This window comes from Oncorhynchus nerka, linkage group LG23 (assembly GCF_034236695.1).
Source record: "Oncorhynchus nerka isolate Pitt River linkage group LG23, Oner_Uvic_2.0, whole genome shotgun sequence".
Lineage (NCBI taxonomy): Eukaryota > Metazoa > Chordata > Actinopteri > Salmoniformes > Salmonidae > Oncorhynchus > Oncorhynchus nerka.
In genome coordinates, this window is record NC_088418.1 from 57,965,106 (window position 1) to 58,223,832 (window position 258,727).

Below are 258,727 nucleotides of genomic sequence, written 5' to 3' on the forward strand. Positions count from 1 at the left end.
AGAGGTCAGAGCACAGGGTAGGGCAGTGTGAGCAGAACCAGCGGTGTCGTTTGACTTAGCAAACGAGGATCGGATGTCGTCGACCTTCTTTTCAAAATGGTTGACGAAGTCATCTGCAGAGAGGGAGGAGGGGGGATTCAGGAGGGAAGAGAAGGTGGCAAAGAGCTTCCTAGGGTTAGAGGCAGATGCTTGGAATTTAGAGTGGTAGAAAGTGGCTTTAGCAGCAGCGACAGAAGAGGTAAATGTAGAGAGGAGGGAGTGAAAGGATGCCAGGTCCGCAGGGAGGCGAGTTTTCCTCCATTTCCGCTCGGCTGCCCGGAGCCCTGTTCTGTGAGCTCGCAATGAGTCGTCGAGCCACGGAGCGGGAGGGGAGGACCGAGCCGGCCTGGAGGATAGGGGACATAGAGAGTCAAAGGATGCAGAAAGGGAGGAGAGGAGGGTTGAGGAGGCAGAATCAGGAGATAGGTTGGAGAAGGTTTGAGCAGAGGGAAGAGATGATAGGATGGAAGAGGAGAGAGTAGCGGGGAGAGAGAGCGAAGGTTGGGACGGCGCGATACCATCCGAGTAGGGGCAGTGTGGGAAGTGTTGGATGAGAGCGAGAGGGAAAAGGATACAAGGTAGTGGTCGGAGACTTGGAGGGGAGTTGCAATGAGGTTAGTGGAAGAACAGCATCTAGTAAAGATGAGGTCGAGCGTATTGCCTGCCTTGTGAGTAGGGGGAAGGTGAGAGGGAGAGGTCAAAAGAGGAGAGGAGTGGAAAGAAGGAGGCAGAGAGGAATGAGTCAAAGGTAGACGTGGGGAGGTTAAAGTCGCCCAGAACTGTGAGAGGTGAGCCGTCCTCAGGAAAGGAGCTTATCAAGGCATCAAGCTCATTGATGAACTCTCCGAGGGAACCTGGAGGGCGATAAATGATAAGGATGTTAAGCTTGAAAGGGCTGGTAACTGTGACAGCATGGAATTCAAAGGAGGCGATAGACAGATGGGTAAGGGGAGAAAGAGAATGACCACTTGGGAGAGATGAGGATCCCGGTGCCACCACCCCGCTGACCAGAAGCTCTCGGGGTGTGCGAGAACACGTGGGCGGACGAAGAGAGCAGTAGGAGTAGCAGTGTTATCTGTGGTGATCCATGTTTCCGTCAGTGCCAAGAAGTCGAGGGACTGGAGGGAGGCATAAGCTGAGATGAACTCTGCCTTGTTGGCCGCAGATCGGCAGTTCCAGAGGCTACCGGAGACCTGGAACTCCACGTGGGTCGTGCGCGCTGGGACCACCAGATTAGGGTGGCCGCGGCCACGCGGTGTGGAGCGTTTGTATGGTCTGTGCAGAGAGGAGAGAACAGGGATAGACAGACACATAGTTGACAGGCTACAGAAGAGGCTACGCTAATGCAAAGGAGATTGGAATGACAAGTGGACTACATGTCTCGAATGTTCAGAAAGTTGAGCTTACGTAGCAAGAATCTTATTGACTAAAATGATTAAAAATGATACAGTACTGCTGAAGTAGGCTAGCTGGCAGTGGCTGCGATGTTGACTTTGTAGGCTAGCTGGCAGTGGCTGCGTTGTTGATTCGGGGGCTAGCTGGCTAGCTAGCAGTGTTGATTACGTTACGTTGCGTTAAAAGAACGACAATAGCTGGCTAGGTAACCTAGAAAATCGCTCTAGACTACACAATTTTACCACACAACATAATGCCACAGATGTCTCAAGTGTTGACGGAGTTTGCATTCCTGCAATTGGCATTGCAGGAATATCCAACAGAGCTGTTGCCAGAGAATTGAATGTTAATTTCCCTACCAAAAGCCATCTCCAACATCCTTTTAGAACATTTGGCAGTACGTTCAATTGGCTTCACAACCGCAGACCACCTTTACCCAAGCCAGCCCAGGACCTCTACATCTGGCTTCTTCACCTGCGGGATCGTCTGAGACCAGCTACCCGGACAGCTGATGAAACTGTGGGTTTGCACAACCGAAGAATCTCTGTACAAACTGTCAGAAACCATCTCGGGGAATCTGATTTGCATGCTCGTCGTCCTCACCGGGGTCTTGACCTGACTGCAGTTATGTGTCGTAAACCGACTTCAGTAAGCAAATGCTCACCTTCGATGGCCACTGGCACACTGGAGAAGTATGCTCTTCACAGATGATTCTCGGTTTCAACTGTAGCGGCCAGATGGCGTCGTGTGGGCAAGTTGTTTTCTGCTGTCAACGTTGTGAACAGAGTGCCCCATGGTGGCAGTGGGGTTATGGTATGGGCAGGCCTAAGCTATGGACAACAAACCCAATTTCATTTTATCGATGGCAATTTGAATGCACCGAGATACCGTGACAAGATCCTGAGGCCCATTATCATGCCATCCATCACCTCATGTTTCAGCATGATAATGTATGGCCTCGTGTCTCAAGGATCTGTACACAATTCCTGGAAGCTGAAAATATCCCAGTTCTTCCATGGTCTGCATACTCAGCAGACATGTCACCCATTGACCATGTTTGGGATGCTCTGGATCGACATGTACAACACTGTTCCAGTTCCTGCCCATATCCAGCAACTTTGCACAGCAAATGAGTAGGAGTGGGACAACGTTGCACAGGTCATAGAGGGGAATGGTGGTCACACCAGATACTGACTGGTTTTCTGATTCATGCTCCTGCCTTTTTTTTCAAGGTACCTGTGACCAACAGATGCATATCTGTATTCCCAGTCATGTGAAATCCATAGATGAGGGCCAAATGAATTTATTTCAATTGACTGATTTCCTTATATAAACTGTAACTCAGGAAAATAGTTGAATTTGTTGCACGTTGTATTTATATTTTTGTGTGGTTGTTTTTAAAACCAAAAATAACTGTCATTTCGGTTCATCGCTCAGCACTATTAGAAAAGCAAGCAATAACTAAATGTACTGAATAAGACTCACATTCCTTTCTCGATAACCTTCTTCAGGAGCATCGGCACCCCCATGCCGGAAGTTGGAGTAACAGTGCTTTAGCAGCACGAGTAGTATAGTCGATATGATGATAGAACTTTGGCAGCCTTTTCCTCAACTTTGCTATGTTAAAATTCCCAGCTACAATAAATGCAGCCAAAGGATATGTGGTTTCCAGTTTGTATAAAGTCCAGTAAAGTTCTTTGAGGGCCGTCGTGGTATTGGCTTGAGAGGGGATATACATGGCCGTGACTATAACCAAATACAAATCTTTTGCTAGATAATACGGTAAGCATTTGATTGTGAGGTATTCTAGGTCAGGTGAACAAAAGGACTTGAGTTCCTGTATGTTATAACAATTACACCATGAGTTGTTAATCATGAAACATACACCCCTGCCCTTCTTCCCGGAGAGATATTTATTCCTGTCTGGGTGATGAACTGAGAACCCAGTGGGCTGGACCAATTCAGACAGTATATCCCAAGAGAGACATGTTTCCGTGAAACAGAGTATGTCACAGTCCCTGATGTCTCAGAAGCCCTCGCCCAGAGCTTATCAACTTTATTATCCAAAGACTGGATATTTGTGAGTAATATACTCGGAAAGAGTGGGTGGTGTGCATGCCTCCTAAGTCGGACTAGAATACCACTAGAAGACCACTTGGCTTCTGATATCAGTTCAATTGCCCTGGGGGTGCGAACAAAGGATCCGATTCGAAGAAGTCGTATTTCTGGTCGCATTGCTGGTAGTGCTGATGAGTTACCGTCACTCTGATATCCAATAGTGTCTTCCCGGCTGTATGTAATAACACACAAATGTTTTATGGGCTAACAGAGTAAGAAAGAATACATTCAAAAATTCATAAGAGTGGGAAACGAGGCAGCCCTCTCTGTTGGAGCCATTTTAAAGAACATCTAGCCGCTTGACAACACCCTTACCTGCCAATCTATAAATTACATATCCGTAATCTAGCATGGGTTGGATGGTCATCTGAATCAGGGTTAGTTTGGCAGCTGGGGTGGAAGAAGAGCAATTAGGATAAAGGAAACCAAGTCTAGATTGAACTTTAGCTTGCAGCTTTGATATGTACTGAGAGAAGGACAGTGTATAGTCTAGCTATACTCCCAAGTACTTGTATGTGGCTACCTCAAGCTCTAAACCCTCAATGGTAGTAATCACACCTGTGGGGAGAGGTGCGTTCTTCTTACTAAACCACATTACCTTTGTTTTGGAGGAGTTAAGAACAAGGTTAAGGGTAGAGAAAGCTTGTTGGACACAAAGAAAGTTTTGTTGTAGAGGATTTAACACAAATTCTGGAGTGGGGCCAGCTGAGTATAAGACCGTATCATCTGCATATAAATGAATGAGAGAGCTTCCTACTGCGTGAGCGATGTTGTTGATGTAAATTGAGAAGAGCGTGGGGCCTAGGATCGAGCCTTGGGGTGCTCCCTTGGTGACAGGAAGTGGCTGAGACAGCAGATGTTCTGACTTTATACCCTGCACTCTTTGAGAGAGGTAGTTAGCAAACCAGGCCAAGACAAACAAGACCCCTCAGAGACAACAATACTCCTTAGCCTGCCCACACGAATGGAATGGTCTACCGCAGTGGTCAACAACCTTTTTAAGCCCAAAATGTAAATCAAGATCTACCACTTGCAAAAAATGACGAAAAAAACAAGGCCACAATGTAGTTCCACTTTGACATTCTTTATTTTGTTACCTGTCAGTCACAAGCAAGATATTAATTTAATTATACAAATACTATAATCAGAAGTAAGTGCAACTATCATTCAACATTTTATAACAGTCACATTACATTTTTCTATATTTCCACAGGCCTATTACTCATTCACCATTCATATATAACCTCAATCATCAGTCAATTACAGGCCTAAGCCAATCATGTACAGTACTGTTTCACTTTCCCTTTATAAACATCATATTTCAAGACACTTCAAAATGACAATACTCAAGTAAGTTGTGGTGGTTAATTTCTGTATTATCAAATGAGGAGAGACAAACTTCACACAAGTCAAAGTTATACTTAAACGACATCTTTAATAATAAGAGCTTTGCAATAGCAATGACTTTCAACGACCATTTCTAATGAACCGTTGAATGTGATAGAACAAAAGTACAAAGGTCTTTTATAACCAAGATACACCCCTTTCAACCTACATGACAAGCAACAGATACATACAATGGGTCACAAGGTTAAGATTTGTATGAAAGATATCTATAATACATAGCAGACAGCAACTGCTGTGTCAACAGTTTTCATTGTATAGACCAGTGTCTGGCCCTCCGTGTTACGATCAACTAGGAGTGGTGGGTGGAATCTGGCGCAGAGAGCAGGGTTCAGTCTTTCTTTCAATTTATTCCCCAGCGCAACAAAACAGTCACGCCAACACACAGGGCGTATATAAGTTGCCAGTCCAAACAACAGGACAAAATAGTCCGGAGAATAAATATACGAATAACTCACACCATCAAACACAGAGTAACACAAACAAGCCCGCACAAATACCCAGCGGGCCTAGTGCCCTTAAATCCCCTACAAACAAACCCTAATAGAAAACAGGTGTACCCAATTACCCAAAAACCCAAAACAAACGGAAAGGGAATCGATGGTAGCTAATAGGCCGGCGACGACGACCGCCGAGCACCACCCGAACAGGAAGAGGCACCATCTTCGGCAAGGTTCGTGACAGTACCCCCCCCCTGACGCGCGGCTCCCGCAGCGCGCCGACCCCGGCCTCGAGGACGACCCGGAGGATGAGGCGCAGGGCGATCCGGGTGGAGGCGATGGAAATCCCTCAAGAGGGAAGGATCTAAAATGTCCCTCCCCGGTACCCAGCACCTCTCCTCCGGACCGTACCCCTCCCAGTCCACGAGGTACTGCAGGCCCCTCACCCGGCGTCTCGAGTCCAGAATAGCTCGTACTGTGTACGCCGGGGACCCCTCGATGTCCAGAGGGGGTGGAGGGACCTCCGGTACCTCACTGTCTTGTAGGGGACCAGCTACCACCGGCCTGAGGAGAGACACATGAAACGAGGGGTTAATACGATAATAAGAGGGAAGTTGCAATCTATAACACACCTCGTTTATCCTCCTCAGGACTTTAAATGGCCCCACACACTGCGGCCCCAGCTTCCGGCAGGGCAGGCGGAGGGGCAGGTTTCGGGCCGAGAGCCAGACCCTGTCCCCTGGTGCGAACACCGGGGCCTCGCTGCGGTGGCGGTCAGCGTCTCTCTTCTGCCGTTCAGAACTGGACTGCCCGCCAGGTCTCTCTAGAGCGCTGTACCCACTCCTCCACCGCAGGAGCCTCGGTCTGACTCTGATGCCACGGAGCCAGGACCGGCTGGTAGCCCAGTACGCATTCGAATGGCGACATATTCGTGGACGAATGCCGAAGAGAGTTCTGGGCTAACTCTGCCCACGGGACGTACCTCGACCATTCTCCTGGCCGGTCCTGGCAATACGACCTCAGAAACCTGCCCACTTCCTGGTTTACTCTCTCCACCTGCCCATTACTTTCAGGGTGATAACCAGAGGTAAGGCTGACCGAGATCCCCAGACGCTCCATAAACGCCTTCCAAACCCGAGACGTGAACTGGGGACCCCGATCGGAGACGATATCCTCTGGAACCCCATAGTGCCGGAAGATGTGGGTAAATAGAGCCTCTGCAGTCTGTAGGGCCGTAGGGAGACCAGGCAATGGGAGGAGACGGCAGGACTTAGAGAACCGATCCACAACGACCAGAACGGTAGTGTTCCCCTGAGATGGGGGAAGATCAGTAAGGAAATCTACCGAGAGATGGGACCATGGCCGTTGTGGAACCGGGAGGGGCTGTAACTTCCCTCTTAGAAGGTGCCTAGGAGCCTTACTCTGAGCGCATACCGAACAGGAAGAGACATAGAGCCTCACATCCCTAGCTAAGGTGGGCCACCAGTATTTCCCCCTAAGACCCCGCACTGTCCTATCAATCCCCGGATGACCCGCAGACGGTAGTGTGTGGGCCCACCGAATCAACTTATCACGGACACCAAGCGGTACGTAACTCCTACCAGTCGGACACTGTGTAGGCGCAGGTTCAACCCTCAACGCCCACTCGATGTCCGCCGCATCCACCTCCCATACCACTGGGGCCACCAGCCGAGAGGCTGGTAGGATGGGAGTGGGTTCGATGGACCGGTCCTCGGTGTCATAGAGACGGGACAGCGCGTCGGCCTTAGTGTTGAGGGAACCTGGTCTGTAAGAGATCGTAAATCTAAAATGTGTAAAGAACATGGCCCACCTAGCCTGACGCGGATTCAGTCTCCTCGAATCAGGCGCAGAGAGCAGGGTTCAGTCTTTCTTTCAATTTATTCCCCAGCGCAACAAAACAGTCACGCCAACACACAGGGCGTATATAAGTTGCCAGTCCAAACAACAGGACAAAATAGTCCGGAGAATAAATATACGAATAACTCACACCATCAAACACAGAGTAACACAAACAAGCCTGCACAAATACCCAGCGGGCCTAGTGCCCTTAAATACCCTACAAACAAACCCTAATAGAAAACAGGTGTACCCAATTACCCAATAACCCAAAACAAACGGAAAGGGAATCGATGGTAGCTAATAGGCCGGCGACGACGACCGCTGAGCACCGCCCGAACAGGAAGAGGCACCATCTTCGGCAAGGTTCGTGACACTCCGACTCCAAACTGGAACCATCTCTCCCTGGTACGGTATAGAACAGAAACATTAACTCATGCTCTGGAATGCTCTTTAGGTTTTATCACCCAAAGACATCTCCTCTGTCAATGTTATCTCATAGAGGCCCATCCTCAGTAGAACACACACACAATAGTTAACAGAATACTCTATCTATTCTGTCGAATAAAACAACCACTATAATGCAATACAAGCATTATAACATAATCTTGCAATTTCCATGACAAAGTGCAACTAGCATTCAAAATATTATGACAACAGTCACATCATTCAATTGTTCAAAAATACTTTCACACAAATCACAGCCCTACTACAATTCATTTCCTCAATAATCAGTCAATTACAGGCCTAAGCCAATCATGTACAGTACTGATTTATTTTCCATTTTTTGAACAACATACAACACAGATCATATACTTTTGTAAACAATATAGCCTACAACAGATTTGAAACTGGCAATACTCACTCACTCTGATGGCTGTGGATGAGACCCCCCCCCACACACACATACACATTCAATGTGATGGCCATTTTCTCCAGGTTTGGGAAGTGCACCATTCTTCCATTTTTCAACTGAGAGGCCCACACACCCACCTTGGCCTTAAAGGCATTGACAGCGCGGGTCATGTGTGCCATGTCTTTGTCTTTTCCCTGAAGCTCATAGTTAAGCTCGTTTAGTTTTGCTGTTATGTCCGTGAGGAAAGTCGAGCAGCCATGCATCATCACACAGTTTCTCATGCTCCTCATTTCGTGACTCCAGAAATGATTTGATCTCGGGCAGCAAGTCAACAAATCGCTGCAGTACTTTCCCGCGACTCAACCACCTTACGTAAGCGTGGAGAATCAAGTCACCGTATGCAGCATCAAGCTCATCTAATAAAGATTTAACCTGTTGAGTGTAGGGGCAGTATTTTGATGTTTGGATGAAAACGTACCCAAATGAAACTGCCTATTTCTCAGGCCCAGAATCTAGAATATGCATATAATTGTCAGATTAGGATAGAAAACACTCTAAAGTTTCCAAAACTGTCAAAATATTGTCTGTGAGTATAACAGAACTGATATTGCAGGCGAAAACCTGAGGAAAATCCAACCAGGAAGTGCCTAAGAGAAACGAATCTCCCTGTTCCATTGCATGCCTATCCTCCATTTTAAAGGGATTTCAACCAGATTCCTTTTCTTATGGCTTCCACATGGTGTGAACAGTCTTTAGACATTTGTTTCAGGCTTTTATTTTGAAAAATGAGCGAGAAAGATCACATCGCGTCATTGTATGGCTGGGTGCCAGCAGCGTTTTGCATTTTCTCTCTCTCTCCTATTGAAGAGGCTACAGTCCGGTTTAAATATTATCGATTATATATTGTAAAAACAACCTGAGGATTGATTTAAAAAAACATTTGACATGTTTCTACAAACTTTACGGATACTATTTGGAATTTTCGTCTGCCCCGTTGTGACCGCTCGAGCTTGTGGATTTCTGAACATAACGTGCCAACCAAATGGAGGTATTTTGGATATTGAAAATAATATTTTTGGAACAAAAGGATCATTTATTTTGTAACTGGGAGTCTCATGCGTGCAAACATCCGAAGATCATCAAAGGTAAGTGATTCATTTAATTGCTTTTCTGACTTTCGTGACCAATCTACTTTACTGCTAGCTGTTTGTAATGTTTTGTCTGCTGAGAGATATGTCCTTACATAAACGCTTGGTACACTTTCGCCGAAAAGCTTTTTTGAAATCTGACATGCCAGGTGGATTAACATCAAGCTAAACTGTGTTTTGCTATATTGCACTTGTGATTTCATGAAAATTTAATATTTTTAGTAATTTAATTTGAATTTGGCACTCGGATGTTGACGAAAATGATCCCGCTAACGGGATGGGTGCATCGAGAAGTTTTAAACCATGTCAGGGACAGGGTGACAGCTTTAAGTAGCAGTAAGATTAGCATTTAAAGCCATCTCTCTGAGACAGAAGATGGACTGATGGACAACAGCATTATCCTCACGCCACTGATTTAATTAACTCAGCTAATTCGTTATATTTAAACCATTGTTTTCTGGCTAACACAGCTATAGATACAGTGCCTTGTAAAATTATTAATCTTCCTTGGTGCTTTTCCTATTTTGTTGCATTACAACCTGTAATTTAAATAGATTTTTATTTGGATTTCATGTTATGGACATACACCAAATAGTCCAAATTGGTGAAGTGAAATAAAAAATATATATTAAAAATGGAAAAGTGGTGCATGCATATGTATTCACCCTTTGCTATGAAGCCCCTAAATAAGACCTGGTGCAAACAATTACCTTCAGAAGTCACATAATTAGTTAAATATAGACCACCTGTGTGCAATCTGTGTCACATGATCTGCCACATAATTTCATAATTTCATATATATATTTCATATATATATATATACCTGTTCTGAAAGGCCCCAGAGTCTGCAACACCTTTAAGCAAGGAGCACCACCAAGCAAGTGGCACCATGAAGACCAAGGAGCTCTCCAAACAGGTCAGGGACAAAGTTGTGGAGAAGTACAGATCAGAGTTGGGTTTGGCGTTCGCCAAAAGGCATGTGGAAGACTCCCCAAGCATATTGAAGAAGGTACTCTGGTCAGATGAGACTAAAATTGAGCTTTTTGGCCATCAAGGAAAACGCCATGTCTGGTGCAAACCCCACACCTCTCATCACCCTGAGAACACCATCCCCACATTAAAGCATGGTGGTGACAGCATCATGCAGTGGGGATGTTTTTCCATCGGCAGGGACTGGGAAACTGGTCAAAATTGAAGGAATGATGGATACAGGGAAATTACAGGGAAATCCTTGAGGGAAACCTCTTTCAGTCTTCCAGAGATTTGAGACTGGGACAGAGGTTCACCTTCCAGCAGGGTAATAACCCTAAGCATACTGCTAAAGCAACACTCAAGTGGTTTAAGGGGAAACACTTAAATGTCTTGGAACGGCCTAGTCAAAGCCCAGACCTCAATCCAATCTGCTAGGACAGCAGAGTCCCTGCCCATCTTCTAAAAACATCTGAAACCCTACCTCTTCAAACAGTATCTTTAATAATCCTCCTCCTCACATCGACCCCCCCCAAACAACAAAAAAAGTAATAATAATAATAAATGACAGAAAATGCTAAGTGACTTAAATGTAAATGAATATTTGACTAAAACATTCTGTAACATTTGTATACGATCACATGTTTCTCTATATTATACTTGGGAACAGATTTCTTCAATTAAAATCACTTGGAAATGATTCCCTGTTGTTTTTAGTCTATTATGTCCAACTTTATAAAGTGTTATTATTTGAACATAACACCTTCAAGTCTGGAAACCAAATAGAAATCCATTGCTCCACAATAAAGACCAATTTTCAAAACTCAGATTAAGCCTAGTCATAGACGAAAAAGCATTTTCAACGGAAAGTCTCCTTTGAACATGCTTTTTACTTTTTAGCCAGAAAACAAGATGTTTACCGACTGGTTTTGATCCTCTCAGTCATGGAACAGCAAGTGGACTTAATGTTATGTACACACAGTGTAAATAAAAAAATACATAGCAATAGGGGTGTTAGTAAGTTGACTTTTTTTATTGAACTTGATAATTGATATATTACAAATGGAGAACACAAATTGTTACAAATGACAATAACTACATTTTCAAATGAAGACAATCAGTTTGACGGCAGATGACACAAACTAGGAGTGTTTTGTAAAATCCCTCGACCCCCCCCCCTCCCACTGTATTCACTAAGGCCTGGTCAATCATCACAGCAGCGAACACAAATGTATAATGGCCAACGGAAAGTCCTTATCAAGCACTGAACACAACAATTAAATTCAGGTTCATCTGAATCAGAGGGATTTGGCTGGGGAGCAGGGTTTGGTGGAGGAGCAAGGCCAGGCTGGGGAGCAGGGTTTGGTGGAGGAGCAGGGCCAGGCTGGGGAGCAGGGTTTTGCTGAGTGCTACCATCACTGTACTGTATGAGGTACTCGGGGTAAACCTGATGCGTTTCAAAAACTACAAACACTCTGGGGTCTTGAATGTTGTCCACACAGCTGTCATAGAAGCTGGATCCTCCGGTTTCTTTAGGAGGTGGTTTCTCATATCTGGAGTTTCCCACAGTGTAGTCTCCCACCAGCACCTGACAAACAAACATGGACCTCAATCCTGACTGGCTGGTGTATGCGTGTGAGTACTTAGCATCCCTAGCAAAGTAACTTCCTGAAAATAAGAAACATTAGACAACATTTAGCCCAGTATTTAAAAAAAAATCTGCTTTTTATATATATCTTTTGTCCACACTGACAGTAAGGAAAAATAAAATTACAACATTTATTAAACCAGTTGTGTTCAGAGACATTTCATTATGTAAGAATGTGTGACTTCACTTTTAGAGAACACATTTTAAATTATATTATTTATCCCATAATGATATTCAATACACACAGACATAGACAAGCAAATTGTCAATACAACATTTATTAAGTCTCTCTGGATAAAAGTGTCTGCTAAATTACTAAAATATAAATGTCAAATTAATTTGGATTTATTGAAACATTGCATACATAGGACTGGCATCCTACCTTTTCCGTAGGAAGTTCCATTCTTTCCACATATTCTCCAGTCAAAGTTGTCTCTGCAAATACTGTCAAAGTATTTGGAGTCAGTACCATGGAAAAGCTGCTTCTCATTGATGCTTGTCAAGGAAGATTTCATTTGATCTCTTTGTCTAAAAAGGAATATTCGTGAATCAACCTATTTTAGTGTGCCATTATTTACATTTAATAAGACTAACAAATGTGTCATTAAAATGGTAAATGCAGAATCACTGTACAGTTGCATAAATCAAGGCTAACATCATAAAATAACTAATTAGAAGCTGCATAGTGTTGAAAATCACTTCATTAACTGTGTTATTTCTATTTTGAATTGAGATCAGTTTCAGTAAATATCATCCACATGTTTTCATAATACCAAAATGTTAGCATGATTATCAAAATATGCACTTAAACTGTCAGAGACGTCCACGGTAAGAAGAAAAAACAGATTTGTATTTTGGGTGAACTATTTTTAAAGAGACATACAGCATGTAGAACTTCCATAGGGCTGGGTTTTGTACTCTCTCAATGGTGTGTATTTGAAACCCCACCACAGTTTTCTCAAAAAGGGCCTTGATGTCTTCGTGTTCACCTGTTGAGCTTGACAACATAACTCTCTGTGAAGAAAAACCCTTCGTAAGCTCACTCATAAACAATAATACATGCTTTTAGAAGACACCGTGTGGTACTGCATGCTATACAATTTGTTCAGAACAATATGATGCTGGTTTGTATTCAAACAAGTTAATCTGATAGTTTAATGTAACATCCACAGTGAACATTAACACAATGCATGTATGTTTTATGCTTTTTGGGTGTTTTTCCAATACCTCAAAGCCGATCCCAGGCAATCGAGACTGGTCCCAGAAAGGTGGCACAATCGAAGTGTTGGTATTGGATGTGCTTAAGGAAGAAGTGAGGGGATATAGAGGGGTAATTTACACCTTGCATTATCCTTATACGAACAGCTGTGATAGGATTACATTCCGAACAAGGGCCTCACATTTACTTGCAATTACACCTGGGGAGCTATTTTCGGCTGGTGGTAATGAGGCGCAAGTGTCAAACACACGTTAGATTTGACATGACAAAATTGCAATCTATCTCACTGGCACTTTCTAGCCCTTACGCCAGGTTCTGCGATTTACCTGTCTAACATCAACGGGCTTGCGCTGAATTTCAGTGAGGGCAACTACGGATATTTAAGACTGGTCTTAGTGGTAAAGCAATTGGTTATGGCATTGATTTTCCCAACGGAGGCTGACAAAGTAGTCTTATGTAGCCTTATGTGCATCATCAAAATATCACAAACAGTCAGACATTCCCCTGTTTATTTATATTGAACACTATTTGTCCAGGTTCTGTGAAACGTTTGGACTCATTAAGTGTGATGAGATTGTGTTGTGGTTCTGATGGTCGCTTGTTTGTTTGTTTGCTTGGCAATCACCCTGCATTATCACATTCACGCATGCAAAACACTCACTTACACTACTGATTACTGATTACACACACCATTGTATATTATATTTATTTGCTTTAGGTAATAAATATATATCTTTCTACCATTATCTCCACGTTGTCTCCCTTTGTTACGGGCTTTGCCCCTGAAAGGTATCAGTAGCCATGTTTCCATTCAATTATCCAGTCATTATTTTTTGGACATTTAGAAAGTAATTTTGACATTTTACAGTAGGCTTATACCGACTGTACAAAACATTAGGAACACCTTCCTAATATTGAGTTTGCACCCTCTTGCCCTCAGAACAGCCTAAATTCGTCTCGGCATGGACTCCACAGAAATGCTGACCCATGTTGACTCCATTGCTGCTCACATGTGTGTCAAATTAGCTGGATGTCATTTTTGTGGTGGACCATTCTTGGTTCACACCGGAAACTGTTGAGTGTGAAAAACTCAGTAGGGTTGCAGTTCTTGACACACTCAAACCGGTGTGCCTGGCACGACTACCATGTTATTAAAACAGAGCCCCTGGTATTAAAATGTGTGGACATCGACCGGATTGTTTCTGCATACAAGCCACTAGGGACAACGTGAGTGCCTATGTTGTGGATGGGTTAAGGACAGGAATGAACTGGGAGGATTGGGGGTTCAACCCCAGTGATCGGCACTCATTTAGTAATTTTACTTTTTCTGTTTTAACACCATGCCAAACCTTAACCCTTAACTACTCAAGAATTAATGCCTAAATATAGTTTTTTTTTCTTCCCTTTTGTGTAGTCTGACTGGCAGATAAAATACGTCAAAATGTGCTGTAATTAAAGCAGAAACATGCCATAATCTACAGACCGTACCACAGACGGCACCACACTCCGTAATTAAAGCAGAAACATGCCATAATTTACAGATGGCCCCACACTCCGTAATTAAAGCAGAAACATGCCATAATCTACAGACCGTACCACAGACGGCCCCACACTCCATAATTAAAGCAGAAACATCCCATAATCTACATACCGTACCACAGACGGCCCCACACTCCGTAATTAAAGCAGAAACATGCCATAATCTACAGACCGTACCACAGACGGCCCAACACTCCGTAATTAAAGCAGAAACATTCCATAATCTACAGACCGTACCACAGACGGCCCCACACTCCGTAATTAAAGCAGAAACATGCCATAATCTACATACCGTACCACAGACGGCCCCACACTCCGTAATTAAAGCAGAAACATCCCATAATCTACATACCGTACCACAGACGGCCCCACACTCCGTAATTAAAGCAGAAACATGCCATAATCTACAGACCGTACCACAGACGGCCCCACACTCCGCAATTAAAGCAGAAACATGCCATAATCTACAGACTGTACCACAGACGGCCCCACACTCCGTAATTAAAGCAGAAACATGCCATAATCTACAGACGGCCCCACACTCCGTAATTAAAGCAGAAACATGCCATAATCTACAGACCGTACCACAGACTGCCCCACACTCCACAATTAAAGCAGAAACATGCCATAATCTACAGACTGTACCACAGACGGCCCCACACTCCGTAATTAAAGCAGAAACATGCCATAATCTTTCATACGGCCCTACACTCCGTAATTAAAGCAGAAACATGCCATAATCTACAGACCGTACCACAGACGGCCCCACACTCCGTAATTAAAGCAGAAACATGCCATAATCTACAGACGGCCCCACACTCCGTAATTAAAGCAGAAACATGCCATAATCTACAGACCTTACCACAGACGGCCCCACACTCCGTAATTAAAGCAGAAACATGCCATAATCTACAGACCGTACCACAGACGGCACCACACTCCGTAATTAAAGCAGAAACATGCCATAATCTACAGACGGCCCCACACTCCGTAATTAAAGCAGAAACATGCCATAATCTACAGACCGTACCACAGACGGCCCCACACTCCGTAATTAAAGCAGAAACATGCCATAATCTACAGACCGTACCACAGACGGCCCCACACTCCGCAATTAAAGCAGAAACATGCCATAATCTACAGACCGTACCACAGACGGCCCCACACTCCGCAATTAAAGCAGAAACATGCCATAATCTACAGACCGTACCACAGACGGCCCCACACTCCGCAATTAAAGCAGAAACATGCCATAATCTACAGACCGTACCACAGACGGCCCCACACTCCGTAATTAAAGCAGAAACATGCCATAATCTACAGGCCGTACCACAGACGGCCCCACACTCCGCAATTAAAGCAGAAACATGCCATAATCTACAGACTGTACCACATAATCTACAGACTGGCCCCCACACTCCGTAATTAAAGCAGAAACATGCCATAATCTACAGACGGCCCCACACTCCGTAATTAAAGCAGAAACATGCCATAATCTACAGACCGTACAGACACTCCGGCCCATGCCATAATCTACTCCGTAATTAAAGCAGAAACATGCCATAATCTACAGACTGTACCACAAATGGCCCCACACTCCGTAATTAAAGCAGAAACATGCCATAATCTACAGACGGCCCCACACTCCGTAATTAAAGCAGAAACATGCCATAATCTACATACCGTACCACAGACGGCCCCACACTCCGTAATTAAAGCAGAAACATGCCATAATCTACAGACCGTACCACAGACGGCCCCACACTCCGTAATTAAAGCGTAATTAAAATGGGCAGCCATAATTCTGTTGCTGCAGTTACGGCAAGGGATGGTGTTTCATTTGGAGCTTGAGTTGATATTTCCCTTCATCGCGAGAACCAATAATGATTTCAGAACTGCAATGTATTTTTACTGAAGGTTTGTATAAAAATGAAGTGTACATTACATGTCATTGGAGTGCACTTTCCTTTTTTCACGTTAATCGTTTTCCCTTTTCCATTGACCTTATGCCTGTCGTGTTTCTAATACATTGATATATTGTCACTCAATTAATCAAGGAAATGTTATGATCCAAAAACATATCATGGGAAAACGTCATTCTTTTCACAATTTTTCAAAAAGTTAGGCATCAACCAATTGACGCTTATGTCAATTGGTCATGCTCCCAGTCGGCTTTGTGGTGCGAATGGGAAAATAAAATTGTTACAGAGTTGATGCTTATATCAATATACGTGCAGTCAATGGGAAAAGATGAGCTTCGATGAATTGACGCTTCAACACTGTGACACGTATCTTTACCCATTTGACTGGAATGTCTTTAACCACCCCCTTTATTAGAATGGATTAACCACAGATCATTATCTAGGCTATATTACAGGCAGCATATCATTTTTGATGATGTCATCATATCATCACTATCACATGCCTGTCTCTCGCTCCCCTTTAGACTTTCCCTATCAATTCATTTGATACATTGTGTCTTTGTTACGGATCCCCTGGTACTGCTGCTCATTCCGTATGCCAGTTCCGGAGGTCTACGTCACCAGTCTCTAGGCGTCACTGAACTGTCTCATTATGCACGCCTGGTTCCCTGTCCCCCTGATTAGTAATTGTATATATGTGCCCTCTGTTCACCATTGTCTTGGTCGGTTATTGTTCCCATGTCTGTTGGTCTTGTGAGTACCTGTGCTTTGTTGTCTCGGCTTTCGTGATGCGTGTATTGAGTACTCATTATTACGGGTCTCGTCCAGTGTATTGTTGTGCACTTGTTATTACAGGTCTGGTCCCGTGTATTGTATTTATGGGTCTCACGTTGTATTTTTGGGTGGAGTATTATGACACCTTGTTCCGATGGTATAAACAGGGCTAAAGGTACACTACCGTTCAAAAGTTTGGGGTCACTTAGAAATGTCCTCGTTTTCCATGACAACATACATGAAATGAGTTGCAAAATGAATATGAAATAGTTAAGACGTTGACAAGGTTATAAATAATGATTTTTAATTGAAAAAATAATTGTGTCCTTCAAACTTTGCTTTCGTCAAATCATTTGCAGCAATTACAGCCTTGCAGACCTTTGCCATTCTAGTTATCAATTTGTTGAGCTAATCTGAAGAGATTTCACCCACAAATTGGATCGGCTTGATGGGCACTTCTTACGTACCATACGGTCAAGCTGCTCCCACAACAGCTCAATAGGGTTGAGATCTGGTGACTGTGCTGGCCACTCCATTATATATATACCAGCTGACTGCTTCCTCCCTAAATAGTTCTTGCATTATTTGGAGCTCTGCTTTGGGTCATTGTCCTGTTGCTGGAGGAAATTGGCTTCAATTAAGCTCCGTCCACAGGGTATGGCACGGCGTTGCAAAATGGAGTGATAGCCTTCCTTCTTCAAGATCCCTTTTATCCTGTACAAATCTCCACTTTACCACCACCAAAGCACCCCCAGACCATCACATTGCCAACACCATGCTTGACAGTTGGCATCAAGCACTCCTCCAGCATCTCACGAATGTTCTTCTTTGTGATCCGAACAGCTCAAACTTAGATTTGTCTGTCCAGTGTCTGTTCTTTTGCCCCACTTAATATTTTATTTTTATTGGCCAGTCTGAGATATGGCTTTTTCTTTGCAACTCTGCCTAGAAGGCCGGCAACCTGGAGTCACCTCTTCACTTTTGACGTTGAGACTGGTGTTTTGCGGGTACTATTTCATGAAGCTGCCAGTTGAGGACTTGTGAGGCGTTTGTTTGTCAAACTAGACACTCTAATGTACTTGTCCTCTGGCTCAGTTGTGCACCGGGGCCTCCCACTCCTCTTTCTATTCTGTTTAGAGCCAGTTTGCGCTGTTCTGTGAAGGGAGTAGTACACAGCGTTGTACCAGATCTTCAGTTTCTTGGCAATTTCTCACATTAAATAGCCTTCATTTCTCAGAACAAGAATAGACGGACGAGTTTCATAAGAAAGATCTTTGTTTCTGGCCATTTTGAGCCTGTAATTGAACCCACAAATGCTGATGCTACAGATACTCAACTAGTCTAAAGAAGGCCAGTTGTATAATGCTTCATTAATCAGAACAACAGTTTTCAGCTGTGCTAACATAATTGCAAAAGGGTTTTATAATCATCAATTAGCCTTTTAAAATTATAAACTTGGATTAGCTAACACAACGTGCCATTGGAACACAGGAGTGATGGTTGCTGATAATGGGCCTCTGTACACCTATATAGATATTCCATCAAATAAAATCTGCCGTTTCCAGCTACAGCAGTCATTTACAACATTAACAATGTCTAGTGGTGTGGGGGCTGTGCTTTGGCAAAGTGGGTGGGGTTATATCCTTCCTGTTTGGCCCTGTCCGGGGGTGTCCTCGGATGGGGCCACAGTGTCTCCTGACCCCTCCTGTCTCAGCCTCCAGTATTTATGCTGCAGTAGTTTATGTGTCGGGGGGCTGGGGTCAGTTTGTTATATCTGGAGTACTTCTCCTGTCCTATTCGGTGTCCTGTGTGAATCTAAGTGTGCGTTCTCTAATTCTCTCCTTCTCTCTTTCTTTCTCTCTCTCGGAGGACCTGAGCCCTAGGACCATGCCCCAGGACTACCTGACATGATGACTCCTTGCTGTCCCCAGTCCACCTGGCCATGCTGCTGTTCCAGTTTCAACTGACCTGAGCCCTAGGACCATGCCCCAGGACTACCTGACATGATGACTCCTTGCTGTCCCCAGTCCACCTGGCCATGCTGCTGCTCCAGTTTCAACTTCCACCTGACTGTGCTGCTGCTCCAGTTTCAACTGTTCTGCCTTATTATTATTCGACCATGCTGGTCATTTATGAACATTTGAACATCTTGGCCATGTTCTGTTATAATCTCCACCCGGCACAGCCAGAAGAGGACTGGCCACCCCACATAGCCTGGTTCCTCTCTAGGTTTCTTCCTAGGTTTTGGCCTTTCTAGGGAGTTTTTCCTAGCCACCGTGCTTCTACACCTGCATTGCTTGCTGTTTGGGGTTTTAGGCTGGGTTTCTGTACAGCACTTTGAGATATCAGCTGATGTACGAAGGGCTATATAAATAAATTTGATTTGATTTGGTTTGATTTGATACACTGTATTTCTGATTAATTTGATGTTATTTTAAAATGGACAAAAAATGTGCTTTTCATTCGAAAACAAGGACATTTCTAAGTGACCCCAAACGTTTGAACGGAAGTGTAGCTATTACAAATTTGGAGGCATAAACTTCCCAGACCATATATTCCCCCAGCAACGGGAGGTCAAGTGTCACCTTGGTCTCTCCTGTCTGTGACCTAACATTTCCTTACTGTTTGTCCCTCTTCATATCCTCCCGATCTACTACATCTCTACCACTAATGTACTACTATACAAAAAAATGTATATAGGCTTATATATTTTTTTTAAAGCATAATTGCTTAATTAAATGATCTTGCCTAGATTATTTGAATGTGGTATTAATTACATTAGCTGTATTTCACTCTTACCAAATTGCTCTCTGAACATCTATGGCAGAGTTGAAGATCGGCCGTCTTCTGACCCATCTTTGGGTGTGTGAGCTCTTGTTACTCTGGATCATGTCTAAAAAAGAATATCTTTCTCAGTTCAATATCTTTCTCAGTTCATCTTGAAAGTAAACTTGTTCTCAGGTTAAATAAAGATAAAATAAATAAATAAAATAAAAGATACTAAAGCAGGTAGATAATATCAGCCTACCTTCCAAATTGACTTCATAGGTGTGTCGTCCAGCAGTGAACTCAAACACTGAGCCAAGAGAGGGATCACTGTACACCCTCTCTAGGTCCTCCATAGTCTTAGTGTACACACACACACACACACACACACACACACACACACACACACACACACACACACACTTTAGGGATACTTTCTTTCTTCCTTTCTTTGTGCCATATTAGAGGGTGAAATTAGGTATCACTACATACTGATGACCAAAATGCATTCCAGCATTCATCCTCTTCTTCCCAGTACCAAGCCCACTTGGTAGCAAGGACAGCTTCTGGTTGGTCCAGGGAGGAAACCGTAGCAAGTCGCCGAACTTTGCTGTGACCGTGGATCATGAGGATAAAATTCACCGGTGGTATTCCATGGCTAGGGCATAAAAAAACACATTATAATTCATTTGAAACATTTTGTAATTGTCTCTCAGTTAAAAATATATGTTTTGGGCATACATACCTCTCTGTCTTTGCTGGGTCACAGTAGTCTCTCTCAATGCCCTCATTATCTGGGATACGTGACCAGCCACATCCATTCTCCACCTCCCATTGATATGGCATAGAAGAATGGATGCCCATACATTTATCTTAAATATAAATCAATATCAGTGCAATAAACCCATAACGATTAAGTCAGGGAAATTAGAACACCAATGTGTTTGTCAAAGAACAAATATTCCCTCAATAATAATAATAATAATAATAATAATACCTCCAGTGTTATACTGTACCTCCTTTAAAGCAACATCCAAAAATGTAGTCATGACAAATTTCATTTTTTTCTGGAAAAAGTATTTCACATTTCAATTTCTGATTAGTTTGCAAAGTAAGCTTGAAAGTTATTTTTAGAACACACAATGCCAAAATTCAGTTAAATAAACAAGACATGACATTCTAGACTCTCATTATTGTGAGTTTATCTCTGTTCTGGATAGTAGTCTCAAAATAAATGTTTTTATTTACCATTAATACAAATGATTCAGGATTCTGTAATTATGCGTCAATTTATTAGCTCAGGGAAAGTTAAATAATATGTAGATAAAGTTGGGCACATTTGCTGCACCTTTCATGATTTTATGAAATTGGGAGGTCTGTAGGAAAGTCTCAGCAAGTCCCATGGATTCATTGATAGGCCCAACGATCTCAATCTCTCTTTTATCCGCATCCTCACATATACGAACAAAACGTACAGACATACTGTGTGCAGAGATACAATAAGAAGAAGAAGAACAACCACAACAACTACAAAAATTACAACAGGTCATTCAGTCAGTTTACAAGGGTCGGTATAGGTTTAGGGTATAACAGTAAACATATCAGAGGTCTAGCAATTATTATTATATACCTAATATAATATTAATAAAATAATCATGTAATACATTTATATTGATGTATATATAATCATGTCATATTTTATTTATGCTTAATATCAGTTACTTATGAGACCTGTGTACAGGTGTTTGCTTCAGCTGCATAATGATCATCCTTTGAGAGGGCATTTGAAGTCGGATCCATTGTACTTTTACTTAAATGTACATCAAATCAACGAAACAAATCTTGACTATATATAAAAGTAAAAGTAAGCCAAAGCCTTGTAATTATTATGATAAGCCAAATCATACTTTGCCCTTTGATGGTAGTAAATTAAAAATGGACTCAGCCCTCTGACCTCTGACTTTATGAGAAACTGCATCTGAGCCATTAGGAGCCTAAAAACACCTTACCTTGTAAGATACAGCCTCAAGTGTGCTCTGAGATTGTCACGCAGATAAATGTTGTTTATAGGCTATCATACAAGGAAATGGCAAATGGCTTACTGTAAATTACTATGATAAGCCAAATCATACTTTGCCCTTTGATAGTAGTAAATTAAAAAATACCTGACTCAGCCCTCTGACCTCTGACTTTATGGTTGGTTATATGCCGCGTTCACGTAGTAGTCAGAACTAGGAAACTCTGACATTTCCGACATGCTTACAACTACTGGTTGTAGTTATACACAACACGTTCAACGAATCAGCATGTCAGAAATGTCAGAGTTCCGAATAGCGTGTGAAGGTGCCAATAGTCGGACGGCTCTGCTGGGAGATCGTGGAAATTGTTTCCCATTAGTACTGATGCAGAGACTTGACTGTCCGAATGCTTCCCATCCCAAACAGTTTGTGCACTATGACATTTTTTAAATGTTTTGGTCTTCGGTGTGGGTTTTTACTGCTGTTTGTGCACAAGGCATTTTTTCTTGAGGCAAGCCGAAGTCAGTAGCCAAAGTCTACGCCCCTTCAATAATTGCTCAACAGTAAGGATTCTTAAATTGTGTTTTTGGCATTCAACGGCAAGTTTTCGTGCACATTTTTTCACGTGAGAAATACTGCACCAAACATCTTAGTTAGATGTAAAATTGCATTTGACCCATGTGATAGCCCACAGATGGTCAGCCATCCAAACAATGTCATAAATCGTGATTGAGTCATCACGCTGTTCCTCGGCGCCAGCAAGTCGCTAGAAGCATCTGCCTCTACTGGCCTACAGCGCCGTTGGAAAGTATTCACACCCCTTTATGTCACGCCTTGGTCTTAGTATTTTGTGTTTTCTTTAATTATTTGTTCAGGCCAGGGTGTGACATGGGGTTATTGTATTGTCGTATTGGGGTTTTTGTAGGCATTTTTTTAGTAGGGATTGTGGGATGTGCAGATTGGTGTAATATTCCCTGATTTCAGTTCTGTTGGCTTGGCCTGGCTCAGTCCATCTCACAATGTGGCCTGCCCACACAACCCCTGGAATTATTTGTATGGCTGCCAGCCTTTTCTCCCCTGAGTAGGAAGCACAGCAGGCCCTGCCCATGCCAGGACAATTACAAGGCACGCTTTCTTCACAAATTAAGGGTCAGCCTGGGCCTGCCTGAGGAAGGAGAGGGCCCCAGAGTGCCACCAGCCATGGACTGGGACAATCGGCAATCTTCCCTGACGACAACATGCTGAGTTGAATTATTTTAGTTAGTATGTGTGCTTTCAATTTTGGTTAAATATGTCCTGCGGTGGCAGAAATGCAGTTTTTTCGTTTTTGGTGTCTAGTATAGGCTTGGCTGCCTGAGGCGGTTCTCAATCAGAGTCAGGTGATTCTTGTTGTCTCTGATGGGGAACCGTATTTAGGTAGCCGGGGTTTCACTGTGTATTTCGTGGGTGATTGTTCCTGTCTCTGTGTAGTTTCACCAGATAGGCTGTAATTAGGTTTCACGTTCCGTTTGTTGTTTTGTATTTGTATCAGTTATTTCATGTACCGCGATTCATTCATTAAAGACATGAGTAACCACCACGCTGCATTTCGGTCCGACTCTCTTTCTACAAACGAAGAACGCCGTTACACTTTTACGGTCTGTCACGCCCTGATCTGTTTCGCCTGTGTTTGAATCTGTGTTTGAAATTCACTGCTCAACCGAGAGATCTTACAGATGTGGGCTACAGAGATGAGGTAGTCATTCAAAAATCATGTTCAATACAGAGTGAGTCCATGCAACTTATTATGTGACTTGTTAAGCATATTTTTTACTCCTGAACTTATTTAGGCATGCCATAACAAAGGGGTTGAATAATTGTTGACACAAGATATTTCAGCTTTTCATTTCTAATTAATTTGCACACATTTTGAAAAAACACAATTCTGGTATGAAAAACATATCAGGTATTGTGTGTTAAGGCCAGTATCAAAATCTGAATTTAATCCATTTGTAAATCAAGCTGTAACGAAACAAAATGTGAAAAAAGTCAAGGGGTTTGAATACTTTCTGAAGGCACTGTATGTTTTAATATTCAAATTCAGAGTTGAAATGCAGATGTTAAATATTAGTCATTGCCTGTAAATGACGTTTACAAACTTTCAAGATAAAAACATCAGTTTCATATTGTGGTAAGTTTCTAGTACAGAGGCTCGTGAGACAGTACATTTCCAACAAAAGTGCTTTTATTTCCTATGAAGTTACAACCTAAATGATCTCTTCAAGATCAAACCTGCAAACACAGCGATCTGCTCTCTCAGGTCTCTCCTCCGTAGGGAAAAATAGCAGGCAATAACTGTTGTGGCAGATTGAGTAGCTAGCCACACTGTTAACTAGCCTATGGAGGTCAGCTGTATTCATTTTCAAGCCAGTGTGCGCGTTCCAGGCTGACTACATGGATTGTGGTGCTAGTGAGGGCATGGAAATGAGAGTAACTGTCCAGGGAAAATCAAATTCAGTTAACTCATACCCAAATAATGTTGTTGACTTGTTCTATACTTGTATTTGTGGCCGAAGCATAAATGAGAGAAAAACACTTTAAATAAACCCACCTGAAACGTGTATCTCAAATAGACCGTTTAAAAAAAATGCTTGCTATTTCTTCTTAGAACACAATGCCATTTTTTGGCTCATTGGCTGAGCTGGCCAATCCGTGATCACATGAATATTTTTAATGACTGGTATCTTCCCACACTTATGTTGTTGGGGTACGGAATTGTTTTAAAATTGAGAATTTTAGGACCCCTTTAAGTATAAAAAAAATGTCATCTTAAATTTGGCCTTCACTACTATAGCCCAGAAAAAGCATTGAATAACACATTCATAAATGGGGGGGGGGAGACAGTCCAAAAACAAATCATAAGAAATAAGGTTGAAGTGTCTGTCCTAAATCTAGGAGATATTTAAATAAAACTCAGGAAATACATATATTCCTTTACACATTTAATCCCTGTTTTTGGCTAAAAGCTACCTTCATACTTCCATTATTATTTATAAACCGGTTACCTTCAGATGAGTCCTGTGACACGTGTGGGGGTCGCAGAGTCTCCCCTTTCCATATAGTGGTCATACTAGTTTTTAGGTCAAACCGTTTGGACACTACAGACATTTTAATTTTCATGAGAAGACCGATTTTCTGGATGTCTCATGGTCTAACAAACCCTGCTCTAGCTCTGCCACCTTTCACCGCAGATGCTGAAGTGCGACACCCTGTAGGTGGATTGAGACTGACGGATTAAACTGACGGATTTTGATGGGGATTTTTTTCTTATGTTACTTAGATTGAATCGACTCTTGTTAATATACTTAATGACCATTTTTTGGACGGAAAACTATTTCACTCATATTGTAATTAATTATAGGTCATATTTAATAGAAATCTGGAAACACTGCACAGTTGCTTTAAGTGGCTACCTCTCAAGGCTCCACACATATTCAACTTAATTGATGGATTATTTAAAACCATTAAAACAATGGAGGCGAAAACAATCCCAGAGGGCTTATTTCCATTTTTGTCCTAGAGTGGGGAATGCAAACAATGTAAATTTTTTGTAAATAAGTGTGTATATGCTATTGACAAAATAAAAGGTGTTTCTGTGCATTTAGCCTCCACTACATCCCTGCAGGTGCACCTTAAGGGTGTTCTGTTACAGTGTAAATAAAACATTTCAAGAGAAGCAGCTCTACTGCTGTGAGTGACATCGAAAAAAGATATGCCTCTGTCTATGCAATACACATGGCACCAATAATGATTCACCAATACTACCCAAAAGCCTACAAGAAACAGGAAAAGAGAGAGAACAAGTGCTATAATGTACAATATTACTTTGTGGACAATTACAATTTGAGTGAAGTCACGGTTGTAATGTTGCAATCAATGAACAGGTTAACAGTAGGGTTTGTTTGGACTAAAGGAGCTTGCAGACGGAGAGCGGCAGGCGGCCCCATCGACCAGAGGCCCATCGATTTTCAATTATGCTAAGTGGCAGGGGGAGAAACGTTCTAGGCTATCCAGGGGGTGCAGCGGAATTTCATGTGAAAACCACTGAGGTTTGCCTTTGTTGACCAATCACAGTAGATTACGAAGCCTGCATGGTGATAGCCTAGTGATATAGTCAAGTCTCTCAGCCTTGAGTCCAAGTACAAGTCTGAGTATTTTATAGTCGAGTCCCAAGTCGAGTCACAGTCCCTTGGTACTGCACCTTCAGTCCGAACAAACCCTACTGTTAACCTGCAAAAGGCTGTGGTCCAACATTTTTTACCTATATTACGAGAACTAGCATGTGGAGTCTTGCACATTAGACAGGATAGCTTGCAAAAAAAATGTATATAACAAAAATGACACCCTTGCTTTCTTGCACTAAAACTCACACTTGCCTTTTCTTACTTGCGCTGACTTTGCTGGTTGTTGCTTTATTTGGAAAAAGTTTATCTTACTATGATTATGTTATGTGGTTGTCTCACCTAGCTACCTTAAGATGAATGCTCAGTTAGTGAGTAAGTCGCTCTGGATAAGAGCATCTACTAAATTACTAAAATGCAATTGTAAAAAGTAATTCGGTAGCTATTGTACCTGCTAGCATGTTGAATTAGCAAGGAAGAGAGCCTTTCTCACAACAACCTCACCATTGTTAGAGTGTAAGTCCGATTCATCACTGGTCGAGTCTGAGACAAGTCCAAGTCCTGGACTTGAATACTACAACGTAATGAAACAACAGATCAGCCATCTTGCCCCTCAGTTAGTTGGCTAACATGACCAGTTTACAGAGTCATGTCTGACAATCAAAAATCATTGTTTTCTAATCTATTTTTGGGTAAATCATTTCTGTTGAATGTAAATGCTTTTTATACATACTTGTGTTGTTATAGCGATTCCTTTTTTGCATGTGAATATTACAGTAAATGTTTACGTGCTCATGGTCACCGGCAGCAGTCACCCTCCATGTAAAGGCACCAGCCTGTAATAAGAGCTACGATTTGTGTAAACTCTTCAGAATTGTGTACTGTGCGTGTCACTAAGTAGGCAGATACCCCATGTCATCAGTGCACAATCCATAGGTATGACTGTATAGTGCATATATACACTGAGTATACAAAATGGTACGATTAAATCAAATTCTATTTGTCACATGCGCCGAATACAACCGGTGTAGACCTTACAGTGTAATGCTTACTTACAAGCCCTAACCAACACCTGCTCTTTCCATGACATAGACTGACCAGGTAAACCCAGGTGAAAGCTATGATCCCTTATTGATGTCACTTGTTAAATCGTCATGCACCCCAGAAATCGGAGGTGGCTGGGGGGTGAAGATGGAGAATTTAGCATTTTTCAGACACCTGAAACAGCTTTTTCCTGCAATCTAGAGACATAATCATTATGCTTAATTCCATGTCAAAAATATGTTTATTTTTCTGCATATGTCTTGAGCTGTCTGTATCCTCCTGACTGGTGGTTATTTTTTTAAGGAAAGGCTTCTCTGCATTTCTGCTAAAATCTTGGTAAAATATTTAAAGGAATTTGAGTCTTATTCAGTACATTTAGTAATTGCTTGCTTTTGTAGAGTCATGCCAGCTAAGATAGCTACTCTAACTTGATTGATAGCCTGAAATGGCTTCTTGGTGGCTAGTTGAGGTTGCGAGTTCCCAATCTTGGATAGCTTAAGCCAACTTCATAAAATTGTTAGGTGGCTAGTATTACAGAGAAACAACAAAAACTGGAAAAAAAATAAGAAAAACACAGTCAGGTCCATAAGTATTTGGACAGTGACCAAATGTACATACTTTTGGCTCTGTACGCCACCAAAATGGATTGGAAAATAAATCATCAAGATGTGCTTTAAGTGTAGGCTTTCATCTATAATTTAATGGTTTTGTCAAAATTATTGTATGAACCGTGTAGGAATTACAACCATTTTTATACATAGCCCCCCAATTTTAGAGGCTCAAAAGTAATTGGACAAACTAACATAATCATAAATTAAATGGTTTGCAAATTGCTTGTTTGCAAATTCTTCGCAGTCAATGATTGCCTGAAGTCTGGAACCCATAGACATCACCAGATGCTGGGTTTCTTCCCTAGGGATGCTCTGCAAGGCCTTTACTGAAACGGTCTTCTGTTCCTGCTTTTTTTGGGCGTTTTTCCTTCAGCAAGTGAAATGCATGCTCAATTGGATTCAGGTCTGATGATTGACTTGGCCATTGCAGAACATTCCACTTCTTTGCCTTAAAAATGTATTGGGTTGCTTTCGCAGTATGCGTCAGGACATTGTCCATCTGCACTGTGAAGCTCCGTCCAATGAGTTTTGAAGCATTTCGCTGAATCTGAGCAGATAATATAGCCCTAGACACTTCAGAATTCATTCTGCTGCTTGTCAGCAGTCACATCATCAATAAATACAGGGGAACCAGTTCCATTGGCAGCCAGACATGCCCACGGCATACTACTACCACCACCATGCTTCACAGATGAGGTGGTAAGCTTTGGATCATGAGCAGTTCCTTCCCTTCTCCATACTCTTCTCTTGATTGATATTTGACTCATCAGTTCCAGAACTGTACAGGTTTTTTAAGATGTTTTTTGGCAAACTCTAATCTGGGCTTCCTGTTTTTGAGGCTTATCAATGTTTTACATCTTGTGGTAAACCGTCTGTCTTTACTCTGGTGAAGTCTTCTCTTGATTGTTGACTTTGAGACAGATACACTGACCTCCTGGAAGGCGTTCATTATCTGGCCAACTGTTGTGAAGGGGGTTTTCTTCACCAGGGAAAAAAATATTCTGTCATCCCCACCACAGTTGATTTCCGGGGTCTTCTGGGCGTTTTGGTGTTCTTTCTTTTTAAGAATGTACCAAATAGTTGATTTGGCCACACCTATACACCTATTGTTTTTGCTATCTCTCTGATGGGTTTGATTAGATTTTTCAGCCTAATGATGCCTTGCTTCGCTGGCAGTGACAGCTCTTTGGACTTCATATTGAGCAATAGATTCCAAATGCAAATGCCACACTTGAAATCAATTTGTAAATGAACTGATGAGGGAATAACACACACCTGGCCATGGAACAGCTGTGCAGCCAAATGTCCAATTACTTTTGGTCCCTTAAAAAGTGGGGGAGACAACATATAAAAAGTGCAGTAATTCCTACAACGTTCACCAGATTTGGATGTAACAACATATTCATTATTTTATTTAATCTCCAACATGCTGTGGTAGACATCTAAAATAATAATAACTTGGTCGATGTCCAAAAATTAATGAACCTGCCGGTATATATATAAACTCAGCAAAAAAAAAAGAAATGCCCCTTTTCAGGATCCTGTCTTTCAAAGATAATTCGTAAAAATCCAAATAACTTCACAGATCTTCATTGTAAAGGGTTTAAACACTGTTTCCCATGCTTGTTCAATGAACCATAAACAATTAATGAACACACACATGAACATGCACGTCGTTAAAACACTAATAGCTTACAGACGATAGGCAAATAAGGTCACAGTTATAAAAACTTAGGACACTAAAGAGTCCTTTCTACTGACTCTGAAAAACACAAAGAAAGATGCCCAGGGTGCCTGCTCAACTGTGTAAATGTGCCTTAGGTATGCTGTAAGGAGGCATGAGGACTGCAGATGTGGCCAAGGCAATAAATTGCAATGTCCGTACTGTGAGATGCCTAAGACAGCGCTACAGGGAGACAGGACGGACAGCTGATCATCCTCGCAGTGGCAGACCACATGTAACAACACCTGCACAGGATTGGTACATCAGAACATCACACCTGCGGGACAGGTACAGGATGGCAACAACAACTGCCCGAGTTACACCAGGAACGCACAATCTCGCCATCAGTGCTCAGACAGTCCGCAATAGGCTGAGAGAGGCTGGACTGAGGGCTTGTAGGCCTGTTGTAAGGCAGGTCCTCACCAGACATCACCGGCAACAATGTCGCCTATGGGCACAAACCCAGCGTCACTGGACCAGACAGGACTGGCAGAAAGTGTTCTTCACTGACGAGTCACGGTTTTGTTTCACCTGGGTTGATGGTCGGATTCGCCTTTATCGTCAAAGGAATGAGCGTTACACCGAGGCCCGTACTCTAAAACGGGGCCGATTTTGAGGTGGAGGGTCCGTCATGGTCTGGGGCAGTGTGTCACAGAATCATTGGACTGAGCATATTGTCATTGCAGGCAATCTCAACACTGTGCGTTACAGGAAAGACCTCCTCCTCCCTCATGTGTTACCCTTCCTGTAGGCTCATCCTGACATGACCCACCTGCATGACAATGCCACCAGCCATACTGCTCGTTCTGTGCGTGATTTCGTGCAAGACAGAAATATCCGTGTTCTGCCATGGCCAGCGAAGAACACGGATCTCAATCCCGTTGAGCACGTCTGGGACCTGTTGGATTGGAGGGTGAGGGCTAGGGCCATTCCCCCCAGAAATGTCCGGGAACTTGCAGGTGCCTTGGTGGAAGAGTGGGGTAACATCTCACAGCAAGAACTGGCAAGTCTGGTGCAGTCCATGAGGAGGAGATGCTCTGCAGTACTTAATGCAGCTGGTGGCCTCACCAGATACTGACTGTTACTTTTGATTTTGACACCTCCCCCCTTGTTCAGAGACACATTATTACATTTCTGTTAGTCACATGTCTGTGGAACTTGTTCAGTTTATGTCTCAGTTGTTGAATCTTGTTATGTTCATACAAATATTTACACGTTAAGTTTGCTGAAAATAAACGCAGTCGACAGTGAGAGGACGGTTCTTTTTTTGCTGAGTTTATATACAGTACCAGTCAAAGGTTTGGACTCACCTACTCATTCAAGGGCTTTTCTTTATTTTGACTATTTTCGACTATTTTCGACATTGTAGAATAATAGTGAAGACATCAAAACTATGAAATAACAAATATGGAATCATGTAGTAACCAAAAAATTGTTATAAACCTCTTGGGGCTAGGGGCAGAATTTTCACTTTTGGATAAATAGCGTGCCCAATTTCAACTTCCTGCTACTCATGCCAAGAATATAAGATATGCATATTATTCATATATTTGGATAGAAAACACTCTGAAGTTGCGTTTTTTGTAAGCTGTTTTTTCTGGATCAAACGCACTTTATAAATGGACATTTTGGATATATATGGACGGAATTAATCGAACAAAAGGACCAATTGTGATGTTTATGGGACATATTGGAGTGCCAACAAAAGAAGCTCGTCAAAGGTAATACATGTTTTATATTTTATTTCAACGTTTTGTGTAGCGCCTGCAGGGTTGAAATATGCTACCCTCTTTGTTTACTGTTGGTGCTATCAGCAGATGATAGATTCTTATGCTTTCGCCGAAAAGCATTTTTAAAATCTGACATGTTGGCTGGATTCACAACGAGTGTAGCTTTTATTGAGCATCTTACATGTGTGATTTAATGAAAGTTTGAATTTTATAGTATTTTATTTGAATCTGGCGCTCTGCATTTTCCCTGGCAATTGGCCAGTTGAGACATTTGCGTCCCGCCTATTCCAAAGAGGTTTTAAACAAATCAAAGTAGCCACCCTTTGCCTTGATAACAGATTTGCACACTCTTGGTGTTCTCTCAACCAGCTTCATGAGGTAGTCACCTTGAATGCATTTCAATTAACAGGTGTGCCTTCTTAAAAATAATTTGTGGAATTTCTTTCCTTCTTAATGCGTTTGAGCCAATCAGTTGTGTTGTGACATGGTAGGAGTGGTATACAGAAGATAGCCCTATTTGGTAAAAGACCAAGTCCATATTATGACAAGAACAGCTCAAATAAGCAAAGAGAAACGACAGTCCATCATTTAAGACATGAAGGTCAGTCAATGAGGAAGATTTCAAGAACTTTGAAAGTTTATTCAAATGCAGTCGCAAAAACCATCAAGATGCACTATTGTAAAGTGGCTGCTCCACTGGATGTCATAAGGTGAATGCACCAATTTGTAAGTCGCTCTGGATAAGAGCGTCTGCTAAATGACTTAAATGTAAATGATGAAACTGGCTCTCATGAGGACCGCCACAGGAAAGGAAGACCCAGCGTTACCTCTACTGCAGAGGATAAGTTCATTAGAGTTACCAGCCTCAGAAATTGCAGCCCAAACAAATGCTTCCCAGAGTTCCAGCAACATCAACTGTTCAGAGGTGACTGTGTGAATCAGGCCTTAGTGGTTGAATTGCTGCAAAGAAACCACTACTAAAGGATACCAATAATAAGAAGAGACTTGCTTAGGCCAAAGGACACGAGCAATGGACATTAGACCTGTGGAAATTTGTCCTTAGGTCTGTAGTCCAAATGGGAGTTTTTGGTGAACGGATGATCTCGGATGATGTATTTCCCACCGTAAAGCATGTAGAGGAGTTGTTATGGTGTGGGGGTGCTTTGCTGGTGACACTGTCGGTGATTTATTTAGAATTCACAGCATTCTGCAGCAATTCGCCATCCCATCTGGTTTGGGCTTAGTGGGACTATCATTTGTTTTTCAATAGGACAATGACCCAACACACCTCCAGGCTGTGTAAGGGATATTTTATCAAGAAGGAGAGTGATGGAGTGCTGCATCAGATGACCTGGCCTCCATAATCCCCGACCTCAACCAACTTGAGATGGTTTGGGATGAGTCGGATCGCAGAGTGAAGAAAAGCAGCCAACAAGTGCTCAGCATATGTGGGAACTCCTTGAAGAACGTTGGAAAAGCATTCCAGGTGAAGCTGGTTGAGAGAATGCCAAGAGTGTGCAAAGCTGTCATCAAGGTGAGGGATGATTACTTTGAAGAATCTAAAATCTAAAATATATTTTGATTTGTTTAACACTTTTTTGGTTCCTACATGATTCCATATGTGTTATTTCCTATTTTTGTTGTCTTCACCATTATTCTACAATGTAGAAAATAGTAAAAAATGTTGTTACGTTACAGCTTTATTCTAAATGGATGAAATAGTTTCCACCCCTCATCAATCTACACACAATACCCCATAATGACAAAGCAAAAACACATTTTTAAACATTTTTGAAAAAATGATTACAAATAAAAAACAGAAATATAACATTTACATAAGTATTCAGACCCTTTACTCAGTATTTTGTGGAAGCACCTTGGGCAGTGATTACAGCCTTGAGTCTTCTTGGGTATTACTGTTTTTATTTTTTATTTAAATCTACTTTTTCTTTGTCATTATGGGGTATTGTGTGTATATTGATGAGGGGTGGAAACATATTTAATCCATTTTAGAATAAGGCTGTAACGTAACAAAATGTGGAAAAGGGGAAGGGGTCTGAATACTTTTCCAATGCACTATATATATATATATATATATATATACCATTCAAATGTTTGGGGTCACTTAGAAATGTCCTTGTTTTTGAAAGAAAAGCACATTTTCTGTCCATTTAAAATAACAACAAATTTATCAGAAATACAGTGTAGACATTGTTAATGTTGTAAATGACTGTTGTAGCTGGAAACAGCTGATTTTTAATAGAATATCTACATAGGCGTACAGAGGCCCATTATCAGCAACCATCACTCCTGTGTTCCAATGGCACGTTGTGATAGCTAATCCAAGTTTATCATTTTAAAAGGCTAATTGATCATTAGAAAACCCTTTTGCAATTATGTTAGCACAGCTGAAACTGTTGTTTTGAATAATGAAGCAAAAACACTGGCCTTCTTTAGACTAGTTGAGTATCTGGAGCATCAGCATTCGTAGTGTATATTGAACATATCTGAGGAGACACGTGCCCATGGAAATGATGTCTCTGGGTCAAGCCGCCATGCAGGTGAGCATTTTTTGTTCTGTAGGCAGCTCTGCAGAGTGTTCACCAGCTGACACATACACAGTCATAAAATCTGATTTAAAATGTATTAACCCTAACCTTAACCACATTGGTAACCATTATACCTAACCCTAACCTTAAAATATGACCAAAAAGCTACTTTTTGTTTTCATTAATTATAATATAGCCAATTTTAACTTTGCAGCTGGCCCATCTAGTGGAAATTGCTCGGTTCTGCCTCAAGGACAAGACTCATCCTTATAAAGCCTGTGCTCCCCCTGCCATTGTAGTTTTGGCAATTAAGCAGGATTTGGCTTGGCAGTTGGGTTTGGTTAAACCAAGGGATTTGGGTTGGGAGCATGGTTTTAAAACTTTATAAGGTATTCAGGGTAAATCTGAGACTTTTTAAAAACTACGAACACATGCGGCTCTTGGATGTTGTCCACACAGCTGTCATAGGCGATGGATCCTCCTGTTTCTTTAAGAGGTGGTGTCCGACAGCTGGAGTTTCCCACAGTGTAGTCTCCAACCAGCACACGACAAACAAACATGGACCTCACTCCGGACTGGCTGGTATAGTAACTAGCATCCCTGGCAAAGTAATTTCCTGAAATAAATGAATAATGTTTAGCTTAGATTTTCTTTTACAAAAAATGTACTTTATAAAACCAGTTTTGTTGCTTGGAATATATGACTGCGTATTTGGAGAATGTATTGTTTAATTATACTATTGCTGCATTCACATGCCGGTCGGAAGCGGGAAACTTCCCAATAAGGAAGTTGTAAATCTGACATGATTGTGTTTAATGCAGGTAGTCAGAATTTGTCAAAATTGTTCTACTTAGTAGTATGATATGTTATGTTTGGTGTGGTTACATAAAACAGAGGTCACTTAAGGCAAAAATCAAGGGTGGTTGGTCCGGGTGGATGGGTAAGCTTATAATGCGAATGTCTAGCAACCCAAAGGTTGTATGTTTGAATCTCATCATGGACAACTTTAGCAATTTAGCTAATTAGCAACTTTGCACTACTTACTACTTTTCAGCTTCTTTGCAACTACTTAGCATATTAGCTAACCTTAGCCCTAACCCCTATCCTAGCTGAAGTTAGCCATAGCAAATTATAATTTGTGACATATTGTACATATTGCATGCAAATTCCTATTATATTCTACGAATTGCAATTCGTAACATATCATACGAATTGAAATTCGTAACATATCATACTATATGGAGTGTCTTGATTTTATGTACAGCACAATATGAAATGCTTACTTGTGCTACTTTGACCTCTGAATGAATTTTGTGAATGTGGTGTAAGTGCTTCTTAAGTCAGAACAATTCTTCAACCAATAAGATTTTAGCTAGCTAGATAGAATTAGCTAGCTAGATAGCATTATATAGCTTGCTTAACATTGACTATATGGTCAACTAGCTACATTATCAACATTAATAAGTTGTAATTGTCAAACTGATTTTGTGTCATCTTTTGGTTGAAAAGATAAAAGGTCAGCGATGAAACCTCACAACTCGGAAACTTTCTCCCACATTTCCACTTTAAGAGTTGGGGTAATTAAGAGTTGTGGGGTCATTCAAGTGAAACATACAAGTTGGAAACGTATATTTACCAAAATTCAGATAGCACGTGAACGGACCAGATTTAGCGATTTATCCATAATAATCTATATTCACAGACAGACAATCAAATTGTGTCAATATAACAGTTATTGATTTGGGTATTGCATATACACAATACTGGCATCATACCTTTTCCATAGGGAATGTCATTGTTTCTGCATACTCTCCAGTCAAAGTTGTCTTTGCAAATTCTGTCAACATGTTCAGAGACAGTTCCATGGAAAAGCTGTTTCTCCATGATGCTTGTCCCTGAGGATTTCATCTGATCTCTTTGCCTAAAAAGGAATATGTTGGAATTGATTTATTACAGTAGGCAATCATATACATTTTAGTAAGACTAACAAAGGTGCCATTCAAATGTTCAAATGCAGAATCACTGTATCTACTGTACAGTATTTGAATACTGATATATAGAAAATCACTTTGTTCATAAAAGGGAACGTTCACCCAAATGACAGTTTACCCTGTAGTTTTTCGCACTTTATGTCCAAATCATCCTAAAGTATCTCAAATTGATTGTGCAGCTCAAATAAGATACTTATAGATGTTGGCATGAAGCTCAAAAAATCTCAAATTGGTACCATTGACTTGAATGGAATGCTGTCTTACCTTATCCATGGACTTCATTCAGGGTAAGGAAACCACAATGTAATTTGGGTGAACTATCCTTTCAACTGTATGATTTAATTTTGCATAGAGATCAGCTTCCATCAGTTTTAGTAAATATGATCCATATCTTACATTATTTGGTAAATGTTGATTGACTACAAATTTTTATTTGTATTCAATCTGAACCAGCTACAGAAAGAAGAAAAAACGAAATAGAGTTGTATTTTGAGTGAACTATCTCTTTAAGAAACATACAGCTCATAGAAGTTCCATTGGTAAAGGTTTTGTACTCTCTCAATGGTGAGTATGTGAAACCCCACAGCGGTTTTCTCAAAACAGGCCTTAATGTCTTTGTGTTCAGCTGTTGAGCTTGGCAACAAAACCATCTGTGAAGACATAGAAAACCCCCTCATAAACTCATTCATAATGATACATGCTTCTAGACAACACAGAATGGTTTTGCATGCTACACCATCTTTCCTGAAGGATACGATTGCGGGATTCAAACAAGTTTATCTGATCATTTAATGTAACATCACATCCACAGTGAACATTGTCACAATGCATGTATGTTTTATGCTTTTTGGGTGTTTTTCCATTACCTCAAAGCCGTTCCCAGGCAATCGAGACTGGTCCCAGTAAGATGGCACAATCGAAGTGTTGGTATTAGACATGCTTAAGGAAGAAGTGAGGGTATACAAATTGTCATCAATGATCATATTGTCCTCATCATGCCACAAAGGTAGCTAGTACCTACAGTGCCTTGCGAAAGTATTCGGCCCCCTTGAACTTTGCGACCTTCTGCCACATTTCAGGCTTCAAACATAAAGATATAAAACTGTATTTTTTTGTGAAGAATCAACAACAAGTGGGACACAATCATGAAGTGGAACGACATTTATTGGATATTTCAAACTTTTTAACAAATCAAAAACTGAAAAATTGGGCGTGCAAAATTATTCAGCCCCTTTACTTTCAGTGCAGCAAACTCTCTCAGAAGTTCAGTGAGGATCTCTGAATGATCCAATGTTGACCTAAATGACTAATGATGGTAAATACAATCCACCTGTGTGTAATAAAGTCTCCATATAAATGCACCTGCACTGTGATAGTCTCAGAGGTCCGTTAAAAGCGCAGAGAGCATCATGAAGAACAAGGAACACACCAGGCAGGTCCGAGATACTGTTGTGAAGAAGTTTAAAGCCGGATTTGGATACAAAAAGATTTCCCAAGCTTTAAACATCCCAAGGAGCACTGTGCAAGCGATAATATTGAAATGGAAGGAGTATCAGACCACTGCAAATCTACCAAGACCTGGCCGTCCCTCTAAACTTTCAGCTCATACAAGGAGAAGACTGATCAGAGATGCAGTCAAGAGGCCCATGATCACTCTGGATGAACTGCAGAGATCTACAGCTGAGGTGGGAGACTCTGTCCATAGGACAACAATCAGTCGTATATTGCACAAATCTGGCCTTTATGGAAGAGTGACAAGAAGAAAGCCATTTCTTAAAGATATCCGTTTAAAGTTTGCCACAAGCCACCTGGGAGACACACCAAACATGTGGAAGAAGGTGCTCTGGTCAGATGAAACCAAAATTGAACTTTTTGGCAACAATGCAAAACGTTATGTTTGGCGTAAAAGCAACACAGCTCATCACCCTGAACACACCATCCCCACTGTCAAACATGGTGGTGGCAGCATCATGGTTTGGGCCTGCTTTTCTTCAACAGGGACAGGGAAAATGGTTCAAATTGATGGGAAGATGGATGGAGCCAAATACAGGACCATTCTGGAAGAAAACCTGATGGAGTCTGCAAAAGACCTGAGACTGGGACGGAGATTTGTCTTCCAACAAGACAATGATCCAAAACATAAAGCAAAATCTACAATGGAATGGTTCAAAAATAAACATATCCAGGTGTTAGAATGGCCAAGTCAAAGTCCAGACCTGAATCCAATCGAGAATCTGTAGAAAGAACTGAAAACTGCTGTTCACAAATGCTCTCCATCCAACCTCACTGAGCTCGAGCTGTTTTGCAAGGAGGAATGGGAAAAAATTCTCTCGATGTGCAAAACTGATAGAGACATACCCCAAGCGACATACAGCTGTAATCTCAGCAAAAGGTGGCGCTACAAAGTATTAACTTAAGGGGGCTGAATAATTTTGCACGCCCAATTTTTCAGTTTTTGATTTGTTAAAGTTTGAAATATCCAATAAATGTCGTTCCACTTCATGATTGTGTCCCACTTGTTGTTGATTCTTCACAAAAAAATACAGTTTTATATCTTTATGTTTGAAGCCTGAAATGTGGCAAAAGGTCGCAAAGTTCAAGGGGGCTGAATACTTTCGCAAGGCACTGTATCTGGAGACTCACTCAATATCACCCTTAGTGAACCAAAATCTAATTACATAATCTTGCCCAGATTATTTCAATGTAGTATTTTTTTTGTTTAGAAAATCAATAATTCAGTTTGCTGTATTTCACTCTTACCAAATTACTCTCTGAACATCTCTGGGAGATTTGAAGATCGGACGTCTTCTTACCAGTCTTAGGGTGTGTGAGCTCTTGTTACTCTGGATCATGTCTAAAAAAGAATATCTTTCTCAGTTCAGAAAGTAAAGCAGGTAGATACTAAAGCAGGTAGATAATATCAGCCTACCTTCCAAATTGACTTCATAGGTGTGTCGTCCAGCAGTGAACTCAAACACTGAGCCAAGAGAGGGATCACTGTACACCCTCTCTAGGTCCTCCATAGTCTTAGCACACACACACACACACACACACACACTTTAGGGATACTTTCTTCTTTTCTTTGTGCCATATTAGAGGGGGAAATTAGGTATCACTACATACTGATGACCAAAATACGTTCCAGCATTCATCCTCTTCTTCCCAGTACCAAGCCCACTCGGTAGCAAGGGCAGCTTCTGGTTGGTCCAGGGAGGAAACCGTAGCAAGTCGCCGAACTTTGCTGTGACCGCGGATCATGAGGATAAAGTTCACCGGTGGTATTCCGTGGCTAGGGCATAAAAAACACTTTCAAGGCTTTTACTTCATTTTTACACATTTAGTAATTGTCTCAGTTTAAAATAGATACCTCTCTGTCTTTGCTGGGTCACAGTAGTCTCTCTCAATGCCCTCATTCTCTGGGATACATGACCAACCAAGTCCATTTTCCACCTCCCATTGATATGGCATAGTAGAATGGATACCCATACATACATCTTAAATATAAATCAATATCAGTGCAATAAACCCATACTGATTAAGTCAGGGAAATTAGAACATACATTTTTGTCAAAAGAAAATAATTTCTATCACAAATGGTGCATTTCCACTGATAATACTTATACTGTACCTCCTTCAAAGCAACGTCCAAAAAGGAAGCCATGACAAATTTCTTTTTTTTCTGTGAAAAATGTAAGATTTCACATTTCAATATCAGATTAGGTTTGAAGACCATATGAAGTTAAAGTGAAGAAATACAGTAACATAAACAAAGCATTACATTCTAGAATCTCAATAATTATGTAAGTAGACCTTCAGAAAGTATTCATACCCCCATTACATTTCTTTTATATTCTGAAAAACTCCCCAGTCTAATGATTACAAGCATACCCATAACATGCTGCAGCCACCATTATGCTTGAAAATATGGAGAGGGGTGTTGTATTGGATTTGCCCCAAACATAACACTATTCAGGACAAAAAATGTATTGCTTTGCTACATTTTTGCTAGTATTACTTTAGTGCCTTTATGCAACCAGGATGCATGTTTTGGAATGTTTTTATTCTGTACAAGCTTCCTTCTTTTCACTCTATCAATTAGGTTAGCATTGTGGGTTATCTACAATGGTGCTGATCCATCCTCAGTTTTCTCCCATCATAGCCATTAAACTGGGGCAGCAGGGTAGCCTAGTGGTTAGAGTGTTGGACTAGTAACCGAAAGGTTGCAACTTCAAATCCCCTAGCTGACAAGGTACAAATCTGTCATTCTGCCCCTGAACAGGCAGTTAACCCACTGTTCCTAGGCAGTCATTGAAAATAAGAATTTGTTCTTAACTGACTTGCCTAGTTAAATAAAGGTAAAATGAAACAAATAAAAAAACTCTAACTGTTTTAAAGTCACCATTGGCCTCATGGTGAAATACCTGAGTGGTTTCCTGCGTCTTTGTAGTGACTGGGTGTAATGTTTTTTTACCCATCTACCAATAGGTTCCCTTCTTTGCGTGGCATTGGAAAACCTCCCTCTTTGTGGTTGAATCTGTGTTTGAAATTCACTGCTCGACTGAGGGACCTTACAGATAATTGTAGGTGTGGGTAACTGATTAGTAAACCCTTTACTAGGTTTAAATTCAACCTTGTAATGCGAACTGGACTCTCGTTTTAATATGGTAAAACTATTCATTTAAAAATATGTTTTTCATAACAAACACTGAATATTAATAGTTAAATCATAGTTAAAAATATGGTTCTACGCTGTGGCTATTTTCTGGTGTTTTGAAGTGGAAAACTGAGCATGTCGAGCATAATACATCAACCCTGTTACCCATAGATAGAATAGAAATATTTTTAACAAGTTCAAATATTGTTGTTAAGCTTGCATTCAATTTCTCCTCACTGTTACATAGAACAAGCTTCCATTCCCCCGGTCACAAAGTGAATTTTGGCTGATTTAAGATTAAATTGTCAACCTTGTTGACTTGCCTAGTTAAATAGAGGTTACATTTAAAAATGTAAATAAAATAAAACTTGTTATGGTCAATCCTGTCACTTTTATTGTCACCTTTATAGTAATTTTTCTTAATTGAACCTCTTCAGATGGGGCAACTTTATGACAGAATAAATGGTTATATTTGACAAGATTACACTACCCAAAATGCACTCTAATCTAGGAATGAACCAAATATGTATATTTAGCATTACTAATAATGTAATGAATGATTTTGTAATTTGTGTAAATGCATTAGCTAGAGGGAAAATTAAACAATATTTTTAAAACAATATTTTGATAATTTCCCAAATTGGGTTAATTTGCAGCACCTTTCATGATTTTATGAAATTGGTAGGTCTGTAGCAAAGTCTCGGCATATCCCATGGCATCATTGGTATTCCCAGTGATCTCAATCTCTCTTTTGTCCACATCCTCACGAATATGAATATGGAAAGCCATACTGTGTGCAAAGAGACAATAAGAAGAAAAAGAACAATAACAACAACAACAACAGGTCATTTACTCACCTGTTTCTTTGCCATCACATTTTTTTTTTGCATGTGCTACAAAAGTCTATACGGGTCCGCTAATACAGGGCTAGTAATGTGTGTATGTGTAGAACCCTCTGTAAAACCCAAAAAGGGTTATACCTGGAACCAAAAGGGTTCTACCTGGAACCAAAAATTGTTACCTTATGGGGACAGCCAAATAACCGTTTTAGGTTTTAGATATCACCCTTTTTGTGTACAAGATAAAGTAAGTTATAAAGTAAGCCTCAAAACAAGAAGTGAGAATGCTTACCTTGTAGTAGCTAGTAAGACACAGCCTCAATTGTGCGCCGAGATTATGACACTTAGAATATGTTGTTTATATCGTACAAGGAAATAGCAAAGGGTTTACCGTAAATGACCATAATAAGCCAAAGCATAATTAACTATCAATAAAGGAGCAATGTCCCTGGTGTGTTCACCATGCACTTTGCCCTTTGATGGAAGGAAATAAGGAAATAAGGAAATACCTGACTCATCCCTCTAACTCCTGACATCCCTCTGAAAATTTCTGACAATTTCTTCAAATGTAGGTGCCACATATATACAGTATTGGTTAAGGTAGTCACAGGGACCTGGGTTTGAGTCCAGGTCAGTACCCTCTGAATTAGTTACAATGTGTACCAGAAGTGGGATGGCGCTGCTGGGAGGACATGGAAATGGTTTCCCATCAGTACATGCACAATAGACTTAAGAGTAAAGCGCAGGCACTCACTGTCCAAAGGAAGACAGTGTAGGCAGCGACAGTTAAAGACAACCTTTTTGAACTTTTCCTATTGAGAAATCGTTTAATTTTAAACTTGGTTAATGTTTAATTCCTAACAGTCTAAAGAATATCAACGTTTTAAATCTAGCCTATTCATTTGCTTTTCTGTATCAGAATACTTAATTCTATGCACACCATGTCATGATCATACCTCACCCAAGAAATCAAAGAAAAAACAACACTAGAGGAGTGCACACAAATCAAATCAAATTTTATTTGTCACATGCTTCGTAAACAACAGGTGTGACCTAACAGAGTACGGCAGCACGGCAGAGGCAGATGACTGTCGCCAGCACACCACATTCACTTGGACGAACCTTGGATAGAACTTTTTGGTGAAAACCCAACTCATTGTGTTTGGAGGACAAAGAATGCTGAGTTGCATCCAAACACCATACCTACTGTGAAGCATGGGGGTGGAAACATCATGCTTTGGGGCTGTTTTTCTGCAAAGGGAGCAGGGCGACTGATCCATGTAAAGGAAAGAATGAATGGGGCCATGTATCGTGAGATTTTGAGTGAAAACCTCCTTCCATCAGCAAGGGCATTGAAGATGAAACGTGGCTGGGTCTTTCAACATGATAATGATCCCAAACACACCGCCCGGGCAACGAAGGAGTGGCTTCGTAAGAAGCATTTCAAGGTCCTGGAGTGGCCTAGCCAGTCTCCAGATCTCAACCCCATAGAACATCTTTGGAGAGAGTTGAAAGTCCATATTGCCCAGCGACAGCCCTGAAACCTGAAGGATCTGGAGAAGGTCTGTATGGAGGAGTGGGCCAAAATCCCTGCTGCAGTGTGTGCAAACCTGGTCAAGAACTACAGGAAATGTATGATCTCTGTAATTGCAAACAAAATTTTCTGTACCAAATATTAAGTTCTGCTTTTCTGATGTATCAAATACTTATGTCATGCAATAAAATGCAAATTAATTACTTAAAAATCATTCAATGTGATTTTCTGGATTTTTGTTTTAGATTCCGTCTCTCACAGTTGAAGTGTACCTATGATAATGAGAATTACAGACCTCTACATGCTTTGTAAGTAGGAAAACCTGCAAAATCGGTATCAAATACTTGTTCTCCCCACTGTATATCGTCTCTTTCTCTATGGCTCACAGATCCTTCCTCTCTGTCTTTCTGGTTGGTCTTGACCCCTTATCTGTGGGTCGGGCCCACCTGAGCGTTCCCATTGCTTCTGGGAATTGTAGTTTTGGCTGTCGGCCATGTTGTGATCTGTAGTTCTGATCGGGGTGGCCATTTTAGTGAGAGGGCAGAGCCAGTTTATTAGTTCTGCTCTCACATATCTGCCGTTTATCACTTGACCCCCTTCTTAGCCACCCCCCTAATTACGACCCCCTAGGTCGGGCTACCGCAGCAAAATATGCTTGCATGAGGGATAACCCATCCACATTTCCCATTTCCTTCCCTGCTCTGTTTTAAGTCAAAGTGAAAAAACCACCGCATCACCCGAGTGTTCTTCTCTTTAGCCCTATGCATCCAGGTGAGTGGGGCATGGTCACTGATGAGGGTGAAGTGGCGCCCCAGCAGGTAGTATTTCAGGCTTTCTAGAGCCCACTTTATTTCCAGCACCTCTTTCTCAATGACTGAGTAGTTCCAGCTTCCTGCTTAAAAACAGGATGGGGTGTTCCACCCCTTCTAGCTCTTGGTATAGCACAGCTCCGAAGCCGACCTCTGAGGCATCCGTCTGAACCACAAACTCTCTCTCAAAGTCTGGTACCACCAGCACTGGATTACAGCAGAGAGCCTCCTGTAATGTTTTAAATGCTTTGAAGGCCCTTTCATCCCATTTTCCCATGTTTGGCCCTCTGGCTCTAATCATGTTGGTGAGTGGGGCGGACACTGTGGCATAACTTGGGATGAACTTCCGGTAGTAACCGGTCAACAATAGGAAGGCTCGAATCTGCTTCTTATTTACTGGTTTCGGCCATCCTCTAATTGTCTCCACCTCCTTACGTTGGGGTTTGATTAACCCTCTTCCAACGGTGTATCCCAGATACTCTGTTTCCTCTAACCCCACGTAACACTTTGCAGGGTTCGCTGTGAGCCCTGCCTTCCTTAGGGCGTCTATCACTGCCTGTACCCGGGGTAAGTGGAATTCCCAATCTCGGCTGTAGATCCCTACGTCATCTAAATAGGCTGCGGCGTACACTTGGTGCGGTTTTAGGACCTTGTCCATTAGTCGTTGAAAGGTGGCTGGGGCCCCATGTAAGCCTGACGGTGTATTGAAACAAACCGTCAGGGGTTGCAAAGGCTGTCTTTTGTCTTTGGCTCTCACCTTTATTTAACCAGGTAAGCTAGTTGAGAACAAGTTCTCATTTACAACTGTGACCTGGCCAAGATAAAGCCAAGCAGTGCAACACAAACAACAACACAGAGTTACACATGGCATTAACAAGCGTACAGTCAATAACACAATATAATTTAAAAAGAAAGTCTATATACAGTGTGTGCAAATGGCGGGAGGAGGTAAGGCAATAAATAGGCCATAGTAGCGAAGTAATTACAATTTAGCAAATTAACACTGGAGTGAGATGTGCAGATGATGATGTGCAAGTAGAAATACTGTTGTGCAAAAGAAAAAAAAAGTAAAGAAAAACAATATGGGGATGAGGTAGGTAGATTGGATGGGCTATTTACAGATGGGCTATGTACAGCTGCGGCGATGGGTTAGTTGCTCAGATAGCTGATGTTAAAAGTTAGTGAGGGGAATATAAATCTCCAGCTTCAGCGATTTTTGCAATTCGTTCCAGTCATTGGCAGCAGAGAACGGGAAGGAAAGGCGGACAAATTTGTTGGCTTTGGGGATGACCAGTGAGATATACCTGCTTGAGCGAGTGCTACGAGTGGGTGTTGTTATCATGACCAGTGAGCTGAGATAAGGTGGAGCTTTACCTAGCAACGACTTATAGATGACCTGGAGCCAGTGGGTCTGGTGACGAATATGTAGCTAGGGCCAGCTGACTAGAGCACACAGGTCACAGTGTTGGTTGGTATATGGGGCTTTGGTGACAAAACAGATGGCACTGTGATAACTGGATGCAGTTTGCTGAGTAGAGTGTTGTAGGCTATTTTGTAAATTACATTGCCGAAGTCGAGGATCTGTAGGATAGTCAGTTTTACTAGGGTATGTCTTGCGGCGTGAGTGTAGGAGGATTTGTTGTGAAATAGAAAGCCGATTCTAGATTTAATTTTGGATTGGAGATGTCTAATATGTCTGGAAGGAGAGTTTACTCTCTAGCCAGATACATAGGTATTTGTAGTTGTCCACATATTCTAAGTCAGAACTGTCCAGAGTAGTGATGCTAGTCGGGCGGGCCGGTGCGGGCAACAAACGGTTGAAAAGCATGCATTTAGATTTACTAGCGTTTAAGAGCAGTTGGAGGCCACGGAAGGAGTGTTGTATGGCATTGAAGCTCGTCTGGAGGTTTGTTAACACAGAGCTAGACTTTGCTTTCCTGACTGACTGCATGTATTGGTTCCTGACTTCCCTAAAAAGTTGCATATCGCGGGGACTATTCAATGCTATTGCAGTATGCCACATGATGTTTTTGTGCTGGTCGAGGGCAGTCAGGTCTGGAGTGAACCAAGGGCTATATCTGTTCTTAGTTCTACAGTTTTTGAAAGGGGCATGCTTATTTAAGATGGTGAGGAAATTACTTTTAAAGAATAACCAGGCATCCTCGACTGATGGGAGGAGGCCAATATCCTTCCAGGATACCAAGGCCAGGTCGATTAGAAAGGCCTGCTCGCAGAAACATTTTAGGGAGCGTTTGACAGTGATGAGGGGTGGTCGTTTGACCGCAGACCCATAGCGGATGCAGGCATTGAGGCAGTGATCGCTGAGATCCTGATTGAAAACAGCACAGGTGTATTTGGAGGGCAAGTTGGTCAGGATAATATCTATGTTGGTGTCCATGTTTACAGATTTAGGGTTGTACCTGGTGGGTTCCTTGATAATTTGTGTGAGATTGAGGGCATCAAGCTTAGATTGTAGAACTGCCGGGGTTAAGCATATCCCAGTTTAGGTCACCTAACAGAACGAACTCTGAAGATAGATGGGGGGCAATCAATTCACATATGGTGTCCAGGGCACAGCTGGGAGCTGAGGGAGACCTTCTCTTTTCTTGGCTTTGGTTGAAGGCTACATGCTACTTCCTGCTTGGTCAGGGTTGTTGGCTTCTCAAAAATGCCGTTCTTTTGGCCTAAATTCGCAAAGTATCTACCCAGTATTACATCATATGGCATCTTTGGGACCACGCCGACCTCATAATCTAGCAGCCCGTTCTCGGTTTGTATGCTCACTAAGGCTGTGGAGTACGAGCGAGTATCTCCATGAATGCACGTAACACTGATATCCTGACTTGTATCCAGTTTATGAGTCGGCACTAGGTTTGCAACGACCAGGGTTAGAATACTGCCGGACTCCAACAGTGCTTCAACCCCTTTCCCTTCAACCTTCATCACACACATGTTTGTTGTGCCTGCTCAGCTGTTCCTGCCGTACATTACTGTTCAACCAGGCCCACAAGATGGTCGGCGGAAAGTACCTCATTCTGGCCAACCCATCGTCAAACTTCTTGGGGTAGACCTCGCTGAAACTGGTCGAGTACGATGGTCTCAAAGATCTCGGCGGATGAACGGGTCTCCAGTCGCAACCATTTTCGTGCCAGGTGAATCAAGTCGAACATCTGTGTTCGGGGGTTGTCCAGTTCGCTAGGACCACTGGTGGAAGCAGTATCGGTCACTCCCAGTCTAGTCAAAATCTCTCCCTTTAGTTTATCGTAATCCTGTGCATCTTTCAACTCCAGGTCGAATTACGCTTTTTGAGCATCCCCTGCAATGTATGGTGCCAGAAGCCCTGCCCATTCTTCTTTTGGCCAATCCTCTCACTCTGCCGTCCTTTCGAATGTGGTGAGATATGCTTCCACATCATCCTGCTTTGTCATTTTTTGAAGAAAATGATTGGCCCGCCTCTGGGTATTTGCAGCTGGTAACTGAGCCCAAATTTGGTCCGCTAACCCCTTTAGGCCTTCTCTTAACTCCCAGGTGTTTCTCTCTTGCTCTTCTCTGAGCAGCTGATTGCTGAGGTGCTGGACCTGTAACGTGTCCTGATACATTCGCATTGCATCCTGATGAAATAGTTGTTGAACTCTAGTTGCCTCATACTCCATACTCATTTCCCCGAGTAAACTGTCCTAACCAAACAAAAGCCACAAAAAGAACCTGACTCCCCTTTCGAGTGCTAATTGAACATTTGTTTTCTTCTACCTAACCAGCAGTATGGTCAGTCCATATTCCCGCATTCTCCACCACGTGTAACAAACCTCTTCAAGATTAGGAGAGTTTGTTACAAATTAAGCGGGAAACCGTCACCAAAATCACCCCAGAATGAGAGTTATTCGAACAGGACAATACCTGTGTGTTTGTTTCTCTGTCCTGGTCCACCCAGGCCGCAGGCGAGGTCAAGGATAGCAGGGTTCGGTACACGAATCGGGTTCTCAGTAGGTCCAGGTCCAAACACCAACAGGTAAGTCCAAACAGTCCAGCTCATACATGGTAAATCCAGCCGATATATATTGTCTCTTTCTCTATGGCTCACAGATCCTTCCAGCTCTTCCACTCTCTCTTCCTGGTTTGTCTTGACCCCTTATCTGTGGCTTGGCCCCACCTTCTAAGCGTTCCCCTTGCTCCTGGGTATTGTCGTTTTGGCTGTCGGCCATTTTGCGATATGTAGTTCTGATCGGGGTGGACATTTTAGTGAGAGTGCAGAGCCCGTTTATTTTGCTCTGACATATCTGCCATTTATCACTCGACCCCCTTCTTTGCCACAATATGCTGGCTATAGTTACCTACTATAGTTACCTACTATGAGATCTGTGTACAGGTGTTAGCTTTGGCAATGTAAAGCTCATCTTTAGAGAGGGCAGTGCCTGTACTTAAAGACTGGACTCTTATCCATTGTCAGATATTAGACATATTGATTTTATAGAGACAAACAAAGTAAGTTTGAGTTTGAGTTTATTTTTTATTTTGACAGGGACAGTGCACATTAATCAACGTTTCAGTAAAAGTGCCGGTTTTAGCCAGCCGGCTAATTTTCAACCGCAGTCCCTGGGCAGGTTATTAAAAATAATTACAATATAGACAATAGCAACATAGAACAAGCAAGACATAGCAACATAGGACAAGCAAGACATAGCATACAGACAGAGCAACATAGGACAAGCAAGACGTAGCATACAGACAGAGCAACACAGAACAAAAAGCAGCAAGACAAAATTCATAAAAGCAACAAAGTGTTTCCACACCTCACAAGCTACAGACAACAGACAACATGGAAAGGGGCAACACACAGCTAGGGACCATGTTCACAAATCTGATTGACCTTTAGCCATGTCTTCAAGCATTTTGTGAAAGTGTGATATGTGGTGCAGTTATGTGTGTCTGATGGCAGTGTATTCCAGACATGGGAAGCTCTCACAGAGAATGCAGATTTACTAAATGTGCTTTTCCTTAGGGGAACTATACAGTCACCTCTCATGGCAGACCTTGTGGATCTGCTGCCATATGTCTGGGTTTTCTGTTTAACAAAAATATTGAGTGGAGGGGGAGCCAGGCCATTAAGGATCTTGAATACAAGACATGCGTCGGTGTATTGCACAAGATTTTCCCAACTCAAGAGCTCATGCTTTCTAAGGATGTGACAATGATGATGGCTATTGGGCTTCCTATCAAGCACTTTGAGAGCCTGTTTGTAGACAGACTGAATAGGTTTTAATGTTGTACAGCAAGCTTGGGCCCAACTAGTCAAGCAGTATGTTAAGTGGGGAGTATCATAGATTTGAAGTACAGTTTTGCTACCTCTGTAGTCAAACAATTTCGTATAAATCGGAAATTAGCTAGGTTGAATTTGGTTATTCGAATTACCTTTTTCACATGCTTTTTAAAAGAGAGGTTGGAATCAAGTATGATGCCAAGGTACTTAAAATCGGATACCACCTGGAGCTTCTCCCCTGACACATAGACATCTGGCTCAGTAGCATCTGTTGCCCTCTTTGTGAAGAACATGCAAACAGTTTTTTTCACATTGAGATGCAAACACGAGTCACTGAGCCACTTTGTAACCTGGACCATTACAGTAGTGAGTTCTTGTGCAGCTTGTTGTTTGCTCTTTGCATGCACATATATCACTGTATCATCTGCATACATTTGAACTTCAGACCCAGTACAGACAGAAGGCAGATCATTAATGTACAGGCTGAACAGGAGGGGCCCCAGTATTAACCCTTGGGGCACGCCCACATCATAGCTACGAGTGGGCGACAGCTCATTGCTCACTCTGACACACTGAGTTCTGCCTTCAAGGTATGATTTCATCCATCAAGGCATCAGGGGAAAAGTTGAACTTGGACAATTTTGTGATGAGAATCTCATGGTTAACAGTATCAAAAGCCTTCCTTAGGTCCAGAAACACAGCCCCAACAGCACCCCCTTTGTCCATCTTGGACTTCACATTTTCCAGAAGAAAGGAGTTGGCCGTTTCTGTGGAGTGTTTCGCTCTGAAGCTCACGTCAGCAGGGTCGCCTGATTTAAAGATGGCCGTTATTATGGCCGACTTCCATACCCTTGGAAACACACCGAGACCAATAGATGTGTTGGTGACCTTAGTAATAGGGCCAATGAGTGACTCTTTGTAGTTTTTAAGAAAGGTAGAGTCCATCCCAAACACATCTTTGGCTTTAGAGTTCTTTAGTGAGCTAATCACCTTGTTTACCTTTGACTCAGAAACCTCCCTTATGATGAAGACAGGTTTGAGTGTCATTCACTAGCACTGAGCCCAAGAAACCAGTGGAGGGGTTCTGTGTCAATACCCTGACAGAGTCAATAAAGTAGGAATTGAAGGCTATTGCTATTTCGACTGCATCCTGTGTTAGATTGTTATTCACCATGATTTCTAGTCTTTTTGCAGTGTTACTATGGTCTTTCCCTGTTAACTTTTTTAGATTCTCCCATATCAATTTAGAATTTCCCTTTGCTTCACCAATTATGTTAATAAAAAAGTTTGCCTTGGCCTGTCTGATTTCTTTCATCACCTTATTTCTCAACATGGTAAACCTACGTCTGTCATGCTCTAATTTAGATTTTAGGGCTATTTTTAGAGCATAATCTCGTTCTTTCATCAATTTCCAGATTTCTCCATTTAGCCAAGGAAGAGTGCTCTTTTGGCCAGGTTTGGATTTGATTTTCTTTAGGAAGCCATTTATTGTAGTCTGGATTGTGGATAGAAAAACCTGACTATCAGCTTCCACGTCTGTATAGGACAAGAGATCATTCCAGTTTATTCCCTTAATTGCTTTTTCAAAATAGTTTAATTCACTCTTAGGTATTCTGAGTTGATCCGGCTTTCTAACAGTAGAGAGGTTAAACCTGCTCTTAAGACAGCTTTCTGGCTATAAGTGTCAGATTATGATCAGACAGCCCAGTAACCATATTGAATGATTTAGTCACTCTCTCTGGTTTATTACTGAACACCAAATTAATCTGTGTTTTAGAGCAACAAGTCACCCTGGTTGGCCCTTTAACTAGCTGTGTAAGGTCAAAGGTATTAGTGATCCGTTTGAGGGTTTTCCTACAACACTTGTCTTCATAATTAATGTTAAAATCTCCCATTAAGATGACCTCTTTCCCAAAATCACATTCCCTGAGCATGGTATTAAACTGATCAAAAAACACACTTTTGGTGGAAGGTGGCCTATACATTCCAATGAGGGTAAAAGACATTTGGGGAGACAGTGTAACGTTCAGGCCGATACATTCTAGTTCATTATCACATGACCACTCAATTTGTTTACATCGGATATGTTCTTTAATGTAAATCATCACACCCCCTCCCTCCTCTTCCTTCAATCCTGTCTCTCCTGAAAACATTGTAGCCAGGCACAATCAAAGCAGCATATGGAGAGTGTTTATGGAGCCATGTCTCTGAGAGGCAGAGAAAGTCAAGGTTGGAGTCTGTGAGTAGATGTTGAATTTGATCACTTTTTGGAATGACACTACGAATGTTCAAGTGCCCCCCTAGTAGTCCCTTGGGCTTAGCTCGTGGGTCCCAGATGACTCGAGAGTGATTGACACATTGAAAAAAGTTAAATTTTCTGTGTTTTCTGACGGCTGGGTTTAGGCCGTTTTGTTTTGTTTTGATTAGGGGCAGTTCTGTAGCGCAATTAACAATCCCCCCGCCTGCACTGGATGCGGGGAACTAATTAAAATAGCTTGCGTACCAGAAGCAGAGTCAGGGATCGCATATAGCGACTCAGGTATGTTTGAAGAGTCAAAATCTATCCTGGAGCCGGGTGAGCCGAGAGAAACCATAGGACCATAGCACTCACCCACCTCCACAGCTGCGACGACCAGTGGACGAGGCCATCCACCGCTCTCCACTCCGGTGCGCATCACTGGCTCGGTGATATTGGGCCCAGGATTGAGTTGTACATCCCCGGAGAGCAGGAGGGTAGTGAACAGGTAGTTTAACAGTTTCCGATAAATGTTGGACTTGTGTTTGTTACGCCTAAGCGGTTCAGTAGAATAAGGAGCGAGGTAGACTTGGCCATTATTCAGAACATTATGGTATGCGGTGTACTGTCCGCTCCCGTGGAACGGTGAACCAATGTGTTTGGTGTTGATATTCTCCTGTAGTAGACTGATTGTGTCATCCCAGCAAGGACGCACTGAGATTATCAGTAGAGCAGCTACATAACTGACAATCATGGCAGAGTACTGGAGATAAAACACATAATTGCGCTTTAACTCTTTGCATGAGTTACTTAGCTGGGATCGGCTACACCTGATGGTTTAGATAAAATTACAGCATTCGAATGAGAAGCCGCACCACCCTGTCTTCCGTCCGCCATTTTGCTTTGTCACAATGCAAATCGATTGGCCACCCCACATTGCCTGGTTCAGCAACTACATCTGATTTAATAGGATCCTAAAAACAGGAAGTGGGAATGCTAACCTCTTTTAGCGAGATACAGCCTCAACTGTGCTCAGAGACTATGACACTAAGAGAAATGCTGTGTTACTCGAACAAGGAAATAGCTTACCGTAAATTAAGCCAAATAATAATGCAAAAATTCCACTCTAATTGGACCATGGAAATTGCCCTCTGATTTAGTTAAGGAAATACCTGCCTCACACCTCTGACTGGTCAAAAGTAATATAATATATGCCATTTAGCAAACACTTTTATCCAAAGCGTCTTAGTCTTGCATATGTTTTAGGTATGGGTGGCCCCGGGAATCAAACCCACAATCCTGGTGTTGCAAGCACCATGCTCTACCAACTGAGCCAATTATTTTTAAATTGTCTGTTAAGTCAACACATATGCATCTCTATGGAAGACATAATTTAGGTGGCACACACATACAGTATTGGCTAAGGTGTTGAACTGACTGTCACAGGGACCGGGATCAAATCTTGGTCGGTACCCCCTGAATTAACTACATTGGGTGCCAGAAGTGGGATAGCGCTGCTGAGAGGTCATAAAAATGATTTCCCATCAGTACGAGCACAAGGGACTTAAGCAGAGGGACTCACTTTCTAAAGGAAGAGGGTAGTGTAAGGACCATAGTACTCCTAGCGACAATTACTCTTGATAACTATTTGTTGGAGGAAATTATAGTTGAAATGATTAATTATGTATACATTTAAATTAGAACCATTTATTTTAATACTATTATGTTGTGGTATGAAATGTATGAGTTTTTAGTTAAACTAGGACTGAAAATGTAGTTAAAACGAATGAATTGTCTGTACCTTGCGGGTTTAAGGGAGAAGGAGAGTATATCTCTTTAGACAGATAAAAATGTTCTTTGATGTTCCATTAGTGGAGAAGAGTATATATTTTAGACAGATTGGAATGTTTGTTTTATGAGGGGAGTAGAAGACAATCTCCAGACCTGAAGACACTGCGCTATTGTGTGGATCAGAGAAAGTGTGAGAACTGATGACGTCATTTTGATCTTCTCTTTAAAATGTAATGTTCTTTGTATTTTGGGTCAGTACTCATCAAGAATAAATGCTGAACTTGTTTTTAAGACTGGTCCCTTTCTATTTCATGCAAATTATACATTTACAACTCATTATGAAAGAGTGTGAATTTGGTTTTGGCTACAAAACATATAGGAATTTAGAATTCCTCTAACACCATTGCATTCACATACATATTTTTTTATATTTCATCTGAGTTGAAATGCTGTTTTCAGATTTTCTATACTTAAGTCATGCCTATAAATGACATTTACAAACTTTCAAGATAAAAACATTTCATATTAAACTTTGTTAATGGGTTCAGATTTGTTTTTAATGTTTAATTGCATTGCGTGGATACATTGGTCAGAGCTAAAGAATATCAAAGTTTGACATGCAGCCAATTAATTGGCTTTTCTGTGCCAGATTAATTGATTCTTTGCACATGAAGCCATGATCTTCCCTCACCCAAAAAGTTCAACAAAAATCAACACTGCAGGAGTGCACACATCATTGGAATTCAAGTCTTTATGGATTCACTGATATTTTTCCTTTTTGTCCCTCAAGTGGCAATCACAATTGCAGATCAAAATGTACACTGCATTTAGATTGGATCCCAGCAACAGAGACTTTTCATGCACTTGGATTTTAAGTATTTGGAAGATGTGCAAACTTCACACAGAAAGTAATGCTCTGTTCATAGTAAAAGCAGACACGGTATTGAGATTGGTTCTGGGACTAAAGAGGCTTTCACAATAGTTTGCTGAAGCGAGGTTGTTTGCAAGCATTGTTTTCCTTGACTGGATTGTTTCACACCTACACATTTCAAACAAACTAGGATGTGTTTGTATAAGCTCCGATGAACAGGGATGTAGTGGTAAAGAATTATAGTGAGGAAGCGCTGAACGCTGGTTGTGGTGACGGGCAGTGAGTATTTTATTTGATCATTAAAAAGTTGAAGACCAGATACTTAAAACCATTGAGGACAAAACATAATAAAGCCTGAGAGCTTATTTCCATTGTGTTCCTCTAGGATAGGCAATGCACACGCTATTGCTAAGAACGCCAACGTTGCATAATAAATGTGTAAATGCTTTTCACAAAATACAAAAGTGTTTCTGAGCGTTTAGCCTCCATCACATCCCTGCAGGTGCATCTTCAGGGTGTTCTGTTTCAGTGTAAATGAAAACATTTCAAAAGAAGCAGCTCTACTTCTGAGTGACTTCAGAAAAAGGTATGCCGCTGTCTTTACAATAGACATGGCAGCAATATTGATTCATCTACACAGAAGCCTACAACGCAAGAGCAAAAAGAGCAATATACAATTTCACTTTGTAATAACAGACAATGACAATTTGAGTGAAGACACGTTTGTAATGTTTCATTTCAAGTTATTCACACAAGTGATCAGTGTTCAGAGTTAATATACTTTGTAATTGATTAACCTATGCCTCCGTCCGCTACCTTGGAATTTGGGTTGATCACTTTCACACCTGCGGGAACCCCAAGAGTACCGAACTGGTATCGATCTGTGACCCCTCAGATATAGGCAAACTCGGGTGGTTTTAGTACACATTCAGTTACATTGAAACATTGATCAAACAAATCCCCACCAATTGAACCAGCTGTGTAAGCCACCAAAAAGTTTGCTGATCTTAGCTCAGGCTGGATTTCTCTTGCTGAAACTTAAACAGAGAGCTGTAGAAGTTCCTCAGAAGCACATAAATCTGTTTCATTGGTAGCGGAGCACATGAAAATAGTCCCTGGATGGAGTTTGTCTAACCATAAACTACAGAGTTAAGGACTGATGGAGTTGGGGGTCAATTCCATTTCAATTCTGGAAGTGAATTGAAATCCCAATTCAGGAATTGGTAGAAATCCTCTTTGAAAATGCTTAAATAAATAAATGAAGTAATGTAGATAGGAATAAATAGCATTTTTCAAATCTTGAATTGGAATCTAAATTCTTCTCCTGAATTCATAGCATTTGAATCTCTGCTAGTGAGACCAGTGCATGTTGTCAAAGTCTACTGCGTCCCCCAGGTTGGCATCAGTCTGCAGCAGGCTCATGATGACGGCCATGGCAGCCTCGTTGTTGCTCAGGATACCGAGGCCTGGTCCCACCATGCTGTCCAGGTTCATCTGGGAGCTCTCTCCTGGGGGAGAATGGGCTGTCATCAAAATCAACCAATACACAAAGTTATGTTAGTCATACAGTTGAAGATGGAAGTTTACATACACCTTAGCCAAATAAGCCAAATGGCGCCGGAGGAGATGGGGGTTTTCGCGATATTTGTAAATGATTTTGTACGTAATGTTTCTGCAACCGTATCTTACGGAAGAAAAGAGCTTCTGGATATCAGGACAGCGATCACTCACCTCAGATTAGACAAAGATTTCTTCAACAACAACAACAAGTGGGACTCACACGATATTCTCCAAACACCCCACAGGGCAGACATCCCAATTATTCGCAAAAGGAAAAGACATAGAGGACGAAGAGCCGGATGCCTCGTCCGGACCCGCAGAAGACAACTAGGAAAGCTGCCGTTACCGTCAATATTACTCGCCAATGTGCAATCATTGGACAAACTAGACGAGGTACGATCATGAATATCCTACCAACGGGACATCAAAAACTGTAATATCCTATGCTTCACGGAATCGTGGCTGAATGACGACATGGATATTCAGCTAGCGGGATACACGCTGTACCGGCAGGCCACACTACTTGCCTAGAGAGTTCTCAGCTATACTTTTCGTGGCTGTTTATTTACCACCACAGACAGATGCTGGCACTAAGACCGCACTCAGTCAGCTCTATAAGGAAATAAGCCAACAGGAAATCACTCACCCAGAGGCGGCGATCCTGGTTGCCGGAGACTTTAATGCAGGGAAACTTAAATCAGTTCTACCAAATCTCTATCAACATGTTAAATGTGCAACCAGAGGGAAAACAAATTCTAGATCACCTGTACTCCACACACAGAGACGCGTACAAAGCTCTCCCTCACCTTCCATTTGGTAAATCCGACCACAACTCTATCCTCCTGATTCCTGCTTACAAGCTAAAATTAAAAGCAGGAAGCACCAGCAGGAAGCACGGTCTATAAAAAAAATGGTCAGATGAAGCAGATGCTAAACTACAGGACTGCTTTGCTATCACAGACTGGAACATGTTCCGGGATTCTTCCGATGACATTGAGGAATACACCACATCAGTCACTGGCTTTATCAAAAAGTGCATTGAGGACGTCGTGCCCACAGTGACTGTACATACATACCCCAACCAGAAGCCATGGATTACAGGGAACATTCGTACTGAGCTAAAGGGTAGAGCTGCCGCTTTCAAGGTGCGGGACTCTAACCCGGAAGCTTACAAGAAATCCCGCTATGCTCTGCGCCGAACCATCAAACAGGCAAAGCGTCAATACAGGGCTAAGATTGAATCATACTACACCAGCTCCGACGCTCGTCGGATGTGGCAGGGCTTACAAACTATTACAGACTACAAAGTGAAGCACAGCCGCAAGCTGCCCAGTGACACGAGCCTACCAGACGAGCAAAATCACTTGTATGCTCGCTTCGAGGCAAGTAACACGGAGGCATACATGAGAGCATCAGCTGTTCCGGACGACTGTGTGATCACGCTTTCCGTAGCCGACGTGAGTAAGACCTTTAAACAGGTCAACATACACAAGGTTGCGAGGCTAGACGGATTAACAGGACATGTGCTCCGGGCATGTGCTGACCAACTGACAGGTGTCTTCACTGACATTTTCAACATGTCCCTGATTGAGTCTGTAATACCAACATGCTTCAAACAGACCACCATAGTCCCTGTGCCCAAGAACACAAAGGCAACCTGCCTAAATGACTACAGACCCGTAGCACTCACGTCCGTAGCCATGAAGTGCTTTGAAAGGCTGGTAATGGCTCACATCAACACCATTATCCCAGAAACCCTAGACCCACTCCAATTTGCATACTGCGCAAACAGATCCACAGATGATGCAATCTCTATTGCACTCCACAATGCCCTTTCCCACCTGGACAAAGGAACACCCATGTGAGAATGCTGCCCGTTGACTACAGCTCAGCGTTCAACACCATAGTGCCCTCAAAGCTCATCACCAAGCTAAGGAACCTGTGACTAAACACCTCCCTCTGCAACTGGATCCTGGACTTCCTGACAGGCCGCCCCCCAGGTGGTGATAGTAGGTAGCAACACATCTGCCACACTGATCCTCAACATTGGAGCTCCCCAGGGGTGCGTGCTCAGTCCCCTCCTGTACTCCCTGTTCACCCACGACTGCATGGCTAGGCACAACTCCAATACTATCATTAAGTTTGCTGACGACACAACAGTGATCACCGGCAACGACGAGACAGCCTATAGGGAGGTCAGAGACCTGGCCGGGTGGTGCCAGAATAACAACCTATCCCTCAACGTAACCAAGACTAAGGAGATGATTGTGGATTACAGGAAAAGGAACACCGAGCACATGCCCATTGTCATCGACAGGGCTGTAGTGGAGCAGGGTGAGAGCCTCAAATTCCTTGGTGTCAACAACAAACTAGATTGGTCCAAACACACCAAGACAGTCGTGAAGAGGGCACGACAAACTATACATTCATGTACATACTACCTAAATTGGCCCGACCAACCAGTACTCCCGCACATTGGCTAACCGGGCTATCTGCATTGTGTCCCACCCACCACGCGCCAACCCCTCTTTTTAAGCTTCTGCTACTCTCTGTTCATCATATATGCATAGTCACTTTAACGATACCTACATGTACATACTACCTCAATAAGACTGACTAACAGGTGTCTGTATATAGCCTTGCTACTCTTTCAAATGTATTTTTACTATTGTTTTATTTCTTTACTTACCTACACACACACACCTTTTTTCCCGCACCATTGGTTAGAGCCTGTAAGTAAGCATTTCACCTGTTGTATTCGGTGCACGTGACAAATAAACTTTGATTTGACTTGATTTGAATATATTTCAACTCAGTTTTTCACAATTCCTGACATTTAATCCTTGTAAATATTCCCTGTTTTAGGTCAGTTAGGATAACAACTTCATTTTAAGAATGTGAAACGTCAGTATAATAGAAGAGAGAATGATTTCTTTCAGCTTTTATTTCTTTCATCACATTCCCAGTGTGTCAGAAGTTTGCATACACTCAATTAGTATTTGGTAGCATTGCCATTAAATTGGTTAACTTTGGTCAAACGTTTCAGGTAGCCTACCACAAGCTTCCCACAATAAATTGGGTGAATTTTGGCCCATTCCGATTGACAGAGCTGGTGTAACTGAGTCAGGTTTGTAGGCCTCCTTGCTTACACACGCTTTTTCAGTTCTGCCCACACATTTTCTATAGGATTGAGGTCAGGGCTTTGTGATGACCACTCCAATACCTTGACTTTGTTGTCCTTAAGCCATTTTGCCACAACTTTGGAAGTATGCTTGGGGTCATTGTCCATTTGGAAAACCCATTTGCAACCAAGCTTTAATTTCCAGACTGATATCTTGAGATGTTGCTTCAATATATCCACATCATTTTCCTTCCTCAGGATGCCCTCTATTTTGTGAAGTGCACCAGTCCCTCCTGCAGCAAAGCACCCCCACAACATGATGCTGCCACCCCGTGTTTCACAGTTGGGGTGGTGTTCTTCGGCTTGCAAGCCTCCCCCTTTTTCCTCCAAACATAACGACAGTCATTATGGCCAAACAGTTATATTTTTGTTTCATCAGACCAGAGAACATTTCTCCAAAAAGTATGATCTTTTTCCCCATGTGCAGTTGCAAACCGTAGTCTGGCTTTTTTATGGCGATTTTGGAGCAGTGGCTTCTTCCTTGCTGAGCGGCCTTTCAGGTTATGTCGATATAGGACTCGTTTTACTGTGGATATAGATTATTTCCTCCAGCATCTTCACAAGGTCTTTTGCTGATGTTCTGGGATTGATTTGCACTTTTCGTACCAAAGTACATTCGGCTGCGTGGTCCCATGGTGTTTATACTTGCGTACTATTGTCTGTACAGATGAACGTGGTTCCTTCAGGCCTTTGGAAATTGCTCCCAAGGATGAACCAGACTTGTGGAGGTCCATCATTTTTTTCGGAGGTCTTGGCTGATTTCTTTAGATTTTCCCATGATGTCAAGCAAAGAGGCACTGAGTTTGAAGATAGGCCTTGAAATACATCCACAGGTCCACCTCCAATTGACTCAAATGATGTCAATTAGCATATAAGAAGTTTCTAAAGCCATAATTTTCTGGAATTTTCCAAGCTGTTTAAAGGCACAGTGAACTTGGTGTATGTAAACTTCTGACCCACTTTAATTGTGATACAGTGAATTATAAGTGAAATAATCCGTCTGTAAACAATTGTTGGAAAAATGACTTGTGTCATGCAATCGGAGGGCCTGTTGTCCGGACCTCTGGCAGTCTCTATGGGAGTGCCATAGGTTTCAATTCTAGGCCCGACTCTTTTCTCTGTATTCATCAATGATGTCGCTCTTGCTGCTGGTGATTCGCTGATCCACCTCTATGCAGACGACACCATTCTGTATACTTCTGGCCCTTCTTTGGACACTGTCTTAACAAACCTCCAGATGAGCTTCAATGCCATACAACACTCCTTCCATGGACTCCAACTGCTCTAAAATGCAAGCAAAACTACATGTATGCTCTTCAACCGATCACTGATCAATGTTAGACTGTAAACTCTCCTTCCAGACTCACATTAAGCATCTCCAATCCAAAATTAAATCTAGAATCAGCTTCCTATTTCGTAACAAAGCATCCTTCACTCATGCTGCCAAACATACCCTCGTAAAACTGACTATCCTACATATCCTTGACTTCGGCGATGTCATTTACAAAATAGCCTCCAACACTCTACTCAGCAAATTGGATGTAGTCTATCATAGTGCCATCCGTTTTGTCACCAAAGCCCCATATACTACCCACCACTGCGACCTGTATGTTCTCGTTGGCTGGCCCTCACTTCATATTCGTCGCCAAACCGACTGGATCCAGGTCATCTATAAGTTTTTGCTAGGTAAAGCCCGCCTTATCTCAGCTCACTGGTCACCATAGCAGCACCCACCCGTAGCACGCGCTCCAGCAAGTATTTTTCACTGGTCCTCCACAAAGCCAACTCCTCCTTTGGCTGCCTTTCCTTCCAGTTCTCTGCTGCCAATGACTGGAATGAATTGCAAAAATCACTGAAGCTAGAGTCTATATCTCCCTCACTAACTTTAAGCATCAGCTGTCAGAGCATCTTACCGATCACTGCACCTGTACACAGCCCATCTGTAAATAGCCCACCCAACTACCTCATCCCCATATTGTTATTCATTTTTTTGCTCCTTTGCACCCCAGGATCTCTACTTGCACATTCATATTCTGCACTATCACTCCAGTGTTTAATTGCTAAATTGTAATTATTATTATTTCACCACTATGGCCTATTTATTGCCTTACCTCCCTAGTATTACTACATTTGCACACAGTGTATATAGATTTTTCTATTGTGTTATTGACTGTACATTTGTTTATCCCGTGTGTAACTCTGTGTTGTTTGTGTTGCACTTCTTTGCTTTATATTGGCCAGGTCGCAGTTGTAAATGAGAACTTGTTCTCAACTGGCCTACCTGGTTAAATAAAGGCGAAATAAATGTTTTTAATAAAAAATGACATTGTATAGGATTTTGAATGGTAACTACCTGTGTCCATATGTGTGTTGCTGCCAGCGTATGTGGCCCCCTTTGAAGCAGACTCTGATCCAGACTTGCTCACTGTATCGGAGTAGGTCACCTCCTCATTTGGCATCTGCAAGAGGACAAGTGGGTACATAATAATACAGAACATCTTTGCTCTATAGATTTTTTGATACAAAGTTCCATTCAGGGCCCTAAAGACAATGTAGGATGAGAAGGGACGTTAGGTTTTGCGACTCACGTTGGCATGAGAGGAGACCATTGGAGACCTGTCCTGAGATGGACAGAAGGGACTGGAGGTTCCACTCGATGGAGAACAATTGACCCTGCACAGACACAGAGACATTGTCTATGCAACAGAGACATTTTGGCGGTGGAAGAAAGCAGAACAAATGTAACAAAATGTTCAGGAGCCAATAAAACCAAAAACGATGTAAGCTGACTGTACAAGTACCAGAAAGCTCTGTAAAAACAATGCTATTGAAAATTATTTTATTGTATTTATTTATTCATTTCACCTTTATTTAACCAGGTAAGCTAGTTGAGAACAAGTTCTCATTTGCAACTGCGACCTGGCCAAGATAAAGCATAGCAGTTCGACACATACAACAACACAGAGTTACACATGGAATGAACAAAACATACAGTCAATAATAGAGTAGAAAAAAGAAAACAAAGTCTATATACAGTGAGTGCAAATAAGGTCAAATAAGGGAGTTAAGGCAATAAATAGGCCATGGTGGCAAACTAATTACAATATGGCAATTAAACACTGGAATGGTAGATGTGCAAAAGATGGATGTGCAAGTAGAAATACTGTGGTGCAAAAGGAGCAAAATAAATAAATACAGTATGGGAATGAGGTAGATAGATGGGCTGTATACAGATGGGCTATGTACAGGTGCAGTGATCTGTGAGCTGCTCTGACAGCTGGTTCTTAAAGCTAGTGAGGGAGATGGGAATCTCCAGCTTCAGTGATTTTTGCAGTTCGTTCCAGTCAGTGGCAGCAGATAACTAGAAGGAAAGGCGACCAAAGGAGGAATTGGCTTTGGGGGTGACCAGTGAGATATACCTGCTGGAACGTGTGCTACGAGTGGGTGCTGCTATGGTGACCAGCGAGCTGAGATAGGGCGGGGCTTTACCTAGCAGAGACTTGTAGATAACCTGTAGCCAGTGGGTTTGGCGACGAGTAGGAAGCGAGGGCCAGCCAACGAGAGTGTACAAGTCACTGTGGTGGGTACTATATGGGGCTTTGGTGACAAAACGGATGACACTGTGATAGACTACATCCAGTTTGCTGAGTAGAGTGTTGGAGGCTTTTTTATAGATGACATCGCCGAAGTCAAGGATCGGTAGGATGGTCAGTTTTACGAGGGTATGTTTGGCAGCATGAGTGAAGGAAGCTTTTTGCGAAATAGGAAGCCGATTCTAGATTTCATTTTGGATTGGAGATGCTTAATGTGAGTCTGGAAGGAGAGTTTACAGTCTAGCCAGACACCTAGGTATTTGTAGTTATCCACCTATTCTAAGTCAGAGCCGTCCAGAGTAGTGATGCTGGATGGGCGGGCAGGTGCGGGCAATGATCGGTTGAATAGCATGCATTTAGTTTTATTTGCATTTAAGAGCAGTTGGAGGTGACGGAAGGAGAGTTGTATGGCATTGAAGCTCGTCTGGAGGTTAGTTAACACAGTGTCCAAAGAAGGGCCAGAAGTACACAGAATGGTGTCATCTGCGTAGAGGTGGATTAGAGTATCGCCAGCGGCAAGAGCGACATCATTGATGTATACATAGAAGAGAGTCGGCCCGAGAATTGAACCCTGTGGCACCCCCATAGAGACTGCAAGAGGTCCGGACAACAGGCCCTCCGATTTGACACACTGAGCTCTATCAGAGTGGTAGTTGGTGAACCAGGCGAGGCAATCATTTGAGAAACCAAGGCTGTTGAGTCTGCCAATAAGAATGTGGTGATTGACAGAGTCGAACGCCTTGGCCAGGTTGATGAATACAGCTGCACAGTAATGTCTCTTATCGATGGTGGTTATGATATCGTTAAGGACCTTGAGCGTGGCTGAGGTGCACCCATGACCAGCTCGGAAACCACATTGCATAGCGAAGAAGGGACGATGTGATTCAAAATGGTCAGTAATCTGTTTGTTAACTTGGCTTTCGAAGACCTTAGAGATGCAGGGTAGGATAGATATAGGTCTGTAGCAGTTTGGGTCTAGAGTGTCTTCCCCTTTGAAAAGGGGGATGACTGCGGCAGCTTTCCAATCTTTGGGAATCTCAGACGATACAAAAGAGAGGTCGAACAGGCTAGTAATAGGGATTGCAACAATTTTGGCAGATAATTCAAGAAAGAGAGGGTCCAGATTGTCTAGCCCTGCTGATTTGTAGGGGTCCAGATTTTGCAGCTGTTTCAGAACATCAGCTATCTGGATATGGGTGAAGGAGAAATGGTGGGGGCTTGGGCGGGTTGCTGTGGAGGGTGCCGGCCAGTTGACCGGGGTAGGGGTAGCCAGGTGGAAAGCATGGCCAGCCGTAGAGAAATGCTTATTGAAATTCTCAATTATAGTGGATTTGTCGGTTGTAACAGTGTTTCCTAGCCTCAGAGCAGTGGGTAGCTGGGATGAGGTGCTCTTATTCTCCATGGACTTTACCGTGTCCCAGAACTTTTTTGAGTTTGTACTGCAGGATGCAAATTTCTGTTTAAAACAGTTAGCCTTAGCTTTCCTAACTGCCTGTGTATATTGGTTCCTAACTTCCCTGAAAAGTTGCATATCACGGGGGCTATTCGATGCTAATGCAGAACGCCACAGGATGTTTTTGTGCTGGTCAAGGGCAGACAGGTCTGGAGTGAACCAAGGGCTATATCTATTCCTGGTTCTACATTTTTTGAATGGGGCATGCCTATTTAAGATGGTGAGGAAGGCACTTTTAAAGAATAACCAGGCATCCTCTACTGTCGGGATGAGGTCAATGTCCTTCCAGGATACCTCGGCCAGGTCGATTAGAAAGGCTTGCTCGCAGAAGTGTTTTAGGCAGCATTTGACAGTGATGAGGGGTGGTCGTTTGCTCGCAGACCCATTACGGATGCAGGCAATGAGGCAGTGATCGCTGAGATCTTGGTTGAAAACAGCAGATGTGTATTTGGAGGGTGAGTTAGTTATGATGATATTATGAGGGTGCCCGTGTTTACGGATTTGGGGTTATATCTGGTAGGTTCATTGATAAATTGTGTGAGATTGAGGGCATCAAGCTTAGATTGTAGGATGGCCGGGGTGTTAAGCATGTCACAGTTTAGGTCACCTAGCAGCACGAGCTCAGAAGATAGATGGGGGGCAATCAAATCACATATGATGTCGAGGGCACAGCTGGGGGCAGAGGGTGGTCTATAGCAAGCGGCAACGGTGAGAGACTTGTTTCTGGAAAGGTTCATTTTTAGAAGTAGAAGCTCAAGTAAGACAGAACTCTGCAGGTTATCTTTGCAGTAAATTGCAACACTGCCCCCTTTGGCAGTTCTATCTTGTCGGAAAATGTTATAGTTAGGAATGGAAATTTCAAGGTTTTTGGTGGTCTTCCTAAGCCAGCATTCAGACACGGCTAGGACATCCAGATTGGTGGAGTGTGCTAGGGCAGTGAATAAAACAAAACTTGGGGAGGAGGCTTCTAATGTTAACATGCTTGAAACCAAGGCTTTTACAGTTGCAGAAGTCAACAAATGAGAGAGCCTGGGGGATGGGAGTGGAGGTAGACACTGCAGGGCCTGGATTAACCTCTACATCACCGGAGGAACAGAGGAGGAGTAGAATAAGGGTACGGCTAAAGGCTAACAGAACTGGACGCCTAGTACATTCAGAACAGAGAGTAAAAGGAGAAGATTTCTGGGCAAGGTAGAATATATTCAAGGCATAATGTACAGATAAAGGTATAGTAGGATGTGAATACAGTGGGGGTAAACCTGTGCATATAGTGGTAATGAAAGAGGTATTGTCTCTAGAAATAGCATTTAAACCAGGTGATGTCACTGCGTGTGTGGGGGTGGAACTAAATTGTTAGCCGAGGCGTGTTGAGCAGTGCTAGAGGCTCTACAGTGAAATAAAACAATAGTTACAAACCAGAACAGCAATCGACACGGCATGGTGACGTTAGGGAAAGGCATGCGTAGCCGGGTGATCATACAAGTCCAATGCGTGGCTTCAAGCAGCTAGCGGCACGGGGCTAGCAGGCTAACAGAAAGGCCTTAGAGGGATGACGCGACGGAGGGAAGTCTGTTGTGCCCCCCTCGTGCAGTTACATCAGCGGACGGATCAGCAGGGCCGTGTGGTAAACCAGGCCAATTGGCAAAATATGTATAGTGGCCGAAGAAATATGTCCGAAGGGCCTCTTAAGTCAACAGTCCAATATGCTTAAGATAGCTAGCAGGCCGCAGATTAGCGGCTGTGCGTTCAGGGGTCGTTAGCTGCTATAATTCCAGGTGGGAAAAAAATATTTAAAAATCATAATAAAAATGTTTTAAAAATAAATAAAAAATAGGTTCAGAGCTTGCGGTAGGAATCCGGAGATATCGAGAAGAATAAGTCCGACTAGCTCTGGTTTGAGTAACGCTGTACAGACTGGCGAGAGTTGTCCGGGATAAAGGTAGCTGATGACCGCTAGCCCATCAAATGTATTCGATGGGCCTCGTAAGCCAACAGTCCGTTGTGCTCTAGACAGCTAGCATTCAGGGGATGTTAGCTGCGAAGGTCGGAAGGTGAGAAGGTTCAGAGCTTGCGATAGGAATCCGGGGACATGGAGAGAAAAAAATAGGTCCGGTATGCTCTGGTTGAATCGCGTTGTACAAAGGTTAGCTGATGACCGTTGGCTGGCTAGTTAGCTGGCTAGATTATGTTGGAGAGATTCCAGTAAGAGGCAAAGAAAAATACGTTAGAGAAAAAGCAGGTCCACACCACATTGGGTGAGGCGGGTTGCAGGAGAGTATTTTGAAGTAAGGGTTTCGAAAAATATAAAAAGATATGCGAAGAAAATATATATACATGGGACACGACAAGACGAAGGACAAATACGTCTGACTGCTACGCCATCTTGGATTACAATGCCATAATACATGCAACAAACCTGTTGGAGTCCAAGAGCTCATTTGCTATCTGGGTCCCTATGCTGCCAGCGTAGATCATAGTGGCCATGGCACTGGAGATGCCAGGGATAAGGATAGTACGTTTTCTCTCTTCTGTAACAGAGGGAGGGGTCAGGACAGTGAGCTGAGGTCGGTCAAAAACACCCAAACTATATCCAGAATGACCAGGACGAATATTCCTTTCCTTACCGTCCAACAGCTCGGAGCTGCTCGGCTGTTCAGTTTCTGTGTGACCAGGTCCCCTGTGTGTGGAGAGGGAACAGACGACAAATCACTGTACATCCCTTGTATGATGTCATTAGTACAACGCTGAGGACTCTCGAACAGCAGCTACATTTTGGGTCCAAAATGGGACAATTTTGACTGAAATTGTGTCTTGATTCGAAGCAGATAATTAAATTAAATGTATTTTTACTGAATATCATTATAGATTATTCAACCCACAATCTATTTTTTTTGTTATTGAATTTTACCCCTTTTTCTCCCCAATTTCGTGGTATCCAATTGTTTTAGTAGCTACTATCTTGTCTCATAGCTACAACTCCTGTCCTCTGATACACAACCCAACCAAGCCGCACTGCTTCTTAACACAGCGCGCATCCAACCCGGAAGCCAGCCGCACCAATGTGTCGGAGGAAACACCGTGCACCTGGCAACCTTGGTTAGCGCGCACTGCGCCTGGCCCGCCACAGGAGTCGCTGGTGCGCGATGAGACAAGGATATCCCTACCGGCCAAACCCTCCCTAACCCGGACGACGCTAGGCCAATTGTGCGTCGCCCCACGGACCTCCCGGTCGCGGCCGGTTACGACAGAGCCTGGGCGCGAACCCAGAGTCCCTGGTGGCACAGCAACCACTGAGCCACCCGGGAGGCCAACCCACAATCTAGACCTAATGTGAAAAGGCACTTACAAAACTCGGTTTGTTGACACAATAAACTCCACTTCTTTGGTCCAAGGGTTTATAAAACTAAACCACTGACTTTGAAGCATGACGAAGGAGCCAAGTTTTGTTTTGAACTTGTAGCAGCTGGTCTCAATCTTCTCTTTACTACGGAGAACTGTTGAGACACAAAACAGCACCTCTATCACTGAAATGTGCTTGAGTCACCCCCACCCCCAATAAAAAACAAGTAATGCACAGGGTATTATGGTGTAATTACCATTTTACCATGCGACAAAGGTAAGAACCTGGTCATTTTCTGTCACCCGAAATAAAGTGCAACCGAAATATAATTCATATCTGTTTGAGCACCCTGCACATCTGGAGAACATATGGTTCTCACCCATACGTAGATACGAAAGACAACCAAACTATTCTCCATTACCTTTCCTATGTGTCTCTGCGAGGTGTTGCAGGTCGTCCTGGTGGAAGTACTCATAACAAGACGTCCCCAGTAGTTCCTGTGGCAAGTAGCCCAGAACAGTAGTGGCTCTGAAGGACAGAGACAAGGATGCTGTTATTCTCTCTAAACATACGACAGTCCCAGGTTGATATCTCCTGTCCACTTACCAGCTCTAACTATGTACATCATTTCAGAAAGGCACAATAAATGCTAACTATAACCATCAATGTACATGATGCAGCCTTTCTGTTTCTATGGAAAAGAGTAAATGGAATGATTGTCAAACATTCGACCACGGTAAAGTGAGCTTGTTTCTTGGTCTCTGAATTGGGATCAAATGCCAAAGTAGAAGGGATTTCACTCAAAAGTAACACAAATAAAATCACTTACAGATAATATGAATTATACTGTAAACATACAGTTGAAGTCGGAAGTTACCATAGACTTAGGTTGGAGTCATTAAAACTTGTTTTTCAACCACTCCACACATTCCTTGTTAACAAACTATACTTTTGGCAAGTTGGTTAGGACATCTACTTTGTGCATGACACAAGTCATTTTTCCAACAATTGTTTACAGACAGATTATTTCACTTGTAATTCACTGTATCACAATTCCAGTGGGTCAGAAGTTTACATCCACTAAGTTGACTGTGACTTTAAACAGCTTGGAAAATTCCAGAAAATTATGTTGTGGCTTTAGAAGCTTCCGATAGGCTAATTTACATCATTTGAGTCAATTGGAGGTGTACCTGTGGATGTATTTCAAGGCCTACCTTCAAACTCAGTGCCTCTTTGCTTGACATCATGGGAAAATCAAAACAAATCAGCCAAAACCTTAGAAAAAAAAATTGTAGACCTCCACAAGTCTGGTTCATCCTTGGGAGAAATTCCCAAACGCCTGAAGGTAACACGTTCATCTGTACAAACAATAGTACGCAAATATAAACACCATGGGACCACGCAGCCGTCATACCGCTCAGGAAGGAGACGCGTTCTGTCTCCTAGAGATGAACGTAGTTTGGTACGAAAAGTGCAAATCAATCCCAGAACAGCAGCAAAAGACCTTGTGAAGATGCTAGAAGAAACAGGTACAAAAGTGACTATATCCACAGTAAAACGAGTCCTATATCGACATAACCTGAAAGGCCGCTCAGCAAGGAAGAAGCCACTGCTCCAAAACCACCATAAAAAAAGCAAGATTACGGGTTGCAACTGCACATGGGGACAAAGATCATACTTTTTGGAGAAATGTCCTCTGGTCTGATGAAACAAAAATAGAACTGCTTGGCCATAATGACCATCGTTATGTTTGGAGGAAAAGGGGGAGGCTTGCAAGCCGAAGAACACCATCCCAACCGTGAATCACGGGGGTGGCAGCATCATGTTGTGGGGGTGCTTTTCTGCAGGAGGGACTGGTGCACGTGGATATATTGAAGCAACATCTCAAGACATCAGTCAGGAAGTTAAAGCTTGGTCGCAAATGGGTCTTCCAAATGGACAATGGCCACAAGCATACTTCCAAAGTTGTGGAAAAATGGCTTAAGGACAACAAAGTCAAGGTCTTGGAGTGGCCATCACAAAGCCCTGACCTCAATCCCATAGAACATTTGTGGGCAGAACTGAAAAGGCGTGTGCGAGCAAGGAAGCCTACAAACCTGACTCAGTTACACTTGCTCTGTCAGGAGGAATGGGCCAAAATTCACCCAACTTATTGTGTGAAGCTTGTGCAAGGCCACCTGAAACATTTGACCCAAGCTAACCAATTTAAAAGGCAATGCTACCAAATACTAATTGAGTGTATGTAAACTTCTGACCCACTGAGAATGTGATGAAAGAAATAAAAGCTGAAATAAATCATTCTCTACTATTATTCTGACATTTCACATTCTTAAAAGAAAGTGGTGATCCTAACTGACCTGTCACACCCTGACCTTAGAGATCCTTTATTCTCTATTTTGGGTTAGGTCGGGGTGTGACTAGGGTGGGAATTCTAGTTTTGTTATTTCTATGTTGGCCTGGTATGGTTCCCAATCAGAGGCAGCTGTCTATTGTTGTCTCTGATTGGGGATCATGTTTAGGCAGCCTTTTCCCACCTGTTTGTTGTGGGATCTTGTTTTTGTATTGTTGCCTTGAGCACGACAAAGTTGTACATTAGTTTATTTTCTCATTATTGTTTTTTGTGCCGGTTCTCATAATAAAAGATGATGAACCCAAACCACGCTGCATTTTGGTCCGATGTTTACAACGACGTTCGTGACAGAAGATCCCACCACCCACGGACCAAGCAGCGTGCCCAGGAGGAGCAGGGATCCTGGCCTGGGAGGAAAGCCAGTAGTGGAGGACATCCTGGACTTGGGACGAAATAATGGCAGGAGACAAAAGCCTGCCATGGAAGCAGGCGGAAGCAGCGAAGGAGGGACAGCGACGACACTGGGGTACGTGGCCACGACGTAGGTCCAAGCAGCAGCCTCCAAACATTTTTTAGGGTGGGGGTACACGGGGTGGTCGTCGACGCTGAGGGGTGAGTCAGAGACCATGGAGGAAGCGATGGAGAGATTGAGAGAAAATGAACGGAGGGGTGAGATAGAGACCTTCGAGGAGTGGTTGGCGAAATGTGAAGAGAATGAAGCGGAAGAGCTGTTGGTTTGGCTGGAGAGGCAAGACAGTCGCCTTGAGGTGCATGTTAGCCGTGCAACCTGTGTCAGCTCCCCGTATTTCAAATCAAATTTATTTATATAGCCCTTCGTACATCAGCTGATATCTCAAAGTGCTGTACAGAAACCCAGCCTAAAACCCCAAACAGCAAGCAATGCAGGTGTAGAAGCACGGTGGCTAGGAAAAATTCCCTAGAAAGGCCAAAACCTAGGAAGAAACCTAGAGAGGAACCAGGCTATGTGGGGTGGCCAGTCCTCTTCTGGCTGCGCCGGGTGGAGATTATAACAGAACATGGCCAAGATGTTCAAATATTCATAAATTACCAGCATGGTCGAATAATAATAAGGCAGAACAGTTGAAACTGGAGCAGCAGCACGGCCAGGTGGACTGGGGACAGCAAGGAGTCATCATGTCAGGTAGTCCTGGGGCATGGTCCTAGGGCTCAGGTCCTCCGAGAGAGAGAAAGAAAGAGAGAAGGAGAGAATTTGTCCTGAGGAGCGTGTCATCTGTCCGGTATCATCTGTGCCGGCTCCACACACCAGGTCTCCAAGTCGCCTCCACAGCCCAGTACGTCCTGTGCCAGCTCTCCACACTTGCTTTGAGGAGCGTGTTATCGTTCCGGTACAATGTGTGCCGGTTCTATGCACTGTGTCTCCAGTGCGCCTCCACAGCCCGGTACGTCCTGTGCCAGCTCCCCGTGCTAAGGTTGTCATCTGTCCAGGACACGTTGTGCCAGCTCTACGTTCCAGACCTATAGTGTGCCTTCACAGCCCAGTATGTCCTGTGCCGGCTCCGCGCACCAGGCCTCCTGTGCGTCTCCCCAGCCCGGTACGTCCTGTGCTGGCTCCACGCTCTAGGCTTCCTGTGCGTCTCCCCAGGCCGGTACTTCCTGTGCCGGCTCCACGCACCCGGCCTCCAGTGAGTCTCCCCAGCCCGGTACGCCCTGCGCCAGCTCCACGCTCCAGGCCTCCTGCGTGTCTCCCCAGCCTGGTACGCCGTGTCAGCTCCACGCAACAGACCTCCAGCGACGGTCTGCAGTCCGGAGCCTCCAGTGACGGCTCCATGGCCCGGGGCCTCCAGTGATGATCCATGGCCCGGAGCCTCCAGTGATGATCCATGGCCCGGAGCCTCCAGTGATGATCCATGGCACGAAGCCTCCAGTGATGATCCATGGCCGAAGCCTCTAGTGATGATCCATGACTCGGAGCCTCCAGTGATGATCCATGGCCCGAAGCCTCCAGTGATGATCCATGGCCCGGAGCCTCCAGTGAGGGTTCCTAGTCCAGAGCCTCCTGCGAGGGTTCCCAGTCCAGAGCCTAGTTTTGTTATTTCTATGTTGGCCTGGTATGGTTCCCAATCAGAGGCAGCGGTCTATCGTTGTCTCTGATTGGGGATCATATTTAGGCAGCCTTTTCCCACCTGTTTGTTGTGGGATCTTGTTTTTGTATTGTTGCCTTTGAGCACGACAAAGCTGCACGTTAGTTTCTTTGCTCTTTATTGTTTTTTGTGCCGGTTCCCATAATAAAAGATGATGAACCCAAACAACGCTGCATTTTGGTCCGATGCTTACAACGACGTTCGTGACATGACCTAAGACAGGGAATTTTTACTAGGATTAAATGTCAGGAATTGTGAAACTAAGTTTAAATGTAGTTGGCTAAGGTGTATGTAAACTTCCGACTTCAACTGTAAATCAAACAGGACTGACGCCTTCAATGCACTCTCTGCTGTTGGTCAGAAGATCTCACCACCAGTGTTACATTTTAGGACAGCCTGGGTCACAATAACAAATCCACATATGTGAAAGGGCTCCTGTTGTGAAATGGAGCTGCCTATTTGACAATTGATAAGTTAGAAGGTCTTTATCTTGACATGCTTACTATATAAAAAATTATATTTCCAACACAATGTTCCAAGTAAACATTTTTCTATTTATAATCTGTATTTCAAACCAACAGTATTAGTATTGTACTGTTGCCATCTCTTGAAATAATCAGTACAGTCATCTCTTCAAGGGCTATATTGTCTCATTTGGAATGCATTCAGACCAGTTGCTGGAAAACTTGGGGTAACCCCATTACACTTACAGCCACTGTGGTATGGGTAGGGGGTGCCATGGCAAACCCTATCCAAGATGACTGCCTGCCAGGCCTGCCTTAACCAACGTCATTGCTTTTCTCTTTATTTGTTTCTTTCTTTCGCTGTTAATACAAGCACAGGTTGGGTTACCCAGGGTATAACTGTAATGTTAACCAAGGCCAATTTAATTTAGCCTTGGTTAACATTACAGTATGTATCAAAACATACTCAACTCAGCTGAAAGAGAATCTGAACAAAACTCTGAGAACAATACTCTATGAAAGTTACCAGGAAGTGACTGCCCCTCAGCCTTGTAGTTTTTAAAAACTTTTGTAGGCTTTTTGAATGGTCTTCAATGGGCAAAAACGTAGTGCAATGGTCTTAAGTGCAAAAACTCAGTAAAAACAAATAACTGTATATACTGTATATATTACGGATTTGATTATATAATCGGTAAGCCTGTTCAAAAGATTAGCGGACTTGATCCAGAAGTAAATCGAAAGGGGCGGTTACTTTCACAGGGTATAGATTCAGTTTTATATTCCTCCCAGTGTTTTTCACCACGTGAAGGCTATGCTCACAATGCCCCCTTATGAACAGTATTGGTTCAAAATTATGCCAACACTTGCCAAGAATATTTAATAATGAGCGAAAATCGCAAAAAGGTTTGAGGAGGGGATAAGAGGCACAACTTACTGTTGGTCTACGAAGATGAACTTGCCGTCAATTGCAAAGCGAGTGACAAACTGGGTGGGTTTGACCTTGACCTCTCGTTGGGGCTGACAGGCATTGATAGGGTGAACGCGGCACACAGCAACCAGGCAGGACAGATGGGAGGACTCGTTATCGTCGCTCTCAGCATCCAGCTGGGTGGAGGGCCAACTCCGCATGTAACCAGTGCAATGGACAGTGCAGTATCGTTGAGACTCTACAGGGGGAGACAGTGTACATAAAACTTGTGTTTACACTTAACCCCTACATGCAATTCCAATCAAGGCCCTATCAGGTCTAACCTCAGTGAGGTGGAATCAAGAAAAATAAATTGTACTTCTGGGTTGATGACCACCACGTTTCGCTCTGTTCTTACGATGTATTTAGTGAAAGTCCTTTCTGCATGGCTCTCTCACCCTTTTTCTTGGAGCTGCTGGCCTGGATGGTTTTGTCTTCTGTCTTCATAACTGTTCTGCTGTGCTTCATGCGGCAGAAGAAGGAGCGCCGTGCCCCTGTACACAGTTGAACTGCTCCCACAGGAAGCTCCTGCACCTCTAACCCTGCTAAAGAACCGGGAGAGCCTATGATCCAACAACATCATATTATATTTACAATATTAAAAAACACATTGAAGACATAATATAAAAAGTATGAATCTGTGACCTCAATAGAGACCGAGGGCAAAGTGGAAACCAGTAAAGCAACAACAAACAGAACCCAGGCTCTCTGCTCTTTCCCCTGTGCTAATAGAACCGAGATAAAAGCTGCAACTTTCTTTAAAGTAATACCGTTATAGTGGTGACATAGCTTTAACTGAATCTCAACAAGACACAAACAAATCAAAACACAGAGAGAAATAGATATGAAAATCCCAGCAACAGATACATTTAAATAAAGTCTTTGCAGACTTACTTTTGGCATCTATGAGCCGTTCACGAGGGTATAATCCTGAGGCTGACAGCTGCTCTTTCACTTTACTAATGTCCTTCGGGTGGACATAATCAAAAAGACTCTGTCCAATTAGTTCCAACTGTAAACAAAAACAGCACTTTAATTATCAGAACCAAACTATTCATCTGAGAACCTGGAACCAAATCTTGTGTGAGCTAGCTAGCTAGCCAACTATACTTCTGAACTAGGGGAAACAAATGATTCAGATCCCCACTTCAGAACCACCTCAACTTTCTGGTTAAACCTCCGGTCTCCACTTCAAGCATCATCTCCACAATATAAAGCATGAAACAGATTCAGGTACAACTTTACTATAGTACAGAAATTCTAAGGTATTAAAAGGGAATTTCAGTATTTTACATTTTGATGTTAGATAGTTCCTCACCATGTAAGTAGTCTATGGGCCAGGAGAATATATAATCCATGGTTCAGTTTTCTTTAGACAGCCACTACAAACGTCAGCTAACTTTAGCCATCACTAGCTAACAATCAATGAGAGTGGTAGGGGCATGGGGTGCCTGTTACAAATGGCCAAAGAAAACCAAACCATGGAACTAAATGAATGGTATAGCACTGTTAAGTAATGGACTTTTCCTAAAGTTGTCATTGAGAGTATTTAAGTGGATAACAGATAGGATTGAGTGATGGGGACATCGTTGGAATCCACCTCAATAATTAGCTCAATTTAGAATTAAGTAGCAAATTAAGACTGCCAGACCTGCTTATTGTATATTATAAACTGGGTGGGTCGAGCCCTGAAAGCTGATTGGCTGAAAGCCATGGTATATCAGACCGTATACCACACCCGCTCGGGCTTTATTGCTTAAGTATAACCAGTTCACTGACCCGACTGTAGTTGAGGAACTTGGAGACGGATTCTGAGGTAAAGAGGATCTTCCCCCTGTCACAACTCACCACGAACAGGAACCCATCTGCAGCCTGGGGAAATGAGACACGGCACAACCTCAATATATTTCATTCTGGGTCCATGAAAACACTGACACTGCTACAGTGTATAAACCATCCGTGTGTATCCACTCTCTCTGTTTACTCTAAAATGGCCGACTCTGTGTGACAAACATGCACACTTGTGGGAGATCAGAGCTGGCAAAGGTTATACAACAGAACACTCCAAGCGAGCGGAAAGAACTGGCTATTTCTATATGATTTAATTCTACATAGAATTGAGCGGTTGACACATCCTGTTCTAATTAGGGATTTTCCAGAGTAAAGTTAGTTAGTAACTGAATGGAAAAATACCAGAGGGTATACTGTGTTACTGTCCAAAAAATTAAGTGTATACTTAATGCCCACCACGCTCTCATAACTTTGGATAAAATGCAGCACTTTGAAAATAAAAACCACACAATTGTAGATTTCACCTCATCATTGTAATCTGAATGGAATAACCCTAGGTCACTATATTATTGGTTAATATTATATTTCCCATATCAATACCAAAATGATCAGCTATTTTTGGAGCCTAGAAGACTCAACACACAAAAATTGTAAATTGACACACCACATAATCCTGTCCCACTGTTGTGACTGCTGCCACAATACCAAATGGGATTGATCTTGGTTGATTGGAGAAAGAGATTGAATGGCGGCCTACCGTGAGCACCAGGTGCTTGAGATCATCCTGAGGCAGAAATGAAGGCTTGCGTTTGTAGTTAACATCAGTAAAGGAACTGCTGGCACCTGCTGACGAGACGAACACAGCACTGAGCTGTTGTCTGTATTGTACCTGTCTCTTAGGAGCTTGACATTTCTATCATAAATTGAGTTACAAATATATAGAAATATTAAATCTATATTATCAGCAATGAACCAAGCTATTTGTGCACAGCTGTGTATTTTGCCACCACAATGTGTCCTAGGCTGTTACTGCATTAGTATAGCTTCATGAGACCTACCTTAAAGAGATGTGTGGTGCTGCACAGATTGCCTGGTGTGATACTGTATTGTAGGGGCAGTTTTGGGATGATGAGGCCTACCTTTCAGGGCTTTCAGATGCTGTACAGCCATTCGCAGAACCGTGAGTTTGTCAAGCTTTTTGGCCATGGGGTTCCAGGAGGGGATCATGGCTGACAGCTCGTCAATAAGGGTGTTCATTTTGTCCCTTCGCCGCTTTTCAATTTGGCTGTGTGGCTCCCTGTGAGTGAGGGCACAAATACACTTATTTGTCTCTCTCACACACTTAAGTATACAGGTGTCTTATGGGTTGCTATCAAGTCAGCATGATATCATTTATAAAAGCAACAACACATGAAAGGGTGTGTGTTATTTTTATTATTGGCTTTACGTTGATGTGGTTACTCGCATCGTACCAGCTTCAGTATTAGTATTACTAATACTGTAGTATTATGTCATGTAATATTAAAGTATCCTCCTGTTTGTTAAAGCAAGTTCAGTCAAAAATGGGATTTTCCTGTGTTTTATATATATTTCCACAACATGATGTTGGAATAATACTGTGAAATGTATGATAATACCCTTTTAGTGTAAGAGTTGTTTGAAATGACATCCTGAAATTTCAGCCAGTTTTGGTGGGATGGAGTTTTGGCCTGCCTGGTGAATCTGCCAAACTGCTCGTTTTCAGTTTTCCCCTGGACCACTCTCAGACAGTCCTAGCGAAATTTTTGCTCGAGAAACTGTTCTTGCTAAGAAGCTATTTGTGTTTCTTTTTGACCATGTTGATTGAAAACAGTCAAAGTAAGGTACTTAATTGTTACCCAGATGTGATTTGATTTTTAAATGGCTGCATTGGCCTTTAACTCCCTATCAATATACCAAATTAATATGTATGCCAGGCTCTTACCTGAACCATTTTATTTTCACCTGTTGATCATCGTCTTCCGATCTGAATTGGAATGGGAAATAGTTATGATTATTTAAAATGATTCATTTCAGCACTTGGCCTGGCTCTGAGAGATCTTGCCAAGATTATTGCTGAAATAAAATTCATTGCTAAAGAATCTTCAATTACCTGCTCTGTTGCGCCTCTATTTGAGCATCACCATTTTCCCTGCAAGACATGGAGAACACAACATATAAGACCACCGGGTATGAGACAAACATAAGAATATTATTTTTATGCTGCTTAGTGAAAGGTGAGGTCTCTCTGCTCTTACCTGTTATCTAGATCCCCCTTCCGTTTCCTAGACAGCTCTTGGATTGGCATGGCTCCTGCCTTGTGGGGGGTTATGACATCAGGCATGGCTCCTGCCTTGTGGGGGGTTATGACATCAGGCAAGGATCCTGCCAGGTGGGGGGTTATGACATCAGGCATGGCTCCTGCCAGGTGGGGGGTTATGACATCAGGCATGGCTCCTGCCAGGTGGGGGGTTATGACATCAGGCATGGCTCCTGCCAGGTGGGGCGTTATGACGTAAGGCCGAGAAACAGGAAGGCTATTGGTTTCTCCTAACTGCAAGGGTCCTAAACCACAGGCACAAGAACCATACAAAACTGACACATTAGCTTTGATTTCTCATCATTTGTAATTCACCTACGGTCAAATCGGTGCATTATTGTAGCACTGACACTATTACGGAGGCCTAGAGACAAAATGGGTTGGTGTTTTGTTTCATTCCCCAGATTTTATATTTGCCAATGTTGAAAACCTCCATGAAGAACAATCACATATCCCCGATAATCAACTGAACCCCTCAACTGAGGACTGAGAAAATAAAATAACGAATGAATGCAGTTACTTGCTTTCCCCAGAAGATGGCCCAAATACCAACTCAATGGATGTTGACCTCAAGCATCCCATACAACGTTCCAACCATGTGTATCACTCACTACAAGCTGCCTGGGAGTGTGCAAAATATTGTGTAAAAAGTTTCAAAATAAAAATAATTTTAAACCGTCTTATAAATATAAATGTTCTTGTGTTGATCAGTCACATGATACCCGTGTATGCACTAACTAACATCCACTTGAGAGGACTGTAAATAAACTCTCAATTGTAAGCCCATTGACAAATGTTCCTCAGTGTAAATTAAGTTTTAAGTTCAGCTAACTGGAAATGGCCTTACATCTTGTAACTGATCATCTTGAAAGCCATAAACCTGGCAGGTGAGTTGAATGAACTCTCCAACCTAAATCTGCCGACCAGACACCAACCACTGGCAGACATTTTCTCCCGGCTGTCGTGCAGCACGTGATGAGTACCATAAGAGGGCGTCTAATCACTGGCTTTATCCCAGTTTTCCCCCAGCATGTGTTTGACGTGATAGTTTCTGCTATCGCCTTACCTCACTGCTTATATAATACTGTAACATTGACCTACTTCACGCACGACTCCCCATTCTACTTTAAGCGGTGACATTTTATTTGAAATATTGTTTAAAAGGTGGAAGATGTTTTGGGATTCTAATGCTTCTAATGTAACAAATGTTTAGAAATAATGGTTAATGAACTAGGCTATATCTAGGATTTTGGGGGTAATTTCTGGCATTGAGGTGGAATGACGAAACTATTCCAGCCCTGCCTTCTCTCTTCCTTTTCCTGCATGCATCTCACGAAGCATGAGAAACTGTAGTAGCATAAAAGCAAAACAAGTGGAAATATTCCACAGGTAGAGAGATGGTAGTGGAACTACCGTAATTTTTATAATTCTGTAGTTGTATCATCATGTAGGGATAATCTTCATTTAGTTATTTTTCAATTTTCATGAAAATAGTTAAGGCAAATCTGACTACGTTTGTTGCCCAATCAAGTAGAAACATTGTGGCTTTTGGATGTTTGACAAAGACAGTGAGTAGCTCAGGGTTGAGGTAAATTTAGAATGCTTTGATACATTAACATTTATTAACTGAAAATTGATATAAATTAGAATATCATACATTTCATAAAATCCAACACAATTGTAAAGGGAAGAGTGGAGATCCCTATTTTGCAGTAACTAACTAAAGGGGAAGACAAATGTCATATCAAATACAATTAGGTAGTTATGTGGGGAAATGGTTGTGCTACACATTCATTTGGTTGACCTACTTCGGATCAAAGTTCATCAAGGAACCAGAGAAACCCCTGGTAAATACGCAGCAGTCATTTCCTGGCTAGGCCAGCCTCTCTCCATGTCATATCAAATCAAATCAAATGTTATTTGTCACATACACATGGTTAGCAGATGTTAATGCGAGTGTAGCGAAATGCTTGTGCTTCTAGTTCCGACAATGCAGTAATAACCAACGAGTAATCTAGCTAACAATTCCAAAACTACTACCTTATACACACAAGTGTAAAGGGATAAAGAATATGTACATAAAGATACATGAATGAGTGATGGTACAGAGCGGCATAGGCAAGATGCAGTAGGTATCGAGTACAGTATTTACATATGAGATGAGTATGTAAACAAAGTGGCATAGTTTAAAGTGGCTAGTGATACATGTATTACATAAAGATGCAGTAGATGATATAGAGTACAGTATATACATATGAGATAAATAATGTAGGGTATGTAAACATTATATTAAGTAGCATTGTTTAAAGTGGCTAGTGATATATTTTACATCAATTCCCATTATTAAAGTGGCTGGAGTTGAGTCAGTGTGTTGGCAGCATCCACTCAATGTTAGTGGTGGCTGTTTAACAGTCTGATGGCCTTGAGATAGAAGCTGTTTTTCAGTCTCTCTGTCCCAGCTTTGATGCACCTGTACTGACCTCGCCTTCTGGATGATAGCGGGGTGAACAGGCAGTGGCTCGGGTGGTTGTTGTCCTTGATGATCTTTATGGCCTTCCTGTGACATCGGGTGGTGTAGGTGTCCTGGAGGGCAGGTAGTTTGCCCCCGGTGATGCGTTGTGCAGACCTCACTACCCTCTGGAGAGCCTTACGGTTGTGGGCGGAGCAGTTGCCGTACCAGGCGGTGATACAGCCCGTCAGGATGCTCTCGATTGTGCATCTGTAGACGTTTGTGAGTGCTTTTGGTGACAAGCCAAATTTCTTCAGCCTCCTGAGGTTGAAGAGGCGCTGCTGCGCCTTCTTCACGATGCTGTCTGTGTGGGTGGACCAATTCAGTTTGTCTGTGATGTGTACGCCGAGGAACTTAAAACTTGCTACCCTCTCCACTACTGTTCCATCGATGTGAATAGGGGGGTGTTCCCTCTGCTGTTTCCTGAAGTCCACAATCATCTCCTTAGTTTTGTTGACGTTGAGTGTGAGGTTATTTTCCTGACACCACACTCCAAGGGCCCTCACCTCCTCCCTGTAGGCCGTCTTGTCTTTGTTGGTAATCAAGCCTACCACTGTTGTCGTCCGCAAACTTGATGATTGAGTTGGAGGCGTGCGTGGCCACGCAGTCGTGGGTGAACAGGGAGTACAGGAGAGGGCTCAGAACGCATCCTTGTGGGGCCCCTGCTGTTGTGCCTTTGAACAAGACAGTTAACCCTTATATGCTCAGTGTGCTTCAAACCCTTTAGGGTGTATGTGTCTTAGGGGGATTGGGATACAAGCAGAAACTAATTTCTGTTCACTGAAATAAACATTTACAGTGTTCTTCTTAAATGTTGATCCAGTTCTTGTCGCTAATACGAGATGCAGAGGGAAACACAAACTCACTGACAACTGGGAACCAGACATCAACAAGTTCCCTGGTTGTGCAGGACATGAGTGGGTGGTGCAGAAACCAGGTAAATTGAATCACCTTGAATGATACACTAAATTACACCTGGCTTCCTAAGAGATGACTGTATAGCAAGTGAGGCTTGTGTGACGGAGTGAGAAGCCTCTGCATTGGAGCTTGATAATGCCGCTAAACCTTCCATGGATGATGCTCTCTCCTGGCTGGATAAACGTGGCGAGGATCGCACTACTCCATTGGACCAAGTCTTCAGCTGATGATGAAAACCCTGGCAGTCACAGCCCATATAAATGAATGGCCCCTCAAAAGGACTCTCCCTCAGATGAGCTTCCTGTGGCTGGTGCCTCATAATAAACCTCCCCTATTCCTCACTACTCACCTGCCACTCTCACATAAGAACTCGCTCTCACACAAGAACCCCAGTGTGTTGATAGGGTCATTGGTACAACTAGAACATTCATGTCTAAAAGTTGATTAGACAGCACAGCAGTATGATGTTATGACAGTATATAGTTATTGCAGTATGAAGTTATAGCAGTATCTAGTTAAGACAGTATGACGTTATGGCAGTATCTAGTTAAAGCAGTATGACATTCTGGCAGTATCTAGTTAAGGCAGTATATAGTTAAAGCAGTATTGGTGAGTATCCGAGTTCAGATTCCCTATTATATTCACTGAAAAAAACACATGTAGTTTATCACCTGATAAGCTAGTAATTAGTATAAGTACCCCTTTTTACATTACACACATCTTTCTCCATTCAAATTCTATATTATACTTGTAGGAAATCGTAGACACCCGATAAGCTAGTTATTAGTGTCCAGGTTTACATTATGCACTTTATTCTCATCTCCCCATCATAACCTCTCATGGAAAAAGGGAGGTTCCAGTGAAGTTGTCCTGCAAACGTCTTCATCAATCTTACATGTAAAAGCCTAGAATTAATTATTGGTTAATCATTCATTTATTTAACTAGGCAAGTCAGTTAAGAACAAATTCTTATTTTCAATAACAGCCTAGGAACAGTGGTTTAACTGAGCAGAACAGCAGATTTGTACTGTCAGCTTGGGGATTCGATCTTGCAACCTTTCGGTTACTAGTCCAACGTTCTAACCACTAGGCTACCTGCCTCCCTGGAAAATTATGGCTAATCATACCTCCTTGTGTTTGCACATTTTCTGTCAGAGGAATGTTAGCTTTACACTTCCATTCATTTAAGGAAGATTATTTTCAGATAAATAAAAACAGTTCCAATCCTTTGGCCGTCTTTTAAGCCAACAAAAGAAAGGCAACTCTACACCTGTCACACTGGCCAATCTGACAAGTTCACCTGAGGACAGCCATACCCCTTTCACTCCCACAGGAATCGCCCCACCCCCACAACAACCTCTGCATTGGTTTTGAATAATACTAGGGGCAAGACAAAACGGCAATATCATGTTGGACACCTGCATACATGAGATGAGGTACAATACTAAGAAAGAGGGCTGACAGTAGAATACATTTTGTTTATTCAATATACAAAACAGAGGGAATACATCTTGTAATGGAGGAATCTATGCTATTCAGGTGAAGTACAGTTGACTGTTGGCAATACGGTTTTAACAATTGGTTGCCTAACAGAGTGCTATGTAATACATTATTTCCTCTGTCCAGTCTATTTATCCGTTCCTGTGTAACGTTTGTCATCCTAGAACACCTTTAGGTCTGGTACTACTTTAAGTTCAATAATTATTAAAGTCAGGAATAAATAAATATTGTTACAGTAATTGGTTGATAAGCCTACAACACTATTAAGAATTGTCAACCTATGTCCAGAGCAAGACTGTCAGTACAAGGATAATGTTGTTATTGAAAAAGGAAAGTCACACCATATTTGCTTATTGTGCCCCTTTGTATTTCATATTGTTAACGTGAAACTATAGTCCTATATAAACCAACTCAGGACATGTTATTGGGGTATGATGGTAATGCATAAAGACTAGAGGCAAGATAAAAACAATCCCAAGTGTTGCAGCGATTGACCTACAGTTTACCTCTTATATAAGAGTCCAAACGCACACGTGCAGCTTGCGTTGAATAGTTATATCAAGTTATGGGCTCTGGTATATTACAAAATAACTGAACACAGGCCTATATAGCCTAAACAAATTACATATTGGCCAAAGCGCAGCTAGCCTACTTGATGTAGCATATAGGCTCAATTAAAATGTGCCGGGCAGGCCTATACATTTTTTACAAATGTTTTATGCTGAAAATATATATTATTTTCAAAGGAGCGACATGAGTGACCATATTCAATTACATTCATAACATGTACATTATTGGATGTTATGGACAAATTACAGAGTGGGAAATTGTTATTAAACATGCATGCAGCATATTAGTCTAGTTTGCACGTTCGGGAACGAACAATAATTGTTTTGGGCTGCTTTCTAATAATTCCACCCACCCACCTTGAGAATTGTGAAACTTTTTCATAACTCACTTATTGAAAATATTCTTTAACATTTGACCATGCATCGCCAGAATCACAATGCGGTCATGGAGATCAAGTTACGAACATGTGGCAATGCATCAGAATGCTTTAAGACATGGGAAATTCTCGTCACCAAAAATACAAATTTGCCGCGATACATTGAAATTCTACAACTATGAAAACATGTAGGCTAGGATATGACTTTAGGCTACCCAAACACATATATAAAACATAATTTAGGCTATACGTGCGACTGAACAGCATATGGTGCAAACTTAATCCAAGCATACATTTCGTGATTGGTGCCATTTTATTTGATTAACAGGCTAACCGACATAGATTATTAGTCTAGGCAAAATTACCAAAGGCATGAACAGATCTATTTTACACAAGGTTTACCATAAATACAATTCCACCATGCACATATTCTAATAAAATCACGCCAACTCCTACCTGCGAAATTACATGGTAAAATGCCACAAATATGTTCAAAATTATTAAACTTCCACAGGCGCGTCCTAGGACTTCTTCGAGTGTGCGTTTGCTCCATTGATCTACATTTTGGGGGAGAACCAAAATTGTTTTTCAAAGCGAAAAACATGGAAACAGCTCCCCTAAATCCCACCCGGCGTATAGCATCGACTACAATAAACTATTATCACCTCATAATCAAGAGAACTCACACGTGGTGCTTTCAAGACAACTCGGAAAGATCAGAACCTCCAAGTGAAAATGTGCGTACGGTTTTTGCGTAGAGTTTCCTATTGGTTGATTCTGATCCTTTTCATCCTGGAGCTCAGTTTACGAGTTTCCGAGTTCGAGTTGTCTTGAACGCGGTACAAATAGGTGTACCGGTACCTGATCGTTTGTCTGCGGTCCCGTCATTGCCGCCGGCGGCTAAATTCTCTACGGACATGGTTGGATCCGGTCAGCAGCAGCCCGGCGCCGCAGAACATGAGGAAGTGGTAGTGTAGCCCAAATGTGGTATAAGTAGCCTACTGTAGGAGATGGTGAGAAGAGGCGGGGGATTGTTGTATAAATGTACTTTATTTTTTCCTCCCCTCTCTCTGTACTAATGAGGGGTGGGGGTAGACATACAAACGTAGACCTACACGTGCAAGGATAAAGTAGCCTCCTGGGTAATGAGGACACAACTCCAGGAAAACGCGGAAGAGGTCAATCTGTCTTCTCCTCTATCACCAGTCACCACGACACTCGCATTCATTCACTCAAACCACCCGTGAAGGGGACACTGTTCCTTGCATTCACACGCAATCGTTTCGTGGGCCATAGTCTAGCCCAGAGCAAGTAGGACAACCATTCATGAAATACCAAGATTTCCCTTTCATTGCAATTGTAAAGAGTATTCTGCATGAGTCCATTATCAATAGGCTCATATTTCAGCCTGATTTAACGTTCATTTTATCCTCTAAAATGATAGGCTAAAGTGTCATTTTGCATGTATTTGAGGGAAAAGTGATGGTCTATATAGGCTACTACACAGGCTCCCTATAATTGAACGGTTTCGTGTTGTGAGTGAGAACACTGCTTTCTCGGGTAAATATCCGTGTCCAACCTGAAAAATTACCATATATAAGTAAACTCATTCGAGTGGTCTTTTTTCCCCCTCTTTCGAACATATTTGTCTCTCACCTGTTGTTATTCGAGACCTCTGCACGATACTTTTTGTAAGTGGTAAGTATGCACGTGCCAAACAAGAATCGCGTTGACCTAAATATTGTTGCGTTATACAACCATATATATAACCGTCACGTGTAGCAGCTGTCTCCTAAACCCGTCTGAAGCCCGGGGGTGTAATCATTCGTTCAAACAGTTGCATTCCGTCTTGCAACTAAACAAGTTTCTATTGGACAAATTAAGGCAAGTCACTCCACGTTCGTTCCGTTTGCTTCTGTTTAAGAAACGGTTTGCAACTGAATCGGCGGAATTGAATACAGCAAGTCGACAGCGAAAGTAAACGTGCGTCCCAGAGCACTTTACAGCCCCACATACAACGTTATATAAATGTGTGTAGAAAAAAATAAAATTGTATAGGTTAGTCTTAAGCGTCATGGATTGAGGACATTTACAACGAGTTGCCTTTTACGCATGACCATTTGTCACTGTGATATCTTAATTGTCACGACACTGCGAAAAAATACATTGCACCACGACTTTGCCTCCATGTATTTACGCTACCATCTAGCCTACAAAACATTGTCATTAAGTCTGTAAAATAGGCTGTGTTTTGGCAAAACGTCTTGCCTTGGCTAATAATAGGCTTATGCATCTGAGTGACAATAGGTGAATCCAATCATAGGCTACAACCGTGAGACAGGATTTATTATTGTGTAGCCATAGCATTGTAGTTCTACATGCGATGTCACAACATCCGTCATTTAGATAAAAAGGTACAACTGTATTTGCGTCATCAGTGGCTAAGAAGATCCGCCCCATCTCTACAAGTGCATGCGAACTTAATACATGAATGTTTGGAAATTAACATATTTCCCAGCATTAAACATTTATGGCAATTTAGCTAGTTAGCTTTCTAGCTAATTTGTCCTATTTAGCTAGCTAATTTGTCCTGGGATATAAACATTGAGTTGTTATTTTACCTGAAATGCACAAGATCCTCTACTCCGCCAATTAATCCACACATAAAACGGTCAACCGAATCGTTTCTAGTCATCACTCTTCCTTCCAGGCTTTTTCTTCTCTTGACTTTATATTGCGATTGGCAACTTTCATAAATTAGGTGCATTACCGCCACTGACCTCGTTCTTCTTTCACTCACCCACGTGGGTATAACCAATGAGATGGTACATGGGTACCTGCTTCTATAAACCAATGAGGAGATGGGAGAGACAGGACTTGCAGCGTGATCTGCATCAGAAATAGAACTGACTTCTATTTTAGCCCGTGGCAACGCAGACGCTCGTTGGCGCGCACGAGCAGTGTGGGTGCAATCATTGAATAACAGATTTCTAAATGTATTTTGCAACGCTCACGCACGCGACTCGAGCGGTGTAGTCATCCTGTTAGACATCCTTGGTCAGTGTTCAGTTATTCCATTTACCATTCAGTAACACTGGAGCATTGTCCTGAGGCAACAGGTAATGGGCATGCAAAACAATGACCGATTAGAACCTATTGAATAAAACAAAAGCTACAAAACTAAGGCTGCGTTAAGCTACAAAACTAAGGCTGCGTTTACACAGGAGGACCAGTTCTGATCATATTTCCACAAATGTGTCTCCCCCCAATCAGATCATCTCTGATAAATATCTGATGTGAAAAATATCTAAATGTGGTTGGTCAAAAGACTAATTAGTGGGAAAAAAATATATCAGAATTGGGCTGCCTGTGCAAGACCTTATGAGACAGAGGCCATTTGCTCAAGTTAATTTGGTTTTGGCGACGTACACGGTCATTGCCATTGATCTTTCATGGAAATACAATGGGGCAAAAAAGTATTTAGTCAGCCACCAATTGTGCAAGTTCTCCCACTTAAATAGATCAGAGGCCTGTAATTTTCATCATATGTACACTTCAACTATGACAGGCAAAATGAGAAGAAAAAAAATTCTGAAAATCACATTGTAGGATTTTTAATGAATTTATTTGCAAATTATGGTGGAAAATAAGTATTTGGTCACCTACAAACAAGCAAGATTTCTGGCTCTCAGACCTGTAACTTCTCTGAGGCTCCTCTGTCCTCCACTCGTTACCTGTATTAATGGCACCTGTTTGAGGTTGTGGACAGGTGTCTTTTATACTGATAAGTTCAAACAGTCACACTCCAAACTCCACTATGGCCAAGACCAAAGAGCTGCCAAAGGACACCAGAAACAAAATTGTAGACCTGCACCAGGCTGGGAAGACAATCTGCAATAGGTAAGCAGCTTGGATTGAAGAAATCAACTGTGGGAGCAATTATTAGGAAATGGAAGACATACAAGACCACTGATAATCTCCCTCGATCTGGGGCTCCACGCAAGAGCTCACCCTCATATACTAGCTCATATACTGCTGTGAAAGACAGTTGAACAACTGATTTATATCAATTCTTCCATCCAAGGAAATCATCTTCCGATCTCCTTCCCAGGAAAAGGAAACAGGCGTCATTAAAACATTAGCACATAGGATTTTTTTGTGGGGAAAATAATGAAACGATCCAGGTTTCCACCCCCCACACAAAAAAAAAATGGGACGACGCTTGTCGGTACACTTTCCAAATGTCGACAAAACAAAATACGGTAGACAAGGTGCAATATTTGTGCAGATCAACATTGTATAGCATAATTAATTTTGTGGAAACTCCTTTACGGGCATGTATTGCTATAAACATATCGAAGTAAACTTGGGAGTTACGCGATATTGTGTGTTAGGGAAAACATGCAGTTTATTACACTGCAGATTAAATAAATTAGGATGAATTTCACCTGTAGTGAAAGTGAACAGTGATGAGCTTGATGCTCCTTTCCAATAAACAACGATGGTCTTATTCTGGTGACATGATCGATGCTTGGCTGCCTTTTCACACAAAAAGGTTGCTGGATCGAATCCCTGAGTTGACAAGGTAAAAATATGTCTTTCCGCCCCTCAACAAGGCAGTTAACCCCGTTCCCCGGTAGATCGCCATTGTAAATAAGAATTTGTTCTTAACTGACTTGCCTAGTTAAATAAAACAATTAAACATTTACCCAATAATCTCATCATGTAGGTAGACTTCCCGCACGTATATACGAGCTGTTGGCTACAGCGCACGTGCTAATACCAGAGTGGGCACATTGACTATATAACGCAACATTTGTTCTGACAAAACCATCAGTAGAGTTAAATGCGATAGAAACCCATCTAGCTTGTCTTTTTTATTCGGTACATTGGAATTCAACCGCAAAAGTTTTTGTATGTGCACTGCGTCATCACGCACAGACTTTTATCCGCAACAAGTCAATTTTATTTAAATCTTTCTGGTAGGAAAATACACATTGTTTTTATACAGATTTTAGAATATTCGTATGAAAATCGGTCACTAATTGGATGGAAACTTATCAGCATTTTGTCCAATCCCCTACCACACATGCACAACCCCTCCCTGCTCTCTCCCAGTGCCAACCCAGTTATATTAAAGGGATAGTTCACCCAAATGACAAGTATTTGTGCCACAAATGCTAAAACATTAACATTTGGTAACAAAGCATAGATTGCTTAAAGGATAGAAACCAATGTGTAATTTTGTCATTTGGGTGAACTATCCCTTTAATATATTTTGTAACATGTTCTGGCGAAAGACAAATTGAGTTCAGAATGAACAAATGCATCAAATAATGAATTTGAGTCAACTTATGAAAAGTAGGTTAGAGAAGAGTTACATAAACAATGTTTTTATTTCCCTTCTTGAATCATTTACAAGTTAAAGGGATACTTTAGGATTTTGGAAATGAGGCCCTTTAAGTCCTGGTTACCCTTTTAAGTCTGTGTCCAGTATGACAGTACTTAGAGGTAGTTTCGCAAGTTAATGCTAACTAGCGTTAGCGCAATAACTGGAAGTCTATGGGTATCTTTCTGCATTGCTATATTTTAGGCATTTCGTTTTAGTCATCAACACTTTCATTCGTCATTAACACACGATGCACCCTAATTTGTGGTGTGTTTACTACTGCAAACATTTGGGGATTTATCAATTTGTTCATTGTCAAAATAAATAATTTGATCCATTGAATTTACACCTGCTCCAGATCACATAGCATTTGAACTTTGACCTGTGCCAGATAGCCAGGGCAACATTACATGAATTTGGTTTATTGGATATGCAAGTTGTGCCGACCACCTCTGCACAACTAAATCAGAATCGCTGAAATGTTTGACTCCTAAATTTGAATATCTATATTTATGACATCACACACAGCGTGTGTTCACTAAAGGGTGACTATAAAAAGGTACATTTAATTAAATGTAGTTCCTAACTTAAAATGGATGCATTTTGGGGAGCAATGTGAAGATCAAACATGATTTCCGATGTTCTTAAAAATTATTTTAAAAAGGCGCCATCTTTGTCAATAAATTTGAACAGAAATGTAATTACTGTAAAATTAGACTAAGCGAAATGACATTGCCACGAGCAGCACCGCAGATATTTATATGAGCGAGATGCAAGACAATGCTCCCCCGCAGTCACACACACAGCATCTGCGCTTCATACCGTATACAGCCTGGTAGCCACGAGACCAAAAAAGCAGAGAAGTTGAGTATCACGCTTCAACACTCTTAGTTGTTGTGGAAATTGACCCAATATGCCATATTTCTGCATCATATTGCTACCTTTAAGTATTAGTAGCCTTGAATTGTCCTTGACATCCATGACTCGTCCTCTAACTTGCAAAAACGAATCTGATTCTACATTACCATTTCTTACTTCAACCACTAGAAGACACTTTTCTATGCATCTTTGACACCATTAAATAATTTAGAGATATTAATTCCAGATTATCAAGGCATTAAATAGACACCACAATGTATCTATGGCTCTGGGATTAATCCATGTATGGATGGCTCACCATACTCCATGTTAGCAGCGAACGTTCCATGACGGAAGGATTACATTGTAACTAGAATGAAACTTTTTGGCTAACATGGCACCCATATACCTACAAGTTTAGAAAACGTTTACTTTATATTAACTATATGCATTTTTCTTCAGTCATATGAGGACACTAGGATAACCCTCAACGAATACCCTGTGTGTGGGGCAGTCCTTCTACAGTGTTTTAGACCCTGCAAATCAGTGTGTAAACATGCAGATATGATGGTCGCGATCCCCTGCTCAAACGTTGCATATCTCGTCATCGACTACGCTGTCGGGCACCAGATTGCTATCACATGTGGTTAGCCAATAGGTAAAATACCTATCCAAGTGTTGTAAGATCTGGCACACTTCAGCAACGCCTGGGCAGAGGAACATGCCCATTGATTTAGTCACCTAGTAGTAGTCATTTCAAAAGGGGAAGTTCAGTTCTCAGGTTGAGTGACCATCGAACATTAAGTTGTAAAACAAACTTCCCCATTAACAGCCCAAGCAAGGCCTAAGACGATACATGTATTATTTATATCCCTGTTCCTCTTGCCATTGGTGCCCCAATGGATCTGTGACCAAACAGGAAAACCCCAGTGAAGCATGAAACCAAGAACCTTATCATTCTTGATCCTGCGCTTTCAGCAAAGCAGGGGTTTTACCGCCCAACCCTGTGTCCACATTGTCTCTCCCATTTTCCCTCATCTCAGGCCTTCCCTGCCTTCATGTATGTGGGGATGGTGCCTCGCTGAGTCAGCCCCTCAAACCTCTTGTAGGTGTAGTTCAGGAACACCCAGTCCTTCGATTTGTCTGGTTCTGTCACGTTGGAAACTGAAACAAGATTGTAAATGATATACAACAGTGTATTAAGGTTAATACCAGTGTTATTGTCTCCTCCTTGACACTAGAGGGCAACACTGAATAGGAAATTAATCTAGACCTCAGAACTGTAGGAATGTGTGAATAACAGGACTATGGGTCCTATTTAATCTAAATTGGAGTTGCGCCAGAGATGACTCAAAAGACTCCTGTACACCAAAGCAAACCTGCACTACAGCACAAATGTTTCTTCTGCTTTAATAGTTTACATTTTTATAATTTCGAGCTGCATTTCATGTATGAAAATTAGTAATAGAGACAGTGATTATTACCTGGCTGAAGGATGTCCGATTCTGGGAACTCATCAAAGTTTGATGTGTCATCAATGCTCTTGATCTCAATGGAGATGGCGGCTGGTCTTTCCCTATGGAAGGAAGGCAAATGTGAGCCGTTGGTCTATTTAAAACATTTTTCCAAATGCATTTTGCTGAAACGCATCAAAGACAACCCAATGAAGGCTACGTGACTTGGCTTTTGTTGGGGATGTGATTGCAGGTTATACATCCTTTACGATATTGCCATCACACATGCAAGTCCTGAAGAACAAAATCACATACCTGATGTGTTCCCAGTCCACAGGCTCAAAGAAGGCGTGACTCTTCATCTCCTCAATGCTCACAGCACCAACACGGTTCTCAGCGTCATTACAGTACCTGAAATGGATTCATGTTGTTGGAGCACCAAAGCCTTTGTTTGACAAGAGGAAACCCATTGCGCTGAAATAAAATGTCTACTTCACTGCAGTTTGATACTGCACGTTTTTGTGGATGTGAATGGAATAATTCTTATGTGATCATTTTGGTAACTCAGCCTGCAGATATGACTTACGATCCAGTTATAATGCATTTTAAGACATGGCATTACCATGTATGACCATCTTATGTCTTGTTAATGATCATGACTGAGTAACAGCTATTTTGAGTTAGTTTCAAATTTTCTAAATTGGGAGACATAGGCCTAACATAAGACTCAAAAAGGTTCATACATGTTTATAATAAGTACTAAAGAATTATACCAGTAAAGTGCTATACCGTAATTGCTGGACTATAAGCCGCTACTTTATTCCCACACTTTGAACCTCGCGTTTTATACAATGACGCGGCTAATTTATGGATTTTTCCCGCTTTCGCAAGATTCATGCAGCCGCCAAAAAACAGAGCACCGTCACATAATGTGACGTAAATCGAACGCGCTCAAACTTCCCATCATTCTGATTACGGTAGTAATTTTGTCACCCTCATCATGGCAAAGACACGGAGAAATGCATATGATGCAGCTTTCAAGTTGAAGGCGATCGATCTGGCTGTTGGAAAAAGAAATAGAGCTGCTGCATGGGAGCTTGGCCTTAATGAGTCGATTATAAGACTTTGTAAACAGCAGCGTGAGGAACTGACTCAGTGCAAAAAGACAACAAAAGCTTTCCGAGGGAAGAAAAGCAGATGGCCCGAAGTATTTGCAGCCACTCGACATCAGTGTAAATCGTGCATTTAAGGTGGCGCTCCGTGTTCAGTGGGAGGCTTGGATGACAAGTGGGGAGAAATCCTTCACTAAAACGGGCCGCAGGCGAAGAGCATCTTATGGTCAAGTCTGCCAGTGGGTCCTGACAGCGTGGAGCATTGTCAAAAAATCCACTATCATCAACAGGTTTCGAAAGGCTGGACTGCTGCGTGTTGAAGGGGCAGCATGAGCTCAGCGGGGTATTTGCCTCCGGATGAAAGTGACGAGAGCGACAATGAAAACGATCCAACATCGGATGAAGCAATTCTGAGGCTATTCAACTCCGACACCGAAGGAGATGACTTCAGTGGTTTCAGTGCACAGGAGGAGGCTTGGTAGGCTACGGTTTTAATTTTTGTTACAAGCCGTGTTTCGTTTAAAGGCTGTGTAAAGTTCATTCGTTTCAATGTACCGGTAGGCACCTGCAGCTTATAGACATGTGCGGCGTATTTATGTACAAAATACATATTTTTTTATAATTCAGTGGGTGCGGTTTATATTCAGGTGCGCTTAATAGTCCACCAATTACAGTAATATTTTTTTTCCTAAGAGGACAATACACTCTGATACAAATACACACCAATGGATATCCTATATGACCACAAACCTGAGAATCAAGTCCTTGGCCCGCTCTGAGATGGGCACTTCGGGGGGGAAGACCAAGGTCTCCTTCCAATTCATCACCTTCCTATATGTCTCCTGGGGTGTTTCAGAACAGAACGGGGGGTACCCTGAGAGACACACCAGGGGAGAATGTCAGTATGTTACAAAGTAGGAACAATGAGTTAGGATGTTATTTCAGAAAATTAGCTGGCTATCTTTGAGTTCATAATGAAACACTGACTTGGGCATGTTGTAATTGACTCGGTTACATAGACATACCTATCAGCATCTCATACATGATGACCCCCAAAGACCACCAGTCACAGAGCTTGTTGTATCCCGTCTGCAGGAACACCTCTGGGGCAATGTAGTCCGGTGTTCCCACTGTGGAGTAGGCCTGTTGGTTAAACAAACAGATGGGGAGACACGAATAAGTAAAACCAACCCAAAGGCTACAGTATCGGGTGTGCTTGTTTCACAGCCCATGGTCTGTGGTGATCAGAGGATCCTTAACAAAAACATTAATGAGATCCCAGAGAGGGATCCTGCTCAAAGGACCAATGAGAAGGGCGGTACCAAAGATATAATGGGCAGTAAAATATATATAGCCTCCACATGCACAAACTCTTACCAGTTGCCTCCGGTTCTTCTTCCATGTCTCTGCTTTTCTCTTTGAGTTCATGTTTTGGAAGGCTGTGGAATATTTCAAGTTCAAAGACATGGCAGTGTTCTACCATAAAAACAACTGAATAAACAAATTATATTTTGTTTGAGTGAAAATAAAAGTGAATGATTCACAAGTTGTAAAGAGTGACTCACAGAAGTCACTGGGAGGGTTGTGTGTGAGGTTCCTGTAGAACTCTGTACGGTGGGCTTTCTTCAGTCCCGTACACAGACCAAAATCAGACAGCTTTACATGGCCCTGCAGAATAGAAAAATAAAAGACTCTCCGATCACACCTTCAATAGAAAATGGTTATTAAACATTAATTGGCCATCTGTAAGTGAATGCTTCTCTGAGCATGTGTCTGTTTGTGTACAGGGGTAGGCCTGGACCAGGCCAGTGTCTCACCCTGGAGTCCAAAAGCAGGTTATCAGGTTTGATGTCTCTGTGGATGAAGCCCAGCTGGTGGATAGAGTCGATGGCCAGGACGGTCTCAGCTATGTAGAACTGGGTAGCCTCTTCAGACAGGGTGTCCTTTTTCATCAGCAGGGTCATCATGTCACCTGCACATTTAATTGATATTAATGACACTATGCCACTAACCCCCTGTTTAACAGATGACCAATTAAATTAAACAATATACACTCAGTGGCCAGTTTCTTAGGTACGCCCATCTAGGTACACCCACCCCTTTGCCTCAAGAACAGCCGGAATTCGTCGGGGCATGGATAGTACAAGGTGTGGCGGTCAAATGTTGCACAATTGGTATCAAGGGACCTAACGTGTGCCAGGAAAACATTCCCCACACCATTACCACCAGCCGGTACCATAGACACCAGACAGGATGGGTCCATGGACTCATGCTGCTTAAGCCAAAACCAGATGCTGCCATCAGCATGACACAACAAGAACCGGGATTGGTCAGACCAAATTACACTCATGTTTGTTAATTACACTCGTTGTTAATTACACTCAACGGAGCTGCTGGTAAACTTAAACTTGGACATCCTTTTTTTGGCCAGGTTAGAGTTCACACCTCACTCTTTCAATTACAATGTGGAGAGGTTAAAATAATGGAAAACTATCTACCAAATCTATTAAATGATTGCTTCTCCTTGACATCATCCACCTGATAAGATGTGAAAATAGTTTATTACTAACATGATGGGAAAGGTTAAAGATCCCTGCTCTAGATGGTCTCTATGTACACTGTGTAATGTCACTATTTATTACCAGTCATTATATCTAATTTAAAAAATGGTTTGATGTCATTTGTGGAGTCAGACTGTGGCCAGCAAGAGAGACCCACCTCCAGGTAGAAACTCCATGATGAGGTAGAGGTTCCTCTTATCCTGGAAACTGTAGAACATCTTAACCACCCAGGCCCCGTCCGCCTCCACCAAGATGTCCCTCTCTGCCCGAATATGAGCCACCTGCTCCTTCTCTAACATGTCAGCTTTCCTCAAGATCTTCATGGCATATATGTGCCCGGTGTCTTTTTTCTGGACCAAGCGGACCTGAGGACAAATTTAGGAGTCACACATGAGTATGCCACATTTGAGAGGATTAAGTGTAATTAGTTGCTAACTGCTTTATAAATGAGTGGTCAGACCAAACCATGCATTGCAAACCTTTAAAACTTCAGTAAAGACCATATTAATCCACAATCAATACCAGCATACACGCAAAGGTCCATATAAAGAAAATAAACTGGAGAGAGAGAGATATATATCATAACACACCTCTCCAAAGGCGCCTCGACCAATGACCTTTAGTGACTCAAAGTCATCCAGGCCCAGCCGGGTCCTCTTCAGCCGCAGGAACTCTGTCTCCTTCCTGGCGTGCTGGGAGCGTCGCATTACCTTCTTTTGAGAAACATAGGAACAGAGACACCAATAATCAGTTCCATATGGTTTCCTCTAAAATAGATGTGACAAACATGCAAAGAAAGTGCTACCCACGAATTAAAGCCATCATTCCACACAAGTGGAGGTTTACCTCTTCATCTATCAAGCCTTCGTCATCCATGACTTTCTCCAGCTTCTTCTGCCTGGAAAAACAGAGGGGAACATGCAGGTATTCTGAAACAGTCCGCCCCAGTCTAGTTAATCTGAAACCAGTCTAGTTAATCTGAAACCAGTCTACCCCAGTCTAGTTACTCTGAAACAGTCTGGCTAAACAGTTGTGATTGTGACGCTAGCTCACGAATGTGAGGATGCTCGGGTTGGAATAAACCCCAGCCATTTTATAAAGAACAAAGTCTCTCTTTCTCAACATAACAACCCACTATTTGAGTCCTCTTAAAAATGTAGCCTAAAACAAGCTTGCATTGCCAAATGCAAATATTCAGAACACCTGGCTGTCACATGCATGGGTGGCCTATAGGAGCCACGCACCTTGTCTCTCGCTCCTCGTGTTGTGTCAGCAGAGTGCTGTAGAAGTTCTCCACTGTCAGCTTGGCCACGGTCACCCTCTCCCGGGTGTGGTTGCTCATGGGAAGGGCAGCTGCAGTCCCTCCCGTCATGGCCATACTATCCTATAGGGCAAAGGGAAACAATGACAACACTGACTGAGGTCCAATACACATGTACTGATATTCAACATAAGCCTACTGTACATTCAATAGCTTTTAGTTCCAGTTGAGTAATATCTGAGAGACATTGTATTGCTACTGCCTCTTACAAGCAGTGAGGAGCCTGTTTAAACTGGTCTTTGTGTAATACAGAACAGTGATGCCCACTCTAACACATCTAATGTTACTGCTGTACTATTCTTAGCATATCTTATGTAAATTCATCCAATGTAGATGGGTATAGATTGCATTTGGATGACTGTTAGTGCTATTTGGGTTGTTAGGTTAATCGGATATTTCTTGATTAAATCTTGTATTAGTTGTGTTCTTGCTTGACATTTTATTGCATTTTTAGGAGCTAGTAACATAAGCATTTTGCTGCACCCGCTATAACATCTGCAAAACAGTGTGCATGACCAAAAAAACATTGATTTGATGCAAGTTCACTCTTTCTTGAAAGACAGGTGCAGAGAGGGGGGCCATTGTGGGGGGGGGATGTTAACAAACATGAAACCAAGAAACCTAGTGGTCTCCACCCTGCGAGTCAGCACCAGACAGGAAGCAACTCCCCTTCAGCATGAAAAGACCCAGTCATGATGCCAGAGGGAGGGGGACTGTCTGGGACACATACACACAGCCAAAAAGAACACCAAGCTACATGCCCTTAGCTACATCTCAATAGGCAGCGAGGAAGAGTGTCTTGGGGGAACTGGTCACTAGGGTTGAGCTCATGTACCAGGCCAATGAATCACAACAATTTCCTTATGCCTGTTTTCATGAGTTGTGCACCAGGCTCCTGCTCTGGTTACCTAAAACTTCAACCTTTAAATTTATTCTGCTTCACCTATGCAAAGGTCATATTGAATTATACTATTAGGTATGTCAATTTAGCAACAACAACATATTGCATTTTCCTGAGATTTAAGCTAGTAGTGATGTCCTTTTGTGTGGATTTCACACATTCTGTATCTCATCACTACTCAGGCATAATTGAAATAGGGCTATTGCTGATGGCCTTCACAATTCACAAGCTTTGGTATGTTTGATTTGAAATCAGTGTTTCGAAGGGCCCACTGTTATTTTAGCATTTTTAACTATTGAATTTCATACCTAGCTAGATCCAAAATTGAAAATGATTGGACTTAGACGCAACATTTGAATGGAATTTAATGAAATAACACGTCCTTACAATGACTCAATGTCTATAAGAAGATGCCCATGATGAAGACGCTGTTTATGTGGCGCCAGTGTTTATAATAAGGACAGTACGAGCAGGTGATGAATACGTCATTGCCATGATTTGTGCATTGGGGTGCGTAACAGACGTAAACATGACAAAACCACAGGTATACATGCAACGAGACAAGTCTGCCAAAAATAAGATGACTGTATTGAATGCTATCACTCTTCATAGTTGCTGATCGACGTTGACCATAATGTCAAAACTATACCGAAAAGCCCTACCACCAGACAGACAGACGTGGGTTTAATAATAATTTTTACCTACCTCTGTATCCTGCTCCAGATTCAATTGATGGCTAGGCTAGCTGCCTAGCCCTGCTCCAATATGACAGAATTTAGGTCCGTAAATTTGGCTACGGGATGAGGGGAAAGACTCGACGTTCGGTATAGCTATCTAGCGTGAACTAGCTTCACACATTACAAACACGGACGGTGTATGGAGAAAATAAGACTTGAGTCAATGACAACTATTTCTGATATTTAACAAGACTATCAGTACAAGGTTTTGGTAAGCGTTGCTCGTCTCCTTTCATCCATCTTCGACCTCGAACCCACCCTATAAATAGTAAAATACCCAATTAACGTTACTCTGGGAATTGATGCATTAAATACATAATGCTCTCACTCCACATAAGTACATGCTACATGAATGACACCTAGATTTGCCAATAGAAGAAGAGAAAATTAAAGGGATGTTTATTTTAACCAATCGCTCGTGGAAATATTTGGGGACGTAACCTGGCTATCTACCAATCAGAGGAAAGTAATATGCCTTTTTCAGGTCGGTCCACGGGTTTACCTTGAGCATACTTGCGTTCCAAGCCGGCTACATTGTAGTAATTGAAAATACAGTATAATACAGGAAATTATTTAATGATCTGACAGGACTGCAATGTAAGGCAGCCTCGGGAATACTTCTCACGTCTATTAAACGTTGAAGGCCGGTTTCCCAGCTAGTGAAGGAGTTTAATTATTTGCCGGGTGAATCGGGTTAGCGTTGTTTGCATTCGTTTTTAAACTGCCTCCCTGTGGTGAGCCAGGTGCCCAAAGTCTGCTCAAAACAAAAGTGATGTAGGTTAAGCATGTGTAGTAATGAGTAGGATTGTCTTTTCACATGCAAAGATATTGCTTTTGATTGTAGTCGTCCCAATGAAAACGAGTTAAATTCAAACATATATTTTATGGAAAATAGCATGTTTCTGAATGATGCACAATATTGACAATATCACCGAGCTGCGCAGATTACCATTCGATTTGAGCAGGGTGCGCCTCCCTCACCGAGTTAGCCCCGTCACGTGATGGGTCATAGCCCGGGTGAACCCGGCCTGCTTAATCGAATCCACTCAGTATATAAGACTTAATAAAATAGGGGCATTCTGAAAGCCATCTTTCTGTGGGGCCAAGGTTTGTCTGTGTTGCATATCAAAATGTGCAGCACTAACATTCCACATAAAATGCAAACACTTGACTTAATTTTAAAATGCCATTTATGCCTTGAAATAAACAGTTTTTATTTTTATTTTATTTATTTCACCTTTATTTAACCAGGTAGGCTAGTTGAGAACAAGTTCTCATTTGCAACTGCGACCTGGCCAAGATAAAGCATAGCAGTGTGAACAGACAACACAGAGTTACACATGGAGTAAACAATTAACAAGTTAATAACACAGTAGAAAAAAATGGGCAGTCTATATACAATGTGTGCAAAAGGCATGAGGAGGTAGGCGAATAATACAATTTTGCAGATTAACACTGGGGTGATAAATGATCAGATGGTCATGTACAGGTAGAGATATTGGTGTGCAAAAGTCTTTGCTCCATGTTGTGTGGGGTCATGATTCAGGCGGTGTGGTCTGGTTGGGCCCTCCACTGCGAGTACCAAGTTGTGACTGAGCAATATCAGCCAGGGCACTTTGGATCTTCTCCAGTAGCAAGTCCCCTCGGTATACCACCTCTTCGAGACGTGCCGCTGCATCATGATTCTCCTCCTCCATCTGCCGCAGACTGTCCGCCTAGGGAGAGGGGCAGGGAGTAAGATAAGAAAGGTGAGAGAGGGGGTGAGGGGAAAAAGAGGAAGCAAAGAAAGTTGATCAAATCTCCATACAAAATGCATAGAAATTGTAGTTATTTGAGCATGAACTCATTGAAGTAATGAGGTGATAAGGTGATTTACCAAAGCTATTTGTTTGTATGTCCGGGGCAGGGCTATGGTAACTAGAGGTCGACCGATTATGATTTTTCAACGCCGATACCGATTATTGGAGGACCCCCCCCCCCCCCCCCAAAAAAAAAGCCGATACCGGTTAATCGGCCGATTTAAAAAAAAATGTATTTGTAATAATGACAATTACAACAATACTGAATGAACACTAACTTAATACATCAATAAAATCAATTTAGCCTCAAATAAAATGAAACATGTTCAATTTGGTTTAAATAATTCAAAAACAAAGTATTGGAGAAGAAAGTAAAAGTGCAATATATGCCATGTAAAAAGCTAACGTTTAAGTTCCTTGCTCAGAACATATGAAAGCTGGTGGTTCCTTTTAACAGGAGTCTTCAATATTCCCAGGTAATAAGTTTTAGGTTTTAGTTATTATAGGAATTATAGGACAATTTCTCTCTATACGATTTGTATTTCATATACCTTTGACTATTGGCTGTTCTTATAGGCACTTTAGTATTGCCAGTGTAACAGTATATAGCTTCCTTCCCTCTCCTCGTCCCTACCTGGGCTCGAACCAGGAACATATCATCAACCATGTGTAGTTAACTAGTGATTTAAATTGATTGATTGTTTTTTATAAGATAAGTTTAATGCTATCTAGCAACTTACCCTGGCTTCTTACTGCATTCGCATTACAGGCAGTCTCCTCGTGGAGTGCAATGTAATCAGGTGGTTAGAGCGTTGGACTAATTAACTGTAAGGTTGCAAGATTGAATCCCCCAAGCTGACGAGGTAAAAATCTGTCATTCTGCCCCTGAACAAGGCAGTTAACCCACCGTTCCTAGGCCGTCATTGAAAATAAGAATGTGTTCTTAACTAACTTGCCTAGTTAAATAAAGGATAAATAAAGGTGGAAAAAAAAAATATGTCCAAATCGGTGTCCAAAATACCGATTTCCGATTGTTATGAAGACTTGAAATCGTCCCTAATTAATCGGTCGACCTCCAATGGTAACCAATGCTAATGATAGCCACTTACAAGTCTGACTTGGATTGCAACCGAAGTAGTTACAGATTCCAGCCAATCCTCCCCAGGCCCCACACGCTATTTCCAAAGTAAGAGTATAGCAATACAGAATTAGAAGTGAACTATCGCTTTCACTTGAAAGAATGTACTACAATAATTTTCAACATGGAAATGGCACTCTAGTTGGTTGTTTTCCACTCCCGTTGAGTAAATTCAGCCTCCATATACCTGTAGAGCTGCCGTGGACTCCTCACTAGGCAGTGAGTCAATCAGCACGTCCACATCCTTAGCTGTCCGGGCAATCAGTGCAGCAAATAGTTGGGCATACTCTAGAGAAAGAAAAAACAACCCCATTTCAAATTAAAAGGTGTAATCCGTAAACTTTTCATATGCAAATATCGCTGTCCGGTCAATGTCATGATTTCTGACAAATTGTAATATATTTGTGCAACATGAGATTCAATTTGTATCAGCAAAGTGTCAAATTACTCACATTGCTAGTGGCTAACAATGTAAGTGAATGGCAAGGGTGTGTCTTGAAATTGGGTCACCCTGTCCGAAGGCAAACACACTGACCACTACTCCAACTTGGGGAAGGTTGTAACAGACTTACATTGGCTAGGTTCCTTATACAAACCCCTCAGAACTGGAAGCACTCAAACTTTCTTTCAAGTGCCCTCCTATGTCTGTCCTTACCTCCAACAGCATCGCAGGAGAGTACATCAGAGAAATAGAATCAAGGATTCAATTTCTGTGGAGTACAACCCACTTCTGACACCAGTGCATTGTTTAAGGGCTTGTAAGTATTTCACTGTAAGGTCTACACCTGTTGTATTCGGCGCATGTGACAAATAACATGTAAATTGTAGCAAACGGTGGTATCCCACTTGGATCTAATATCTGACAGATCCTTACCCTCAGTGGGGTTCGATGGCTGGTCCTTGTTGATTGCTGTCTGTATGTTGCTGAACGAAGCTGGCGGCGCACACTGCTGCAGCACCCCGATTGCGTTGCAAAACTGATCAGCAAGCTGAAGGACATCAAAAACACATGTCATTAATATATTGTCACGAGAGAATATTGATTTAACACAATCATAAGACATTAAATAACGCGATTATTTGTTAGGTCGCTAAAGTTAAATCAGCAAACCTTTGCAACCGAGAACCAATCAAAGAGAACTTAGCCAACTAGCTAGCTGTCATTATTCAGCCTAGTCCGCTTCCAAATACTAAATAAGTCAGTCTAAACGTGACATGACAATTTGCTGAGCATAAAAAAAATTGTGGGGTGTACTAATAGCTACATGAAAAATGAATCATACAGAATTGACTGCATCTTGAAGTTGCGTTAGCCTGTCCGCCATCTTTGTTGTTTCTCCCTCTCCTTGGATTTCCGGACAGACAAGACGTTTCTTAGCGGGTTGGAGTACACAACTGTTATATATATATACACACACACAACATATCTGATCTCCTTTCCCAGTTTTCTTTTCTTTCACTGTTCGTTGTTTACTCCAACCTGCGGATGGCAACAACACGCTAAGAAACGTGTAGTCTGTCCGGAAATCCAATGAGATATGTATATATACTTGGATTTCATCATTATACATTTTTTTAATGTATCCTTTATTTAACTATATAATGTATATAATAAAATCAGTATCCGAATGGGGAAAAGTGTCTGATAGACCGACTTATTCTAACTGGAATATAGGAGGCGATGCTATCCAGTTTGACTGTAGCGCAGCGCTTCTGATCTGAAGAACTTGCCCATACATTTCCCAGACTGCAGCAGTAACAACAGGAAGTGTACCGCTTGGCTAAGGAGTTTATCGCTAAGGTAAATCTACGAGTATTGGTTTGTTTTATGTGTAATTTCACTTTTCTTATGACAGCTAAGTATATCAAATTTCAATTAAATACAATGCCAACATTAGACTCTTTCAGCTTTTGTTTGCTTGTGTTTTCAGTGACCGATTCACCTGATTTCCGTAGCATTTAAATAGCTAACCTTGTTGATCCGCTAGCTGTAACGATAGCTAGCTACTATCTGACCGACAACTGCCCAACTACACCATTCCGATTAAGCGTGCTTGAAAGGAAAGGTAGGTTATCAGCTAGCTAAAGTACTCTGTAAGAATATTTTACAAACATCCTTCTGATGTCCACTGGTCAGAGACAAACTCTGAAGGTTAGCTGTACCAGGGGCGTATTCATTACGCCGATTATATTGTAAAACGTTTCCTAAACGGAAGCAAACGGGGCAGGACCTACCTTAACTTGTCCAGTAGAAACTCTCGTTTTTCTTTGTTTGGTTCTTAAATGGTAACGGTTTACGTAATGAATACGCCCCTGCTGACCGGGAGATACGAGTTAGCTAGCTACTTAGGCAGTAAAGGTACATGAATGAGGGATCAGATCATGATGTCTTTGTAAATGTAAAAATGTAATGTTTAGTATATGGTGACTGTCAGAATTTTAGTCCATGCATTTTGACAAGCTCAGGACCTATGTGCCAAGATCTGAGTCAGGTATTTATGTAATGGATGCCAAGATGTAGCCTTGCATGATGAGTAACTTTGCCTTAGATCTTAAGTCTTCCTCTAAGTTACTTTAGGACTGATTTGATAAATATGGTTGGATCTCCTTCTAGTCTAGCACATTCCTATACCAATTCAATGCTTTCAAATCCTTGAGGGGCAGTGAGCAAGTGCACATTCTAGGGAGAAGGGGGAGAAATGTAATGATGTATTCATGTTTGGTGAGGCTTTGAAGTGACATCTTAACCTTATTTATTTTCCTTCCAGTGTACCTTTTCAAACAGGGATGACGTGTTCATTAGAAAATGTATTGTCAGACGCCAAGTCGCTGGTGGAAAGACTCCGCAACCATGACAATGCAGCGGAGGTACTTATCGAACAGACAACGTCCCTTAACAAGAGGGTGGAGGCCATGAAACAGGTAATGCCAATGTCACTGTTGGTGCAGCTCTTTTGATTGGTGTTGGAAAGGGTACACACTTGCCTTTAACCGACCTTTGTTGAGTTGAGCTGAGTTGACTGGAGTTCTATTTATCTATTTGCAGTATCAGGAGGAGATTGAGTCGCTGAACCAGGTGGCCCGACATCGGCCCCGTTCCAGCCTCGTCATGGGCATCCAGCAGGAAAACCGGCAGATCCGTGACCTACAGCAGGAAAACAAAGGTAGCGCAGTGTGTGTGTGAGAGTGCGATAAACTGAAAAACAAATTCAAATCAAACTTTATTTATCACGTGCACCGAATACAACACCTTACAGTGAAATGCTTACTTACAGGCTCTAACCAATAGTGCGGAGAGAAAAAAAGTATGTGTGTGTGTGTGTGTGTGTGTGTGTGTGTGTGTGTGTGTAGGTAAGTAAAGAAATAAAACAACAGTAAAAAATACATTTGAAAATAACAGTAGCAAGGCTCTATACAGACACCGGTTAGTCAGGCTTATTGAGGTAGTATGTACATGTGGGTATGGTTAAAGTGACTATGCATATATGATGAACAGAGAGTAGCAGTAGCGTAAAAAGAGGGGTTTGGCGGGTGGTGGGACACAATGCAGATAGCCCGGTTAACCAATGTGCAGGAGCACTGGTTGGTCGGGCCAATTGAGGTAGTATGTATATTAATGTATAGTTAAAGTGACTATGCATATAAGATAAACAGAGAATAGTAGCAGTGTAATAGAGGGGTGGGGGGGCACACAATGCAAGTAGTCCTGGTAACCATTTGGTTACCTGTTCAGGAGTCTTATGGCTTGGGGGTAAGAACTGTCGAGAAGCCTTTTTGTCCTAGACTTGGCACTCCGGTACCACTTGCCATGCGGTAGTAGAGAGAACAGTGGATGACTGGGGTCTTTGACCATTTTCAGGGCCTTCCTCTGACACCGCCTGGTGTAGAGGTCCTGGATGGCAGGCAGCTTTGCCCCATTGATATAATGGGCCATACGCACTACCCTTTGAAGTGCCTTGCGGTCGGAGGGCGAGCACTTGCCGTACCAGGCAGTGATGCAATCGGTCAGGATGCTCTCGATGTTGCAGCTGTAGAACATTTTGAGGATCTGAGGACCCATGCCAAATCTTTTTAGTTTCCTGAGGGGGAATAGGCTTTGTCGTGCCCTCTTCACAACTGTCTTGGTGTGTTTGGACAAATCTAGTTTGTTGTTGACCAAGGAATTTGAAGCTCTCAACCTGCTCCACTACAGCCCTGTCGATGAGAATGGGGAAGTGCTCGGTGCTCCTTTTCCTGTAGTCCACAATCATCTCCTTAGTCTTGGTTACATTGAGGGATAGGTTGTTATTCTGGCACCACCCTGCCAGGTCTCTGACCACCCTATAGGCTCTCTCGTCGCTGTCTGTGATCAGGCCTACCAATGTTGTCGTCAGCAAACTTAATGATGGTGTTGGAGTTGTGCCTGGCCATGCAGTCGTGGGTGAACAGGGAGTACAGGAGGAGACTGAGCACGCACCCCTGGGGAGCTCCAGTGTTGAGGATCAGCGTGGCAGATGTTGCTACCTACCCTCACCACCTGGGGGTGGCCCGTCAGGATGTCCAGGATCCAGTTGCAGAGGGATGTGTTTAGTCCCAGGTTCCTTAGCTTAGTGATGAGCTTTGAGGGTACTATGGTGTTGAACGCTGAGCTGTAGTCAATGAACAGCATTCTCACATAGGTGTTCATTTTGTCCAGGTGGGAAAGGGCAGTGTGGAGTGCAATAGAGATTGCATCATCTGTAGATCTGTTTGGGCGGTATGCAAATTGGAGTGGGTCTAGGGTTTCTGGGATAATGGTGTTGTGAGCCATCACCAGCCTTTCAAAGCACTTCATGGCTACGGACGTGAGTGCCACGGGTCTGTAGTCATTTAGGCAGGTTACCTTTGTGTTCTTGGGCACAGGGACTATGGTGGTATGCTTGAAGCATGTTGGTATTAAGCTACTCTGTTTATTGGTTTCATAATACAGGGATATTACCAGTTGAAAAAGTACCCTGTCTGGATAAATCCACAGAAGTGTGAGTATGTGTGTATCCATGTCTTCTCTCCTTGCAGAGTTGAGAACATCCCTGGAGGAACACCAGTCGGCCATAGAGCTCATCATGACTAAATACAGGGAGCAGGTCTTCAGACTCCTCATGGCCAGTAAGAAGGACGACCCAGCCATCGTCACCCAATTAAAGGAGCAGCACACCACTGTAAGTGACCCTCCTTCTTCTAGTGTCACATCATACTCGGGAGCTACCCTTTCCTCTTGTATTGAGGAAGTTCAAAGCAAATATTTATATAGTTTCTATTTTGACTCTGCAGGAAATGCAAGCACACATAGACAAGATCAATGAGATGGCTACAGTGATGAGGAAGGCTATCGAAGTGGATGAGGGGAGGTTGTGTGAAGACGAGGAGAGGATTAAGCAACTAGAGGTGAGTCACACAGGTTGTCTGTATTCTCACTGTTTACTAAAAGCATTGACTGAATATTAACAGTACTACTACTATTTCAAACATACTATTAAAAATGTATGCATGTTTCTTTGGGGGCAGCTGGAGAACAGTGGTCTTCGTGAGCTGCTAGGGATCAGTCGAGAGGCCTTCCTAGTTCTGACGAGAGAGGAGGCCTCGGATAGCACATCCCTGTCTGCCCTGTTGACCAGCGCTGACATCAGCCTCCGGAAGAGTTAGGCCCACACCAGCACTAGCTTGGAGTGTGTATATATGCTGCCACCTTGTACAGCCCATGCCCCCCAATCACCTACAGCCACACAAACTCCCAGAGGGCACTCAACAATGAACGAAGCCCCAGGTCATACTGCCGCCCACCTGTCACACTACAATGGAGGTATACATTAGGAAGCCTCTGAGACAAATGGGAAAATCCTCCAGCGGTGTAGTCTGTCATGCAGTTTTTGTGTTGGCATGCATTGTGCTATCTGATGAGCCTGTGGGGTTTTAAAGTGTGAATGAGTGAAAGTGCTGCTGTTGAATGACAATAAAACACTTGAAAGGAACATGTTAAAGTTTGGCTAGTGCCCTCCAGCTGAAACCCAGTGGCGGAAATACCGTATGCGTGAACAGGACTCGTTTGAATGCACAACTTACTGTATGTTGACTAAATTGGACCTAATGGTTGCGCCATGATACATTACAACGTAACTGATGACACATTTTGGGAACAGAGGAGCAGAGAAATGAACAAGTAATTTTTAGGAAAAACAATTTATCAAATCATTTCTCACAAAACAGAAACACAGTAGACAAACAGCCCATTTTAAAACATGACAAGGTAAGTACCTAAGAGCTGTAGTGAAAAATACTGAAAGGCAACCTTAACCTTGAAGAAAGCTTCATCAGTAATCTTAGTGCATAGAAACATTTCCTAGTGAGGCATTTCAACAGAATGGCTATAACTTTACAATGTCGGCCTCACCCCTGTGTTTTGGTTTGGAAACTGAGAAAAGTAGAAATGGCCATTTCTACTTGCATTTCAATCTTTCATCCTTGACACTAATCATAATCTGAATCCTGTCAGGTGATAATCATAAAAGATCAATACATTTTAATTCAACATCCTGTCGTGTGCAAATGGCGAGGATTTACAAAATCACTGGTGAGATATTACACTGCATCTGAGGATACCTTGTTTTGCAAAAGAGGAAAGATAATCTCTTAAATTATCCACTTAATCATGCTTCAATATTACATTTGGAGGAAAAACTGACATTGTTCATAGAATGCATTAATAAACCATGTCATGTGACTCTGCAGGCAAACTCCTGTACACATCATTAATGCCTCAAGCCAGCTTTTCATACCAAAGCACATACTGGGTGGGTAATGCGAGAGAAAAAGCCTAAAGAAAAGTCCCAGAAGACATATTGGACTCCCTTAAAATCAGTGTTTCCCCTAGGTTCAATTAGCGGTGGCCCACCGCTGCAATAAATTGCAGAGGCATGCTTTTAAAGGGATAGTCATTGGCTCAAATGATTGGATGTCTATGGGAACAGCTGGCAGGACATTGTGCTTACAATATCTAGCAATACAGCTACCCTTGCACCACTGCTAAAAAAAAGTCAAAGGGGAAACACAGGAAATGCTTTACCAAACGAAAGCTGGCAAGAGAGAACATAAACAGCAGGCCCACTTTAATGAAGCGTTAGGCCACCTGACAGAGAAATAGAGGCTGTGGCACTTGTCATTTGCTCTTCCTGCTACTGCTTAACACTTCAGGAAATACTGAAGGGCTTGGCTATATCACCATTTCCTATAAACATCAGTGCTCAGGATCCACCTAAACCTACCACTTGTGGTTTATGATTTTAGAGTGCTATGTCCATGAAATCAAGAGAGGATACATTTTAGGCTGCAAGTTCCCACCCATACCTCTAAAAGGGTCCCCAAAACACATTTCAATATAACAGCTCTCATATTTCTTAAAAATGTAATTGTTCATATTTGTAGAAAGCAAAGAAAAAAAGTGGCCTCTAAATACAGTTTTACAAAACATGGTGTAAAAGTGACCGTTTGCATTTGAAAATGTTGACAAAACATTAAAAACAATTTACATCCATTGGAGCCTAAATGGGCATACCCAGAACTCCGACAGTGGTGTCATACCCATTAAAACTGGGGGGACATATGCCCTCCAATTTCATTGAGTGTTATTAAGATAAACAAAGTATACTTACTTTTACACAAAATGAATACCTACCAAATGTTGCTGTCAAAGCCACCTCAAAATGACTGGCTGCATGATGCATCTCCATCTTAAGGTTCCAAATGTTTTCTTGTGCTATTCAGTGGTATTAAAACACATATGTTGCCCATACTGGTATGCTGTAACCCTAGTTGTTTAAAGGCACTGTGATGTACTAGGAGAGAGGGTGCCCAACTATTTTGGCACAATATTATGTGGCAGCGGTAACAGCTTCCTCAGTACCATCTAAGAAAATGCAGCCAAATACCACAAGACTGAGGAAGTGAAACAAATCATTCTCAAAAATAATGCTTTGAAAATTCTCTGTGTGCACTTTGTGGCAAAGTTCCTCCCAGAGCATATATAAATAATACCTTAATGGACTGTTACCATCATCAATGGAATCAAAACATCCATAATCTGGAATAGAAAGACTCCAAACGCAATGGTGCTTCCCCTGTAGATAGAGAGCCCATGCCCCATAGCACCCTCCTAGTGGGGTGAATCTGTCTACCTGGCTGGGTAAAATGGGTCTAAGTTGAGTGGGTGGGTTTAAAGGAGGAGGGGTGTGCGCTCGCCAGCGGACTCTCTCCTGCCAGTCAGCTGTCGGGCACGAGCGAGGAGACGGGAAGGGAGTGAGGACGTGTGGTGGCTTGGGTCGAGAACATTGGTCTTGCGGCGCTCCCGCTCTTGCAGCCACATGAGGTAAGGGCTGGGGGGGAAGAAGGGCCGTGTGCGTTCCCGGTAGAGCTGTAGCACGATACCAGACACACCCAGAACCACCCACACTGTGATCATGATGAAATCTGGAATACCAAGAGGACAAAAATATGTTAGGTTGAAAGGTCAAAATCAGGTGCCCAACATATGGCCTGCCTGCAGGTTAAATAAAACAAATAACTCTCTGAAGTGATTTTACTCACCAATGTCCTGGAAAGGCACATCAGTAAAGGCCTTGCTGAAGTTGTCGTTGAGGAAGCGTTTGAGAATGTTAAGGGTGATGTAGGATAGGCTGGTATAGATGTAAGCATTCACAGCCAGCACCACAGCATAGGCTCCAGCTACACCACACGTAGTGATGTTACCCTGCAGACAGATAACACCCACACAGCAATATTACCCAGAGGCTCCATTTCCACATTTGTCCTCCCAAATCTTTGAAAGTTCTAAGCCCTTCTTGAGTTTAAAGTGGGAGGGGACTATGGCGTTGAATTGGACAGCCACTGTAAAGAAAGTGCAGAGGGGTAGGGATCTACCTCTCTTGGCCAGCGGACAAAGAAGAGCGGTACCACCACCACGATGCAGCTGAACGTCACCCAGAACACCACATTCGAACGGAACACCTGTATGTCACCTGAGGAAGTGATGAGAATGTTTTTACAATGTTGTTACAATACTTTCTGTGTCATACAACATTCATCTGATTGAGCATAATCCTTCTTGAACTAGTCAATCAAATAAATGATCATCTGATGTAGGTATTTTGGGGTTATTTTACCGACAGGCGTGAAGAAGACAATGGAGGAGATGAGGAACCCCAACATGAGACCGACGACGATGACACAGGACATAACTGAGCCGAAGCGCCACCAGCTCATCACCAGGATAACTCCCCCCACTACGCCAATCACTGCTGTCAGGGTCAGGCGGACTGCAGGGAGGAAACACAGACACTTCTGTCAGGGTCAGACGGACTGCAGGGAGGAAACACAGACACTTCTGTCAGGGTCAGGCGGACTGCAGGGAGGAAACACAGACACTTCTGTCAGGGTCAGACGGACTGCAGGGAGGAAACACAGACACTTATGTCAGGGTCAGACGGACTGCAGGGAGGAAACACAGACACTTCTGTCAGGGTCAGAAGGACTGCAGGGAGGAAACACAGACACTTCTGTCAGAGTCAGACAGAGAGGGAGTTGGACAAATATCTTTATTTTTCATAGAGCCATAGAAGAATGAGAACCTGAGCTTCTGGCAGGGGGTCCAACTCAGACTGACCCCAAATAAATGAAAGCAAGTCCAGGAATTTCTCCATCAATTCTAAACTCAACTGCTCTACAGATAGATTAACATACTTTAAATTGTCTTTACACTAAACCATGTGCTCTTCAGCATGATGGAACCCGTGCGCCAACTTAATTACTGGAACATGTGCTTTTACAGTGAGATGTTTGTTCGATGGAGAAATGTGTTGTTTCAAACTGAACTGTGTGTTGTGCACTGGGGAAGTTTCCCATTGCATCCTGGATAAGTTATCTGGCATCCTTCCATCAGCTCCACCACTGACCAAATCACATTAGGGTTTGAGTGTGTAATTATGAATTCATACGCTCACCGCCATCCTCTATGACTAACACATACAAGCCAACACTGACATCACCTTGCATATATGGGGAGCACGAACACCAATGAAAGCCATTCTAGGTTTCTCCAAATCAACAGAGACAAACTGTAACATAAGCATAAAATGCATACGTGACATATTTTGCTCTGCCTTTTAAATGGCATGTGGGGCACATGTCCCATATCATCACTTATCTCCATACTGTAACAACTGTACTGATTTAGCACGGGCTAAACTGATTGCATTTCCCAGTTAATGAGACCAACAGGAGTTTCTTTCAACTGAGCTGACCTGATTGAATCACAGAAAACCTCCATGCTTTCAGGGGGCACTGACTGGAGCTTTTCAAATGAAAATAGGATAATTTTTGTGGAAAATCATATTCATATGGCATGACTATCTAATTCACATTTATGAGAGACCTGTGATGATTAATGCAATTTGTCTGGCCACAAAGCCTGTTTGTATGGCTAATTTCATTCCAAAATACTGTATGCTTTGGAGACTAATTAAAAACTACAGAGGGAGTACAGAGAGAACTGAACAAGCATATGACCAAATAAACTGAAGCCAATGTTTACTATAGAAAAAACTACATAATTAATATCCTTATCAACCTGGCTGACAAGGTCAACAATCTTATGTTCATTTGAAATCACTTGAACTTACTGTCATAGTCCAGTTTTGTAGTTCTTGTGATCAGGATGAAAAAAAGAAACGCTGCAAAGCCAAAGCCCATACAGAATAGCTCTAAGAGAGAGGAGGATGGTGAGGGGAACAAGGGAGGAAAGTTTAATACGGGAGAGCAACACAGTAAACACACATTTTCTAGCATGACATCTAGGGCTGGATTCCCAGACTCAGATTAAACCTGCTACTGGACTAAAAACATGACCAGCGAAAAGTATTTATTATTTTTCTTTCACATTACTTTTTCATATTATGTGGGAGCAACAGTTTACAACAAGACCTTTAACCTCCAGGCCATATTTTCATTAGCTGGCTGGCATGAACTTTAAATGAGAGTTGGACTTTCACAAACTATAAATAACTGGGATACAGCTAGTTGGGAGCGGCTATTTATTACTGGTGCTCTTCTACAGGGAAGAAAAGCCCTCGACTTCCCAGACTTATCTTCCAGTGATGTAGTGGAAAACTTGGTAAGTCAACACTTGTTTCCACCTACTCACCACATTTGAAGAAGCGGTGCCCAAAGAAGCACACGAAGAGGCCAGCTAAACCAGCGATGGTGAAGAAGATCCTTGTGGATATCTTCCCTAGAAGAAAAGAAAGTACATCAGCCTTTAGTCATTCTGTCTTTCCCCATAGTTGGTCTAACTTGTTGTTGGTCTAACAAGAGCAGCAGACCCTGTGTCAACTGTTTGTCTTCTTTCTCCTGCTCTGAAAATGCTTATTGCTCCATTACAGTTTGTTACTGTTGACGAGAGTTGACATATGGGCTCATAAGTCAGTTACTAATCAAAATAGAGGCTGAAATCAGCTGACAACATATTCCCAGGGGACTGGTGTTGATCTTCCCTGGTCTTAAATGCATGATGTCCTTCAAGGTGCATTTCATAAGATTTCCACGGAAATAGCCCTCAAGGTCTCAGCCAGAACGATTGCAGTATAGTAAATGTCTTCTGTGTAGAATGACATTATGCTCTCGTTCCACTCAACAACAAGTCTCATTGAATAAGGTCCCGGGAATTCAGACAGGAATAGTCAGATATCTTTGGAAATGTCTCCATTATAGACATATATTGACTGATGTTTCCCTGCAAAAAGACCCCTTTGGCCCAGTGCTGGTTGTCCCACTTACCCAGAGTGTCGCAGCCATCCAGGGTGGAGGAGAAGCTGCAGGCGTAGGTGTGGACAGGGATATACGAGGAAGAGGTGTTAAGCACTGGGTCTCTGACTATGACAGAGTAGATGACACCCTGGCCCGGGATGGAGCTAAACACTACCTCTGTCTTATCACTGGATGATAGTGTCATGAGCTACAGGGAGAAAATAAAATAGAAAAGCTCACCATACCATTACACCACAACCAGCACGTTTACAGTCTACAATCCCAATCTGTATTTTTATACATGTCCATTTTGCACTACATTCACACTATTATCAACTCACCCTATTCCCATGCTCTCTCATGGTCTGCACATTGGCCACACTCTGGATGCTGGTGATGAGGCTCTGCTCTGATAGGTCGCTCTCAGGCAGGAAGTACTGGTAGATGTCGTACCTCAGGCGCCAGCGAGTGTTTTCACCCACTTCAGTGTCACAGGCAGGTGGATTGGAGCCCCTGAGGAGGTGCCAACAGAGGTCAGTTCACAATGGATTCTGAAAGTTTGCTTTAAAGTAAGAATGTGCATTTGGGGAAACAGTGCCACTGTTCACCCCAATGCCTTTGTTATTGTTTTGTTGATGACAACAGAGAAGAGTGGCAGTGTGGTAAAAAAAAAATTGCGCTGCATATTTGGCTGTTCTATCACTGCATGTGCAGTGATGTCAGATGAGAAAAACAGTGGTTGTTTACAGTAACTTCTTTGTTGTTGTAATATCCTAAACGGACATGGCACTTTCACCTATTAACGATTCTAGCTTTAAAACAGAAATGTTGATTTTTATTATAACAATTTTTCAACATGTATTTTTCACAATTAAATAAGATGGCTCAGAAGGGCTGTTACAAATAATAATAATAAACACAGCAATATGAAAATGCAAGTCTCTTTCTTTAAAAATATGATTATAATTTAGAGACTACGCAAAAGAAGTGTCCCCATCACTTTTGTCTCATTCAACAACAAATATGTTTTGCCACAGACCACCCCAGACCTCCCTGGTCTTTTGCTTTTCAAAATATCAGTTTATTTTTGTTCCAGGTAAATTTAGATACAGTTCAGTCTACAGACCACAGGCCAATGTAACATTTTAACAGGATTGTGCGTGTTTGTTTCCGCTCTGCAGTCTGCTTGGCCCTGACAGAAGTGTGTGTGTGTTTCCGCTCTGCAGTCTGCTTGGCCCTGACAGAAGTGTGTGTTTCTTTCCGCTCTGCAGTCTGCTTGGCCCTGACAGAAGTGTGTGTGTGTGTGTTTCCGCTCTGCAGTCTGCTTGGCCCTGACAGAAGTGTGTGTGTGTTTTCGCTCTGCAGTCTGCTTGGCCCTGACAGAAGTGTGTGTGTGTTTCCGCTCTGCGGTCCGTTTAATGCGAGCCAGCACTTCCCATAGCCTGGTCCACAGATTATCGCACCATAGCCAGATTAATAGCAACAAAGTATTTTCTTTATTTACATTAGAAAATATCAATGATTTCCCTATCCAAAAATTCTGAAGAGGTTGGGTTCCAATCACTGTACCTCAACACTTGTGGGTAAATCTCTTTGCTCTACTAAAGCACATTCCTAGCCAGAGCCTTGGCATTAGGAAATGTCTTACTCTGCTTCCACCACAACGAAAGCCACACAAATGTAGGACAACACATAATGCACTCATAAGAATGCATTGTCTTTCAGTCACAGGACTATTTCTTTGGCTAATTGTTGGCTTTTCACCAGGGTTAACTTTAAAACATATAATCAAAAACATATGCAGAGAGTGCCCTGCCTCACATTTGTTTGGTTACATACAAGAGTGGTTACATACAAGATGCTTATATATAAACCCTCTAGTGTGTTGTTACCTTGAATATCCAATATTTGCAGGTGCAAAGCGGATAGTAGTCTCGAAAAGGTTGTAGTGGATATAGATATTTGGGTCAATGTCCAGGTCAAATTCCAGATTACAAGCTCCAGGGACTGGGTCTGCAGAGAGAGAGAAAACACGTTATTAAAACCAGTCAATCAAAAGTCAAAGTTTTTTCTTGAAGTCCATTGACAGTGCAGTAGTAGCAGACTGTTGAGAGTTTGTACCATTGGTCTATGCAGATGGCCTACTGGTGACTGTGGAGAAGTTGTAGAGTGCAGATTACTCTACACAGATACAATCAGTTTGGTGGATGGCAAAACAGCTTTGAAATTTGTCCTCAGTCAACTATTTGTTTTGTTCAATAATCCAACTGGCATTCTTTGTTTTGGGGTTTGTTTGAAATGGGCTTCATATCTACTAGATACTCTTGCTATTATTTTGACATGGTATATTGAGTGGTTAAAACAGTGGTGGATTGAGGGTGAGTAGTGAGAGGTAAAATATCCTGGAATGCTAACAGTGATGTAACGTAACATACAGATACAGTCCCTTGACAGATAGTGGGAGGCCACCTAAAACTGTAGAGGAATTCGTGGATTATTTTGGGAAGCGGAGATGTAAGGGCATATATACCAGAGCTGGTGTAGGGGAGGATGACCCCAGTGCCGGCCACAGAGTCACCATCAGGGGCCAGCAGGAACCAGGAAAGCTTGGTCTGACCGGGGATCAGGGGTGAGAGAAGGCCCGAGTCCACTGCTGTTAGAGAGAGGCCCAGCCCTGGCATCTGCCCAAAGTAGTCAACCAGAAAATCACTCAAATAGTCAGTCAACAACACAACCCTAATCCATCCAAATCAGTCACCAAATTACTGCTTTATTCCGTGCTGTAATGTAAAGTACTACTGACATGTGCACAGACGCCCGGCTGACCACCTCCTCTCACCTAGCTGTAGGCTTTTCCTGCCAGATGGTTTTGACAGTGGAGAAATAATGACTTGTAGTGATATTCACTTCCATATGACACTCATTAACTGTCTATGCTATGTTTGGTACATTTTCCCCTTAACAGTTGGGGACTGTTTTCATTGTTGACTTCACTAGTCAGAGCATGTTAACTGCTTTAGCCTATTCTCACCATGAGTTAGGACTACTTTGAGTTAGTTGAAAGCGTTTTCAGTAGTAAGAGGGAAAGGCATTCAAAGTTTTCCGTCAGCACCAAAGAGCTTGTGACCAGCCTAACACATGATCACAGCTCTACTCAGTCAGAGTGTCTGCAAATCTCACAAGACACTGTCGCAAGTGGGTCACTAGAAACGGTGTGTGTGATAGGGTGATTGGCGACTGTTTCTTCACCCAACCCTTAGGATCTCTGGGACCAAGGCCAGGATTGGTCAATCCATCTTACCCTTGCCTCATGCCCGTCTTCCTCCCATGATGAGCAACCAGCCTGGTTCCACATCATCTGACTTCCCTCCACAAGTCAGTGGACCAATCAGTGCCAATCATGTGTGTGTGTGTTTGTTCGTACGTGTTTGATAGGGTAATAGGTCATATTGAATGAATGAACACTGACCTGAATTAGACTATTACATAAATCTATTTTACTGTGAGCGTGTGTGTTTGTGCGTGAGCCAGTGTGTTACCCTGGTGTAGGACAGCGTAGCATTGCTGTGCTGTGTGTGGAACTGGAGGGTGATAAAGGCCACGTCAAGGGGGATTCTGGAGACCACAGCCTGCACTGTCTCGTTCTCATTCACATTCACGTTCTGAAAGGTGTTGAACAGGAAAACCACCCGATCTGAGAGAGGAAATATATGTTACAGCATTATCATCCCAGGCTATCCACAACCTGTTACTACGTTCATTTATATACAGTGGGCTTCCAAAATTATTAACAGTCAACAAATTTGGAAATATAATTTTATATGAATACAATTGCTCAGAGAACGAGATGAACTAATAATACTTTTTCCCCAAAAAATGTAGGGCTAAAAAATATTGACACCGCTGTCTTCAATACCTCACCTTGCAAGGATAGCAGCACTGAGCCTTTTTCTAAAATGTTTTATGAGTTGGTACACCCGTAAGTGTGAAAGTCTTTCCAGTTCTGCTGTTCTGATTTTTGTTGACGGCCCACTGATAAATCTCACACAGGTGTTGTGACTATGTGGTTGCGCCTGTGGTTGTCATCCAGGATGTGAGCCTATCGTAAGTACATCTGAGAATGACACCTTCAATCCACAACATATACCAAAACCAAGGCAGTCTAGATCCTCACACAACACAACTATTGTATTGTAACTGTTGCGACACTGCTTAGCTAATCTCCAAATAGGCAACTGGATGTTCTCACTGCTTGTGTATTACATATGGCTTTTTTACTTTCTACTCTCTTGCTCCCCTTCCTTTGTGCAGCCTTCTGTCTACTTGTATGGTCTCTCGGTCTGTCCATACCTCCTGAATTGTCACCAGTCTTTCCCACTGGTCTCTTGTCTCGCTCTGTTGAATCTTACAACACATGAGATGGTTTGTCAGGGTACAAGGGTCATTTGCGCATGGGTATACTGTATTGTCATCGTGACCGATACAAAGGTTAGACTGAAAAAGAAGCATGACTGCCATGTTGGGTTCTTTTCCTTTCGTTTAACATGTGCTGTGGGGAGAGGGGGGGTGTAAGCAGCCAATTCCTAATGCCTGCTGCTTTCACAAGCATTAAATGTCAATGGAATCCAACCCGTCCACTAGATGCCTCACTAGCGACCATTTCACTTGCAGTGTAATTAGCCCTACATTTCAATTATATGTAGTAGTAAAGGAATTAGATTCCATGAGAGAAATATGTATTTTTGAATGCTGTGCATACTGGCATGGCAAGAGTGGGTGTATACGATCAGCATTTGATCCTGTTTAGTGTAGCGTTTACATAGCCTTTAGAACTTGGGTATGAAATTGAGGGCAAGATAAAACTGTTTTTACCATAAACAATGATAGCCTATTTTGAAATCCCAGACTAATTCCACATAACTATTTAACTGTTGAAGACATATTGAATACTGTTATGCTTCCCCTTTTCCAGCAACTAGTACAACTGTCTTCACCTCATCATAACCCAAACAATAAGGATGTTTTACTCCATTGTTTTTATTGATAATTGAGTCTTTGCAAAACAAACAATGCCATTTCAAAATACAACTAGTTAACCTTAGTTCATGTCATGGACTGTCAGCCCGTGCATCCACAGTTCGTTCCATCTATGAATTTGAGAGTGGTTCAAATTTCTCCAGCCTCAATGTGAAGACTAACTGCAACAATAGGTACCATCTCCAAACATAGGAATGGTTAACAATTCATTAAGTTAGTGGAGTTGATATCCCTGATTCAAAGAAGGCGTATATATCTTCTTGTATGATTGGCTTTCAGCCAGCAACCTTGATGTAAATCTAAAAGTTCTACAAGTTCATCAAATGGCAATTTTATTTTAAAAGATTAAAAGCACGACTTACTTTCCAGTTGTGCTACAACTCCATCACAGACCAAGACATATACAAATATGTACATTAGCCAGGAGGACGGCATTTTCTTCAGGCCCACGATCCTACTTCCTAGTCTGCTACATTCACTTGCAATACATTTGGTGAGATATTCAATAAAGGCTTTCCTGCGACAGGCCAGTGCAACATAGCGTGGCTACAAATTCGTTTTCATTGCTGTTGTTGCTTCCGCGGAACAACTCCAACCACGTCCGGTCGCTCAAACGTACTACGAATGTCAACTGCTGCAAGCCACTTCCTTTCCCCAGGAGACGTCAAAACAAAATGGGCAGGTCCCAGTCCCTAGTCCTAACGGGCGTTCCAGAGCACAGAGATTGTAACCTCACACTGATTTTAAATGTAATTAAATCACTGAACAAAACAGCAACTGGGTGATTATCATGAAACCAGTTTTAAACATATCTCTTGCAAATTCAGTTACAAAACCATGATGCATCTGCAAAAATCAACTATCATTCTAAGGACTAAGATGTATAGTTTTGGGGAAAATGTACATTTGAAATCCATTTTTAGTTTTCGAAAGAATTTTGTACATTTTCATACCAAATTCTCATTACCTGAAATGCATTCAGACTAAATTCTCGGGTACAAAATTGTATACAATTTTACTTTAGAAAAACCAATCTTATTTGAATAAAACACTAAATATGTTGCTGTAGTTTGTCCATAAATCAAAAATGTAATACAAGTTGACATTTACATTAAACTATCATATTTAGTTTTATTAACCTATGATGCATAATCCAGAGGAGTAGTTGAGGTAAAATGAATTTATTCATTTAAATGCCTTCAGATAAAGGTTCTTATTCTCAATCACCCACTTTACCTCACTTGACCTTCTCATTACAAAACCGCTAAAACACTCAAATTGGAGAAAAAAAAAGTCTGATATAATTTTATAATTATTTTATAATTTAGTTTATTTTCAGTGTTATTTTTAACTCTGTTTTTTTTTCATTTGGCGAGAAATGTGAACAAAATAATAGAAATGTATTGGTTTATAACCTTTTTGGACTGTTACGATAATGACAATTTTGTGAAAATTTTGGTAAAATGCACAATATCTGATTAAACAAAAACATAATAATAATTATGAAACAGATAGAGTGCCCTCAGAAAGTATTCGCACCCCTTGACTTTTTCCACATTTGATTGTATTGCAGCCTGAATTTAAAATTGATTAAATGTAGATATTTTGGCCTACACCCAAAACCCCATCATTTCAAAGTGAAATGATATTTGAACGGTAGTGTATATACAGTTGAAGTCGGAAGTTTACATATACTGAGGTTGGAGTCATTAAAACTTGTTTTCAACCACTCCACAAATTTCTTGTTAACAAACATTAATTTTGGAAAGTCGGTTAAGACATGTACTTTGTGCATGACACAAATAATCTTTCCAATTGTTTACAGACAGATTATTTCAACACCTCAGAAAAAAACATTGTAGACCTCCACAAGTCTGGTTCATCCTTGGGAGCAATTTCCAAACGCCTGAAGGTACCACATTCATCTGTACAAACAATAGTACGCAAGTATAAACACCATGGGACCACTCAGCTGTCGTACCGCTCAGGAAGGAGACGCGTTCTGTCTCCTAGAGATGAACGTACTTTGGTGAGAAAAGTGCGAATCATTCCCAGAACAACAGCAAAGGACCTTGTGAAGATGCTGGAGGAAATAGGTACAAAAAGTATATCCACAGTAAAGCGAGTCCTATATCAACATAACCTGAAAGGCCGCTCAGCAAGAAAGAAGCCACTGCTCCAAAACCGCCATAAAGCCAGACTACGGTTTGCAACTGCACATGGGGACAAAGATCGTACTTTTTGAAGAAGTGTCCTCTGGTCTGAAACAAAAATAGAACTGTTTGGACCTCCCGGGTGGCGCAGTGGTCTAAGGCACTGTATCGCAGTGTGCCACCTGAGACTCTGGGTTTGAGCCCAGGCTCTGTCGCAGCCAGCCGCGACCCGGTGGTACATGGGGCGATGCACAATTGCAGGAGGGACTGGTGCACTTCACAAAATAGATAGCATCATGAGGTAGGAAAATGATGTGGATATATGGAAGCAACATCTCAAGACATCAGTCAGGAAGTTAAAGCTTGGTCACAAATGGGTCTTACAAATAGACAATGTCCCCAAGCATGCTTCCAAAGTTGTGGCAAAATGGCCGAAGGACAACAAAGTCAAGGTATTGGAGTGGCCATCATCATCATTCCTATAGAAAATTTGTGAGCAGAAGGCCTACAAACCTGGAGGCCTATACAAACCTGACTCAGTTACACCAGCTCTGCCAGGAGGAATGGGCCAAAATTCACCCAACTTATTGTGGGAAGATTGTGGAAGGCTATTAAAGGCAATGCTACCAAATACTGGCTGAGGTGTATGTATGTAAACTTCCGACTTCAACTGTACATACACTACCGTTCAAAAGTTTGGGGTCACTTAGAAATGTCCTTGTTTTCTATGAAAACATGCATGAAATGAGTTACAAAATTAATAGGAAATATAGTCAAGATGTTGACAAGGTTATAAATAATGGTTTTTAATTGAAATAATAATTGTGTCCTTCAAACTTTGTTTCGTTAAAGAATCCTCCATTTGCAGCAATTACAGCCTTGCAGACCTTTGCCATTCTAGTTGTCAATTTGTTGAGGTAATCTGAAGAGATTTCCCCCCATGCTTCCTGAAGCACCTCCCACAAATAGGATTGGCTTGATGGGCACTTTTTACATACCATATGGTCAAGTTGCCCCACAACAGCTCAATTGGGTTGAGATCTGGTGACTGTGCTGGCCACTCCATTATAGACAGAATACCAGCTGACTGCTTCTTCCCTAAATAGTTATTTCATAGTTTGGAGCTGTGCTTTGGGTCATTGTCCTGTTGTAGGAGGAAATTGGCTCCAATTAAGCACCAGCCACAGGGTATGGCATTGCGTTGCAAAATGGAGTGATAGCCTTCCTTCTTCAAGATCCCTTTTACCCTGCACAAATCTCCCACTTTACCACCACCAAAGCACCCCCAGACCAGTACTATTTAATGAAGCTGCCAGTTGAGGACTTGTGAGGCATCTGTTTCTCAAACTAGACACTCTAATGTAATTCTAATGTACTTGTCCTCTTGTGCACCGGGCCTCCCACTCCTCTTTCTATTCTGGTTAGAGCCAGTTGTACACAGCGTTGTACGAGATCTTCAGTTTCTTGGCAATTTCTCACATGGAATAGCCTTCCTTTCTCAGAACAAGAATAGACTGATGAGTTTCAGAAGAAAGTTCTTTGTTTCTGGCAATTCTGAGCCTGTAATCAAACCCACAAATGCTGATGCCCCAGATACTCAACTAGTCTAAAGAAGGTCAGTTTTATTGCTTCTTTAATCAGGACAACAGTTTTCAGATGTGCTAACATAATTGCAAAAGGGTTTTCTAATGATCAATTAGCCTTTTAAAATGATAAACTTGGATTAGCTAACACAACTTGCCATTGAAACACAGGAGTGATGGTTGCTGATAATGGGCCTCTGTACCCTATGTAGATATTCCATTAAAAATCAGCTATTTCCAGCCACAATAGTCATTTAAAACATTAACAATGTCTACACTGTATTTCTGATCAATTTAATGTTATTTTAATGGACAAAAAAAATGCTTTTCTTTCAAAAACAAGGATAATTCTAAGTGACCCCAAACATTTGAGCGGTAGTGTATATATATATTTTTTTTTTTCAAATGATAAGCTGAAATGTCTTAAGTCAATAAGTATTCAACAACTTTTTTATGGCATGCCTAAATATGTTCAGGAGTAAAAAATATGCTTAACAAGTCACATAATAAGTTGCATGGACTCATTTTGTGTGCAATAATAGTGTTTAACATGATATTTGAAGGTAAGGTAACATTTTTTTAAATTAACGCTGTAAAACAATAAAATGTGGAATAAGTCAAGGGGTATGAATACTTTCTGAAGGCACTGTAAGCACATATCCTAACCTCAGGAAATTTAGTGGAAAATTACCCTTGAGAATTTTGGGGTCAAATGTAACCCAGCAACAGTTTATGGGGAAAATAAGTAAAATTATTTGTGTAAAATATTATTTTGTGCAATATGTTTGAATTCTTGGAGTATGATAAATATATATTTGTCTTTTACATTTTTCTGTCACAATTTTAGTCCTATTTCACCTCCAGTTCAAACCACCAGGAGGCCTGAGTGTACCGCATATAGAACCTTACAATTGGGAGTTTAAATGCTGGAGTTGAGGCACAGGCATTTTGCCATTGATTGCCCTTTAAATTTGTTTCAGTTGGGTTGATTCAGACAGTCTGTTGTTTTACGCTATGGAAGTTTGCAAGATTATTATATGGTTATCAGGGTCGTATTCATTAGGGCATGCATACCATAACAAATGTGGATGGATTGAATCTCATCACTTTTAAGAAATGGCACTGGGTATTACATTTACATAACATTTTATTCGTTTAGCAGACAATCTTATTTGAGATTTACAGTTAGTGCACTCATCTTAAAGGGGTAATCTTCTACATCCATGGAAAATATTTAATTGCTACATCAATTTTTGGACTTTTAAATTATGTACCTATTGATTCTTGAAGAATATAATTTATACACTGAGTGTTCAAAACATTAGGAACATCTGCTCTTTCCATCACATACATTGCCTTCAGAAAGTGTTCATAACCCTTCACTTATTCCATGTTGTTGTGTTAAATCCTGAATTCAAATTTTAGCAAATTTGTTGAAAATGAAATTCAGAAATATCTCATTTACATAAGTATTCACACCCCTGAGTCCCCCCTTGCAGAACCATGTATGGCACTCAGGAACATTCACCGTCTTCTTGGAATGCAACTCCAGTGTAGATTGGGCTTTGTGTTCTAGGTTATTGTCCTGCTGAAAGGTGCATTCATCTCCCAGTCTCTCGTGGAAAGCAGACTGAACCTGGATTTCCTCTGTTTTTTTTATCCTGAAAAACCCCTCTGTCCGTAAGGATTTCAAGCGGTCCCCTTAACGTGATACAGCCACTACTATGCTTGAAAATATGAATAGTGGTACTCAGTAATGTGTAACACTTTGTATTCAAGACAAAAATGTAATTGACACATTTCTTGCAGAATTACTTTAGTGCATTATTGCAAAGAGGATGCATGTTTTGGAATATTTTTTATTCTGTACAGGCTTCCTTCTTTTCACTGTAATTTAGGTTAGTATTGTGGAGTAACTACAATGTTGTTGATCCATCCAGTGTTCTCCTGTCACACCCATTAAATTCTGTAACTGTTTTAAAGTCACCATTGGGCTCATGGTAAAAAAAAAAAACGAGTTTGGAAGGCCTGTATCTTTGTAGTGACTGGGTGTGTTGATACACCACCCAAAGTGTAATTTATAACTTCACCATGCTGAAAGGAATATTTAATTTATATTTATTCTCTTTTCACTCTGTCATTTAGTATTGTGGAGTAACTACAATATTGTTGATCCATCCTCAGTTTTCTCCTATCACAGCCATGGGGTACAGAGATGAGGAAGTTATTCAAATATCATGTTAAACACTATTATTGTACACAGATTAAGTCCATGCAACTTATGTGACTTATTAAGCACATTTCTACTCCTGAATTTATTTAGGCTTGCCAAAAAAAAAGAGGTTGAATACTTATTGACTCAAGACATTTCAGCTTTTCAGTTAAAACATAATTTCACTTTGACATCATGGGGTATTGTTTGTAGGCTAGTGACAAAAACAAATCTATATTTAATACATTTTAAATTCAGGCTGTAATGCAAATGTCCCTTGACAAATTATATTTAAAAACATTTTTTATTAGAGTTAATTAGTGGGAAAACAATAGTCACATAACACATACACAGAGAGATCTAGAGCAGGGATCTTTAACCTTTTCATGCCCAGCGACTCCCACCCCATCATGTTAGCAACACATTTTTTCATGTCTTGTCTTATCAGGTGAATGATAATGGCAAGGAAAAGTAATAAAATGAATGGATTTGGTAGACCTAATCTTTCCATGACAGACTAACCAGGTGAAAGCTATGATCCCTTACTGACAGATTTTTATTAAGCCTTGAGACAATTGAGACATGGATTGTGTATGTTTGCCATTCAGGTGAATGGGCAAGACCAAATATTTAAGTGCCTTTGAACAGGGTATGGTAGTAGGTGCCAGGCGCACCGGTTTGAGTGTTAAGAACTGCAACACTGCTGGGTTTGTCATGCTCAAGAGTTTCCTATGTATCAAGAATGGTTCACCATCCAAAGGACATCCAGCCAACTTGACACAACTGTGGGAAGCATTGGAATCAACATCCCTGTGGAACACTTGACACCTTGTAGTGCATGAGGCTAAGGATGTCTTGAGGGCAAAGGGGTGTGAAACTCAATATTAGGAAGGTGTTTATGTTAACACTCAGTGTAAATGCCTCATGAGCTTAGTTCAACTGTCCTACCCCATCAGAATCCAAAATACAAGCTCGTTTTACTCCAATGTTTGTAAACCAAGTAAATGTAAACACCATATAACCTCAAAACATGGTTAAAACTATCATTTTTATATTACAGATGGTCACTCCTTGCAACCATAGCTCTATGGATTTCAGTGGTTACATTTCTCCAGCCCCAGTAGTCAGCTTTTTACCAAAACAGGGAGGACAATTTGTTATCGTTTCAACTGCTGATTGCTGCTTTAAGGTCCCCAGCTAAGACAACCAACCATCACATTGAGTAAAAATGTTCCTCAATAAAGCAGCCATCACTGAGCTGATCAAGTAAATGAAGTGGTAACCAAGGACGAGTGGAAATATGAATCCATATTGAATTAAGTATATGGCTGTACTCTGACTGCACAGATCAACTTTCAAAGACCTTCTAGTACTTCAGCTGCACATCTCCTCATACCTTTTTCACACTACTGAGCCAAACCCTAGGATGATTCTAGGCCAAGCCACGCTCTACTGTGCCAGCCTGGTTACGCATCCATTGTAGTTTCTAAGACTATGCTGGAAAGGACAATGTGAAAGCCAGCGCAGTATGGTTAGCACAAGAGTGTGAAAAGGGTATGAGTATGCTTAGTTTCTGGAAATTAAGTCAATATCATTTCCACTGACTTCAAATGTTACTGTCAATTATGAAGCGCAGACATGTTTTGCAAGGAAGTCTGGCAACGTTTGGCCTTTTATTGGACAATGTAACAAAAGTAGATCAGACAACACAAATCAACAGAATCAACATCCAAATTGACAAACACACCAAGAGGTTTTAATAAAGTGCTGACCAAGAAAACAGATAAAGTAACTTAGACGTGAAGCTCACGTAGAAAAGTAAAAACATGATCAATGAAAATAAACAAATTAAAATCTACCCCACTTGAACTTCCCCCTCTGTAAAATGATTAAGGGCTTCGCTTGTCCCTTTTGTTGTCTACTACTTGTTCAAAGGATGTGTTAGAGGCATATTATTATCAGTAGTAATTCATTTGAGATTTGACCATGTAATAATAATTAAAAAACTCAGTCTGAGTGCTTGTACTTTGTGCAATTCTCATTTGTAAAAACAAATATTAAAACCCTAGCTTCTAGTACATTCTAAAGCCACTCAGCAACAACAGTCATTTCTAAAGGCACACGAGAAACATTCCAACAGTGCTTAATTTGACCTCTTAAAATGGAAAATACCACATTCATCATCCAGTCTGTGACAAAGAGAAACAAACGTCTATATTCAATCATACCTCCATCAATGAAATGCTTATCCACAGAGGACAAACATTCAGTCCAGTTATATTTTCTGTCAAACATGTGAAACTTTGGTTACAGTAACCTGCTTGTAATGAATATTGAAAACTCAAAAAGCAAATGTTCAAAGTGTGCTGCCTTACTTAGCTCTGCTTTGCACAGAAATGACCCTTTCTGAAAAGAAAAATGTCAATGTTTAAAAGTCAAACTTTTATATGCAGAGAAAAAATATGTATCAGATCAGATGGACAAAGATAGAGCCCTCTGTAGGGAACCTCAAGTAACACGAATAGACGTTAGAAAGCTTTCAAAAACACTCAAATGATGGAAAAAGGATAAGAAACAAAAGGCTGTTGAAGGGATGTTGGTTGACAACACTTCCATTGAGTGTTTCTGTTAGACTGAATTGAGCTGACCTCAGATAAAATCAGTATCACTCACTTCTCAACCCATTCAAAGACAGTATAAAAATGGACTTCTTGTAAAATACTATTGAAGCATGAGCTTTTGACAACAGGACAATAAAAGGAGACAAAGTAACAAAAAAATCTAACCAACAGAAACATAAACATAAAAATGGTAGAATGCAAATGGCGTTTTGAAAGTTACACACTAGCTTGTGTCTTGACAGTTGCTGCATCTATAACCAGTTGGGTATATATTTGTGTGGACATTGGTGTTCTGCTGAATCCTGGTTGGGGACTTTTTCAGACAAATACCATGATGGAAGCATTAATGTTCAGTAAGACAGTACAGGACGTCCCCGTCACATTACTATGTCCCCCAATTACGTCTTCTGATGCCTTCTACTGTTCATTTCAAAATAAGGGTCCTCGCTTTTGTTCTTGAGTTGGGTCTTCTTCGTGAGAGCAGTGTTCTTTTGGGAGGGGAGGGCTTTGATGTTGGGGCTGGTTTTTCGGGGGGCCGCTTTGGTGGGCTCCGGTTTGAGAGAGGGGGTGTTGGTGGTAGGCGCTTGCCTCCGTCCTGCCCTCTGTGCAGTTGGTACCGTTCTCTGGTGGGTCTTGCCAACAGCGGAAGAGCCACTAGGGGCCCCTGGTACCCACCCAGGGGTGCCACCACATGGAGGCACAACCACTTTGGGGATGGCCCTGGTTTGGGCCGTTGTGTCTTTGCTCTTGGGGAGCGCGATGTTGGATTTGGGCAGGGCTGTTGTGGCAGTCCTGGAGGTAGGGTTTAGTGCCCTGGTGGGTTGGGCCGTTGCAGGCCTGGGTGTTGGCACAGCCACCCGGGGGGTTGGACGGACCAGTCTTGCAACATCCAGACGAAGGTGTGAGGTCGAGGAGGTGGGCCGCCTCTGAGACAGGCGGCGTTGGGTGGCGCCGGTTGGGGGTCGGCCATCTTTCTGGAAGTGTACCCTCGATGGGGCTGTGGCGGGGCGAGGCACTGTGATGGAGGTGTGGGTGGATGGAGTGGAGGAGGGTTTAGGACATTTACAGGAGGGCTCGGGGCACACAGGGCTACGGGGCTGGGAGAGGGCGCCGCAAGGGGACGGCCTGAGCTTCAGCTTGGGGGCAGAAGAGTAATGTAGCAGTGGTGCCGTCTGCTGGCTCTTGCCACTGTGAAGTGAAGGGCTTGGGCCCTGCTGCGAAGACAGGGTGGGTGACACAGCAGCCACCTTTTTGGGGATTGGCAAGGGCTTCTGGGTGGGCTTCTTGGGGGAGGGAAGGGGCATCTGCAGGATCTTTTTGGGTGCTGCGGCTGCTTTCCTGGGCAGAGTTGGGGTCGAGACGGGGGTGCAGGTAGCTTTGGAGGCCGAACCAGAGGAAGATGAGGAGGAAGATGAGGGGATGAGGTTGACTGCAGCAAGAGGGTCCATGTCAGGTAGAGGGGCCGCTGCTGCAGAGCCGTAGCCCGGTGGCCCCTTCTGGTATGCCAAGATCTTCTGCTCCAGAGTTGTGAACTGGAGCACCCGGCCGGGATCGTACTTGAGTAGGAAACCCCTTAGGGTGTCCCAGCCACCCCCCACACGCACCATCACATGCTTCCCATGCAGCATCTACCACAGTGAGAGAGGGAGACAGGGATAAATGTGAGACATTTCAGTTGGTCTCTTTAAAGGGTTAACAGTGAAGTGGTGACGCAGGGTACCGTGCTAAACGTCAAATTACCTCTAAATCACGCGGTGTAAGCTCACAGCTTTTAAAGGAGGAACCACTATACCACCACTACTCACCGCCTACCACCACTACTAACCACTACTCACTCCTACTACCACCAACTAATATCTACAGTGCTGCCAACTACTATCTACAGCTACCATCTATTTTTTCAGCTGCTGTTCCTTGGCCAATAAGTTAACGCTGTTCCTTGGCCAATAAGTTAACGCGGTTCCTTGGCCAATAAGTTAACGCGGTTCCTTGGCCAATAAGTTAACGCGGTTCCTTGGCCAATAAGTTAACGCGGTTCCTTGGCCAATAAGTTAACGCGGTTCCTTGGCCAATAAGTTAACGCGGTTCCTTGGCCAATAAGTTAACGCGGTTCCTTGGCCAATAAGTTAACGCGGTTCCTTGGCCAATAAGTTAACGCGGTTCCTTGGCCAATAAGTTAACGCGGTTCCTTGGCCAATAAGTTAACGCTGTTCCTTGGCCAATAAGTTAACGCTGTTCCTTGGCCAATAAGTTAACGCTGTTCCTTGGCCAATAAGTTAACGCTGTTCCTTGGCCAATAAGTTAACACTGTTCCTTGGCCCGACCTCCTGTCCAGTACTAACGAGATCCACTCTGCTTCCCTAATGAGCTTAGGGTGTGATCTGCTGCTGTGTGGAACCATGAGCCACTGAGACCGACGTTTCCAGCTTCCTTTATCCTACAACGCTGCTTTTTATACTTGGCATGGCTTTTTACTTTCCAGTTGTATCACCATTTTATCAGCCTTAAATACACAACATTGATACTAAGCTTACTTGACTTTTCCAAAATGCTTTGTCTCAAGTCTACAGGTCTATCTAGTCTATATCATAGGTTGGTCTCAAGTCTCCAAGACTATATAGTAGGTTGGTCTCAAGTCTCCAAGACTATATAGTAGGTTGGTCTCAAGTCTCCAAGACTATCTGGTCTATATAGCAGGTTGGTCTCAAGTCTCCAAGACTATATAGTAGGTTGGTCTCAAGTCTCCAAGACTATCTGGTCTATGTAGTAGGTTGGTCTCAAGTCTACAAGACTATCTGGTCTATAGTATGTGAAGGTATAAAAAGGACCAGACGACAGGTACTGACCATAGAATTACATCAAGTGTAGTAATTTAATTTCTACGGTGCTGACACAGCCAAGCTTGTGCCAGGCACCGAGACTGAACCTTTGGATTAATGGCCAGGTAATGAATGAGGTTACGGTAGAGAGATGTTTCCTGGTCTCTTGGCAGGACAGAAAGGGTGTGTCACTAGCTACAGGTCTAATGCTCACTTAGCAGTGGAATTGACTCAGTGCAACATCTACAGCACATACACTGATGTTCAATGCTTGGGAGAGTTCAGTGTGTCACTATACAGTGTGTGCTGCTCACCCGGATGAAGAGGGTTTTGTCTCCCAGCCTGTAACGGCCCTCTGACAGGTATTCAATAGATACTCTCTGGGAGCAGTTACACGGTGGATCGTCCGTCAGATGTTGCTCCTGTAACACAGAGGGAGAATTAACATGGGCCTATAGAGTCCTGGCTAAGGAAGCAAGAACATGAGAAAGAAATGTTCTAAAACATTGAGAAACCCTGTTTCATTAACCCATCACCTAAGGATAAAGCAGAGTTGCTAACAGGAAAACGCAATGAATCGATGAACTCAAATGAACCAATTTTAAGTTGCAAAAACTTGAAAGGCTAGAGAGCAGCACTCAGTAGCAGCCTCTGAATACTGTAGTTTAAGAGGACCGCTTTGGCAAACACACTAATCAAAGGCTAAGTGTCATGCAGCTTAGGCTGTGGACACAGGAAGTGTTCTTCTGATGTTGTGACTGAGCTGCATTGGTGCCACAGGCTAGAGTCACATGACCCCAGATGGATGGAGCATCACGAGGACCATAATGACTCATACAGCCCTGAGCAGTGAGGCAACTAGAGCCACCGCTGCCTCCATCTTGGATCTGATGAACTGGGTCACCAACTAACTATTTTAATAGAACAACAAGAGAGATGAGAGGAGAGGAAAGTGGAGAGTCGAGTCCCTATTTAGTCAGTAGAAATTTGACAATAGCACAGTTTTAACTCCTGGAGTGACTTACCCCAGGCTGGTAGAGGCCCCCATGCTGGCAGCACACAGTGAAGGTTTTGACTGCAGGAGCAGGCTCTGTCGTCTTCAGCAGGGTCTCCTCCAGCTCAATCTCCTTCTCCAGTTTCACCAGCACCGGAGGCTCCACACCATACCTATGGAGAAAAACAGATCAGTACAGTGCTTTAAAAGGGACTGTTAGGAATTGAAAAAAAGATGCCACACATATTCGCTTTTGCTGCATTGTCCATCTTTCTACCCCAAAACAGCTGCAACATACCACATTGCATAACTACAGGATCAAAAAGGTCAAAACAAAACGTGGTGGTCATGTTCTAGAATGATCTTATCTTACATTTGTCACAGTGCAACATCTACAGCACATACAGTACCAGTCAAAAGTTTGGACACACCTACTCATTCAAGGGTTTTTCTTTATTTTTTAAAAGACATCAAAACTATGAAATAACACATGGAATCACTGTAGGCGTGTTCAAACTTTTGACTGGTACTGTACATCATCTATCAACCAAGGGAAACTTACTTGGAGACGATTCGGCCGATCTCTAGCAGACACAGACACACCTGCCTGGGATCCTTGTGCAGAACTGCGAGACAGAGAAAATACATACTGTAGAGAGACGACATGGTTGTATAGTATAGCAGCAGTGTCACAAACCCATTACTTATAATGAGAAGGTGTCCACATAGAGAACTTATGTTAATTGCTCTCTATGGTGGATCCTATTATGTCATTAAGGAGGATGGCTTAAACAAAAGCCAGACAATGGCTGCAGTGGAGGCATCTGCTCCGTTCAGTCATTAAAGGCTTACAACTCAGCCCATGTTCCTTTGAACCGATTAAGCTAAGGAGCAATTAATCAACTCCCAGGGTAATGTTGTAACGTATCAAACACGAAGGGCAGCGTAGTAATGTATTAATCAACTCCTAGGGTAATATAGTAACATTAATTAACTCCAAGGATAATGTAGTAATGTTACAAGAGTTGTGGGATGGAATGGAGTTGGAACCTACCTCAACTGTACAACCATGGTTCTGCTCCACTGATTACACAAGACTGAATGGGTTTTGGTTTGATTGATACCTGTGGACATTCGTGCTAGAATGCTAAGCTAACTAGAGGCTGCCGGAAAACCCCCCACCAAATATGCACTTCAAAACTGTCTGGAGCGATTGCCGTTTGTGATTAGCTCCTACTTACTGTGCCTACTGGTCAGTACAGCCTCCCCACCAAACTAAAACACGTACCTAGGCCCTCTGATTCAAACAGGTACGTCTCCTCCACGCCTATGTGGCGACACCAGCCCAGGAAGTTGGCAGTGTTGTCGCGGGCGAAAAAGGACCCTGGAGAGGCATTGCACTTACATGCCACCTTCTTCATGGGAAACAACTGCAGGGAAAGGCATTCAAAAAGTATAACAAATGAACCACACATGCATTGCATCACAGTTGACATAATTTCATTAAAACACATTCATTTCAGAACCAAACGCACCAACGTTTCAGATGGGAAACCACCAGCTCAAATGACCCTATCCATTACCACTCTCCCCACTCGCCTACTTTTCCTTAATATCCTGATCCCCCTGCCATTCCTGTCGCACCAGCTCACCTTGCCCATATCCGAGGCCCTGCTCTGAGAGATCCTGCTCTGCAGAGCTCCAATTAGCCGACACAGCTTCACCCCATTGTTCAGCTCCGCCATGAAGCTCTCCGCTCTCACCTCCTCTCCTGTGTATCAGAGACAGAGAGGAAAATAGTGTGTTAGTGTTTATTGTTGGGAGTGAGGGGTGAGTGACAGGGCGAGACATTTAAGGCCAAATGATTAACAAAAGGAAGAATTCTAGGCTGCACATCCCAAAACTTCATTTGCCAGGTTCAGGTTACAAATAATGCCACAGGAATAAGACAACGACACACTTTTTGAATCATTTCCCCCATGACCCTCCTGGTCTTACCCAGCATCCCGGTGAGCCAGATGGCCAGGTCCTCTTGCATGGGTACCAGTGTGGCTTCGTGGCGCACGGCCAGCCACTGGTCATACTGGAAGACATCGGCCAAGCCCGGCCCATGCCGCAGGGTCAAAGGGCTGCGAGGACTCTGCAGGGGTGTGTCAAACTTCTCCCTGAACCACACCTGCAAGGGGGGGTAAAGATAGAAAGAGAAAGATAGTTTGTCACTCAATGTGTCCTCTACCACCAGCTGGTGCCATTACTATGGGGAGAGAGTGCAGAAAAGGGTTTTGGGTGCTGACAATGAAATGTTCCTAGCATTTCGCTTACATTCACCCGTTATTCAACAATTCCATTATATTACAAGTGGTGTCAGCCTGGCAAAGGATGTCATTTTCAGAATAGATTCCAGCACGATAGTGATTGTATCCAAATGCTCGTAGACTAAAGGAGCTGCACGGATCACTGGAAGTGGGTTTAGACTCTGTTGGCAGTGGGATAGACCAGGGGGAGAAATCCGAAATACTTCACTCACACAGGCTACGAGAACTCAGCCCCTGGCACACAGACCGCGCCTTTGTCAGGGCAAGAATAACATGATTCAAGCATATCAATTTTCAAACATGTTGATATTCATCAGTATACAATTTCGACATTTGGCCCCCTAAAAAAACTATCCAGCTACACTAATAAGATTGAAGTGCAAATAGACAGAGGAAAGGTTGCCTTGGAGATTGAGCAGCGTTTTGTAAGACTCTAAAATGGAAGAGAAATAGAAATAGGATATTGTCGAGACAACCAAGTCCTCTGAGACTGCCTACTAGATGTCTGCGGTGATATTCCACTTGCAGTGAGGGAAAGGAAATCAGCTGAGGGGAGGAGAATTCCTGGAGGCTGGAACAAGCACTGTATTCTACAGTCACATCAGATTAACCTCCAATCATGGACCCCAACAAATCAGCCGGGCTAGACAATCTGGACTCTCTCTTTCTAAAATTATCTGCCGAAATTGTTGCAACCCCTATTACTAGCCTGTCCAATCTCTCTTTCGTGTCTTCTGAGATTCCCAAAGATTGGAAAGCTGCTGCGGTCATCCCCCTCTTCAAAGGGGGAGACACTCTAGACCCAAACTGCTACAGACCTATATCTATCCTACCCTGCCTTTCTAAGGTCTTCGAAAGCCAAGTTAACAAACAGATAACCGACCATTTTAAATCCCGCTATGCAATCTGGTTTCAGAGCTGGTCATGGGTGCATCTCAGCCACGCTCAAGGTCCTAAACGATATCTTAACCGCCATCGATAAGAAACAATACTGTGCAGCCGTATTCATTGATCTGGCCAAGGCTTTCGACTCTGTCAATCACTGTATTCTTATTGGCAGACTCGATAGCCTTGGTTTCTCAAATGATTGCCTAGCCTGGTTCATCAACTCCTTCTCTGATAGAGTTCAGTGTGTCAAATCGGAGGGCCTGTTGTCCGGGCCTCTGGCAGTCTCTATGGGGGTGCCTCAGGGTTCAATTATCTGTATAAACCAATGATGTCGCTCTTGCTGCTGGTGAGTCTCTGATCCACCTCTACGCAGACGACACCATTCTGTATACTTTTGGCCCTTCTTTGGACACTGCTAACAACCCTCCAGACGAGCTTCAATGCAATACAACTCTCCTTCCTTGGCCTCCAATTGCTCTTAAATACAAGTAAAACTAAATGCATGCTCTTCAACCAATCGCTGCCTGCACCTGCCAGCCCGTCCAACTTCACTACTCTGGACGGTTCTGACTTAGAATATGTGGACAACTACAAATACCTAGGTGTCTGGTTAGACTGTAAACTCTACTTCCAGACTCACATCAAACATCTCCAATCCAAAGTTAAATCTAGAATTGGCTTCCTATTTCGCAACAAAGCATCCTTCACTCATGCTGCCAAACATACCCTTGTAAAGCTGACCATCCTACCGATCCTCGACTTCAGGCGATGTCATTTACAAAATAGACTCCAATACCCTACTCAATAAATTGGATGCAGTCTATCACAGTGTCATCCGTTTTGTCACCAAAGCCCCATATACTACCCACCACTGCGACCTGTACACTCTCGTTGGCTGGCCCTCGCTTCCTACTCGTCGCCAAACCCACTGGCTCAAGGTCATCTACAAGACACTGCTAGGTAAAGTCCCCCCTTATCTCAGCTCGCTGGTTACCATAGCAGCACCCACCTGTAGCACGCGCTCCAACAGGTATATCTCTCTGGTCACCCCCAAAACCAATTCTTCCGCCTCTCCTTCCAGTTCTCTGCTGCCAATGACTGGAACGAACTACAAAAATCTCTGAAACTGGAAACACTTATCTCCTTCACTAGCTTTAAGCACCAGCTGTCAGAGCAGCTCACAGATTACTGCACCTGTACATAGCCCATCTATAATTTAGCCCAAACAACTACCTCTCCCCCTACTGTATTTATTTATTTTGCTCCTCATTATTTCTCTCTACCTTGCACATTCTTCCACTGCAAATCTACCATTCCAGTGTTTTACTTGCTATATTGTATTTACTTCGCCACCATGGCCTTTTTTTGCCTTTACCTCCCTTATCTTACCTCATTTGCTCACATTGTATATAGACATATTTTTCTACTGTATTATTGACTATGTTTGTTTTACTCCATGTGTAACTCTGTGTTGTTGTATGTGTCAAACTGCTTTGCTTTATCTTGGCCAGGTCGCAATTGTAAATGAGAACTTGTTCTCAACTTGCCTACCTGGTTAAATAAAGGTGAAAAATAAATAAATAAATAAATAAATACACACAGCTGACAGTATATCCACTATCGCTGCCTCTCTCCCACACCCTCATTGGCATATCATGATTGAGACTTTCCCTGGGTTTAGCCTCACAGAAAGGTCTCGGTTGTTCTTTGGGAGTTTTTCCACGACCCCATTTGAGTGACTCAAAAACTTCAGTGGGGGTAGAGAACGAGGGCGAGTCAAGTCACTGTTGTAGATATTTGACGTCACAGAAAACATCCCAGACTGAGAAGAAAGAGTGAGAGAGAAAGTGAGAGAAATAAGATATGAGAGAGCAAGAGGTGTGAGAGAGAAAGAGAGTGAGAGCATAAATGGCCCTGCTCAGTAGAAAGCATTTAAAATTCTGTCTGGTTGTCAAAAGATTTGCATTTAATTAAAACACAAAAATTAGAAGAAATTCTCGCAATTCCTCCTCCCCAACCCCCTCTCCCTTACATAACTGTGTTCTAAGGATAAGGTGCCTGGCTGGTGCTCTGGGCAAGGCAACCCCACAACTTATGTTGTTTTCCATCTTACTCGCACTGAATACAGCTAATTAGAGAAAAGGCGAGGAGGAGGGGAGTGTTTGAGTTGCATAAACATGTGGAGATTACCACCATACCATTGGGGATTACCTGTGGTGACCTCTCCAGCGTCACCTGACTGGATGCAGGTTTCACAGAAATTAAAGCTTTAGTAGCCCTCACGTGGGCTTATTCTAGTTAGACATCAATTCAATTGATCCTTAATGGTAGTCCTTGTGCAGTAGAATTACCTACCACCTTTCCTGTGTCCAAATAAAATTGCGAAATAGTTTTGGGTACTGTGAAAACTTTAGACTCCTCCCAAGTATACGTTTAGTTTTCAGAATAAGTGTACAGGCAAGGTACTGTGTACAGGCAAGTAGACTAATTGTGTAAACAAATACAGCATAATCCTGGTAAATCTGGCAGATATGGGAGAGAGATTGTAAGAGTTTTAAACATTGGACTTTAAAGCTCCCTCTTAATGGAACATAGAAAAGGGATTTTAAACAGAAAATCTACATTCCTAACTCGTTCTTAATGAAGAAACCAAATAGCCATTCAGGATGATGTGGATCGCATATATGTACACATACTAGGCCTCTCGATTGCATGTTGGTGTGATCACAAGACAGACACCAAGCCAATGAGTTTGAATACTTCTCAAATGCATCCTTTCACCCTTCCTTAACGGAATCACATGATTTGAGTGCAAAAAACTGTTTCCACTACATTGCTTTCACTAATAATGTCACATCAATTTAGTGATGGGGGAAAAATACATATCACAATAATATTTTGGACAATATTATAATTTATATTTTCACTGTGCCTGCGCCAAAACGCCAGTATTTTTCATCTGAAATCTTGTTCTCCGTCTTCTTTATAAAATAGTAAGCCAACATGGTTTCAGCACTTTTAGTTCAATGACTGATCAACACTCATTTTGTCATAGTTCTCTCGTCCCTCTGCAGCAGACATAGGGTGAGCAATATGTTTGGAACATCAAAGCATAATAAAATCACAGTATCGAATCGCAATTCATATTGTATCGGCACCAACACATCGTGATAATATTGTATCGTGAGGCCCCTGGCAATTCCCAGCCCTACATCAGATCAGTGATAACGTCAAGGACGAGAGGAAGGAAGGATTCAAACAGGGTCAGAGTTACACCTGCTAGTCCTTTATGCTCCTCCGAGTTGTGAAATCTTCCCATGGTTCTTGATGACCTTTGACTCAGAGAGGAGAAACCCCACAGGCAGGGCCGTAACCAAGGTCTGAGTTTTAGTGAGGTCTGGACAGGGGGGGAACTACCGTAATTTCCGGACTATAAACCGCTACTTTATTCCCACACTTTGAACCTCGCGGTTTATACAATGACGCAGCTAATTTATGGATTTTTCCCGCTTTCGCAAGATTCATGCCGCCAAAAAACTGAGCACCGTCACATAATGTGACGTAAATCGAGCGCGCTCAAACTTCCCATCATTCTGATTACGGTAGTAATTTTGTCACCCTCATCATGGCAAAGACACGGAGAAATGAATATGATGCAGCTTTCAAGTTGAAGGCGATCGATCTGGCTGTTGGAAAAAGAAATAGAGCTGCTGCATGGGAGCTTGGCCTTAATGAGTCGATGATAAGACGTTGTAAACAGCAGCGTGAGGAACTGACTCCGTGCAGAAAGACAACAAATGACAATGAAAACGATCCAACATCAGATGAAGCAATTCTGAGGCTATTCAACTCCGACACCGAAGGAGATGACTTCAGTGGTTTCAGTGCACAGAAGGAGGAAGATAGTGACCAATGACTTTCTTGGTAGGCTACTGCTTTAATTTTTGTTACAAGCCGTGTTTCGTTAAAGCATATTTATTTTTGTTACAAGCCGTGTTTCGTTAAAGCCTATTTATTTTTGTTACAAGCCATGTTTCGTTTAAAGGCTGTGTAAAGTTAATTTGTTTCAATGTACCGGTAGGCACCTGCGGCTTATAGACATGTGCGGCTTATTTATGTACAAAATACATATTTTTTAATAATTCAGTGGGTGCGGTTTATATTCAGGTGCGCTTAATAGTCCAGCAATTACGGTATTTGCTATTTGAAGAACAGCAAAAATAACCCTAGCCATTATGACATTGGTTGCTGTTGCTTCATTCACCTCAGTCCATCTACAAACACATAGCCTATAAGCTATACAATTAATACGTACAGAGGGATCTGTTTGCAGCAAAATTACTTTATTGACAAAAAGTAAACTAATTAACTTAGATTTTTTTTCCCAGACAATTCTTGGCTGGAACACATTTTGCCACAGGGTGGGGATATTTTTTTGTAGACTTAAAGCACATGTTCTACAATTCTACACATTCTGCCATAACTTATGCCATGTTAATATAATATCTGAGTGAAAGTGACTAACAAAATATAATACATGAGGGCCTCCTGGAGGTCAGGGCCCCTGGGCACACGCAGGGTGTCGGTAATTCAGCCATGATTACTACAAGTTTAGATAGTTGGCTAAACTAATTTACCAAGATTTTTTTTTTACTGGCATTGGTGAGTAACATAATTCAAAAGCTGCTTATGCACAAAATGGTACCTAGTGTATTCTACAATCCTAACTCAACAGTAAGTTGAGACCCTGACTGCCCCCCCAACAAAAAAAAATATTTAAAAAAACATGTATGAGATCCAGACCTCTGTGTCCTCATATGTAGTTACGGCCCTGCCCACTGGGTTTATTGGCCTCCTCAGATATCAGACGGCCTTGAGAGCAAACAGATTATGTTGCTGGAGATAATAGACCAGTAAAAACAGTAAAGTGATCAGTGTCAATCTGCCTCCTGAATAGACAAGCTCAGGGCTGCCCAACCCTCTTCCTGGATCTACCGTCCTGTGGGTTCAGTCCAACCCTACTTTAACACCTGATTCTACTAATTAGCTGCTCAACAAGACCTTAACTAGCTGAATCAGATATGCTAAATTAGGGTTGGACTGAAAACATACAGGACAGTAGATCTCCAGGAAGAGGGTTGGGCAGCCCAGGACAAACTAAACCAGGAAAGCGTTAGAGATTTTGAATGACTCGTGAAGGGTCCTAAACTGATGAGAACGTCACGATTTTGCTTTGCCATTGTAGCCGAGCCGTTTTGCTAACACCTGACTGCTGCGCCTATCCTTTAGATATGTAAATACAGCAGGGACCACGGTATGAGAAGAGGTCTTTGGACTGGGCCTTTGAGGGAAAAGGAGTTTCCCCTTCTGAACAACAAAAAACGTTCCAAAAATCCTTATGTTCATAAGTCATTTTCTTACCTGTATGCCAGCCTGCACTGCCATCGCTGCAATCAGAGGAGATTCACCTTTTCATCCTGAAACAGACACGAGGCTATTAAGTATAAAAATGATAGAAAACAGATATGAATTAAACTAATATATCAGAATGTTTACAAAATGTATAACCATCCCCTTGGCCCAAAGGTGTGTGTGTGTGTGTGTGTGAGAACGAGAGGAGAGCGAGAGACAATGAGCTGCACTATACTAGCCTCTAACAGTTTATTTAACAAGAAACACAGCCAGCCCCCCCCCCCCCAACATATACACACCCCAAAACAGCTCCCTTTCTCCCTCAGCAACCCACCCAATTTAAACTTCTCTACTGGGCTGAGCTCCAGTACTCAAACGTCACCATAGACCCAAGGGGCAGGCAGCACAAACTAAGACCCCAGAGCTATGACCGCATTTCAAATTTTATAGATAGGGTTGTAAAATTCCAGTTACTTTCAATAAATTTACTGGTTTTCCCCGAAATCCCAGTTGGACAATTCCCAGAATCAGGTGGGAAGAAGCAAAAAAATCCAGAAGCCTCCACCAGGATTTCTGGAAAACCAGGGAATTTATTGAAAGTTCCCAGAATTTTGCAACCCTAATGATAGATTCACATTGCAGCTACTTAATACGCTGTTGTCATCTGATAGACCGCTCCTTACGTGCACAAAAATGTGCATTCAGTTACTCTGACACAGCATAAAATAAATCAATTAATGTCTCATCTGTGATGCGTTGCTCTCGGCAGAGGACAAGATGACAGCAGCGCAGACAAGCAGAATTACCTTAAGACAGGAGGAAGACAGTAGTCATGTACGAAAAGAGCTGCGTAGAACCCCCAGATAGTCGGAAAAACCCGTCTCCACCCTGCTTCTGACCGGAAAACAGAAAGCGCAACACCAACCACGCAGGCTCCTACTGGCTGGTTCCAGACTTCAGAGTGTGTTATGTCGACAGCGAGCGAGAGAATGACAGAAGGAGGAGAGAGAGAATGGAGGGAGGAGGGAGAGCCTTCACTAATGAAGTGGCTCTGCTCAGCGCTGCAGAGGCCCCCCACCCCTGCGACGGCCAGTCCTCCTCTCACAAAGCACCCATTGTTACACAGCATCCCCCCTTCCACGCCCCCCACGCGTCCATCATCCCCCAACTCTGCACCTACCCTGGGAGCTCCCTGCGATGAGCTAGTGGAAATGGAGCGCTTAGGGGGCAGGGGAACCAGCCACTTCCTCCCCCCCCCAAAAAAACAACAACAACATGATAGCAAGGGGAAAGTTTGGTGTGGGGAAGACAGGAGAGAAAAGGGCAAGGGCCAGGGTTCAAATTACACATTGCGACTGTCCCTGATCTGGGATGCCCTCAGAATAGTGGCTGGACCAAAGTGTTCATTGTCTAATGCTTATGCGGGTGCCCAGGACAGTGCGCATGTCCTGATTTGCTAAAAGGTGACAAGCACTGCCATAGTTGGAACCCTGGCAAGACTTGCTCCTGGAGCAGATCAGTAGGTCTAAACTACTGGACAGTAGACAAACAAAGAGGGGGAGAAAGAGAGGACGGGGTGACTTTTAATTTGAGTAGAGAGGAGTATGTGGCTGACAGCAGAGGACAAAGGGAGCACTCGTCTCTAGAATGTGCTGCATCTGGGGCCCCAATGCGCGAGCTGAGAGAATGCCTCCCCGTGGGGACCAAAAGGGCAGCATGCGTGTCCACACCACCACCAAATGTCAATGCGAAGGAGGGAGCGAGAAATGAAAAGAGGCATTCAAAAACAGAATGTGTTTAATGCTGCTGGGTTGGCTGATATGAATGTGCGAGTGTCTCTGAGGAAAGGGCAAGGCTCGACACTTGACATGGGGCGCTGCCTTGCACATTCTCCAGAGGTTGCTGAAACACTCGAACAAGGCCCGTTCTCTCTTGGCAGCCTTGTTCAATCAAAACCGGTCTTCCAACAATGACCTTTGGGTCCAGCAAAAAATGAATGTTTGAATGAATATGCATTGGAGCTTGTTATTGCTTCACAATGTAAACCTTGTTTGGTACATTATGCATTGGTACATTGTTGGGTAAATTCATTAGATTTTTTTAACTTATCTTTAACTCTGCATTGTTGGAAAAGGACCCGTAAGTAAACATTTCTCTGTTAGTCCACAATTAACATTTTACTTGATGTTGATTCATGCGTTTTGTTTTTGATAGAACCGGGATGTAAAATTACAACCTGCTTCCAAACCAAGAAGGCCCTTTAAATTAATTGAAATGGCGGGTCTCCCTTTGTGAAGAAGTAAATGGGAAGGTTTAATGAAGTAGAGGAACATTAACCAAGTCTCTCTGTAGTCCTGAAGGAAAAACACACAGATGGATGAGGGAGCAGGGGTAGACTGTCCACATGTTCCCCATGCAGGTCAACATCTTGCCTCAGTAATCATTTAAGAGGATCAGGGGCTATTCCAGACATGGACGATCCACCCTCACTGATCACAATACTACAGACAGCACGTAGCACGTAGCAGGGGCACATGGATGGAGCTGCAGTCGATGTACATCATGTGTTTGATTTGCATTCAAGCGCACAGCGGGAGACCACACAATGTTGGGGGGGTTGCATGTTCATTTGTTTTACAGTGCATTGTAAAGTGTGTGCGAATTATTGACTTTTGGGGGGGGGGGGGGGGGTGATTCGCTTATTTACCAATAGCATGGAACAGCTGCACTAGTCTAACGTAAGAGTGGAAAGGGGCTGTAAGCCAGCACATGGGGCCATAGGCTTTTTATTTTTTACTCTGCTCTCCTGCCAAATGGGGTCTGCTCCACTCTCCCCAGAGACCACCAACTCTTCATTCATTCAACTTCTCCTGCTGAGCCCTTTGTGTCTCAACTTAATTGGCCTGTCAGTTGAAGGTTTCATTCGGTGCCTCTCCATCGGAAATGGACCTTGTATTCATTATGGGAGTAGGTGCATTCAGGCAGGATTAGGCCTAAGTGTAGCATACAGCATTAGGCTCAACCCATGTCCTTCAAGAAGAGTTGTCCTGAAGATGACAGGTCGCCAGGAAAGCCCCTCTGACTTTTAGGTGTGAACTGAGGAGACACCTGCCAATCCCACTTCATCCTGGTTTGATTAGTCTATTTCTGCTCCACAGAATGCACTTTGAGGCTGCTGGGAAGTTTGTCTTGTCAAAAAAAAAAATTGAAGACAGTCGACACATCTGGTAGGGAGTAAAAAACGTGTGGATTTACTGAAGTCTGAAATTGAGGCAACCAAATGAAAGCTGTCAAAGGGAGCCGGTATCGAGTTAGGCCTCCTATAGGGTGATTGTGCCCGTTAAGCTGCGGCAGGCAGGACAGGCAGCTTGCCCATTCATCTGGAGAGTTTGCTCGCTGATTAACATAGACTAGGCCACTGAATTGCAAGCCAACGTAGATGACATCATCCCTTCAGAAAACAATATCCCGACAGTCCCAACTGAAGTACCTAAGAATGTCCCAAAGACCGCCAAGAGCACTGATCTAACCTGACAGTGTCATAAATGTTGACGTTTGCTTTAAATACATTTTCCAGAATGAATAGGGTTCCATGGCCATACTGACAAAGTCATCAGGAAGAGATTCTGTGATTATCAAGGAGAGGGTTGTGATCTGATCATTGCAGTGATGGCAACAACTGCAGAAGCTGCTGTATTCAAAAATGGGTCAGTTGTAAGGACAAGGCCGTTAATGACCTCATCTGAAACTATGACTGGATGATGTCAACAGAATAGAAAAAGAGTTTTTGCTTAAAGAGGGTGTTGAGGAAATGTTCTGTGTGTATGCTGAAATGCTCTTATGATAGGAACAGACTTTTTTTTATTTTATGGTATACAAGACTAGTTCTACCTTTCAAATTGTATGACTTGTGTTCTCCATTGTCCTAAAATTCAAAAAAGAAAATCCTGAAATGAAATTGGAACACAATGCGAACACCAAATATGGGCCTAACGTGTCAGCTAATTTGTAACCGGCTTTATCAAAGTGGTCAGATAAGCTACAAGACGTCCGAGGCCCTGAAGAAGACCCTCGCAGAAGGTCAGGTAAGGAGGGTTATTTGCTTGTATGATAATCCCAGAGATATAGGGGAAGGGAGTGGGTAAACCTTTCACCTTAACATGAAAGGCTCAGCCCTCAGTAAAAACAAAAGCTATCATAGATCCTGTTGTCATTAACTAATGACCTGCTGTCATTAACAAAGACCTCCAAACACCCTTTCAGCATCCTCCTCTCATCCTGTTCTTTGTTTTGAAACTGGACTCATCTGTCGTAGGAGTCCAAAGACCTCTAGAATTAAACTGGATATATTCACAGGACTAAGGTTGCAAAGGGTCGGAAACTTTCCAGTAAATTTCAATAATTTTTCCAGAAATTTTTCATGGGTAGTTAAGCCCGGGAATTTGGGGAATTTTGCTTAAATTCATCAAAAAAAAGTTAGCTTATAACAGTGAACCTGTTTTTGTGGGATACACATAGGGCAATACTAGGTCTTGTGGCATTTTTTTGGTTAAACTATCCCAAATTCAATGGAATTGCAACCCTCTGCATGCACAGTGCATTCTTCCATCACATGTGCAGTGCACTCTTCCATCACATGGACAGCTGATTCTCAAGATCTTGCACAGAATGAGATGCTATTTAGCCCACACTACCACACTGACTGAGCCAAGGACTACATGCTTTCTGGTAAGTTTTGATTACAATACTGGGTGGGGTGAATATATTTTATAGAACATACATGATTTTTTGTTAACTAGTAAATAATAGTCTACTGCAAAGTGTGTCTAAATAATTTCTAACTTGTTGACAATTTCTGCTAGTTAGTTTTTGATACCATGTGGGTTTTAAGTTGCTTGAGCCTGCTAATGGAGGAGTCTTAATTTACCTGTTTCCATACATGTTGCATTTAAAAAAAATGTATCTTACAAAGGAGTTGATTAATCTAACTGTTTAACTATTTTTCTGTACCTGGAATTGTATATATATTTTTAAAACTAATTTCACCTAATCTCTACAGGAAAATGCCATGGGCACCTTCTGATGTGCGGAGACATTTCACCACAGCTAATGTAGAAGGAAAATCTGTGTACATTTGCAAATACTGTGCCAAATCATATGTGAAGAATGCAACAAAGATGCAGAATCATCTGGCTAAGTGCATAAAGTTCCCTCAGCGCTCACAACAAACACCCTCTGACAAAAGTCACTACTGCTATTTGAGGTGAAAATGATTAATCAGACATCTTATCGATGGTCCTCCTGGAATCAGAAGTTTTTTTGACTCAATGGAGAAACGTCGTCAGAAATGCTGATGAATGTCTTGCTTGAGCGGTGTATGCAACTGGTTCACCTCTGATGCTCAAAGGCAATGTGTATTGGAAGAGATTTCTGAATGTTCTTCGCCTAGCATAAACCCCTCCAACCAGACATGCTTTATCTACTCATTTGCTGGATGCCATCCTGTCTGATGATCAGACTCTGCTTGAAGATGTAAGCTAAGAAATCCATACTTTCCTGCCCACTTCACTGTTGCTCCAAGCAGAAGAAACTGCAGTTCTGAAATACACAAAAAAAGCGTGAAGACTTCCGCCTGAATCCCATACACGCCGTAGCATACATGTTGGACCCCAAGTATACTGGCAAGAGCATCCTGTCTGGTGCTGAGATCAACAAGGCCTATGGTGTCATCGCTACCGTGTCTTGCCACCTTGGCCTGGATGAGGGCAAGGTTCTTGGCAGTCTGGCGAAGTACACTTCCAAGCTAGGGCTTTGGGATGGAGATGCAATATGGCAGTCGTGCCAACATATCTCATCAGCCACCTGGTGGATCTGAAGCTCTTTCCCCTGTTGCTTCCATCATCCTCCAAATCCCACCAACATCAGCCACCTCAGAGCGCAACTGGTCCTTGTTTGGTAATACACACGCCAAAGCACGCAACAGGCTGACCAATACAAGGGTTGAAAAATTGGTGGCCATCCGGGCAAAATTTAGACTTTTTGAGCCATCCTCAAGGTTGGAAAGTGACAGTGAAGATGAGGCCTCAGTCTGATGTTCAAGAGGTGGACATTGGAGGAGGTTCAGGGAGAAGACATGGAAGCCTGAGAGGATGACAACCAAAGCTTTAGTTTCTAGACTATCATTTTACAGATGTATGTTGAAAACGTTTTTGGGAGATGCAATGGATCATTCAATAATCCCTTTTGTTGTTCAGTGAAATCATCCCATGTGAAGAGTCAACTCAATTAAAGTTCAATTTGTAATGAATTTATTTATATATATGTTTTTGTTTATAACTTCTATTGGAAACATTTAATCATTTGCCATTGTCTACTTATGATAAGGAAAAATGTTTATGTCTACTTATGATAAGGTAAAAATGTTTATGTCTACTTATGATAAGGTAAAAATGTTTATTTCTACTTATGATAAGGTAAAAATGTTTATGTCTGCTTATGATATGGTAAATTCTCCAGATCCTTCAGGTTTCGGGGCTGTCGCTGGGCAATACGGACTTTCAGCTCCCTCCAAAGATTTTCTACTGGGTTCAGGTCTGGAGACTGGCTAGAGACTGGCTGGAGACTGTTATATACCCTTTGTTGGCAATGACAAAGTATTGAGATAAACTTTTGTTATTGACCAAATACTTATTTTCCACCATAAATTGCAAACAAATTCATTAAAAATCCTACAATGTGATTTTCAGGATGTTTTTTTTTCTCATTTTGTCTGTCAGTTGAAGTGTACCTATGATGAAAATTACAGGCCTCATCTTTTTAAGTGGGAGAACTTGCACAATTGGTGGCTGACTAAATACTTTTTTGCCCCACTGTACATGGCCCCATCCATCCTCCCCTCAATACGATGCAGTCGTTCTGTCCCCTTTGCAGAAAAGCATCCCCAAGGAAATGTTTTCACCTCCATGCTTCACGGTTGGGATGGTATTCTTGGGGTTGTACACATCCTCCTTCTTCCTCCAAACACAGCGAGTGGAGTTTAGACCAAAAAGCTCTATTTTTGTCTCATCAGACCACATGACCTTCTCCCATTCCTCCTCTGGATCATCCAGATGGTCATTGGCAAACCTCAGATGGGGCTGGACATGCGCTGGCTTGAGCAGGGGGACCTTGCGTGCGCTGCAGGATTTTAATCCATGACGGCGTAGTGCGTTACTAATGGTTTTCTTTGAGACAGTGGTCTCAGCTCTCTTCAGGTCATTGACCAGGTCCTGCCGTGTAGTTCTGGGCTGATCCCTCACCATGATCATTGATGCCCCACGAGGTGAGATCTTGCATGGAGCCCCAGACCGAGGGTGATTGACCGTCCTCTTGAACTTCTTTCATTTTCTAATAATTGCGCCAACAGTTGTTGCCTTCTCACCAAGCTGCTTGCCTATTGTCCTGTAGCCCATCCCAGCCTTGTGCAGGTCTACAATTAAACCCTGATTTCCTACACAGCTCTATGGTCTTGGCCATTGTGGAGAGGTCGGAGTCTGTTTGAGTGTGTGGACAGGTAACGAGTTCAAACAGGTGCAGTTAATACAGGTAATGAGTGGAGAACAGGGGGCTTCTTAAAGAAAAACTAACAGGTCTGTGAGAGCCGGAATTCTTACTGGTTGGTAGGTGATCAAATACTTATGTCATGCAATAAAATGCGAATTAATTATTTAAAAATCATACAATGTGATTTTCTGGATTTGCGTTTTAGATTTCGTCTCTCACAGTTGAAGTGTACCTATGATAAAAAATTACAGACCTCTACATGCTTTGTACGTAGGAAAACATGCAAAATCGGCAGTGTATCAAATACTTGTTCTCCCCACTGTATGTATATACTCTATTCTAGATAAGGCTCATCCTATATAACTACTGCTGTACACACATGTTCTATTCATATACTGTCCACACACACACACAGAGAGTATACCAAACATTAGTAGTAGAGGTTGACCGATTAATCGGAATGGCCGATTAATTAGGGCCGATTTCAAGTTTTCATAACAATTGGTAATCAGCGTTTTTGGACACGGATTGTGGCCGATTTATTATAATTATTATTATTTTTGAACCTTTATTTAATGAGGCAAGTCAGTTAAGAACACATTCTTATTTTCAATGACGACCTAGGAACAGTGGGTTAACTGCCTTGTTCAGGGGCAGAACGACAGATTTGTACCTTGTCAGCTCGGAGATTCGATCTTGTAACCTTCCGGTTACTAGTCCAACGCTCTTACCACCTGCCTGGCATTGCACTCCACTTATCTAGCGTGTCCTGCGTTGCATATAATCGATGCAGTGCCTGTAGTTTGGGCCGCCTGGCTCGTTGCAAACTGTGTGAAGACCATTTATTCCTAACAAAGACCGTAATTAATTTGCCAGAATTTTACATAATTATGACATAACATTGAAGGTTGTACAATGTAACAGCAATATTTAGACTTAGGGATGCCACCCGTTAGATAAAATACGGAACGGTTCCGTATTTCACTGAAAGAATAAACATTTTGTTTTTGAAATGATAGCTTCCGGATTCGACCATATTAATGACCTAAGGCTCGTATTTCTGTGTGTTATTATGTTAGAATTAAGCCGATGATTTGATATTTTATAGAGCAGTCTGACTGAGCGGTGGTAGGCAGCAGCAGGCTCGTAAGCATTCATTAAAACAGCACTTTCGTGCGTTTGCCAGCAGCTCTTCGTTGTGCTTCAAGCATTGAGCTGTTTCAAGCCTATCAACTCCCGAGATTAGGCTGGTGTAACCGATGTGAAAAGGCTAGCTAGTGAGTGGGATGCACGCTAATAGCGATTCAATAGGTGACGGCACTCTGAGACCTTAAAGTAGGGCCGCGGCATTTGTGGAGCAATGGATAACGATGCTTCGAGGGTGGCTGTTTTTAATGTGCTTCTGGTTCGAGCCCAGGTAGGGGCGAGGAGAGGGACGGAAGCTATACTGTTACACTGGCAATACTAAACTGCCTATAAGAACATCCAATAGTCAAAGGTATATGAAATGCAAATGGTGTAGAGGGAAATAGTCCTATAATTTGTATAATAACTACAACCTAAAACTTCTTACCTGGGAATATTGAAGACTCATTAAAAGGAACCACCAGCTTTCATATGTTCTCATGTTCTGAGCAAGGAACTTAAACGTTAGCTTTTTTACATGGCATATATTGCACTTTTACTTTCTTCTCCAAAACTGTTTTTGCATTATTTAAACAAAATTTAACATGTTTCATTATTTATTTGAGGCTAAATGGATTTTTATTGATGTCTTATATTAAGTTAAAATAAAAGTTAATTCAGTATTGTTGTAATTGTCATTCTTAGGCCTTTGCCTTCAGAACATTCTCAATTTGTTAGGGCATGAACTCGACAAGGTGTTGAAAACATCCCATGGGGATGCTGGCCCTTGTTGACTCCAATGCTTCTCACTGTTGTGTGAAGTCAGTTGGATGTCTTTTGGGTGGTGGACCATTCTTGATACACACAGGGAACTGTTGAGCGTGAAAGAAATCCAGCAGCGTTGCTATTCTTGATACAAACCGGTGCGCCTGGCACCTGCTACCATACTCGGTTCAAAGACAGAATTTTTTTATCTTGCCCATTCACCCTCTGAATAGCACACATGCACAATTCATGTCTCACTTGTCTCAAGGCTTAAAAATTCCTTACTTAACCCGTCTCCAGCCCTTCATTACACTGATTGAAGTGGATTTAACAAGTGATATCAATAAGGGGTCATAGCTTTGACCTGGTCAGTCTGTCATGGAAAGAGCAGGTGTTTTTAACGTTTTGGATACTCAGTGCAGGGTGAATGGGCAAGGCAAAAATATTTAAGTGCCTATGAACGGGGTATGGTAGTAGGTTCCAGGTGCACCGGTTTGTGTCAAGAACTGCAAAGCTGCTGGATTTTTCACACTCAACATTCTCCCGTGTGTATCAAGAATGGTCCACCACCCAACTTCACACAACTGTGGGAAGCATTGAAGTCAACACGGGCCAGCATCCCTGTGGAATGTTTGACACCTTGTAGAGTCCATACCCTGATGAATTGAGGATCTTCTGAAGGCAAAAGTGGTGGTGCAACTCTATATTAATATTTAGTATACTCTGTGTATATATTCCAGACTCTGACATGGCACCTGCTAATATTTCTTAATTGATTTGTGTGTATTGTTAGGTATTATTGCACTGTAGGAGCTAGAAACATAAGCATTTCACTGAACCTGTCATAACGTCTGCTAAACATGGGTTCATGACCAAAAACAATAATTGATTTCATTTAGTCTCAGTCCATTCTCCCTCTCCTGTAACCATTCCACTTCCCCTCTCTCACTGGTCCCAGTCTTCCCATTAGTCAGCAGGATTAATCAGGATTTTATTTGGTTTGGCCTCCTTCTGGAGATGCCACTTCCCCAAAATGTGAGTTATAATGCCAGAGATCAGCCAGATGGTGTTTAGGGTAGAGGGGCAGAATCAGGGCTGTTTTGGGGCACACTCCTCCTCATGCATGCATTCATTTGGCTCCAGTCCAGAGCTCAAGTATGACCCTATGCCTAAATGTTATTATTTCTGTCACACAAGCTACCACAAGAGGATTGTCTGACAAAAGCAGCAAAGCACAAATGTGTGTGGTAGTCCTACATATGAGATATGCCTATGAAAATGATTTGTTTTCACATTACAGCTCAATTTAGATGCAGAAATGGTATGTTAAAGAAATAATAAGCAGGTCTACTTGAGTTTCTAAAACGGGTATAGTATTTAGGATCCATTTGTTGTTGGTGAAATGGTCTTCCTCAGAGGTAGCAGCACACACTTAAGCGAAGGGAAGCACCTGCACAACCTTGCTATTACAGTATTCCTCTAGCAGGAAACAAGGAACGGGGATATTTAAAATGGACATAAAAATCAGACTGTAGTCAAATATGTTCTATCCATCTCAAGTTGTAATGGTAGGCTACATAGCCAGAGCCATATATTTTCTGGTATTGCTGAACATTATGTAGGCTAAAAGTAAGCAATAAAATCAAGGGCATCTCCTTTCCAGACATGATGGGTGGATGGTTGCCAGAAGATACAGACCCAGGTATCTTCTGGCAACAATCCACCCTCTGCAACTGGATCCTTGGACTTCCTGACGAGTAGACCACAGGCTGTGAGGATTGGCAACATCACCCCCCTGACTCTTCACACAGGGGCCCCCCAGGGGAGTGTTTTTAGTCCCTCTTCACCCACAACTGCATGGTTGCACAACACCAACGTCATCAAGTTTGCTGACGATACCACGGTTATAGGGCTGATAACCAACAACAACGAGTCAGCCAATAGGGAGGAGGTAAGTGAACTGGCATTGTGGCGTCATGATAACCTCTCCCTCAATGTGAGCAAAACAAAGGAGTTGATTGTGGACTTCAGGAAGCAAAGGAGGGAACATGCCCCGATCCACATCAATAGGACTGCAGTAGAGGGTCACAAGTTAAGTTCCTCTGCGTGCACATTGGACCAACACCAATCTTGTCAATAGGGCTCACAAGTGTCTCTACTTCCTAAAGGCGTCCACATAATTCCCAGACGAAACAGTTCGGTAGAGTTTGTACATATATAATGATGACATTTTGTGGGGGTTTTTAATCACTTTTTGGACTTCGGTTAATTTTTTTTCGGCAGTTCGGACACACATTTTTTCTGGAGGCAAGCCAAAGGTCAGAGCCGAAGTCTACGTCCCTTCGTCTGCAATTGGTTATCAGTAGGGATTCTTCAATAAAGTATTTTTTTGTCATTCAATGAGTGACTCATTTTCATGTCATTTTTTTCCATTGAAAAATACTTCAAACATCTTAATTAGATGTAAAATCTTCATCAAAATCATCAAAATTAATGACTGATTTCTTGACTTAGATAAATTCTTTATTTTGAGGAAGTGTATACTGGTTACGGTGTCTCAAAATGGACAAAGTACTATTGCCACTTGTTTCTTGTTTTTAAAGCGAAGGTCTTTTAAGGAAGTAAGCGAGCACACTCGTTCGGTTAGCCGAACTGAAGCATGCTGACGAACACAACGATACATCAAACCGAAGCATGCTGACGAACACAACGATACATCAAACCGAAGCATGCTGACGAACACAACGATACATCAAACCGAAGCATGCTGACGAACACAACGATACATCAAACCGAAGCATGCTGATGAACACAACGATACATCAAACCGAAGCATGCTGACGAACACAACGATACATCAAACCGAAGCATGCTGACGAACACAACGATACATCAAAATGAAGCATGCTGACGAACACAATGATACATCAAACCGAAGCATGCTGACGAACACAACGATACATCAAACCGAAGCATGCTGACGAACACAATGATACATCAAACCGAAGCATGCTGACGAACACAACGATACATCAAACCGAAGCATGCTGACGAACACAACGATACATCAAACAGAAGCATGCTGACGAACACAACGATACATCAAACTGAAGCATGCTGACGAACACAACGATACATCAAACTGAAGCATGCTGACGAACACAACGATACATCAAACTGAAGCATGCTGACGAACACAACGATACATCAAACTGAAGCATGCTGACGAACACAACGATACATCGAGCAGATAGAAATACAGCTGAAAACGGGCCCTTTCGTCCTCATGCTAACTACCAGTAGATACAGCAGCCATTTTAAAATGGCAGTTTCAGCCAATCAGATCCTTTGTTGTTCAACATCATGTGCCATTTCATAATGGCTGCTGTGGCTACTGGTAGCTAGCATGAGCACGAAATGGGAAGTTTTAGAGGAACACAAGTAGTATTTTAATCTTATCCACACTGCTCCATAGATAAAGGTCAAATTTGGAGTAGTGGCATATCCCATTCCTGCATTGAGGTACATTTTCAGACCCATATCTCACGCCGGCTCAACTGTGTCAATGTAGCCAGGACATAAACATTGATAAAAGAGAGTCACACACACTATATACAAGCTCCCAGTAATATATTGGGTGAACAAACAACGTATCGGCATCACTGTGCCTTCTTCAGGGTCATGAATGTAGCCAGGACAAACACATTTTCATGATTTCACTAATATCATGAAAAACAATAAATCATAGCACGGGTTTGGGCTCAGTTTTTACCTGATAAAGTAGGATTATGTCAAAAGTACCATTTATATTAATAAAAAACGGGTCACCAACAAGTGGATAGTGGATTCAAGGCATTCCTAGTTGATAATCAAATATTTCTGTAGAAAAGCTAAAGATAAAGGCATAATGGCTCACCCATTATGCAACTAGAGTTTTGCCATCAAGCCTGTCCCCGCTCTCTGATCAGTCTCACTGGAGGAAGGCGAGAGCAGGGACTGTGAGAGGTGGACCCCTCTGCTATTCTCTCCCTCCGCTGAGACCAATGCCGTATTCGAAACAACTGGGGACTCGGAAATCTACAACTTCCGAGCGTTCAAGACAACTGGGAATTCTGAGAAAAAAAATTGATCCAACTGGGGAAAATAGTTTTTGAACGGTCATCCAACTCGGAAACTAAGGCATCTTTATAGCGCTCCGACTTTCCGACCTGAATTAAGTTCACTGACTTCATGATTTGACCTCGTTTTTTTACAGGATAATGTCAATGAATCACTACCTCACGTCAGTTTCTAAATAGTGATAGATGTGGTAACTTAACCCTCAAATCCATTCATTAATTTGAGGCCAGAGACTTTTATGGGATGAGCGCGCAATTTATTTTCAGGTGACCATGGCCTGAAAAATGACAGACGTTCTAAATCCCGCTACGGACTGCCGTTTATGACAAACACCGGTACTAAACCAAAGATAATCATCTGTTTTAAGTAATAGATTTTGTGACTTCTAGATTTGTTTTTATATATTTTTTTGTTTAACCTTTATTTAACTAGGCAAGTCAGTTAAGAACAAATTCTTATTTACAGCCAAACCCTAACACTGTCGACGCTGTGCCAATTGTCCACCACCTTAAGGAACTCCCAATCACGGCCAGTTGTGATACAGCCTGGAATCGTACCAGGGTTTGTTGTGACACCTCTAGCACTGAGATGCAGTGGTTTAGATCGCTGCGCCAATCTGTAGGCCTATAAACTGTGTGCGCAGTTATAGTCATCATAAACGGATGACTATAAACTTTAATACCAACATCACCAATCTGAGGTAAAAAGGAATGGGTAATTTCCTGTAATTCATGAGGTGAAAACATTAGTCTTATAATGTAGTAAAACACTATGTCCACCATGGGTAAATTTGAATAATATAACATAATTCAATGCCAAAGTAATTCAACACTTTAATATATGATCATACTACTTTAACCATGGACAGAGTTTAAAATGCCTGTAAACGCAATTTAACCAGGCACTCTAGACTAGAGCGTCTGTAGGGTCTGTGCAGCAGGATGAACGTTTGACCACTATACTTAATTAATGTAACCATGATTGTGTTCCGATCTCAGTGTAGCTCAGTGTTAACAAGCGTAACGGTAGTGTCAGTATCTTCTGGCAAGGTGGATGTTTGTCCAAGACCAATCATGTATGTTCCTTGCAGTTTGTATCCAAGGCAACATTTTCAAACACACGGTCATTAGTAGGGCGTCTATAACCTGTGTGACATGATGATGCTCATTGTGCAGGTTAATACATGGCCCATTTCGAAATGTGTGTTTAAAACGCTTTCCCATGGATTTTCAGAGATGTCGGCCAAATTGCACATTAAATGTAAAACAAGTAAAGTCATCTAAGCAGGCTACCAAATTACACGCATTTAATTTACAAACCATGAGACCAAATGTAGTCTATTGTGCAGATTATAATAAGGTTTAAGAACTTAGAAACTACATGAAATATGTTAGTCTTCCACTCCGGAGAATGATCAGCCACGGAGCACTTGTTGCTTTCTCGTGGGCTGTATAAAGGAAATGACAGATTCGTCCACGCCACGGAAACAATTACGTCTCGCGTTAACTCACCAGCATATAAATTATGTGTTCCGTCTCGTCGAGTTTTCCTTGAAAATGTCCTAAAGTTTGAGTTCACTGTCATTAATGATCAATTATAGCTCTCGCCAAACCTGCATGCACTGTTCGAAACAACCAACCAGAGCACAGACGAAGCTCTTCGTGGAAAGGGGCGTGGTGAAGCTCCTGCTGGAAGAGCAGGTAGGCGGACCCAAACGATGCTCCAGGTGGAGTTTGGCTAAACTCACGAATACGCAATCAATATTGATATAGACACATAAATTGTGGTTTATGAATATATCGTGACAAATCAAACCCCATTTATGTTATTTTGTTATATTTGTTTACTATATTTTCAGCACTCAATTACTTTTCCATCACAGGCTAACTTTGGACATTTATCGACGACTTCTGTAAAATGTATTATAATTATTGTTGTTGCAGACCTCTTGTTGCACACATTTCAAGTCTTGTCAATGACAAGTTGTCACAGATCTGGAATACTGTAAATTACACACATAGTGGTTAGAGCGTTGGGTCAGTAACCTAAAGGTTGCTGGATCAAACCCCTGAGCAAAAATCTGTCGTTCTGCCCCTGAGCAAGGCTGTTAACCCACTGTTCCCCGGGCACTGTGGATGTCGATTAAGGCAGCCCCCGCACCTCTCGGATTCAGAGGGTTTGGTTTAAATGCGGAAGACACATTTCAAGGCATTTGTACAACTGACTAGGTACCCCTCCTTTCCCTTAATTGAGAGAGAGAGACACACTGAGAGAGAGACACTGGGAGAGACACACACAGAGATAGAGACACTTGAAATGTCTCTATTCCTTTGGAACGTTTGTAATGTTTACTGTTCATTTTCTGTTGTTTATTTCACTTTTGTTTATTATCTAGTTCACTTGCTTTGGCAATGTAAACATATGTTTCACATGCCAATAAATCCCTTTGAATTTAATTAAGAGAGAGAGAGAATGAGGAACTTCTGTTAATGGAATGTTTACTGTTCATTTCACTTTTGTATATTATCTACCTCACTTGCTTTGGCAATGTTAACATGTTTCCCATGCCAATAAATCCCCTTGAATTGAAGTGAATTGAAGAGGCAAAAGTTCTTCCTCTGTCTCTGGATCAAAAGCAGATATATACTACCCCTCCAAGGCTGTTAGTCATTACTACAGGCTAAAGAATGTTTTCTGGGGGAAATTTCAACTGAGTGAACTCAATAAACAAATGACATATTCTCTACTTATTGCAGTATTAGCTTTTATATGTTGTTTTTGAAGTCAACCAAAATAAAATATGTGCCCTTGGTTAAATATAGGCTAAGATAAAAATATATTGAAATTGGGCCCACCAATTGTGTGCATGTGTGTGCGTGAGAGAGGGAGAGAGTGAGACCACTGGAACAACTACTGGGACTTGAATCAGGCTCAGCAGACATCTGGTTTGAGGGAGACCTCATTTGGACAGGGATTTGAGCCAGTGTGGCTGGATGGGCAACGAACAGTCTTACACAGTGCAGAGTGTAGACACAATGATTCTAGATGGTGTACTGTCTGTACAATGACACAGGCATCTGGATCAGGTTGGGCAATGTCTCCACAAACACCCACACAAAAGAAGCATCCTTCACCCTTACGCAAAACTGAATAGTTTCAAGTTTTAATGTCACATTCACAAGTACAGTGAAAAACCTTTCTTGCAAACTCAAAACCCAACAATGCAAAAATCAATAACAATGTAATACTAGAAGAAAAAAACACGAGAAATAAGAAGATACATTTCATTTCATAAAATATGTCAAAATGTAATTCTATACATAACATTAAATATAGTGTAAGGAAAGTACACCCAAGCACGCTTCAGCCCAGTTTGAACAAAAAGGGAATCAGGTGATGAAGGACTTGAAAATGTATGTCTCGTTAATACATTTCTGATCTATGCAGAAACAGAATGCACCTTTTTCTTAATTTTCCTGGATAGTCACCCGCTGAAGTGTCCAGGGATATGGATTTTTGGGGGGGATGAAATATAGTGTGTATTATATACATGTTTGCATATATTACAGGTTTTCCATTACAAATACACATGTGACAGATGGCCTTTGTAACTGTACATTTCCCTGGTATGTCTAAAACAAATCAATACATTTTTGCAAATTATTTTTTCCCTGATAATGTATTGGTTTTATATTTATTAGTAACGTTTCTTACATAGGACATAGAACGCCTCATATTTTTGAACATGAAACGCAACATATTCAACGCATCGCTTGCAAGTAAAATCTCCACAAGAGGGAGCTATTTTTTCACGTTATGGGTTTACCAGCAGTAATTAAATGTATTCCAGTTGAGATCCAGAAAATGTCAAGGACCTGGAAGACAAGGACGTTACATGCAATTAGAACCCTGCTGGGATCTTTTGTCTAGGTGTGCAGAGGCAGCGTGGACCATGGCCCCTTTTGCACCATATGCTATAAAAGGGTTTTCAGACCTAATGAAGACCAACATGTGACATCACAACTGACCATGCATGCAGTTCATCACTGGATGGACACTGCTTTCAGCTTCATGTCTCAAACCAGTGATGGCCGACCAGCTTTTTAATATCAGGCAAAATATTGCACCTGAATGTATTTATTGAAACCCATACAAAGCTACAGAGCAATGCTCATACAGTACATAATCACATTAGAAACGTTGGTAATGTCAGGGATTTTGAGGGAAATTGTATTTATTTATTTAATAAAATGGCTAGGTATTGCTGGCTATATCACTGTCTGTATTCTCTTATAAAATTATATTGGCATCTGAAATCTATTTTTAAGCAGTATCCTGTTCAACAGAGGAAATGATTGTTTAAAACGTTCATGCCTAGCATAACAGGCAGTTGTTTGACTGAATATATGCATTTTATTTTACGTGATTACATGTTATACATTTGCTGTGAATACTTTGTTTCTGTCTGTATTTAAGCTTGATCCAGTATCCAAAAGTAAATTCCAATACTGATTAATCAGCTATGTGAATCGCTTACAATGCAGCCATCAGTATACATGTTTTGCAGGCCTTCCAAGTAGTTAGATTTGCCTAAGTATACAGAGCGCGTGCGGCTAGTTAACCGCGCGAAACTTTGCCTTTCAGTTGATCTGTAGCTAGCCAGCCTGTGGGAGGACACGTCCATGTTGTAGCTAGCAACTGTCTTGTGTCAAAACGTGAAATTATTTGCTAAAGTTGTTTATAATGATTGTGAGATTATAGTTAGCTAGTTACTGCGAATACACACATGCCAGCAATCAACAGCTTCAGCGAACATTAGCTAAATTAGAAGATTGACAACTGTTAGCCAGCTAGAAAACGTTAACTAGCTAACGTTAGCTAGAGTTTCCGGTGAGTAAAGTGGATATGGTTGTTAGATATATTAGCTAGTTAACGTTAGCTGGACAGTTAAAATAAAGTAATGGGTATACTATTTAAATAATCCCTCGGGGTTAGCAAACTAACCCTTGATGGGGGGTTATTCGTTGAGTTTTCAGGAACGTTGACGTAGTTATTAACATGAACTGTTCAAAACCAATATGCCTCTAGCAAGATAGGTAACGTTACAACTAGCTATCCAATAATAGCTCGCTACGTTGCCACCATGTCAGCAAATAAAACCCTTCTGCTCATGGAAGGAAACACGAAATATTTGCTTAATTCCAAACCCATTCATAAACTATCCTGGATCTAAAACTGACTAGCTATGTGGCTAACGTTAGCTGCTGGCTAAATGTGGCTAACTAGCTAGCAGCCACCGTCAACTAGTAAATCCGAAATCGAATGCCTCAATGTTGACGAGCCGCTAATCTCAGTATTGTTGCTATTTATTTCGCTGAATCGTTGATATCCAGTGGGTAAAGTTAGCTGCATCCATAGACTTTCTACTCCACAAAATGGGGTCTATTAACGTTTGTCTCCGCCATTTTGTGACAGAAATTTCTCTGAGCACAGGGGTACGTGTAATGGTTGAATGTTGTAACCTCGTCAAATAGATATCCGTCTGGCAGTTACAGAAAAGGGATCATGAGCAATTTCCATTCATCTCAGGAGACAAAAGTAATTTCTGACTGCTAGGCTATTGGGTCCAACACCGGTGATAACCTGGTAGCCAGTTGCTCTCAGGCAAGGGCTGCAGTTACTGGAATAAAGTTACATTACTAGCTATCTCCAATTAAAATATTAGACAATATGGCATTATCAAAATTGTAGCTAGATTTGGTAGAAAGGATAGTTGCGGCTATTGAAACAGCCAGGTGATTTCGTTATCACAATATAATCAAGAGAAAGTATTTGTGAACAAACAGTACTGATACATTATTATAACTCGTATTCATTTCTACATTGACAGTTTAGAGTTCCGCTCTGGGTCCAGCCAATTTAGCTAAGAACTGTCACCGCTTTGATACAGGTGTAAAGGAATGTGGTGTAATGGGATACTGCACTGAGATAATTAATATCACGAACCACTCATTTTGTGGATGAAATTAGCAAAACTGAATTTACTGTGGTGACATTATAAACTGTAATGATTAGTCTACTTAGTTAAGACTATTCAGAGAAAGCAGTCACTTCACTAAACTTTACAATTTAGATGAAACCATTACACAAATGAATTGCATGTCAGTTGCATCTAATATTGATCAACATATAGCCAACTTTGAGAATAAAGTAGGGCTATCACAGCACAGGAAAATATATGTAGAAACTCTGAATAATCTATTTTGAATGGTTGTCAACTTGTCACATTATTATTCTTATAATATATCCAAAAGCGCCCCTCCCCCACGAACAGTAGTAATTTTGTTCTGTTTGAACGGGTCTTGTACATTTCAGATGAGCTCTAAAAAAGACAACACTGTCTATTGTTCCAATAAACCGCTTTGGAGTGCAATACCGTTGTTTCTAGTAGAGGGCGCTGCGTGGCAGTACGAGCTCGAGGCCTCAGATCTTTTTGTCTGGAACTGGATCCCGCTGCCGCTCTACAGTGTGTGCGATTGCTTGGAGCTGCGTCCGTAACACACTGTCAAACCACTCCAAACGAACACATTTGATACCAAAACTATTAATTTAGCATATTTTACAATGGCAGTTGTAGTTTGCCGTTGAAATCGGTCGTTATTCTGGCTAAGTGTTTATTACAACTTGCAGAATCGGCTTGTTTTCTGTGTATAGCTGTGCATCAGTCTTTATTAGCGAGCTGGCGCTCTTCTTGCTATTAGCTATTTCTTTAACTTTTTTAAACACTCAGCTTCGCGAATGACTGAGCGCCGGCGGAGTATGGGATCCTTGGTGTCTTAGGAAGCGAGTGAGTGGGGGTTTAACCGTTTTTACATGCAAAAACAATGGCAAATTCGACGGGGAAAAATGTACTAGATCAGCGAAGGAAAGGACTGGCTTTCCTGGACGAGCTGCGGCAATTTCACCGAAGCAGAGGGTGAGAATGGGGCGTTTAAATACACCTTTAAACATCATGTACATATGACTATGGATGCTTACAAACAATTAGTAATACTATTCTCCATGTATTTAATTATTTTTCCTTCAGATCGCCGTTCAAGAAGATTCCTATCGTGGGTGGGAAAGAACTAGATCTTAATGCTCTCTATATCAGAGTCATTTCGTTAGGTGGATTTGCTAAGGTGAGTGCAACTAAAAGTGCATTTTCGCACTCTCGGTTTTCAGTGAACAGCTAGAGAACTCTCTTTCGGCATCCCTAATAGCTATTTCATACTAAAACGGCTGTAGGAGAGAGAGGATTGCGGTCGGCCTTGTGCTAGTTTGCCATCTATGCAATGTGGTGGCTTGTGTTGTGTATGGTTTGAATTGAAAGTCCGTACGGTAGCTGCACTGCTCGGAGTCTGAGTGCAGTAAGAGCAACTCGAAATTAGCGGGCACGTTTAACATCGATTATCGGCACTGGCTAGGAGGAACTATTCGCCGCGGGGGATAGGTAACATTTTGTGCAAGTAGATTTTTTACGATAATTTGGGGGAAGCTAGTTATTCGCATTAGCCATCTTTGGCTCTATGGCTGAAGACAAATGTAGGCCGCACACAGGCCTATTTATTGAAAACTGTAAACGTGAAAATAATTCCCCAAATAAAGACTGCTCGCCTTCATTCCATCATTGCTACTAGCATTGTGCTGAAGCGGGTCATCGTTGTCTCGGGCTTTGGAAGCTACCACATTTAGCCTGCACGCTTGGCTTGCCAGAAAAGTAATGTTAGCCAGATTGCTAACACTAGCTTGTAAGTAAGCCATCCATTTCAAGCTGTAGCTAGCTGTGAGTTGTTGCTTGCAAACATGGAATTAAATACACAGTTCTAGCTAATAAAAGTAGCTAACATTAACATCTTGTTACTAGATGCTAATCAGATTGTTTATGATTCATCTAATACATATGTTATGCATCCTGATATTGCTTAATTGAAAAATGTATAATAACATCCTTATTTACTTTACAGGTTTCTGACAAGAATCAGTGGTCAGAGCTGGGTGAAGATTTTAACTTCCCAAGGAGTTGTTCAAATGCAGCATTTGTTTTAAAACAGTACTACCTTCGGTAAGTGGCATGGTCTTGTATTAGCTACTACACTCAGACAGCATGTGGCAAATGTTTACAAATTGTGAGAGGCTGGAAGCAGGAAAGGACCATGCAACAATCCAGCATTGCTGACAGTTTCAAAGATGTTGAACACGGAAAACAAAAACACCATACTGGACCTTACATTGGCTGCAATAAGTATGCCTCATAGCAGTATGTTTTGACGTAAAATTTACTAAACTTTACTGGGTTAATGCAGATCACTATTTTATATATATATATTATTTTGTTTGTTATGCTGTGTCTTACTGCTGGGGATTCTGCCATACATCTTCTCTTTTGTAGATTTAAACTATTAGTAAGGGACATGAACTGGGAATGCTTTTTAAATGGTCCATGATTTGTGTATTACTGAATGCTGGCTGGTCATTTTGTAATTGAATAGGCTAGCTGTTGCCACAACTATGCAATCAGCGGCAAGTTACCCTAAACACCTTTTGCCCTCGGTGTAGATGTTTCACCAGCAGTAAGCCTGTGGCCATTGTGGAGCTGCTTCTCTACTCAAGTCTCCTTTTCCCTCCAAATTATTGCCATCATCGACACGGTCACCTGCTTTTAAGAGGAAGGATCACATTCACCAGTCTAGCCTAGAGGCTGCTTATATGACCCTGCGTTGCCAGTTAGTTGAAGCAACATATCTTTAATAATCCTGTTGCATTAATCACCTTCACAATTTGGGAATGGTTGAAAGAGCTCTAGGTCAACAGTCTGCAAGTAACCAATCTTGTAGGCATGTCAAATTCTTAACAAGGTTCACACAGACTCTACCTAAGTATCATAACTGCCTACAGATATGGCTTATGAATTTGAACAACTCGGCATAGGCCTAAAGATGTTATTTCCAACCTCTCTTAAGTCATCATGGGATTTTATATAGGCCCTACATGCAGAGCCAATGATAGGCCAAGCACAGTAATGAAGTGTTTCCAAATGGTCCTGGTTATTCCAGCATTTTTAGCAAAGGATTTCATTCTTGCTATCAGATGAACAATAGTTTGTTGAATTAAAATATTTTAACATTAACTTCCCATGCAAAGCTGATTTGATATTGGGCAGGCAATGTTACCCTGCGAGGTGTGGGTGCAGGCTGTTTTAGCCCAGCTGCAACACCTGATTCTACCAATCAACAAGGCCTAAATGGTCTTCAACCAAGAAACAGGTGTGTTGCTGCTTGGCTGGGAACAAAAGCCGCAACCCAGTGAGACAATTTTCCCCCCCTTTCAAATTGTCATTTGAAGAGTCATAGGCTAATTTATAATGCAGGGCTCCACAATGTGACCATTTTACTCACATATGCAATGTCGTCACAGTTCGCATATGTGTATCGTCAAGTACAAGTATTGTGATATTTTATTTAGGAGCACCAGTGCGCCTAGAAGAATGAAGGATTCTAACATTATTACTTCAAATATTTTTTGTGTGCACCTGGCTACATTTTCCGACTTAGTTCGCACATGTGCTCCTTGTAAAAAAAAGTATGCGTAGGGCCCTGTAAAACAATGTTTGACTGAAACACAGAGCTATAAATAGCCTAACTGACAGCACATCAGCAGGTTGGAAGGAGCTGTTGGGAGCTGCCCAGATGCATGCTTTATTTTGCCTCATATTTTCAAACAAATGCACAGGCCTAACCCATTTCAAGCCTGCATTTGACCTGACTGCCTGAAACTTTTCCTGGGTTTTACCTCATGACACAGCCCACTGGGATCACATAGAAGTTTGACCATTCTGGTCCATTCCTTGGAAGATTTTTTTCACAGCTTATATAGGTTGTTTATTTTTACCATACTCCTGTGTCTTTACCAAACAAAACATTGAATTGGCCAGGTTAAGACAGCCTTCTACCATCAACTCAAACTGGTTTAAGGGGGAGATGTAGCCCAATGCCAGGTCTCTCTTATAGGGTAAGCAAGCCTGTAACAGTGAAACTTATTGGAACCAAAGAGCCCTTTGGTTTAACTGGGAGGTGTAGCTCAATACCAACGTGGTCTTAAGGGCAAACGCTGAATAGTCAGAAATGTATTGAAGTAGGGAGTCGTTTGCTTGTTGGTCTTCTTGTACCGCTACTTAAATTAACATTGCCAAGCCACTTGTCAGTGAAAATAGTAAGTAATCATACAACCTGGGAATCTGAGCAATAGACTCAATAGTTGACCTCTGATTATCGTTTAATAAAACTGGAATAAAAATTCTACTTATGTGAAAGACAAACATGGAATAAATGAGTTGTTGCAGCTCAATTCAAGTCACTACAACCATCATGTTGAGGCACAAGTTCAACAGTCTAGTGGTTGCTTCCCCTTGTATCCTTTTATCTGCATTGGTTTTGAAACTGATACATGGGGGTAAGCAATATTGATGTTGTGCCTACTGCGTACAGTAAATTGGCTTTTGTCTGTCAATTTCCTTCACCTTAGTTAAGGTGCAGGAGAGGAGATCTCTTATTAAGACTGAGATGCAGCTTGTGAATAGACTGTACCCAACATCATGATGTTAGCACTGTGATGCCCATGCCAAAACAAGAGCTGGATTAGAACTACCTCGCTGTTTTCATGCATAAGTGAAGTCCGAGGCAATCAAGTTGTCTCATTCACACATCGTTTGCTAGTGAGATTAGCACCTCAACAAAGGTGAAACGCGGCAACGGCGTTTAGAGATCCGGTGTTACCCCGATGTCCCCTGATATCTGTATGTCTCTTTCTGATGTTAAATAGAGGGTGCTAAAATGATATAGCAAAACTCACGAATCAGCGAGCCACAGAAAACTAGCGAGTCTGCTGAAACTTTGGAAATGCATGTTATTTCGACAAGATTTTGCAGACAAGGTCAACAGTTTCCTGGTGTAACCCAAGCTGTGCATACCATATTCATTTTTATGAAAAGTCAGTTTGCTTTCTAAACCAGTGTCATATAAATTAGGGCTGTGACGATACTAGTATCGTGATATTTTTTACATGGCAAAAATACATTTACATTTACATTTAAGTCATTTAGCAGACGCTCTTATCCAGAGCGACTTACAAAATAAAAACACAAAGCAGACATCTCTGGTCCTTTAAAAACTTGCTGTATGTTAAGTATTGTGTTTTGTAGCTTGGAAAACACAGTGAACAAAAATATGAACGCAACATGTAAAGTGTTGGTTTCATGAGTTGAAATAAAAGATCCCAGAAATGTTCCATATGCACAAAAATCTTATTTCTCTCAAATGCTGTCCACAAATTTGTTTAAATCCCTGTTTGTGAGCATTTCTCCTTTGCCAAGATAATCCATCCACCTGATAGGTGTGGCATATTAAAAAGCTATTTAAACAGCATAATCATTACACAGGTGCACCTTGTGCTGGTGACAAAAGGCCACTAAAATGTGCAGTTTTGTCACACAACATAATGTCACAGATGTCTCAAGTTTTGAGGGAGTGTGCAATTGGCATGCTGACTGCAGGAATGTCCACCAGAGCTGTTGAAAGAATTGGATGTGCATTTCTCTACCATAAGCCGCCTCAACGTCATTTTAGAGATTTGGGCAGTACGTGCAACTGGCCTCAGACCACGTGTATGGCATCATGTGGGCGAATGGTTTGCTTATGTCAACGTTGTGAACAGAGTGCCTTCTGGTGGTGGGGTTATGGTATGGGCAGGCATAAGCTATGGACAACGAACACAATTGCATTTTATCTATGGCAATTTGAATGCAGAGATCATGACAATGGACCTCAGGATCTCGTCGTGGCATTCATCCGCCACCATCTCCTCATAGTTTCAGAATGATACTGCACAGCCCCATGTCGCAAAAATCTGTACGCAATCCTGGAAGCTGAAAATGTCCCAATTCTTCCATGGTCTGCATACTCAACAGACATGTCACCACCCATTGAGCATGTTTGGGATGCTCTGGATCGACATTTTGGATAGCGTGTTCCATTTCCCGCCAAAATCCAGCAACTTCGCACAGCCATTGAAGAGGAGTGGGACAACAGGCCATAATCAACAGCCTGACCAACTCTATGCGAAGGAGATGTCGCACTGCATGAGGAAAATGGTGGTCACACCAGATACTGACTGATTTTCTGATTCACAACCCCTACCTAAAGAAAAGGTATCTGTGACGAATATCTGTAATCCCAGTCATGTGAAATCCATAGATTAGGGCCTAATGCATTTCTTTCTATTGACTGATTTCCTCATATGAACTGTAACAGTGAAATTGGTGTTTTCTATCATCAGAACAATTACAATCTGCTAAAGTTGAATAACTCCATAGTTCCCCACTTAAGTCGATAGGACAAACTGTTGCGAATGATGGGCAGCAGAAGTTGTTCACTCTATAAAAAAGGTACACCCAGGAACCACTGTTTAAGAAGAGCAGCTCTCCCTACTCCAAATCCTATTTCCAATGCCTAGCATACATTACAAGACTTGACTGGCAAGTAGGACCTAACTTTGTGGTGGACAAAGAACTATAGAACGTCTGCTTGTTTGCAATTTGATTACAGGTGAAGCGCCATGGTTATTTGCTTAGGTTTTGTTCTGGTGTTCCGCCACTGTGTGAGGCCACAGCTAGCTCTCTCCCTCAGCATGCCCCCTTATTTTGTCACTGGTTATCTGCTTGCCATGCCTTTCTCTACTATTTTTGAAATTGTTAAACCTTGTCAGCAACAATAGCTAGGAGAGGTTTTGAATCACAGATATAACAGTCCAGAGGTGGGGATTGGAGATGTTGGGACTAGCGAAAGCTAGCCGAGGTAGGCAACACTACTACTGCTACTGGCCTAAGATTGGGCATGCTGTCCCAATGTTCTTTGACTGTGGTAAGCTCTCTGCAGATCACACAAAGAAATGTTTGAAATTAAATGTTTCTGTTGGATAGAAAGTGAGACTGACTTTAACTTTGCATCAAGCAAACTACACTCGTGGAAAATGTATTTAGGGGGCTGACAAATTAAACTTAGCCACCATTCTCATTATGTTAAGCATGGTCTTGAGGCCAAAGTGTTTTATTTTTTGTATAATGGCATTCTTTTATCTTTGTTGTGATTCCCACCTTGATTGTGGTTTAGCTTTCTTCTCGGTGTAGTTTACCATTGTCTCCCCCAGACCAGTTTCTTGTCCACAACCTAGTACTTGGATTTCACCCACCCCCACTCTCAGTAGTGGCCTGTATATAGTGCTTCCATTTATTATTTTATCAGCCATAAAACCAGCCTATCAATTGACATAGCTTTAGGCTACATAATCTGGATTTCTAATGTTGCTCATCGGTCTCTGTATGCCCCATGTTTAATAAGTTGTCTCTGTCTACTCAAATGAATCTGCAAGCATTTAATTTAAAGGTACAATAATATATATTCACCTGTTTATAGAACAGTAGTAATGCCAGTTAGTTTACTCAATCTGATTGTGTGTTTGTATGTGTGCTTGTCCAACAGGCGCACCCAATTTTCTCTCTCTCTCTCTCTCTCTCTCTCACTCACTCACTCACTGAGGCAGCCTTTATTGAGAGGGTTGCTCTTATGTCCTATCAGCTCTTGTATGATCCGGACAACCTTAAATTACATCAGTTCACAAACAGTCACCATTTGCAGTGATAGATCTATGGCTTCAGTTGGTTGCCTACGTTTTTATTGTGTGCCGTTCAGATTAATTGAAAAAATGTGATTTAAAAAAAAGTATATATTTTTTTGTTGTTGCTGGGGACAAAAAAATGAGTTAAGAGCCCTGTTCTACCTTAATTGCTTGTTTTTTCCCAGCTGATGGTATGACACATGCAATGACATGTCAACTTGATTGGACACTGATAATGAGAAGGCCTCCTAATTCTGTGTTGCTTTTCTGTGGCACTCTGGCTGTTGTCTTGTCAGAAGAATGGGTGCTTTTTGCCAGCCATGTATGAAAAGGGAAGTGCAGACATGAGCAGCTGCAACAGAACCCACCACCACCACACATCCCGCCTCCCCTTCTGCCCGTGCCCAGACAAGTGTGTGATGACGCTGTGCAGAGCCAGGGCCTCTCCAAACGGAGAGTTGGTGTATTTATAGTCCAGTGTGTCACGCGCCGTGGATGGGGGATTACCTTGGTCACAGCGAACCAGCACCAGCACTGGGACTCCGTTCAGATTGGAGCTCTCACTCTGACTCACGGCAGCACACACACTCCGCGCTTAGCCAGGGCTTTCCACGCTACCACTGGTGAGGTATTTTCTGTTGCCACCACTGCAGCATGTGTCTGTGTAAACAAATATTCAATGTGCAGATGTGTTGGTTCCTCCCTACCTAAACATGTGAGAGAAGGCTGCAGCACTTGTTAGACTTTCTCAACTCAAGTAAGGTTTTGCAGATTTTTTTGTAGACTTTTTTGGCTTTAGACAGAAAGCTGTCAGTCTTTTTCTTTCATTGAAACTCCCTCTGCTTTTCTGCACTCCTCCCCAGCTGAGCGGTTGGTCATTTGAATGAAGACATCACCCCAGTGTCTGGAATATTCTGTCTGTGCTGATAAGGTCATATCATCCCCACCTGTGTCACATCCAAGCTGAATAAACATATTAAGGAATACTGGTATTGGTTGTGACTCTTGATAAACTAGTTTGCCCTAAGCAATAGGGCACAAAGGATTCATCACTTGTATTCTGCTTAAACACTTGCACATGTCTTTTGATTCTTGAGTCAGCTAGGCGTAAACATAATTATTTCATCATAACCGATGGTCTCTATGTCAAACTTGGATTGGATTTTTATCCCCCTCTGGCAGTATTTTTCATTTCATGCTTTGTCGTGTAGTCATTCATGTTCACTCTGTCGATTTTAGAAGTAGGCGAGAGACATTGGTTGTGTTGTAAGCCCCGTTTTGTAGTTTGTTCCACTCTGCTGCGACTGAGTAGTGGAATTGCTTTGTGACTGGGGTTGGAATAGGATGTGGGCACAGATAGCCCAACAACATTAGTGTTGTCTGTAGGGGGACTTTGAAAATGTTAGGAGTTCACAGAAGTAGGCTTGTGAGTCTTTATAGGTCGGAGTGTAGCCTACCAGTTTACTTGTGTGGATTGCAGGCATTAACCAAATTCCTCAGAGTGGCTGTCATACTCCATTGGTAAATTATACAGTGGGAATGTGCCAGGGTGTCCAGTTTTGTTATCAGGGATTTGGAGGCACAACAGTTGATGTTGAAGCCACAGTCTAAGGATACAGGACTTATCCTAGTTAGGGAGATTTGAGGATCGGGTGAAACAGGATTATTTGCTATAGAGAGGCCATTCTAAATTCGATATTGTGGGGGGGGGGGGGTAGGAATAGGTGGGGTCTTAGATCAGTCACCCTCTGAGCATTAAGTTCTCTTTTGTCTACAGATATTTAGAAAAGTATGAAAAGGTCCATCACTTCGGCGAGGATGATGACGAGGTGCAGCCTGGGAACCCGAAACCATCTCTTCCAATTGGTGCAATCCCCTGCTCCTATAACTACCAGCAACACACTGTATCAGGTAAAGCTTTCCCTCTCTTTTACAAAGTGTCTTCAAACAACCACAAAGCAATAATTGGCTACATAAGTTCTGCCAAAATCTTGTTGGTTGGGCTAGGACTTGAAATACAATAAAGATTCTTGAAGGGATGGCCCCATATTTTGCTTTCGATCTAGTTCTTAAAGGGACAATGGTATTTCAGGATGGTGGCATATTCCAGGAAACGAACAGATGCAAGTATGATAAAAACTTAGTTTCTTATTGACACTTTGAGAAGAGTGATTTTATTGGACAGGTATTTGAGAGGTAGGGCTGGTTAATTGCTAGTGGTGGGGGGAAAAATAGATGCTTACATATTGGGATATTGTTTTTGATATATTGTTTTGACAACATCGCCGTATTCATTTTGTGGTAGTACCTGCCCCAAAACTCCAGTATTTTTCCTTGATGACTTGTTCTCATCTTCTTTTCAGCTATTTTATTTCCATGACTGATCAAAACTAGTTTTCTCATGGCTCGCTCTTGTCCCTCTGCAGCAGACATAAGGTGAGCAATATATTTGGAACATCAAATCGCAGTCAATTCACAGTATCTGATCGCAATACACATAGAATAATGAGAATCGCGTGCCGAATCGGCACCTAAGTATTGTGATAATATTTTATTGTGAGGTCCCTTGCAATTCCCAGCCCTAGTAATTGCCTTGGACCTCACGATACAATATCACTATACTTAGGTGCCGATAAGATATGTATGGAGATTGTATATGCATCACTATTCTGTATGTATTGCGATTCGATGTTCCAAACACATGCTCACTATACTGTATATTTGCTGCAGAGGGACAAGAGAAAGCCATGATAACTAGTTGTGGATGTTAAAGTGCTCACGTTGTTGGCTCAACATGCTTTCTTTTTTAATTAAATATATATATATATATATATATATATATATAAATAAGATGGAGAAAAAGCTACAGGATGATAAATACCTGATATGTGGGGCAGGTACACCTGACTAACGTTAACAACCAGCTAACGTTAACAATATGGTCACAGTAACGATGTAAAACCGGCAAAAATGATATTGTGATACTCTACTGTATCCATACTGTGAGGTAAAGCAACCACCCTTTGGTGGATTTTGGGATGCTGTGAAATAAATAAAAGTACTCTTAGGTCAGAGGACAACCTTGGTGTGTGTTTATCAAGGTGGATATTTCTTCAAGTATCGAGTGATGGGGCTGTTGAAGAACACCACCAACTCTGAATTGAGTTGAAACTTTACGACTCAAATGGAGAACATTATGGCCACCTTCAGCACTGAACTTCCTCTCAACACTCTTGACTGGGAGAACTAGGTCTCTTTCTACTCAAAGCACACATTTGTTAGTCATCTGAATGTGCATATACTGCAGGGTTGTTTTCTTTATCTTTTCAGAAAATTTATTCCACCTCATAACATAATCATAGATTCATCAAGATATAATTTGGAAAGCTCAAGAGAGGAGAATGTTAGCAAGACAACAAGATCTTAAAATGTATGATGAGAGTAGCCTATATTCCAAGAAAGAGGAGTTGTACTAGGATTAGTCTTTGAGCTGTTTCAGAACTGAGACGCAATGCACTTCATACGGTATTTGGGCTGCTACATTTATACTCCTTTTGTTTATGTGCAAACATATGGGCCTTTAAATCAGTGCTCTGCCACCAGAAGCTCATATCCTCCCTCATATTGCTGTTGAGATAATTGTTTGAATAATCTTGACTTTGGACAAAAATTGTAATACAATCTTGCCCAGGCCTGAGAGACCCCCATCAGTAAGAGTGCATCTGAACTGAGGTTGTCATTTCCCCAGGCATGCAGGCAATTTGCAACAGTGTGTTACCATGGTGCTGTGTGATGGTGCATTACCACCATGCCCGCTGTGTGTGAAGTAGCTCTAGTTCAGGAGTCCTGTCAGCTACACACACACACACACACGTGTGAAACAGATGCAAAGCTGCCAGCTGTGAGGAGTTGGCTATTTATATCCCATTGATTGCACCGTAATCAATTTCAAATAACTGAAATATGCCATACAATCATTGCCATGCCAGCAAAGTTATGCCAAGTGACGGAGGCTTCAGGAAGTTGCACTTGTTAAGCCCACCCCCTGCATGTGACTTTAATTACTGTTTCCTATCTTTGAAAGCATATTCATTATCAGGCAGGTGTCCCATTGCATGCAGTTGCAATCATTTTTTTAAACAGTCTAAATAAACTCCTAAATCATAATTTCTCAAGGTCTTTATAGCACAACATTGTAATGTTTTTGTATGTTTTCATCAGGCTTTCTTTACATTCACTTTGAAGTTGAAATTACAACTGGATTTGTGGTTGTTTTTTGTCCCCAGACTATCTCCGCCAAAGCTATGGGCTGTCCATGGAGTTCACGGCCCCATGCGACTATAACAAACTGGTGCTCTCTCTCCTGTCGGGCTTGCCCAATGAAGTGGACTTCGCAATCAACGTTTGCACTCTCCTCTCCAACGAGAGCAAGCATGCCATGCAGCTGGAGAAAGACCCCAAACTCATCACGCTGCTGCTGGCACATGCAGGCGTCTTCGATGACTGTACGTCTTCAACACCTTTAAATGTTCTTCATTAGTATCCAAATCTATTTTTGCAGGACAGTAATTAGAGAGATGTGTGTGTGTTTTTGTAATTTTTGTCTATCATGGGAACTTGGGGGAAATGTTGAAACACTCGCACTACTGTGCTCAGTTTCCCTTTTTGGTTCAAGTGGAAATGGGGAGTCAGTTGTTTATTCCCTTTCATTTGCCTGTATGGAGACTAGATGAGTTATTACGTCCTTGGTAAACTTGTTAATTTATAGTCTGAAGACGGTTGTGTTCAATGCAGAAATCCAGGCTTTAACACAACAAAATGTGAACACTGTGCATTCCTTTTCAAGGCACTGCCATTGCAGAACATTTTTTGTTGTTGTGATCCCTCAGGTGTGAAATTACCTTCTGTCTCAGAATGTAAGGGTTGGAATGTTCTCTAACGGTACTCTTGTGAATTTGCAGCACTAGGCAGCTTCTCCACTGTATTTGGGATGGACTGGAAGGAGCAAACCTCCCGGGACTTCATGAAGGTAGATTTGACTGAAAGACTCACTATATATGTATACTATAGGTTTGTAACTTACAAGGCTTTTGGTCAGAGGGAGGGGGAAAAAACGGTTGCCTCGCCTCCAGCCGTTCAGGGATCTTAGTGAAATACGGTGTGATGTCCTCGCGGGAGTACATCAGCCTTAACCGCTCTTGTTTTTTGTAGCAATGCATCTTTTCGGCAGTCAGTATTTCAATAATAATCTGTGAATATGATTCTACAGTTCTGGAAGGATGTGGTAGAGGATTCTGAAGTCCGGGACCTCATCTGGGACAAGACCAGCCTGACACAAGGTAAGCAATTTATGCTGACAGACCCAATTTTAAAAGACCCATGGCACAATAAAATATTTTTTGCACAACAATGGTAAAAATAGCACGTCAAATAAATATTACGGCAACATTGTTTTGTGGACTTTTTGTGTAATAAAGTATTTGAAGATTTCTCATAAAGACTCTTAAAAGACCATTGCTCAGACCCTCGATGTCCTTGGGGGATCAGACATTCACTGTTCTCTCTGCTCTTCTCCCAGTGACAGACACTACGCTGGGGGACGAGCGCTGGGGCGCCCTCTTCCACCCTCCACGCAACCTAGGCATCGGCGACATCGAGGGTCAGCGGGTCCTGCAGGTGGGAGTCATCCTCCGCAACCTCTCCTTCGAGGAGGCCAACGTCAAACTGCTTGCTGCTAACCGCACCTGTCTGCGGTTCCTCTTACTGTGCGCCCACTGCCACTTCATCTCCCTACGGCAGCTGGGATTGGATACACTCGGCAACGTGGCCGCAGAGGTGAGGCGTTTTTACTGTTATATTTATCTTCTGAATGTTATTACTTTCGTGCAGTATGGAGCTAATTAGTACTATTCAGTATAATGTTAGACAAGGCTGTAGCTGTTCCAGAGCATTTGTGTTATTGATGATTCCATGAATTAATATCTCTGTTTTCTCTCCCAATAGCTTCAGTTAGATCCTGTTGACTTTCGAACAACCCACCTAATGTTTCACACCATCACCAAATGCTTGATGTCAAGGGACAGGTTCCTGAAGATGAGGGGTGAGTGTCAGAGCCCATACTTTATCTTTGTCAGTGTCTGGGTCTGGGTCTTTTTATTACAAATTCAATGTCAGATTTATTTTTATATCACTGGCCTTGTAATGCGAAAGCAACTTCAGTAAGCATAAATTGTGATAAAATTTTCCCCAGAGCCTGACTATTTGTTCCTCCTCCCCTCAGCCATGGAGATCCTGGGTAATCTGAGCAAGGCGGAGGACAACAGCGTGCTGATCTGTGAGTACGTGGACCAGGAGTCATACCGTGAGGTGATCAGCCTGCTGTCGCTGCCTGACCTCATGCTCCTCATGTCCTCCCTGGAGGTCCTCTACCTGCTGGCCCAGCTGGGGGAGATCCCCTGCAGCAAGATCGCCTCCGTGGACAGGAGCATAGGTGAGATACCAACAACCTAGCCCTAACCATGGTACTAGTAACCTAGATACATGCAGTAGTATAAACAACCAACCAGAATGGAGTGGATGGAGAACCGTCTAACCAAGATAAAGTGTATGTATAGCATAAACAACTAATGGAGTGTTTGAGGTCAGTTTGATTAAGTATAGTCTCTTAGCATGGCACAGCAACCAAGCTACATGAATTGGGAAACAAACTGGTTGCACAGAAGATATTTGTCGTCTCTTGGAGGAATAGGAAATTCAATGATTTTCAAAAACAACCGTCATGCAACAATTTAGACCTTTCGTTATTAAACGGTGTATATGTGTGTCCCTGGGCAGATCTGCTGGTACGGCTGGTATCAGTGGATCTGCACACGTTTGGGCCGGATGCTCTGACGGCCGTGAGGCTGATGGAGCACCAGGCTGCTGGGCAGAGCCAGGTGGCAGAGGTGCGGCCGCAGCTTGTAGAACAGCTGCCTGCTCCGCTGCAGGGCGCACCCATCCCAGGTGAGCATCTTAACACTTAAACCCTGTCCCCTGATCTTCAGATGCACATAGAAATTAAATGAAGCCACGTTATATTCATGTTGTACATAAAATCAGAATTCAGAGCAAGCTGTGTGAGGGCAATAATTAGCCATATGGTATAAAGGAACAGTTCCCTGAGACAATGGCCTGAGATTATAGGCTCAGCTCTGTGGAGCCTTGCTCCTTGTCGTGTACGTTAGAGACTGATCGAAAGCTGACAGCTCATCAGTTTACGCCTCCCATAAGCCTCTGCATCCACTCTCTTCTGTAGAGACTTTCCATCCGTTGGTGATTTAGAAACATGGATGATCAGGCAAACTGGTGTAACCCGTATTGTATGCAATCAATCAGCTAAAGTTGATGTTTGCATGAGGTGCTAGGAATAATTGAAGCTAGGGTAAACATAGCAGTCTGCTTGTACAGTACTGTCACTGCTCCCTAGTGGGAAAAATGAGGAACAGCACACTAAACACACCATGTAGGAAGGGAGCACTGTTCTGCAGATTTGACAGTTCAGTCTCACATCAGAACAGAGGTGTTTTCAGCATAGAGAATGAGTTTATTCAAAAACGTTTGTAAGTTGATCAAATTAGACTCAATAATGATGTTATATCTCACTTCAGCAGCAAGAGTCCCTGTCCAGTCCACTCCCCCTCCTCCTGGTATTGTTGAACTAGATGGGGAGAAGTTTACAGTGCAGTGGTGAGTCTCTCAAACACACACACACACACACACACACACACACACACACACACACACACACACACACACACACACCCCCTCATAGTTATGCTCTCTCTGTGACACATCTTAGCTCTTTAGTTTCTCTGTAAGTTGAACGGTAGTTTTCGGGTCAAGCAGTCAGCTTGCTGGTCACAATTGACCCCTGAGTAGCTATAGATACATTCTGAGTCCCTTTGTCTCCACCAGGCTAAACGCCCACTTCGAGGTGAGCGGCGAGAGCTCCGTGTTGCGCTCAGAGATGTACTCGGAGTACCTCACCACATGCAGCAAGATGGGACGCGCTGGCATCCTGGCCTCCCAAGGCTTCCTCAAATGTCTACGGTTGGTTGGAATAATCCCATATTAAATCAATAGATTTAATTGAAAACCATCATCATTTGGAGTACACACAACTAGAAGTTTATACCGTTTTTTAACATTTACAACTGTGGTCCTGGAAGCCTTATATTCATTCATGTTGTGTTTTTTTCAACCAAGAAATCACCCTATGGACAAGTTACAATATAGTGGTCCAAATTCAATGACTTTGAGAAGCATGATTGACAAGGTGTCAACTGCACTCACACCATGTCTCTTATCATTTTGTAGGACAATCTTCCCAAACCACACAGTGAAGCGGCTAGAGGACACCAAGCCCAATGCTCAGGCACACATACACGTGGTGGGGGTCAAACGGAGGGCCATCCCACTGCCCATCCAGCTGTACTACCAGCAGCAGGCTAGCCCCACACCAGGGCCCAGGCACGACGTCCCTGTCGACCCCCAGGCATCCCCGTCAGGTAAACTCACAGTACAACTAACTACATTTTGTAGTTAGTGGCATTAAAATTCAAGTTTCCACATACCTTGAATGTTATCACAGCAAACGTCTGAAGACATAGTTGCTATACATGTTGTCTTGGAGTATGGTGAGACATACTTTGCAGTTGTGCAAATTAGACCTCAGTCAATGATTCTAATGTGTTCTTTGTTGTATCTCTTTCTGTGTTTACGCTTTGTTCCTGGGTATCCTGGGTTTGCCCGGCCTCCAGTCCCCAGCCTTACTGCTAACCCTGCAGCACCACAGGTGGCCTCCGCCATGCAGGATGGTGTACCTCACCCCCAAGTGGCTCAGACTGTTCCTCGGCTCCCCCTTCACCCCCAGGCTTCACCGCATCAGCACCCCCACCCTGCTCAGCAGGCCAAGCCAGGGGATATCCTCAAGACGGCCATGGTCCAGAGCTCCATCCCCACCTCTGGCCAGGTGGTCCAGAACCACAGCCCCAGCATGGCCCAACAGCTCCACCATCAACAAGTCATGGCGCCTACAGGGACCCCCGTCACACTGTTCCAACAGGTACAGCAGGGCCACATCTTCACGGCGCGGGTTCAGGGGGTGCCCATCGCGCAACGGCCGCCCCTGCCACACACTCCCTCCTCAGTACCCCAGGCCCTCTCCCAGGGCCCCCAGCAGGAGACGGCTGTATTCTCTTCCCCCCCACACTACGCTGCTGTGTCGGCCCCCTGCTCCTCGCTGCAAAACTTCCAGGTGGGCGGGGGCCAGGTGTTCACCATTGCCGGCGTGTCCAACACCCAGGGCTCCCGCGTCACTTTCCAGAACATCGCCCCCAAGCCTGCACCCTCGCAGGCCAGTGGACCACCAACAGCCACTCATAACCAGCAGCAGCAGTCCAGCGTTGTCATCGTCAGCCCCAACCTCCAGCAGAACCAGGCCTATGCCCCGGCTATCCATCAGATTGTTCTGGCCAACCCCTCCACCATGTCTGGTGGCCAGGCCATCCAACTGGCAGGACAACCTCCCGCTCCTTCCAAACCCCCACCTTGCCCTTCCACCATCGCTCCACTGCCCCAGGGCCTGCCCACTCCTTCCAACACCCAGATCCCAATGCAGGGCTCTGCTTCTGTCAGTCAGATGCTGTCGGTCAAACGGCAACCACAACAATTGAACCCCCAGCAGCAGTTTCACCCCCAGCAGCAGTTTCAGATTCAGTCCCAACCCCTGCCTCAGCAGCAGCCGCCCCCCCAGCCTACCTCCACAGAGTCCAGCCTGATCAAACAGTTACTGCTTCCAAAGCGGCCCTCCACGCCGGGCGGAAAGCTCATTCTGCCCGCGCCCCAGGTGCCTCCCCCTAGCAGCACGCAGCGTGCCCCAAGCCCACAGGTGCTCTACCAGTTGGCCTCACAGGGCCAGCCTCAGCCCCAGCAGCTCAATGTACAGCTGGTCCCCAGCCAGCTCCAGTCCCCAGGGGGGCCTCTCCAGACGGTGCAGCTCATCTCCACCAGCAGCCCCGCCACCATCATCCAGGGCCAGGCTCCTGGTGGCCAGGTCACCTTCACTGTGGTGCCCAACACAGGCTTCACCACTTCAGCCTCTGCAGCTGCCGCCCAAGTCAGCCAAGGAGCCGCTGCACCAGGCCTGCCAGCGGTCCAGACAGGCAACACCCTCCACGGGCCACCGCTGCCCTTCAGGGGGGACAAGATAATCTGCCAGAAGGAGGAGGAGGCCAAGGACGCCACGGGTCTGCACATCCACGAACGCAAGATCGAGGTGATGGAGAACTCCTCTCTGGCCGATGGGGCTGGCACCAAAACCAGCAACGGGGACCTGGCAGGGGCCGACGCTCCAGGGGCCAAGCTGCTTAATGGGAGGAAGTGCATGGACTCCAGTCTACCTCCATACCACTCAGGGAACAGCCAGGGGGCCTGTGCCAACGGACTAGCCAGCGAGAGCTGCCCCACCAACGGGAAGCAGACCTCTGGCCTGGCTAACCCACAGGAGGGCCATGTCGACCCAAAAAAGGCTCTCGTCAACGGGGTCTGTGACTTTGAGAGAGGGGACGCCTCCACCGGTGCCCACTTAAGCAAAAACATTCCAAATCACTTCGCTTCCAAACACTTGGGGAATGGGGAGGTGGGTCCTCCTCAGAAACTGCATGGGGCTCCCCAGGAGCCCTCTGTCCCCCAGCAGGATACTGCCAAAGCTGAGCAGGCAGAGCGCCTTGCCAATGGGCCTCAGGCAACAGGCCCCTTCTCTAACGGACCTATGGGGCCGGGGCCTAACTACGCACTGCCTGCATTCAGGCAGCAGCTGTTTCCCACCGTCACTGTAAACTCCCAGGGCGCCACGGGGCCAGGGACCCTGCCGGCCAATGGTTTGAGTGGTGAGAGCCGTGCGCACAAGAGGCCGGCGGAGGAGGACAAGGGGGCGTCTGTGATTCCCTGTAAGGTGGGAGTGAGGATCATCACCATCAGCGACCCCAACAAGGCGGGCTGCAGTGCCACCATGGTGGCCGTGCCTGCTGGAGCCGATCCAAGCACAGTAGCTAAAGTAGCAATAGAGAATGCCACGCAGCAGAGGAACTGCTCCACCATACAGGCATCCAGCTCTACGGTGAGTTTCACATAACTCAACAATTTGTTTCTTGTCCCAGTTTTGCAAGATGTGCCAACTTAGTTGGCTAGCAAGCTCATTAGATTGATGACTTATCTTGAATAATGAATTGGATCATTGACATTCTTGCCCTGCTGGTAAAACATGTGACTACGTTTTTCTTCACAAACATAAAATGCAGGGCTCAACATTAACGCTTGTCCTCTTGTCCGGGACAAGTAAAAACGATGCTCGGACAAGTATAATATAGATTGAAGTTCGGACAAGAGTAATAAACTTTTTTCTCATCAAACAATTACTCGGATCAGAATTGGATCAGAGGCCGACATTTGAATAATATTCCAATCTATTTTTTATGCACATTAATAAAAAAAGCCTACATGTCAAAGTGTAGATGATATGCATGTTGGCTACAGCCTCGCGTCCAAACCGATGCAGAATGCTGACATGAGGGAGGCACCAGAAAATGTAGCCAGACTTTTAATTACATAAGTATAGGTTGAACACCAGTCATGTTTGAAAAATATAATGAAGGACCATTCACGTCTAAAGGCTTGATTCGACATACTCAAGGCACGGTTCGTTCAGATCAAATGGTCACAAGACCGGCCTGTTGCGCACCGCACATCACCCACCTTGATTCTGAGTGGGGTCTGCATTTTGAAGTTATTTAAAGGGCAATTCCATCACTTTTCAACCTCATTTATCATGTCCAGTGTATACATGTGTGAAATCAGCACTTTTTTACAATCTGTAGTTACAAAGATGAGAAGGAAAGTCCTAAAGAAATGCTTCTCTGTGACATCATAGGGTAAGATATAAAAAAGTGTAAATCAACCTGCAATGTGTTTTCAGCCCAAGGTGGGGAGCAAGAAAATACCTCCATCACTGAATCTGTGTTTGAAAATAACTGATCATGTATTCTAAGTATAACTTTTTTTACTTTTGTTTTTTTCCTACAAGACGTATAAATGCACCGTTTTCATAAATGTTGAAACTGGTTTTGTGCTGGAGATAATGAACAAGAGGTTGGTGGAGTTGCCCTTTATCTGTTAACGTAATTGTTTGAAACCTTGATGTTTTGTCATTTTATGAAGCACGTCTTACCTTGTTTCATTGTAGCCAAGCATAATCCTAGTCATTAGTAACCCATGCTAGTTGATGCATCTTTAGATCTCCCCTTGCTTTATTTCTAACGGATATTTTCATATCTCATGCGGTGTGCTTTTGAGAACAATGTTTTCCTGCAAATTGCATTTTGGAACATTCGTGCATAGCCTACAGCCAAGTGCACATTGAGTTTATTGTATAAAGAAATAAAACGTTATCAACATTTTAAGCTAAACAGTCTGATCTGAGGCATCAGCCTCATTGCTTTTTAAAGTGTTTTAATGTGCAGTGGTTGTATGAATTTGGGATCTGTCATCCTCAAGTCTGTTATGATCCGTAGACATATTTTTCTATCGTTCCAGGGACAAAGCCCTTAATTTCGAGCCCTGGGGGGAATTATTTTAGAAAGAAAAGTGTTTGGTTGTAATTGTAATGTTGCAATATTTTATAGGCTACAAAGGGTGGCCAACCAATCTCCAGGAGAGCCTTAAAGGGGCAGTGTTGTAATTCCAGATGGGCTTGAATATGCAAAGAAGCCTACAGACAGTGTAGCCTACATTTGTCTGATTCTCTATGGTAAAAAATGTAGTCATGCATTTTATTTGTAAAGTGGATCTGTCAATGATGCAAAGATTGTGTTATTTGGGGGGGGCTTGAGTTTTTGCCAGTAAAACATCTGACCTTAAATGTCTATCCATCACATGCAACTACAATGCTTTTCTGTTGCTGTTATTTGGGAAAATCAACTGCATTGTGATGAGTAGGGTTAGAGGCCATTTAATGATTTATACAGACTGACTTTGAAAAGATGTAATTGTATTTTATATTGCACTTATTGGATTGGCAGGTGTGTGTGATCTTTAATTTCATCGAATAACAATGCAGGGCTTACAGTTGTTGTTTTTTACAAGCAAATGACTTGCATAAAACAAGATCAACGATGAAAGTCTTCAGGATCTAGGACCTTGAATAATTTATTCAAACTCTGTTCATATTTTCGTTTAATTAATTTCTGAAAATAACGAATAAGCAAGTGGTAGGTTATTCATATTGTATAATTTATTGTAAGCAGAGGATAGCTAGGCTAGAATCTAAATGTGTTTCTTCAAAATTAGCTTAATTTACCAATTTATCTTGTCATACTTTTTAAAAAGGTAAAAGAAATGCAACAACAAAAAATGGTGACTGTTTTATTTGGGGAATAGTCAAACACAATCACAACACAAAATATCACTTGCTTATTTGGTCTGATAAAGCTTTGCCTCTTTCCCTGGTTTTACGCAGCCTCTGCCAACAGTGGCTCAGCCTGTGCAGGGTGGCAGCGCCAGCCCCAACGCCTCCCTTTCTGGGCCACAAGCCGTGGTGGCACCCCCAGAACAGACCAGGAAAGCGGGACAGAACTTCAAGTGTTTTTGGCAATCCTGTAAACGGTGAGTTAATCTCTGTCCATATTGAGTTGACATACTTAAAGAGAAGTCCTTTGTTGTGAAAGGTGTGTTCATATCATGGCTAACTAAAACTGCGTTTAGACAGGCAGCTCAATTCTGATATTTTTTTCCACTAATTGGTATTTTGATCAATCACATCAGATCTCTTTCAGAGCTGATTGTTCAAAAGACCAATTAGTGGAAAAAACATCAGAATTGAGTCTAAGTGGCCTGTTCATTGGCTGTCCCATTTATATCTGTGTTCTTCCAGGTGGTTTGAGACGCCGTCTAGAGTGTTCTACCATGCAGCCACGCAGCATGGTGGCAAGGAGCTATACCCAGGCCAGTGCCTCTGGGAGGGATGTGAACCTTTCCCCCGACAGAGACTGTCCTTCATAACCCATCTACAGGTAAAACTACACCCTCACCTCTCAATCAATCAGTCCATGTTTGTGGGTTTTTGCTGACAATTATCCTATTTTCTTCCTGCAGGATAAGCACTGTTCTCGAGATGCCCTATTGGCCACACTAAAACTGGAGCAGGAACCGACACAGACGCAAGACCCAAATCAGAAAACTTCCAAGTATGTACCCTCTGGTTAGCTTAGTATGCTAGTGCTAATGTCCATTCTGGTGATGCTAGAATGCGCTATGTGTGGCTGACTGTCTTTTGCATTGTTCCACAGGCCTCAGCCAGTGGCAAGCAGCACTCCAGCCCCCCGAGCACAGAAAGCTATTGTCAATCATCCGAGCGCAGCCCTTATGGCCCTACGCAGAGGCTCTCGGAACCTGGTGTTCAGGGACTTCACTGTGAGTATGGCTGAGCTTAGCTGTTTGTTTACACTGAAGGTGTCCGGCTGACTTTTGACAGAAATGTATGATTTTATACCTGGAAGTAAGATTTATGATGTTAAACATTGCAGTCCTTGACTACTCCATATTTATCATATATTCCCACTTGGAAATATTTTGTTATCAATATATCTTGTAACTGATGAATTTCACAATCCTTTTCCTTAGGATGAAAAAGAGGGACCAATGACCAAACACATACGACTAACTGCTGCCTTAACACTAAAGAACATTGCCAAGTATTCAGACTGTGGTCGAAAGTAAGAACAATTATTTTGGCAACATTTACAGAAGGGTTATCTGAGGACTCCTCGTGCTGTGTTTGTTCGGAGTGATGAATCATAATCAATTAAACAAATGTTTACTGTTTGATGGAGTGTGTTTAATGACAGCTTCCTGTCTTCTCAGGTTGGTGAAGAGGCATGAGAGCCACCTCTCTGTGCTGGCACTCAGTAACATGGAGGTCTCCACAACACTCGCCAAATGCCTTTACGAACTGACTCGCTCTCTCCAAGCTTGAGCCCACAAGAGCAACCCCACCCCCAAAAATTGGAGAACCATCATTCAGGGGTGTCATGACAGTGGGGCACACAGGTGGGCAACACCAGACTATGCCCTTCTGACTCCCCTCCCTCACCCCACTGTGCTCAAATCCCCCCCCATCCCCCCATCTCCTTAACAAAACAAACTGCCACGGGGTCTTCCACCAGCCGCCCAAGAGGGGGAGCTCTTTAGACTGCTGCCCTGAGGGACTCTCCTACCGAAACCCTAAATACGAGCACATTTTTGTAATCCTGGGACTATTTGCAGAGAACTTATTTGAGTAGGAGCGGCAGTACGTTGAGGTTTTGCTGTGCCGGGGGAGGGGAATGGCTGGAGAGGGGGAGGGAGACGCAGCTGCAGGAGACTGGCTCGATTGTTTTTCTTTAGAACTTGATAGTGTGGTTTTCTTACTTGAGTCAATATATTTTCACTTATTTATTATTGAAATGAATACCATTACAATTAATGAAAATAATCTTGTAAATATTTGTGAATATATATATATAAAGAAAATCCTCTCATGCCGATACAGCCACTGGGGAACTTGCTCTGTGGAGTAATAGAAGCATTACTTTGGTAGAACCTTTTTTAATTTTTTTTTAATGATCCCTAATTACTTGTATCTAATGTGATTCTATACTCAGCAGTGGATGAATGTACTTAAAACCTGTAAATACTTCTGCAAAGGTACTGATGCTGTAAAGTTATGGGGGGAAAACAGTTTTTTTGTGGAACTGACTTTTTTTGTATAATAATACCTTGTAGAACTCATTTTGCTGGCTGAAAGAGTATGGAATAATATATCTCATGTCATTTTGTAGAAGAAAATAATATTGAAGGTATTCTCTCACCCCGAACATGTATCCACTGTAAACGTTTGTCATTGTACAAGCACAGTGCGTGTACATTTTTTTTTTTTGTATTTGTAAATTGGTTTAAATACATGGAATTTTATACAGGGTTTCTCCTGTGTTCTTTGCTTTATGTGCAGGTATATTTTCTTCACTACTTTTTTTCTATGTTAATATAGTGTGGCGTTTTATTGTACTATTTTTTTCATAATACCATGCCACATTCCGGCTCACGTCCTCAGACTATTCTCTCTATGGAGTGTTGTGTAACATTAATGACTGCCTGTTAGCGTCCGAGCGGGGCAGCCTACCCATCCTCATTTCTGCAGTGTCAGTAGGATGTGCTATTATACATAGACTTAAGTCTGTTAGATTGGCTTTATTTACTTTGGTGACTGTTTATAGTTTTTAAATAAAAGACTGAACTATTTGTCTTTGTTTTGGTGCTCTTGTTTTGTGGTGTGAGGAGGTAATGGGTGCCTCTGTTCTACAATGTTACATGGCTGTGATCATCTCCTTTTAAATACACATATTTAAATGGAAAATGGTTTCCCCTAAATGTGTATATTCTATTGATCAAATTACAACACAGTTAAAGAAAGTTCAGCTGTTTTTAGAAAGTTTATTTGTGAGATCTCTCCCAGTGGAAAATAGATCAGAATGGTTTTCAATCTGAAGGTTTGTCCCCCCCAAACTACCTTAATTGGGTATATATGGCTCTGAGTGTAGTTTACCTTTTACTTGGATGTCCAGTTGGTGGCCTGTCACTAAAACTGTCAGTCTCCTGCTACTGTTTATGAAATTAGACTTTCAGCCCCCATGCCAGTTACCGGTATAATTATGTTTATTGTAATTTTACTGCATATAAATTCCGTTCAATGGAAAAGCAATAAAAATATCAATGCTTTCTTGAAAATATTTTAATTTCATTGGCTACAAAACAGATACCGGTTATATCTGGGACCGGAAACAGTTGAAGGATTTCTTCCCTAGTGTAAAATGTATTGCAGCGACACTGTGCGGTGCCTTTTAAACTTCACAGGTTTCAGACATCGAGACATGTGGCCGAGACGTTCTTAAATGTATAACGAGTTAGCAGTGCAATCTATCCGGCTATGTTCAGGTTCTCGTCTAGCTTTGGAGACTAACCAATACACGGAAATAAGTGGGACAACAAAAAATAAACAACCAGGCCAATTTTTTAGCTATTGATTTAGCTTCGGGTAAGTCAACAAACACGTAGCTAGCTAACCAATTTAGCAAGCAAAAGTATCGTTAGCAAAAAATATATATCGTTAGCTGCTAGCTAGGTAGCTGTTATCGTGGCAAATATAGCGTCTGTACTGTAGGCCAGACCAGTCTCGTTAGCCAATCAAGTTGAATAATTAACTAGCTAGCTATGAACATGTTTCTTGTTACTGACCTAAATACAAATACGTTGTTACTAGCCAGCTAACGTTAGCTAACAGCTGACTAGCCTATATCAACCAAAAGTAGTGAGGTAAATTAGCTGACTAGCGCCTGATCATGACCGTCTTGTTACCGTTATCTGAATTGCAAACTAGCCAGCTAACGCTAGCTAGTTAACTTAGTTATCAAACTAGTAAAAATAACAAGTAGCTAGTTAACCAGCGAAACAAGTTAGTGTACTTTTGAGGGGGACTAGTACACACTTCTAATATATAAGTTGAAGGGTCGTGTTACATCACACATGGGCCACATCAAAGTTTAACGTCAGCGACCGCAGGGCATTTCATAATGTTTACTAAGTTAAATGGTAACTTACGTGATAGCTAGCTGCGAGGTATTTGGTTAGCTAGCTGGACAGAAAATCAAATACAAGACCACAACTCGCCAAATTTACTAAATGGTAGGAAGCTAGCTAACTAGCTGGTAAATGTAAAGAATCCAAGATGGCATTGGACGATAGAACATGGCTAGTTAACGTTTAGTTATTTTGACATGGTAGAGAGTGTTGGCTTCAGTGACCAGTGTAACCCATTTAATTTGAATCTTTTTGCCTCTGTCCAGGCCTGCCTGTATTTTAGTCAGAGCTGACAGACTGGCTAAGCAAGGCCTTTTGTGGTACCCTTGCCACTGTGGTAAACCCGTTTGCTCTGGCTTTCACTGGACGGTGTTGTTTTGCTTCCTGATTCAGAGGTTAAATGCGGAAGACACATTTAAGTTGAATGCATTCAGCTGTACAAACTTTCCCGTTGCTCCACTCACCAAGCAGACGTTGACTTGTCAACTGGCTATGTACACTTTGTGAAAGTGTATATTTTTGTTTTTTTAAGTTAATTTAATTTAACCTTTATTTAAGCAGGTAGGCCAGTTGAGAACAAGTTCTCATTTACAACTGCGACCTGGCCAATATAAAGCAAAGCAGTGCGACAAAAACAACAACACAGAGTTACACATGGGATAAACAAACGTACAGTCAATAACACAATAGAAAAATATACATACAGTGTAGTGTGTGCAAGTGTAGTAAGGTTAGGGAGGTAATGCAATAAATAGGCCATAGTAGTGAAATAATTACAATTTAGCATTAGCACTGGAGTGATAGATGTGCAATGATGAGAGATACTGGTGTGCAAAAGAGCAAAAATAAATAACAATATGATGATGGGGTAGATGGGTGGGCTATTTACAGTTGGGCAGTGTACAGGTGCAGTGATCAGTGAGCTGCTCTGACAGCTGATGCTTAAAGTTAGTGAGGGAGACATAAGTCTTCAGCTCCAGTGATTTTTGCAATTCGTTCCAGTCATTGGCAGCAGAGAACTGGAAGGAAAGGCGGCCAAAACAGGAGTTGGATTTGGGGATGAGCAGTGAAATATACCTGCTGGAGCGCGTGCTACAGGTGGGTGCTGCTATGGTGACCAGTGAGCTGAGATAAGGCGGGTCTATACCTAGCAAAGACTTATGGAAGACCTGGAGCCGAATATGAAGTGAGGGTCAGCCAACGAGAGCATACAGGTTGCAGTGGTGGGTAGTATATGGGGCTTTGGTGACAAAACGGATGGCACTGTGATAGACTACATCCAGTTTGCTGAGGAGAGTGTTGGAGACTATTTTGTAAATGACTGCTGAAGTCATGGATATGTAGGATAGTCAGTTTTACAAGGGTATGTTTGGCAGCATGAGTGAAGGAGGCTTTGTTGCCAAATAGGAAGCCGATTCTAGATTTAATTTTGGATTGGAGATGCTTAATGTGAGTCTGGAAGGAGACACCTAGATATTTGTAGTTGTTCACATATTCTAAGTCAGAACCGTCCCGAGTAGTGATGCTAGTCGGGCGGGCGGGTGCGGGCAGCAATCGGTTGAAGAGCATGCATTTAGTTTTACTAGCATTTAAGAGCAGGTGGAGGCCACGGAAGGAGTGTTGTAATGGCATTGAAGCTCATCTGGAGGTTTGTTAACCCAGTGTCCAAAGAAGGGCCAGATGTGTACAGAATGGTGTCATCTGCGTAGAGGTGGATCAGAGAATCACCAGCCTGTAAGAGCGACATCATTGATGAATACAGAGAAAAGAGTGCCCGAGAATTGAACCCTGTGGCATAGAGGTCAACCGATTCATCGGAATGGCCGATTTCAAGTTTTTATAACAATCGGAAATCGGTATTTTTGGACGCCAATTTCCGATGATCTAAAATAAAAAATACATGTTTTTTTTATACCTTTTATTTAACTAGGCAAGTCAGTTAGGAACACATTCTTATTTTCAATGACTGCCTAGGAACTTTGGGTTAACTGCCTTGTTCAGGGGCAGAACGACAGATTTTCACCTTGTCAGCTCAGGGGTTCCAATCTTGCAACCGCACAGTTAACTAGTCCAACGCTCTAACCATTGCACTCCATGAGTAGCCTGCCTGTTACGTGAATGCAGTAGAAGCCAAGGTAAATTGCTAGCTAGCATTAAACTTATCTTATAAAAAAACAATCAATCATAATCACTAGTTATAACTACTAATCCAGTTTAGCAGGCAATATTAACCAGGTGAAATTGTAATTTCTCTTGCGTATATGCAACAGTTTGGGCTGCCTGGCTCATTGCAAACTAATTTGCCAGAATTTTACGTAATTATGACATTCATTGAAGGTTGTGCAATGTAACAAGAATATTTAGACTGATGGATGCCACCCGTTAGATAAAATACAGAACGGTTCCGTATTTCACTGAAATAATAAATGTTGTGTTTTCGAAATGATAGTTTCCGGATTCGATCATATTAATGACCAAAGGCTCGTATTTCTATGTGTTATTATGTTATAATTAAGTCTTATTTGATAGAGCAGTCTGACTGAGCAGCAGCAGGCCCGTAATCATTCATTCAAACAGCACTTTCGTGTGTTTTGCCAGCAGCTCTTCGCAAGCACAGCGCTGTTTATGACTTCAAGCCTATCAGCCTAATGGCTGGTGTAACCAATGTGAAATGGCTAGCTAGTTAGCTGGGTGTGCGCTAATACTGTTTCAAACGTCACTCGCTTTTAGATTTGGAGTAGTTATTCCCATTGCGCTGCAAGGGCCGTGGCTTTTGTGGAGCGATGGGTAACGATGCTTCGAGTGTGGCTGTTGTCGATGTGTTCCTGGTTCGAGCCCAGGTAGGGGCGAGGAGGGGGACGGAAGCTATACTGTTATACTGGCAGTACTATAGTGCCTATAAGAACATCCAATAGTCAAAGGTATATGAAATACAAATGGTATAGAGAGAAATAGTCCTATAAATACTATATGAACTTCAACCTAAAACCTCTTACCTTGGAATATTGAAGTCTCATGTTAAAAGGAACCACCAACTTTCATATGTTCTCATGTTCTGAGCAAGGAACTTAAGCGTTAGCTTTTTTACATGGCACATATTTTTACATGGCACATATTACTTTCTTCTCCAACACTTTGTTTTTGCATTATTTAAACCAAATTGAACATGTTTCATTATTTATTTGAGGCTAAATTGATTTTTATTGGTGTGTTATATTAAGGTAAAATAAGTGTTCATTCAGTATTGTTGTAATTGTCATTATTACAAATATATATATATATAACTGCTGATTAATCGGTATTGGCTTTTTTTGGTCCTCCAATAATCGCTATTGGCGTTGAAAAATCCTAATCGGTCGACCTCTAGTACATACCAACCTGGAACTCCGCTATTATTACTGTTCTTCATAAAGAAGGTAAAGATCCAGCAGAATGTGCATCTTATCGACCAATATTGTTGCTGAACGGCGACCAAAAATTGCTTACATCAATTTTTGCAAATAGATTAAGTAATATAATCCCAGATATCATCAACTTTGAGCAAATGGGTTTTGTGTCCAGCAGGCTTCTGAGCGATAATGTTAGGCAAACGTTTAATGTGATTGGCGCAGCGGTCTAAGGCACTGTATCTCCGTGCAAGAGGCGTCACTGCAGTCCCTGGTTTGAATCCAGGCTGTATCACATCCGGCCAGGTTTGGGAGTCCCATACGGAGGCGCTCATTTGGCCCTTCATTGTCCGCGGTAGGCCGTCATTTGTAAATAAGAATTTGCTCTTAACTGACTTGCCTAGTTAAATTCATAGAAATAAATAATGGAATGGAACACGCGCAAGAAAAAACTAATTGCTTATGCTAACTCTAGATGCAGAAACAAATAATGCTTTAGTGAAACTTTCCTGAACTTGCTGCAAATGATGTACAAAACACCAAATGTCAGAATACGGGTAAATGGTACATTATTCTCTAGAGTTCCCGCCGCTATGGATGAAATAAAACAATAGTGTTGTATCTGGATACAAACTAAATACTGGGAAATCAGAACTAATTACTATCAACCAGGTCAACCAATATCCCAAGACATCAAAACTAAGTTTAAACTTAAATGGGATCCAAATAAACTGAAATACTTAATGATTACTATCCCCCAAGACTTGACTTTGCAATTCTGGGAAACCAGTTAAACAGGACCTACCTACAAATATGTACATTGGTGCCTTTTAACAATTACAGGAAGAATTTAAACTTTTATAATTAATGTCCTCCCAATATTTTTTATTCCTGTTCCAGAATCTATCAAAAACTATTACTCCAAACACTTTTAAACAGTGGGATAAACTCCTTAGTAAATCCATATGGAGAGGATTAACAGTCTGTGTCCAACTTAAAACAATCAAATAATGTAAATAAGCAGGGGGACTAGCATTACCAAACCTAATTAATTATTATATAGCTGACCAACTAAAAATATTTTTTTGTTTGGATAAACCCGGCATCAACAGCTAAATGGAATCCAACAAATGGAAAAACTATAAGTGCAACTATATTTATGAGGACAATCAATGCACACACTCGGAAGATAGAAAATACCTGTATAAATAACACTATAAAGATCTGGACAAAGATCACCAAAATAAAAGGCATCTAAACAGACCTGATCTACCTGCGAGAAATTGTAATGGACGGCGACTTTAAGCCAAATATGATTGATGATGCATTTAAATTATGGGCTGACCGGGTATCATTAGATGTTCACAGACAATGGGATAGATACATTTGAGTACCTATATAAAATTTAAAAAATACAACCCCCAGAAATCTATTTTACAATTACTTACAAGTGAGAAGTTCTTACTAAAGCAGTGAGACCTAAATAAAAAAAACAGAGAACATCGCTGGGTTCGTTGATAGTTTGTCGGCCGTTCGGACGCTACAGACGTTTTCGTGAGAAGACAGATTTTTGGGATGTCTCGTGGTCTGACAAACACAGCTATATCTCCGGCCACCTTCCACCGTAGATGTGGAAGGCCGACATAGTCGGATGCGGTGGATTGCGACGCAGGCCATGCAAAAATACTGATATCTCTAGTTTAAATGGACAGGTGTGTCAATAGACTCTTAAGGTTTAAGATGTCCATTGTGTAAATAATGCATTAAAGTCTATGGAAAACTTGCTTGACACTTTGGTTACACACACATCTCAAGTTCAATGTAATTAAATGATGGCACTGTGACTGGGTTCTTAACAAGAATCTCTCATACATTTTTATTTCCAGGGGTCATCTGGTCATTAGGGACAAAGCAACAGTGCCAAAGATGACGGGTGAATCGGGAAATGGTAAGTAACTGCCAGCCAGTCATCATGAAAAAGATCTTTCAGTGGGCTTTGGCACCATGGTTTAATTTAAACGTCTCTACCCTCAAGTTTGTTCTTGAATGACAAGCTGTTGTGCCACCTCTCTCTGGTTGTCAGACGGACAGACCCCAGAGGGAGACCCGGAGCCGGAAGAGGCGGAGCGGTGTCCTATCTGCCTGGGCGCCCTGGGCCGCTGTGTCCTGGCCATGCCCGACAGCTGCTGCCATGTATTCTGCCTCAGCTGCCTCCTCAGATGGGCAGAGGTAAGCACCATGTACTGTCCTACCCCCTAGACACATCACTCTCATTGGCAACAGATAGTTGTCTATTGTGATAAGCCATGGTCTTACTCCCGGTGAGGCTCAGGAGACGATACATGGCTAAAATGTGTGTGGACTGATGTTTTGTGTTGTTGTCTGTTTTTAAGTTGCAGGCAGTTCCATCCTGCCCAGTGGACAGGCAGCCTTTCAATGTTGTCTACAAACGTGACGCTGTGCTGGGATGTGTGACGGTAAGCAGGGGTTTCTCCGCTGGCTCTACCTTCTATGTTTCACGATTTATAAATGGCATTCACAAGCTATATTATAACTTTAGTCACTATGCAGGGAGAATTTATGTGCTGTGACTTCAGTTGTGATGTGAATCTCAGGTTCCTGTGAAGAAGAGAGTCAGCCAATCAGAGCCAGAGAAGTGTGGCTGCACAGACCCAGAAGCCAGTGGCTGTTTGTTAAAGTGAGTAGAGGTCTTGCGTTAGTGAAAAGGTTGCCCTGCTGCAGAGTTAACCTGACAAAGACCCTTTGTGGTCGAAACGTTGTCTTTAAACTTGGGGAGCATTCAAACAGTGTGCAGCTTAATGGCAGTCACTTTGCGGTGCATTATTATATTCATTTTTTACCACGTTTTTATTTGTTTTGTCATTTTTCTGTTGGAGGTGGGAGTTACAGGTACAATATACATGTTAATTTACACACTTAGTTTATACCACATGTACCTGTACTCTAAAGGATAATAACACTAAGAAATACATACAGAGAAATTATTATATTGATCACACAGGATTTTGTAGTAATACAATTGGTATGGGTTAGGGTTAGAAGAAATTCTGCTTAATCTTGTCAATAAATTAAGTTTTGTCTTGACTTTGGAAATAGTAATAGGTACCTGGTCTGAAAAAAAGGGTTGTTTGAAAATGCAGTTTGTTTGAAAATGCAGTTAACATTTCCCATGATGATTTTTGTGATTTATTAAACCAAGATGCAAATGCAGTTGCATTATTTTTTATAAAACCTTTAATTGCATTCCATAGAATTCTGGCATTTGTAGTTGGCAGTAGTAAGCGTGATGATCAGACAAGCTCATGGGGAGGCAAGGTAGGCTAGTGGTTAGAGCGTTGCACTAGTAACCGGAAGGTTGCAAGTTCAAACCCCCGAGCTGTCATGGTACAAATCTGTCGTTCTGCCCCTGAACAGGCAGTTAACCCACTGTTCCTAGGCCGTCATTGAAAATAAGAATTTGTTCTTAACTGACTTGCCTAGTTAAATAAAGGTAAAATAAATACAGTGCCAATCTTCGGAAAGTATTCAGACCTTCTCCACATTGTTACTTTAAAGCCTTATTCTAAAATGTATTAACTTTTTTCCTCATCAATCTTCACACAATACCCCATAATGACAAAGCAAAAATGGGTTTAGACATTTTTACTAAAAATAACAAACTGATATCACATTTGCATAATTATTCAGACCTTTTACTCAGTTCTTTGTTTAAGCACTTTTGGCAGCAATTACAGCATCGAGTCTTATTGGGTATGACGATTAAAAGCTTGGCACACCTGTATTCCTCTCAAGCTCTGTTGGGTTGGATGGGAGAGCATTGCTACACAGCTATTTTTTGGATCGGGTTCAAGTCCAGGCTCTGGCTGGGCCACTCAAGGACATTCAGAGACTTGTCCCGAAGCCACTTCTGCGTTGTTTTGGCTGTGTTCTTAGGGTCATTGTCCTGTTGGAAGTTGAACCTTCGCCCCAGTCTGAGGTTCTGAGTGCTCTGGAGCAGGTTTATATCAAGGATCTCTGTACTTTGCTCTATTCATCTTTGCCTCGATCCTGACTAGTCTTCCAGCCACTGAAAAACATCCCCACAGCATGATGCTGCCAACAGACGTTACGCTTGCCATTAGTTAGGCCAAATAGTTTAATCTTGGTTTCATCAGAGCAGAGAATCTTGTTTCTCATGGTCTGAGAGGCTTTAGAAGCCTTTGGGCAAGCTCCAAGCAGGCTGTCATTTGCCTATTTTTCTTGAGGGGCTTCCGTTTGACCACTACCATAAAGGCCTGATTGGTGGAGTGTTGCAGAGATGGTTGTCCTTCTGGAAGGTTCTCCCATCTCCACAGAGGAACTATAGAACTCTGTCAGAGTGACCATCGGGTTCTTGGTCATCTCCCTGACCAAGGCCCTTCTCTCCTAATTACTCAGTTTGGTCGGGCAGACAGCTCTAGGAAGAGTCTTGGTGGTTCCAAGCTTCTTCCATTAAAGAATGATGGAGCCAACTTTCTTTTTGGGGACTTTCAATGCTGCAGAAATGTTTTGGTATCCTTCTTCAGATCTGTGCCTCGACACAATCCTGTCTTGTTGCTCTACGGACAATTCCTTCGAACTCATGGCTTGGTTTTTGCTCTGACATGGACTGTCAATTGTGGGACCTTATATAGACAGGTGTGTGTCTTTCCAAATCATGTTCAGTCAATTGAATTTACCACGGGTGGACTCCAATCAATTTGATGAAACATCAAGGATAATCAATGGAAACATGATGCGCCTGAGCTCAATTTAGAGTCATATAGCAAATGGTCTGAATAAAAACTTCTAAAAACCTGTTTTCGCTTTGTCATTATGGGTATTGTGTGTAGATTGATATGGGGGGGAAATAATTTAGTCAATTTTAGGAGACTGTAACGTAACAAAATGTGTAAAAAGTCAAGGGGTCTGAATATTTTCTGAAGGCACTACGTCGAATTTCTATTTTCTTAATTTTAGAAAATAAAGGTGTAGATAAGAGAGAAATCGAGTACTCTGAGTAGAAAGTGCACTCTTGCTTTAGGAGTATGTGCTCACCGGGCATCAATGAGGTTGTAATCAGAGAGTATATGTTGGAGAGCCTTGGTTGCATGTGGATTGTAGTTGGTCTTTATTAGATCTGTCCCAAAAACTAGTTGGATTTCAGTTCATTCTAACAATAGGCTGTTCAGAGAATCAAAAAACTTGGGATCAAACAAAGGTGGAGCATACATATAAATAAAGGCAATTTAATTTACATTATGGATACATTTAAGGAAAGGGATTCTGCCGTCTTGGTCTTCGCCTTAACCAAGATGGTGATTTTGAGTTTGTATTAATATGATTACACCTTTAGGGCTGATGGAAAAGCAGCCAGTTTCTACAAATGGTTCTGTATTCTATCTGCATGCCTTTTGGAGTAGGTGTATTTCTTGGAGTGTTGCTATATCAATATGGTTTCTTGCTAGGATATCAAGACAGCTGGAACATTTGATTAAGTGAGCAGTGCAAGAGATTAATTTAGCAGTTTTAATTGCAAGTCGAGGGCAGAGGTAATTTCCCCACAAACAATCTCTTGCATAGTAGCAGCCAACTCTTTCTGTTGTCGGGTGTCTTTCTGTTCCCACCTTTTTATTTTATATTTTTTTATTTCACCTTGATTTAACCAGGTAGGCCACTTGAGAGCACTTGGCATCCTGGCCAAGATAAAGCAAAGCAGTGCGACAAAAACAACAACAAAGAGTTACACATGGGATAAACAAATGTAGTCAATAATACAGTAGAAAAAGTCTATGTACAGTGTGTGCAAATGTAGAAGAGTAGGGACGTAAGGCAATAAATAGGTCATAGTAGTGAAATAATTACAATTTAGCATTAACACTGGAAGGATAGATGTGCAGATGATGATGTGCAAGTAGAGATACTGGGGTGCAAAAGAGTAAAAATAACAATATGGGGATGAGGTAGTTGGGTGTGCTATTTACAGATTGGCTGTGTACAAGTACAGTGATCGGTAAGCTGATGCTTAAAGTTAGAGAGGGAGACATAAGTCTCCAGCTTCATTGATTTTTGCAATTCGTTCCAGTCATTGGCAGCAGAGAACTGGAAGGAAAGGTGGCCAAAAGAGGAGTTGGCTTTGGGGATGACCAGTGAAATATACCTGCTGGAGCGCATGCTACAGGTGGGTGTTGCTATGGTGACCAGTGAGCTGACATAAGGCGGGCTTAACCTAGCAAAGACTTATTGATGACCTGGAGCCAGTGGGTTTGGCGACGAATATGTAGTGAGGGCCAGCCAACGAGAACATACAGGTCGCAGTGGTGGGTAGTAAATGGGGCTTTGGTGACAAAACGGATGATACTGTGATAGACTACATTCAGTTTGCTGAGTAGAGTGTTGGAGGCTATTTTGTAAATGACTGCTGAAGTCAAGGATATGTAGGATAGTCAGTTTTACGAGGGTATGTTTGGCAGCATGAGTGAAGGAGGCTTTGATGCAAAATAGGAAGCCAATTCTAGATTTAATTTTGGATTGAAGATGCTTAATGTGAGTCTGGAAGGAGATTTTACAGTCTAACCAGACACCTAGATATTTGTAGTTGTCCACATATTCTAAGTCAGAACCGTCCCGTGTAGTGATGCTAGTCGGGCGGGTGCGGACAGCAATCGGTTGAAGAGCATGCATTTAGTTTTACTAGTATTTAAGAGCAGTTGGAGGCCACGGAAGGAGTGTTGTATGGCATTGAATCTCTTTTGAGGTTTGTTAGCACAGTGTCAGAAGAAGGGCCAGATGTATACAGAATGATGTTGTCTGCGTAGATGCTGATCAGAGAATCACCAGCCGCAAGAGCGACATCATTGATATATACAGAGAAAAGAGTCTGCCCGAGAATTTAACCCTGTGGCACCCCCATAGAGACTGCCAGAGATCCGGACAACAGACCTTCCGATTTGACACACTGAACTCTATCTGAGAAGTAGTTGGTGAACCAGGCGAGGCAGTCATTTGAGAAGCCAAGGCTATTGAGTCTGCCGATAAGAATGAGGTGATTGACAGAGTCGAAAGCCTTGGCCAGGTCGATGAAGACGGCTGCATGGCGGTTATGATATCGTTTAGGACCTTGAGCGTGGCTGAGGTGCACCCATGACCAGCTCAGAAACCAGATTGCATAGTGGAGAAGATACGGTGGGATTCGAAATGGACGGTGATCTGTTTGTTAACTTGGCTTTCAAAGATTTTAGAAAGGCAGGGCAGGATGGCTATAGGTCAATAACAGTTTGGGTCTAGAGTGTCTCCCCCTTTGAAAAGGGGGATGACCGCGGCAGCTTTCCAATCTTTGGGGATCTCAGACGATACGAAAGAGAGGTTGAACAGGCTAGGCTAGTAATAGGGGTTGCATCAATTTCGGCGGGTAATTTTTAGAAAGAGAGGGTCCAGATTGTCTAGTCCAGCTAATTTGTAGTGATCCAGATTTTGCAACTCTTTCAGAACATCAGCTATCCGGATTTGGGTGTAGGAGAAGCAGGGGAGGCTTGGGCAAGTTGCTGCAGAGGTTGCTGAGCTGTTGGCCGGGGTAGGGGTAGCCAGGTGGAAAGCTTGGCCAGCTGTAGAAAAATGCTTATTGAAATTATCGAATTTCGTAGATTTATCAGTGGTGACAGTGTTTTCTAGCCTCAGTGCAGTGGCCACCTGTTAGTTGTTTCTCCACCTTAATATGGTGTTATATGTTAACAATTATTTTTTAAATATACTCCATGGCCAGTTTATTACGTACACCCATCTAGTACTGGGTCGGACCCCCCTTTGCCTCCAGTTCAGCTGGAAATCTTTGTGGCATGGAAACGTTGCTCAATTTCTATCAAGAGACCTTATGTGTGACAGGAAAATAGTCCCCAGGAGTTGTGTGTTCCGAGATGCCATTCTTCACACCACTGTTGTACTGCGCTGTTATTTGCCTGTTTGTGGCCTGCATGTTAGCCTGCACGATTCTTGCCATTCTCTCTTGACCCCCTTATCAACAAGCTGTTTTTGCCCACAGGACCTGTCACTGACTGGATGTTTTTTGTTTGTCGCACCATCCTTTGTAAACCATAGACACCAGGGTTCCCCAACTGCCCCCCCCCACACGCACACACACAGTTCTCTTAGCACAAAAATGTAAACAAGGTTTGAAATTATTATGTTTAGTCAAATATCTGTTAGGGATTCTTGCAGTTAATTTGCAGTCTACAAGTTCCGGCCCCCTGTTCTGTCCCCCGGGACCATCCGGTCAAGAAAAGAAATTGTCCTGTGGCTGAATCTAGTCTCCTTTTATGACAAATGCTTTTGTTGTTGTTAAGGAAACAAGGAGGAAGATGGAGGAGAACGAAGACTGAGAGGACATCAGAAGCCAAAGTCAAAGGCCTTATTCGGAAATGTATGTGTCTCCTCGCATAAATCCTCTTTCCCTCATTTGTTGGCATTTTATTCATGAGGTGTAACAAGATAAATTGTTTTCCCCAGGCAGCGATGATGACCCCTCTGTGTTGAGCAAGAAGAAGGTTAGTAATTCCAGACCCCTTGTAGGGGCATCTATTTCATAATAAATATGTACGGTTCTTGCAAGATTTTATGGGTTTAGAGTCCAACTGTCCAGATATGTAATGCATGCGATGCAACTAAGAAACAAAAGTTTCACACTACATACGCACACACGCATACCAACACAAACACACATACAGTGCATTCGTTAAGTATTCAGACCCCTTGTCTTTTTCCACATTTTGTTACATTCCAGCCTTATTCTAAAATGGATTAAATAAATTGTTTTCCTCAATCTACATACAATACCCCATAATGACAAAGCGTAAACAGGTTTAGACATTTTTGCAAGTGTGTGTGTGTATGAAAATACCTTATTTACATAAGTATTAAAACACTTTGCTATGAGACTCGAAATTGAGCTCCGGTGCATCTTGTTTCTACAACTTAATTGGAATCCACCTGTGGTAGATTCAATTGATGGGACATGTTTTGGAAAGGCACAAACCTGGTCATACAGTTGACAGTGCATGTCAGAGCAAAAAGCAAGCCATGATGTCGAAGGAATTGTCCGTAGATCTCCGAGACAGGGTTGTGTCGAGGCACAGATCTGGGGAAGGGTACCTTAACATTTCTGCAGCATTGAAGGTTCCCAAGAACACAGTGGCCTCCATTCTTAAATGGAAAAAGTTTGGAACCACAAATACTCTTCCTAGAGAGGGCCTTAGTCAGGGAGGTGACCAAGAACCCAATGGTCACTCTAATAGAGCTCTAGAGTTCCTCTGTGGAGATGGGAGAACCTTCCAGAAGGACAACTATCTCTGCAGCACTCCACCAATCAGGCCTTTATGGTAGAGTGGCCAAACAGAAGCCACTCCTCAGTAAAAAGGCACATGACAGCCTGCTTGGGGTTTGCCAAAAGACTCAGCCTATGAGAAACAAGATCATCTGGTCTGATCAAGATTGAACACTTCGCCCAGAATGCCAAGCGTCACGTCTGGAGGAAACCTGCCACCATCCCTACCGTGAAGCATGGTGGTGGCAGCATCATGCTGTGGGGATGTTTTTCAGCGGCAGGGACTGGGAGACTAGTCAGGATGGAGGGAAAGATGAACAGAACAAAGTACAGAGAGATCCTTGATGAAAACCTGCTCAGGCCCTCAGAATGTGGCAAAGGTTCAGCTTTGAACAGGACAACAACCCTAAGCATACGGCCAAGACAACGCAGGAGTGCATTCGGGACAGGTCTCAATGTCCTTGAGTGGCCCAGCCAGAGCCCGGACTTGAACCCGATCCAACATCTCTGGAGAGACCTGAAAATAGCTGTGCAGCGACGCTCTCCATCCAACCTGACAGAGCTTGAGAGATTCTGCAGAGCAGAATGGGAGAAACTCCCCAAATACAGGTGTGCCAAGCTTGTAGCGTAATACCCAATAAGACTCAAGGCTGTAATCGCTGCCAAAGGTGCTTCAACAAAGTCTTGAGTAAAGGGTCTGAATACTAATGAAAATATATTTCAGTTATATTTAATACATTTGCCGTAATGTCTAAGCCTGTTTTTGCTTCGTCATTATGGGGTTGTGTGTGTGTGTGGATTGACGGGGGAAAAAACTATTTAATCAATTTTAGAATAAGGCTGTAACGTAACAAAATGTGGTGAAAGTCGAGGGGCCTGAATACTTTCTGAATGCACTGCACATAGACATTACACATGCCTACTCACATACTCACACATCATTTGCTGCTGCTACTCTTTATTTATTTTACTCTTATTGTTATCTATCCTGATGCCTAGTCACTACCCTGCCTTCATGTACATATCTACCTCAAATACCTTGTACCTCTGCACATTGATCTGGTACTGGTACTCCCTGCATATATCTCCTTGTGTATTTTGTATTCCTCTTGTGTTACTACTTTGTTTAAACTCTGCATTGTTAGGGAAGGCCTAGTAAACAAGCATTTCACTGTAAAATCTACACCAGTTGTATCCGGCGCATTTGACATTACATTTGATTTTAGATTTCCCATGTTCGTATTTGCGCAGCCAAGAGTTTTCGATAATACTCTGACATAGAATAAGGAGTATCAACGTGGCCCCCTGTCCTCATAGGCCCATTTGTTCCCACTGGGTGCTTGTCTGGTATTTGCAACAGCCAAGCCTCCTTCTGAGCGGTTTTCTCTCTTTTCCAGGTGAGAGGACCTCTGTGCTCTTGGTCTGCGGCCCAGACAGGCACAGCAATGGCGACTATGACACAGTGCATGTGAGTAGGCCACTTTGTTAACGTTTTGATTTGCAGCTCACCGAGCAGAGACACAGTAACTACTTCTTATGGTACTTCACAATTTGTTGGAAACCCTGTTCTAATCATCATTGTCCTAACAAAGTTGAAATAGAAAGAGTGGATCTATCTCAAGTTAATGTTTTTGACTTAAAAAAAGACAAGCAGTGAAAGATGTCCTTTTTCTGTGTGTATATTGTGTCCTTTGTCTACTCTGCAGTGCAGAACCCCTTTGGGTGCCCGAGGAGGAGCCTGAGGATGACTGTAAACAGTGTAGCCGCAAAACACAGGACTGCCCATTTCTGCCTGTTGCTGTACCCGTTCCTGCCAGTGGCAACTCGAGGTGAGTTGGTCCACACACAATGAATGTATGTAGATAAAGGGAACACTAAAATAACACACCCTAGATCTGAATGAATGAAATATTCTTATTAAATACTTTTTTCTTTACATAGTTGAATGTGCTGACAACAAAATCACACAAAAATGATCAATGGAAATCAAATTTATCAACCCATGGAGGTCTGGATTTGGAGTCACACTCAAAGTTAAAGTGGAAAACCACACTACAGGCTGATCCAACTTTGGTGTAATGTCCTTAAAACAAGTCAAAATGAGGCTCAGTAGTGTGTGTGGGCCTCCACGCGCCTGTATGACCTCCCTACAACGCCTGGGCATGCTCCTGATGAGGTGGAGGATGGTCTCCTGAGGGATCTCCTCCCAGACCTGGACTAAAGCATTCGCCAACTCCTGGACAGTCTGTGGTGCAACGTGGCGTTGGTGGATGGAGCAAGACATGATGTCCCAGATGTGCTCAATTGGATTCAGGTCTGGGGAACGGGCGGGCCAGTCCATAGCATCAATGCCTTCCTCTTGCAGGAACTGCTGACACACTCCAGCCACATGAGGTCTAGCATTGTCTTGCATTAGGAGGAACCCAGGGCCAACCGCACCAGCATATGGTCTCACAAGGAGTCTGAGGATCTCATCTCGGAACCTAATGGCAGGCAGGCTACCTCTGGCGAGCACGTGGAGGGCTGTGCGGCCCCCCAAAGAAATGCCACCCCACACCATGACTGAGCCACCGCCAAACCGGTCATGCTGGAGGATGTTGCAGCCAGCAGAACGTTCTCCACGGCTTCTCCAGACTCTGTCACATGTGCTCAGTGTGAACCTGCTTTCATCTGTGAAGAGCACAGGGTGCCAGTGGTGAATTTGCCAATCTTGGTGTTCTCTGGCAAATGCCAAACGTCCTGCACGGTGTTGGGCTGTAAAGCTCAACCCCCACCTGTGGACGTCGGGCCCTCATACCACCCTCATGGAGTCTGTTTCTGACCGTTTGAGCAGACACATGCACATTTGTGGCCTGCTGGAGGTCATTTTGCAGGACTCTGGCAGTGGTCCTCCTGCTCCTCCTTGCACAAAGGCGGAGGTAGCGGTCCTGCTGCTGGGTTGTTGCCCTCCTACGGCCTCCTCCACGTCTCCTGATGTACTGGCATGTCTCCTGGTAGCGCCTCCATGCTCTGGACACTACGCTGACAGACACAGCAAACCTTCTTGCCACAGCTCGCATTGATGTGCCATCCTGGATGAGCTGCACTACCTGAGCCACTTGTGTTGGTTGTAGACTCCCTCTCATGCTACCACTAGAGTGAAAGCACCGCCAGCATTCAAAAGTGACCAAAACATCAGCCAGGAAGCATAGGAACTGAGAAGTGGTCTGTGGTCACCACCTGCAGAACCACTCCTTTATTGGGGGTGTCTTGCTAATTGCCTATAATTTCCACCTGTTGTCTATTCCATTTGAACAACAGCATGTAAAATGTATTGTCAATCAGTGTTGCTTCCTAAGTGCAATCAGTGTTGCTTCCTAAGTGGACAGTTTGATTTCACAGAAGTGTGATTGACTTAGAGTTACATTGTGTTGTTTAAGTGTTCCCTTTATTTTTTTGAGCAGTGTATTATATAGGTTGTAGGGTGAGTTAAATACCCTGTGCAAGGTGATAGTTTTTCAATAGAAACAGTGATTTTAAGTGTGTTTTTGTGAGGAGTGAAGCTCTGATCTGATATTTCCCTCCCAGGCAGTTGTTCCATCCCTCTGAGTGGAGTAGCAGCCCCTTTCCTCTGAGACCCCTCTTACCGTTCTCTACTACTGCTTCACCTCTCGGCTCGGGGCATTTTGGTGAGTCCTGCTTTGAAATGCTTATCAACCATTTAGTGAGTCTGTTCAAAGGAACCCTCTTGGATTTTGCCCCCCCCTCCCAAAACCTGCTATAAATGTTAGCTTGAATCACAGAGTTTGAATGAGATCACGCAAGGTGACTGGACTGTAAGTTGCTTTGCTACACTAAGGTACATTGTGGCAGTAAGATACTTTTTCTGCATAATTTCCATCATGTGTGTGGGTTGTGCAGTACCCTGGCATCAGGAGTTCAGTTTTGTGAAGGCACCAAAACCAAACCTTTTAATCCATAGGTTATGCCTAATTTTATGCTACATAAGACCATTGTTAAGTTTCTCACAATACTTCTAAAATTCATGATTATGTCTCATCATAGTCTTTCAGGGAAGAGTTTGCGCAGTCACCTGCCCCAAAGGAGAGGAGAAGAAGGGCACCTGTGGATCTGGCTCCAAAGGCCCCTCCAAACAGACAGAGGCCCTGACGACTAGGCGCTCTGGCCGCCACAGCAGGGCTGAGGAACAAGCTCCTACACAAGACCCTGCATCTTCGCAGTCCCACTCTTCAGATTCCGACACTTCCACAAACCCACCCACAAAAGCGGGCAAAAGCACCGCAGCCGCTGGTAAGAGGAAAGGCAAACGGGCAGCTCAGCGAAAGCCCAGCGCCAAGAGGAAAGCCCCAGATAGAAAAAAGGCCTCCAAAGTCGTTCTCAGTAGCCCAACAGGAAGTGAGGAAGAAGAGGAAGCCAAAGAGGAGGAGGAATTAGAACAGCAGAGGAAAGAGGTAGAGGAAAGGGAGCAGCTCTCAGACACTGCAGTGAGCCCACAGGCTGTGCAGCGCACCTCCAGCCCTACCGAGGAGGAAGGCCGTCCCGAACCTTCTACTTGTGATGCTCTGAAGGACCAGCCATGCGAAGATGATGATCTTTCTGAGGAAGAGAATTGTGGGAAGGAGGAAGAGGAGGATGGTGAGGAAGAGGACCAGAAATCAACGTTGTCAGATGTAGAGCTGAATACCCCTGGGCTCTCCCCCGACAGGGACCAAGGTGCAGGGGAGAAACACCCGGACCAAATAGAAGATCCAGAGAAAAGCAACTCACCCACCTCTTCCAACTCACCAGAGAGACCATTGGAGAGCCCCCAGTCTGGGCAGTCAGGACAACTTGGGGAGGAAGATGCTGACGCTGTGGAAGCCACTGCCAATCCAACAGAAGTGAAATCAGATGATGAAGCCTCAGTGGAGGAGGAGAAAGCAGAGGCCTCTCCCTGCCCTACTGCAGAGCCTGAATCTTGCGCTGGCTCTACTCGTTGTGACTCTCCAGATGGGAATGCGTCCCAGAAAGTTTCAGGTGCCTCAGAAGCAAAAGTGTCCGAGGGGGACAGGCATGATCCAAAGGATGTCAAAAATGAAAAACCAGCAGCCGGCAGGAAAGAGGACGGTCTGTCTGAGGATGACACAGAAGCAATACCGATAGACTGTGATTCACCCAGCAGTGAGTGCAGCACCAACCTGGCCTCTGATCCACCAAAAGAGACTGAAAGTGCAGCTCACGAGTCTACAACCCAGGCCCCGGAAGACAAGAGGAATGGTAGCAGGCAGGAGCGGGAGAGCTCGATCGGAGAGGAAACGGTAGAGGAAAGGAAGAATGGCAGGCAGCGCAAGTCACGCTTCCACTCTGCTGCCACCACTTGGTCTCCCAAGAGAGAGTCGAAGCAGGATTCGTCGAGGAGGTCGCGATCCAGATCTCGGGAGCGCAACAAGGAGCGCCAGGCCTCGGGCAGCCCCCCCTCCAGCCGCAGCAGGGAACGGGACGCTGAGAGGGATGCCCCCAGGATGGGCCGTAGCCGTGACCATAGCCGTGAGAGGAAAAACAGGAAGCGCTCTAAGAGTCGTTCCAGATCTAGTTCCAGGTCCAGAAACAGGTCCTACCGAAGAGGGGCGTCCCCGGAGCGCCCGGACTCAGGGGGCCAGTCACCACGGAAGAGGAATCGCTGGACTGGAGATGGATGGAGGGCTGGGCCGGGTAGCGACTCCTCTCGAAGGAATTTCCCAGAGAGGCCGGCCAGAGACACGGGCCGCTCTGAAAACGGTGGCTTTGCAGATGTTTCCCCCAGCAGGGAAAATCCTGACTGGGTTATGGAGAAGGCGCGTGCTGACACAGAGGCCAGGGTGACAAGTGGCCCTCGCTGGGAAGATAAAAGCTGGTGCGGAGATCGTGGACGAGGCACAGGACGAGGCCGGGGCGCCTACGGAACCTCCAACCAACAGGGGGAGCAGGCAGAAAACCGCTGGCAGCCCAGAAACACATTCTCAGGGACCTCAAACAATTCAGGGAGCGACGCGTATAGCCGATTCAACGAGAACCGTGGCGGCCGCAGGAAGGAGCCTGAGATGGGCGAATCGATGATGGACCGCTCCGGCTGGTCATCAGCTTCCAGCTGGGCTGTGCGGAGGACACTCCCGGCAGACGTGCAGAACTATTACTCCAGGAGAGATCGAGGGGGAGGTGCAGGCTCTGGCAGCTGGAGCAGGCAGGAGGAGACGTCAACAGCAGGTCAGAACCCTTAGATTGTGTGCCATGGAGTGTATGCACTCATTACTGTTACTAGTTTCACTGTGCATATCGAAATGGTATTGCTGATGCCTGTTGCGCAGTTGATGTGGATCCGACTTCTGCCACCAATGTAAAATGTAATAAAAGGCCGGACGTACATTAGGTAATCTAATATTATTCTTGATATTTGTTTTTATCTATTCAGACCCAGCTCAGAGTGAGACCAATGCCCAGCCCAATGCCCAAGGAGAAGCTCCACCCGCCCTGAACGTCATGCCTCCCCAACTGAACGTCCTGCATTACCCAATGGGCCCGCGAGGCCCACCTGTCAGCCTGCAACCACCCCCCTTCGGGATGCCTCCTCAGGTCCCCATGCACCACCACTCCTCAGTGCCTCTCCTGCAGGTCCCTGTGACAGCTGCCCAGGGCCTCCCGCCACCACCTCCACCACCACCTCCCATGCAGCAGGGCAGCATGACGGCCATACAGGCAGATAGCCGCACAACACAGGTAAGGACAGGATAATTTTGTATCCTTTGTCAAAATATAATCTTCTGGACCCAATCAATGTTTGCGTATTTTCACTTCTCACATACTTAATTCAATCAACTGTAGATAGTGTATTTCCGGGATAGCACTTTCAGAAGTGTGTTGTATTTGCATAGTAGTGTGTCCCGGTTGGAGGGAATTGTCCCCCTGAATACCTCCATGTCTCTTTCCCAGATGATGAGCAGCATGGCAGGCCATGGCAAAGCCCCCTTCATGCCCACCATGACCAAAGTAGGTGGTGCCACCACAGCCCAGGCCCACAGCATGGCCGTGCCATCCTCTACCACCCAACACAGCAGGGCTGCCCCCCCAGACAGCTCCAAGAAAGAAAAGGTAATGTCACCGCCACTAATAACAACCACAGCACCAGACAATGTTCTCAATATTCTCAAGTGGCTTCCTAAACTTTCTGTTTTGTATATACTGTGGGGAGCTACTTTGCTAGTGAATGATTTGTGTTTGCATTCTGACCCAGATAATTAAGGATCCTTTTATTAGATTAGAACTAGATTTCTTAACTTGATATCTGCTTTAGAAACAACAGATCCATGAGAGAGCTGTCAATGAAGTGAAAGCAGCCATGAAACCCTACTACCAAAACAAGGACATCACCAAGGACGAGTACAAGGAGATTGTACGCAAAGCTGTTGAAAAAGTGAGTGGTTATAAACATCCAGTAACATTTTGACATTGGTATTTGAATTGAGCTTTTAGGTGTATTAAAACTGCTTAGTTTTCAGGAGTACAAAAACTACTTAGCTTTCAGGAGAACACTTAGCTTTTAGTAGTATTATAAATACGTAGCTTTTAGGAGTATTAAAATACTTCGCTTTTAAGAGTATTAAAAATACTTCGCTTTTAGGAGTACACTTAGATTTTAGTAGTATATAAAATACTTCACTTTTAGGAGTATAAAAAATACTTAGCTTTAAGGAGTATTAAAAATAAGATAAGATAAATCATAGGGTGTCCAACAAATCAAAACAGTCTGTTTAGAAATTTTTGATTTGCTGAGGGCATTTTACATTTCAGGTCTGCCACAGCAAGAGTGGAGAGGTGAACTCTGGGAAAGTGGCAAACTTGGTGAAGGCCTACGTGGACAAATACAAACACGCTCGCAAGAAATGAACCCTGACATCTGCTGAAGGGGAAACGGTCTCAGCCCATCTGCTTAAGTGCAATTTCTACCAGGTGTAACAGCCTCCCGGCTGACAGACTGGAGCCCGACTTTTGATATCTCTTACCTTGAATGAAGATTTTTCTATAGATTTCATATTTTGTTTAGAAATAATCCAATCGGAAACTGTAGTGTGAGAAGACCGTTATTTCAAGCAGATCTTGTGGCTTGGGAACTACTATGAGATAGATGCCCAGAGTAGCTGGAGCAGTAAGGTTAGCACCTGTTCTCTGGTGAGATGGACATGGTGCTATGGGTAGTACAGAGCAGAGCACCCTCTCGTGGAGCCAGCTGGTATGATGAATTTCTCCTTCTCCACCGGGGACCCCCTAATTAATTCTTAGTTAAAAAGTATTGTCATTGTTTCTCATTTTGTTTTTGTTTTATAAATATTATATTATGATCATTCTGGAGAAAGCCTAGGTAATAGTGCATTGCCTTTATGACTGTCTAGGCTGCATCACACGTGCAGCCCAATTCTGATCTTTTTCCACTAATTGGTATTTTGACCAATCAGATCAGCGCTGGAAAAGATCTGATTGGTTAAAAGACCAATTAGTGGGAAAATATCAGAATGCATCCTTAGTCGTCACAGCTCAAAGCTTGTAGACTGGATATGTCTTTGAGTGTAATTGTATCAGGGACTTCATTGGTTGAGAGTTGGAGATGAGTTGTCCAATCAGCAGTGAATTTGTAGCGTAAGGTATGGGTCTGGCAGATCAGGTGAAAACGGCCATGTCCCTTACTTGTTAAATGTGCTGCGAAATAACCAGAGAGCAATGAAATAAATGAGCTGCTTCATGGTCTGGCTATGTGTGTATGTTTGTGGTCAATCATGGAAAAGTTATTGACCTCATCCATCAATTTAACATCAGAATTTCTATTTTGTAAAGGTCCAATGCAGCTGTTTTTCTCTATCAAATCATTTCTGGGTAACTATTAAGTACTTTACTGTGGTTGTTTAAAAAAAATGTTTTTAAGAAAATATACATAAATAGCTTATTGGCAAAGAGCAATTTCTCAATCAAGAATTTAACTAGGACTGTCTGTGTGAGGGGAAAACTGAAAGGTAGCTGTAATTAGCAGGCCAAAACTCCATTCCACCAAAATAGACTGAAATTTCAGGTTCTTTTCAAACAGCTGTTAACACTAAAAGGGCATCATAATTTTTCACAGTTTCACAGGACAGACATTTTGTTATGGTCATGAAGACCCACTTGCCATTGTTTCACACAAGTAGTCGAATGTTAACTTGAAAATGTGCTTCACTATTTTCACCAGTAGGGCGAGCCTTTGTCAACACCATCTCAGGTTTTTTTTTTATAAACCCACCATTTCATAAAAAAGATTTGAACACAGTTAACATGACAATCCACAGAACTTTGGCAATCAGGGCCTTTTCCAGCTATAAGCGACATAAACGGTCGCTTAGGTTGGGGTCTCATCCAGTAAAAATTGTAGAATACACCAGGTGAATTTTCGAAAATTGGTTGTGCATTCGCTGTTTTTCTCTTATGACTCACCAGGTTTCCATAGGTTTCCATCCAACCTTTTTATGCGAGTAAAGTACATGTCGGATAAAACATACCATGACAAGCCTGATGGAAACAACATTTTACGGTCAACTTTCCAAATGTTGACGAAGAATACACTGGACAAGATGGGATCTTTTTGTGTTGGTAAAATGAATTATGCGAAAATGTCGGTGGAAATGTTTTTATGTGCAAATATTGATAGGCTTAATAACCATATCGAAGTAAACTTGGAGTCACACAATGACATGTATGGTCCTCCCATTAGGGCTCATCGGGAAATAAATCAGGTTATAGATTGAATAAATGATGATTAACTTCACAAGGTGGTGAAAGTGCAAGGCGATGACTGATACTCCTTTCCAGTAAATTTATTCTTGTGAGGATCGTCTGACATTTATTCTTGTGACATGTAGGCTGATGGTGGATTTTGAAGAGCTAACATATACCGTCTGACAAGTATAAATAATCTTGCTCTTTTGTCCATATTAATAATCTGATCATGTAGGCTATATGGTGGATTTTGAAGAGCTAACATATACACTGCTCAACAAAAATAAAGGGAACATTTAAACAACACAATGTAACTCCAAGTCAATTACACTTCTGTGAAATCAAACTGTCCACTTAGGAAGCAACACTGATTGACAATAAATTGCACATGCTGTTGTGCAAATGGAATAGACAACAGGTGGAAACTATAGGCAATTAGCAAGACACCCCCAATAAAGGAGTGGTTCTGCAGGTGGTGACCACAGACCACTTCTCAGTTCCTATGCTTCCTGGCTGATGTTTTGGTCACTTTTGAATGCTGGCGGTGCTTTCACTCTAGTGGTAGCATGAGACGGAGTCTACAACCCACACAAGTGGCTCAGGTAGTGCAGCTCATCCAGGATGGCACATCAATGCGAGCTGTGGCAAGAAGGTTTGCTGTGTCTGTCAGCGTAGTGTCCAGAGCATCGAGGCGCTACCAGGAGACAGGCCAGTACATCAGGAGAAGTGGAGGAGGCCGTAGGAGGGCAACAACCCAGCAGCAGGACCGCTACCTCCACCTTTGTGCAAGGAGGAGCAGGAGGAGCACTGCCAGAGCCCTGCAAAATGACCTCCAGCAGGCCACAAATGTGCATGTGTCTGCTCAAACGGTCAGAAACAGACTCCATGAGGGTGGTATGAGGGCCCGACGTCCACAGGTGGGGGTTGTGCTTACAGCCCAACACTCTGCAGGACGTTTTTCATTTGCCAGAGAACACCAAGATTCGCCACTGGCGCCCTGTGCTCTTCACAGATGAAAGCAGGTTCACACTGAGCACATGTGACAGACGTGACAGTCTGGAGACGCCGTGGAGAACGTTCTGCTGCCTGCAACTTCCTCCAGCATGACCGGTTTGGCGGTGGGTCAGTCATGGTGTGGGGTGGCATTTCTTTGGGGGGCCGCACAGCCCTCCATGTGCTCGCCAGAGGTAGAATGACTGCCATTAGGTACCGAGATGAGATCCTCAGACCCCTTGTGAGACCATATGCTGGTGCGGTTGGCCCTGGGTTCCTCCTAATGCAAGGCAATGCTAGACCTCATGTGGCTGGAGTGTGTCAGCAGTTCCTGCAAGAGGAAGGCATTGATGCTATAGACTGGCCCGCCCGTTCCCCAGACCTGAATCCAATTGAGCACATCTGGGACATCATGTCTCGCTCCATCCACCAACGCCACGTTGCACCACAGACTGTCCAGGAGTTGGCGAATGCTTTTGTCCAGGTCTGGGAGGAGATCCCTCAGGAGACCATCCTCCACCTCATCAGGAGCATGCCCAGGCGTTGTAGGGAGGCCACACACACACTACTGAGCCTCATTTTGACTTGTTTTAAGGACATTACATCAAAGTTGGATCAGCCTGTAGTGTGGTTTTCCACTTTAATTTTGTGTGACTCCAAATCCAGTCCTCCATGGGTTGATAAATTTGATTTCCATTGATAATTTTTGTGTGATTTTGTTGTCAGCACATTCAACTATGTAAAGAAAAAAGTATTTATTAAGAATATTTCATTCATTCAGATCTATATTATATATTTTTTACAAAACTTAGTCAGATAATAGTTAACCCTTTACCATTATAAATCAACATACATGCCAGTTTAATTAAATTTAATATTTGTAATTCATTACCTAAAAAAATGCTAGTGCTGCCTTTTTGTCACTGGCATTACCTATATTTTAGATGACAATTCAGGCTTTCCTGATTGTAATTTCACATTTTAATTTGCATATATAATCAAAGACTGAAAAGGTTCATGCAAATATTCATGAATTGTTTAGATTTGTAATAATTTACTTTAAAACTGTATGTAGAAAGTTCTAGTGTGTGACATTTTTATATTTCTACCATGTGTTTTGTGTTGTAACATCAGAAATAATTGAGGTTGAGTCATCAAAATTTGATTATCATATGCTTAAAATGCTTACTAATTCATGCAGCAGCAGTTGGGTCGATACGAATAAAAAATTCTATAAAAATGGGCAACTCTGATGCCAGAACACCAGTGTCCATGCACTAACTAATTTGCTTACCGCCCAAATAGGTCCACAGATGATGCAATCTCAACCACACTGCACACTGCCCTAACCCATCTGGACAAGAGGAATACCTATGTGAGAATGCTGTTCATCGACTACAGCTCAGCATTTAACACCATAGTACCCTCCAAACCCTGGGTCTCGACCCCGCCCTGTGCAACTGTGTACTGGCCTTCCTGACGGGCCGCCCCCAGGTGGTGAGGGTAGGTAACAACATCTCCACCCCGCTGATCCTCAACACTCGGGCCCCACAAGGGTGCGTTCTGAGCCCTCTCCTGTACTCCCTGTTCACCCACGACTGCGTGGCCATGCACGCCTTAAACTCAATCATCAAGTTTGCGGACGACACTACAGTGGTAGGCTTGATTACAACGACAACGACGAGACGGCCTACAGGGATGAGGTGAGGGCCCTCGGAGTGTGGTGTCAGGAAAATAACCTCACACTCAACGTCAACAAAACTAAGGAGATGATTGTGGACTTCAGGAAACAGCAGAGGGAGCACCCCCCTATCCACATTGATGGGACAGTAGTGGAGAGGGTAGTAAGTTTTAAGTTCCTCGGCGTACACATCACAGACAAACTGAATTGGTCCACCCACACAGACAGCATTGTGAAGAAGGCGCAGCAGCGCCTCTTCAACATCAGGAGGCTGAAGAAATTTGGCTTGTCACCAAAAGCACTCACAAACTTCTACAGATGCACAATCGAGAGCATCCTGTCGGGCTGTATCACCGCCTGGTACGGCAACTGCTCCGCCCACAACAGTAAAGGCTCTCCAGAGGGTAGTGAGGTCTGCACAACGCATCACTGGGGGCAAACTACCTGCCCTCCAGGACACCTACACCACCCGATGTCACAGGAAGGCCATAAACATCATCAAGGACAACAACCACCCGAGCCACTGCCTGTTCACCCCGCTATCATCCAGAAGGCGAGGTCAGTACAGGTGCATCAAAGCAGGGACCGAGAGACTGAAAAACAGTTTCTATCTCAAGGCCATCAGACTGTTAAACAGCCACCACTAACATTGAGTGGCTGCTGCCAACACACTGACTCAACTCCAGCCACTTTAATAATGGGAATTGATGGAAATTGATGTAAAATATATCACTAGCCACTTTAAACAATGCTACTTAATATAATGTTTACATACCCTACATTAATCATCTCTTATGTATATGTATATACTGTACTCTATATCATCTTTATTTTTTAAAATTTTATTTCACCTTTATTTAACCAGGTAAGCAAGTTGAGAACAAGTTCTCATTTACAATTGCGACCTGGCCAAGATAAAGCAAAGCAGTTCTACAGATACAACGACACAGAGTTACACATGGAGTAAAACAAACATACAGTCAATAATACAGTATAAACAAGTCTATATACAATGAGAAGGGAGGTAAAGGCAAAAAAGGCCATGGTGGCAAAGTAAATACAATATAGCAAGTAAAACACTGGAATGGTAGTTTTGCAATGGAAGAATGTGCAAAGTAGAAATAAAAATAATGGGGTGCAAAGGAGCAAAATAAATAAATAAATTAAATACAGTTGGGAAAGAGGTAGTTGTTTGGGCTAAATTATAGGTGGGCTATGTACAGGTGCAGTAATCTGTAAGATGCTCTGACAGTTGGTGCTTAAAGCTAGTGAGGGAGATAAGTGTTTCCAGTTTCAGAGATTTTTGTAGTTCGTTCCAGTCATTGGCAGCAGAGAACTGGAAGGAGAGGCGGCCAAAGAAAGAATTGGTTTTAAGGGAGCGACTAGAGAGATATACCTGCTGGAGCGTGTGCTACAGGTGGGAGATGCTATGGTGACCAGCGAGCTGAGATAAGGGGGGACTTTACCTAGCAGGGTCTTGTGGATGACATGGAGCCAGTGGGTTTGGCGACGAGTATGAAGCGAGGGCCAGCCAACGAGAGCGTACAGGTCGCAATGGTGGGTAGTATATGGGGCTTGGTGACAAAACCGATTGCACTGTGATAGACTGCATCCAATTTGTTGAGTAGGGTATTGGAGGCTATTTTGTAAATGACATCGCCAAAGTCGAGGATTGGTAGGATGGTCAGTTTTACAAGGGTATGTTTGGCAGCATGAGTGAAGGATGCTTTGTTGCGAAATAGGAAGCCAATTCTAGATTTAACTTTGGATTGGAGATGTTTGATATGGGTCTGGAAGGAGAGTTTACAGTCTAACCAGACACCTAAGTAGTTGTAGTTGTCCACGTATTCTAAGTCAGAGCCGTCCAGAGTAGTGATGTTGGACAGGCGGGTAGGTGCAGGTAGCGATAGGTTGAAGAGCATGCATTTAGTTTTACTTGTTACTTTTTACTTTTACTTTATTTATGTAATACATGTATCACTAGCCACTTTAAACTATGCCACTTTGTTTACATACCCTACATTACTCATCTCATATGTATATACTGTACTCGATACCATCTACTGCATCTTGCCTATGCCGTTCTGTACCATCACTCATTCCCATATCTTTATGTACATATTCTTTATCCCTTTACACTTGTGTGTATAAGGTAGTAGTTTTGGAATTGTTAGGTTAGATTACTTGTTGGTTATTACTGCATTGTCGGAACTAGAAGCACAAGCATTTCGCTACACTCGCATTAACATCTGCTAACCATGTGTATGTGACAAATAAATTTGATTTGAACACCAGTGACACGATGTGAAACCAAACATTGAACGTAAACAAAGACTTCCCAAAAACACTGATATAAACCTATTGTATGCAGTAAAACATGTTCACGGAACAGGCCTATTTCCTGTAATAACTTTTCCTGTACTAATTATTTCACATTCTAACATCACTTTTACTTGAGATGTGTTTGTCTTTAGAAAAGTTTGTCCATATGTTTGTCTTTGCCATGTTATTGTGTCATGTCCATCTGTTAGCATCTCCCAGCCAGACTCCCTTGCTTTCTAACCACTGACGCCTTCTTCTCTGGGAGCCAGTTCACATCTGCCACTTTCACACATTCAGGTGCTCCTCCAAGTACTTCCAGATACTGTGGCCAATCTGAGCTGATCTTTTGTTCACTGGCAGTGGCTTTGGCATCACACACAATGTGGTCATCCCCAATACCGGTTGATATCGTCTCTTTGGCTTGGCCAGAAGAACTTGTTGACTTCCTTCCTGTGACATTCATTCCTTTGACGTTATGTTCTTTGACCTCCAGTATAACGCCAGGGTATGGTGGTTCATCGTGGTTCACAATGCACCACTGTCCAGTGTGGTGAGCCTCTGACATCTGGACAAAGTGGAGCTGAGGTATCCGGGTCGATGACATCTGTTTGATGTGGAGGTGAAAGACCATGGCCATTAGCCGGCACTGTCGGGAGAGTGATATCTTGTAGTCCATGACATAGGCAATCCCACATGCTTTGCGCTGGTTGACAACTTATGTCTCTGTATTTTAGGATGCCAGGCGTGATACTCAGAACCTGGTGCATTGGTATGGTTCCTTTTTATGGTTACCCCATAAATATTATGGGCCTTACTTTCCACTTCTTCCTCACTGACATAATGCAACTGTATTTCATATCAAATCAAATTTAAAATCAAATCTGAATTTGATTTGAGTGCCGGAGCCCCTTACCTCCTGATCGAAAGACATTGCATCCTTTGTCTTTCCTATGTTGGACCAAGAGGTCAGCTGTTTTCTTTAGTGAACCCCCCACTCCATCTGGAGCACCCTTTCCGTGACTGGGCTCAAAAAAGTTCCACGTACTCCCCTGGAAACCCTTCTTGAAAGGTTCAGTGCCAACCATATAGAAGTTGCCCTTTTGTTTATATTGGGTGGCATGGCCATTACTGAAGAAGTGTTGCACGGTAGGCGACTGCTGTTTAATCATGCCCAGGATGGGGTCCAGGGGAGCTCATATGGCTGCGCGGTCATGCCTTCAAACTGGGTGAGATGGTGCAGAAGGAGATGGGGGACTCCTCTGCCACATAGAAGACATCAGTGTGGAGCGTCACCTGCTTGTGAAGTTTTCACTCAAATCTATATGGATCAGGCCGTTATTGGTTAGGTTCTCTCTCAAGGTCCGGTAGCTGTGGTACTGCCATCGGCTGTTGAACAGATGTTTCCTAAATTTAAAGAGCCGATACTGGAACTGGGTAACCAGCTCTTCCTCAGTTATGGCTATATCCTTCTTCATAGTGACTTTTCTCTTGTTCTTCATTTGCTCTGTTGTGCTTTGTCTTGTCAAGACACCACTGCCGGGAGAGTGATTTCTTGGAGTCCGTGACATGGGAAATCCCACATGCGTTGCACTGCTTAACAGAGACAACTTATGTCTCTGTATTTTAGGATGCCAGGCGTGATTACTCAGAACCTGGAGCATTTGCATGGTTCCTTTTATGGTTACTCCATAAATCTTCTGTGCCTTACATTTCACTGCTTCCTCACTGACAATGTATTTTGAGTGCCAGAGTCCCTTACCTCCTTATCGAAAGACATTGCATCCTTTGTCTTTCCTGTGGCGGACCGAGGTCAGCTGTCCACTTTAGTGAACCCCCCACTCCACCTCTTCGTTGGATTTGCTGTCTAGCAGGCGGTGCAGCGGAGTGTTCACATTCTTGCCATTCGTCATAGGTGCATGCCTTTGAATTGTTTTAAACTGTGCTATCTGCAATCTCCTCCAGGTTGCTGGACTGTGAAAGACCGAGTTTGTGCATTTTATCCATCGTAAACTGCAAGTTCTCAGGAGTCTTGCACTGGCAAGTTTCTCTCCTGCGGTGTCACCACCCAAAAGGGGTTTTCCCTGCAAAAGAAGCGGTCTCTCTATCCTGCTCAACATCTCTCTGTTTTTCTGACTGACCCGACATTGCTTTTGCTACTGTCTTGTTCCTCTTTATGTGAGATCATTCACTCTCTTTCTTTTTTGACTCTCTAAATCCTTTAAATAAGTAAGATTTTTTTATGTAGGCATCTCTGCGGTCTGGGTAGCATCCCTGTGTTCTCTGTAAGAGCCTTTGCTATTCAGCAGCACTTACTTTTTTATTTGCTGTATCTATCAAAAAGAAAGCCATACAAAGTGCAATATTGAAACAGTATAAAACCTTACATTGATATAAATAGTTAGCAGTGTGATTGATTGTCACTGGTGTTACCAGCAGGAACAGTAACACCAGGGATCTAACACCAGTGACAAATCTGCTGACAAGATGACATATCTAAAAATGGGGGCCACAGTAGCTCAAACCACACTTATTAAATTGTAAATAAATAACTTAATAACCTTATTTTAATCATATATTGCTAATATGAAGAGAGGGTGCACTCACCATGTGCTCTTAAAAACAGCCCTGCCCCCAACAAACCTTTGAGACAGAAAGTTGGCAAGGATGTCATTTTTTTCAAAGTGGTGTTTTTTTTATTTAGGGTAACAACAGTGACATGACATTGAGGGACAGTTATTTCCTGTAAATTATTTCTAATATTTAGTTCATATTTTAAGTAATTCCCTAAACAGCTATAATACTTTAATTTGCATTATGACATTTAAAGAAAAATATATATTTTGACTCAATATGTCACTAAACCATTACACCTGGCTCGAAGTCATTTTCATGGTGCTGAGCGTGTTCTACTATAATATGAAAAATATCATTTGCAATATTACATATGTTTATTAACACAAGATATATTTTTTGTTTTAATTGTTATCTGATTTTCAAAATATAAAAATAAATAAAAAGTTTTCCCCTGGTGCGCGCAAGCCAACATCGCGCAGATAACGCTGTAGAGCGCACGTGCCAATACCAGAGTTTTTTTAATGAGAAAACAATCAGTAGAGTTGAAAATGCGATGGAAACCGATTTAACTTGTATTTTTTATGAGGTACGTGGGAATTTAACCACACAGGGTATTTTATGTGCAATACGTCATCACTCACAGCCTTTTATCTACAGCAAGTCAATTTGATGGAAACATCTCTGGTGGGAAAAAGCACATATTGTTTTTATGCAGATTTTAGAAGATTCGCATGAAAATCTGTCGCCAATTGGACGAAAACCCAGCTACTGACAGTCGCTCAATTAGTCATGTCAGCTAACAATTTTTTTATTGGTAGTTAGCCAGCTATCTAAACTTGTAGTAATCATGGCTGAATACTTACCTCCAGGGGGCCCCCATTAATTTTGTAAATCATTCTCACTCAGATATCATATTAACATGGCATAAATCATTACTAAAGTTGTCGAAATATTGCTTTAAAACTGCCAAAATATCTCTCCACCCTATGGAAAAATGGGTAGAATTGCAGGAAATTAGCTGTGAAACAGAATTTATTTTCTATACGCCCATGGCAAAATGTTTAGATTTAGATTTTTCTCTCCACCATCATGAGGGGGGCCACTAAAATATTTTACTGCGAGGTGGGAGGCCCCTCAACCAAATCTGGTTTAGGGCTCCCAAAATAAAACACTGTTTCTGGAACGCACTGGCAGGGACAACCCACAGGGCGGTTGGGGAGGGATGAGTTTGATCATATGTGGTTGGTTTTGTAGTCTTATTGTGCAATTTCAAGGTAAATGACCCCACTTGACTGTCACAGTGGTTTAGTTCCATTTACAGAAATCACTTCAAATAGCTGGGTTTTCATCCAATTGACGACAGATTTTCATGGGAATATTCAAAAAATATGCATAAAGAATGGTTCAATGTGTTTCCATCGCTTTTGCATCTCTACCAATAGTTTTTGCACAAAAAGTGTTGCATTAAAATAGCAAATGTGCCTAGTCTGGTCTTGGCACATGCCCTTTAGCTAAACAGCTTGCAGATACTGTGCAGGTTGGATAGTCTACAATAGATGATGAGATTATTAATGAGAAGAGCGAGAACATTTTATTTGTCAAACGGCAGTCAAGTATCGATCATCATGTCACCACAATAAGACCCTCGATATTTATTGGAAAGGAGCATCAAACTCATACTGGTCCGTGCACTTTCTTTTTATTTATTTTTTCAATTTTATTTTACCCCTTTTTCTCCCCAATTTCGTGGTATCCAATTGTCGTAGTAGCTACAACTCCCGTACGGGCTCGGGAGAGACGAAGGTTGAAAGTCATGCGTCCTCCGATACACAACCCAACCAAGCCGCACTGCTTCTTAACACAGTGCGCATCCAACCCGGAAGCCAGCCGCACCAATGCGCCGGAGGAAACACCGTGCACCTGGCCACCTTGGCTAGCGCACACTGCGCCCAGCCCGCCACAGGAGTCGCTGGTGCGCGATGAGACTAGGACACCCCTACCGACCAAGCCCTCCCTAACCCGGGCGACGCTAGGCCAATTGTGCGTCGCCCCACGGACCTCGCGGCCGGTTACGACAGAGCCTGGGCGCGAACCCAGGGACTCTGATGGCACAGCTGGCGCTGCAGTACAGCGCCCTTAACCACTGCGCTACCCGGGAGGCGGTCCGTGCACTTTCACCACCCTGTGAAGTTCATCATCATTTATTTCATAGTGGGAGGACCACACACCATGTCATCGCCTGACTCCAAGCTTATTTGTATTTTATTATGGATACCCATTTGCTGCTGCAGTAATATTGAGGCAATTTACATATACACACATTAATACACACTACTACAACATATCTACAATACAAAATCCATATGTAATGTGTGTAGAGTACGCCTGTTAGCGTGTGTGTATGCGTGTGTCTGTGCCTGTGTGTGTGTGTGGCTCTTCACAGTCTGTGCTGTTCCATAAGGTGTAGTTTAATGTTGTTTTTTAAAATCTGATTTTACTGCTTGCATGAGTTACTTGATGTGGAATAGAGTTCCGTGTAGTTAGTCATGGCTCTATATGGCACTGTGTGTTTCTCATAGTCTGTTCTGGCCTTGGGGACTGTGAAGAGGCCTCTGGTGGCATGTATTGTGGGGTATGCATTGGTGTCTGAGCTGTGTGCTGGTCGTTTAAGCAGACAGCTCAGTGCATTCAACATGTCAATACTTCTCACAAATGCAAGTGATAAAGTCAACCTCTTCTCTATTTTGAGCCAGGAGAGATTGACATGCCTATTATTAATGTTAGCTCTCCGTGTACATTTAAGGGCCAGCCATGCTGCTCTGTTCTGGGCCAATTGTAATTTGCCTATGGCCCTCTTTGTGGCACTTGACCATATGACTGGACAGTAGTCAGGTATGACCAAACTAGGGCCTGTAGGACTTGTTTTGTTGATAGTGGGGTCAAGAAAGCAGAGCAGTGCTTTAATACGGACAGACCTCTTCCCATTTTAGCTACTGTTGCATCAATATGTTTTGACCATTACAGTTTACCCTCCTGGGTTACACCAAGCAGTTTAGTCTCCTCAACTTGCTAAATTTCAACATTATTCATTACAAGATTTAATTGAGGTTTAGAGTTCAGTGAATTACATCAATGTTTGCCCATAAAGCCATTTCCACAGCCTTTTCTCACATAATTAAATGTAAAGTCACAAAAAGATTCCACTATGTCGAACTAACAAATGATCTCTCAACATTTATAAAATTGTATTGAAACTTCTTGTTTCCATCACAGCTGTCGTCATTTTCTTTCTTCATAGCGTGGATGGAAACATGGTTAACGAGGCCGTTTGCATAGTTCGGTCCATTGAGTTGTGCTTTTATTTATTTCAGCAAGGCAGAGTAAAGATGTGTCTTATACATATTTGGCTGTTCAAATCCAATCAACAGCACGCCTAGAATAAGGTTGTGTCCTCCTGTCACCTCATATTCATCATTTGATCTCAAATTGCTGGAGTAATACTTCACTGTCCAGACACTTGTGGACTTATGATTCTGGACTATACATCTAATTCATGCAACATTTGAAAAATGCATAGTTTCCCACCACAATATTTAGACAATGTAATATTCTCTCCTGAAATAGTTTTGTTCTTGTGCAGTTTATTAATCAAAATAGAGGGGGTTCCAGTTCTTTGTCTCAGGAGTTGCCATCACTTTCCCAACATACGGTGGGCTCCCTGCAAAACCACACCACAATCAGCTGGTCTGCAAAATAGAACTGACACAAAGACCTGACAATGTGTGGGGTTATCTTTCACTTTATTTGGACAATAATTACATGATGTACATAGTGTTTCATTGAAACAAGAGTGTAACACTGGTGGGCGATGCCCTCTGCTCCTGAGGTCAAGAGATGGCTCACATACTCTCTAACCAAGACGTGCATAAAGCATGAGCGAACAGGTTATCAGGGTCACAAATAGAAGAGTGTAACACTGGTGGGCGATGCCCTCTGCTCCCGAGGTCAAGAGATGGCTCACATACTCTCTAACCAAGACGTGCATAAAGCATGAGAGAACAGGTTATCAGGGTCACAAATAGAAGAGTGTAACACTGGTGGGCGATGCCCTCTGCTCCTGAGGTCAAGAGATGGCTCACATACTCTCTAACCAAGACGTGCATAAAGCATGAGAGAACAGGTTATCAGGGTCACAAATAGAAGTGTGTTACACAAAGACCACTGCCACTATGCTTTGGTAGGTTCCACTTTAAACATGGTCTTTCAGAATTACAGCAAGTGGAAGAGGGAAAACTCTCTCACTATGGTTCCAGAAATGAAAGTGAACAGCTCCATACTGAATCATAGGGGGGTAAATTTATAAAGACCAAATTCACCAGCAATTTTTTATAGTTTAGTGAAATGCCAATAGGTTAAACAAAACATAGCATATATACAGTAGTTTAACTCATAGATATATATATATGTACAATATATAAATATAGTAAAATAGATAAAATTACATTGATTTCATGTTCTTCCATAAATAATCGCAGGACAATAACAGTTTGGATGATGTGTGAGGTTAACATTGGAAGCAGTGAGCCGCTCGCCTCGTGTTTGTGACGAGGTGACAAGCCGACATTACACTATCCTTATCAATCATTTCGTAACTTTTTTTGTACCTACGGTTATGTTTAATAAGGAGAAGCTGCCAACCGTTAGAAAAACACGGACATTTTGACAGACACTGAGCAGCTCACACGACATTCCTCCGCCTTCCCTCAGTTCTGCATGGAAGCCATTATGTAACGTTGATGTGACATTTGGTTATATGCGGTCTCAAAACTGTCATAAAACAAACTATTTTAGCAAGTTAAACAGGTACATTACAACCACGCATGTGGTCAAATTCAAGATTTTCTTCCGTAAAGAAAAAGTGTAACGTCCCCCTCCCCTTAGCATCCGAGGGATTTGACAGGGAGCATGCCCCATCTACAAGCAGTAGTATCATCGCTGTGCTAGATTTGAACAAGGTCTTCAATACATTACAATGCGTAATACATTTCTTTAAAAGAGATATTTTGCAACTTCCAGTGTGGGGTTTTGAGAAGGCAGGTTTCGTTGATTCATACTAAGCATTTTACAAGTTAAGCCGACACCACTAGCTAGGTCACACAGCCTTGGTACAAATACTGATAAGCGGTCTAGTAGTCCGTGAACATACAATTTCCTCACACGTGTGCTGAACATTTAAGTGATTTTTAAATATATAAACACATATTACAAATACCTTTTTTGGCAATGTTTAAAAAAAAAAGAAAAAAAGAAGTTGAACACTAAATTATTCACCTCGAGTAGAGTCTGCTGTCACGTTCTTCACCTCTAATGAGTTCTGCGATTCCAGGAGGTCCGCGGTTGCGTGCGGCCCTGGTTGAGAAAAGTTGTCGCCGTGCCCAAAAAGCTGAGCTCACACGCAGTACCTGAATATGAGCTGCAGTGGAACTCTACAACTACACCATCCCTGTTTGAGGCACCGTCAAATGTTTCAACTGTACCAGAATAACAAAAGAGAAAACGTCCAAAATGGGAAACGAAACAAAGAAAGCACAACGAAAGGAAAAAGATAATCACCACGTGTGTGGCTTAACTGCATACTGTACAAAGTTCAGTACATTCTCATTGGAATGGTATAGTCTCTTGCTTAGAGTTCAAAGCCGAACATTGTTGTATGTGAGGTCATATTCTTCTTCTTGGGTAGCAGTCTTAGCGGTCAGATGTTTAGCGGCTGAGCTGCGGATGGTGTGGTGCCCCCCCTGGTGGATGAGGTATCCTAGTGTCCATTGGCGGCTTGTGAGGCGTTGTTGATCCAGTCAAGGGTGATGAGGGTCAAGCTGCCGATCATGACAAAGAAACCACTGCACAGGAAAATGGATGCCTGGAGAGAGAGGGAGGACAAGACGGTCGGGCTTAGCACAACAAACACATCAAGGCTTTCTTCTCCACTATAGGATTGATGCTCCTTGCCAGGAGTCACCGACTCCAACACCCACAAACACATCAATTGCATGGACTAAAAATGAGCGGGATGGTTTCTTACTCCGATTTTCTGCACAGACTTCATGGGCTCCTTCTTGACCAGTTTGATATAGAAGGCCGAGGGCAGGATGAAGATCAACATGGCTGCCGCAGATGCACCTGAAGAGGAAGATGACAGGCTCAGTACTGATGTTCACCTCTTTTCTTTCTCTATTACAACTTCTAGATTCTGTGAAATGCACCTGACCAACTGAACACATTCACTCACCGATGAAGCCGAAGATGTCTCTGATGGAGGGGACGAAGATGACCAGACAGTTTGTGCTGGCCAGCAGAACCACGGTGATGATGGTGTGGCGGATCCAGCTGAACTCCTTGGAGGCACACAGCAGCTGGTTGACTGACGTGCGGATCTACAAAAAGACGGACAGAGACGGGGGACCAAGGTCAACATGGTGGCAATACCAGACTTGACAACGCTCACAAGTTTTGGATGGATGGATAGAAGGACAGCTGGATGGACAGAGAGACAAGCTGCCAGCCAGACAGATAGATAGATGTGGGGCTTACGGGAAACAGCACCACAGGGACAGTCAGGGTGACAGCTGTCAGCACGGCCAGACGAACGATGAGTAGGATCACGTCAGACTTGTAGACCTTGGAGTAGGTGTGCAGAAGTTCGGACTCCACATGCACTGTAAAGCCAATCCAATACAGTCATTTAATTTATGCTTTGTTTCCTTCTCACTTATAAAGCCACATATTCAATTCCTTTCCACACCTTTCAAATATTCAGATATCCAGACACAGGGCCCATGTGTGACCAACTGGGTATCGAACCCTGGTCAGCAATGCTCTATAATAACCCCTACGGTCAACATTCACTCAATGTTGGTGTTCGTTCAGAATTGTCTTTGTAACCTGCCTGTTACATGTCCAGCCAAATCAAACTGAGATTGGGAGGTCAATTGGAATACAGCTAAGATTATTTGAGGTTGTGCGTAACCTTCGCACCCTCGTTCATTCATTTTCGTCATGTCGTCCTTGCTAACGAGGGCCAATGCCTAGCCATACTTTTAGGGGAAGTCTGGAACATGGCTGGACACCTGCTGCGATGTCCTTGCCATAACAAATATACAGGATCATTGGTGTATTGGACAGATGGTTCTGTGTCGTTTTCTCATGGGGGACAGTACTTGCATAACAACTGGTTGTAAATGAGCCCAAAACGGACTGTTTCCTTCTCAAACTAGTTTTGTATCCGACTGTTAAATGGATGAATATGTTTCTAAGGGGGGCGGGGGTGGCTCACCGTTGAAGGTCAGATATCCGAAGAGAGCAGCCAGCAGGTACATGATGAACATGGCCAGGAAAGACACGTTGGCCACGCCCTGCATCTTTCTACGGGAACGACTGGGAAAGAAGAGGAGGTTGAGACAACACAGAACCACTGTTCTTTTCTCTGTCTTCCTTCACAGGTACTTCAGATATAAACTGTGTGTGTGTGTGTGTGTGTGTGTATAGCCTTGACAACGTGGCAGCTGGGTAAACAGCGATAGACTCACTCTTTAAGCTCCTCGTACATGGGCAGGACGGCGGGGTGGCAGACAAAGGCGAACGTCAGGATAGGAACAGCATACACAGTCTGAAGGAGAGAGTTAGACAAGACCGTTAAGACATTTGACACATGCACAGACACAAAAAAAATACCTAATACAGATACGAAAGCACTTGGACATCCATTAAGTAGTTCTCTTTCTATTTATCGATTTACCACTCAACATATCTGTCCATTTCTCACCTGAGAGTTGAAGACAAAGTATTTGGGTGTGCAGACGTCCTCGTTGTAGACACCGGCGGTGGTGTTGAGGAAGCCCATTGTGTTGTTCAGGACCTTGCTAACCGTCTCGTTCAGTATCACGTCCATGTTAGGGATGAAAGGGCATGGGATCTGGAACTTCTTATAGATCACCTGGAAAAGCAACCAAGCCCATTTAGACTCCCATACAAAAGGTACAGACTATTGGCTACATACGTTGCTAATTGGCGATATAACTACTACAGATTAAAACGCATTACTTTTAGAAAGCAACGTACAATAGAGGGGATAGGTCATTTGAAATGCTTGCTCATGGTCCGGCTAGTGTGAGCAGGTCAGAATTGTAAACCAATGTGTCAGTTATTCAGGTGTTCTATCTTCATTTGACCAGTTTCTCACTGGATGAAAATAGTCCTGCAGCGACAGGAATTTTTAATTTCTGTATGGATTATAATGAATGGAGATGTGGTTGATACATTTTAGTTAGGATAAATCAAGATTGACAGTATTAAAGTGGAAATTACAAACCTTAGAAGCCGCTTTAAACCTTAAATACACTACAATTCCTACTGTGCAGGAACATTATCTTCGACAACAGAGTGATAAAATTAAGATATCATATCTGTAGGTGAGCCATTCACTACAATAACCTGAACTGTAAAGACCACAACAGCGGAGTAGTTTAGGATGTTGACTCACCACAATCAGGAAGAACACCATGCAAAGCAGGGAGAAACCACTTGTGTAACCAAGGTAACCTGAAGTAAGGTAACAGAGAGAGAAAAAACTATTGAGTACTTCATATACTGTGGAAATGTAAGATAGTAAATATACTAACAACTGTGTAATATCCCTGTTATAACATATATTAAAACCATATTACAATGAATAAGAATGTAATCTTCTAAGGCAATATATTAACTTTATCAGTCAAAAAGGAATCTAATGTAAACAAACTGTTCTGGCCCCTATTACACACATACGTTGCCAAAGTGCGTCACCATCCCCTGCCCTTTCCCAACATTTTACACAAGTGCTGCATTTCACAACACACGTGTGTACACACACACACACACACACACACACACACACACACTAGGTAAAGTGCCACACTCTGTATTGTGTCTTACCAAGGTTCCTGAGAAGTGAGAGTGGCAGGATGATGACAACTGACACCAAGATCACAAGATAGTCCCCGTTCGCATACCACTCTCTGGAACGCACAGGAGAGACAAGAACACATCATACACTGTACACACATATCACCACACAGTTTAATATAATAACACACAGTTACACCCACACACACTTACACACATTCATATCCCAGCATTTATCTAGCTTTTGTGAAAAAATATGACCTATATCAAAACTTTTGTATCGTTCGTTTCCCGTTTGACTGGTGTTGTAAAATACAAACATGGCAGAATGTCTGCAATGCACACATAAATAGCAGCCTGCACTTAGGGTGGTCTAGCTACATGCTGGCAACACTACATGAATGTTTGATGGGCCAGTTGGTTGGTCTGAATGAGCTCATCCAGAGGTCTGTCTCGGTGCGGCACTGGCTCTTCTAAAAGGACCCTTTGAACGGCCGCTGACAACACACCGTCCCACCTCCCTCCTCTCTCTCTCTCTGCTGAGAGGGACAAAGAGGCCTCTTCACATCTTTCCAGCACAGCACTCAAAAACAACCCACCGCCATTTTGAATGACACCAAAGTCACTGCTTCACATCGAGGGTCGACCTCTCAAAATCAACCATGGGCCATTTGTCAAACCAAACTCTAACAGCAGACTAAAAGACTCACACACACACCAACGCACACACAGAATCTAGAGACAAAGCTGCTTACCCGTTGGTAGCTCCCACGAAGGCTTGGATAACGATCGGCAGCTCGTACTTCACAATGTAGAGGTAGCTGGACATGGCTGCAAAGGTAAAAGCAAAGTCACGGTTAGTCAAAGTCATATTGTGAATCAACGACTTCGCATCAAAACAGGCCTGTATTTTGTTCCAAAACAGACATCTCTGAGACATAAATGGTTCTAGAAGCACTAACTAAGGATGAATAGGCCTGTTGGTTCGCAGAAGGGATGTGTTTTCCATTGGAAAGTCTAGTACCCGTGCAAATATTTATTGTAAACATTTACAGAACCATTTGGTTTATGGGAAATGGGCTGCTCTTCCTTTTCTGTGTGTGACCACTGACATTTAGACTTTGGACTTTTTTCCACATAGTCTCATTGATCCACTAGGAGTTGACTGTCTCCCTGACTTTTATCTGTCTTTCTGAATGACCATTGAAGTGTCCTTAGTTCTCACCTCCGATGTTCTGCATGGTGATGGAGATGGATGCAGCCAGTTTCCCGGGCATGCCGAAGGCCTTGTAACCCAGCTGTTCATAGACCAGCGACCCTCCTTCATTGGCTGTCTTTAGAAGCAAGTGCACAGAGTACAGGGAGAAGATGGACACAGCCACCAAGAGAATTCTGTGGAGAGAAGAGGAACATTGAATCATGAGTAAGGTACGGAACCAGGCCAAAGGACTGCTATTGCCTGCAAGACTGGTAAGGACTATTATCGACTGGAATTAACCACACTGACACACTGTAACCCGGTTGACTACTGATAAGTGCACATTGGATAAGTGCAAGCTTTGTTTCCATTCGGTGCATTTCACCAGTCCCAATTCAAACACATTATTTTGACTTGATCTCCCGATGGTTCCATCTGAACGTGGAGACAAAAAATGCCAAAGGTCAACGCAAAGCTAAAATTCACATGGAAAATGTGTTCTGACCATCGCAAGGACACATCTCATGTTGACCATGTTGAGGCTGGGGAAGTGACATACAAGCGACTTCACTACTGTACTGTAGCACCCAAACACAGGGATCAATAGGTTCTGTCTGTGAGCTGATCTGCAAAGACCTTGTCATGGGGACAGTTTTGATGCAACACAGCTATGCACAATCCAGATACAGGGATGTGATTTGGACAATGGGCTCCAGGTTAGGATATTCTATCTAGCAGCCAAGCCGTGCAGAGCTAAAACTGTCTCACTGTATTAATAGTAGCAATTGTGCCACTGAGAAAAATGATCTCTAAGCGATATCAGCTATGGTCACATTATGAAGACCTTGTGAAAATAATTTCACTCACACACACAACTTCAGAACCACAACACAGTGGTATAGAGACGATTACTCGACTCAGCTACACAAATGATTTTATACCCTGAAGATGGTATGTTGGCGGAAATGCATAAGCCAAATGAATAAAGGGTTTTGCTTTGAGTGCCCAGGTTTTTTTCAGTATGGTATATATATTTTACAGAATTTCTCCTACTTCACAATGCTACACAAATAATCAGAGGTATTATATTCATAATTCATATTCATAAGCTGTTGGAGGAAGTGGCCCTTCAGACTGGCTACCCACTGGGCACAGACGCCATTTCAACGTCTAGTTTTGATTTAAATTTGGTTGATTTGTCAACTAACGTGAATTCAACGTGAAATCAACAAAGAATGTAATGTCATTGGATTTTGGTTAAACGTTGGTTGAAATGACTTGTAATGAGTGTAATGGAGAGAAGAAGACTCTACTGGAATGGCGGGGGGGCGGCTCCATTCATGATCTCATGCGAGGCCTGTTTACCGTACCTTACACTTTATATAACTCTTGCCCCAATGCAGAAAGATTAGCGCTGCTAAGCGGCTTCCCCCCGGCTTCGAGTGACTGGCCCAAATGAAAGGCCCCGATGCTAGTGTGCCACACACCCAACCCCAGCGCTCACACTCGTACGCCCACTGTTTGTAAACACTGGCCTGCGTGGCTACTAGCTACCGTGCCCTGCGGTAGCATAAGCTTTGATCTCTGTAGGCTCTCACCAGCTTACTCGAACTCCCTTCAGGGTTATCCAATGCCCTGTCTTAGACAAGGACACATCTCCAGTAGACTGTGGAGAAATGCTGTGCTCAGGTTGTATGTACAGTATCTATGCCTCACATTGGTAGATATTGAGATGTGTGACCTTGTTGTGCTCTACCTGGTGGTATATCACACTGCCAAGTTTAGAATGTACTGTATTGCCTCTGATATGACGGAGTGCATTCAGACTCAGAGAGTTCCACAAACTATCTTCCACACTAGCAACATACAGTGATATTCTATATTGCATTCTATTCAAAGCGACTTACAGGAGCAATTTGGGTTAAGGGCCTTGCTCAAGAGCACATCGACAGATTCTTCACCCAAGGGATTCAAACAAGACCACTTTGGGTTATTGGCACAACCCGATTAACCGCTAGGCTACCTGCCGCTCCTAATTCCTACTACCTACTTCCCAGATTCATAAAGTTGAGGTCCATTTCAATTGTGGATGTGTATTTTCATTCCAATTATTTATATATACACTAGTTGACTGACAGGGGGTGCTGTTTTGATGCTACTGCGCCTTCATCTTGGCACCCTCCCACCATTGTAAAAAATATTTTGGAAGCTATCAAATAAAATACATGTATTAATGTGTACATTTGTTTTTGCCACATTTATTGAGTTAACAGACACCTAAATGCATAATTGAAAATATATTGTTTGAGTTAAACATTAAAAAAAGCACAAAAAATATATATACAATGTTTTTCCTTAAAGTAGAATGGTACTAATGTTACTGTCCCCACTACAACAACAAAATACTTAAATACATGTCATTTTGTCCTTGAAAAATTGTATTGAAATACTGTAGAATTCCATTCATTCCTATGGAGGACTACTCTTTCTGGGGACTGCCAATATGGCCGACCGGTGGCTTCAAAGCCTCTCATTGGCCAATACATAGCATCAGCAAACCTGGGATATATCATTGGTGTTAACCTCTTTAAAACAGACACCCCTATCTCTTCGTCACACCTTGCAAGCTGCAGACATTGCCATTGGATGACACAGTGTGAACGTTGATTGACCCCGCAGTACAGTTTACAGTTTTTATTTAGAAAGCCCTTTTTACATCAGCAGATGTCACTAAGTGCTTATACAGAAACCCAGCCTAAAACCCCTAACAACAAGCAATGCAAATGTAGAAATAATCTGCAATTGATTTCATTGAAACCCAAGTCTGACATTGGCATACAGGAACACTAGAGCAGTACTCACACAAAGAGTGCAATGCCAGTGTTGGCCATGGCATAGGAGAGAGCAAGGATGCCACTGCCCATAATAGCATTGCCCAGGTTGAAGACTGACATTCCAAAAGAGGCGGTGCCCGGATGCTGTTGAGAATAAAGTCAAATATGCCCAGTTAGAAAAAAAACTCAAATAAAAACATAGTAAACCATAAGGCTCAAATTGGGTAACCTAAGTGTTATCAGGACAGCACTTACATAATCTGTTTCATACTTCTTCTTGTCCAGGTGGTAGTCTGGAAGGAAGTTTTGACTCTCCGCATCCATATCGGGATATTGACTGGAAATCAAACACGCATAAAGCATTTATTTAATGGATTAATCCCATTCCAATTCAGCCAATAAAACAAACATAATACAAGTTCTACAAAAATATGCAAGTTGATGACATTTCTGCGGTTAGAAACACAAGGCATATGTCTACTGCAGAGCATCTTCAGACCCAGCAGGCTGCAGTGCCTCACCTGTCAATGGGAACCTTCTTGGTTGGACAGGAACTGTATTCATGACTATTGGAACTGACACTGCTATCCTCATCAGGGGAAATGCTGAAGCGGCTCATCTCTGTCTTTGCAGTGGCCTGTTTCATGCTGTAAAATAAAGAAACGGAAAACCTTGAAGCAATTTGCGTTAATTTGTGAACTTCTTGCCTGCACCATTCCCACTCTCTTTTTTTTTATTGTACCGTGAGTTCTACCAGGGACGTCGAATAATCAATATTGGAAAGGGAGAGACTAGGCTACTCATTGCGCTGCAGCTACCTCATAAATCTGAAGTCATGTGACCAGACGAAGGGGGGTTGACTCATCCCAGAAGCCAGTGGAAAAATACCAGCCGCCCGGCATCCGCGTCTATCCACATCAGCGCAGCGTCACATACCCAATATGAATGACAAAAGCATTGCCCAAGCCTTTTCATCTCCAATTTCAACGTGTTAACTTAAATAAGAAGAATTGCCATTATAATCGGCCAATATATGTAACTAACAAATCCCGTTTATTCAAACAGAATGTAAGCTCATGTTATTAGTTTAGGGTTTTAAATGATAGAGCACAGCCTAATATAAAACGTTTTAGACATGGGACTGTTCAATAATTCGATTTTGGGCTCCATTTAATAAGATTTCTTCCATGACTAACTGATGGAAACAAAGGCACGTGCTTGTCTATTATGGACTGGCACCATTTTGCGCAGAGCTGTAGTCTATCTGTTTTAGATATCCTCAACTGTAGCTTACAGTCATTCATTTGGGTTGCATAATTTCTTGGACGTTGATGTCTCTTATTTACAAGTATCCCAAATAAGTGAAAAGACTCAACCATCAAATCCATTACATTCCTTCCTTGGTTACCGCCCCGACATTCCTCTAGAAAGAATATAGCCCACTAGCCTACAGCATCAGTGATATTTATTTATATCATTGCGAGTCTGGCCCATTGCGCTGTGTAGCCTAGGCCTATAGCATAGCATCATAAATATTATAAAGAATATAGAAATAAAAATATATAACCTAATACATTTTATCTTTGCGCCTAACTGATCTTGACTAATTGACTAGGGAAATAACATGCAAGAGATTATATACATCGGCCCGCTATTTCAATACACAATATATAGGCTAATTATTTCACCCATTTTCCAATAGAATAGACTTAATGACTTACAATACAGAATACATCAATTTCATAGGCCTATAGAATTGTAAATTACAATGTATAAATAGAGTTTTACAAGATAATTAGCCTACACCAGGTAACCCAGCATATTTCCTGTTAGACAGTAAAAGATGCAGCGCAGACAGAATCTTACCTTTGAGAAAAATAATAAAATCCCTATGAAAAAGTGGCGATCCTTAGCAATTTATTTTAAACAATTCCTTCACCGTTGAATGTCTCCAATATTCTACTAAAAACTATTTATCCTTGAGGTTTTAAATTCCCAATTATCAGCAACAATAAATGCACTTCAGATACAATGAAATTGTCCCAATTAAATAGGAAAATCACTTAAAATGTGGATACACTTGTATAATAATAGCTTAAAAGCTCAATTTTAAGATGTTATATGAATCAAATTGCCAATGATGTGATGCGCAACTTGAATTTACGTTGTTCTAAACGAGGAGGGGTTTGTCTGCACCTTTATATCTATCCAGCGTTGCATCAGCCCGAGGAGGAAGGGGAGTGGCTTTTTGCCTTGGCGACAGGCATAGACTTTACACACACCAGAATGAATGACGCGGTTTGTGTACAAACACACGGTTCAGACCGCCCTTCACAATGTGCAATCGGTTATCTTGATTTCTGCTCATTGAAAAAGTTTAAGTCAAATTCTGATCATGTATTGGGATCACTGTGTCCTCATTAGTTTTGTTCTGTGTGTTGCACTGACCATACAATAAATAGCCTAGCCAATAGTCTATACTTTAAACTATAGCCCATAGTAGTCTAGGCCAACATTCCTTTGGCTTAAATATCCCGATAATTAGGCCATGGCTCCTTTTCTGGACCTTTTTTTATTTGGTTCCCGGACATGAAATTGACAAGACGATGAACTGATGAGAAAGCACAAGATTGGGTGTCAGTAGAATTTTAAATGCGACTAAAGCTTCAAAGAAGACCTCCCAGTATCAAGAAGATTAACGTACGCAAACGAATCATGTGACGACGGTTCAGTGAGCGAGCCAGGAATCCTTGTCATCCCAATCCGTTTGTCATGAAGTGACTCCCTCGCATCGGCTTTAGGTTCACACTCTGCTCCTTTGCGAGTGTAAGCAACTCGTTGGTTCTCTCACCCATGCTGTTAAAGTTATGTTTACACACTCTTTCTAAACAAACTAAGCTGCCCCTTACTTCACACACAGGCTCTGTCTCTGTTATTGTTATCTGTGTCACACACACGCACACATGCACACATACACACACACACACACGCACGCACACACACACACACACGTGCGCATGCACGCATGCAGGCACGCACACACACCATACATGTTAGGCTATTACACATGTATTAGGCTATTACTTTATTATTGTCCGTAGCAGGGTCAATGTTTCTCAGTATGCCACACATTTTTTGATGGATTCAGCTGGGGTGTCTGACGTTGAGGTGAAATCACACAGTTTCGTAACAGAGAGGGGTTCATAACCCCTTTTTCATTCATTATATTAGCAGCAGTCGGGTCTTTACTTATGCTTCATGAACTTGTGACTCAAGTACATACGAATCCATGGCACTGTTAGAAGGGATTTCTGAGAACAAGTTTGCAGATGAACAAAGTTAATGTTGTTTGGTGGACCAGTTGGACCTCAGTGGTTAGGGTTAGTTGCTGATTCAGGAGATATTACTGTAAAGAGCCCACTAGTCCTACCTACAACGTCCACTATTAGTGCCAAGTTCATTTCTATGTGATAGCAGAACAGTATACAATGCAAAGCATACAAACCCTGTGAGGGTATGAACAGCCTCCCAGCCTATAGACCAAAACGTAGCAACACAGATGTACACACACACACACACACACACACACACACACACACACACACACACACACACACACACACACACACACACACACACACACACACACACACACACACATTATTCCCCTCTCAGTCACACATGAGTTAGTTTGTGTATAGGTCTGTGGGAGCCATTGTTTGGGGCTTTAGAATGACCCTGCCAAACTAAGACGGATCAGGAAAGTGGAGCAGGGCCTGGATTTGGGCCGATTCCCCAGCCTCGCCATGGCCCCATGCTACATTAAAACATAATTTAAGCTAATGCGTCCAGATACAGGCCGTGGGGGCAGGCACCTCAGGAGTGGGAATTATCTTAAATTAACGTAACTTTTGACTGATACACAAGAGTGTGAAGTCTAAATGTTGTCAATGTCTGTCTATGGATTTGGATGGAATGCACCCAATTATATATTTCTATAGGACACTGTAGTTTATATTATCATTTGGTTTGTTACCTCTGTACCCTGTTACTGTCCCAAATACCTGTATGAGTAGCTTAAAGCATTACTACCTCCTTAAAATTCTGCTGAGCATTCTAGCATTCTAGCATTCTAGTGTGTAACTAAACCGAAAGCCTACTGTCAGCTGATTGGCTGCAAGAGGTGTAGAGATATGTTATTTATCAACCATTTCCTGTTCACTTTCTCGGAAAGGAAGCGACCAACTTGAAAGTAAAGGACCAAAAGGGCATAGCAAAGGAGATCTACTTTAAGATTGTGCCTCTTTGTCTTTGCAAGGCTAATATCACCGCAATAATTACATCCTGTTTCTTATATATATACAGTTGAAGTCGGAAGTTTAAATACACTTCAACCACTCCACAAATTTCTTGTTAACAAACTATAGCTTTGGCAAGTCGGTTAGGACATCTACTTTGTGCATGACACAAGTCATTTTTCCAACAACGGTTTACAGAGAGATTATTTCATTTATAATTCACTGTATCACAATTCCAGTGGGTCAGAAGTTTACATACACTAAGTTGACTGTGCCTTTAAACAGCTTGGAAAATTCCAGAAAATGATGTCATGGCTTTAGAAGTTTCTGATAGGCCAATTGACATCATTTGAGTCAATTGGAGGTGTACCTGGGGATGTATTTCAAGGCCTACCTTCAAACCCAGTGACTCTTTGCTTGACATCATGGGAAAATCAAAAGAAACCAGCCAAGACCTCAAAAAATAAATTGTAGACCTCCACAAGTCTGGTTCATCCCTGGGAGCAATTTCCAAACACCTGAAGGTACCACGTTCATCTGTACAAACAATAGTACGCAAGTATAAACACCATGGGACCACGCAGCCGTCATACCGCTCAGGAAGGAGACGTGTTCTGAATGTACTTGAATGTACATTCAGAACACAAATTAATGTACTTTGGTGCGAAAAGTGCAAATAAATCCCAGAACAACAGCAAAGGACCTAGTGAAGATGCCCTAAAACCGCCCTAATAAAGCCAGACTATGGTTTGCAACTGCACATGGGGACAAAGATCGTACCTTTTGGAGAAATGTCCTCTGGTCTGATGAAACAAAAATAGAACTGTTTGGCCATAATGACCATTCTTATGTTTCGAGGAAAAAGGGAGTGGCTTGCAAGCCGAAGAACACCGTCCCAACCGTGAAGCATGGGGGTGGCAGCACCATGTTGTGGGGGTGCATTGCTACAGGAGGGACTGGTGCACTTCACAAAATAGATCGCATCATGAGGGAGGAAAATTACGTGGATATATTGAAGCAACATCTCAAGACATCAGTCAGGAAGTTAAAGCTTAGTCGCAAATGGCTATTGCAAATACAAAATGACCCCAAGTATACTTCCAAAGTTGTGGCAAAATGGCTTAAGGACAACAAAGTCAAGGTATTGGAGGGGCCATCACAAAGCCCTGACCTCAGAAAATATGTGGGTAAGCAGGGAGGCCTACAAACCTGACTCAGTTACACCAGGTCTGTCAGGAGGAATGGGACAAAATTCACCCAACTTATTGTGGGAAGCTTGTGGAAAGCTACCCGAAATGTTTGACCCAAGTTAAACAATTTAAAGGCAGTGATACCAAATACTAATTGAGTGTAACTTCTGACCCACTGGGAATGTGATGAAATAAATAAAAGCTGAAATAAATCATTCTCTCTACTATTATTCTGACATTTCACATTCTTAAAATAAAGTGGTGATCCTAACTGACCTAAGACAGGGAATTTTTACTAGGATTAAATGTCATGAATTTTGAAAAACTGAGTTTAAATGTATTTGAATAAAGTGTATGTAAACTTCCAACTTCAACTGTATATACTGTATATGAGTTTATATATATATATATATATATATATATATATATATATATATATATATATATATATATATATATATATATATACAGTATATCACAAAAGTGAGTACACCCCTCACATTTTTGTAAATATTTTAGTATATCTTTTCATGTGACAACACTGAAGAAATGACACTTTGCTACAATGTACAATAGTGAGTGTACAGCTTGTATAACAGTGTAAATTTGCTGTCCCCTCAAAATAACTCAACACACAGCCATTAAAGTCTAAACTGCTGGCAACAAAAGTGAGTACCCCCCTAAGTGAAAATGTCCAAATTGGGCCCAAAGTGTCAATATTTTGTGTGGCCACCATCATTTTCCAGCACTGCCTTAACCCTCTTGGGCATGGAGTTCACCAGAGCTTCACAGGTTGCCACTGGAGTCCTCTTCCACTCCTCCATGACGATATCATGGAGCTGGTGGATGTTAGAGACCTTGCACTCCTCCACCTTCCGTTTGAGGATGCCCCACAGATGCTCAGTAGGGTTTAGGTCTGGAGACGTGCTTGGCCAGTCCATCACCTTTACCCTCAGCTTCTTTAGCAAGGCAGTGGTCGTCTTGGAGGTGTGTTTGGGGTTGTTATCATGTTGGAATACTGCCCTGCAGCCCAGTCTCCGAAGGGAGGGTATCATGCTCTGCTTCAGTATGTCACAGTACATGCTGGCATTCATGGTTCTCTCAATGAACTGTAGCTCCCAAGTGCCGGCAGCACTCATGCAGCCCCAGACCATGACACTCCCACCACCATGCTTGACTGTAGGCAAGACACACTTGTCTTTGTACTCCTCACCTGGTTGCCGCCACACACGCTTGACACAATCTGAACCAAATAAGTTTATCTTGGTCTCATCAGACCACAGGACATGGTTCCAGTAATCCATGTCCTTAGTCTGCTTGTCTTCAGCAAACTGTTTGCGGGCTTTCTTGTGCATCATCTTTAGAAGAGGCTTCCTTCTGGGACGACAGCCATGCAGACCAATTTGATGCAGTGTACGGCGTATGGTCTGAGCACTGACAGGCTGACCCCCCACCCCTTCAACCTCTGCAGCAATGCTGGCAGCACTCATACATCTATTTCCCAAAGACAACCTCTGGATATGACGCTGAGCACATGCACTCAACTTCTTTGGTCGACCATGGCGAGACCTGTTCTGAGTGGAACCTGTCCAGTTAAACCGCTGTATGGTCTTGGCCACTGTGCTGCAGCTCAGTTTCAGGGTCTTGGCAATCTTCTTATAGCCCAGGCCATCTTTATGTAGAGCAACAATTCAGCAAAAAAAGAAACGTCCCTTTTTCAGGACCCTGTCTTTCAAAGATAATTAGTAAAAATCCAAATAATGTCACAGATCTTCCTTGTAAAGGGTTTAAACACTGTTTCTCATGCTTGTTCAATGAACCGTAAACAATTAATGAACATGCACCTGTGGAACGGTCGTTAAGACACTAAGAGCTTACAAACGGTATGCAATTAGGCTCACAGTTATGAAAACTTAGGACACTAAAGAGGCCTTTCTACTGACTCTGAAAAACACCAAAAGAAAGATGCCCAGGGTCCCTGCTCATCTGCGTGAACGTGCAAGGAGGCATGAGGACTGCAGATGTGGCCAGTGCAATAAATTGCAATGTCCGTACTGTGAGACGCCTAAGAAAGCGCTACAGGGAGAGAGGAAGGACAGCTGGTCATCCTCGTAGTGGCAGAGTGTCTTTGAATAGTGATTTCTTTGCAGCAATTCAACCATGAAGGCTTGATTCAAACAGTCTCCTCTGAACAGTTGATGTTGAGATGTGTCTGTTACTTGAACTCTGTGAAGAATTTATTTGGGCAGCAATTTCTGAGGCTGGTAACTCTAATGAACTTTTACTCTGCAGCAGAGGTGACTCTGGGTCTTCCTTTTCTGTGGCGGTCCTCATGAGAGCCAGTTTCATCATAGCACTTGATGGTTTTTGCGACTGCACTGAAGAATAGGGCTATCTTCTGTATACCACCCCTACCTTGTCACAACACAACCGATTGGCTCAAATGCATTAAGAAGGAAATAAATTACACAAATTAACTTTTAACAAGGCACACCTGTTAATTGAAATGCATTCCAGGTGACTACCTCATGAAGCTGGTTGAGAGAATGCCAAGCGTGTGCAAAGCTATCATCAAGGCAAAGGGTGGCTACTTTGAAGAATCTAAAATCTAAAATATTTGGTTATATTTGGTTAAAATATTTGGTCACTTTTTTTGGTTACTACCTGATTCCATATGTGGTATTTCATAGTTTTGATGTCTTCACTATTATCCTACAATGTAGAAAATAGTAAAAATAAATTAAAGCCTTGAATTAATAGGTGTGTCAAAACGTTTGACTGGTACTGTATAAATATATATATATTTTAATAATATGGATTTATATGAATTATTACACATTAATATCGTATAAATAAAACCGCAACTGTTAAAAGTATCTGCACGAAGTGCAAATATAGTATATTACTGTAAGAGAGGCTTTTGGTTTCATTTCACTCAGGAACATATTCGTGTCTGCTTGCAAGCTGAAAATATGTGTCTGTGCATGTTTAGTCTACCTGCCCCTCACCCAGGCTACTGTACAGATGTTACACGCTTGATTCAGAAGATAGGCAAAGGGATTTTTTATTAGCAAGAGAAGAATGGTTTTACTTTTCAGTGCTAGTTAAGGATAATATGTGTCTAGTTATCACGTTTCACATAGGATTTATTAACAACCAAAAGGTAAGTGTATTTAATTATGCTGCTGCTCTGCACACACAAGCTTGTTAGCTAGCTAGATCAAATGACATTCAACGTTCCTCCATAAAAGCAGCTCCTCCCAGGTATAATTCTGTGGACCTAATTCAGATAATGCATGTCATAACAAGATGCCCTGCACTTCAAGCCTCCTCTTCAACCCTTTCTCACTCTCTCCCCATCTGCAAAATTGCAGTTGCATCTAGCGCCATAAATGAGGCTACACTTGTCTGTCCATCACACATGTAAATAACTAGCTTGCCTGCTCAATCCGCACTTATTTGTGAAGTAATTGAATGAACTAAATGTAAAAAACTGTTGCTTTCACAGGTTGAAAAGGAACAGACAGGAACCATATAAACCACAACTTTTTTTTTTTTTTTGTGGGGGGGGGGGGGTTGAACCAGTTCAGAACTTTAATTTGCTGTTTGGAAAAGTAGAACGAAACGAAAAAAATGGTGGTTCTGTTCAGAACGAAACGATTGGGAGATCATTTTGGTTCCAACCCCTGGTTCGCACAGAGCAAAATGGCATATCATTTATGTGCCACTTGTTGCAATGTTTGTTACCCTCATGGCATCCAGTAGGGGTAGAACAGCCTTAAACCAGTCACACCCATGTCCAGGCCAAATATATTTTCCCCATTGTCTTGGCAGAGGGCCCATTTCGTTATCATTTATCCACAAGGATACTAGATAAATAGTTATTCTCAATGCACCCGACTCATTCATGGCATCCCCCTTTCCCCCCTCTCTACACACGTACACACACTCACTGGCTTCGAAGTCCGATCGCTAACCTTGGCACATAGCTCGCTAGCACGAGAGTCCCCCCCCCCCTTCTCTGTTTCATAAAGACCTTTCATTTTCCCTGGGTTTAAATGAAGGATTTTCCTAATCCAAGCCTTTATCCACCTTCCCAAAACTCAGATTCTGAGAAGGTTCATCTAAGTAAGGGATATTTCAATTTGGATGCCTTTTGAAAGTAAATTAAAAACGATAAAATCTGCCTGTCAAGTAAAGGGCATTTGTTGTGTCCAGAGGCAGTTTCAGGAGATTTACTGAAATTTTTCATGGGTCACCATGTTTATGGGGTAACTGAGGATGTTACCACATAGTTGGTAGAGCAACTGAGAGCAGCTGAGGTTCCTTTACACTGCACACATCAAATAAAATACCATTTTATTGGTCACATACACATGGTTAGCAGATGTTAATGCGAGTGTAGCTAAATGCTTGTGCTTCTAGTTCTGACCATGCAGTAATATCTAACAAGTAATCTAACAATTTCACAACAACTACCTTATACACACAAGTGTGAAGGATTGAATAAGAATATGTACATATAAATATATGGAATAGTGATGGCCGAACGGCATAGGCAAAAGGCATAGGCAGTAGATGGTATAGAGTACAGTATATGCATATGAGAGGAGTAATGTAGGGTATGTAAACATGATATGAAGTGGCATTGTTTAAAGTGACTAGTGATACATTTATTACATCCAATTTTTAATTATTAAAGTGGATAGAGATTTGAGTCAGTATGTTGGCAGCAGCCACTCAATGTTAGTGATGGCTGTTTAACAGTCTGATGGCCTTGAGATAGAAGCTGTTTTTCATTCTCTCAGTCCCAGCTTTGATGCTCCTGTACTGACCTCACCTTCTGGATGATAACGGGGTGAACAGGCAGTGGCTCGCTCGGGTGGTTGTTGTCCTTGATTAACTTTATGGCCTTCCTGTGACATTGGGTGGTGTAGGTGTTTTGGAGGGCAGGTAGTTTGCCCCCTGTAATGCGTTGTGCAGACCTCAGCCTTGCGGTTGTGGGCGGAGCAGTTGCCGTACCAGGCGGTGATACAGCCCGACAGGATGCTCTCGATTGTGCATCTGTAAAAGCTTGTGTGTTTTTGGTGACAAGCCAAATTTCTTCAGACTCCTGAGGTTGAAGAGGCACTGTTGTGCCTTCTTCACCACGCTGTCTGTGTGGGTGGACCCTTTCAGTTTGTCCGTGATGTGTACGCTGAGGAACTTTCCACCTTCTCCACTACTGTCCCGTCGATGTGGATAGGGGGGTGCTCCCCTGCTGTTTCCTGAAGTCCACGATCATCTGTTCAAAGACAGTTTTTTATCTACTTAATGCTGCAATATGTAACTTTTAGGGCGACCTGACCAAATTCACATAGAAATGGGAATTATAGATTTGTCATTCTCATTGATAGCTGGTAAAAGAAGTGGTAGATCTGTTCTATGTGCGCTATTTCTATGCTTCTCATTTTTACGTCTTTTAATTTAGGTTTTGTACACCAGCTTCAAACAGCTGAAAATGCAATGCTTTTGGTTATGGAAAGTATATTTCACAGATGGTACAATGATTCTCTACACTATACTTGCGTGTTTTGTTACATAAACTGAAATTAGGCAAACTATTTGAATTTTAGCAACCAGGAAATGGCAGAGCAATTCCTGCATGGTGCACCTTTAAATAAGCTGGCCAATGAGACTGCTATTGCCTTTGAGGACACTGGAATGTACCCTTCAGTGTGAGGTCACATGTGAGGTCACAAAACGCTGCCCTAGTCAGTCTTGGAGTCCATTTAAGGACAATGGCAACAATAGTCTCATGGTCTGGCCATTTAGACCACACAACACACAGACACTCCTGCTCTTTAAAGGCCCACTGCAGTGGAAAGTAAACTTTTCTGTAAAAATATGTCTTGACCTTATCTATGATGTTGTACAATAGTTTGGAAATAATCATTTTAATGGATATGAGTTTTATTTTGTTTTCAAGTTGCGTTAAAAAGTTAAAGGTCATGTGATATATCAAATGAAATGATATTGCTTTTCTAAAAATAAAGCTTACAACATGCAGTACATGCCAAGTAAGTGACTCATAAACATTTGCGATTTGAGTTTGATATATTCAAATGCATTCTCAGTGGTCCTAATGGTAGGAGACTGTTCCTTGTGTAACCGATGTGAAATGGCTAGCTAGTTAGCGGTGGTGCACGCTAATAGCGTTTCAATCGGTGACGTCACTTGCCCTGAGACCTTGAAGTAGTGGTTCCCCTGGGTAACGATGCTTTGTGGGTGTCAGTTGTCTGTGTGTGCAGAGGGTCCCTGGTTCGAGCCCGGGTAGAGGCGAGGAGAGGGACGGAAGCTTTACTGTTACACTTGGAAGGCAGTATGAACCATGACTCAAGGCTGCAACTGTACACAGCAGTGAAATAAATATAATCGTTGGTGGCACCACATTAGGGACAAATTCTGTGGAAACTGATGACGTCATCCCATGAGTTATCTCAAAAGTAATTAAAGCCAGGGAAACAGATTGTAACAGATCTTTACTGAACAGTTAGTGCAAAACATCTGTAAAACATCCTAACTGAAAGATGAGACAAAATGACTTAAAAGTGAACGCTGAGTTCATATCTACTAATGAATCTATGTAACGTAACTTATCCATTCAAATCAAAATTGAAAATGTTCATATATAAAAAAATACATTTTTATGGGATTGTAATTCCTTTTCTACAACAGACATAGCATTGATTTAATTTGCAGGTGACCGAAGCAATGCTTTCCAAAACAAGTACATTTCAGGGATGAGGTGATGTTGGGCATTTAGGATGTACTACCTTGAACACCGTTTGTCAAGTTTAGAGGGGAGAAAATAGGTTAGTGAGTGTCATTCCACAATGGAGACACAAAGGGCTAGTAACCATCAGACTGAAAGGCAAACATGTCGCCAAAGAGGAAGTGAGTTTTGTTTTGGTATCACTCACACACACACACACACACACACGTTGATCCTGATCGGACATGATGTCTGTGCCGGCCAGGAGACAGTGCGTAAACATTGCCTACATCAACACCATCACAAAGAGTGGAAAACCAAAGCATGAGGGGACCCACAACACCAACACTACTGTACTTTCTGTCATGTGGGATGACGGCTAAAATGAAGGCAGAATCATTTGACGCAGTGGAAAAGTTTGATTTTATAGAATGGACCATCAACTGGTTGTCGATACCTAACAGCAATACAGTAAAGAGTGTTAAAAACAATGTGTAGTATATTGATAATGTTAAGGTCTGTACATTAGGTCATGGACATTATAGAACACATTTAGACTTTTTGACTGTTGACTTCAGGGCTAAGCATCCTATATTCAATATTCATTTCCATCCTGTCCAATTTCTATGCTAATAGCTGTCATTTGCTTCCACCCATCTTATCTCTCCCAGCATGTGACCTAAACTAGGGTGATTTGAAAAGGTATACTTATGCAAGTTAAAGTGTTTTTACAGTGGTTACTACAGTATCAGTTATGTTTGTGGACTGACATGGTTTGCAACATGGTCTTGACCCTCACGTGGACATATATTAGGTTTTCGTCACAGTACAGGGCAGTGGCGTCCATGTCCAGTCTGAAAAGTCTGACATCAATCTTCTACATGAATAATTCAATTCAGTCTCCCAGCGGCTACATCGGCCGTAGCATCTTTTTGATATGAAGCATTACCTTCGTAATCCTCTTAGTGGTGGGAAAGTGGTTTAGAGGTGCATTCTTTATAACAGCGGCACAAATGGGGGGGATCACTGCCCCGAGGGGCCTGGGTTCAGGGTAGGCCACTCCCTCTAAGGCTCTTCAAAACTTTCCATGAAGATTTCCTGGGATGGGATTGCCCGCCTGCATTGCAGTGAACCCGCTGACATCTCTGCACAGTGTGTGATGTGATGGGATGGAGAGGTGAGGGGAGGTGGGGGCCGAGGTGATTGGGGGTGGTTTGGGTTCAATCTGGATGGGAAACTCAGGGAAATGGTGTTGCCGCGGGAATGCAGGGCTGTTTGAGCCATGCGGCCTGAGAGGATTAAGGGGATCAAGAGCGGGAAAGGTGGCCAGATACACACATACACTCACACATACACTCACACATACACATGCGTATACATACACACTAGTCAGGGCACGTCAGTCACAACATTCTCTGCAGCCCACGCTGGGACACGATGAAAGACAGAGAGACAGAGAGAGATTTACAATGAGCATTGGTGTAGTGAGGGCTATACGCCGATTACCCACTTTTTTCCAGTGGGAATTGCTTATTACTTCATAATCCCCACTGATGCGTATCAAAGTAGTATAGTGAAGGTATATGCCATTTAAATTATGTAGTACAATAGCGAAATCATGCACAAAGTAGCCTACACAATCGCAAAGTATGTGAATATAGGCTATTCACATGCACGCTGCACACATTGCTAGTTTTAGCGGAATATCAGGCAGCAAGAGCACATAGCTCTCAACTGGTTGTTGACGCATGGAGCAGCTCACAGAATTGTAAGACATCAGTAGCCAGTTATGGACTTTAAACATCACATCTTTAAAAAGTGTAATTTTGAGAGTGAAAACATGAAACAACTATAGGAAAATGTTTGGCAAAGTTAGAGTATACCCACTTCTCCAAGCACCACTATACCACTGACAATAACAGTCACCACACTCCATGAAAGACAGACAGACAGACAGACAGACAGACAGACAGACAGACAGACAGAGGCATTCAATGAGAGACAGAGAGACAGGCATACAATGAGACTCAATGAGAGAAAGGCAGACAGACTTAAGATGACACTAGAAAGACAGGCTTAAGATGACACTAGAAAGACAGGCTTAAGATGACACTAGAAAGACAGGCTTAAGATGACACTAGAAAGACAGGCTTAAGACGACACTAGAAAGACAGGCTTAAGATGACACTAGAAAGACAGGCTTGAGACGACACTAGAAAGACAAGGTTAAGACGACACTAGAAAGACAAGGTTAAGACGACACTAGAAAGACAAGGTTAAGACGACACTAGAAAGACAAGGTTAAGACGACACTAGAAAGACAAGCTTAAGATAAGACTAAATTAGACCACTAATACATTGGCCTAACTCTTTGTAAGTGTTAGAGAAAGTACTCTGAGACTTGCAAAGATCCAACAGCATACGCTGAGGTGTACACAGAAGTGATACACTCAACAAGTGGTAGAGCATGAAAGAAGCATCAACAGAGACACTGAGACAAGGCTGTGAAGAAGACATGCAGACTCGGTCTACTTACAGATGAGTGCACTGTTTTCCCTCTGCCACAGCAACGGCAGTCAAAGTTCCTGTCTTCCAGTCGTTGTTGTGTGATTTTGGTCGTTTTGCTCAACGGCATTGTCGCAGTGCACCATGCCGGAAGTGCTGTGAAATACCATCTCCATGACCATTTCCTGTGGAGGACAGGACGTTAAGGGGACAGACATAAGGCATTATGACACAGCTTCCTGTCTGATATAGTGTCAGCATTGGAGAAGATAAGGAAATATGTTCTCAGGAAGAGCTGTAAGAAGTGTTTTCAAGTGTCTTCTGGGAAGGGGAAGGAAATGTGGTGTAGTGATGTTAATCAAGCACATTTTCCACTGCGGCTGAAATGGTGGCTGAAACAGTGGCTGAAATGGTGGCGTAAACATCAGACCGGACTACTAGTATTTCTACAACTAGTACACCAATAGTTCCTCATTGCAAATTGTTACTGCTCTTTTCATTATCAGAGTTAGGCAGTGCTTAACCACATCAGACAGAAAGAAAACAGCACTACATTGGTCTGAGGTTAGTTTCATATCACTTCTAAACACATTTCTATCCAAAACACGTCCTGTTCTCTCATTGCTTAAATGTAATTTTTTGATGAACAACACTTTTATTTTATTTGAGCAGTAAAATCCTTTAGTGCGGACAAGCTTTTCTTGGAAAAGATGTGTTGGCAAGTTGTGTGTGTGTTACTAGAGCTGAACGTTGGTATGTCGGATTCTTTTAAGGGCTCACTTTGCTTCCAAAATATGAACAGAAAACATTTAAAATGTTGCTTTGTAGTTTGCACTACAGTTCTAATGATGATAAATGTTAAAGTAATTATGTGCCGTGGGTGAAGGATTGTGATAAAAAAGACAATTTAATGTTTTATTGTTGAGAAATGTCTATGGCCAATAATAATCATAGTAATGAAAATTGCACACAAAAAACATGATCATTGTAACGGGGTTCTTCCTGGGAAGGAGAGGCGGACCAAAATGCAGCGTGGTTATAATTCATGGTTCTCTAATAAAGAAACTATACATGAATAAACTACAAAAACAACAAACGTGTAAACCCGAAACAGTCCTGTGTGGTACAAATACTGACACAGGAGACAATCACCCACAAAACCCAACACCAAACAGGCTACCTAAATATGGTTCCCAATCAGAGACAATGACTAACACCTGCCTCTGATTGAGAACCATATCAGGCCAAACACAGAAACAGACAAACTAGACACACAACATAGAATGCCCACTCAGATCACACCCTGACCAAACAAAACATAGAAACATACAAAGCAAACTATGGTCAGGGTGTGACAATCATCTACTTCCTACATAGAACATGTAAGCAGATTCATGACAGGATGCTGATAGTATATCCGTCGTAAATCCAAAATGACCTACTTACCGAGTGGTGTGAATGTATTGTAGGTTTGAACCTGCCAGTGTAGACTGTTTGAACCTCCCAGTGTAGACTGTTTAAACCTCCCAGTGTAGACTGTTTAAACCTCCCAGTGTAGACTGTTTAAACCTCCCAGTGTAGACTGTTTGAATCTCCCAATGTAGACTGTTTAAACCTCCCAGTGTAGACTGTTTCAATCTCCCAGTGTAGACTGTTTGAACCTCCCAGTGTAGACTGTTTGAATCTCCCAATGTAGACTGTTTAAACCTCCCAGTGTAGACTGTTTCAATCTCCCAGTGTAGACTGTTTGAACTTCCCAGTGTAGACTGTTTGAATCTCCCAGTGTAGACTGTTTGAACCTCCCAGTGTAGACTGTTTGAATCTCCCAGTGTAGACTGTTTAAACCTCCCAGTGTAGACTGTTTCAATCTCCCAGTGTAGACTGTTTGAACTTCCCAGTGTAGACTGTTTGAATCTCCCAGTGTAGACTGTTTGAACCTCCCAGTGTAGACTGTTTGAATCTCCCAGTGTAGACTGTTTGAATCTCCCAGTGTAGACTGTTTGAACCTCCCAGTGTAGACTGTTTGAATCTTCCAGTGTAGACTGTTTGAACCTCCCAGTGTAAACGGTTTGAACCTCCCAGTGTAGACTGTTTGAACCTCCCAGTGTAGACTGTTTAAACCTTCCAGTGTAGACTGTTTGAACTTCCCAGTGTAGACTGTTTGAACCTCCCAGTGTAGACTGCTTGAACCTCCCAGTGTAGACTGCTTGAACCTCCCAGTGTAGACTGTTTCAACCTCCCAGTGTAGACTGTTTCAACCTCCCAGTGTAGACTGTTTCAAACTCCCAGTGTAGACTGTTTGAACCTCCCAGTGTAGACTGTTTAAACCTCCCAGTGTAGACTGTTTGAACCTCCCAGTGTAGACTGTTTGAACTTCCCAGTGTAGACTGTTTGAATCTCCCAGTGTAGACTGTTTGAACCTCCCAGTGTAGACTGTTGGAATCTCCCAGTGTAGACTGTTTGAATCTCCCAGTGTAGACTGTTTGAACCTCCCAGTGTAGACTGTTTGAACCTCCCAGTGTAGACTGTTTAAACATTCCAGTGTAGACTGTTTGAACTTCCCAGTGTAGACTGTTTGAATCTCCCAGTGTAGACTGTTTGAACCTCCCAGTGTAGACTGTTTAAATCTCCCAGTGTAGACTGTTTGAACCTCCCAGTGTAGACTGTTTGAATCTCCCAGTGTAGACTGTTTGAATCTCCCAGTGTAGACTGTTTGAACCTCCCAGTGTAGACTGTTTAAGCATCCCAGTGTAGACTGCTTGAACCTCCCAGTGTAGACTGTTTGAACCTCCCAGTGTAGGCTGTTTAAACCTCCCAGTGTAGACTGTTTAAACCTCCCAGTGTAGACTGTTTCGCACCTCCCAGTGTAGACTGTTTGAATCTCCCAGTGTAGACTGCTTGAACCTCCCAGTGTAGACTGTTTGAACCTCCCAGTGTAGACTGTTTCAACCTCCCAGTGTAGACTGCTTGAACCTCCCAGTGTTGACTGTTTGAAACTCCCAGTGTAGACTGTTTGAACCTCCCAGTGTAGACTGCTTGAACCTCCCAGTGTAGACTGTTTGAACCTCCCAGTGTAGACTGTTTGAACCTCCCAGTGTAGACTGTTTAAAACTCCCAGTGTAGACTGTTTCAACCTCCCAGTGTAGACTGTTTCAACCTCCCAGTGTAGACTGTTTAAACCTCCCAGTGTAGACTGTTTAAACCTCCCAGTGTAGACTGTTTCAACCTCCCAGTATAGACTGTTTGAACCTCCCAGTGTAGACTGCTTGAACCTCCCAGTGTAGACTGTTTCAACCTCCCAGTGTAGACTGTTTCAACCTCCCAGTGTAGACTGTTTGAACCTCCCAGTGTAGACTGCTTGAACCTCCCAGTGTAGACTGCTTGAACCTCCCAGTGTAGACTGTTTCAACCTCCCAGTGTAGACTGTTTCAACCTCCCAGTGTAGACTGTTTGAATCTCCCAGTGTAGACTGCTTGAACCTCCCAGTGTAGACTGTTTGAACCTCCCAGTGTAGACTGTTTGAACCTCCCAGTGTAGACTGTTTCAACCTCCCAGTGTAGACTGTTTGAACCTCCCAGTGTAGACTGTTTGAACCTCCCAGTGTAGACTGTTTAAACCTCCCAGTGTAGACTGTTTAAACCTCCCAGTGTAGACTGTTTCAACCTCCCAGTATAGACTGTTTGAACCTCCCAGTGTAGACTGCTTGAACCTCCCAGTGTAGACTGTTTCAACCTCCCAGTGTAGACTGTTTCAACCTCCCAGTGTAGACTGTTTGAATCTCCCAGTGTAGACTGCTTGAACCTCCCAGTGTAGACTGTTTCAACCTCCCAGTGTAGACTGTTTGAACCTCCCAGTGTAGACTGTTTAAACCTTCCAGTGTAGACTGTTTGAATCTCCCAGTGTAGACTGTTTGAATCTCCCAGTGTAGACTGTTTGAACTTCCCAGTGTAGACTGTTTGAATCTCCCAGTGTAGACTGTTTGAACTTCCCAGTGTAGACTGTTTGAATCTCCCAGTGTAGACTGTTTGAACCTCCCAGTGTAGACTGTTTGAATCTCCCAGTGTAGACTGTTTGAACCTCCCAGTGTAGACTGTTTGAACCTCCCAGTGTAGACTGTTTAAACCTTCCAGTGTAGACTGTTTGAACTTCCCAGTGTAGACTGTTTGAATCTCCCAGTGTAGACTGTTTGAACCTCCCAGTGTAGACTGTTTAAATCTCCCAGTGTAGACTGTTTGAACCTCCCAGTGTAGACTGTTTGAATCTCCCAGTGTAGACTGTTTGAATCTCCCAGTGTAGACTGTTTGAACCTCCCAGTGTAGACTGTTTAAGCATCCCAGTGTAGACTGCTTGAACCTCCCAGTGTAGGCTGTTTAAACCTCCCAGTGTAGACTGTTTAAACCTCCCAGTGTAGACTGTTTCGCACCTCCCAGTGTAGACTGTTTGAATCTCCCAGTGTAGACTGCTTGAACCTCCCAGTGTAGACTGTTTGAACCTCCCAGTGTAGACTGTTTCAACCTCCCAGTGTAGACTGCATGAACCTCCCAGTGTTGACTGTTTGAAACTCCCAGTGTAGACTGTTTGAACCTCCCAGTGTAGACTGCTTGAACCTCCCAGTGTAGACTGTTTGAACCTCCCAGTGTAGACTGTTTGAACCTCCCAGTGTAGACTGTTTAAACCTCCCAGTGTAGACTGTTTCAACCTCCCAGTGTAGACTGTTTCAACCTCCCAGTGTAGACTGTTTGAACCTCCCAGTGTAGACTGTTTAAACCTCCCAGTGTAGACTGTTTAAACCTCCCAGTGTAGACTGTTTGAATCTCCCAGTGTAGACTGTTTCAACCTCCCAGTGTAGACTGTTTGAACCTCCCAGTGTAGACTGTTTGAACCTCCCAGTGTAGACTGTTTAAACCTCCCAGTGTAGACTGTTTAAACCTCCCAGTGTAGACTGTTTCAACCTCCCAGTATAGACTGTTTGAACCTCCCAGTGTAGACTGCTTGAACCTCCCAGTGTAGACTGTTTCAACCTCCCAGTGTAGACTGTTTCAACCTCCCAGTGTAGACTGTTTGAACCTCCCAGTGTAGACTGCTTGAACCTCCCAGTGTAGACTGTTTCAACCTCCCAGTGTAGACTGTTTCAACCTCCCAGTGTAGACTGTTTCAAACTCCCAGTGTAGACTGTTTGAACCTCCCAGTGTAGACTGTTTAAACCTCCCAGTGTAGACTGTTTGAACCTCCCAGTGTAGACTGTTTGAACCTCCCAGTGTAGACTGTTTGAACCTCCCAGTGTAGACTGTTTAAACCTTCCAGTGTAGACTGTTTGAATCTCCCAGTGTAGACTGTTTGAATCTCCCAGTGTAGACTGTTTGAACTTCCCAGTGTAGACTGTTTGAATCTCCCAATGTAGACTGTTTGAACCTCCCAGTGTAGACTGTTAAAATCTCCCAGTGTAGACTGTTTGAACCTCCCAGTGTAGACTGTTTGAATCTCCCAGTGTAGACTGTTTGAATCTCCCAGTGTAGACTGTTTGAACCTCCCAGTGTAGACTGTTTAAACCTTCCAGTGTAGACTGTTTGAATCTCCCAGTGTAGACTGTTTGAATCTCCCAGTGTAGACTGTTTGAATCTCCCAGTGTAGACTGTTTGAACCTCCCAGTGTAGACTGTTTGAATCTCCCAGTGTAGACTGTTTAAACCTCCCAGTGTAGACTGTTTGAATCTCCCAGTGTAGACTGTTTGAATCTCCCAGTGTAGACTGTTTGAATCTCCCAGTGTAGACTGTTTAAACCTCCCAGTGTAGACTGTTTTAACCTCCCAGTGTAGACTGTTTGAATCTCCCAGTGTAGACTGTTTGAATCTCCCAGTGTAGACTGTTTGAACCTCCCAGTGTAGACTGTTTGAATCTCCCAGTGTAGACTGTTTGAACCTCCCAGTGTAGACTGTTTGAATCTCCCAGTGTAGACTGTTTAAACCTCCCAGTGTAGACTGTTTGAACATCCCAGTGTAGACTGTTTGAACATCACAGTGTAGACTGTTTGAATCTCCCAGTGTAGACTGCTTGAACCTCCCAGTGTAGACTGTTTGAACCTCCCAGTGTAGACTGTTTGAACCTCCCAGTGTAGACTGTTTCAACCTCCCAGTGTAGACTGTTTGAACCTCCCAGTGTAGACTGTTTGAACCTCCCAGTGTAGACTGTTTAAACCTCCCAGTGTAGACTGTTTAAACCTCCCAGTGTAGACTGTTTCAACCTCCCAGTATAGACTGTTTGAACCTCCCAGTGTAGACTGCTTGAACCTCCCAGTGTAGACTGTTTCAACCTCCCAGTGTAGACTGTTTCAACCTCCCAGTGTAGACTGTTTGAACCTCCCAGTGTAGACTGCTTGAACCTCCCAGTGTAGACTGTTTCAACCTCCCAGTGTAGACTGTTTCAACCTCCCAGTGTAGACTGTTTCAAACTCCCAGTGTAGACTGTTTGAACCTCCCAGTGTAGACTGTTTAAACCTCCCAGTGTAGACTGTTTGAACCTCCCAGTGTAGACTGTTTGAACCTCCAAGTGTAGACTGTTTGAACCTCCCAGTGTAGACTGTTTAAACCTTCCAGTGTAGACTGTTTGAATCTCCCAGTGTAGACTGTTTGAATCTCCCAGTGTAGACTGTTTGAACTTCCCAGTGTAGACTGTTTGAATCTCCCAGTGTAGACTGTTTGAATCTCCCAGTGTAGACTGTTAAAATCTCCCAGTGTAGACTGTTTGAACCTCCCAGTGTAGACTGTTTGAATCTCCCAGTGTAGACTGTTTGAATCTCCCAGTGTAGACTGTTTGAACCTCCCAGTGTAGACTGTTTAAACCTTCCAGTGTAGACTGTGTGAATCTCTCAGTGTAGACTGTTTGAATCTCCCAGTGTAGACTGTTTGAATCTCCCAGTGTAGACTGTTTGAATCTCCCAGTGTAGACTGTTTAAACCTCCCAGTGTAGACTGTTTGAACATCCCAGTGTAGACTGTTTGAACATCCCAGTGTAGACTGCTTGAACCTCCCAGTCTAGACTGTTTGAACCTCCCAGTGTAGACTGTTTGAACCTCCCAGTGTAGACTGTTTCAACCTCCCAGTGTAGACTGTTTGAACCTCCCAGTGTAGACTGTTTGAACCTCCCAGTGTAGACTGTTTAAACCTCCCAGTGTAGACTGTTTAAACCTCCCAGTGTAGACTGTTTCAACCTCCCAGTATAGACTGTTTGAACCTCCCAGTGTAGACTGCTTGAACCTCCCAGTGTAGACTGTTTCAACCTCCCAGTGTAGACTGTTTCAACCTCCCAGTGTAGACTGCTTGAACCTCCCAGTGTAGACTGTTTCAACCTCCCAGTGTAGACTGTTTCAACCTCCCAGTGTAGACTGTTTCAAACTCCCAGTGTAGACTGTTTGAACCTCCCAGTGTAGACTGTTTGAATCTCCCAGTGTAGACTGTTTGAATCTCCCAGTGTAGACTGTTTGAACCTCCCAGTGTAGACTGTTTAAACCTTCCAGTGTAGACTGTGTGAATCTCCCAGTGTAGACTGTTTGAATCTCCCAGTGTAGACTGTTTGAATCTCCCAGTGTAGACTGTTTGAATCTCCCAGTGTAGACTGTTTGAACCTCCCAGTGTAGACTGTTTGAATCTCCCAGTGTAGACTGTTTAAACCTCCCAGTGTAGACTGTTTGAACCTCCCAGTGTAGACTGTTTGAATCTCCCAGTGTAGACTGTTTGAACCTCCCAGTGTAGACTGTTTGAATCTCCCAGTGTAGACTGTTTAAACCTCCCAGTGTAGACTGTTTTAACCTCCCAGTGTAGACTGTTTGAATCTCCCAGTGTAGACTGTTTGAATCTCCCAGTGTAGACTGTTTGAACCTCCCAGTGTAGACTGTTTGAATCTCCCAGTGTAGACTGTTTGAACCTCCCAGTGTAGACTGTTTGAATCTCCCAGTGTAGACTGTTTAAACCTCCCAGTGTAGACTGTTTGAACATCCCAGTGTAGACTGTTTGAACATCCCAGTGTAGACTGTTTGAACCTCCCAGTGTCTTCAGGTTGACCCATATAAGACATGTTCCCATCTTTGTTGTTTCTTCTTCTCCTTGGTTTCTGACCTTCATGGTTTTCAACAGGTGATTCTGTGGACTTTACTCACAAGGCCATCACACTAGGAGCTCCTGACACACACAGACACTCCACCCCGCCTCCTTTCCAGATGCCAGGTGGGACCTAAACCCACTTTCAGCCATATTTAAACTCTAATATAAGCTACGTTATCCGCTTCTTTTTTTCCATTTTATTGTAGAAAGACTGATGAGCACGATACAGTCAAATTCAATGCAGAAATGTAATTGACAAAAGGGCCCAGGATTAAGAAAAAGAGGATTATGACTGTGCACTTTCATGGCTTACCATAGCTAGCATCTTTGAACTTCTACAGTGAACCACACTTTGATAAGAGTTTTGTTTGGAATTTCATGATTGTTTCTTTACTTGAGGGTTCATTCTAAAACTGCACTTCTAATGCTGTTCAGTCATAAATTATTGTTGCGTCCTATCGATTCCAGCAGCATTTGCAGACTTGGTAGTGATACTGTAGCTATTAGTTCAAAATGGAGGATACCATATGTGACTATTCATGTCCTGCCTTGAGGAAGACTATGAAAGTCAGAACATAGTCTGGAAGAACCAAAGAGTACGGATTGCAACGACCATCAAGTGCTTCAAAAACCAAGACGAGCCAAGAGAACTGGGTTGACTTGAGTTGCGTGAACCTCTGGAGGGGTGAGAAAGAAGAGGTGGGTTACCAGGTGGCAAGAGGCCCGTTGGCACAGTTATGGAAGGGTCAGGAGAGGCTGTGGAATCTGATAGGGGTCAGGGACCCATGAAAACCTGGAGCTTTCTCTCATCTCAGTCGCTTCTTCCTCAGACCCCACAGGCTCTCTGACTGTCTGTTTCTGTGTCCAACGTTGATTATATAAGTCTACGGTGTCCGTTCACCCACCCACTGAGATAGAGCATATGAGACAGTGATACATACTGCCAATGATCTCTACCGCTGTGCAGGGGTTAGAACCAGTTTATTTGTGCAGTCTCATTATTACATAGGCACTCACATTCACTCAAGTTCTTGGTATGTGCTGTAGGAAAATAGGAACTTGTTCACACGCAAACGTAGCTGTCGTCATAAGTGATTGGATCGTTTTTCTCACAACAACATATTGAATGTTGTCTCATGACAGTGGACAGTAATCGGTAGCGTCTGGGAACACGACAAACAGGTTACCCTCATGTTATAACATCACGTTTCCGCCCACAGCATTATATACAGATAGGCCTGGTTCCACAGTCATCTAGTTGCTTTACTGCTACTTTCCTGGAAGATCCATGTGGCAGCACCAAGCATTGCATATCCTGTGACAGAGCGTAATGCTATCCATCCTCCCTATTAACATTCCCCTTCAGCCTGTATAACCATAATGAACCAGCAGCATCAGGCTAAACACACTAGCTATCAGCATTATGTCAAGGAAAAACATGCAACAACCTAATCACTGGTCAGGTTTAAATCAAATCAAATCAAATGTATTTATATAGCCCTTCGTACATCAGCTGATATCTCAAAGTGTTGTACAGAAACCCAGCCTTAAAACCCCAAACAGCAAGCAATGCAGGTGTAGAAGCACGTTTACACCTGGAGAGAACATCAATGGCCACTCTATCGCAACTCCGGATGACTCTGCGTTTTCTTTTTGAAAACATTGCTGTTACATTCCTCCCAAAGAACAAACAGTGCCACGAAATAACAAGTGAACAGCTTTTGAAGTTCACACATGAAAGATACGGGTAGCTAAGGAGCACTTTTCAGGTAATGTTTGTCAACTCACGTCCGTCATCCTGATACCAATCCAATCATTGATTTTTACCTCAGATACTGTAGCTATTGATAAAGTAAGTCTTAAGAGTAGAGCAGTTGGCTTGAAAAGCTATGTGGTTGGTTCTGTTAGGAATGACCCATTGTGGTTCTGTGTGGCTCTGTTGGTAGAGCATGGCACATTCAATGCCAGGATTGTGGGTTTGATTCCCATGGGGGACCAGTACAAAAATGTATGCACTGTAAAAAAACATGTAAATTGTCTTCCGGTAGGTGGCGTCACTAATATCCAGCACTAGTCTGTCAGACAGTGGGAATGACCTAAATAGATACTTCCTTTTGGGACAGTGCTCTTTCCCTCCTAAGAGCTGGCAGGATCATACAAATACAATCCATTTCTATGGTATGAGTTGGTCACAGGATATACTGTCAAAGACCATTGTCCTACCACATCATAACAACAAAGTGTACTGTACATAGTGGTCTGAAAAGTGTCTCGAAGACCATTCTGTGGGCAAGCGTCTCTTTCATCCTACAGCAGGACATTTGGACTGAACCATTGATTTAGGTGGGAGCAATCTGCGGCACGAGATGGCTTATCACTGTGTTTGGAATGTCATTGGGAAATGCTCACGTTCATTCAGGGCAATAACACTAGCGACTCAGAAAGGATCAAAGCTGTGTATCTTATCAACAGGAAGCAATAAACGGGATTCCACAATAAAACCCCAATAAAACCCATGGTAAATCATTTTCAGTGGCTTTCAAAGACTGAACGTGCCATGATGAATCTATTTCCTGTTTGTGACAAAAAGAGGCACATACAGGCACCACTTGAAGAATGCTTCTGTGATGATCCTTAGTGGAGATCAACTTCAGGATTCGAGGACTTTCTGTCCTGGTACATTAGGATCATACTGTGACCATCAACTGGCATGTTAACATTTCAGACAGACACAGCCTATGTACAATATGTGTCAAGACTGTGGCATTGAATTGGCCAACTAAGCCTAGTTTCCAAGGCCATTGCCCAAACCTGCTTCATTCACGGTTCCATTTGAGTTGTATTTACATTTAGAAACATAGTAAGCAAGCTGGTTTGTTTGCCTTGACCTCCAAAGTCTGATGCATGTGAGACTCATTTAGCAACAGTCAAAAATGTAAACATTGAAGGCAATGTCATCACATTACATTTTCATACACAAATAATACTTTATTTCTACATATCTGTAGCCTATAGTCATGGAAGTGCTCTTAGGGTTGTTTAGCCCAGGGACGGGAAAATGCCTATGGGCTCTCGTGGCTTCAGAAAAGCCAATGGCTTCTCATTACGCCTTAGCCTGTGTCTCTGTGATTGGACCATTTGTCAATCACATGTTGACCAGGTAACAAGGGTTCCTGAGAGGTCAGAATCATGGTCATTCTGAGTGGAGGTGGTGGTCAAAGGTTGCTCTCTCACACCAAGTGGCTGCTTCTCTCACCGTGTCGCCATTTACAGGGTCTTGACCACCACTTGTGTGTGACACAGCAAATTCCAGCAAAGGACGTAGGAGCAGTAAACCATTCAACTCCACCAAAACAGATAAAACGGGGTATACTGAAATAGCTTATCTACGTGTAAGCTATAAGTAACTAAAATAGCTGATCATAACAACTGATATCTCTAAAAGTTAATGATAACATTTCAACTTATATCTAAAATAGCTGATCATCACTGATATCTCTAAAATAGCTGATCATCACCGATATCTCTAAAATAGCTGATCATCACTGATATCTCTAAAATAGCTGATCATCAACGATATCTCTAAAATAGCTGATCATCAACGATATCTCTAAAATAGCTGATCATCAACGATATCTCTAAAATAGCTGATCACAACAACTGATATCTCTAAAAGTTAATGATAACATTTCAACTTATATCTAAAATAGCTGATCATCAACGATATCTCTAAAATAGCTGATCATCAACGATATCTCTAAAATAGCTGATCATCAACGATATCTCTAATATAGCTGATCACAACAACTGATATCTCTAAAAGTTAATGATAACACTTCAACTTATATCTAAAATAGCTGATCATCACTGATATCTCTAAAATAGCTGATCATCACTGATATCTCTAAAACAGCTGATCATCACCGATATCTCTAAAATAGCTGATCATCACTGATGTCTCTAAAACATCTGACCATCACTGATATCTCTAAAATAGCTGATCATCACTGATATCTCCAAAATAGCTGATCATCACTGATATCTCTAAAATAGCTGATCATCACTGATATCTCTAAAATAGCTGATCATCACTGATATCTCTAAAATAGCTGATCATCACCGATATCTCTAAAATAGCTGATCACAACAACTGATTTCTCTAAAAGTTAATGATAACATTTTGTTATTTCCAAAATAGCTAATGATCACTGATATCTCCAAAATAGCTGATCAAAACGTTTCAGCAGTTATCTCTAACAGAACTAGAGAGGCGGGCCATCGTCACAACAGTTTTCCAAACTCAAACAAATAATCGTTGTCACACAACCCTACATCCGACTTTCAACCTTTGTGTAAACATTAACAGAAGTGGGAGAAACAGAACTACCCCAGTTAGTCTGTGATTGTGTCCATCAGGGTCATTAGTGCAAACCGTAGCAAAACTCATCGCAATGGAACATGTTTTGCAACGAAAACTAACGTTTTTTATTGGACAAGTTTAGGTTAGTGCCTCCCTGTTTCAGTCCGTTTTCTTCCACTTGGTGCCTAGTGAATACGACCCAGACGTTTCCATTACATACGGTATGTTCCTAATGCAGGCTACACGAGGGTGGCAGGACTATGCGATCTGACAGAGGGCATCTCAAACATGGACACTGGATTATTAAAGGTGACAGTTTTCCTGGAATTCTCCCCACCGTGCAGGACTGTTAATCCTCATAAAATAATGATCTGAGGGAGGGAGGGGAAGGAATGAGAAGAAATGAAGGTAGAGAGAGGGAGAGAAACTTTAGGGGGAAAATAAATAAATAGGCACAAAGGGTAAGAATGTCTAAAGTTAAAGTGGAAGAGGAGGAAGGGAGATGGACATTGGAAAAGAGGATAGAGAAATTGGATGAGAGGAATATGGAGGGATGAGGTACAAGACATATAGCTGTGGTTAAATATATGGGCACCCTTGCACAATTCATTATTTATTTTAAAACAAGTAGATTTTTATTTATTTCACATACTGTATGTTTTTGTTTGATATACAACTGCACAGGGCCAAGAAAAAAAAAGAGCCATAAAATGGCCTGGACTAAACTATTACAAATTATAATGAATTTGGTTGGACGCAAGTGATTCTCATCTATGTGTAACTTATCTCACCAGTGGTACATTTCAGATGCCTACAGGGTAAAAATAGCCATTCAACCACTTTCTAAAAGACCAAACGGAACATTCTACTCCATTGCACATCATTGTAAAGTGCAAGGATGCCAATATATTTGACCGCAACTGTAACACATAAAGTGATTTATGAAGGGCGTGAGAGAATAGTGGAGAGCGGAGTGGGTGAAAGTGGGAGTGGAAGAAAGAGAGAGAGGAGGGGTTAAAGAGAGGAGGGGAGGGGTTAAAGAGAGGAGGGGAGGGGTTAAAGAGAGGAGGGGAGGGGTTAAAGAGAGGAGGGGAGGGGTTAAAGAAAGGAGGGAGGGGTTACAGTGAGGAATTGAGGCATTAAATAGAGAAGGGGAGGGGTTAAAGAGAGGCGGAAGATGTGGAGGATGTGAAGAGAAAAGGAGAGGGTAGCCAAGCCTTTATTTACCTCGTCATGGCAGTCACACCACTGTGTAACATAACAAACTGATCCAGGTTAAGTTATTAAGAGTGCGCACAAGGTATAGAGTTGCCTGTGAATGCAGTAGCTATTAAATAAACACAGCCTTGGCAACAGCCAAAGATCTTCAATGTTGCAGGGATAATGATATGGGGATGAGGACGACACCCAAAATCCAATGTCTAGAAAGAAGAAATCCCCCAAAATAGGCACAATTCAATTCAGCAGCGTTGAATGTCAAAATGTTTTATCCAACCAAGTCAGTGGAGTCTGTATAAAGTAATCCAAATAATTAGTCCACAATAACATTGATAAACAAGACTTCTATTTAAGTGAATATGGGTGTGGTCAGTGGCCGGGCGGGGCCCAGTTAAGCCTACATACACACACGCTAAGTAATTATGGAACCTTGTGGTTATATGGATTGTATGAGACCATAAAAGCCATGCAATATAACTACAGGGGAGACAGTCTAAATTGCCTGGTATATGAAGTGAAAGGCCAGTCCTGTAATGGGCACTACTATTTGAGATGACTAGTTTTAATGTCATGTTGTCTATGGTGAAAAGACAACGCAACTACACTGAGCTCCAAAGGTATTGAATGAATAGTGAGTAATGATGAATGAGAACGTTACAAATATCATACCCCCCAAAATGCTAAACTCCCCTGTTATTGTAATGTGGAAAGGTTAGCATGTCTTGGGGGTATGATATTTACATTTACATTTAAGTCATTTAGCAGACGCTCTGGATACTTGTGCTTATGTAACTTTCGCACTCTTCATTATTCACAATTAATTCAGGGTTATACATAATCATGGTAGCATCCACACTCATTTAGAAGTGTTTAGAAACATTATATTCTTATTTACAATAAAAGTAACTCCGAAATGACACAATACATTACTTACCATTAATTTCTATTGTGCACAAAATAATCTGAAACACAACCAAAACAAACAGAAATGCATCCAACAAGTTGGTAAAGTCAAAAGCGTGACATAATAATTGAGTGCTAGGAATATGGGACCAAATACGAAACTTTTTAATACTTTAATACACATATAACTTTATCCCCATAATTTTGGTCCCTTAAAATGGGGGGACTATGGTACAAAAAGTGCTGTAATTTCTAAACGGGTTCAGCCGATATGAATGAAAATACCCTGAAATTAAAGCCGACAGCCTGCACTGTAGTTCAAATAAAATCAAATTGTATTTGTCACATGCGCTGAACAGATGTAGACCTTACATTGAAATGCTTACTTACAAGCCCTTAACCAACAATGCAGTTTTAATAAAAAAATACCTAAAAAAAGAAAAAGATAAATGTAACAAATAATTAAAGAGCAGGAGTAAAATAACAATAGCGAGGCTATATACAGGGGGTACCGGTACAGAGTCAATGTGCACCGGTTAGTCGAGGTAATATGAAAATTAAAGAGAGCCACACACTCTAGGAGCTCAGATGCAAAAATGTAATTACCAACATTTCGACAGCCAAGCTGTCTTCATCAGGGTATAATCACAAACACTGCGGGATGGCTCATTTATGTAGTGTCAAAAGACACAGGTGTCTGTAACCAAAGTCTCCGTTAAAGCTTTATGTTAAAGCTCCAGGCAGCCTCTCGTTTGAACAATAAATGATCAAGGTCACCCCCTCTCCTAGGGAGGGTGACATGTTCGATGCCAATATAACGCAGAGACGAAATCGAGTGGCCTGCCTCCAAGAAGTGGGCCGCAACTGGGTAAGTTTTTACACCTAATGGCGCTACGATGCTCTGAGATACGTACTTTTAATTCGCGCTTTGTTTTATCCACATCATTTTTACCACAAGGACAAGTTATAAGATAAATAACTGCCTTAGTGCAGCACATAACACCTTTGATTGGGATCGATTTCCCTGTTTGTGGGTGTTTTGAAGGATCTACATTTATAAGTGCCATTGCATTGAGCACAGCTATTTCATTTGTAATTTCCATCCAATAGGGGCGCAAATAGACGTTCAGGAATATCTTGGGGTGGTAAATCAGAGTTTACCAATTGGTCTCTGAGATTTCTGCCCCGCGAGAATACGATCAAGGGAAGGTCCGAAAACGCATTACTGAGACTATCACTGGATTTTAGAATGTGCCAATGTTTGTGAACAATTCCCTTAATTTGTTCAGAACGCTTTGATTAGCGGGTAGTTAGAACACAAGAATGCGTATTTTTGCGAGACTGACCTTGAAAAAGGTCATGTCTCGTTTTGTTTTGAATTTTCTCAATGGCAATATTAATCTGATCATTTTTTGTAGCCCCTCTCCTTGAACTTTCTTTGCGTCTCAGCCATATTTCTGTCGAAATCTGATTGTTTTTTGCAAATTCTTTTGAATTGGCTATAGGGCAAACACATTTTCAGGTGAAGTGGGTGACAACTATCAGCCCTCAATTGAGGTAATATGTACATGTAGGTAGAGTTCTTAAAGTGACTATGCATAGATAATAAACGGAGTAGCAGCAGCGTAAAAGGGGGGCTGGGGCAATGCAAATAGTCTGGGTAGCCGTTTGATTCCATGTTCAGGAGTCTTATGGCTTGGGGGTAGATGCTATTTAGAAGCCTCTTGGACCTAGACTTGGCGCTCTGGTACCGCTTGCCATGCGGTAGCAGAGATAACAGTCTATGACTAGGGTGGCTGGAGTCTTTGACAATTTTCAGGGCCTTCATCTGACATCGCCTGGTATAGAGGTCCTGGATGGCAGGAACTTTGGCTCCAGTTACGTACGGGGTTGTACGCACTACCCTTTGTAGTGCCGTGCGGTCGGAGGCCGAGCAGTTGCCATACCAGGCAGTGATGCAACCAGTGATGCTCTCGACGGTGCTGCTGTAGAACCTTTTGAGGATCTGAGGACCCATGCCAAATCTTTTCAGTCTCCTGAGGGAGAATAGGTTTTGTTGTGCTCTCTTCACGACTGTCTTGGTGAGCTTGGACCATGTTAGTATGTTGGTGATGTGGACACCAAGGAACTTGAAGCTCTCAATCTGCTCCACTACAGCCCTGTCGATGAGAATGGGGGCGTGCTCGGTCCTCCTTTTCCTGTAGTCCACAATCATCATTGTATAATTTCAAATCTAAAGTGCTGGAGTACAGAGCCATAACAACAAAAAATGTGTCACTGTTCAAAAATACTTTTGGAGCTCACTGTATATGACTCACATGTACACAACCTCAAATAGCATCTGCATCAGCATGTGTCTTAGCTGTATACAGCATTTGAATTCCAACATACCATGGCTCAGTTTCCGGTGAAAATGTCAGTTTGCCGGCTACAATCAATTCCTACTGATTCTTTGCCAGGAGATATTGATGTATGTGCTGTTGGTTAATGGGAAATTAAATAAGCAGGCATAGAGGAATTTATCCTCAACGGTAACACTTCACCTCATCACTTCTTGGTAAGGCCTGACATTGGTAGGCTGTCATTGTAAATAAGAATTTGTTCTTAACTGACTTGCCTAGTTAAATAAACTATGACATAACAGATGCCCTAAGCAGTCATGACAGCTGACGTCAGCTCATGGCAACTAACTTAACTTAGTTGTGACACAAACCGTTATTTTGCTAAGCTAGTTGGTTAAACTTACAGATGGTCAATTAGCTGACATCTGCCATAGTGTTAAAGATGCAGTCCGGCACCTTAAGCACAACAAATTCATAAAATATTGTACGAATGTAACATATCATGTGAATTTGCAGGACGTAACATATCATACATAACTGGATGACGTAGTACACAAAAAACGGAGACCCGTTTTGGCTCGTTAGCACCCCTTTAAAAACTACTGGCTGAAATTACACAAAGTTCTGGAGAATCACTTTAAGTCATCTGTCATAAGAGTTAATGACTGCATATAATGCATATTATGTCACTGCTATGACAGTGCTACACAAGCCTTACTACAGAGGATTCTGTACTTACCTCTTCAACAAACACACTATTGTGGTACAGCATATTTACTGTATATGGAATTCTCTAGACCAGAGCCGTATATCAACAGAAATGGCATTGGCCTAGACCTTTCTGTTTTGAAATGGAATCTCTGAGACGTCTCATTGGAGGAATTACTGTATCACAGTGTCATAGAAGGACACAGAGAAGGAAGGTCAGCGCATCACTGGAAATGAGGTGAGTATGTGTCTTTGGTGGGACAGGGTGAGGATAAAGAGATAGAGGGGGTGGTAGAGGCAGGGGATGATCCAGAGGCGT

The 258,727-nt window shown here is 42.5% G+C and overlaps 11 protein-coding genes across 28 annotated transcripts; 3 read left to right on the top strand and 8 right to left on the bottom strand.

Annotated features, from left to right (window-relative positions):
• Positions 1-11,303: 11,303 nt before the first annotated feature.
• Positions 11,304-21,232, bottom strand: LOC115107113 (protein mono-ADP-ribosyltransferase PARP12-like). Its single transcript, XM_029630512.2, has 9 exons — positions 21,111-21,232; positions 20,840-20,966; positions 20,587-20,752; positions 20,357-20,453; positions 20,128-20,221; positions 13,102-13,174; positions 12,758-12,888; positions 12,257-12,402; positions 11,304-11,894 (listed from the first exon to the last, which is right to left on the bottom strand). Exons 2-9 carry the CDS (start codon positions 20,956-20,958, stop codon positions 11,431-11,433), a joined length of 1,290 nt encoding a protein of 429 aa, XP_029486372.2. The 5' UTR covers positions 20,959-20,966; positions 21,111-21,232; the 3' UTR covers positions 11,304-11,430.
• Positions 21,233-33,473: 12,241 nt separating this feature from the next.
• LOC115106279 (protein mono-ADP-ribosyltransferase PARP12-like) lies at positions 33,474-39,641 on the bottom strand. Of its 2 annotated transcripts, XM_029628847.2 has the most exons (9): positions 39,549-39,641; positions 39,288-39,414; positions 39,044-39,209; positions 38,850-38,946; positions 38,681-38,774; positions 36,787-36,859; positions 36,440-36,570; positions 35,705-35,850; positions 33,474-34,545 (listed from the first exon to the last, which is right to left on the bottom strand). In XM_029628847.2, exons 2-9 carry the CDS (start codon positions 39,404-39,406, stop codon positions 34,304-34,306), a joined length of 1,068 nt encoding a protein of 355 aa, XP_029484707.2. In that variant the 5' UTR covers positions 39,407-39,414; positions 39,549-39,641; the 3' UTR covers positions 33,474-34,303. The 2 variants fall into 2 exon arrangements, with proteins under 2 accessions (XP_029484707.2, XP_029484708.2); XM_029628848.2 differs by lacking the exon at positions 39,549-39,641 and having other exon boundaries at positions 39,288-39,526.
• A 14,534-nt stretch (positions 39,642-54,175) lies between these two features.
• Positions 54,176-84,692, bottom strand: LOC115107114 (basic helix-loop-helix ARNT-like protein 2). 11 transcript variants are annotated; one of them, XM_029630520.2, is made up of 18 exons: positions 83,806-84,691; positions 83,401-83,501; positions 77,010-77,316; positions 76,865-76,903; positions 76,697-76,738; positions 75,873-76,030; positions 75,491-75,579; positions 74,722-74,814; positions 73,837-73,954; positions 73,341-73,505; positions 72,910-73,141; positions 67,460-67,566; positions 67,045-67,192; positions 66,323-66,375; positions 66,115-66,226; positions 61,241-61,325; positions 61,006-61,111; positions 54,176-55,434 (listed from the first exon to the last, which is right to left on the bottom strand). In XM_029630520.2, exons 2-18 carry the CDS (start codon positions 83,495-83,497, stop codon positions 55,262-55,264), a joined length of 2,124 nt encoding a protein of 707 aa, XP_029486380.2. In that variant the 5' UTR covers positions 83,498-83,501; positions 83,806-84,691; the 3' UTR covers positions 54,176-55,261. The 11 variants fall into 11 exon arrangements, with proteins under 11 accessions (XP_029486380.2, XP_064864425.1, XP_029486374.2 ...); XM_065008353.1 differs by having other exon boundaries at positions 54,176-55,416; positions 83,401-84,692; XM_029630514.2 differs by having other exon boundaries at positions 75,491-75,576; positions 83,401-84,691.
• A 1,856-nt stretch (positions 84,693-86,548) lies between these two features.
• On the bottom strand, positions 86,549-97,618 carry LOC115107115 (serine/threonine-protein kinase 38-like). The gene is made up of 13 exons (XM_029630523.2): positions 97,246-97,618; positions 95,563-95,702; positions 95,165-95,216; positions 94,909-95,031; positions 94,476-94,683; positions 93,575-93,729; positions 93,323-93,425; positions 93,135-93,196; positions 92,783-92,900; positions 92,508-92,631; positions 90,961-91,056; positions 90,676-90,767; positions 86,549-90,355 (listed from the first exon to the last, which is right to left on the bottom strand). The coding sequence occupies exons 2-13, from the start codon at positions 95,694-95,696 to the stop codon at positions 90,231-90,233; spliced, it is 1,392 nt and encodes a 463-aa protein (XP_029486383.1). The 5' UTR covers positions 95,697-95,702; positions 97,246-97,618; the 3' UTR covers positions 86,549-90,230.
• Positions 97,619-98,449: 831 nt separating this feature from the next.
• LOC115107117 (mediator of RNA polymerase II transcription subunit 21-like) lies at positions 98,450-101,901 on the bottom strand. 2 transcript variants are annotated; one of them, XM_029630525.2, is made up of 5 exons: positions 101,498-101,901; positions 101,089-101,203; positions 100,402-100,502; positions 100,186-100,251; positions 98,450-98,992 (listed from the first exon to the last, which is right to left on the bottom strand). In XM_029630525.2, exons 1-5 carry the CDS (start codon positions 101,783-101,785, stop codon positions 98,813-98,815), a joined length of 750 nt encoding a protein of 249 aa, XP_029486385.1. In that variant the 5' UTR covers positions 101,786-101,901; the 3' UTR covers positions 98,450-98,812. The 2 variants fall into 2 exon arrangements, with proteins under 2 accessions (XP_029486385.1, XP_029486386.1); XM_029630526.2 differs by lacking the exon at positions 100,186-100,251.
• A 14-nt stretch (positions 101,902-101,915) lies between these two features.
• LOC115107118 (FGFR1 oncogene partner 2 homolog) lies at positions 101,916-106,201 on the top strand. Of its 2 annotated transcripts, XM_029630527.2 has the most exons (7): positions 101,916-102,015; positions 102,146-102,280; positions 102,983-103,136; positions 103,261-103,378; positions 105,249-105,391; positions 105,504-105,617; positions 105,738-106,201. In XM_029630527.2, exons 3-7 carry the CDS (start codon positions 103,002-103,004, stop codon positions 105,873-105,875), a joined length of 648 nt encoding a protein of 215 aa, XP_029486387.1. In that variant the 5' UTR covers positions 101,916-102,015; positions 102,146-102,280; positions 102,983-103,001; the 3' UTR covers positions 105,876-106,201. The 2 variants fall into 2 exon arrangements, with proteins under 2 accessions (XP_029486387.1, XP_064864427.1); XM_065008355.1 differs by lacking the exon at positions 102,146-102,280 and having other exon boundaries at positions 101,933-102,015.
• Positions 106,202-106,390: 189 nt separating this feature from the next.
• LOC115107116 (transmembrane 7 superfamily member 3-like) lies at positions 106,391-117,726 on the bottom strand. The gene is made up of 12 exons (XM_029630524.2): positions 117,422-117,726; positions 115,562-115,716; positions 114,553-114,703; positions 113,915-114,035; positions 112,364-112,535; positions 112,053-112,230; positions 111,421-111,507; positions 110,900-110,980; positions 109,385-109,537; positions 109,143-109,240; positions 108,810-108,972; positions 106,391-108,692 (listed from the first exon to the last, which is right to left on the bottom strand). Exons 1-12 carry the CDS (start codon positions 117,492-117,494, stop codon positions 108,439-108,441), a joined length of 1,686 nt encoding a protein of 561 aa, XP_029486384.1. The 5' UTR covers positions 117,495-117,726; the 3' UTR covers positions 106,391-108,438.
• Positions 117,727-124,616: 6,890 nt separating this feature from the next.
• Positions 124,617-153,266, bottom strand: LOC115107119 (GAS2-like protein 3). 2 transcript variants are annotated; one of them, XM_029630530.2, is made up of 9 exons: positions 153,119-153,266; positions 138,066-138,121; positions 131,440-131,617; positions 131,094-131,212; positions 130,730-130,871; positions 130,004-130,067; positions 129,473-129,614; positions 128,762-128,869; positions 124,617-127,256 (listed from the first exon to the last, which is right to left on the bottom strand). In XM_029630530.2, exons 2-9 carry the CDS (start codon positions 138,087-138,089, stop codon positions 126,027-126,029), a joined length of 2,007 nt encoding a protein of 668 aa, XP_029486390.1. In that variant the 5' UTR covers positions 138,090-138,121; positions 153,119-153,266; the 3' UTR covers positions 124,617-126,026. The 2 variants fall into 2 exon arrangements, with proteins under 2 accessions (XP_029486390.1, XP_029486389.1); XM_029630529.2 differs by lacking the exon at positions 153,119-153,266 and adding an exon at positions 138,863-139,111.
• Positions 153,267-157,987: 4,721 nt separating this feature from the next.
• LOC115107120 (AT-rich interactive domain-containing protein 2-like) lies at positions 157,988-181,688 on the top strand. Of its 2 annotated transcripts, none has more exons than XM_029630531.2 (21): positions 157,988-158,583; positions 158,695-158,788; positions 159,614-159,711; positions 167,095-167,228; positions 169,604-169,822; positions 170,279-170,346; positions 170,587-170,656; positions 170,896-171,152; positions 171,321-171,417; positions 171,598-171,807; positions 172,152-172,319; positions 172,964-173,042; positions 173,271-173,405; positions 173,673-173,863; positions 174,116-176,475; positions 178,870-179,015; positions 179,284-179,422; positions 179,505-179,596; positions 179,699-179,822; positions 180,033-180,124; positions 180,273-181,688. In XM_029630531.2, exons 1-21 carry the CDS (start codon positions 158,492-158,494, stop codon positions 180,382-180,384), a joined length of 4,977 nt encoding a protein of 1,658 aa, XP_029486391.1. In that variant the 5' UTR covers positions 157,988-158,491; the 3' UTR covers positions 180,385-181,688. The 2 variants fall into 2 exon arrangements, with proteins under 2 accessions (XP_029486391.1, XP_029486392.1); XM_029630532.2 differs by having other exon boundaries at positions 172,967-173,042.
• A 580-nt stretch (positions 181,689-182,268) lies between these two features.
• On the top strand, positions 182,269-204,494 carry LOC115107121 (protein SCAF11-like). Of its 3 annotated transcripts, none has more exons than XM_029630533.2 (15): positions 182,269-182,481; positions 188,296-188,357; positions 188,493-188,638; positions 188,803-188,886; positions 189,025-189,107; positions 194,767-194,843; positions 194,930-194,967; positions 197,141-197,211; positions 197,450-197,572; positions 199,311-199,411; positions 199,788-201,965; positions 202,171-202,475; positions 202,689-202,847; positions 203,050-203,169; positions 203,547-204,494. In XM_029630533.2, the coding sequence occupies exons 2-15, from the start codon at positions 188,336-188,338 to the stop codon at positions 203,640-203,642; spliced, it is 3,603 nt and encodes a 1,200-aa protein (XP_029486393.2). In that variant the 5' UTR covers positions 182,269-182,481; positions 188,296-188,335; the 3' UTR covers positions 203,643-204,494. The 3 variants fall into 3 exon arrangements, with proteins under 3 accessions (XP_029486393.2, XP_029486394.2, XP_064864428.1); XM_029630534.2 differs by having other exon boundaries at positions 203,059-203,169; XM_065008356.1 differs by lacking the exon at positions 182,269-182,481 and adding an exon at positions 184,053-184,121.
• A 12,353-nt stretch (positions 204,495-216,847) lies between these two features.
• LOC115107122 (sodium-coupled neutral amino acid symporter 2-like) lies at positions 216,848-228,221 on the bottom strand. The gene is made up of 15 exons (XM_029630535.2): positions 227,902-228,221; positions 226,557-226,682; positions 226,291-226,372; positions 226,064-226,179; positions 223,229-223,395; positions 222,759-222,834; positions 222,034-222,116; positions 221,603-221,661; positions 220,886-221,056; positions 220,650-220,729; positions 220,397-220,497; positions 219,655-219,779; positions 219,353-219,497; positions 219,146-219,243; positions 216,848-218,983 (listed from the first exon to the last, which is right to left on the bottom strand). The coding sequence occupies exons 2-15, from the start codon at positions 226,679-226,681 to the stop codon at positions 218,879-218,881; spliced, it is 1,533 nt and encodes a 510-aa protein (XP_029486395.1). The 5' UTR covers position 226,682; positions 227,902-228,221; the 3' UTR covers positions 216,848-218,878.
• Positions 228,222-258,727: the final 30,506 nt, after the last annotated feature.

Bases quoted from the DNA above. Each gene is read 5' to 3' on its own strand.
- LOC115107113 (XM_029630512.2), bottom strand. From the start codon at position 20,958: ATGGGCATCCATTCTTCTATGCCATATCAATGGGAGGTGGAGAATGGA. The intron at 20,454-20,586 runs GTATGTAGTGAT...GTGTACACTAAG, and splicing joins GGAATGCATTTTGGTCATCA to ACTATGGAGGACCTAGAGAG. The intron at 11,895-12,256 runs GTAGGATGCCAG...TCTTATTTTCAG, and splicing joins TGGAACTTCCTACGGAAAAG to GAAGTTACTTTGCTAGGGAT.
- LOC115107115 (XM_029630523.2), bottom strand. From the start codon at position 95,696: ATGGCCATGACGGGAGGGACTGCAGCTGCCCTTCCCATGAGCAACCAC. The intron at 92,632-92,782 runs GTATGTCTATGT...TGTGTCTCTCAG, and splicing joins CATGTATGAGATGCTGATAG to GGTACCCCCCGTTCTGTTCT. The intron at 91,057-92,507 runs GTTTGTGGTCAT...AATCCATTTCAG, and splicing joins GCCAAGGACTTGATTCTCAG to GTACTGTAATGACGCTGAGA.
- LOC115107117 (XM_029630525.2), bottom strand. From the start codon at position 101,785: ATGTATAATGATGAAATCCAAGTATATATACATATCTCATTGGATTTC. The intron at 101,204-101,497 runs GTATGATTCATT...GATGTCCTTCAG, and splicing joins TTCAAGATGCAGTCAATTCT to CTTGCTGATCAGTTTTGCAA. The intron at 100,503-101,088 runs GTAAGGATCTGT...TTCTTTCTCTAG, and splicing joins GCCATCGAACCCCACTGAGG to AGTATGCCCAACTATTTGCT.
- LOC115107116 (XM_029630524.2), bottom strand. From the start codon at position 117,494: ATGCCGTCCTCCTGGCTAATGTACATATTTGTATATGTCTTGGTCTGT. The intron at 111,508-112,052 runs GTAAGTGGGACA...CTTTTCTTCTAG, and splicing joins GGATGGCTGCGACACTCTGG to GGAAGATATCCACAAGGATC. The intron at 108,693-108,809 runs GTGAGTAAAATC...TTGGTATTCCAG, and splicing joins TGTGCCTTTCCAGGACATTG to ATTTCATCATGATCACAGTG.
- LOC115106279 (XM_029628847.2), bottom strand. From the start codon at position 39,406: ATGGGTATCCATTCTACTATGCCATATCAATGGGAGGTGGAAAATGGA. The intron at 38,947-39,043 runs GTATGTAGTGAT...GTGTGTGCTAAG, and splicing joins GGAACGTATTTTGGTCATCA to ACTATGGAGGACCTAGAGAG. The intron at 36,571-36,786 runs GTAATGGAAAAA...ATGTCTTCACAG, and splicing joins TGCCTGGGAACGGCTTTGAG to ATGGTTTTGTTGCCAAGCTC.
- LOC115107114 (XM_029630513.2), bottom strand. From the start codon at position 83,548: ATGTTTTTCGCTTTGAAAAACAATTTTGGTTCTCCCCCAAAATGTAGA. The intron at 76,031-76,696 runs GTAAGAGCCTGG...CCTCACTCACAG, and splicing joins GTGAAAATAAAATGGTTCAG to GGAGCCACACAGCCAAATTG. The intron at 55,435-61,005 runs GTAGTTACCATT...TTTTGATGACAG, and splicing joins CAACACACATATGGACACAG to CCCATTCTCCCCCAGGAGAG.
- LOC115107120 (XM_029630531.2), top strand. From the start codon at position 158,492: ATGGCAAATTCGACGGGGAAAAATGTACTAGATCAGCGAAGGAAAGGA. The intron at 159,712-167,094 runs GTAAGTGGCATG...TTTTGTCTACAG, and splicing joins TTAAAACAGTACTACCTTCG to ATATTTAGAAAAGTATGAAA. The intron at 180,125-180,272 runs GTAAGAACAATT...CTGTCTTCTCAG, and splicing joins TATTCAGACTGTGGTCGAAA to GTTGGTGAAGAGGCATGAGA.
- LOC115107119 (XM_029630530.2), bottom strand. From the start codon at position 138,089: ATGGCAGTGCAGGCTGGCATACAG. The intron at 131,618-138,065 runs GTAAGAAAATGA...CCCCCCTTGCAG, and splicing joins CAGTGCAGGCTGGCATACAG to GTGTGGTTCAGGGAGAAGTT. The intron at 131,213-131,439 runs GTAAGACCAGGA...TCTGATACACAG, and splicing joins CTGGCTCACCGGGATGCTGG to GAGAGGAGGTGAGAGCGGAG.
- LOC115107121 (XM_029630533.2), top strand. From the start codon at position 188,336: ATGACGGGTGAATCGGGAAATG. The intron at 189,108-194,766 runs GTGAGTAGAGGT...GTTGTTGTTAAG, and splicing joins GCCAGTGGCTGTTTGTTAAA to GAAACAAGGAGGAAGATGGA. The intron at 202,476-202,688 runs GTAAGGACAGGA...TCTCTTTCCCAG, and splicing joins CAGATAGCCGCACAACACAG to ATGATGAGCAGCATGGCAGG.
- LOC115107122 (XM_029630535.2), bottom strand. From the start codon at position 226,681: ATGAAACAGGCCACTGCAAAGACAGAGATGAGCCGCTTCAGCATTTCC. The intron at 221,057-221,602 runs GTGAGTCAACAT...TTGCTTTTCCAG, and splicing joins TGGTGTTCTTCCTGATTGTG to GTGATCTATAAGAAGTTCCA. The intron at 219,498-219,654 runs GTAAGCCCCACA...GTCTTTTTGTAG, and splicing joins TCCCTGTGGTGCTGTTTCCC to ATCCGCACGTCAGTCAACCA.
- LOC115107118 (XM_029630527.2), top strand. From the start codon at position 103,002: ATGACGTGTTCATTAGAAAATGTATTGTCAGACGCCAAGTCGCTGGTG. The intron at 103,137-103,260 runs GTAATGCCAATG...ATCTATTTGCAG, and splicing joins GGGTGGAGGCCATGAAACAG to TATCAGGAGGAGATTGAGTC. The intron at 105,392-105,503 runs GTAAGTGACCCT...TTGACTCTGCAG, and splicing joins TAAAGGAGCAGCACACCACT to GAAATGCAAGCACACATAGA.